Source organism: Photinus pyralis, unplaced genomic scaffold (assembly GCF_008802855.1).
Source record: "Photinus pyralis isolate 1611_PpyrPB1 unplaced genomic scaffold, Ppyr1.3 Ppyr1.4_LG8, whole genome shotgun sequence".
Taxonomy (NCBI): Eukaryota; Metazoa; Arthropoda; class Insecta; order Coleoptera; family Lampyridae; genus Photinus; species Photinus pyralis.
In genome coordinates this window covers 31,293,817-31,523,327 of record NW_022170819.1, presented here as the reverse complement: position 1 = coordinate 31,523,327, position 229,511 = coordinate 31,293,817, and the positions used below count along the sequence as shown (strand labels likewise).

The following is a 229,511-nucleotide window of genomic DNA, read 5'->3' as shown; positions in this document are numbered from 1 at the left end:
TGAATCGAATCGATTCAAAATTCACAGTGCCCTTTTCGCATCTCGACCATTTATAAGCCGAATTGCAAACTTTTTTACTTATAAAAGTTTTTGAATGAAATTTGATACATAGGTACTTGGAATAAAGGAAAATCAAACGCCAATTTCAAAATTTGGTTTTGCGCATGCGCAGTGCCAACTTTTTTATTTATTGAAGAATTTAAACGAAATTTGATACATAGGCACTTGGGATAAAGGAAAATCAAACGCCAATTTCAAAATTTAGTTTTGCGCATGCGCAGTGCCAACTTTTTTATTTATGGAAGAATTTAAATGAAATTTGATACATAGGCACTTCGAATAAAGGAAAATCAAACGCCAATTTCAAAATTTGGTTTTGCGCATGCGCAGTGCCAACTTTTTTATTTATGGAAGAATTTAAACGAAATTTGATACATAGGCACTTGGGCTAAAGGAAAATCAAACGCCAATTTCAAAATTTAGTTTTGCGCATGCGCAGTGCCAACTTTTTTATTTATGGAAGAATTTAAATGAAATGTGATACATAGGCACTTGGAATAAAGGAAAATCTATCGCCAGTTTCAAAATTTGGTTTTGCGCATGCGCAGTGCCAACTTTTTTATCTATGGAACTATTTAAGTGAAATTTGATACTTAGGCTCTTGGAACAAAGGAAAATCTAACATTAGTTTTAAAATTTAGGTTTGTGCATGCGCAGTTCCAACTTTCTTATTTAGAAAAGCATTGAAATAAAATTCTTCGCATAAACTGAAATTGAAGTAGCACGTCAACAATGGATTGCCCATGTGCAACGCTATCTTTCATATTTGTGGGCGGATTTTTACGATTTTAACAGAAGTTGCATCTTACAAATGGGAAATGAATGCAAGTGGAAATGCGCTTTATGTAAATCGTTTACGATTACTTTTTAACTTGTTAAAATTACCTCTGCAAATTCAATTTTTGACACAAAAACTTGAATATCGGCGAAGCCCTTGGAGCAAAGGGTCAACTATGGGGTATCGTTGTACTCCAAATTCGACATAGAATCCGAAAATGTAGAAAAAATAGGGGGTCCCTATTTAAAATAACAAAGTTGATGGCCACTTCCGGTATTTCCGGAAGTGGCGCCATTTTGAAAATATTTTAGTTCAATTCAGCATGTGCCAAAACCCTTAAAGGACTTATCAGTTTAGCTTAATTTTCAAAGGTTTTCCATATCTTTCTAACTGACGCTCGTCAAGAATGACCCTGTATACATATATTTTTATCTCGATTTTTATATGGTGATGGCCATCATTTCGAGTATTTACGGCGGCCTTAAAAGCCTTGTTTAAATCGATCCACCTTAGGGCCACAAATTATATAATAAAAATAATTCCGGAAAAATTAGCTTAAAAAATAAAATTTTGAGGGTATAAAATTTTCTTTGACCTGAATTTTGGATTAGGAACAAGATATCGATATGCGATTTTCGTGAGCTTGTTTAGGCATCATTTAGCTACTTTTTCATGAAAAAAAATCAAACCAACGCATTTAGTTTTTTTGAGAAAATTAACCATTTCTGTCGGAATGTCGAAAAAAGCCGAGAAAAAAGCCCTCAAGCGGCGATATGTGAAACTAACAAAACTTCAAATATTATAATATTTGTAGCCGAATAATAACTCTTTTCAATTAACCCGAGTTTGTTAAAATCGGTTCAGTCATTTCGAAGATACAGGGTGTTCTTTACGGAAACCTTTGAATACCCCCCACCGCTTTATTTTTAGAGATACAGCAAAAATTGTCAAACAAAAAAGGTTCAGATTATCGTCGTCTTCAAAGACCGGACATTTTTTTGTTAGGTTAATATAGCGGAATTAACAGAAAAATCACTTTTTTAGACTCCAGATTGCAGTTACGCCCCCTAGCGGCCATTTCAGAAACTTAAACATATTTTCCAGGTTTTTCTCGTGGTCGTTTTAGTAATAGTAATTTTTTACCGCAAACCTCTACGATGGACAGGTTCCCAGATACAGTACCTCGCATTCTTATTTGGCCACCCTGTATTTATTTCACGTTTACTTCACCCAGGATAAAAGACATAAAACCTAGAATCAAAATTTAAGTAATAATTTTGACAATATACTGACGCTTGCAAACGAGCTTGTAAATGCCCAATTTTTCTTACAAATCGAATAATCTATAAAACTCTCGATAAAACTACTAGTTTTTCGGATATTAAAAATATAATAAAAAAGACGTACAGTTACACGTAGAATTCAAAAATGCATTCAAATACAGGGGGTTCTATTTAAAAAAATATACCACTTTGGCGCCCAACTTTGTGGGCGGACCCTGTATAATTCCAAATATTTTTAAAATGTGGAGAATATTCAACCATATCATAATACAAAAGCACTCCATCGAAAAATCTTATCTTCAAGGCATTAAGTTACTCCGCGCAATCGTTGACACCCTGTACAATCAGTCAAAGCTATTCAGAAAACCAAAGATGGTCACCTAAAGATTACACTCAATGACGTAACTGAGACAAGGGAAACGATTAGCAGGAAATTGGCGGAGGCTAAACTGACCATTCGAGGAGATAGACCAGCTCATGCAAGACAAAGATGTGGAGAATCCTGTGCTTGGAATCTTGGAGGGAACTGGGCAGGCTGAAGGCGGCGGAGGACAAAATTAGACACACTTCTACGTATTTGAACGGGAGTAGCAGCATGCAGGGTGGGCAGAGGGTAGAAGTAATCAAGTGCATAAGTCCTGGGAGATTCGTGAGGAGGGCCATAGATGTAGAGAAGCTCGGGAAAAACTGCTTCAACTGCGGAAAAGTAGGGCACCTAAGGGATAAATGTCAAAATAACAAAAAAATGCTATATATGTGTGAGATAGAAGGCCACTCTCCCGTGACTATGTCGTACCCCAAATTCAAGATAGGCGGAACAAAGTAGGAGGGCCAGCAAACAAGAGTCCAAATAACCTAGAAGGAAGAGTCACACTAACATAACAACGATCTATTAGGGTACCTAGCCAGTTTCTAAATAAAAGCGTAAAAAGTGCGTTGGCGCTAGATGAGCAGCACAAAGTGCTAGGAAAGCCTCACAAGCATCTACTCGATGAAGGCAGAAACAAGCGGATTTTATGTGAGGTGCCACGCAAGAGTGTGTCGACTGCGAGTTTGAAGGCGACAAGGCACACGCAGTATTCGTGTGCTCCAGATGATACAGAGAACGAGAGGCTTCGAAGCTAGGGGATACATTAAGCCTAATCTACACAATTAGGATAATGTGTAAGAAGAATACCAATTGAAATTGGGTGGAAGAGTTTTGCAGCGCAATAATTACCACTCGAGAAAGAGAAGAGCACACAAGAATACAGTGATTTAACATTCAGTTGTATATTACTTGTCGAAAAAACCCCCCTAACACATTGAAGCGATTTTATAGATGGCTCCACCTACTGATGGAATTTATCCGCGCAGATTGCCAGCGCCTTGATTTTTGGGGTGTCTATTGCCATTTCTTTTCCTTAGTAAACCGCATCGAAGTCCACTTCGTTTAAACAAACCATATCAAAGCGAGGATGAAAGCGAGGTAGAACGCATGGAATTCTAATTGCCATCTTCCGATCTCTGGTGATTGGATTCATAATTTGAGAATTTCCGAAGTAATTAGTTTGGACGGGATGCACCTGTGCTCCCAGTGAGGTTAGCCATGTTACATTTCGTTTAGGTTTGGCCTGTAATTTCCATCGACAAATGCTGCTTCATCTACGACGAAAGAAGAGGGGCTAGCTTTGATTTCTTTTAGGGTCCAAGTTCCATACACGTTTTTCGTTGCCCACTAATTCTTGTTCGACCTGCGGGTGCCGCCGCCCTTGGCTTACTTCCACATCTACGGATAGCAAGCGGCCATATTGCTGCGAAATAGGTCACAAGGTCATGAAGGAGATTTAACATCCGAGGATCGACCCCCATATGGGACAACCTCCGTAACTCTTTAGCGTTTTATTCAGGGTGCAATTACATGTAAGTAATTTGTGAACATCAGTTAAGTTATCGAGTTTGAAATGCGAATGTTGTTGGAGACTTCCCATTTCCTTCTAAAGGGGTTGGCCAATTAAGGACCGTGCCTGGTATAGAAGCAGATTACGAGTAGAGCGAGACCCTTCAGGCATTAATAGAGTAATTATATATGTACCGAGACTTGGCAGGTTTTTTTTTTGAGAACTAAATGAACTAAAGAGAATCAAGTAACTGAGAAAAGCCGCAACACTGCGGGACAAAAGGGGCGGGGTATTCCTTTGGTGGTTAGCTTGCACGCCGATATAAATTTGATGTAGGTCGTCCCTAAAACCCTCAATGATAGTTAACTTTAATATCTTTGAACCTTTTTTCTACCTCTCTACCCTCATCTCTACCTATACCTATATTTTGAAAATAGCGAATTTTTCGAAAATGTATAAAAATGTGTAAGAAATGTCTAATGGTTAGGAAAAATTGAAACGTGCAGCAAATTGTTGAAAAGCATCGGAAGTCCTTAATCGTCAGCACCTACTTTCGTTTTCCCCATGGAGGTACTTGTTTAGAATGCCGATTAAAACATAATTGATCCCGCCGCTCACATTCGTTATGATAACACAAATTACCTTATCAGTACTTTGTTCACACTTTTACACCATCAACAATTATTTATAGAATTTTATCATAAACGTCAGAAGATATTTACAAAGCGAACGCGTATTAATACATGGTGAAAAAATTCTTCTTCGCATTGGGTCGCAAGGCTATTATAATTCCATGGCGTCATCGTAATACGGCAGAAACTTCTGCGATTTTTAAAGAAAAATATCACCATAGAGGCAAGTCCGAGTTTCTTAGCAATTCCAATGCAATGCAATGTTCTTCTTACCTTCTTGACATTTCGACATTATGTACTTTCTAATCGGTTAACGGTTAATAAGATAAGCATAATTACACTTCACTTATAAGCGTACATATACACTTCGGATTTAGTAGGTACTCCTTGAGGTACTCATCGAAAATAGAAGGTAAAAAAAATGAAGGAATTGGTCACGTCAACCTTCACCCATTTCTCAACTGACTTCCACCATATTTTACTGAGTAATCACGCACGGGTTGCGTCAAAATCGAGGTCAAAATGAATTCTACACTTACGCACTTGTCGTCACTAGGACTTTCGTGTTTAATGCCGTAAGAAACTTACGTTAATTTTGGAAAAGCAGCTGTAGTGCATAATGAAACGGTTTTAGAACATTATTTTATCAACAAAAGTTTAAAGTGTTTCCCGTCTGAACAGCCATAAGAAAGAAATTTTGTCTTTTAGGTAATTCAACAAATCGGGTCGAGTGATCGAGCACAGTGTAGTAGAAAATAAATGAGGTTTCGTAATTCAGTAGACGAGTGTTTGTGTATTAGTGCCACATGCGCCTGAATATCGCAGATTAAATAAGAGAAAACTGTAATTAATTTTGAGGTTTTCCTTATTAATTTGTGATCGAGCGCCTGCGTACGGCTTAATATGTCCAAACATAAATTGTTGTCATTGTCAATCAATTAATTGTGTGTTTAGCATTCTTCCTGAATGTCAATCTGGTTTTCGTAAAAACAGAGGATGTACTGATAATATCTTCATCCTTTCATCTGTAATTTACTTTCATCTACGCTTGTCTAAAAGGAAGATATATGCTGCATTTATCGATTTCAAACGCGCTTTTGATAGCGTCAATCATACATTACTGTACAGGAAACTGTATTTGGCTGGTGTAAGTTCCAAAATAGTGAGAACAATCAAAAATTATTATGATAATGCTGTTTTTGCGATCACTTCAAGTGGGTTGCAGAGCAGATTCTTTGATATATCATGTGGAGTATTACAAGGTGAATCACTGAGTCCTCTCTTATTCTCAATATTTATTGGAGACATAGAGAACTACTTCAGGAACTGTGGCCACTCTGGTATAAACATTGATAACTACACGGACTTAATTCTACTACTCTATGCCGATGATCTAGTCATTCTGGCGGACTCACCTGTAGACCTTAATGGAAAACTGGTTTCTCTAGCAAAATATTCTGCTGAAAACATGCTCACAGTAAATACTGAGAAAAGCAAAATTGTAATTTTTAGGAATGGTGGATTTGCTGCTTCATCAAGTAATTCATTTTACTTTAACGATACACGACTTGAAATTGTTAATAGTTTTAGCTACCTTGGTGTAACCTTTTCGGCCTCTGGCAAATTTTCTAAAATGTCTTCCTTGACAAAGACTAAAGCAAAAGGAAGTATAGGTTCCGCCATGCAACTTCTTTCAAAAAATAAAATAAACTCCTGGACCACGAGAGAAACACTGTACCATTCTATTGTAATTAACTCTCTAGCACACTGCGTTGGCATCTGGGGACTTAGATATCCCGATGTAATTGAAAGAGTTCAAATCTCTTATTACAAGCAACTACTAGGCTTGAGCAAAACAACTCCAGATCACCTTATTCGCTTAGAGACAGGCTCATGCCCGTTATTTGTAATTGCTATAAAAGCTGCGCTTTCTTGGTTACACCGAATATATGGAATGCCCAACGGTAGACTACCCAAAATGTGCCTTAACCGTCTGCTACATCTAGACTCAGCTAATACCACTGTATCTAATAAAAATCTCACTCTTAATTGGATAACTCAACTCAAAGATGTATTCACAGAGCTAGATTTACTCCATGTGTGGACTGAACTGACAACAGGGAACGTTAAACCACACATAAGTGCAGTTGTTGAAAAATATAGAAGTTACTCATTTGATAAAGATATCTCCCAACTTCAATTGTCCACGTACGCATTATTTACGCGTTTTTTTTCATATGATGGTAATACGTCTAATTACCTAACCTTTAAGTTACCCATACACATGATACGATTACTTTCACAAATAAGGCTATGCTCAAGGAAAGTGATCACCTTTAAAATACAACAAATTACCTACAGAATATACACAGACGAGATGTGCACCCTTTGTAATCTTAATGATATGGAAACTCTAGAGCACATAGTTATTAAGTGTCCTATGTTTCAACCATACCGGGATGCTTATATCAGCCATATTAAATCTGTTCAGGACCTTTTGGACAATCTTAACAACGAGTCTACACAAATCACCCGATCACTTTTTAATTTTATTACCCAAAGTCTAAGACTACGATCCTTTATCATGAATGAATAATTGTTTTCGTTTATCTTGGACCTATTTATTTTTTTTTTTTTTGTATGAAGATGTACTAAAATTAAGTTAAAACTAAGTAAAACTATACTGGTAGGTACATTACAATAGGTAGTTACTATTATTATTATTTTCCTTTGTAAGCTTGATTAGTGTTTAGTAGTGTAGGTATGTTAGTTTAACGCTAAACTCTGCAATAAGTTTTTTTGTTAAGAAAATTACTAAATGCAATAAAAATTATTATTATTATTATTGTGTGTTTATTTGAATCGACCCAGATAGAGTTCTAATATTTAGATTTTTTTATTTCTGCCAAAGATTTATCTCAGGTGTTGTAATTGATTCTTTGGAATTTACGGAAGTTGATCGACGATACTGAGTCCCCTAAATTATTAATTTCGAGTCATTGTTAGGATTGCGCTTTGTAGCGAGCGTGCACGAGGAGAAGTTTCATTTTTTGATTTATTTGAGTTAGCTGGACAGGTGTTTTGTGAGTGGTGTAGTTTTTAAGATCTCTAAAAAGAGTAAACAATTTGCTGTATGTATGACAACATGAAACATATGGTTGGGTGCGTTATCACAGTCACTTTCTCTGTCCGTCCGTCTGTCCGAGGCCCTAAGCCTAACTAGTCCTACAGTTTTCAAGATATTAAGTTCGTTCTTTTTGCATTCGATAGCGTATAGCTCTGGCACCTGAGTCAAGGAAAATCTTGACGATTAAACTGCGCATGCGCACACTGCGCCATGTCAAATTGTCAACTTTCCTATTTATAGAGATGTTTTTTTGAAATTTTTAACCATAGATGTCTCTAGTATAGATAAGCATGTAAACATCAGATGTGCGCATTCGCAAACTGCGCAACTGTCAAATTTCTTATTTATAAATATTTTTTTAAATTTTAATTACAGATGCTTCCAGGAAAGATAACCGTATCGGGCACCTGAACCAAGAAAAATCGTGACAATTAAATTACGCATGCGCATTATGTCCTCGATTATGTCCGTTCTGTGACCTTTTGGGAACTACTGATCAATGCATGGAAAATGCACTAAAGTTACTCGCCTTAGGGCGAAAACCTTTTTACTTGTTCTGTATATCAACCACATACAATTCTATGTTGTCGTACAGTACTTACGTTGATCGCTCTTTTCAAAGATCTTAAAGAAACATGCTATTTGAGAAACAAGTTGCATTGATTTCCGGTTTAACCGGAATGGATACCCGAAATTTCAATATACCATCGGATAGAGTGTGATGTCGCATACAGAAGTATATTTAACTCTCGATTTAACCCTATTATCTTGAACCTCGTCTTGAACACACTGTATAACATACCAGGTGATTCATTTAACTTGAGAAGATTTAATAACTTGATGGAACCATCTTTTCTTGAAAAAAGTTTCATACAAAGGTTGCATAATTCTAAAGACGATTAATGGGTAGTGAACTCGAGGATGTCCTTGATCTCGACCTTCACGGCCAACTTGAAAAATCAGACCCCCGTAATTTTAAAGTCGGAAACGAAAAGAGTGGGAAATTATCGAGGAAATTATACAATCGCACAGATTTTAATTTATCAATTGCTTTGATCGTCTCGGAACTGTTAAAGATAGCTATAGGAACATGTATTGTCAAAATATGCCCATTTCGATTCTCTATCTCATGGAATAGTAAGAACATGGTCATTCTATTTAAAAAAACTGAGTTTTTAGTCTTTGAAGTTTCATAAATTTGGATATCCATAGGGTCGTACGCAACTTAACTTTTTTTTAAGTGCACTAAAAGAAAGCCCTATTCATTCTCTATGCACTGATAAAAATAGGTTGCCATGACTACAACCGTTTTCAAGTAATCAATTATCAAGGTACCATCTGCATCCGCCATTTTTTTTCTTAAAGTCAAAATGAATCATGAAATTTCGCGTAGAATCCAAAAATGCAATAAAAAATAGGGGTTGCCATTTAAAATAACGAAGTTACTATCTACTTCCGGTGTTTCCGGAAGTGCGGCCATTTTGAAAATATTTTACATCGATTCGGCCTTCAGAGTAACTCCTAAGTACAAATTTTCAAAAACCTACCTATTTTACTTTCCCAGAAACTTTTAACTAAAGCTCCCAAAAAAACACCCTGTATAACACATCTTGGGCCGGTTGCACAAAGGCAGTTTAAATCTCGTTTAGATTAACGCAATTGATTAAGACATATGACTAGTTGAAAACGTCAAATTTCAACCAATCTTAAACCTTAATCCACTGGTTAAACTGGATTAAATTGCCTTTGAGCAACCGGCCCATTGTGACGTAAATTTAAATACGTGAGTTATTTTTTTACAATTAATTAACAATAAATGTATAAGAGTCTTGAAATGAATTGATTTATAACAGTTGCAATATACACATATACACAATTTATAACAACGCGAACTATTTATTACTTAGGCGCAGTAAACTCGAGTGTTTCCGAGTGGTCGGGAGTAATCTCGAATGTTCTAGTACAAAACGCGTCATATTTCTCGGAAAGAATGCGTCACATCCGCCGTTCGTTCATTATCACCGATAACTAATCTTTCATGGCGCTTTATGTCTTTTGGGATTTCTGGAATACCCGCTACAATATATACCTAATATATGCAAATAACAAATACAACGCAGTTAAATATTCCTTTAATAGTTATTATACTGGTATGGGAAAAAATAATAAACAACAATAGGTAATTATTGAATTATGCGTCACGCGTGTCAATTGTTACTGCAATATTTCAAAACCAAATTGACGATGATTGGACACGTTGAGGCGAGCGTTGAGTACCTACACAGGAATCTACTGCCAATTTCTTTGTTACTGTCTAAATACTGTCTCGGTTACCGCCTACATAATGCCAGTAACTGCTTATCAACGCTTATTGATTCTCTCGTTAATTCTGTTATTGCTTAATGCCAGAATACCAAATTTAATGCTTGTAATGCTAATAAAATGTACACCAAATGCCAGTAGTGGACGATCCCTCATTCACACATATAATTTTTGTTGGGTTTCTTTCTAGCCTGTCAGACCTCGCGTCAGACCTGCTATAATTTTTTCCCTACTGATAAGTATACAAAGGTATCGCCGAGGGTATCGCATAGGTAGTACTTGGGTAGTACCTTTTAGCGTTTTAAATAAAATCAAATGTCAATAACATGGTTTTTCGCGGTTTTTCCTCGGGTTTTTCGTTTCATGGCAGTATGCAAACAGAACCTGATAGTACCTGGCCGAGGGGTGAACCACTGGTGAAGTATGGTGTACAAGTGTGATGAAGTCCGTGAAGTTCATATGAAGTTTTGGTGAAGTCCATGAAATATTGGTGAAGTCCGTGAACTATTGGAAAAATGCATGAGGTTGTGGCGAAGTTTATAATCAAATCCGTTAACAAAAATCGTACGGTAGTTCAATTCACGGTCGTAACCTAACCACTATGTAAAATTAAATAAATTTTTGCGAAATAAAACTGAAAGCGCTGAAAGCGAGGCTGAAAGGTAAGTTTTTTATCCGCAAAAGTATGGCATTTATTTATGAATGACTAACTATGCCCATTTCTACAAAACAAAAGGACAGTTACACAGCCGATAGACGCCCTGATGAGACAGCGACTCGCAGACGTACTGATAGTCCTTGCGTCGTATTTATGTGTAGGTACAAAGATCGTAAATTGTTTCCTTTTAAAAATTTAATAAATCCTTTCCTTTATTACCATCAGGTTCAGGTAGCTAAATAACACTTCGATAACACTTTTATTAGGTATATTAAAATAAAATCGACAGACGGAAAATTTGTCACGTGGATAGCGGCTTTTGTTTTCCTTAAAATTTCAGCACCCTCCACAACTTAGTACATCAGCCCCTTCCAAATCAAGTTTCTGGCCACGCCATTGAGTTATTTACGACTATAACGTCAATCACGAGGTCAATACTATCCCACAAACAACACCATTAGCAATTCTTGAAAATAATCCCCTAAAAATGCAACCTGTTGTAAAAGGATTAAGAGTTGCTTATTGGGTTCAGCCTGGTAATATGTTACAATACCTTTTACAACACCTAAGCAATATTCTCCCGCTTATTTTGTTTGTTGAAATGAAATTTTGAAAAGAAGAATTGGACACCTTTATATGGTATAAAGAGCCAGATATCCAATCTGTTAATCAAAGATATATTTTAACAGGGCCCATTACATTAATAGGAAGTGAACCATTTAGTATAACTGCATAGGTCTAACAGAAATTTGATCAGGCTTATAAAATCACAACTCCTGTACAGATAAAGATAAAGGGCCATTTTTTAAACCGAAATAGATTAGTAAATGGTTGGGTTAGAAGGTAGTAGCAGGTTATTGATATTTACTTTCTTAGTAGATGATTAATGGGAGGACATTCAAAATCCTCCGACACCCCCGATTGATTTTGCCTTTGAAAGTACTTTCCTCCGATAAACCGTTTTCGAGATATTCGCTCAATGGATATATTTCTTTAAGATGTCCCAATCGCCCTTTGTGAGTACCCTCTTCTATGAAAGATAAAATACGTCCCCGCCTCCCCGCCATGAACTGAACTTGAAAAAGAGTCGCGCGGTAACGTTATAGTTTGTGCAAACCAATTGATTTCGATGAGACCATGAAGGGTGGAACGTGTGTTTACCCCCGCCCCCCCCCTCATTTTCAAAATTTTTACTGCACCACTAAAGCCATGCGTATGCAAAATCTGAGACGATTTGATTGCCGTATGTAGTAAGTAAGTAATGCACGTTTTACTTTTACTTTCAAAAACAGCATCTCAGGAAATAATTGATGGAGGCCAACTCCCTTAAGACAGCGAAATTTGATGGCCGTGTGGCACACCTTCAAGGTATAGCCTACATATTGCAAAAAATTCCAGGACTCTAGGACCATTCTCCTAAAAGTAGTTCAAAACCGCAGAAGTGGGCCCGACGGACGGGCAAAACAAAAGCACATTTTTTTTTAATTTCTTACAAAAAATTGGTTCATTTCAATTTCGTCTATGTACTTACCTCGGTACTTACCTCTATGTATAAACAAAGTATGTTTTTATTTTACTTTATATTACCGTTTCGTTTTTATTATCTCTATTATCATTTATATCAATACATTCTACATCTTTTACTGCTTTGAGTGCTTTGTTTTAATTGCAAGAACTGTAGAAAAAAGGATGGGATTTTGTCCAGTGCAAAATATCAGTGAAATTCATAAAGTATCAGTGAAGTCCGTGAAGTTTTTGGTGGAATATATGAAGTGTCGGTGAAGTCCGTGAAGTTCGTGAAGTATTGATGAAGTGCGTGAAGTATTGGTGCAATACGTGAAGTATGAAGTTTGGTGTACACGATTTTGCCTAGCGATTTACCCCTCGTACCTGGCAGTACATATGCAGGACCGCGTAGTACCTACATCGCAGTACATCGGCAGGACTTAGCAGTACCTACCTACCTAGCAGTAAACAGAATTACTGGCAGGACAGGGAGAGTAGGTACACCAAGTACTGCCAATTTCGGCAGTATGTGTACAAAAGTTCGCACCGTGAAATAGATACCCCTCGTACGTATACCTAAGCCGAGACTTAAGCAAAACGACTAAATTCGAAAAAATGGCGCGTGCGTGTACATATAAATTTTATTGACGATATTTATGAGTAGATTTAATATCAGTCAATAATAATAAATATTATATTTTTGCCTCGATTTTTGCCTATTGCTGTATTGCTATTTCCGAGGCTATTTCTAACCCAAGAAATATGCAAGTTCTACTGGCGGATGGTAATTTAATGCTAACTTCACACGGATTTTTTTTTCAATAGACCTCGCAATAAACCCATCATCCAGAACGAATCCAGAATGTAGCCAAGAAAGCGTTGGTCGGGGCGTAGGTAGTTCAAATAGAATTTAAAGATCTGAATTGATTGGATTATTCAGTAGGTAGTCACAGTTGCGATTTTTGAGTTGTAGTTGGGAGAAAAATTGGAAAAAATGTTGCGTATGTGTATGTCCTCTCAGTCCTCTGATATCTATGGATATCTTGGGGACACCTAGCTATTAGGTACTGTGCACAATGGATATCTACTGCGATTTTGCACTCAAAATGTTACGGCTAAATTCACAGTAAACTTATGTGAGGAGTCCATGCATGCCAGTGAAGTTTGACAACCAAATTTTACGTAGGTATTCTTTTTGATGCGGAAACTGCTGCGAAAATATTCCTTACGAGAAACAAACCTGGCCACAAAAACCCGTAGCAGAAAATATGTATAACTCAATCTGAGTGACTGATCTAGTGACATCTTTTTCTTTATTAATTCAACCAAAGTTTGGGAAACGGGTTTCAACCCCCCACATTTCCTAACTATGATAACTAAGGCAGTTATCCAAATGAATGTACCTATACCTCATGGTAGAAGTGACATTTTTCATTGATTAAACCGAAAAGAAATGTGCAATAAGGCAAAACATCAAGTTAATTACCTCTGCAAATTGAGGAAGTAGGTTGTGCTGATGCCACTGTTTTATTGGGGACAAGTGCATTTGTTTAGTAAACAAATGCAGGTGCGTTTAATCTTATTGACAAAAACATCTCGACGCGAATGGTGATGACGGCGGTATCCGCAGCAGCGTAAGTATTTAGAGGGTGAACGACCTTGTGACTCACCTGGGATCAGGCAGTATAATTTTCTTACTAGCCCGTGCAGCTGGTGTGCATTTGCTTTTTTCCATAGCCATAAGATAGCTGACATCGGCCAGCACTGCTTCCAAGTCCGCCATTTTGCCGTAAGCCACTGCACTTCTCTAAACGCTTTAAATTAACATATTTCGGGAAACCACCACACTACACCTCCATTCCTACATAATAAACGCGATCGGCGTTCGCGTCGGGCTCAGTTCGGCGCCTTCGCAATTTAAATCACATAATAAAAACGGTAGAAATTCAATATGGAGAGAGGATGTACGAAAATTTTAGCGACAAACCCAACCTCATTCGCGGAACTGCAGATTACGCCAACAACAAATCGTACTCAAAATACGACTGATCGCTGATTGGACGGTGCGTCGTTACCTTTGCCGTGCCGCTCGGCTTTTTTCGCCGATCAGCTGATTTTAAATATCAACAGCTGTACGGTTTGACAGTTGATCGACGTCTGCAATATTTTAATTAAAAAAATCTCGGTCCTTTTATTTCGGCCCTTTAAAATAATTTTCGTTGACGAGCATTACGGAAATTGACTCTCATCCGTTGTTTATGCTTAAAAATGCGCTTCTCGATGAATATAAAGGTTTTTGCCCTTCTGGTATAAAGTAATTGAATAGGTACTTGACTCTTGACAAAAACAGTGTTTAAAAATTGTGTCAATACCTACTCGATTTCATCAGAATCCTATTACCACAGATTGCTATTACACAGAAGGATAGGCAACCCATGAAGCTTTTGTGTAAAACATCTCAAAACACAGTGGCGTATGATGCATTAGGCCCAATAGCAACACAAAGAATAAACCCGAACGACTACTACATCTGGATGTTACCTACCGTTATCGTTTACTGACGAGTTTTGTATTACTTTTCCTGAAATCGCCTTTTATAATATAAAATTTCAATTTTCATACACAACTTTGCAGTTCGGAAAAGTTGCAGGAGGCATGGAAAGTGTTACTGCATCTGTCATGGAAACGAAAATTCTCTGACATGAAGTAGGTACATATAGACATGAAAATAAAGGTTTCATGATGATTTCAGGAAAAAGAGGTTTATTAACGCCTTCTCGACCTCTCTTTTATATTCTCAGCTCTCTTGATTGTTCCTTCGAGCCTTATTTGATACTTTTTCGACCTTCTAAAGTCCTCATGGCCTTCTTAACGCTCCTCTAATTCGGACATTTCCCGCATCTTTTCACGCTTGCCGCAATCCATCCTGCCTTTATTTGGTTTTTGGTTCACGGCTCCTTTAAGCGTCATTTCCGCCCCCCTGAACGTTCTTTACGCTTTCTGTAAGTTTCTACCCTTCTTTCGAGTTTTCTTTACGGTCCTTCAAACAGTTCTTCCGCGTCCTTCGAACTTCTTCACGTCATCTCCAAATAACTAACGGCTCTTCAATCCTTCTCGGTTCTCTTTTTGCTTTCTCAATGCCTCCTTCGTGCTCGTGCATACTTTCTCCTTGCGCTCTCAACTTGTTCTTCTTGTCTTTTCGACGTCACGTTCTCGATGCTTTCACATCGCTTTCTTTGAGTCTACTTCGAGTCATTCATAACCCTCCTTGAAATCTAATCTACGCTTTTAAATAATCATCTAGACTTTCCGCTTCTTTTGGGCTTTCGTCATGCTTTTTTCGACGCCGTCACCTTCAAACCTTTCTCCGCATTCTTTTCACTTTCTTCGAGCTTTTTTCTTGCTTTCTCGACGCCTCTACTTCGAGTATTCTAGGCGCCTCCTTCTTGTCCTCTCAACGCCTGCTTGACACCTCTTGTCTTCTCGATGCTGTCTCCTTGCTCTCTCGCCTTCCTTCGACCGTTCTTCGCGTCTTCTTTACGCCTATTTCGAACAGTCTTCACTCTGTACCTTTTTACTACCAGCACGTTAGTATTTGGGTAAGAAATGACGCCCACTTTCTGACGAAAATACACGTTTTGAAGCACCAGGAATCCGTATCAAACAAAACCACGATGATGTCGGTCTGCAGGACAAAAAATTTGCTGTGGTTAGCACAGATACCACCCCCACGCCCGCAAGACACCAGCGCATGTGCGATGTATATTCTATCTAAGAATATGAGTACCAAATTTGGTTCCAATCGGTTCAGCCGGAAATGAAATTTTGACACACTTGCGCATGCGCGTTTCTGCCTAATAGCCTAACATTTACTGGGCTAGGACAGGGTCGAGAGAAGGGTGACGGAGATCAAACGGTCGTATTTCGTAATTATCGATGCGATCCATTCCATAGAAACGACGCCGACGGAAGGACTCAAGCTTGCTATTTTTATTATTATTGTCGGTGTTTCTTGTGAGAACTCAGGTCTAGCCTGGTTAACTAATCGCACGGATTAAAATCAAGTAACGATTAGTGTCTGTGTCTGGTGAAGTTATGTAGGGTCTAAAGTCACATTGGAAATCTAGAGATAGTATGTAATTCATACTTACCAACATAGCTATTAATGGCCCCAATAGTCAACGCTATCAGGAAAGAAGAAAACAAAACAAAAATATCATTATAATAATTCCTTTATTGTGTAAGTGTTTCTTTGGCTTTGCGTTTGGGTTGAATACGAGTGGGTTGTGATAACGTGGTGTGTTTATGTGAAGAAGGAGTTTTGTGTTTTTTATTATTATTATTATTATTATATTTAAATGATAATAGCATGAGGCAAGCCTATTTATGCTATTTTGTTTAAGCTAAATTCTATCGGTTACGAACGTACAATTAGTTAACAATATTAATCTTTTCTAAATTCTTGTTATCAAGACGATTCTTAAATTGGTAGGTACACATTTATCTTCGACGTCCTAAATTCAAAACTTATGTGTTATTATGATATATGTATATGGATTCTGTAATAAAATAAACAAAAAAAAAGAGAAACTAAGGTCAATTCACTCGTGGCGTAACCACTCATGAAACATCCCTTTCTCGTCTTCTATATAAATACGAGTAACTATTAATTACATAATTTATTTATCTATAATTAAGTTATTAAATAAATTTATAACGGTCCATAAGTAGATTGATTTATAACAATTATTATTTATCAATTATCACTTACCTACTTGTACTTTCAAATTTACAACACAAGCGCGAATTTCACAATTTATCACTTCGGGATCGATGTTGGAACAACTATTAAACACAATTCAGTTTACTTATACAGCAAACGATTCTAGAGTCAGCATATACATCCTGGAAAGAACACGTTACACCTGCTTTTATTCCTTATCGCCGATAACAATCCTTTATCGACTTTGTAACAAAGCACCCGTTTTCCACCCGAAGTTATGACCACATAGTATAGTTGTGAAGACGATCAGCTTTGCTGAACACCCGGTATTTAGATGCGTTTTCGTTACTAAGTAGTTTCTGAATTTACTTATTTGCTCTAGAAGACGACGAGTGAGCTTTTGTGTGTTTTCGTTTTGTTTAATTGTTTGTTTTACCGCCGATAACACACGTAAGTGAAGTAGTGAATTTATCAGTTTTACAACTGTTCCTGTAGGGAGCCACCGAGAGCTCTCTTGTCATAGAAAAAGAGGGCAAATTAATACTTTCGAATTTCAGACATGTACGCCATTATTAGCAGATTTTGTTTTCTATGGTAAATTGAAAGCGAGCAAGGCAATGCAATTATCAGCCAGATAGCGACCACCACATTGATCCTGCGAATTCCAATTAGCAATGGTTGTTAATTGGAATACTGTATCTGGAAATTGGATTGGGGCGTCCTTAGTTCCAAATTAAGCGCGCTTAATTAAGAAAACGACACGCCGACCGATTTGGAATTTCCTAGGTTTCCTCTCTGCAAGAGCCGAATTTTGGATAAGGTAAAGCCGGTGTTTAGGGGGGATTTTTCCCCCTTGCACTTCCGCCAGTTACATTTCATTGCATCCGTACAGTTTCATTTTTGCTTTTACACTAAGTTACCGCACCTTATTGATTGCAGTTGGCTTTTAACGATTTTTTTGCTACCGCTCCGTTAATTTAATAATAATAATAATAATCATGTCGTTTATTAAATCACGCTAATCATATAAGGTAACAAGAATATCTTAATAATAATATGTACAAGTGCGCAATTTAAAAGGGCGAAGTTCAGGTGCTAACGGGAAATCTTCCACTTAACCCTTTGCATTGTAGAAATTAAATTAAATTATACGTGAAGTTAATTATGTGAATATAAAAAAAGAAAAGAATTTACAATTATAACTAGTATAAGCGTGCTTGCTTATATAGTGTTGACCATTATTATCTTGAATTTGTACAAAATTGGATCTTGTCAAATAGATATGCAGGTTCTTTACTTACAACTATTTTGTGAAATAGTACAGATGAGTGAAACATTCGTCTATTTGCCATATTTAACCAACCCAATGCCTCTAGCTTGTGATATATATGTTCGTACTTTCGAATTTCGAAAATTAAACGCATACAGGAGTTTCGTATTCTCTGTATACGCCGAATATCTACACTATCTATACAAGCTCCGTATATAACATCACAGTAGCTAAATTGTGAAAGAACTAAAGCCTCACGCAAAATTATTTTTATCCTTTTATTAAATATGTGCCTATTATTATATATGATCTTTAGATTGCTGAAAGCTCTTTGAACAATATGGGCTACATGGGTTCTAAATCTTAGATCTACATCAATATGCAGACCTAAATTTTTGACACATGGCCTTGGGGAAAGTGTAACATTTTTCACAGTTATCTTAATGTCATTAGCCACAGTGTTTCTGGCTTTAGTTCTTCCAAAAAGAACGGTTGATGACTTCAGAGGATTTATACGCAAACCGTGCTCTTCGGAGGTCTTAACTAATCGTTCAACATCCTCATTTATACGCATATTTGCATTTATTGCATCACCTGAACTAAAATTATAATGCAGCTGAGTATCATCTGCATACTGATGGAACATAGTATGCTTGAGTGACTTACCAAAATTGTACGTAAGTATAAATAATGAAAAGCAATGGTTCCAGTATTGAACCTTGTGGTACTCCAGAGGTTAGTGTCGCCGCATTAGATGTTAGACCATTTAGACTTACCCGTTGCGATCTACCCGTCAAAAAATTTTCCAATAAGGTACAAGATTCATCATCAAATCCAACAAAACTAATAGAGAAAGGTTCCCCGAATCTAAAGCCTTAAAAATGTAATCGGTTAAATTTAACAAAGATGTCGTACAGCTATAACCTTGTCTAAAACCGGATTGTGTTGGTGGTAGAATATCAAAATGTTTCAGGCGAGGTTTTATTTGCTCCGCCATAATTTTCTCCAAGACTTTTGATAGTACAGGCAGAATACTTATTGGCCGAAGGTCAGTATATGATTGTGGTTGGTTGACTTTTAGGCAGGGGTATTACCTTGGCACTTTTCCAGACCTTGGGAAAAACGTTATTCTTTAAGCAAAAGTTTATTATGAAAGTGATATGAGGTAATATTACGGAACTACATAGGATTATCATTTCAAGGTAAGCTTTGTTACTTTCCGTTTCCCTAATTCTAGGGAGGGGGGGATTGTTCGCTTTCCCGCATTTGCTTTTGTTCTATTGCTCTCGTTCCCGCTAGTTTGCCGTAATTTTCCGAACTTTCTTGACCCGTCCGATTACTACAAACTGTTGTCCGTCCGCCCCTCTGTTTCGTTTGCCAAAAATGTTTACAGGGCAATGACTTGACCAAACAAGAACTGAATACACAAACACACTTGAAAAAAATGAGGGGTAAAGGAAATCGAGTAAATGTAGGATACAAAGGAGATAAACACAAAACATTCAAACGAACAATAAGAAAGAACATGTTAACAACATCACTTGATCAGCAATGAAAAAAGTAACAAAAGGAGGGAGAATGTAAGTTAAAAAAAACAGTTAAATAGCATAGGAAAGAAAAGTTCCATACAAAATACAACAGGCAATGAATCCAAAAGGCCAGAACAAGAATGAAGTTGAAGATAGCTACGTGAATGAACAAAGTATAAATGGCAAAGAGCAAGAACAGGGTTTGAAAAAGAAAGTTTTGAAAGAAAAATTCAGACAGATTCAAAATATGTCCAAAAACTAAAAGAACTCTATAAAAGAGCTTGAATAACTCTTCGAATGCAATATAATTTCATGTATTTCTTTGTTTTAGTATTGAAATGGGGAGGATGGCGAATTGAAATGATCTGTAACAGTATATAAATAATTTATTTGTGTAAAAATATTAATCAGAGATAGCTATTCATTAGTATAGACTTTTAGTAAATCCAAGTACAGTTGCCGTTGTTCACTGGTATAGCTTTCAACGTGCATGTAACGCAAGTGCGTCGCCGCCGATAATAAAACTGCCGACCTCTCCGGTAGTAGCCTATCTAACACTTTGTGCATTTGGTGCTGTAATAAGTCGAGGTACAGATAAGTGCTACTGTTGATCAACGCGAAGTCTTCAGGTCTTAGTAACGTCGTTAAATGGCCCAGTGTGAGGCATATCTGAAAACAGATCCATATCCATCCGCTGCTTAAGTAAAAGAACGTACCTGGTCCACCAAATGATCTTGGTGATTGTATTCGCTGAAGTCTTCTATATTCTGGGTGTTCTCCAAGGCTTTCAGCAGCGACTCCCACACAAACACGAAGTAATTCTGATACCCTTCTCTCGTATTAATACACGAGAGCGCTAACGCCGCGTTAATTCGCACCTTAAAATTGGGAAAACTCAAAATGAGATCGGCAAGCGAGCAAAACAACGAGTCCTTTCGTATGTAATCGTTGATCGGAAATTTCGCCAGTTTCAAAGCTCTGCCGACGGCGTAGCACGAGTTCCAACGCAACTTCATGTTGGTACCAGTCGTGCAACATCGTATCACCGCGTCCACTCCCTCCTCGACCGCCACTTTAAAATCGTCCTGCTTAATCGTCTCACCGTTCACCAGCTGGAGGAGATTTCCCAAGGCGCGAACGGCGTTTACTTTGATTTTATCGTTATCTTTGGAGGCCTGGATCGCGATCTGTAGCAGCTGCAGCAAGACGTGGTCGGGAATTTCCTCTTTGTTAGAATCTTCTTTGTTTAGGACTAGGGCGTCGCTTAAATTTCCCAGAGACCACGACGCTTTGATGCGCACCACCATTGAGCTGTCTTCGAGCATACGACGAATTACCAACGCAACATCAACGACAAAACCGGGGTCCTAAGGAAGCATGTATTTCGTTCAGTTAGAGTAAAAAAGGTTTGGAGAAACCACGTTGTTTTGTCTGCCACGGACTCGAGGAATTAATTAAAAACTACAGAATGAATGAGGATATTTTGAGATCTGACAATTGACAAACAATTTAGGAAAAGCAAATTTTTATATTAGCAAATATTTTTCCCAAGAATACGACCTTTCTGTAATGACGTTGGGCCCTAAGCTACGATCTGGCCTTCCTACCACCCTCCCGGTCTCCTCCCACCAGGTTTTCTAGTTATTGCCATTATACAGTTCCATACTGCCCCCCATTTGACGTTTTTCCCTAGTGATCGTTTGCGATTGGTTAGCGCCCCAAATACCTTCGCTTGCGCCAACGGCGTTTTTCAGTTACTCCAAATACTTCCATAGCGTCCGCCCAGTATTCCAAGTTGACGTGGAATTTTGCATTCGGAATAACTGAGGAACGGCGGGGGTGCAAACGAATGTGTTGAAGGCACAAACAAGCGCGAACCAAACGCAAACCATTTCTAGTAAAAAATTGAGAGGGACGGTAGGGAGTAATAACTGGAAAACGGCGTGACACAAATGAAGGTATTCGGGGCGCAAACGATCACTAGAAAAAAAGTGAAATTTTAAAACTTGGGGAGGGGGGCAGTAGGTATGGGATGTTGTATTTAGAATAATTGAAAAACGGCGGGGGCGTAAAGAAGTATTCGAGGCGCAAAGCAAATATGCGCAATCCGTCGCTCTGTGACAAAACATTTTTTTTTAATTGGGGGCAGTTTTGAAACCCCCCCCCCCCCTCATTTGACTTTATCGTAATTTTGAAACTGACCGCGCGCAAACAAAATGCAATTGTGTGGAAACGGACGCATACGCCAAATTCACACGAGATTCCGAAGTTTTTTTTTCAGTTTTTTCACTATAAGATTTTTGAAGATTATTTTGAGAGAGGTTTCTAGAAAAAATCGTGTTCTTAAAAACCTTCAAACTGTAAACGTTTGTAAAAGATTCATGAAGGCACTGGGAAACACTTAGAGACACCAGAAAACCTAATAGTTTGGAAAGTTCCCAAAGATTCTTAAAGACTTATAAAATGTTAAAAATTATTAAAAACCTTAAAGGCTCTTTAATACTAGCTGATACAACCTGTTAAAAGCTGATCTCTTAAAGGCACTGTATGATTTTAAATCCTTAAAACAATTATTTTACTGTTTTCCGTTAAAGATATTGTTGCTAGTATTTCTGAACCTAGTTTTTTATTGTGCATTAAACAAGTATAAATTGTGTTGTGCACATGAAGCGCATTTTTTTTAACCGAAATAGCTTTTGTTTTGACATCATCAATGGGTATATTTCTTGCAGACGTCTCAATCGCCCTTTGTGAGTACCTCTTCCGACAATCCGTTCTTGATGTGTAAGGGAATATACTCGATCACGATAAGAGGTCGTGGAAGAGGGCTACGGTTGGTAGAAATTAATTCCTTTCGTTGAGACCTTTCATTAGAGTACCATGAAGGATAAAACTAATTCCACTCCCCCCCCCCCCCCTCACGTACTTTGATAAAAGAACAGAAAGAAGGGCAGTAATTGGTAGAAAACGGTTCGTTTCGTTGAGACCTTTAATTAGAATACAATGAGATAAAATTAATTTTAACCCCCCCCCCCCACAGGCCCCGTCGCTCACTGATCTCGAAAAAGAGTCGCACGGGAAAGTTATAGTTTGTACAAACCAATTTATTTCAATGAGACCTTTCATTAGAATACCATGAAGGGTAGAACATGTGTTTACCCCCCCCCCCCTCCATTTTCTAAAGGCATGCGTATGCAAAATCTGAGACCAATTGGTAATCGTATGTAAAAACTATGCACGTTTTACTTTCAAAAACAGCATCTCAAGAAATAATTCGTGGGGGGGGGGGCCCTTTTAGACAGTGAAATTTGATGGCTGTCTGGCACACCTTCAATGTATAGGCTACCTACTGCAAAAAATTCCAGGACTCTAGGACCATTCCCCTAGAAGTAGTTCAAAACGGTAGAAGTGGGTCCGGACGGACAAAACGCAAACAGCGCATTTTTTTAATTCTTAAAAAATGCGCTAAAAATATACATGGTGTTCTATTAATAAAAAATTTGGGCTATTTCCGGCCAAACAGGAAGTGGAAAAATTGTCATTATTGCCAATGAATTCTTTGTTGTTTTGTTACTCTCGAGCAGCAGTTCCCAAACTGTGGTACGTCAAGTCATGTAGCCGGTGGTACGAGCACTGGTGTAGACACGCCATTTTGGAATGTGGCAAAAAAGGGAAATTTTATTGTGAACATTGAAAATACATTTTTGTATTACCTATTTATCGTAATGGTAAAACGGCAACTTTTTACCTAAGAATAGTCCTTTTTATATAAGAATCATATACCTTAAACACTTCTGCTACAAAATATTAAACATTTCAAAATAGCATATTCTATACAGATCATTTTGTATCTAAATCAGTGGTACATAAAGGTTCCGAAATATATTAGGTGGTACGGCACCAAAAAAGTTTGGAAACCGCTGCTCTAGAGTTTTACTGTGATTTGAAGAAAATCGGTTCATACATAACCAAGATATTTGACCGTTCCAGAACTTATGGCGCCCTCTGTATATGAATGTAATATATCGAATACAGCAACAAACAAATTACAGTAGATAGCAGCACTATTCTGTAACCCGTGGTTTCTCTTGATCTTTTTTACTCTATGGTCAGATGGAATTGCACTTACGTCACGCAATGATGGATACAAGACGCTTATTGCGAGTGCGCGAACCGTGGCCGCCCGTACGTTATTGTCATCGTCACGACTGCACGGGAAAAGTAAAGTAATAATCAAAATTTGTTTGTCTCTCTAAAAGTTTCTGATAAACTTGAGTAATGCGTGGCTTTGTACGTACGGTAAAACGTTCGAAAATATGCGGACCAATACTGGCTAAACAATCGCAACCAACAGCTCTCAGCACGGAATGGTGTTGAGATTGTAAGAGAGCCGTTAAGGAATTGTTTATAAGAATCTGCCAAAAGATGAGTCCTTGTTCGGGAGTGACGCATTTGTTGTCATCTGAAATAGTACACTCGAATGTCTTAATGCCTCACTATATCAACCATTTTGATGCAAAGACCTACACATACACTGTTACTTTCGAAGATATGTTTAAAAATAACCTATACATTTAAAAATACTCATCTACAAGTATATAATATATTGGGTAAATTACGTGGTTTGGACGTTGTTAATTTTTCTTTATAGCCGCTTTGCAATTTGTTTATTTAATTACGTGTTAAAGGATAAGAAACGTCTGGAAATTATTTGCGTATTATTTAAAAAGGTTATCTCATGTTTTTTCTGGTCGCAGATAAGAGTTGCATTTATCGCTGAAATTAATTTTGTAAAAAAATGTTATCGCAGGTGCGCGCTTTAGATAAGAGGACTTTTGCATATTGTAACTAAAGAGGAAGTACAATCGAAGATGAGACAAGATGGGAAATTTGTGAAATAGAAGAGGCTCTTTGCCGTTCGCTTTGTCGCCGCCGAGTTTTAGCCTTTGGTTAGAGTTGGGCCTATTTATTTTCCGGCTTCTCGGTTTTCGGATGTAGTAAAGACTGTCGGTTTTTCTAATTATGAATCTAAAATTTAATATTTTTATATATTACTCTATCCAGTTTAGTCATGTGACCTAATTAAACTGATTTATTATCTAGGAGTCAAATTCAATCCACTATAAGCAATGATAAATGAATAAAACAACTAATGTCCAACCACATGAGTAACTTTTCCATATGACCAAAGAAAGGAAAGGGAAACAAGTCACTTTCTGGATATTACGTATGTTAGGCTATTTTAAAACATATCTTTCAATGAGTAACTGGGTCCAAGAGCAAGTAACCCTTGATACCAACCTTCAGCATCCAAATGTTGGTTCAACGACTGTCCAATGAAATCAATGGTGCGCCCTGCATGCAACCTCAGATCCATGTAGCTATCGTTTAGACACAGATCTAACACTCTCGCTATCTGACCCAGAAATGGCACAATTAAACAACTAAAATAATTTCGCGTCATGGCCGAAATGACGCGTAGCGATTGAACCTTAACCGGTGACGACACTGCAACCTGCACTTTCAACATTAACAGGAACCCTTAGACATACACGAACCTGAACTCCTAAATTACTAAGGCAACTTTCCAATAACCACGGCATCTCTTGGTAACTGCTCGTAGTGGTGTCCTCTTCGTCGGATGAGAAATCGACAAATTCTTCCTCTTGTAGATCATTACATGAAAGATCCTTTTGGTCAAGAGCTGGAAGTTTATTGCCCTCTCTATGCCTTAGCAAGGCAATTTTCGTTTCGGGCACTACAGGCTCAGAACCTAGGATGCACTCTAAGACGATTAATGCGGCAACTTGAACTGCTGCATCTGAAAGATTAACTATACCTCGCGTCGCTTTATATTGTAAAATTACCTCTGTGATTAATGTACACCTTAACATTTCGAATGACCTTGCGAGCAATTCCCGGCATTAACTTATGGTAGGGCGACGCCTGAACTAAGGCTGCCAGACATTTGAACACCTGCAATAAGACGGTGACGTAGTTTTCGTTGAGCGCCAGACTGAGACACCTGTGCAGGTCGGTTACCATCGCGCCGAGTATTACAGAGAATGGAGTGTATGCTGTGTATTTTTTACTGCAATTAAGATTACTAGACAATCACGGGGAAAGTTACGAGGTACCTTGTTTCGGCTTGCACGAGATATAATTTGGAACGCGTGATTAAAGTCAGCAGTACATGTAAGGCGGCCATGCGGCCCTTCGGAGAGGGATCTTTTAGAATGCACGTGCTCAGGTTGTTTGCGCTAACCAGCATGTCGTCCGGAATCAAGCTTGACCAATATCCAAATATTGTAGCTTTATCTGTCATCTGTAACCATACAAATAGTGTTGTGGGAGGGTTTTACTTGGCATCGCCACCTGCTGTAATGATGGGTAACCCTGTATGTGCAATTCAATTATTTTTAACGTTAAAAGTTGGGTGTAATTGGAGACACAAGATTAGATCAATTTTGTTTTATATCAGAATTAATTCATTTTGTTTAATCACCCTGGATTTATTAATTTGTTCAATTTCATTACGTGTTAAAACAGTAGATTTAAACACCTGGAAACAATTGCGGAGGATTTGTAAGACTTTCGTTATCGCTGCTAAAGCTAATTAGTTTCAAGATAAGAAAACACAGGTGTTTAATTTATTCGAAAACGCATTATTTTGTAAAATAAAGGAAGTAAACGGAAAGGTTTGAAATAAGCGCACTGGACCTTTAGCGGGGCTTTATGCTTGGTGGGCAAAGCACTCAATTTTGCCGGTCAGTTATAAAGTTTTGTAAAAGAAAGTCTAGTCAAACTTGTGTGTTACGTTACACGGAGAAAAGTGAATTTTATAAGCTAAGTTAAGCGGAAGCGTGTTTTACGTTTACGAAGAAGTTTCCCAATACCTGTTATTGATAAAGGGAGTTTTGTCCACCATCAAAGAACCAAAACTATAATTGTAATTACAACGAAGTCAGTGTCGTATAAATCGAGATTCGAGTGCTATAATTGAAGTCACGAAGTGAATTTTCGGAGCAATATTTCGCTTATTTGATTATTTTACGGCGAATAAATTTGCAAATGATTGGTTTTGTGATTATCCGAGCCCCAACTGCAACCCAGATAAGATTTCTCAAGTTAAATTTTTCTATCTCGTACCCAGAATTACATTAGGTGTGAATTGAAAATTTGTTAATTAACTCATTGGAATTTTAGAGGCTGCTGAAATTAATAAAATTTAAGTCAATATTGTGATTTTCGTGGTGTGTCATAAGATGTATCCGTCCAATGAGATTTACCCCCGAAATTACCTTCACAATTTGAAGCAATAATTGCAAAGCTGCCTGTCTAACTTTATCCTGGGCTGTTCCCACCCTCGCCATTCTACCATGTTCGCTATCCGAAAAATCGGAATCACTCGTTTTAAACTTTCTGCTGCTAAACTTGATATTAATTGCAGGTCGACCACAGACGACTACTACCTGACTGACGCATCTTCGGCATCACTCGCGATCGGAAAGTAGAAATCCTCGTCATCATCCTCCTGCTTCTTGGCATCCTTTTTATTATTTCTTGGTTTTCTTTGCTTCGCGATCTACCAAACAATGTAAGCGAGTTAAAACCACAAACGCATCGTTTACCTTTCCACCCTTTTTCTCCTTTGGTAGCACTAAAGGTGTTCCAGGCACGTTTAAAACCGACGCCCCAACTCTTTGAGGCTTTTCGAAACTAACCCCCTTAATGCTGTAGAGCATAAACGATTTCGTGACACCTAAAAGAAGACCGAGCTCCTTTTTTAAAAAATCAGGATCGAGCGTGATCACATTCTGTAGACCTCTGAGTGCTGAAATCAATACCTACAATGCAAGTCTTATAAGGAGACCGAAAATTAATATCAAAAGGTTGGTTAGAGGGGGGCTCTTGGATCTACGATGGTGGAGATGATCAGATACGCCCCAAAATTTATACCCTTTTTACACCCCCTAAACATGTAAAATGTCAACCCCCGACCTTGTATAGGTATAGGGGTGGGGGAGTGAACAAATTTTTTTTAGAAAAAAGAGCGAAGTCGTGAATTTTCAAATCCATAGGTGAACTGGACGTACCCGAGACCCCATATCTATTTGAAACTTCGCACAATAGTTTATTCCCCTCTTGGGAAAAATAAAAAATACTGGTAAGAAAGTGAAATTTTGCACACGTGTACAGGGTGAGTCAACGATTGCGCGGAGTAACTTAATGCCTTGAAGATAAGATTTTTCGATAGAGTGCTTTTGTATTACGATATGGTTGAATACTCTCCACATTTTAAAATATTTGGAATTATACAGGGTGCACTTGTACGTGTTTTTTTTATTATATAATTAATATCCGAAAAGTTAGTAGTTTTAAAAATAATTCGATTTTTAAGAAAAATTGGGCATTTGCAAGCGTCAGTATATTGTCAAAATTATTATGTACTTAAATTTTGATTCCAGGTTTTATATCTTTTATCATGGGTTAACTAAACGTCAAATAAATACATCTCCTATGAAAGATTAAAAAAATAGCTTACAGGGTGGTTTTTTTGGTAGGTCCAAAGTTGCAAAACTTCATATTAAAAAATCTCACTTTTTTTAAATGGAACACCCTGTATATTTTTCTGTCATCTTTTAGCTTCTCCAAAAACCTTCAGCTTTTAGTAATAATGTCCTATAACTATCTCTGATAGTTTTCGAAATATCTTGGTTTTCCTGGTCTTTATATTTTAATCTGAAATAAGTTCTAATTTACATAATAACGAGGTGAATATGAAAAAAAATGAAACTGTCACTAACTGGATGACATTAGGAGTTAAATTAAATTTGCTTTTTAGTCAAATGTTCTCCAGATATTTCGAAAACTATCAAAGATGGTTATAGCGCATTATTATCAAAAGTTGAAGGTTTTTGGAGCTAAAAGATGACAGAAAAATATACAGGGTGTTCGTTTAAAAAAGTGAGATTTTTTAATATGAAGTTTTGTAACTTTGGATCTACCAAAAAAAAACACCCTGTAAGCTATTTTTTTAATGTTTCATAGTAGATGTATTTATTTGACTTTTACTTAACCCAGGATAAAAGATATAAAACCTAGAATCAAAATTTAAGTAATAATTTTGACAATATACTGACGCTTGCAAATGCCCAATTTTTCTTAAAAATCTAATCATCTTTAAAACTACTACTAAAAAAAAATAGTTTCTCGGATATTAACCTTATAATAAAAAAGACGTACAAATACACGTAGAATTCAAAAATGCATTCAAATACAGGGGGTTCTATTTAAAAAAATGTACCATTTTGGCGCCCTACTTTGTGAGCACACCCTGTATAATTCCAAATACTCCATCGAAAAATCTTATCTTCAAGGCATTAAGTTACTCTGCGCAATCGTTGACTCATCCTGTAGGTACAAGATGACAAAAAAATTATGACACCCCTCTTCTTTTATAAAAATGTTTTTTCAACCTGCCACCTCTATACCTACAGTGCCACCATGCTCAGAAAAGCCCCGGAAAATATGCGAACTAATTTTGAAATAATTCAAGCTGGCCAATAGAAAGTCAGCAAAACGACGCGATGCATTCCGCACCATAATTATTCATTATTCCGTTTTGACAGTTGACGCTTCACGTTATTTTAGTTTACACTTTTCCTGTTGTATTTGCTTTATTTTACGTTTTCCGTCTCCAGTTTTATACAAACTCGTCTCTTTCAAGACGCATATAGCTTGGATCTACAATCTGATAGGGTATGTAATTCCCTTAAAGTGTTTTTAAATTTTGCATCAGAATGTACGGTCTAAATTTCTAGCGCCCTCGGACACGCCCTGTCAGGGACTTTCTGAGCGTGGTGCCACTGTACCTACCCTTATACGTGGTCGTAGGGGGTTGAAATTTTACATGCCACATGTTTGGGGAGTGTAAAGCGTGTATATAAATTCTGGGACATATTTGATCATCTCTACCATCGTAGACACAACAGCCCTACTCCAACCGAATCGAACTGTTATCCACTATGGTATTTGGTGTACATTTTACAGGTAACTTGCTTACCGAAACAGAAAGTTTTGGTGGCTGTCCCTCGAAAATGATCATAAGTGCAACTAACCTTCGACGTTTTTGGGGAGGGACATATCACCGAGGTATTTTGTGGTATGCAAGACCTCCTAGCAAATGAAAGTTTTTTTTGGGTTTTCCTCAAAAATGATCATCTTCAAATTCTTATGTATTTTTATACTACTCCTACAGTTTTTAAGTTCTTTTTGCATTCGGTAGCTTACAGGTCTGGCCCCTTAACCAAGAAAAATTTTGACGATTAATGTGCGCATGCGCAGTCGGTCAACTTTCTTATTTATGGAGATATTTCTTTGGAATTATCGATGAATTGCTCCATTTTGAATTATAAGGATGCTATGAATAAAATAATTGAGCGCTCAAGTATTTTATTCATTTCTTTGAAATTTTAACCTCAGATGCTTCTAGTAAAGGCAAGCATATCGCACATTGTAAAAATCAGACGTGCACCTGCACATGCGCAATCTGAACTTTCTTATTTATGGCGATATTTCTTTGAAATTTTAACCACAGATGCTTCTATAAAGTCAAGCATATTACATATAGTAAAAAAAACCAGATGTGCGCATGCGTAAAACTACGCAATATCAACTTGCTTATTTATGGAATTTCTTTGAAATTGTAAGCACAGCCATAACCTATTTTCCTTTGTATACATAATACTGCTTCCATTAAAAAATGTTTAATATGGTGCCATTTCTTAAAAACTGTAGTGGTTTTAAAAATTATTTCTACGCCACTGATGCCTACGTGGAAATGGGCAACTTTTTTCATATCTCTTATGATAATCAAACTATCGCCTATAAAACAAAAAATTCATTTTAATTTTTCGGCGACATGTAGTAGGCGATGGTCTATAACAAAGCACTAGCCTGATTCAATTTGGATTCAGGATTCCACAATTCTAATGCTATGTATGACAAATAAACCTACTTGTATATTTTTAATTAATTAAGAGCATTTTAAGACAAGATTTTAGATTTATAGTTTTCTATGTTAGTCTAATGTGCATGACGCAAAAAAATTTTTGTATGTACAGGGTGCTCCATAAATGTGATAAGAGACACATAATGTAAACACTCTACATCTTATAATGGAGTGATCTAAAAATGTTGCATATTTTTTGTTATGCATCGCATGTATACAAAAACTTTAGTTTCAAAATTTTAATATTGTTCAAAAAAATACTATTCGTATGTGTCATCAAAACCAAATACAACCTCGTGAATCCGAATAGATTCGGACCACCGCCCTTTCGGATTATCAAATTTTCGGATTATCGCGAAACTAGTGAAAATAATAAATTTGGAAACAAGCATTAAGAAATAAACTTTATTCTTTTCAACGCCTTCAGGGGTGTCATCGTTGTTACGAGGAACGAAATTATTTCGGACTATCGCGATTTCGGACTAGCGTGTATTCGGATTATCGAGGTTGTACTGTACACCAAATCTCTTGAAGTTTATTAGTGTATGCTTATTTAGCTTAGGATCCTTTGAAAATTTGTCAATAACCTACAGGGTGTTTACAATACTGTACATGAAAGTAGAAACAACCATTATAAAAAAATATTTGCTTAGTTTGCCATGGAAATAATCATTGCCATTTATTCAAAGTGAACCATGTTATGAAATTCTTGTTATGTACACCATGTTTCAAATTTCAGTAAACATCTTCAAAACTAATGGAGATAAAGGGGGTGTACCAACGACTACCGTGGTCCTGCTCAATGAAGTATACTGTTGCCATTTAAAAATAAAACATTCCACAGACACTAAATGTATAAATTCAATGACTTGGCTATATTTTTCTAACTGTGCCTACTAACCATGGCACTATGCACCATGGTATATTATGCACAGCATCTCATCAACATATAAGCATTATTGTCATTGCTAAGGCTTATTACTTATCGCCTGTGTGTGAGCCATGTACCATGCCAATTATTGCACAATGAGTGTGAAATGTACGCTTTTACGATAGTGAACAACCCCTTGATTAAAATCAAACACCACCTTATTATACAGTATGCTGTCAACTTTTGGTTCTTGTGTGAGATACTTCAAAAAGATGGTGGAGGCTAATTCGAGTTCAGATTTTATGTTTGCAGTCCTAAGTTCGTCGCAGTACGTACAAGCTTCCAGACATTGTACTGCGGTTAGCGCAGTTTCCAGATAACTTCCACAAGCTACAGATAGTACGGGACTGTCACTGCATATTATTAGTGATAAAAGCTAAAAACAACTGATCCATCAAATCGTGCAGATCACATCAGAGTACGTACGTGTAGTGAATTTTTTTCATTACAAGTTAGTAGAGCTTTAAGCACCCCTAGAATTTCCGCATTGGTAGAAGGAGTATGTTTAATTGCTAGTAGGCACCACTGCGCGACGAGCGATAGCGTCTGTCCCTCGATTTCGATTCGTTGGTGTACGACGAGGTTGGTTATTAAACGACAACACTTAGATACTAAATCGGATTCGTCATGTGGTATAAGGGAGCAGCACTGGTTGACGAGTAGGACCGCTCTCTGCCAGAAATGGGTGAGATTGAGGTTATGAATAGTTGGGAACTTACAGTTTTGTTCGTAACCAAAGGATATCGGTAATCTAAGCCGTTTATCTCGTCGAGAATGCGATTTATCTGAGAAATGTCCCCTTTTGTCCGGCCGTAAGAAAGTTGTGAAAAATTTGAGGAGAGGTTATTGAAAATATTTTCACTGGACGCCATGACTATTTTCCAATTTTAGATTCCATAGGCGGCGGTATACGGAGAAGTTGAAGGGATATCTTCAAACGGTACTCCACTGCTGCGAAAAAGTCATGTTGTTAAGGCTTGTGAATGGATGTTTTTGAAAAGAATGATATTCTTTGAATAATATATTTTGATTTTCGACTAGGATTTGTTTTAAGGGAAATTTTTTGAACATCGGGTAAGGGCAGTTGTTATTTTTGTGTCAAGTGGTTATTGTTACGGTGGGGGCTTCAAACATTACTCAGGTGATTGGTCTTTATTTTATTGCATCCACACGCGACAACTTTGATATCATATCATGACTTGGCAATATTGCAGGAGAAGAATGCCACAGGCCCTGTCACTTATCATTCACTTTCACGTGGAAGTTTGAGCCTTGCACAAGGTTGCCAGCTCACTTCTACGTGATTGGTTGTAGGTTTGTGACGTAGTTAGACTGAAGCGTTTCAAATTCGGATTAAAAACACAGTTTTTCAATAATACATTTTGAGTTTATTTTATTGAGGATACACTGATCTTTTTATTTTGAATGTACTTCGCAGATCAGAAATAAAAAATGATACCGGGATGCCCCCATTATGTGAATTTATTATATTTGTTCTTTCTATGTGTCAAATATTAATTATTTAGGAATTCCATTGGAGCCTATGATTCGGTATATCATAAATTTACTTGACGACCATTCAATCCATTATCAATATATCAGTTGTTGGCTGGCTTTTCTCTTTGATCTGCTCTTTTTTTCAGCCTGTTTTTGCATTTGACTCGGGTGAACTACGATTTTCTAAATTTATTCTTCCATTTTTAAAGGTTTAGATCATAGACAATGGAAGAAAGGGGACTGATAACGATAAGAATGCCCGTTGAGGCACAAAAATTGTCATCAGCTATTGCTCTTTTTTCCCTTTTTCTCATCTACACATTATATAGAATTGTAATAACCCGAGTGTTGTTTCTTTGAAGAGCCCAAGAAAATTGTGATCTAATACTAACAAATGATTATGTTTTAATTTTTCAATACTCAACGAGTACTTTATTAATAATTCCTAACTAATATGTATATAATTATTTATAAAGTTATTAACATTTTATGTGTATTTACTAATTCAACTAGTTCATATCAATAAAATATTTACAAATTCATTTAACTATCATAATAATAATAATAATCCCAATTCCCTAAAATTGACATATTCTTACAACAGTAACTATTATATACATTACCTTGAATAAAAACGCATCTAGATATTAAAAACAAATAACAGTCCTATACCGTTCACAATAAAAATATATATTTACTATAAAATATTCGGGGTTCAGTTAAATAAGTGTATAAATTATAAGAATATTTCGTAAACGTAAGTAAGATCATTGTAATTACGCTATTATTATTATTATCGTCATTTATTTGAAAAAGGAAAGACAAGATAGTGATTGTTTTTGAGAAATACTGTCACACAGAAATGGAAGGATCATTTTGAACAAACAAAATTTACGGAGGCAATCCGAAACTGGACGAAAAACATACATTGTTAACAATTTTCAACCGAAAGACTGACAGTTTCGGAAAAATATAGCTTTCTTCATACAAGGAACTCCAATAACACAAATTTTCACTACTCTAACAGGTAACAAAACATGCAGGCCTTTGCTTGTAAAATGTGCACAACTGCTAAATCGCACAATTGCGAACATTCTAGGTACCATTTTCTGAGGCAACTTGAATAAGATACGTTGGTTTGTTTTTGGCCCCAGTTCCTTAGTTACACTAAAACATTGTTTTTTTTAAATATATATTATTAAAGTTAATACGTACACGAATCAACACTTTGCTAAACTACATTAGCAATTTTTTTTAAATTTGGGATTGGTTGCGCAAAACATTTTTGATTATTTAAATTTATATACAAATTACTCTATTTTATTTGTATCTTTTTTTCTATGTACATTGGACAACAATCATTGTACCCAAGGTGTCTGTCTATTTCCTTCCCACTCTCTCTTTGGCAAATTAAACTAAATGACACTATCGTTACCCATTAATATTGCTGCAAATGTTTACATAAAACACGTTAAAAACATTTCTCAAATATAAACAAGTTACAAGTTTGACTCGAAGCTTATAGCCCTTTTAACACATTATCTCCCCGTTTAAAAAACTGTCATTTGTACACTTATATACACATAAAATCGGAAACAAAGACATTCTACAATAAAACACTGAAGTAAAACTGGCAGTACGTTGTCTTAATTAGTAATTCGGCGGAGATTGGATACAATTTCTGATCGGTGCGAAACATAATTAGAAAACAACGCCTACTACGTTCAATTGGATACTCGTTCGGACGCCACCCGTCCGAGAAGCACAAGCGATTACGATCTCCTTTCACATTTAACATAATTATCACATATCACAATTTCTTTGTACAAAAACATTACGTTCGGAAATTATAATTAGTAATACATGGCTAAAAACTAATATATACACAATTGTATTAAAAATATATTATTTTGTCAACCTATGAGTATTTTTCTTTTTTACATCTTGGTAGCGATTTAAAATTTAAAGCTAGGAGTATCTTTTAGAGTACTACTTCAGTGTTTTAGAGTAGAGCGGCCGTCATGTGGTACAACTGAACTAATACTTGTATGTGAACCGGCAAGCACGATAGACGATCCTGAGTATTTGAGTCCATCGCCAGCCAGGACAGTGCGTTGTAACCTTCTAGTACGTACCTAAAACAATTGCAAATAATTACTTATTTACTACGAGTCAAATTCTCTGATGTCAGAAAAATTCCATGGAAAACATTTTAACGTGGTGGAACTCATTTGCCCAGGACAGAATGGATACTTAAACTCCACAGGGCATTCCTCCCCTTGAGCACTTTAGTTTGTACAGAAGGGCAATGAAGGTTGCTACATTTGTAGAGAGGGCGTGTGTCAAATTAATTTAAGATTCTATGCGACTGCAAAATCACTACATATCTTCAAGGGCGTCATGCGAGACACGCTTACCAACAAAAAGTTTTTAGAAAATGAAAAAATGATTTCACAAATTCATTATTCTACTGAAATTTAATTTAGGGTGGTTATTTCTCATTACTATACTCCATTCATTATAAGAAGGTACTAGATGGCACTATGTTTGAAGATAAACACACACAGTAAAAATATAAAACGGCACCAAATTATTGTAAAGTAGAAATATCCAGCACTGCGAACAGAAATAAATGTTTTGACATTAACAGCCAATAACACTTCGTTAGTATAATTGGCAACATAAACTACCAGCTTACAAAATTCGCCTGTTATTTTATGTTTCAGCATAACACTGACTCGTGTTTTGACCAATCACAGTGAAGATCAAAGCTTCCATATGCGTTCTAGCTCTACCTTCTTAAAATGAATACAGTATAGTGAATATGTTCTAGTAAGTTCTGTGAATTATTGAATAAAAAAACAATCACACTATATTTTTGATCTTACACCCTTTAGGAATTTTTCTAGAACCGCAAATAAACAAACATAACAGAATTAAGAACTGAACGACACTTATTTCACAAAAAACATATATGAATAAAAGTTCGCTAATTTCTAAATATCTTGCGTTAGAGAGTGAGGTTATGTATGGGCTACTTATTTATACGCTCTGAATGCCACAACAACTGATACATACTTTTAGCTGTTTACTCCTACAAAAATCAGTGGGTATTTAAATAGAAATTCCCACTCTCTGATGACAACTAGCCATACGCCCTTTCTGCAGGAATCTTCTCGCATGACGCTCTTGATATTAAACAGCAATTTCTTTTGAGCCGCAATTAAGAAGCATCATTCCCCACAACCACAGAAACAACTTCAGACACAAACACAAGACCAAAAGAACTTGATGTTGCCGAATGTTTAGAAGTAAGTTAATGCAAATGTAAAGAAAAAACGTAGCACTCCCTCGTCCACAGTGGGAGGGGCCGAATCTGTGTGCCCAAAGCCAAAATTGAGAATTTTCCAAATTCTCCAGACTAATTCCCACTCAATCTTTAAATAATTAAACCCACCCAAAAATGGCGGATTGTGAATGAAGGTGGCCAATAATTAATTTTGATTGTTTACGGATCTTGTTTCAACCAATCCCAAATTAGTTTGAGGGTCAAATTAATCCCATATTTTTCTCAGAACAAGCCGACTCAAAGGTTTCCACTGTGATTTTGGTTTTACGATATAATACAAACTGTAACTTTATATAGGCATTAAAAAAGAATAAATTTGAGATCCACTCGCGCTATACTGGCCCCGTAATATTCTGAACTAATTGATAAAAGAAACCCGACTGATGCAAAAAAGGACTTCACTTGGTTTAAGGCTCCTCTGTAGTCAATTTGTATTTCAGTGTTATTGCAATTGGTTAGACCACCAACAATACACACTGCTACATGATCTCCTTGAGTGAAACCAACGGTGTATCTATCCTTCTCAGTTTTGCATATTCTCTTTGTTTATTGTTAAACACAATAGACCATGTATAATGATCAAGGACTAACGAAAAGCTGTACAATATTTGACTGGAGATGCACAAATACCTATTTCTGTTACCGTTGAATAAATTACTTATTCAATGCATTTACTACATTTTTCTATAATGACACCTTTTGTAAATTAACTGGTTTTCGGGTAATTAGTGGACTAGATTATCATTTTTTAATTACCCCTTTATTTCTTGTGATTTGTTCTAATCATTTTTACTGATTTATAGATTTTTATAGTTATTAGGTACATGTGCATGAATGAATTCACTTAGGTATGGTAGATCCTAAAAAAACCGGCACTTCGAACACCTAAAATAAATCATTTTTACTTTTATACAAGGGTGAACAACAACAAAAATTGTATGTTTTTCATAAAAATGGTAGCCAACATTTAAAATTCTGTTACAATGATTAAAAGTATAACCACAGATCTACACATACACAGATTGCTAACCTTATGCATTTTTTGGGAAACAAATTTAGGTATACTTAAAAGCGCCCTCTATTGCGGAGCAGTATAAACATGTATCGTTTAAAACTGTAATATGACACTTATGGATTTATGCGTTAGATATCGCTGAAACAAAATTAAAGCGCTAAAGTTTGCACAATTCGAATTCCTTAATATTCGTACTATTACAGTGGTATGATATGATAGGAGGTACGTTGAGCCATAATTGTTTAATTTAACACTGAAGCTACTCATTCGTCGTAAGGGAGATATTAAAAGCGGGTCCCTGTGGTCACAGATACACACGAACATAGGGCAGGTTCTTAAAGAATCGTAAAGGTTTTTTGAAGTTGGCGGACAGTATTTGCGGCTTTAAAGGTCTTGACAAATTGCTAACCGCAAAGGCATACTTACAAACTATGTATATCTCTGCCATCATTAACGTTACACTCTTTACCACGCCGATAAGATATAAGATAGGGAGGTTATTTTCGAAAAGTTGATAGTTTTCGAGTTGTAAGCACAAAACTGCTAAAAAAATATCTTATTCAACTTTTTTTGTATTTTTTTCAATGTTGCGTCATGAAATTTTGTTAGCAAACCTCAGATTCGGATTCAGCACCCCAAAAAACATATAGAATCAAAGAAATCAAAACTACCCCACAACTTTCCTGGTAAAAATACAATTAAACTGGATTATATGCACACTTTACCACTTTAAATTTTTTGCAGCGACATCTAATGCGTAAATCCATAAGCGTCATATTACAGTTTTAAACGGTACATGATTATACTGCTCCGCAATAGAGGGCGCTTTTAAGTATACCTAAATTTGTTTCCCAAAAAATGTATAAGGTTAGCAATCTGTGTATGTGTAGATCTGTGGTATAACATTTATAGTGATTCTAAATAAATCCTTATCTTTTCAAAAATTAATAACAATTGTACATTTAGCGTATTACTTATTTATATCTATGCACGACCCATGGAGAATTTTTCCGAACATATTTTGTGCGGTAAGATGACTTCACTTTTTTGCCCTGAATTCAATGGTAAAAATAAAATAAAAGGGGAATTATATTTATATCGGTAGCGTTTCTTTTATATAACATACCACGACGTTTCCTATGTTTATGTTCCGCTAATAAGTGAAAAAATGCCTATGTGTCATTTGTTATCTATTGGGCGCAACTTTTTGTAAAGCAAAGGGCATGTGCATCTATTGTTTTTGGTCGCATTTCTCGAAATAGATCATTTTCACGAAGACTTACTCTTAGTCCAGTATGCAGATAATTTTAACCTGCAAAAGGTGGTGTAAAAGATTTTATTGTTTTAAATGGTCCATTTGGGTCCAAATAACATGTATTTGAACACACGAATTTTTTTCCGTCACAACTTTTGGCAGCCAAAAAACCTCAAAATTTTTGGCATTTTTTTAGTTTTTCGCTTAAAACTCGAAAACGGTCCATATTTTATGAATAACACTTCTTTAGTAAAGAAAACAAAATTATGCGTCGATAAAAAAAAACAAACAAAATCGGTCCAATAGAAAAATTTTTACAAGCGATCAAAAAACGCCCATTTTTCCAACGAATTTCAAAAATTGGTCCAATTTTAAATTGTTGGTACTTTTTCAACTCTCTTATTGATGTTCTACAATCTTTAGGGAGGGGGGGTAGTTGATTGTATCGTTCCTTTAGGAGTCACAACGCATTAAAAAAAGGTTAACTCAGTTCTTTAGAAAAGTTGGAAAAAATGGGGGTTTTTTGATCGCTTGTAAAAATTTTTCTATTGGACCGATTTTGTTGGTTTTTTTTTATCGACGCAGAATTTTGTTTTCTTTAATTTACTAAAGAAGTGTTATTCATAAAATATGGACCGTTTTCGAGTTTTAAGCGAAAAACTGAAAAAAGTCCGAATGTTTTGAGGTTTTTTGGTTGCCAAAAGTTGTGCCGGGAAAAAATTGGTGTGCACTCTTCAAATACATGTTATTTGGACCCAAATGGACCATTTAAAACGTTAAAATCGTTTACACCACATTTTGCAGGAATCGGCCCTTCTGACTGCTCCGCATACTGGACTATCTGAGGAAACTGATAATTTTAGATGGGAAATATACACAAACGTGTAATTTAGTCATATTTGAATTTTTCGTCTTGGGAATATGTGACATTATGATTTACAAATCAACAGCATTCAAATGATGATGACCCTCTTCACAATACTCACTTTTTCGAACGGTCATTTATTTATCAGTTTACTACCTGCTACAATAGATATTTTAATATATTCAAAAATTCTCCTTCGTTATCGTCTTTTAAAAAAAACATGAAGTGTAGGTTATTAAGTGAGCAATCATATTAGATTTGTAAAAAAAAAAAAATTTTATTTTATATGTATGTGTATAACGTGTGAATGATACACTAGGTTGAGTAGTAGAGCAACAGTTGTTTGTCCAGGTCAACGTGTTGAACTCCGCCTAGATTATTTTCGTTTTAATTTTATTTACATTATATAATTTCGTAATAAAGGCATTATTATTATTATTATTATAAATAAATAAATAAGAAATAGTAATTTATCTAATCCATATCATTAGGAACGGCGTAACAATGTGTAGGGTAATGCCAGGTAGTTTCTTTTGTTTTCCCTTTCAAGTGCAATTTGAGTTGCCTATCCTTACGTTAGCGTTTTGATTTTTTTCTGAAGATCGCGAAACATATTTTTTAAAATATATGCCTTATCATAATAGATGGAAATAATATCTTTAAATACCGCCGTAAAAAATACTGTCGGATTTCCAAATTGGTGCTGTATGTTTTTCTACCCTCATTACAACGGCTGTTATCTACAAAAAACGATTTTTCTAAAATTCATCAATCTTCTTAAAAAACTAAGACTGATATTTCAATTTTTTTAAGTACCGCCGTTGTTTTCATCATTGCAAAGAATATCCAATATCGAGAATTTGTTAGACTTCAACTACAAAAGCAGCATTTCATAAGAAAGATTAGCTATTTTTCCAATATGGCGGATTGACTACAGAGGAGCCTTCATTTGTCATTAGTGAAATTCCACCACAGACGATTTTTTATTGGACAAATTTAGTATCTAAATTTAGACACCCTACTATTTTCCAATAATATTCAAAATCTATTACATTTACAATGAAAGTTCAAGAAAGAATTACAAATGTGTACATCCAAAATGGCCTCTACCGTTACAAGAAGTACCTTTTCGGCATCCTAATGCTATTTATTCGATGCTGGTCAAATTTGAGATGATGAACCAGGAAATCTCCCTCATCAAAGACACGTATTTTTAGCCTATTTTTGCCAGGGCACGCTCATGCACCATAAAACAAGGTCACTCCTTAATTATGTAATCGGTCAAGACCTTGATCCAAACCCCAATACTTGTTTGAGTGACACTATTCAACAATGAGATCAAAGTCATACCATAAACCAATGATAGATTGACATCGACAAGTTAAACAGTAGCACATGTTAGGAAATGAGAGTGGCCATGCAATTGGTCCTTCATAAATTGCAAAATCCCCTTCACTTCCCCAGTTTTAATATAGCGAGAAAAGATATTGAAAAATAATGACTTAAATTTCCCAACCGTTTAAGTCTCGCCACAATGCAAAACGCACGCTGTTCTTACCTTAAAACATCCGTGGTATATTGAGAATCGAGTGGATGCGAAGTAACGGCCGACTGTTGCAATAAATCGTCCGAACTCTGTTGAATGGAAGGACTGTGTAGGTGCAACGCATTCTTGAGAAATGCCGGACAGACTTCCTCCAGGTGCGGACAGGACGCCCAAAACCACTTGGGCATACGTCCAGTGGGCGCGGTAGACACAAGGTAACCAAGTGCTAAAGGTTGCTGCAGAAGGGTGCCAACTTCTTCTGCCATTTCTCCGTTTCTTGAGTTGGGCACGCAAGGAAAAGGGCTACCGGTACGACCCGCCCCATTCATACACCCGGTAGGGCTGCCAGGACGAGATTCCTCCCGTCTCGGACTTCCAGTTGGACTTTGTCCACCTCCGGTACCCGCCTCCGTCCAGTTAAAAATGTCGCTAAAGTCGTTCATTCCGTCAATACCCTCGGGCATGTCATCGTGTAATGCATTAAATAAGTCTTCGTCTCCCAATTCCGGTCCATTTATGTGCTGTTCTTGGAAAGCAGTTTGGGACGATTGCGTCGTCGCACTGGTGGGGAATACCAAAATATGTGTACAGGTCACATCTTGGGGTGTAGAAAGCTGCGAATTCACGCTAGCCTGGCTAAAACGTTCGTCAGGCGTAAACTGATCCGGCATTAACCTCAGGGCGGAATCCGGCTCTAAACTAACTAGACACGCACTGAGTATACATGGTACACTGGTCGGATAAATTAGGGAACACTGATTACAAATTTCCTTTAGGTGTTTCGACGCCTTCAACAAGTTCTTTCTGCTCAACAGCCAGCTCCAGCCCTTGAGTTCGCCGTGACCGATACGACCCACCCTGCCTACAACTAAACGCCACGACTTTACACTCAACGACATAATACCTAGCGCCCAATCCATCAACTTTTGTAGTCCAAATCTCCGAGCCGACGCCTTTTTCCGTCTACTCCGATTCGGTATATCTACGTTGATGGTTACGGTTTCGAATATCTCCCCTCTTTCGTCGGTCGTTACGGCCAAGAGCCAACTTTGATCTTCGGAAAGACAATAACTTAAATACAGCACGCATCCTTGCTCGGAACTTGGTAGGCCGAACGACTCGATGGGTTCCACTTTTTCCTTGATTGGCGCCAGTATGTAGGGAGGCGTGTAGAGTTTGTAAGGGGTGCGATTCTTCTCCTAAGAAATAAATTAATATCAAGTACCTATATCATTACATATAATGCTATCTTTAATTATACTGTGCTGATGTAAAATTGAAAACGTTACAAGTGGTTAATTTTGATAGGAAGAATTAGGGTATATTATAAATAGGATTAGCGGATACAGAGAGTAACTATGGCAACGTTGGGCATGCGTCTTTTAGGTGCTCCTTCCTCTCAACTTTTTTTAATATGTGAACTCGGTTCAGTCACGATGTATGCCAGGACAGTTCGGGTTTGATTCTTTGGTATGAAAATTTTCTTCACAAAAATGTGTACCAATCATTAGGTTATTTGCAGGTTCAAATTTTTTTATTACACAAAAACTTTGAGTACATGCCCACCGTCACCACAGTTACTCTATGTAGCCGTTTGTTAACTAGAGGGGTATTATTTGAGGTTATGAGGTTATTTGAGATATAAAAGAAGCGGAAATTTTAAATTACTAATGCTAATGGCATTTTTATGATTCAGTGCCAGAAATTGGTTTAATTTTCCATTTTTAAATGAGACACCCTGTATTTTTGGTTTATTTTGATCATTGAGTTAGAAAACTAATGGAGGGAATATAATGGTAGAGGGGGTAAGAATTTTTGTAGACGGAAGTTGCCACAGATAGAGGCCACTCGCGTGGATCGGTTCCCGTGAAGGTACATTTTGGCCGACATTATTTGACATATGAAAACGCGGGTCCTGTCACTGTCAGTTTTCCACCAAATTCAAATTTTATTAAATTTGCCATTTTAAAGTAGGTACCTAATAATTTCGGATCGGTTTGTGCTCTGGTTTATATAAATAACTAACTGCCACATAGTGTTTTTATCACACGCAATTTTGTGAATTGAGAATGATTAGCTGCGTATCATGCAAAATTTCTCATAAAGGGAAGAAACAGGGCAGTTCCTTTCATCGGTAAGACATGCCATTTATCATGTTGTAGGCGAGGTTGTAGGTACCTAGTTTATGTTTCTTAGTTTTCCAAACGAACCGGTACTTCGAGCAAAATGGTTACCTAACATTTCTAAATATCTCAAGAACAGCTCTCGAAATTTGCTTTTGTGCTCACAACGCTTCATTGACTGTGATTTCGACCAAAGGTTGCACTGGAAAATGTTCATCAAATATCTCGTCAAATATGCAGTAGGTACTATCAAAACTTGTTTTTACAGCTAAACGTGTGAGTTTATAATATGGATATCAGGTGTAAGTTTTTTTACGAGTGCGGATACATTTTGAGACCAATAAACAATAAATTATTATTGAATCTCTCTGCCGTTGTAATGAACCTGAGACCAACCAATCAATTGTAGCTATTGATCAACACAGTGAATTTAATGGGAGTTGTCAAGTTGTACTGGCTATAGTAAACTGGCCTTAATTATACTAGTGGAACACATTGATGTATATTTAGATTTGTAATCAATGATTATATTAAATCTGCATACTTTCCCATCTTTGTCTATTTTGTTTAATTTACCACGAGCATGTATTTTACTCCTTCTATACGTTTTTTTTGTTATTATTCCTATTAGTGGAAAGAAAATTATATCTCTACGCCACTGAAGTGAGACGCTAATGATAACGGAAGTGGTGTGGTACTTTAATCACAGCTAGAGGCCACTTTTGGTTCCCGTGGTCTACGTCTGGCCAAGCATTTGATTCCCTCCATTAGTTTCTAACTCAATGATTTTGATATCAAATTCACTTGTCAGTTTTTGACAGATGGTTTATTTTGTTTAGTGCTTTGAACCATTTAAAGTAGGCGATATGCACATGTACATTTTGCACCCTTTTGTCTATACACACCATTACAGAAGCATCAAGGTGGGTTCATAGTTCTCCGTTCATCCGTTGCGTTGATCCGTCAAACGGATAGAAAATTTTGTTAAGGTTCATAGCAATCTGTCGACATTGTACATTTGCAACGTATAACCATAACCTAAATTTTATTTTGTACTGTACCCTCCGTGATTTTCAGTATGTAAAAATGGTACGAAAGTAAGAATACGTTGCTATCTGATTATTACCGTGAAAAACGAATAGGCGAACGCTGTTAACGTACCAAACATAACCTCACTCTTGTTAAAAACGGACCAACGGAAACGTAAATGTTCAACTTCAACCAACTTTTCCGTCGTAAACGGACGACGTACGATTTAAAAATTTGCTGTCTTCTGATTGGCTAACGGACAAACGGAAACGTATGAACGGAGAGCTATGAACTTACCTTTAGAAGTTTGAAAAATCATAATTTTTGGTTTCAATCCATTTTTTCAAATGTAACTTGGAACCATAAAAAATTAAAACAAGTAAAAAGGTTTTCGCCCTAAGGCGAGTAACTTCAGCGCATTTTCCATGAATGATCAGTACTTTCCAAAAGGCCATAGAGCTATGTGCGCTGTGATTTTCTTTACTAGAGACATATATGGTTAAAATTTCAAAGAAATATCTCCATAAACACATTTAATTTATGCTATAGGTATTAGAAAGAGATATTCATTAAGTAAAAAAGTTGGCATTTTGCAGTCTGCGCATGCGTGAATTTGATATCGATGTGATATGTTTTTCTTTACTACAAGCATCTATGGTTAAAATGTCAAAGAAAATGATAAATAAATAAATAAAGAAGTTGGCACTGCGCATGCGCACATCTAATTTTTGCAATATCAGTTATTTATCAGCCTTTAGAAGAAGAAGCATCTGTGATTAACAAAAAGATATCTCGATAAATAACAGTTGATATTGCGCATCCTGCGCATCAATCTGATGTTTACAATATGCGATACGTTTGCTTACACTAAAAGCATCTTTGGGTAAAATTTCAAAGAAATACCTCCATAAATAAGAAAGCTGCCATTGCGCAGTCTGCGCATGCGCACAACTGATTTTTACTATATGCGATATATTTGCCTTCACCAGAAGTATCTGTGGTTAAAAGTTCAACAAAATACATTAACAAATAAGGAAGTCGACATTGCGAAGTTTAAAGATTTTCCTTGGCTCAGGTGCTAGAGCTATACGCTACCGAATGCAAAAAGAATGAACTTAATATCTTGAAAACTGTAGGAGTAGTTAAGGCCTCGGACAGGCGGACGGACAGAGAAAATGGCTGCAGTAGCGCACCCAACTTCGTTGGAAACTGCGCTAAAAAATGTAAAACAAGAGATTGGTAAATCCGGAGGAGAGTTGACTCTGTCTAGGTAAAGTCAACATTTACCAAAAGTATCAGTAAAAGTTGATTCAAAATAAACTGATAAACCTCGCCCGTTATTGACCAAATTGAAATGTGATTTCTATATTCAAAACGTTAAACAAAAAAACCCCAAAATAAAAATAAAAGTAAAAGAGAGAGAAAGAGAGAGAGAGACCACATCACAGATGACGAAAACATAAGATCATTTCAAATTCTAATTTTCATGTCTATATCTCAAATTAATGTGTTATGGTTGCAAAAAAGTACAAAATGTATTTTTCATAGGTTACTTGCCCACACATTAACCATTTTAAGCTAGCAATAAGCACTCTCGATTTACCATCTGAAAAGAAAGTGCGGTGTCATTGTACCGGGTGACCCAATATGATTGTTCCTCGGCCATATCTCGAAAACCGTTCATCATACGACTTGGGGGTAAAAAAATTATTGTGTAAATCGGTCATGAAAAATCGCTGGAAAATATTTTCAAGTTCTAAAAATGACCAACAGAGGGCGTAACTGTCATCTTAAATTTTAAAATTGCATTTTCTTTAAATTTCGCATAATAAACTAAACAAAATTTTTTCACATTTTTAAAGAGAACCTATTTATCTATCATTTTCATAAAAAACAAAAACTCAGCTATTTCAAAAACAAAGATGGTGTGGAGGGGGGGGGGGCGTTCAATTGTTTTAGCAATAACCTGCTTTAACTTCTTAACGGTTTGATCGATTTTAACAAATTTGGTATGGTTGAAAAGAGCATTCCTTGGGCAATAAGAATCAACCAGAATGTAGTTAATTTAGTTGAATCCTTCTCCGCCAGGGGGCTAGTTTTGACACTATGATCCAAAATCCTAAAAAAATCAAATGGAATGATATGACTTTTTCTTTATGAAAAAATGGCGATATATTTTGAGTATTTTCAAACTGCGACCATCGCTGCCCCCATCTTCTATTTGCGTTATCCGCACCATCGCCGTCAGTCGTATCATTCCATTTGATTTGTTTAGGATTTTGGATCATACTGTCAAAACTAGCCCCCTGGCGGAAAAGGATTCAACTAAATTAACTATATTGGTTGATTCTTGTTGCCCAAGGAATGCTCTTTCCAACGATACCAAATTTGTTAAAATCGATCAAACCTTTAAGAAGTTACAGCAGGTTATTGCAAAAACAATTGAACGCTACGCCCCACGCCATCTTTGTTTTTGAAATAACTGAGTTTTTGTTTTTACAAAAATGATAGATAAACTGGTTCTCTTTAAAAATGTGAAAAAAGAATGTTTAGTTTATTATGCGAAATTTAAAGAAAATGCAATTTTAAAATTTAAGAAGGCAGTGACGCCCTCTGGTGGCCATTTTTAGAACTTGAAAATATTTTCCAGCGATTCTTCATAACCGATTTACCCAATAATTTTTTTACCCCTAAGCCATACGACGCTACGGTTCCTGAGATATGGCCGAGGAACAGTCCTATTGGGTCACCCGGTACTCAGAATGTAATATTGTATCACGATAAACAAAAGACACAAGGTAGCTTATTTAAAAATTTAGTCCAAAAAAACAATTGAACTTGCAGAAAAGTGAAAATTTTTGTCTTACATTGGGCGTCCTAGATAAAAGTAACTACATACATCAGCATTTTCGATTTCATGCAATCTAATGGTGTCCAGAATAGCGCTACTTTTTCTCCATTTAACCATATTTGGGAAACGGTCAGAGATAAATTTTTAAATAACTGGGCAAAATTCCGAGCACAATTATATTAGTTATTTAGAAAAAATTAGGAGATGGAGATAGCGTTCATGTGGGACTACAAATGCAACATTGCGATTGTACTATAAGACAGCAAACTTACTTCTTTATTTTTCAGAAAGAGATCAGCACTGGCGGCGGGCCCGAAACCTGTCAGCGATTTCACATTGCACGTGTGTATTAATAACCGGCGACACTGCGAGAACACACTTAAAGCGAGCGCTCGCATGTGATCACTCTGACGTGACCGATCTCGCGACTTACTCAATTCCATAATGCTCTCCTGAGATATGATCTGAAAATTGATGATGTAGTACGAGCCGTTAGGAAAAGTACACGTACTTGGACACTAATATTGCTACGTATCGTTTCGGGAACGGACAAAAGGACAGATTGAAAACACCTGAGCAGCGCGAGGCACGCGAGCCTCTGCAAATCCGTTTGGTCACATCCGAACGAGAACGGTTCTACCATGTATATTATCACAGACGGGGCTTGCCGTTCATCTTCATCATGTGCCGGTTCTGCCGTGTTACACATCATCGATGCGGAGATGTCCTTACTGCTATTGTCAGAAGACGAATCTGTAAAGCAAACAATGACAATCCTGCTAATGTACATTAATAGAAACCTTGATCGCTTTTAGGTGTAGATGGCGCTTTATCGCCGCCGCTAGGTGTGCTACCACCTTGATTGCTTGTACTGTTGTCCGGAGTGCTCGGTGGAGGCATAGGACTAGGTGCAGGACGATCAGTACATGTTTCTGGTGGATCTAGTAACGTTCTATCCATTGGAACTTGCTGGAGGTGGGGTGCTAAGTGATGTTTGCATACCTAAAAGTTAATATTGCTATTAAACGGTAAATCAACATTATCAGTTAATTACTTGAGCGTATAGTTTGAGCATGTCCGTCGTCTCGCTTTCGCCCAACAAGTTGAACCAATCTTCAACCGGTTCATTGCCCAATTTCGCTTTCGCAGCCTTCCCCACTCTAAGTATACCATCCCTGAGTACTTTAGTGATAGGGCTGTGCCTACCCAATCGACACATCTCGTAAGCCGTCGACAGATCTTTGAAGAAAGACCTAACTCGTGGCAGCACAATGTCATTATCGGGAGCGACTACAATATACGCGACGTCTCTCGCGTAAGAATACGGCTCGAGCAGTAATCTCTCCCAATGGTGTACAGCGTAAGGTGATAAAGACATCCAATCTTTTTCGTGTCCAAAGATTAACGATGGTACGGGTTGAGGCTCACAACGGTCGTCGGTACCTACAACAAAAAATGCAATTTGACATTCGCACCATAAATAATCCAGCAACATTTTCGGGTATTTACCTCGTCCGGCTAACCGATGGAACTGTCTCCAAGTAAGTGGTCCCTTGACGGCAGACGGCGCTTCCCACAGTCGCGTTTGACACTTCTTCTGAATCGCCTCCTGTAGTAGAGGTTGCAGCGCCTTCATCACCCTCACAATGTCCTGATTGCATTGCGGCCCGCACGCCCTTAAGAACGGCCACCGATGAACGCAAATGTGATGTCCCAACTTGCCGTGCCTTTGATTTTGCAGATCCTCCATTTTGCACATCGACAGCGTCTCTATCGAATGCTTACTTTGCTCGAGCGCGAGGCATGTAACCTCGTTACCGTCCGCAAATTCGAGTACGTTAACCGTCGACGAGTACGTTTGCATTAATTGCGAAGAATGATGAAACCGCGACGAGCGGTAGAGCGAGTTGGCAGTGCTTTGCGTCATAACGCACTGTTCTCTCATTAATTCTAATATACCGTGCGGTATTATGTCGAGTTGCTCCCTGTCTATGCTAGGCTCCAATTTTGTCGTGCTCGTTTGTAGAAGGAATGATACTAAAGAAGCTTTTTTACGGTCACTCGGATCTTCTGCAATACCTTTAAGAAATGTGTTTGCAATCAGACAAATATAGATACAATGCGACTAGCATCATCTTAACACAGCACAAAAATATTTATTTATTTATTTATTGTCTCTTGTCCTCGGCCCTCAACAGGTTTTCGCCCAATTACAGAGTGACCCGCATAATGCCTTTTAGAGATGCCCCTGCAAAAGGTGCAAACCACCATAAACCTGTGCCCATATTGAGACACACGCGGCGCATGCCACACAAGCCACAATCACACACGCTTTGCATTCTGTTGAAAGTAATGTGCACATGCGTGTTATGACTCATATGTAGCGCCACACACAGTGTCTGAGAGACATATTTTTTTTAGTAATTTCAACGGAACATAAGGCGTGCGCTGCGTGTGTCGCATTGTGGACCTTGCCTAACGCAGTGTCCTACGTGAGCGGCAACACGCGGCTATATCAAAGCATGATAGTTTATTGGTATGTCACACGCAATTATTTCCAAACGTAAAGTAAACCGAAATAGATACAAAAAACTGTATAAAATATAAATTACAATTAAATTTCTTACAAAAAACGAGCCTGTATATGTGAATATTTCAATTGATTAAGGAAATCCGATGGATTATTTACGAAATAAGCAGAGTTGGTTCGTTTTATTTGAATTTGTATCTCAGTATTGTTTTTCCTTTTAAAAATTTTGTAATTTATTCCATTTAGATGAGGTGTTAGGAGTAAAACACATCTGGTCGTTTTTACAGTAAGGAGTTTTAACAGGCGAAAATTAAATAACGCACGTGTTTTATCGCCGATAAGAAGAGATGCAAGTGTTTTAAAGAATTCAAATGTTGAAGAAGTAGGCACTGTTGTGATTGGCGATTTATTTGAATATTCATAATGAAGGAGTTTATTTGACGGTGGAAGTGGCGTTTCCTTAAGTACTGGAGATGAATAAACGAGGCTGCTGGTTTCGCGACGGTTGAAAAGCGTGTACATCTGTTGACGCTAAATTACGGGCAGTCAGCCCTATTTGTTGTGTTAAAAACGCAAATTAACCAAAGTTGTGTGACAAAAAAGGTTTGTTGAGTTGAAAAATACAGCAAGGCCTTTTGTTAAGGTTCTCTTCTTATTAAAAGTTAACTTTCTAACGTCCGAACAGCCACACAAAATTTATTCACCTTATTCAACCCAGTTTTGTATCTCATCTAATTCTGTATTATAAAGCAAAGTTAAGAGCTTCTGTGTAAAATAGTGCGCCTTATATTGCAAACCTTGTACCACCATTATTTAGTATAATTACAAGAAGATACAAAGCAAAATTCGAGGTTTTCGTCGATAGCTTTCCTTCGGTTATGGAGAATCTCGCCAAATTTTCACACAAGCCTCGAATTCCGACGGCGCTACTTTGCCGACGCGCGGCTATCCGGACCTCCGGAAAAAAATTCGCAACTTACGGTGTACCGTACGACCCCCTTCAACGAGAGAGGGTGGGACAGGGAATTTTCGAACGAAAATCGGATCGGTTTCGAGATATAAAATAATCGCCTGTAAAAAATATTTACGGCGGCGAGTGGCATCGGCGAGGGTAAGTTTTTAGGAAGTAGCCCAAGTCTTTCCTCAGACGTTCTTTTCGCACCCTCACACCCCTCAATTAACCCCCCCCCCCCACCCCCCGGACTGTTAAACAATACTTTTTCGTCGTTTTGACGTTTATTCGGAAGTCACGAGGGTTAGAACGAAGCGGTTTTTTACGTTGGTCTCCTATAGTGATCGGTCGCGTTCTAAAATCGACGGCGAATCGAGCAAAGGCGTTAGGTGAGGCGGCTGTGCCGCCGAAGCCGAGCGACGTCTTTTCTTTCGTGTCTGAATGTGCGAGGTGAAGCCGAGCAACGTGTCAACGGTTCTATACAAACTTGAGACCGGGTGGTATCTATAATTGGGTTTTACGTAACCCCCCTCCCTTATCCCGCCCCTCCCAATTGCCTTCGGAATGCGCCTCTTAATATTTTGGCGTTTATTGAATTAATAGAAAAAAAACTAAATAATTTTAAGATTTCTTATTTTATTTGTTGACCGCCTGGTGCAGGGTAGTATGTCCAAACAAGCTTTGTAAGCTTTTTTTTTTAAGGGATTTTGTTTTAATTTCTTTCATTGTGTTTCGGAATAAATTGTTGTCATTGTCAAATTAATTGTGTGTTTATTCAAATCCATTGTGCGACCCAGATTTTTTTCTACTTGTGTTCAAGATTTATTTTAGATGTTATTCAAAAGTTGTGTAATAAATTCTTTAGAATTTTTGGAAGTTTATCAAGGCCACCGAACCTAAAGTTGAGAAATTAAGTCAACATTAGGATTTTTCTTACAGCAGACGTCGGAGGGGACAGAGTATAAATGACAGGGTTCGCCTCAGTGGGTTTTTTCAGGTTGGAACCACTTGAAAAAACGCACTGGGTTTTTCATTAGTGGGTTTTTTCATTTTGAAATAATTAACAAGTTTTTTGACTTAGGCTGGTTTGAAATAAATTGATATGGCAAAAGCATATTTCAAATTATACACGAATCACTTTTAATTTTAAAAATACAAAAATAAAACATAGATACTTCCATTTGAGTTCGTATAGTGTTAATAATTCAAAACTTGTATTCTTATTCTTACTCATAGTAAAATGTAAAAGTGAACCACCACAACACAACCACAATATTGCGGCGCCTTTTTTGTCATATTGTCGAATTGTTTAATTCCAATCGAAAAAGTACCATTACCCACTTTTATCCGAAAAAACCCACTTGGACTCAGTGGGTTGGGGTGTTTAAAAAAAAGGGTTTTTTTGAAACCCTGATAAATGAAGCGTAAGATAAGAGGTGAGTGCAAAACCAGATAAGAGTCAAAACGCCACAGTGTTGCCAGTTCTAAAAACCATCCTTAGGGAGCATGAAGGGCGCACTTTCTCTACATGTGTTAAAAAAATATAGCTGGAGCTTGATTCTCGTTGAGTCCATTCCTGGTTTTTAACTCCGCGAGTACATAAGTAAAAATTAGGTGGGAGAGAGGGATTCTTCGCTAAACGTTCGAAACTAATCTGAGAGTTGAGCGCGGCATTCTAGATCGCGTAATATAGGATTCTTAGTCGAACTTTCGAAGTGAAACTATGTAACTCGAGCGCGGCATTTTTAAAGCGCTTAGTGTTTTTCATCTGAAAGGTTCTTTTAATGTTCCATATAATTTTTTTATAATCTGAGGCACCGAGTGACGTGCGCATTCCACATATCAAAATCTGCTAGCACATAAATGCACCACTCCTATTTATGAGATTGAGAGACGCAATTTAAGACAACAAAAATAAAAGGTAATCTACCCCTACGGGCGCCTTGATGTTGTTTAAAATCCGCTCAAAAAGATATGAGCAATTTAAAGCCAGGCCCGAAACGGGTAAGTGGTTTATCGAATTTTACAAAATGACAATTTCTCTTTTTCTAAATTATGTTATGGTTTACATATTTCTTGCTAAACAATTATTGCCAACTTAACACCAGTCGAATTACTGTGGTCTCAGTATCATTATTTGTTGAGAATTTAACCTTTTAACTTCTTTTACGCGTTGTCAGCAAAATGCTGATAGTTAGCCAAAGGTACCTTTCGTAAATTATGGTTACGTATGAGATTTATTATTAACTAGAATTACCAACAGACAAGCTGAGCTTGCGTAATTCAGTACGTTCTCACCTGTGATTTCCATTTCATCTTCATAAAATAGCCCGCTACGATGTGACAGCCGCCTGTTGACGACAGCCGAAAATCCGCAACTACACCGAATTAGATCTTCGTCTAAAGTGGGGATATGAGGTTGATGTGGAGATAAAATGCCACCGTACGGTGGCGGCTGCCCGATGCCGACGAGACTCGGAAATGGGCTGCTCGGCTGTTGCACCATAGAGCACTGAGTCCGGTCACTAGTCGAATTTAATAAATAAACGCCGGCGTCGGCACCGCGTATATTGCCGACGACCTTAGGTCCCGCATTGCACACACACAAAGTACAACTGTCGAAATTGTGGTCTCTAAATATATTTAATGCGGTGTCACCGAGAAGGATATTAACAACCAACGAACTCGCCTCAGGTGTCCTTTGTATCGAGGGGGCTGTTTCGGGATCGACAGAGTTTATGTTTTTGTTTATGTAGGAGCTGGTGGTAGAGGTAGCAGGACTTGGCAGTTCGTAAGGGGGTGGAGGAGGCCTAAAGCCGGCGTGTAAAGGACTGGAAGGATATGGGTTAATGTTTTGATGCACGTTACTAGATACTGAATTTGGTCGCGAGGTAACTGGTTGAGAAACACTTGTGCTGCTCATTTGGGTGATCGACTTCTCCATGTGCTGCATCCACGATGGTTTATATACACAATGAGAAGGAATCACTATCGCAGGGACGTTTTGACTCGGAAGATTCGTTAGAGGGGCATATTTACTCGATCCCACCAACTTGCAAGCGCTAGGCGGTCTAAAAACGTAGCTCCAATCTTCTGTAAAGAATAATTAGGCAATACCGAATTATAGATCAACAATCGTACCTATACTTTCATCCATTGGACTACCCATGTTGGGGTACACCTCCTGCTTAACTCTTACTATCCCTAAATCTGTCAGATCAGGTGGAGGAAGATCAATCTGGCCGCACGGCGATGCGATAGGATTGTGTTCTAGACTAGGAGGTGTCGGGAACATTTTACAGAGTTCTTCCGGTCTAAGAATGCCCATATTTGAACACGTACTATGCCCGGATAACCGTTTGGTATCCTCGTGTATGCCCGACGATTTATTGGAACCGGGAGGTGTTTGCACTTGCAACTTAAATTTCATTCGTCAATGAAAACCGCATGCGAATGCAAAATATACTTACGGCTTCATCACCACTGGTGTCATCCGAGTTATCAAAGATTTGATCGAGATCTTTGTAAGACGGTTGAAGACCTTCGCTAGTAAATAAGTTCCCAGAAGCTTTCTTCGCATCTTTCGCCTCCTCTTTTGCACCGACCGGTCGTGGTTTGAAACCATCCATATTGCAAGCTGCCCCGCCGCCCTCCTCTTCGAATTCGTACGGATCACCTGGCCTCTTCACTCCGTGAGGAAGAACCGCATGAAGAACTGGTACATTTTCCTCATCCATCTTCGCAGATACACATTAACAGAAGAAAACAAAATGATATACTGTTTGTTAATGTAATTTTGTACGCTAAATCCCAAATCACATTTATCTCCCCTTTACATGAATTTCTAAACTCTTCCCCTAACTCTAGAAAAGGTTACAAACTACATGTACTGAAAATAAGCGCATAGCCAAGTGCTTTCCAAGATTTCCTAGCTATGAAAATGACTTAGAAAATGATATATGGCTCGGGCAAGCACTTAAGCGAATCTAGAAAGCATTTCAGTTACTCTGGAAATCCTTCAGGTGCTTTCTGGATCGTCTCTGGGATGCACTTTTTTTGGAAAGTCATTTTCAACGCTTTCCAGTCTTGTAAGTAGTTTCCAGAGCAATCTAAAAGTTTGGAAGGCCTCTCTTAGAATCCCACCAGGGTTTTCTAAACTCTTCTAGAAATCACCATTAAAGATCTGGAAAGAACACTGAACAAGAAAATCGCTGGAAAGTCATATAGTCCAGACCATATATTTTTTTACAAAAAAAAAATTAGTTACCGGGCGAAACCGGGTTTTTCAGGCAGGTGAAATGAATAGAAATTGGGAAAAAATAATTAAAACAGCTGAATTTTTCCGCGGGTGAAATCTCGGGACTTGAAAGGGGTGGAAAGTGGTGTTTTGCAAATTGTGGCAAAACTATTAATTTTAGATGAAAATGTTCAATGTAAAAGTTATAGAGATTAAAAAATGAGCAACTTATTATGTATCTGCACATTTTCACATAACCTCCAATTTTCCTAGAGAAACTGTTTTTTATTCCTATTTTTGCAAAAAAATGTCGGTAGGGGTTTGAAATTTGGAGGAAACATAGCTTGTTTTATGATAAAAAAGAAGATAATTTTTTGGGCCTGTAAAGTTGAACCGTTTCCGAGATCTCACGATTTCTGAAAAAAACCGCCTCTATTTCAAGGGGATGAAAAATCTATTTTTTTTTCATCGTACAGAGGTTCGCGGGGTAGCAAAATTTTCGGGAAGGCTTATATTTTAATAAACAAAAATAAAAAAATATTATTCTTATAGCAAAAATTCGAGAAAATTGCCAAAAACTGGAAAAAGAGTTTTAAGATATACACGGTTTTTGACATGATAAATCAACGTGTTGGATGTTAATAATAGTTGTTTACCTAACAAGTTCGGTAAGTTGATTTTCCCCGGATGAGCACTTTGTTTAGTGCGAATGCGGGAAAATTCTTTCCGAAAGAGTTAGGTACAATATTTTTTGTAACGAATTGCGTAGAAAAAAGTCAAAATTAATAAAGTTTTGTAAATTAGTTTTTTTTAAATCATGAGTTGGTAACACAATCATATGTTTGGTTGGTAACATAATTTTGTAACTACCCACTTTTAATTGCACTGCTCACATTTAAAACTTCCACATCTTTGGTTAATACATATTTTGCCTTTGCAATGAGTGCTACTACTGGTCACGGCATTGCATCGTTTGCACTGAATATCCTTGGAAGTCTTCAATGTTAACAAATATGCTTTGAAAAGAGTGCTCTTACTGGTCGCGTAAGTGTACTGATCGTATTTAATATTCCCAGAAGACATGTGTGAACAAATGTGTTCTCAAATTTGATTTATCTTGAGTTGCATAAATACACTCGTTACATTTAAAATCCTTGGAAGCTTTGTGTGTGTTAATATGTGCTTTCTTAAACTGCATATGCGAATAGTTGCAGAATATCACTGGTCACATTTTAAGACGTTTTAACAATAAATTTTACTTTTTCTTGAGTTCCAATTCTGAAAAATAATTTGATTGCGTTATAAGTTCTTGTTTATACATTTACGTAAAACTTAGTGTACGTCTGTTTCCGATTAATCGCAGTAAATACCCTCAACCAACGGTTTAATTGATTTTACAGCAGATGACAGTTAACCATGCCATGACGTTCGTTGACTTCAATAAGTACTACCAACCGAAGAACGCGCATAACCCCTTCTCTCCAGCGGAAACTAAAAAACACCGCGATGCGGGAAAGTCGTTTTCCCGTGCATCGAGGATGCTTGGAAACATTATCTTTCCATTCAATGAGTACAAAAAGATTTTTTCAAAATCGGTCTTCTTGCTTCTCTTTAATGTTTGCTTAAATATTCTCTTTTGTTATCTTATGCTCAACTGTTTTAGTTAAAACATCTTTATTATTTCTTTTTTCTGCATTTTTACCGCAATAAAAGCAATTCGAAGTAAAATCGAATTCTTTTTGCTTCCTAAACAATTTCTTTTTGTTCACTGACTCTTCTTCCTGCCTGTTTTATGCTGATTCAATTGCGTTGGGCCTGTTTAACTTGCAAAATCTACAATAAGAACGTGAGTTTTACCGGCTAAAGCAAATGATTTGAGATGTAAAACCTGGAATAAACTTTATGAGGATTTTATTCACAATTCCTATAAATTAACGATCAACAGGCCCAGCTTAATCCCATCAGATGTACATCAGGCAGGAAGAAGAGTTAGTGAACAAAAACAAATTGTTCAGGAAGCAAAAAGAATTCGATTTTACTTCCAATTGCTTTTATAATAAAGATGTTTAATTAAGGCAGTTGGGCACTAGGAAACAAAAGAAAATATTTTAGCAACATTAAAGAGGAGAGAGAAGACAGATTTCAAAAACTTTTTATTAGCGCCGATCCAATACGTTAATTTAGTTGCAAAAAAAGCTATTTACCTACTGTCAAAAACGGTATATCTTAAAACTGTTCCCCCCGTCTTTGACGCTTTTCTTAAAATTTGTCTATTGGAATAATATTTTTTATTTTTGATTATTAAAATTTAAGCCGTTACGAAAATTTTGCTACCCCGCGCACCTCTGTACGATGAAAAAAAAATCGATTTTTCATCCCCTTGAAAAAGAGGTGTTTTTTTTTCAGAAATTGTGAGATCTTGTAAACGGTTCAACTTTACAGGCCCAAAAAATTATCTTCTTTTTTATCATAAAACAAGCTATGTTTCCTCCAAATTTCAAACCCCTACGACGTTTTTTCGCAAAAATAAGAATAAAAAACGAAAAAAACAGTTTTTCCGGTTTTTCTAAGAAAATTGGAGGTTATGTGAAAATACATAGTGCAGATACAAAAGTTGCTCATTTTTTTAATCTCTATAACTTTTAATTTCTATTCATTTCACCTGCCTGAAAAACCCGGTTTTGCTCGGTAACTAATTTTTTTGAAAATAAATTATTTTAGAGCTATTTAGCCTGGATTAATAACCACATTCTGGTGATTTTCAGGGCACTAGAAAATTCACCCACGAGCTTTCATGCGTATTCCAGAGTACCTTTGCATGACCTCTCCCAATGCCTTTTGTCTCACCCTTTCTATTCCAACTCTGTAAAGCTGTAGGCGCTAGCAGCGCCACTTCCAAGGGAGCGGCGGAAAGGGCAACCAGAAGAGAGTCAAAAAGGAGAAAAGGAACAAGCCATTGATGGCGCAGGCTCTCCCAAAGCGACCTCTGACTCTGTGCAAGAAGTTCACCACAACCAATGTGACCATTGCGCTCATACTAAAGCCATATGTCTATTTGGGGGGGGGGGGGGGGGGCGATACCCACATGAGCATTAAAGGCTCTGGTGGAATACTGCAAGTGTAAGAACATAGACCTAGTCATGGGCCACGATGCCAACAACAGTAGGTGTTGGATATTACTCTTTCAACTCCATTAATTGAGGCAAACATAACTAATTGGCATGTATTAGACGAGACCTCACTCTCGGACCATAACTATGTAAGGTTCAGGATAAAGACATCACGCATACAATCAATTACAATCCACGTGCCACAACTGACAGACTGGTGTTCCTATAAGCAGTATAACATTAGATCTGAAGTTGATAAGGTAGACACAGGAACTGGAAGTAACCTCAAATGATCTACAAAGACTCCTACTTGATGTGTACGAGAGGAGCTGCATCTGAACAGCTGCAAAAGGCTCTGAATATTGTAGAGGTAAAAACCAACACTTGCAAGCTAAGCATTAATCCGCTCAAAACGGTGGTGGTGCCTTTTAGCAGAAGGAGGAAACCCAACATAAGGACACCTCCTATGGGAGGCACCACCATCGATCTTAGTAAAGAGGTCAAACACCTGGGAGTGAACTTGGAGGTTAATATGGAACTCCCATATGGATAAGGTGATAAAAACACTGGCATCCTAGGCTTGTAGAAGGCTACTAGGCAGGAACTGGAGCTTAATGGCTAAAATAACCTAATGATCGTATGAAACTATCATCAGACCCAAAAGTTGGGCAAAGAACTGCACAAAAACAGCTGCAGCATGCACAAAGGGCTAGCCTGTTTAAGTATGCCAAGAGCCACGAACACCTGTCCCCCAGCCGCTATGGAGGCACTGCTAGGTGGACTGCACAAAAGTCACATAAAAGAAGTCCTAATAGGATCCATCCCTGACAGAGGGTACTAGGACAACGACAGGCTAAATTATTCATCCAGGTCACGTTAGAAAAAGCAAAGAAAGCTTTAGCCGTCAACCGGAAGGACCTACAGTCCATTACAGGGCCGTTCACAGGCCACATACAGACTGAAATGAAGGCTGAACGGATTCCACGTGAATGTGAAGCTGTTGCCGGGCAAAGGCTAAATCACCTGGGTGGGGACAAGCTCAAACCACACAAGACATAGGTCAGTAAATGAACGTGGAATACGGCGATACTATGTAATTTTCCGCGTCTCGACCATCGCATGAAAATTTGGATTTAGGTTCTACTTACCCTCCACTTCAAAGTTGAACTTGAGCTCGGGGTTGCTTTTTATTTTTTAGGGGGAAAAACTACCCCTATTAGAAAAAAATCGTATAATAGTAAATTAAAGTGGGTAATTGATTCAAATCATCTTTTAAAGGAGTGAATAAATATCAATTAACTTTAAACAACATAACATTTTATCACAGTTTAACCCCTAAATCTTACCTCTAAAATAGTTACATATAATTAAAACAATGTCATAGAATACCTTGACTCCACTGATTTGCATGGAAATTTGGATTTAGGTTATTCTTACGCTCCACTTCAAAATTGGACTTGTGCCGTTGGTTGCTGTTTATTTTTTAGGGGTGGAAACTACCCCTATTAATCATATAATTGTAAATTCAAGCAATTTGGGATTATTTAATTATACAGTAACATTAAATTTAGATTTCTTTGCTATTTTTATTTTTTACCACATAATTTCTACCCTTATAAAAACCAACACTTGCGAAGAAATGAAAGTATGTCTGTGCCTTAATAGCACATTATTTATTTGTATCTTACAATGCTCCAGTAACTATAGTCAGTAAAATGAGTAAGTTCGCATATCGGATTAGCGCTTATATTCACAGCGCGCATGAGGTTATACATCTTTCCTTATTTAAAACATGACATTTGAGGTAGAGGGCAAGTGCGTATCTAGTTTTACGAACCACGGGCGGTGAACTAAGAATTACACTGGACGTTACAGACGTTTAAAATGGAGGTTGTTGCAGCAAAAAGAGAAAGCAATAGTTAAGGTATGTTGGTCTCGGAATGGGAAACACCCACTTAAAACACGTTGAGTGTCACTGGCTTGACGCTTTTAAGTGGGTGTTTCCCATTCCGAGACCAACATACCTTAACTATTGCTTTCTCTTTTTGCTGCAACAACCTCCATTTTAAACGTCTGTAACGTCCAGTGTAATTCTTAGTTCACCGCCCGCGGTTCGTAAAACTAGATACGCACTTGCCGTCTACCTCAAATGTCATGTTTTAAATAAGGAAAGATGTATAACCTCATGCGCGCTGTGAATATAAGCGCTAATCCGATATGCGAACTTACTCATTTTACTGACTATACACGCGTTTTGATGCATTAAATAAATATGTGATTGGTTTTTTACTCATAAATCGGTTAATTTTTAAGCTACAAAGTGCTTTAAAAAACCATTTTGTAGGTTTTTTAAAAAGCTATAAGATTATTCAAATTAATTTTTTTTAAAGCCTTATTTTTGAAAGGGTTGTAGTTGAAAGGGCTCGAATGAGTCACTAATGACGAGTGTATGCAAACTTTGAAGAGCCAAATCTTAACCAATTTTTGTTTTACAGAAAAACAAAAAAAAGCAAAATGTTCACAAAAGCAAAAGTTACATTTTTTATTCTTGTAAATTTTTCGTATCACTAATATTTTTGAAGTTATTTTGAAAAAAAGGCAATTTTTCAAAATTTCAAAATTTTTTTTTACTTCACAACTACATTTTTTCAAAAATAAGCACTTTGCTCCGGTCAAACTTACAGATCATATAAACAATACATAAATAAACTGTAAAGCAGTAACCCTTAATTACAATTGGGGTGCTAATTAGGGGGTGATTTCCTTGATTTTTTTTACAAAAAAAAGGACCAACTTTATTTTGAGCGTAACTCAATTAGTTTTGATGTTAGGAACTTTTCTTAAAAACAAAAAGAAAGGTTTTTTCAAACACTTTAAAAAAGTATTCATCAATTTTCCACAAAAAGTGCTTCATTTTTTTGTTATTTCACGTTGAAGTACTCGATTTGACTTAGTGAAAAAACTCTATAGAACAAAAGTTGCTTAGAATTACTCAATTGATCAATTTCCGGACTTTTTTCCCCCGAGAAGGGGTGGCATTCACCCCCCCCCCCAAGTAAAAACAACCCTGGGCTCAAGTTCACCTTTGAAGCCTAAATCCAAATTTTCAAGTAAATCCGTTGAAGCGCGAAAAATTACACGCCAAAACGGTCATTTACTGGCCTAAACTAAAGCTCAGAGCAGTAATTAGCTTATTTAAGAGTCTTCTTTACCTAAGCGCAACTTTTTTACATTATAGTATATAGATGATTATAGCTGCAAGAGATAAGATGATATTCTTGCTTTGTCAACTCCTGTCTTGGTCCTTAGTTAGTTCCCACCGACACTGTGCAGTGGCGCCACTTGTTACACTCAAATTGTTGATTTAACGCCCGCCAAGATACAGACTTTATTTACAAAAATTATGATTTCATTTTTTGGGGTCATGTTTAGAAGTAACTTATCTAAAAAACTGTCGGTTTACTTTTTCCATAAATCGTCTTGATCGAGAGTAAAAAAATAAAACAGATTAGTGCAATAATCGGTGCGAAACATCTAATCTTTAAACAATCGGTATTAAGTTGCTATAAACTTTAAAAAAAAAAATAGTCCGAACATTTTGTAGTAGATTGATAAACCGGCCCTAAATGTATAAAATAGTTCTTAAAAAACCTTGTTTTTGGAAAAACAAATAGTTTTTATGGCGGGCGCTCTTATGGAAATTTACATTGGATGCAGTGGGTACAGAAGACTCTTAAAAACTACTCTAAAATGAGCAAGAGCAGCACAAAAATCCTCTTAAGGATTAGGGGTGCTTAAAGGCTACATTGCCTTACCCTCATATACACAATACAATACAATAGGATGGCCCTAAAGGTTTGACTCTCGAAAGGGCGTACAACAATATTATCAGTTATAGAAACAGTCAGTCACTCATGTTTTTCGGGTCGATAAAAACGATTTTTTAATCTCCATTTTCCACTGATACTTACCGGTTCTTGTTTGATTTCTTGTTTAATGAAAGGGGGCTGAGATTTCCCTCCAGTGTGGTTAAGATCATTATTTATCCCTAAGACACCATTTTGTGCAGATGACGAGTAAAGATCTCCCTTCGCTATCCTGTTATTTCTGTAGTTTTCTTTTGCATCGGGTTTAAACCGTTTTACCGGATGATTTAACCTAGAAATTTTGGTGCTAGGAATGCAAAAACTTTGTATCGCAGAATTACCATGCGTCCAATGAAGAGTAGTCGTAGAGCAGATCTAAGGAATGTTCTTCTTCGCCCAACGCAACTTCGTACTCCTTCGATGTGAGAACAGGCCTCTTAAGAGTCGGGACGCTGACCTGTGCGACGCTAGACGAGATACCCGTCTCTAATTTTTGTTCGGTGCTAATATTTGGTGGACTAGTGTCGACAGATCCGGCGCTCGGCGGAGGTTGATCGGGCGTTTGGGTTTTTTCGACAGGCGACGGTAGTATCGTGGGTGGATTCGGTGATAAAGTCGGCATTATTTGATCACCCGGCGGCACCGAGGCGGGCTGCGAGTGAGGATTGGCTAACGGAGATGGCGCAACTGACGCTGGACTGCCTACTGACGGTATTGCCATAGATTCCTGAGTTCGAGGGTACGATGGCGGACCACCTTGAGGAGTATACGAACCAGGACATCTGCAAATTAAGAAATTAAGTGTTTTTAATACAATGTCAGCGGGAAATATCAATTGCGGTTAATGTTAACGTGCATTACATAACCTGAAAGCAATGTACGCATGTTCACCGGTTAAAAGCATGACGTTCATCTGAAAATAAGTTAGTAACAAATTTCAAAAATGTTGTATCCTGCACCTCCTTGGATTTACCACGACTTAATAATATACAGCAGGTGGTGGCGTGCACAAAAACCAATTCCTATTTAGAGCTGCAATGAACTTAAGATAGGCTTCATTTTAGCAACTTTTGAATTTTAATTAGCAGCGCCGCAGATATAAATGGGAGGTATTGTGAATTTTGTTTTTGTTCATTAATATTTGAGATTTTGCTGGAAATCATTTTTTTCGAGAATTTCCAAAATTCATAATATGGTTTTCAGCTGTGAAAATCGAACTGCGAGCAACGCAAAAAAATTATTATTACTCATGCTGTTTCAAAGACACTTGAAATTTTAAAAAAAACTATTTCCAGAATACAATTTTGCAAAAAATTACTTAAAAATTTTTTTTTAAATCGTCAATAAATTGTCATTAAAAATAAGAAATCATTTAAATTTTATTTATTATTATTATAATTATTTATTAATCATTTAAAAGGAAATTTCCAGAATACAATTTTGCAAAAAATTTCTTAAAAATTTTTTTTTAAATCGTCAATGAATTGTCATTAAAAATAAGAAATCATTTAAATTTTATTTATTATTATTATAATTATTTATTAATCATTTTAAAGGAAAATTTTTTAAACGGGTTAATCAATTATAAGTCTGAATGCACCAAATTAAAAAGATAGTTCAAAACCAGCCTTTTGCAATAAGACCCCAAAAATTTACAAAAAACTTAAATCATCGAAAGATAAACAAAGAAGATATTAAGTTTAGATTTTTAGAAAATTTCAAAAATTTAAAAAAATAGGTACAAACTTTCGGATTTTGTTAGGAATAATGGATATTATTATGTACAATTTCGCAAAAAAAACACCCTCTATATATTAATTGATTTTGCTGAATTTTTCAATATCTTAGTTTGGGATGTGGACACACTGTATACGCATCAATTTTTGATTGAAAGCAGTATTTATGAACACACCGATTGAGTCGCTAAAATAAAGACCACCTCAGTCTATTGCATGATGATTTGTTAAGTATTAAAAACGGGATCTGTCCTCATCAAGTTATTTCTTTCATTGTGGCTTTAACATGCTTACTGGGGTTATCCGTCACCTAAACGGGTAGAAGCAAATGAATTATGAGTTCATGAGATTAGGACCTTCAAACACACTTTAATTCCTCTTACATTTCGCGCAAAGTGTGTTTCAAGTTGAGTAAGTAGTAAGCGTCTCTATAACTGGCGCAGTACCACATTTTGAAAGTGAAATCATACGGAACGACAGAAATCGTACGGTATAACTTCACTTGTGGTAACCCGTCACCCAGTAAGCGAGTGACCAACCTGTCAGCCGTATATTCGGAAAGTACAGGCGAACGCCTGTGGAACGGGACTCTACCCGCTACCCCTTTGCCCGGTCGGGGAGCACTACCTTTTCCGTTGCCCCATTTACATTTCGCCATGCTTCCAATGTACTTCCTACACCTGTAATTGTGCGTTTACTGTCAAAGGCCATTCGACAAGCCTCACAGTCCTACCGCTACTTACATTATTGTTTGTGTTGTTATTTTGATTTTAGAACACAATCGTTTCGCCATTGCAAAAACACACTAATGACGCACATAAAAAGCAAGAAAACGTAAGCACATCGTCCAAAAGATAGCACATTTAGTAGGCGTGAATCCCTATACGAAAGGTAATTGGACTTGCAAAAGTTTGGATGCCCCTTGCCTAGTGCAGAGGTTATGACTATCACCTATAGAAAGAAGAATCATTTTTAAAATGGGCAGACTAGCACTAGAATTATGAGATCCAGTGATTTTTGTTTAAACATACAATGGTTCAATATAAAACGAGACATTCTAGATTTATTTTTAAAAAATGTTTCTTGTCCTCTCTCCCACCCAATTTGTTCTTAACAGTTACACCCTGTATACGTTGTTCTTATTCATAAAAAAAGGAATGCTGCATTTCACCAGGATTTAGTAGTAGAACAACCTTTGGGTTGAATTTCGCTTTATATAAATGCTTTTTCCACAAGATGCAATTGTTTAAATTTCACATCCTCATTCCAATCTTCTAAACTATATACATGAATTATTTTTCGTAATGGATGTCTGTTTATAGAACATAGGAATAAGTAAAGCAATGAAGTAAACTGTTAGTACCTTGGTCCATGTTGATCATAGGTACTTGAAGCATACTGATACTAAATTCCGGAAGTTTGAAACTTACTTTCAAATTTACATTTTTTTAATGGGGGGGGGGGGGGGGCAAACTTTTGCAAGCACGTTAACTCACATGTAGACTTTCACGCCTACCAATTAACTCCTACCACAAACAAGAATGTGATCGAATGAAGGCGGCCGCCTTGCATACTTACTTAGAACAGGTACAGTTAGCACGTCGCGTCGGATCAATAAAATCCCATTGCCCGGAGGCGTCGTGTGGCGGAATGTGTCGATCTTGATGTTGAGCATTGGTAGGACCGCCAAGAACGCATTCCTGCCAGACGCGTTCTGGTAAAATGGTGGCGGCGGTAGCATTTTTGTGCATCGAAGCAGGATGTTCAATCGAAACCGGAAACGGACCAGGTTGTGGTACCAGGCTGTTGATCGGAACCGGAGACGGCGGTGGTGTTTGTAGCGTGATTGGCGTGCTAGAATCGTTCTTAACGATGGTGTTGCCATTCAAAGTGGTGCCGTTGGAAGGCTCGTCCATGTCGGTGACGAGCACATAGCAAGAGGGGTACCTCATTTTAACACCGCCGACGATTACTTCCACAATGCTGTTTTCGCTACTCGACATGCTAACTTTATCTAATGGGTAAAACTGGCACCAATCCTCCAGTAGACGCAATGTAGAATCGCCCGTTTTGTGCGTGTGTCCGGTCAATGTACCGGCGAGGCCAAACGGTGCCAAAATCACTGCAAATTTACATTCAAATAACATGCTATACAAATTCACAATGTTTTCTTCACAAGGGTTGGTCTTGTTGGCAGTACTGAATAGGTTAGGTTAAAGAAATCTGTCACTTTGGGGTTTTACGAAAATTCCACGCATTGTCAGAAAAACATAAAAGATACCTACCACATCAAAAATATAAGTGGCAACTACATTCAGTAGTGCCAACACAAACAAAATTTTGTAAAAAACATTGCGAATGGATATTACTGCTATAAAAACCTTGTAAACCAGAAGAAGAAGCCTGAGCTTGTTGCAGGTGCCATCGACTCAATTTCCGGACGGGCGGGTGTTGCCTTACGTCGACGCTTGCGCACACGGTACTCTCTCCATGGACGAAAAAAGCGAACGAAAACGAGAGGTGTGTCGAACTGTAAATTGAGTTCTTCAATTATTAACAATTTCCTGAAACGCATACCTCGATTCCACGTCTTTTTTCAATCCTTCGTAGGGCTGCACAAACCACTTGCCTAGCCGTATAAAGTCCCTCGATAATAGACATCTTTCGATCAAATTGTGCAGCGCTTTAAAGAGGAGAGAACGGCATTCGTAAGATAGTCCACTTTCCCATGATCCTTGTTCGCTATCTGTAATGGATAAGTGAGTGAAATTTCAAAAATGTAAACAACAAAAAAGGGGGACTGATCATTTATCGTGTTAGAAAAAGAGGGGCAAATAATAATTTTAAATTTAATTTAGAAACACACAAAACTCGAAATCCATTGAAGTTGGCACACGATCAATCAATTTTACTTGCACTTTAAGGCTTTTAGAAAAATGTCCAACTTACAGACACTCATGCCAACTTCGAATGCGAATTATGTTTCCACATTTTTTGTGTTTCCCGTGTTATGTAACAGAAACGTTAATTTCGATACTAACAATCAATTCCAAAGGTAAAACCGAATATTTGCATGCGCCTAAAACTGATATTTAATTAGACCCCACATCAAAACGTTCTGAAGGTTACTAATGAAAAATGCGCTTTAACCATTCGCGCGAGTACGACGGCTTTAAAACTTTAATCTTTTTAAACCAACTCAACAGAGTATGAAAGGAATCTTTTCACTGTGCAAACAACATTTCTCAAAAAGAAGATGTTAGGGTCTCGAAACATGGAATACAACTTGGTTCAAGTAAAAACCAGATTGGAAAGTTTATTGAAGTTAGTGCACAAATTTAACAAGGTTCTTACTTGCACCAAGACAAGGATCTTCACTAAGATTTTTTAGAGAGTTTTTCTTGGGTGATGTCCGTATGTCCGCCCCTAGGACGGTTTGCGATCTCAGCACTCCAACCAGGAGGAAGACCGCGTTTCTTTTTGTAATAAGTTTCAATACAGAGTGGGCAAAATAAAAAAATACCCGTGTAAGATAGAAAAAAGGTCTAGATATTTTTACCTAGAATTCAGTGGCGTAGTAAAAATAAATGTTTGGGCCACCGTTTCTGAGATTTGCCCAAAGTTGTTTTTTTTTAATGCAACGACCTGTATACCTTAACGTCAATTTTTTGTATTCTTTTACCTGATTACATTGATGTGTCAGAACCTTTCTTTAATTTTTTTAATTTTAGCCATGAACCAAAAATTAAAACCTTATTTTTTAGGGTTTTTAAATAGTAGGTCGTGGATTCATGTAGATTTTGTTTTTTTATTGTATTCATGACAGCCGATACTAATCAATAAAAATGGCTGCCAGTAGAAACATGTATTTCAAAATCTTGAAAAATATGATAATAATATACATATAAACATATAAAAAAATATAGGTTGTGATACATCAATGTAATCAGCAAAACGAATGCAACTAATTGACGTTAAGATATATAGGGTGTTGCATTTAAAAATTTCAACATTGGGTCAAATCTCAAAAACGGTGGTCCAAAAATGTTTGCTGATTACGCCACTGGATTTTACAAATATCTAATTTTGGCCCAAGATTCTTCTAGTAAAGGTATATATCGAACTGCGGTTTATCTGCACAATTTACACTTGTACCCACAAAGGGGCAAAATGGCATTGATACTCAAATCTTGATTTTATGGGCAGGTTGCTGCCATCTTAAAATTTTCTTTGTGAGTGATTTAAATTGCAAAGGTAACTGTTAATACAATTGCTTCCTGAAAAGCAGAGGAAAGAAATATGTAGTAAAGGAAACCCGAGGGGGAAACAGTATATTGTGTACACCAAGCGACTAGTGTGTTGTGTAATGTCGAAGGTGTCGTTAAAAATTAGATATTTATACGTAAAATCCAGTGGCGTAGTAAAAAAAATTTTTTGGACCACCGTTTTTGAGATTTGACCCAATGATGGTATTTTTTAAATGCAACACCCTGTATATCTTAAAGTCAATTATTGGCATTCATATTGCTGATTACATTGATGTATCACAATCTATATTTTTAGCGCATTTTTTAAGAATGTGCTATTGTTTGCATTTTGTCCGTCCGTCTGTCCGGACCCACTTCTACCGTTTTGAACTGCTTCTAGGGGAATGGTCCTAGAGTCCTGGAATTTTTTGCAGTAGGTAGCCAATACCTTGAAGGTGTGCTAGACGGTCATCAAATTTCGCTGTCTGGGGGTCCCCCCACGAATTATTTCCTGAGATTCTGTTTTCGAAAGTAAACGTGCATAACTTTTACATACGACAACCAATTGGTCTCAGATTTTGCATATGCATGTCTTTAGTGGTGCCAAGTAAAACTTTAGAAAATGGGGGGGGGGGGGGCACATGTTCTACCCTTCATGGTATTCTAATGAAAGGTCTCATCGAAATAAATTGGTTTGTACAAACTATAACTTTCCCGTGCGACTCTTTTTCGAGATCAGTGAGCGACGGGGCCTGAGGAGGGAGGGGATTAAAAATTAATTTTATCTCTCATTGTATTCTAAATCGAGGTCTCAAACGAAAGGAACCGTTTACTAGCAACTACTGTCCTTCTTTCCGTCCTCTTATCAAAGTACGGGGTGGAGGGGGAGGGGGGGCAGTGGAACTAGTTTTATCCTACATGGTACTCTAATGAAAGGTCTCAACGAAAGGAATTAATTTCTACCAACCATAGCCCTCCTCCTCGACCTCTAATCGTGATCGGGTATATTCCCTTATTCCTCAAGAACGGATTGTCAGAAGAGGGTCCATTGGTGATGTCAAAACAAAAGTTATTTCGGTTAAAACCGAGTTTAAAACTTAGCAGAAGACGCTGCCTCTCAAATTCATAAAGATAGGTACGTTGAAAACGGTATAATGAATAATCATTGTGTCGCTTTTCGTCCCTCATTGCATTGACACTTTAGTCCTTTAAATGGAAATAAAACCCGTCGATTTAGTTCAGAATTAGAGAGTACAATAAAGTTTGATTGTGATTATTTCAAACATGTCGGCAGTTAGATGCTCTCGCAGCGTTTCTCGTACGCATCGTGGTGTTTTTTGGAACCTTCTAGAACCCCCTGGAAACCCTAGCTTCGACTTCCGATAGTATATCAACTTGCCCGCTACAAAAACGATCCATGTTTTTACAAAAAAGTCTTAATAATGGGCGTTCAGTAACTGTCTTGGTAGTAGTTGGGTATGGTTGTCTCTTTCTAGCACAAACGTAGGGCCGTGGTAAGTTCGTATGGTTTGATGTCAACTGCTAGTCACGCCAGTCGACACAATGACAACATGAAAAAAAATAGTTACACAATATTGATTACGAAAAATAGGGGAAAGACGTGGTTTTTCTAAAATGCTCATGAGATAATATGAAAAATGAATTCCGTCCGTCCGTATGTGGGGTTGAGATCTCACCGCTCGGACCTCGTAGAAAGTAGAGTTCTTTTTAAGTAGGTTTCATCGCGTAGCGTGAGCGTAAAGAGAAAAGACTGGAATAAGTGTCAGTTTCTTCACAACCAAATAAATCTCAAGTTTGTTGTTTATATGCAAACGAAATTCGAACTACGATACTTTGCGCATGTGCGCTTCTGTCGAACTAACTTCCTTATTTATGGAGCAATTTTTACGAAGTTTTGATATCATGTCCTATTAAACCCGTGTCCGTCAAAACAAGTGGAAGTATGGGTAAATTCGAAGGTCACAAATAAAAAATAAGCACTAGCCAATCGCGCGAGTGCGCCGTCTTCACCACTTGTTTACCTATTTAACACACAAAGCTCTGGATTTAAATTTCGAGGAGCTGTCCTTAACCTTTGACCCCTAATAGCCATCGCGCTCAAAATAAAACCTTGATCGATATAGGTACTACAAAATAGCGAACAGTTTGCCCATAATAGCTAAATAGTACAGTCAAATTAGATCAAATTTCCACGAATAGCGGAAGTAATTGAAAGAAAGCTGAAAATTGGTATAGTGGTACATTAGGGCTTGTATTCGAACATACTAAAAGTCGGGGCCGAAACTCCTAGAGCTCATCTTGGAAAAAAGGTACTCCAAATCACTTTTTCGTTGATATCTCGGTAATCGTGCATTCTAGCAAGTAAAGTTTCATATAAAAAAGAAAGATAATAAAATTTTGTATAAAAAAGATGGTATGCACTTTTTTTGTATTTTCGATATTTACGTCGAATTTTCCGTTTTTCAAAATCGTAGAAATCGACAAAATAAAAAATTACATTTTTATAAATCAGTGATGCTTGGGAATCTTTTAACAAACTACAAACACATCGCATCTAGTTATCGTTGTTTGACGTCCAACGATTTTTACTTACCACTAAATACACACGTTACTTGGCGAGCATTATTTCCAGCATAAAACAACTTTAACTTTAACATTTCTCGTCAGTTAAATACATGATGAACAATTTTATGATTAACTAATTTATAAACAAGTACATAGCGATCAAAAATGAGTGACCGTCTAGTCACTTTTGGAATTTTTGTTTACATGGGAAATCCTACTTAACTTGAACTTTCAAAGGCGACTCGACAGTCACTCATTCTTGATCGCCCGTTATAAATTTAATAAACGTCAAAGGCAAATAATGAAACGTGATCGCTGTTTTTTTAGGTAATTCCAAGGCATATCTGTTTTATTGAAAAATGAACCTTTTTATTTTGTTAATTTCTACGGTTTTGAAAAACGGAAAATTATAAGTAGGTAATCGTATGAACAGATGCAGTATTTTTTTCTCTAAAAACACTTCTTTAGACTTTTGCTCTAAAATAATTAGGGGAGCTAGTAATTGACTATAAAGAAATGACCATTGACATCCCTGTGCTGCGTTGCGCTAGGCACCACCCTGTATAAGGAATCAAATGTAATGAATTTACGCCAACTTTACTGTAACAGAATCCTCCAGTTCAGAAAAACATCCAAAATTACTGCCCAACATGCACACTCCTCGGCACTCTCATTATACACGCCAGGAAGACCATAATATACTTTTTCCAAGGTCTGAAAAAACAATCGGTAAACGATGTGCTCAGTACATTGCTCCAAGGCTTTATTCCATTCTACCGCGCGAAATGAAAAAGATATCTACCTATACCGCTTTCACGAAAAAAGTTCAGGTGTGGATACTGGAACAGTGCTATGTACTATTTCGCGAATTGTTAATGGAATTGTTTAGTTTAGTTTATTATTTTTAGTATTTTTTTTATGAAATGAAGTCAAGTTTGATTTATATTTTTTTTGTAAATGCCCCATATCCATTACAAGTAGTTCAAACGACTTCGGATTTTGGCAATATTTATTTTTCTTAGTTTCTTTATGTAGGTATCGTTTGTATTCGGCTATATAGTATAAAAATAAATATATTATGTATTATTTCCTTCTCTTAGGTGGCCAACAGGCCTTAACAATGTCAGTCAATTGTTTAAACATATGTTTAAAGCACGCGAGCGCTAAAAGTAATGCACCTGCATCTGAAAAAGATTATGCTCTATATTCAATGTGGAATATCGACGTAAATAACGAAAATACAAAAAAAGTGCGTACCATCTTTTTTATACAAAATTTTATTATCTTTCTTTTTTCATATAAAACTTTCCTTGTTAGAATGCACGGTTACCGAGATATCAGCGAAAAAATGATTTGGAGCACCTTTTTTCCAAGATGGCGGCTCGAGCCATTGGAGTTTTGGTCCCGACTTTTAGTATGTTCGAATACAAGCCCTAATGTACCTCTATACCAATTTTCAGCTTTCTTTCAATTATTTCCGCTATTTTTCCTTATTTGACTGGCCTAAAAACGGACGGGACGGACGGCCGGATCAGACGTGACCTAAAAAAGTGTAAGTGTATTCCGGGAATACTCGTAAGAATACTCGGAATACCTACTTCAGAAATAGTAAAGCATTCAGAAAATCTGACATTATGTTTTTTAATAGATAATGCTCCGTGAGAATGTGCAAACGCCGTAAGTGGCGTTTACTAATTCAATCTTATCAGTATCACATCATAGCTGTAATCCTAATCTGAAACTAAACAAATGGCGACTGGAGGGAACAAAAAACAAGGTGTTTTCTTTAAATTTATCTCGGTAACGCAATCGTCGTCTTCCGGTATCTCGATATCGGGGTTTATCTATCGACAATTTTTTTAATATTCCGTCAACGTGCAATAGAAAAAGATGCCGGCTAAATCGATGGCGATTTGCATTCGTAGTTCCATTCGAGGCGAGCGGCGCACGTACGGAGAGGGCACGTGCACATCCCAAGTTTGAAACATGACAACATTGCGTTTATTTCGAGACATGTTTGACAACGATAACAATACAGGCATACCAAAGATTCGAATCATCAAATAATCACCTGGTCTTTATAAATTACAAATTCTTTTGATTGACGCAATTGAAGTGATAACCTTGAGCTCGTTTTCACTAGGTGGTGTTGCTACCTATTTCGCGCTCGTTGTGTAACTGTATCTACGTCTCATTAAGAAAAATTCTCGACAGAACGCGCGCACGGTTTGGTTCACCTAGAAAAAAATTAAACAATGGATTTCTTCCAATCTGATTTAGTGAAAACTTTCTATTTTCTTATTAGCTTTGTGACGTTTGTTCTCGTTATTTCTCGTGCGTTTGCGGGAAAATTGGATACCGATTCAATTGCAACAGGTGTTTCTAGTATTCATTTAATCATCTACCTATTTATCGGATTCGCACACGGTGGCGGAAAATACACGAGACAATTAAAGGCGGCGATCTACAATAATTTTCTACGGCCCGCGGCAGGTTGATGAACCTACAGTGAAATCCTCAACTTGAGCAATGTTAAACTCGTCTTCGTTTTTCTAGTGGGAGAACTTTAATGTGCCGCATGCAACAGTTAACCGTTTTACTACCGTAAATTATAACGAAATTTACGAAACGATTTTGTCATACGTCGGAGGGCATGCACTCGCATACCGCGCAAGAGTGCACTTTTTTTTGATAATAACGAGCGACGATTAAAAATACTCGACGCTATTAGCACGTTCGATTGAAGTAGGCGCGCTACGTCAGTGTGACGTGCGCGTGACGTCACGCGAGCAGTGCGCGGGAATAAAACCAGCGGCGGCCTTCGGGCTTCGAATTGCAGCTGCTTTTAGGCGTGAACATCACCCAAGAATGTATCAATGGAATTTTATGTAACGTTTCGTCCGATCATTGCAAACCCATTCGAGAAATTACTTAACAAAAACATCGCGTTTACGTAACTCATAACCCATAAAGTTGCACAGTTTATAATATGAAGGTCATTGACATGTCGAAAACATCACGGTATCGTGTGCATCGGATACAAGAAATCATCATCTTTTCAAATGAGAGAAATGGGATTTTTCTCCCTAACCAAATTGCTGAAAGGAAATAACGAAATCAAAATTATGCGGAACAAAGGTTAATATAGTAATTAATTGCTAATAAAATGTACGTATCGTAAAATGTTTAATGTTCCATTCAAAACTTGTTGTCCCCGTTTTGAAACATCTGTATTCTGAACAGATTGATAAGGCGCATTTTCTGGGTTTCCTTTTATTGATTTGTCATCCGAAATATCATAAATCTAATATTATTAATTAAGGGATGATGCCGCTCAAATGGTTATAGGGAAGTTCTTAGGGGTTCTAACACAGTTTATATTTACTCAAAAAATTAGTTTAAAGAAAGTTGGCATTCCCCACCAAACCCGAGACCAAACCGATATCACGACCGATATACCTATAACGAATTTTCCTTAGTTTGCGCGCACGCCATCAATTCTGTTTTTGGGGAATATTGTCTTTCCCAAAATATAGGTTTTTGAAGCAGTCGTACGTTATTTAAAAAATAAAACTTTTGTGAAAAGGGACTTTTTACGTTGCGACAATTTTACAATTTACAATGCAGCACTGTTCGTATAACTGCTCTTTCATTGATTGCAAGATGCTATGTAAACGTACTCAGGGATGACGTCAGAATACAGCGATGACGTACGTGCAAATTAAGGAAAATTCGTGTGGGTCGTCTACCCACCAATTTTGATCGATACTGAAACATTTTGAAACGCAAAGCTATACAGACTGTTCCAAATTCGAGGGCCACCGATTGGTAGGTAGCTTAAATTTGGCAAAGTTGCGTATTTTGGTACTTACTTAATAAAATGGCGTTTTGAAATTGAAAAAAAAATGGCTTCCATAAGAAAAAACAAAGTTGATGATGGTTTTGAAATAACTTCAGTAAAAAAATAAAAACGATTTTGAAAAATTTCATTTTTTTCCGAAAATTTAAAAACAAAAACGAAATCTTCCAGTTAAGGGTTCTAAAGGGGCGGCAAGGCAGCAAGCAAATTCGACGCAACAAGCTCCAGGTAAAAATGTTTTTTTGACAATTTTAGTCTAATTTGACCATCCACAGAAAACCTGGGGGCGTAAAAGTTTGTCCAACGAAAACGATTTATTGCTATTGAAGTGGTAATTTGTCGTCAAACTCTGAGGCCAAGTTGCACGCTTCACAATAAGATTCTGTGACTATAGTAATGATCCCTCTAGCTAGAACAAGCAACACCAAGCCGATAAAGGATTAGTTCCCGGCGACAGAGCAGGTGTAGCTCATTATTTCTGTTTACTATATGACGGAATGAATTGTGTTTAGTTTCAGTCTCAAGACTGATGCCAAAGTGAAAAACAGTAAAATTTGCGCTGGTGTTATAAATGTACAGGGTTTTAGTTACTTTTACAGCGTTACAGGCGTTCTTTTATACCACCCGCACTCGAGTAAGAGAGGTAATGCATTGGAGTAAAAAATGCCCCCACTTCGGAAATACGCGTTTTGAAGACACACCGATTGGAACCACCTATGATTCAATATTCGTAAGTTTCCTTGATAGTTGAATAAACTGGCGTTTTCAAAATAAGAATAAGGAGTTAGGTAAAAAAGTTATCGAACCTCTTTTTTGTAAATGGAACACCCTATATATTTTAATTAAAAAATAGCATATTGTAACGAAACACAGAAAGCACCCGTTTTCCGTTCTGAAGTTTCATACCGAAAGTTATGACCATACCGTATATTTGTGAAGTCGACCTTTGCTGAACACTAGGTATCTAGAAGCGTTTTAAGTTGGACGCTTCGTTACTAAGTAGGTCCTGAATTTACTTATTTGCTCTAGGAAACAGGGAGTGAGATTCGTGTGTTTCATTATTTTCTTCCCGCCGATAACGAAAGTAATTCGTAGTTAATATCCTTTTTGCAACCGTTCCTGTAGGAATATTTAAATTCTTTTTACAGCCGACGAAAGCTCTCTTGCCAGGCAAGACGAAAGCGAGTCAATCTGATCTGATGGTATACGAAAATCCAGGATTTAAATCGGCAAGGTCGTGCAGTTCAAGGAGACAAAAGGACGTTGTTGGACTGCCGAATTTGGAGATTTCATTCCGACTAACTGATTAAGTATAATTAAGGATTGACATTTATGTGGGTTACAGAATCCCGTCCGATTGAGCTGGATCTTATCTTAAAAGAAGCGCTCTTAAAAAACGTGCAGAAGATCGCCATTCCACATGGCGTCTTGTGACCTTGTGACATGGAGTCTGGAGATGAATTAAGTCCCGTGCGATCAGAAAGACTCACTTCAAAAACAAAAATGTTTAATGGTTCCAGGTAATTATATAAAAATCAAGATAAAGTAAGCCACAACCTCAATTATAGTAGTAGGGGAGCCCATGATGCTAAATGGGGATATGGTAGGGACCTATTGAACTTTGTAGATTCAATGATAGAAAGAACGAATTATGTTGTACATCACCCCGCCGCTGGGGGGAGCGTATACACTTTTTTAATAATGTACAACAAAATAGTTACATGAAAATACCAAAACGCGTCAGATATTGATAGTGCATATGACCCACGTGTCCCTGATATTGGGGGTATGTTAATCTTCCGGTTTGCATGATGGGGAGGCTGTACGGTAGGGTAGAAAACGGGATTTATTCGAGTATTATTTATAACACGACCCGCCTATCTCACTCAACTGACATATGCTTCACTTGCTGAACGCAATTAACTTTATTGACGGTTTGTTCCACTTTGGCGTGTGGAAATCGGCAGATTATATTATTTCTGTTATTCTTGAATGACCTTCTTTGAAAAAAGAATTCCAACGCGCTCGAGAATGTCAACGTAACGTTTTTTTGCAAGTTTATGACCTTCCCACTCCTTCACGTCACGCTCAAATCGTCAAATTATTGAACTGCACACTTTTCAACACGTAGTCAACCCACCTTACTTTAATCTAACGCGGTCGAGTAAATCCCAAAATCCACTATTGGGCTCCCCCATATTACAGCTCGTAAAGGAATTTGATAAATGTTATAACAATTCCATGAATTTTAATAGGACACGAAAATTCCACAGTGATTTGCCTCTCGAAAAATTCCAAAAATCTTTTTTGAAATGTACTTTTTTGAATCATTTGAAGCTTTTTTTTCAAATTCTTCGACTGAACGTGGAAATAAAAGTATCTATCTATCTATCTTTCTCCCAAATTTTAAATCAATATCTCAAGCAGTTTTACATTTAGAAGAGGGGGAGGGGGGGGGGTACTATTTACGTGTGCCCCATATTCATAGCATCTTTTCTAATAGAAAAATTCCAATTAAATAATCACGGTATCTATTATTTTACTTAAATTTTAGTCGATCCCATCTCGCCATTTACCACTTACACCCACATGGACCGATCTACTCTCCCCTGGAATTTAAAACCAAGAACGTAATCCCGTGGACTAAGACGGAAATGCGCGATATATTTGATGAAAAATAGTTTTATGTGAGGTCTGAATGCAGCGATCTTAAGCGCTAAGACGGACGAACAAAATTTTCGCAGTGATTACTTCTCATAACAATAACTCACGACTGTTATTACATTCAATATAATTTCGTTTGTCCGTTCGTCCCACTCTCCCAATGTTGCAAGGGAGCAAATGTTTCGTGTAACAAATTTTGAATGAAAAAGGTGAAGGGCGATCGCTTAGTCTAAGCTCTACGTAATCGGCAATTAATTGTTATCTTCTGCTCTCTTGGATCGAACAGAAAAAATGACCGAATTTTCCGTGGCACGGTGTCATTTACGTCAAAGCACCAAAATCAAGGTTGGCGCAGATCGGCAAACAAAGACGGCACGTTCGAGTGCCGCTTGCAAAATAAGGGATGGAATTTTGCAACGATTCGCACATTAGCGAAGCAACCGTCGCCGTCGCATTCTTGATCAATACGGCACACCGCTGCATGCGTCCTGCCGATACCACCCACGAAGTGATACCGCGCGTATGTGTGGGGTTGCTTGCTGCATGCACCCCATTGAAAATTGAAAACTCGCACACACTCCCTTACCGGTTGTTATCAATTCGGGCGCGACGAGCACGGCCAAATCGGGCTCCTCTCCGTACCAAAATATCCATAATTCTTTAGCGGCGGCGAGACTAAGTGGTGGTGGTTGCGTAGGTGTAGGTGGGCCCAGATCGAAGAGCGTTTCGGGTCTCGGCGCCGACACGCGTCTCCACACGCACAAAATATCGGCGGCTAAACAGCGTGCATAACTTCGTAGTACCGGATCGTCCAATGGTTCACCTCCACCCCCTCCGCCATCGCACCACACAAGCTTACGCCATTTAATACCGGAAAGTTCAGTCTGAAAAAGAAAAAGAGAAGTCGATCAAAACTTGTTGAGTTTTAAAGCCATTAAAAGGGCAAACATAAATACTTCTTCAGCATTTGATATCTCTGCGCTAGTAGTAAAGTAGTAGTGTCTCTATTATAAAGTCGAAAGCAAACGACCTCATTCGATTATCCGAGACCCGACAGCAACAGGTTACGAGATTAATCTCTTAACAGCGGGGCGTAAATGGTCGACGCGCTTTACGAAAATAATAGCGATCCCGAAAGGCGCCCTTGAGGAACGTCGCACAAACAGTTTTACAACGCATTCGGCATTCCATTCGGACGCGTTTGATTAATCACGTACGCAAGTTCCCATTTGAGCGCACGTGCGCCGTGTTTACAAAAAAGAAAACGACGGCGATGCGGAAATAGTTTCGAGTTTTTTTTCCGCATTGCAAAGCTTCGAGTGAGACAGAATAATTTGTTGTTTAAAAAATCCGAGGGCGCTTATCTAAAAATGGCGCAAATGTAACACGATAGTTAAGGGAGAAGACGAAGTATGGGAGGGAACAGGGATCAAGTGGGTATGATTCTGGGTAAATATGTAACCCCGATACTCTTTGAAGTGTCAAAGGAAAAAAATTACGTTTGCCATAATAAAATTAAAAATTGAGTCAAGGACCTGATCACTTTCTATGTAAAGTTATGACGGTAACAATTAAAATCTTGCCAGAAATAGGTACCTATGTACTAGGTCCCACTCGAAAAACAAAATTCCTTTTAATAAATTTGGAAACATTCTGTACACATTTTCACATTTCAACCATTCAACTCACGCAGGGCTTGAAACTTGAATCTAATACAATAATTGATAACGATAAGTGGTCCATCGATATTTCGATTATTACTGATACTAAAAAAAAACGAGGAAAAAATGGTTATCACCGAAAAATTGAAAATGTCAATTTTCATTTTTCTTCATTCGGAAATGGTCGGTTCTCGTTCGCACCTTTTATAGAGACTTTTTTTGGAGAATCTGTTATTAGAATTTTCATACCACTCTAGATAGAAGTACTACATTCTTATAGGCGCCATATTGGATTTTTACAAAAAAAGAAAATGTGGCACACTCTACACTTTTACAAATCTAATCTAGTTACCAGAGAATGAATCCAAAAGATTTGACTTATTTTGTAAATTTATGTATAGTATGGCACATCATTATTTTTTTTCCTCCATCTCATTCCGTAAACATCCAACCTGGCGCCCATAAGAAATAAAAAATGTTTCAAAAACCCACTCGTGGGTGTTGCCGCGTAACACATGTAAATGATGAGTAACGGCCAAATGTAGACCGTAGTAACTATCAAATTAGCGAAAACCCTAAGTCTCTAGGTGGCCCAGGTGTCGAGATCTCGATGGAACAGACAGACGACGGAAAATCGAGCATATAAGCCTTACCTTGACTCGGGGAACCGTCCACTTCCGAAAACGAAATTTTGAACATTTTCAGTTTTTCGGTGATACCTCAAGTATTTTCAACGATTTTTCAAAAATTTTAAATGCGTTTTTTAAAACGAAAAAGAGCCAACTTTGCCCCCATTTAACGTACCCTGTATCTCTCACGATTACGAAGATCCCAATGATGAGCCACGAATTTGAACCACCTTATACAAAGTGAACTGCCAACGAGGCATTATACTAAAAATTCTAATGAAACTGAGCCACTAACAAACAATTCCATTAGGCTGAATGCATCGCAAACCAGTAGAGGGGGGGGGGGGGGGGGGCTCTGTAAGACGAAAAATTTGAAGGTCGTCTGGTACAGTAATTTGGGAAAATCAAAAGAAAACACTTGAATATGGCAAAAAACCAAATAATCTCCAGTACTCGAAGCATCACAAAAAATTCAAGAAATTCGAAAAATCTAGCGTCCCAGCTAGAGGGTTCAAATTTAGTATAGGTTATTCTGGTCCAAGAAAGAACCCTTGAATTTAGGGTCAATAGATCAAAGGTCGCTACAGTTGTTTGCTTTGTGTGATCTATTTAATGTTTAAATCGAAATGTAAGAATAATGCAAGTGTCGTGATAAATAGAAGCTTTTTATCGCGGCGTCAGAAGACGAGCGAGCGCGATGAGGGTGGGGGAGTCGATCTTAAACCTACAAATAATCTCCGTTGAATTGGGATATATATTTTTGTAAAAAAATTTAAAAAAAAAACTTTTCATGCAAAGAATCGAACCCGAGCTACCCGGTTACAAGCCGAGTATCCTTGCCACTAAACCATTACGGCACACATTCGATAGTTATTAAGCTGACTTCGCATTCCGAAATAGTTGTGGGGAAGGGTCAATTGTCGCATGCACGCCGACGCGTCTGCCGTTTAGAAATAAGCACGCGGGCGATTCAGAATCCCAAAAAATTCTTCGAGAATACCAGCACCTATAGCAACGATGGGTTACCCTGAAAATGTAAACTTTTTTTAAGGTTAAATGTGGTCGCTAGTTTAGATTGAACACAATTTCTATCATACTTAAATTTGATGTCAATGTTGATTTGTATTGGAATTATTAGATGTATAATTTTGTTTAAATAATCGTCTTGTATTTTGTTTTGATTTGATGTAAAGTTGGATTGTGTTAGGAAGGATTAGGGGCATCCGGAAGTAATTGTGTTAAGTGTTTTCTAAATCCGAACATCGCTCCGTGACAGCTAATTAAGTTGAAGGAGGTATTCGCCGATAGTAAACACAGGTATTAAGTTTATCGAAGACGCATACTGAAGTTTAGTTAACAAAATGATAAAGGAGCATCATAAAGTTTATTAAAGGGAAGAGTCGTTAAATATGCGTAGCAGACGAAAAACGGGGCTTTTTATTTAGCATTTTGGTGAAAGACAGTCAGTCTTGGTGATTGTAAAATTCTTGTAGAATAAAGTGTTGATCGAGGTGTAGACTCTAGATAGTGTTCTAAGAGATTTCATTTTGTCGTTATAAAAGAGATCTGTTCTAGTATGAATAGAGAAGTAGTTTGAGTGTTGTGTCTACTGAGCAGTGGGGCATTTCTTTAAGGTTTTCCCAAGTATTCGATAAAGTGAAGTTATCTACCACCAAAAAGTCACTAACATTTGAAATTGCATCAAAGCTTGTTTTGTGGCTTGGCAAATGTTGTAGTCAAAATTTTTTGTAATTTGTTGTACCTGGACAGATGTTATTGCACATAGCAGTACTAAACCCAATAATAGTATTTTAATGTCCCGTTCGCGCATAGGACACCAGCTCGGTTTCGGCGGTGCAGTGACCTTCCTTCGCCCAGACGTCCCGCTCTCACGTTTACTACATTAGAAACCTTCGCGGGCATACGTTTCACCGTCTATTTTTTCACCTCCTTGCCTGAAGTCGACGGTATAAGAGGCGTACTAGTTTTCGCTTTGGCGCCATCTATTATATCCTCGATTATATCATTATGTATATTGCGATTTAAAATCACGGAAAAGGGAAAAATTAAGGGAATTGTGGTGGCACTTTACTCTTCGTTACTCCCACTATCGACTTTTGAATTTTGATAAGTGTAATCGCATTTATTGCTACAGTCTGGAATTTACATGGTACTGTTTTTTTTTTAAATTTGGGATGCTAGCTTAATATTAAGCTGGAACCCCCAAAATTAGTAAAACGAATGTGGGCCCGAAAGAAATTACCTCGGAAATTACAAACTTGAATTTATACTTACATTTTTTTAACTTATTCATAACAATTTCATATGATTTGTTCAATCTGAAGTTTCGGATTATCCGTTGATAATATGTTAATTAAAAGAGAACAGTTGAGGGAGTGCCACCTACTCACTAAAGTAAATTGAATTAAATAAAATATAAATTAATAAAATCGTTTTTTGTAAACTTTCTCAAGTTTTTGTAAGACTATTTTCAAGGAAAAACCGAAAGAAAAAATGTTTTTAGAAAGACCTCTTCAAGAGTTCTGGTCAGAAGCTTTACAACATGGTATTTTTCTGCAGATAGCTGAACAGGAAAGCACGCGAAAGAAGAAAATTCCGATGGGGCAGGGAGGGCTACATTAATGTTAAGCGCCATCCACATCCAATCCTTTTTTTTTCCAAACGGCCAAAGCACCAACTTTTTGTTATTGGCACCTAATTATGGTGCTAAAAAATTGGATGTGGGGAGAGAGGTGTAGATACCCTAATGAACATATTTCAGAATAAGGTTTTTAAACGATATGTAGGAACTTCCAACTTCCAAAAGATCCTGTTTCTAAAAACAAAAAACTTGTAAGAAAACCTCAAACAATATTTTTGATGTAGCGAATATTCTAAAAATCCAGATAGACATCGAGGCACCATAGAAGATTAGTCAGCGGCGATACATAAGGAAAGCGGATGTGGAGCATTTTATGATCCGTTGTCGAGGGTTAAGGTAGGGTAGATTTAGATCATATCATAGATGGATATTGTTTAAATTATGTCTCCATATTTTATTACATGGTTTGTACAGGGCGGTTCAAATTCATGACTCACCAATGGAACCTCCGTAACGGTGAGCGATACAGAGTATGTTAAATTGGGGTTAAGTTCCCATTTCTATTACTAAAAATGAAATTTTTGAAACATCTTTTAAAGTGACTTATCACCGAAAAACTAAAGATGTCAAATTTCGTTTTCGTTTCGTTATCCTAAACGGGCGCAAACGGTTCCCGTTAGCACTTTCTATTTTTCGGAAAAGCTGAATCTGTTATCAGAATTTCCATAACATGTAGACCGAGAGCCCGCGTAGAAAATACATCGTCATGGGTACAAAAGGTTTGATGTAACCAAACAGTAGAATGTCACCGTGCGATTCCAAAATCGCCCGTCTGCCGGCCGGCGGCGGTCAACTTAGCGCGGGGGCGAATTTTGAAAACTGTTCCAAATCACATAATACATCGTCATTGGTACACGTATGATTTTTGGCAATCTGATCCGGAAATATGTACCCAATTCGTAGTTGCAACGGCAGACGATGTATCTGGGCAACTTTTCCGAGCAGACGCGATTAAAAACATTAAAAAATTATTAAATACCTCGTCATAAGGTACACGCTCGAATTATAGCTTAAAATAAAGCTCTTTGAATGTAGAATTTGGGAAAACTAACGAAAACACGGCAGACGGTCGTATAACTATAGCAGACGCCTTTGAAATTTATAGCTCGATCTGCGTTTAACGCATTACTCCCCGTGCGATAAAGCGAGAGCGCTGTCACACAAGCACGCTCTGTCGTATAGGTACTTGCAAAAACGGAACTACAGCTGAAAGTAGGTAAAATGTAGGCATGCCACAAATAATGGGATTTATGAAATTTTCTCAACTGTCACAAAACATGACCAAAAATATGAAAACATATATTTCTACACTAGGTATACATGGTAGGTAAATGCAGTATTAATATGTAAATAACGACTAACACAAGCTACAAAACGTTATATAAAAAAGTGTTTGGAAATTGGAATGCAAATATAGAATATAGAAAACGAATCTCATCACCAAAACTAGCAACAAAACAACAAAAAAGAAGAAAATTCATATCTGGGATAGGTATTCTGAAACTAAATTATAGTATTCTCTTACTAATACTATAATACACATGTATTTGGGAATACTTACATCATATTATCGGCTTCACTCGTCTTCATCACTGGAGGATATATACAATCTTTCATCTTCCGGTATATATTCGGCATCGGATGTGTCATTAGTTATGCATATTTCTTCCAGAGTTGAAGGCGTTTGTGGACCTACAAACCACTGAGGATACAATTTGTCATCGAGCAGCACCCAGCCGTGTTCTGTAGGATTGTAGAAACTGATATTCGCGTTGCACTGCACCACAGAGCACAGATTTGGTTAACACGTTTTATTTTACAGTGCAAAACATCTCTGCAAGGAGGCAGTAGACTGCCATCAAACTTTTTGAGACTGTCTAATGGATTAGTATGTTCATGTTTTGGTTTGTAATGATTCAATAATGTGTCAAATCTGGCTTCATTAATATTTTCATAATTGGGTTGATTATACATTTTGCATAAGAAATGTTTAATGCCGCTTATTTGTTCACTGGTCAGTTCCGGTGCATGTATTAATGAAGCCAGATTTGACACATTATTAAATCATTACAAACCAAAACATGAACATACTAATCCATTAGACAGTCTCAAAAAGTTTGATGGCAGTCTACTGCCTCCTTGCAGAGATGTTTTGCACTGTAAAATAAAACGTGTTAACCAAATCTGTGCTCTGTGGTGCAGTGCAACGCGAATATCAGTTTCTACAATCCTACAGAACACGGCTGGGTGCTGCTCGATGACAAATTGTATCCTCAGTGGTTTGTAGGTCCACAAACGCCTTCAACTCTGGAAGAAATATGCATAACTAATGACACATCCGATGCCGAATATATACCGGAAGATGAAAGATTGTATATATCCTCCAGTGATGAAGACGAGTGAAGCCGATAATATGATGTATTCCCAAATACATGTGTATTACAGTATTAATAGGAACTATATTTATCTTTCAGAATACCTATCCCAGATATGAATTTTCTTCTTTTTTGTTGTTTTGTTGCTAGTTTTGGTGATGAGATTCGTTTTCTATATTCTATATTTGCATTCCAATTTCCAAACACTTTTTTATATAACGTTTTGTAGCTTGTGTTAGTCGTTATTTACATATTAATACTGCATTTACCTACATGTATACCTAGTGTAGAAATATATGTTTTCATATTTTTGGTCATGTTTTGTGACAGTTGAGAAAATTTCATAAATCCCATTATTTGTGGCATGCCTACATTTTACCTACTTTCAGCTGTAGTTCCGTTTTTACAAGTACCTATACGACAGAGCGTGCTTGTGTGACAGCGCTCTCGCTTTATCGCACGGGGAGTAATGCGTTAAACGCAGATCGAGCTATAAATTTCAAAGGCGTCTGCTATAGTTATACGACCGTCTGCCGCGTTTTCGTTAGTTTTCCCAAATTCTACATTCAAAGAGCTTTATTTTAAGCTATAATTCGAGCGTGTACCTTATGACGAGGTATTTAATAATTTTTTAATGTTTTTAATCGCGTCTGCTCGGAAAAGTTGCCCAGATACATCGTCTGCCGTTGCAACTACGAATTTTGTACATATTTCCGGATCAGATTGCAAAAAATCATACGTGTACCAATGACGATGTATTATGTGATTTGGAACAGTTTTCAAAATTCGCCCCCGCGCTAAGTTGACCGCCGCCGGCCGGCAGACGGGCGATTTTGGAATCGCACGGTGACATTCTACTGCTTGGTTACATCAAACCTTTTGTACCCATGACGATGTATTTTCTACGCGGGCTCTCGGTCTAATGCTATATGAAACCCTTTTCCATGAAAATTCTGACATGTCTCCATGCTCGTCTGATATCTGCTACTACGAAAAACCTCAATAATGGCATAACTTTGTTAATTGGAGAAACTCATCAGCCTTGATCACTCCCACAATTCCAAAGAATTAGTTAACAAATTCTTCATTATCACTTCAATTACGGGAGACCACAGAACAGAGCACCCACCACACAAAAAGTTTGACCAAAAAGCAATGTTTCCCGTTTGTCTCTTCTATTTAAAATCTCCTTCCTTTCCGCATCTACTTTCCTTGATTAACTTAACGCGCGTCTTTGGATAATTGGCCACTTGCGTTTTCATCGGAGAAAAAATCATCTGCTCATCTTGAAACTAATTAGCTTTGTATAGTGATAACGAACCCTTATCGCACTGAACGGAAATAACCTTTTAAAATAACACGCAATTGATTAAACGTCATGTTTTAAAACGTAATGCACCTTTACAATTACAAATTAATTAAATAAACAAAATCAAACATTAAACAAATTTGAAACAAAATAACATTGACCTTGAATTCAAATAATATGAACGAATCTGTGCGTTGACAGATTTTCAATACGTTTCGTTCCGGATAAACCATCAATTTCATTTTTTCATATGGTCCATAAAAAAAGTACATTAATTGAGTAACATTTTTTATTACGAATACAACGATATCAGACACACAAAAAAACAAAAGTTGGAACCTGTTGGTTTCAACAGGATGGTGTACCCGCGCACATCGCCCTAATCGTGTGAGAATACCTTTCCAGGCACACTTGGACAAATAAATTTTGTACTTTTTTTGCAATATCATCCTGTGGAGACATATAGTCCGACATCAAATTGGACACCCTGTATAATAAAAAGATATCAAAAAAAGAATAAGTTAGTCAGTATGTGCAGGTAGATGCAAATCAAAGTTACATTTTCCGTACCTAGCTATTACGTATTTTCGAAATTTCTTGCACATTTCCAAAATTTTATGCACGCTTCCAATGATCGTATTAACGAATGGAAATATTCGGGGGTCGTACATGACCTTGCCTGTATTTTAAACTCCAGACAGTGGCGTACGGCTTCTGTCTCACCCTCATATCGAATGTCTCGGATTTGGACTAAAGCGAAGGGCAGACGGCACATTGAAAATTTTGACAGAAATTCTATCGGCACTTCCACATTTTCAAGGCTCTCTAAACAATCGTGACTTATCGAACTTGAAGTATCATGATCATGACAAAGCGCGATTTGTAGGTCAGTAGTGGTGGCGGACTTTCTGATCTAATCACATGAAGATGTGCGGAACGTTGCGAAGGAGGGTCGCAGATTGCGCGTAATCCGAGGGGGGTAGATTCGTTTTACGTAACGTCGCCGTGGGCGCAACCGTTACCGTAACACGATTACATGCCTACAAAGTAATATTTACGTTGTAATATTAAATTTGTCTACAGTGACATACTTAGCGGGTCAAGGAGGGAACCGGTATATCGATTGCGTGTGTATGTGCCTTGCTCCGCAATTGTCGTGGCGTGGCTTCGTTTCGGCCACATGAGCGCGCACCCCTCCTTCGACGCAACCTCCCGCACGTAGATACTTTCTATCGTCCGATTAGATGGAAATCGACCAAAAGTTTGCGAAATCGGAGGAAGTCGACTTATGCAACGTTGCTTCTGAATCATCCCCGCGGAGACATGCAATGTAAACGACGTCTGGCGAACAACTGCACGCCCAATCCTATTTATGTTCTTTGCGGTTACGACATTTTGTTTACGAAGACAAAAGCGAAAATATTTGCCACGGCCGGCGGTTTATTGAAACCGCAATCTGGAGGAGTTCGATAAGAGGCGCAGTAAAAACAAATGAGCGAAAGAACACAATCAAACAACCTGTTGGATCCGATGACAGCCGAGCGGGCTAGTCGGTGCCATTAAAAAAGTGCGGCAAATCCTTACCGCCGTAATCTGCTAACTACAAAGGTAAATAAACCTCGAGGAGAAAGTGGACCAAATTCCAAACAAATTTTTCTCATCTTTATTTGATTTGCGCGTATTATTTTGACGTATTCCGACCTTGGCGAAATAAATACCCGCGACCTATCGCAATAACCGGTCATTCTCAATTATCAACACGAATTTCGTTCGTACGCCCATTATTTTTATTCTCCCCGGAGCACACTTTTTCAACGAAATCCGGTAGTCTGTGCAGGGAATCATCCACAATAATTCTTCAAAATGCGCTGCATTCGAAGTTACACGCACTTCACTCATCGTCGTACAACCTTTTGCTCTAATATTCCTTAAAACCTCTCCCCCACCCTCACTCACCTAAGGGCACAAAGTCACTTTAAAGGATAGCAAATGAATGTCACTTATACCTGTGTGAACTGGGCGGGGGGCCCAGTTCACACAGGTGACATAAGTTGGGGGAACTTTAGAAAGCATAAATTTTCGTGAATGAAATGGATTGCGCTTCGTTTGCGCACAATTGCATTTTGTTTGCGCGCTGCCGGTTTCAAAATTACGAAAAAATCAAATTCGGGGGAGGGGCAACTTCACGACTGCCCCCCAAGTTTATAAATTTCACTTTTTTTCTTGTGAGAGTTTGCGCATGTTTGTGCTCCCAATACCTTCGTTCGCGCCCCCGTCGTTATATCAAATACAAAATTCCATACTGACCCCCCATTTTTCAAATTTGCCATTTTTTTTCTTTTGATCATTTGAGGTCCGTGAAGTTAGCACGGTCATTGAAAGCACTAACGACGGTACATGATCACATAGTTAGTGCTTCGTTAGTGCCTCTTAGTGCTTCATAACTTGCATCAGCACGACCGACCGTTTCCGAGAAAACGACCCCCCCCCCCCTTATGTAGTGCTGACTTCCTACCCTCGTTGAAAGCACTAACGACCGGACAAGTACTAATTGTTAGTGCTACGTTAGTGCCTCTTAGTGCTTCATAACTTGCATGAGCACGACCGACCGTTTCCGAGAAAAAAGACCCCCCAGAAATAAATGATCAGAATCATAGAGTAAAATAATTTAAAAAGGTGTCATGGGATATGATCATGTGGGAGACGCAGACAATGATACTATCAGCAATTCAGTGGTCGAAGTGGATAAAAAAGCAGGAGTACGTATTTATTTTGAAATTGACATTTAAGATTTAACTCACTCAGTTGAGCAGACTAAATAACATTTATTACTATGTAGGTACACAAAAGTGCAGTTTATAGGACGTGGGAGAGGAGTCATTTTACTAATACAAAAAATATGCCAAAGACGCTGACAAGTGACAGTGACGACTTTAAATACGAGACCGATAAGTACCTACTTAGAAACAGAAATTTGTTGTTTTTACTACCAAGACGCGCCGCGCCTACTTAATCCTCTTTCCTTCTTTCCTCTTTAATGGTAAATAAAGTGCAACAAATTATTGTGCATTCTAATGATATTTGTCAATCTTATTGAAAATGGGACGCGGAGCGCAAAATAAAATGAATTTCAGAACGGACTACAGCGACAGCAGAATCTAAGCTTACTATTTTTACGTCCAAATTAAACTCGGAAATTTCACAAGTTTTACAATCATTTACATGGCTATGATCGAAAATGTACCCACATTTATATTTGTTAGAGTTAATGTTACAGTACAGTTAAAGATACTTAAAAAAGAATTTGAAGAACTTACCGGCCCATAGCTTTCTTGTATGTTTACTGAATAAACACTGTCCGTGCTTATTATTGTAATAGAATGATACAAAACCCAACTACATAATTAAAATAAAATAATCAAATTTGAACAATTATGGAATTTTGTATTTGGAATAACTGGAAAACGACGGGGGCGGAAACGAAGGTATTGGGAGCGCAAACTAAGCGCAAACGATCACAAGGGGAAAAATGTCAAATTTGTAAACATGGGGGGCAGTCGTGAAGTTGGCACCCCCAAATTTGATTCCTTCGTAATTTTGAAACCGGCCACGCACAAACAAAATGCAATTCCACGCAAACGAAACGCAAACGATCAAAAGGAAAAAACCGCCAAATTTGAAAAATGGGCGGCCAGTATAGAATTTTGTATTTGGAATAACTCAAAAACGACGGGGGCGCGAACGAAGGTATTGGGAGCGCAAACGATCGCAAGAAAAAAAAAGAAATTTGTAAATTTGGGGGGCAGTCGTGAAGTTGGCCCCCTCCGAATTTGATTCCTTCGTAATTTTGAAACCGGCAGCGCGCAAACAAATTGCAATTGTGCGATAGATAATAAAGATAATAAAACGTATTCAAATATACAGTGTGTTCACGGATTGAGTGCATATAAGGTGTATATGACAATTTTACTTAGAGCTGGATCTTCATGTTCTGAGGATCGCTCCTCCTTAGTCTCAAACTAAGATATTGAAAAAAATCGCTAAATACACTGGTTGTTTTTTGTCGAATTCTAAAAATTAGTGAAGAGTAAACCGGAGTAAACAGTCTTATTTTAGTAGCAAAAATCTATTGTGTTTCTTTGGCGTCATCAGTTTTCAGTGACTTTATCGTTTCGAAACCGTTATATTTTGGCTCATTCGAATCTTGAGCTCCCCAAATTTCCTCGACCACATATTCTTCTGGGCAGTGATTGGTTTCTTCGTCTCTGGCAATTGCATCTGGTGTTTTGATTGTTAGGATTCGGTTTCTTTGCGGATTGTTCGTCTTTGTCTGTCAAATCTTCCGAATCAATCATGCTTTGCTTTTCTCAATATCCTTTCCTCTCTCGACTTCTTTGGCATTTCCAACTCCATCGACATTTTCGCATCTAGCCCCCGGCAAATGTCGCTCAACTGTAACCGGCTGTTAACCCAACTTCAATTTTATAATTGTACACACGAAAAGGAATGTCGCGAGGAGTGACATGAGATATCGATAGTAATCACGGACGTGTGTGCATGCTTTGACACTGTCAAACAAGGGTACTGTCAAATTACTACCCGAAAAACAGCAATGGAAACCGCCGAGAACGAACTGATCTGTAGCATCTGCTCACATCTCTTCATCAAAGCCGTAACGCTGTCCTGCTCGCACACGTTCTGCCAATACTGCATCGACCGGTGGTGTCAGACCAAGAACGTTTGTCCTTTTTGCAGGGCCGAAATTAGACATCGGTCGAGAACGATCGTCTTGGATAACTACATCAATCAACTTGTGGATACCCGAAGCGAGGAGTACATAAGTCGTCGAATGGCGACGATAGCGGAACGAAATGAGGTAGCGCCGAAGACTGCCACTAGCAAAGTGGATGCATTAGCAGTTTCACAAAGTGACTCGGATGAGTATTTCAGCGGTGACCATAACTCGGCAGGTCATGATAACGCTAGTACCAGTGACGGCGACATCTCTTTATCGGAAGATATATCTGATAATGATAGTTCCACTTCGCAAAGCGATAGTTCCACTTCGCAAAGCGATAGTTCCAGTTCCGAAAGCGATGACTGCCCGAGGAAAGTTAAATTACGAAGATTGGACCCATGACCTTCACTTTTTATTTTATATTTTATCCGGTGCCTTATAAGATCTTTTGTTGTCTTTCATATATTTGAATTAAATTATATACATGTATACAGTGTGTTCAGATAAGAATGAACGGGGAAATCGGAAGAGATACACAGTCGGATAATTTAGACAAAAGTTGCGGCTTTTTGGGCTTAATAAAATGATCGGTTCGAAAACCAGCTCATATTCAATAGCACTGATCCTTGAACTCGTAGAAATCGATTGGTGAAGGCGGACAAAACCATCACAAAAATTCGGAAATTCCGATAAGTTCCGAACACATCCGAAAAAAACTGATATTCGTTGTTATTTTTTGTGGCCATGTTTGAAAAGATGTCAAAAAACAAATGACACTTCCTTAAGGACTTTTTAAGCTCTACAAGATGGTGCTCAGAGATTTTCACTGCGAGGCTTCGTCTTTGAGGAACCATTTCATATTTTTATATGGATCGGAAAAAAGTATTGAGTAGCATTTTTTATTACGAATACAACGATGTATGACACAAAATGAGTCATTATTATGTCATTTAAAGGAACGATCAATAAATGAGATTTTATCAACGCCTACTACACCAAAATGTTAAAAATTGTTTATTATGTAAGTCAGAAAAAAAATGCTTGTTATTCAATGTTTAGTATTTTGGTGTAGTTAGACGCTGACAAAATCTCAAAATGATTCATTGATGGTTCTTTTCAATGACAGAATTTAAGTTTTGAAAAACTTTCAAATTGACGCTGATAATTTTGAAAACACGCAACAAATTTTGACAATGTGTAGGGATTTATGTAAATGTAAAATGTGTTCAAAATCAAATTGTCGAAAATGTGCATGTACAGGGTGGCCCAAATTGGACACTTTCTTATAGAAATACCCTTCATTTTATTTAAGAGATGGGAAAAAATGGACCTAAGTGTCTGGGGCCCAATTTTAAAGAGATAATTACTCACAAAAACAGAATTCAGCTATCACTAATTGGTTTGGCCGCTAGAGGACGTTTCTCAAATTTAGTCGATTTCCATAATGCCCCATAAGTTTCTTATTACTAAAGATAATTGATTTTGGCAAAATCTTCCTTAAAGCACTTTTTTATGTAGAATCCATTGCGATACACAGTTTTTATACAGAATGTTTACTTTTTCTTATACGACCCTAAACTATATTTTTTCATATGAACCACCCTATATATTTTGGAGTTTTTGAAAAGAGCGTAAAATGTCCTAAATTTTGATGGATCACTTATTGTATTTATATTAAATCGAGTATTAAATATTATTTGCAATTTGCATTTTATACATTAAAATGTTTTTATTGCAGGTATCAAGGTTTCCATGGCGAACAAAAGATAGCAGGATTGCTTAAAACGGCAATTTCTTGGTTATCTGTATTATTTATTTATATGTATATTATATGACTTATTTGTTTTATTCACATGTGTTTTAACGTTCTTTCTTTTTTGTGATATTTAAAATTAAAAATATTCGGAAACTAAGTAATTAACATTTCCAAATAATCAAGAAATTGCTTTTTGACAATCCAACTTTTGTTCGTCATGGAAACCTAGATGTGTGCAATAAAAATATTGTGATGCATAAAATGCAATTCAGAAATGCGAATTTCTTAAAAACGCCCGGTGCGGTCTAGAAAAGTTTGGAATTGATGCAAAAAATGATTGAAACCTCGAATGAAACGTAGAAAAGTTTTTACAAATTTTTTTGCTGGAAATGTGTCAATTTTAGAGATTTTATGTTTTACTAAAAAATCTTTTTTCGATCGCCATTTTATTATTTGAAAAAATAAAAAATAAGCGCAAGTACAAATGTTTTAGAGAGCTGAAAATTTTGTTTTTTTCAATAGTCCTTAAAATAACGGAGTTTTGACAATTTCTCAAAAAAAGAGAACGCCAATTATTTCAAACCGGGGCACCAAATCAAAAATTGGAACAGAGATTGGAACTAAGAAAAGTTGTTTTTTCATGAGTTCCAACTGCCGTTTTCGGGTGTAACGACTTTGTATTAACACCCTGTATACGTAAAAATGAAGGGGACTCGATTATATTTTTAACTCTGCTGCACGAAACTAAGTATAAGCTTAATGCTTTTTAAATTTTTTCTGACCAACTATAATACACACAGAGATCAAAAGATCACCTGTTTCTAGGATTCTGGCGCTGCGCTCTTTCAAATTTTGCTCCGATCTCGTACTCAATTCTGAGTTTTTTGATTTGAAAACAACAAATCAAAAGTTAGTTTTTGAAAATTTTAAAAATTGCAATCCTCGAAAATCCACAAAAAATGACTTTTCGAATAATATTGTCGACGCTCATGCGCAAATGGAGGGTTGGGTAGGAACGCGAATTTTGGGAAACGTAACCCCTTAGTTTACATGCCAAAAATGTTTGATTTGGTCCCCTCCTCCACTCCCTCGTCCACTCCATTTATTTGACACACTTATTTGAATACGTATTGGGCACAATCAAAAGTCGTAGGTCACGGGTCTGCTTTTATTATATACCTTTTAGAATGAGCGGATCGAATTACTGTCTGCGCGTCGTTTCATTAATAGCGATAAATACGTTTAGCGTGAATCGTTCATCGAACATTCCTTTTTCATGAATGGTTAGTGTCCTGTCGAAAATTCTGGGTCCGACAATCGGCTTTCGTATTCGTCAAACATCGCTACAACAAATTATTTAGCCAAATTTAATTTTGATCAAAGTGCGGTACGCCACTGCTACTTGAAGAGACGCTCGAACGATTTTCACTTTTCACTACAAAATTGATTTTTGTTAAGGTCACGTGGACAGATGCGATCAAACAGAACCAATGGTGTTCCACCTCGTCGCCATGAGGGACAAATTTGCGCCCATCAACCGCCGTAAAAAAAAAGAGTATAACGAGATGAAGATAGATTATTTAAGGGGCGAACGAAATACAATCACCCACATGTCTCCGAATCACGTGAGAAAAAAAGAAGAGAGAGGCCGACAAAAATGTAACGATAGCGTGTGGGCATCGACATGCGGCGTTGAAGGGGTGTGCGAGAGAGCCAGCGCCAGCGACGAGGGGTGTTTTAGCGAAATGTAGGGTGCGAGAAACCCTTGCGCGATGCCCGGTATTGATTGACGCAAACAACGTGGTCGCGGCTCGACGCTGCTGCTGCATGGCAAAATTCGACGTCGACGTAAACTTCGCGACTTCTTCGGATTTGATCTCTTTTTACGACGCGTTACGGAAATGAGACGGGAAGGTTTCCGTTGAACCCGTAACTCATAAAAAAATATATTATCCGATCCCGGACCACTATAAACCGCCGAATTGTAAATTTTGGTAGTTGCGATATATTTTTTTGCTCCATTACTTAAATTACGAGCGGATACAGTCTAAGAATTGGAATTGCGGAACTTACGCGCTCGCATTAAAGATACCAAAATTAAAAACCCATCCCATTAGCAATGAGTACTTTTCTAATAAAATAAATAAAAATATTTGTAGTGACAAATGTTCATGATAAAAAAGCTGGCACGCCCTCCAGCAAACTCCGTTTTATAATTTCGATATTGTCTTCAGCAATGCAAAGGTCTAGTCTGAAAACGAAGTTTTCCAGTCAACGCCGCCTAATAAAAATCTCAAGTTTAAATTAAATTAAAAATGTTTGTTTTATGTTGCAGTAAATTTTCACACGCAAAGGATCGCGAAGGAAACGCGTAATTGGTATGAGGGTATCGGAAAAATATGCACGTATGACCCTTTCCCGAAATCTCTGCAGAGAAATCACCCATAATCCCACCAAAAATCGACTTGTATCGCACGCTGAATTTTGAACAGATCACAGTACACTGTACAGGGTGGTTAAAATTCGTGGATCGCCATTCGGACTCTGTAAAGGTGAGAGATACAGGGTATTCAAGCTTGACAGTGGCATCGCTATATACTTCCTTATTAAGAATTTTGAAATCGCAATTTTTTTTTTTAAATTTATTACTTGGGAGGCCAAAGTCGTACAATTTGAAATTATGGTGAAAGGGGCAAATCGAAATGCTAAAGAAAGCATTTCAAAAAATCCAGACTTTTCCATGTATGATTTTTCAAATTTAAATTCTGTAAAAGAAATCGCAAAAGAATGAAAACATTTGTGCCAAAAAATCAAAAAATTTACTAAACATTCAAATGTTATACAGGGTGTTACATATAAGTATGTAAAAAAAAATTGGGTGGTAGAGGGGATCAAAGCTAGCACTTTTTCCAACTAAACACGTGTTTCGTTTGGGAGCCACTCTCAAAAAATGGTGAAATTTGCGAAAAAAAATTCTGATTTCGACGAAATTTGGTGAACATGGAAATGACGAGTCTGAAAAGTTTTTCAAAAATCGTAAATTGTTTGTTATTTGCGACATTTTCAACTAACTACAGGCGAAGTTATATGACTCACTTTAGTACGCGGAGGATACTTTCTGAACTGAAGGACCGATCTTCAAATTGCCTAGAAAATGAAAAATATGTTCAATAGGTATTCTCGCACGATTAGGTCGTTGTGCGCAGGTGCCCCATCCTGTTGAAACCAACAGTTTTCAACTGTTGTTTTTTTCTTGTGTGCCGTACATCGTTGTATTGGCAATAAAAAATGCTACTCGATACAGTATGTACTTTTTTTACGGGCCATATAAAGAAAGACAGTTGATGATAATTACTGCGAAACGAAACGTTGTATATTTTTTTGGATAAATTCAAAACACAAAATATATGGAAAAAATATAAATCTACTTACGATTCAGTCGGTGCTGGGCGCCCAATTACAATGCATGGGGGGGGGGGAATAAGGAGATCAAGGGTTACAATAAGGAAAGGTTGAATTCGTCCAGCACTACCGAGTTTACAAAAAAAAATGGAATTGATTTTCAAACTTGGAAAAGTATATTGCTTCAAAACAAACACGATTCGATGCAGCTTTTCGAATGTGGGAAATTTTTCTCTTTTGCCCCACTCTTCGCATTCAAATTGTATTAACATTAATAAAGCCACACTTACTCCATCTAGTTTATATCTTAGCAATATAAAATATAATAATACGGCGTTAACAAACGTTGTATTAAAAATCTCTCAACGTTATCTTGTCGAGCTCAAAAAGTGGCAAAGACATAAGTAGTGTTTTTTAAATTTTTTTGTATCTATTCAAATAGAAAAAATCAGAAAAAAATAAAAACGAAATCGCAATTTTCGGTTTTCACTCACACGTTAATAAAATAACTTTTAGTCTAGCCTATATAATATTTTTTGATAAAAAAAAATTAGTTCCTGATCCAAACCAGGTCGAAAGGGATGGAAAGTGCAATTTGTGGTAAAACTATTCATTTTAGGCGAAAATGAAAAACATTTTATTTTTGCGAAAAAAAGTCGCAGGGGTCTGAAATTTGGAGGAGCATTTTTTTAAGGTTTTTTTATGACAAAAAAGACAATTTTTGGGCCCCCAAAGTTGAGCCGTTTCCGAGATATTTACGATTTTCTAAAAAAAACGCCCCTTTTTTGCATCGTACAGAGCTGCGCTGGGTATTAAAATTTTGGTTTAATTAAATTTTTATCGTAGAGGCATAGTCACAAGTTGATATGGGGTGACTCTCGGGATCACTTGAGCCTGGGAACTTTTTTTGGAACATGAGAAAATCGGACAATTGGTCCGAGGTGCTCGGTCATATTCTCGGCAGTTGGCTCGGAAACCGATCTTGACCGAGCACCCAAATCAACTGGCGAAATATGGCACTCTGAACCAACTGCCGAACCATTTTCCCAGGCCCTTACCCCATACCTACTGTCACAGAAACAAATTTAATTAATATTGAATTGAAAAAGTATAGAAACAAATTTAATTAATATTGAATTGAAAAAGTATAGACCGAGGTATAGACACAGAAACGCGAGCAGAAACGTGTTATGTGAGGGTGCTACTTCAACGGCAAATTTGAAGCCAAAACAGCGCGCTCCCAAAGACTGGTCCACCCCACCAAAATAAGGGACACGGTCAACTCGCCAAGGGCGACTCGCCACCGACCGACTAGCCAATGGGACAACTCGCCAACGGGACAATTCGCCAACGACGCGACAACTCGCCAATGGGACAACTCGCCACCGCGACAACTCGCCAATGCGACAACTCGCCAACGAAATATTTTTCCCTGTTTAATGTGTCATACAAATGCATCCCACAAATGCAATAGTCAATTTCCCAAATTTTGTAAAAAAGTTTATGGAAAAATTGTAGTCAATATTTGAATGAAGACCCAACCGCCTATACCTGTTTCTATTACTGCATTTTGATATAATGACATCTTCTGCAAGTTATTATTTGAACAGAAAATTTGACAATCACATCGTTATTTGAATGACACATTAAACAGGGAAAAATATTTCGTTGGCGAGTTGTCGCAGTGACGAGTTGTCGCGGTGGCGAGTTGTCCCGTTGGCGAGTCAGTCGGTGGCGAGTGGTCCGGTGGCGAGTCGCCCTTGGCGAGTTGACGCGTACCGCCAAAATATGTACACCTACTATTTGACAAGCATCGTCGCTTCGTGCGCTAGGCAACAAAGGCGAAATACACGACTTCCATATATCGATGTTCAAGGTAGGAAATACTATGTTATATACAGTGCGTTCGAGATATTTGTCGAGCTACGAAAAATGTGTCAAATATAAATTTTATGACATTCCGATCTATCCGATCGTCAATAGTCAAACTTTCGGTATCATTTCTGGCTTAACCGGAAATCGATGCAACTTATTGAAAACTTATCTATATCTAGCATGCCGTGTGCTGTCAGGGTGCGCGGTGCCTGTTGCATTACGCGGGGAGATCGTATTGCGCAAAAGTAAACCTTCAAAACGAAACATTGAACAAGTTTTTGTAGGTATTTTCTGTGTGCTAAGTGATATGGCACATGGCATGATAGAATTCATACATTTTCTAAGTAAATATTGCATCACGAATATGTTATGTTGCTTTTTTTAAATATCCTAAAAAACTGGTAAAATGCAGGGGCGGCTCTCTATAAAGAGCCAAGGAGCCATGGCACCACCTCAAGGAACCTGCTAATTATCAATTCTTAAAATATAATTAACTATTATTAATTGTGCTCACTAGAGTACGTAATTGTGTTTTAAAACCTTAAAACAAAAAAAGTAAATGATTTGATAAATTAGGTACCAAGAAAAATTCATTTGTGCTTATCCGTGGACTTCAAATACGGTCGAGCCGTGCCAAACTGAAACTGGCTCGTATTTTCCTACAAGTGTGGACTTCCGCGGGGAGTAGAGGGGTCGGAGGAGCGAAACCGAAGTAGCGTTTTAATACGTACAACTTGAGCCATCAGAAGTTTGGCTCATAAGCACAATTGAATAATGTGTGCGTGTATTACTATGCTTTGCGCCGTTTTCCTTGTTTCAGTCGTGATAAGTCAAACAATTTTTTTTACTTCTGTGTAAGATTACACTTCCCGGATTAATTGTTACGTAAAATACACAAATTAAAAAATCATTTAAATAAACCTTTTTCCATGCATTCTCTGGAAAATAGACTTTAAATAAAGCAGGCCGTTACCGGACTTAAATATCGTTAAAAAACGAAATGTGTCTGAATCTTCTTTAAGAGGACCACACGACAATAGCGATAAATCCGAAAATAAAGGAGTAGGTATTCAGGGAATTAATAAATTTGGGTACCTACTTGTTTAGATAAAGATTTGAATAGTTATTTGTACAACTATTGCTGAAAATGATACTTCGGAGTTCGGCCTCATTAATACAACTGCAAATAAAATGTTGCTATTGTTTATAGATCAGACTAAACGCCATGGAAACGGATAGTACAAATCGTGAAAAAAGTAACACTTTCCATATAATTTTTTGTCAAAAAAATCCGCTAATTCTCATCTAAAACAACACAAAATGAATTACTGGAATGCATGCTTGAAGTATACTTATCATGAAACAAGCCTCCAAAGAAATTAAAGGGGCTAGATTTGTTTCCGTCACTTGCATTATAAATATTCGAATTATACTCAAAATCTAAATAACTGGAATAATATGAAAACAAAAATTTGTAACTATTAAAATAATGGGGAGGAGGGCACAATTTGGCACTACCTTCTACGCAGCTTACGAGCCGCCACTGGTAAAATGTTGAAATAAATTAACAAAGTATTTTCCTTAATTTGAGTTTTTCTCTTAAATTTGATTATGTCGAGGATTATGTAATATATGTTTTTTCTGCTATACCAAAAAAAGTGTACTTTTTAATATGTAATGAAAAATAGTGGTTGCTATTTAACAAAAAATGCCCCCTTTGAACATGCAGAAGTACGCCACTGACACCACTAATTATAAAAATGTTCCATACAACATTCCCACCCTGTATACAATACCAGGACTTCAAAGGAGTACACTTTACAAAACGGCCTTGGTCCAGTTCTCTTTTTGCTTTATATTTATGACCTCTCATCCGCCGTCAAATTCCTGACCCACAACACGAGAGGCAAAAATAAAATCTCGATTCCAAAACATGAACATCCTCCATTTTACACCGCTTCAATATTTTGTATTCCGGAACGCTATAAAGAAATGAACCACTCCTTATTCAAAAACAAAACGAAAAAGATAATTATTTTTACTCAGTACAAGAATTTATTGATGATGCCTCTAATGAGAGGACGCACCTGAATATGATTAATGCAGGATCTTCATATTGTTTATATTTTTCCTGCTGTTTGTGATTTAATCTGAGGAATTAAAGATTATTATTATTATTATCTAAAACACCCACCTTTTCTACGGAGAAAAAACCAGGCGTATCTCCTAGCCGCTAGCATATCGTTAAAATAAATATTACACTAATTTGAATGCAATTTATTTATTTACAAGACTTAATTAAATCAATATATAAGCGATACAAGATCAGGTCAGTTTAATTAAACACGCAATAGATTTAAGGGCGCTTTATACCAATCGCTACGCGCATCGGAAATAATTCGCCGCCATTACCTTAAAGAACAACCCAAAAAGTCCCGTTTCCTTTCGTAATGCACTTGTTCTCCCAATTAAAAAGCGTAAAAGCGGCGCACCGTGTGAACGAAGCGACGAACGGTAGGTAGCATATGGATCCTCGTCTAAAATTAAAAATCCTCCTCACTCTACGTTTTATTTCCCATCTTTGTTTTATGGGGGCGCATTAAAACGTCCGTTAAAAAAAAACAGGTAGTGAGTGAGATTTTACGGGCCGCCATTAACTTTTTGACCCCCATAATCGGAAAAGAAACGCAAAACTGTTGCGTCCGCGTTGATTGCATTATGCAAATGAAATTGGGTCTACGTGTCTCTCTCTCTCTCTCTCTTGATCCCGTCGGACGAGTGTTTAGTTGCACATACGGCGCGCGCGAGTGGAATATTTTCGATGCGAGCGACCTTTTCGTGATCCGTCAATCTCGAAATGATAAGGTCGAAGTGCGTACTCGTAGGATACAACTTCATTATCGTTCGCTATTTGTTGTTATTACTTTAATAGGCCTTGGTGTCTTTGAACTGCGAGTCGAGAAATCGGGCCGTGCGATGCAAATTAGATGCGAGCGCGTTGGGCGCAGTGCTTGTAACAAAATCATCAAAAAGAGAAAACCTTGAAGCGATTACGAATAGGTGGGGGACGACACTGCGTGACCTTTCACGTATCAGGTTGCGGGTGACAAGTGTAGTTGTAGCGTTTATCTCGGAATTTAGAATTTACCTGCATACAAACTAGCATTGAAATTGCCAAATTAGTTTATATTGAACTCTAATATAAACAAAACCGAATTTAAAAGTCCAAGATCAACAAAATGCAGCACAAAAATTAGAAGATCCATTGTGTAAGTTCTCGCAGGGCTGATGGTGTCAATGTCAAACTAGTTAAAGAAAATGCTCTGTGTGCCCTCCTTCCACTTTCACACAGACAATTCAACTCCTCGAGTCAAATGTAGAAAAACAAAAATATTTAACTTAAGACATAAAATCAACTCTCTGAACACTTAGTTTACGGACCTATGTTTATTAAGACCTTTTGGCTTCTTTTCATGAGTACTATTACACGGATAAAATATAGAACCTTTTTTTGAAACACTCTGTTATACACTCGGAAGCCGTTGTTGCTCGTCCAGACGCGCCTTTGCGAGTACAGAGAGGGTGTCACATTTACGGCATTTCTCCATAATTGATAATCCTATAAAAAAAGTAATAGAGGTAGGGGTCATGCGCTCTTTTGAGTCAAACTTAAAATGGTAGAATCAAAATTTGAAAAAATTCTCTCAGTTAAGAGATATCGGGAAAATAAAAATTTCAGAAGAAGAAAGAGATACAAAAAATATTTATTGAAAAATAATCTGCCGTTTTTCAAAATAAGTATACGAGGCAAAGAAAAAAGGTTATAGCCCCTAACGTTATTTTATTTAATAGAATACCCTTTATAATTTAACTTTAAAAAATCGCATTTAAATTCAATAAAATTCAATGATTTAACAAACATTTAAAAAAAAGTCACATATCTTTTTGATTTTTAATTGAACATTTTTTTTAAAATCTGTATGAATGTTTTTTTTTTTAAATTTCATCACTGGTGTGTTATCTTAAAAAGAGAATTTAATATATGCTATTTTTTGTAATAAAATATACGAGATGTCTCATTTAAAAAAAATGAGGTTAGGTCCGACTACTTTTTTACCTGAACCGTATTTTAAAAACGGCACACACAATTATTATACCTAAAGAAAGCTTTGTAATAAAACATTTTTCTTAATCTCTTTGGACTAAGAAAATAAGGATGATTCTGAAATTGACAATTTTTTGAGTTTCCCACGTATACTTTCAAAATTCGACTGTACCATTTTAAGTTTGACCCAAAAAGAACACATAGCATAACGCCTTGATTATTTTTTTGATAGCACCAACAATTACTGAGGAACCCTATAAATGTCGAAAATGGGACACCCTGTACCTTGTGAATTAGTCTAAATCGACGTGTCTTATCTTCCATTTAAAAGAGTAAAGTGTCACTTTCTCCGAGAGGGATCAAAAAGAAATGAAAAAGGAAAAGAGACAGGACACAATGACCACTCGCAGTTTTTTACATTGTATGACCAGCAGTTGCCTTATACCTTCTGTGGTTTTAAATAATCATTTTGTTCAAGAATCTTACGAGGTATGGTTAAAATTTCAAAAATGAAGAAAGGTGACATTACGCAGTCTGCACATGCGCGCATTTGATTTTTACTATATGCGATGTGTTTATGTTTGCAAGAAGAACGAACTAAATATTTTCGAAACTGTAGGAGTAGTTAAGACCTTGGACAGACAAGGTGACTACAATATTGCGCACCCAACTTCGTTGGAAAATGCATTGCGCACTTAAAATGGATTTCATAACCGGGCACGATGACTATTGCGCAGTGTATTTAGATATTTTTGTATGTTCTGGTATGATACCGGTAACACAGATTTTGAAACTACAATAAAACGTGAAGGAATATCAAAAAAACACTAAAAGTTTATCACAGATCCTCCTCAGACACCGTCTTCCAGTAATTCAAAAAAAGAGAGGTAAATTACTTGACACCACTACAACAGGTAGGTATACATTTTCTTTTGAAAAATAGAACGCACAAAATTCAATATTAATTCAAAAAATTAATTTTTTTTTAATTTGAACCCTCGTTTGAACCTTTTTAAATAAAAATTTTTTTGAGTATTTTTAAAATGTTTTCGAGATTTTTGGAACTCTTTTTTATTGTCATCTTTAGTATGTCATTTTTCAAGACAATTTAAATTTGCTATCTTTTTAGATTAAAAAATACAGGATGTCCCATTAAAAAAATGAGGTTATGTCAATAACACTGATACCTAAAAGTTGAAATCGATGACTGACACCCGAAATGGATCAATTTCCATAGAGAAACGGTTTTCACTTGCAACGGAAAAACTAGTATAATCATTAAAGAATATTAAATGAACATGCATTTAAAAATTTTTAGAAGAGTCAGAACGTGTACGTTATCTACCTATTGTAATGGTACCCGTATATCTCGCAGTATATTTATAGGTTTATCACTTCCAAGGAACACTCGTAATTATGAACCGATTTCGATCAAACTTTAAGGGTTGGTGTAACTCATAAATATCTCGGTCAAGTTTCTAAATCAGCCAATTCCGCTATATTGGAACAAAATGGCGGAAAGAAATCTACCTACACCTGATTGGCCTAGCCGAAAGGGATTTTTACAAAGGTTTCAGAAATGTCGGTAAAGTGCAGAAAATTTGAAAAATCTTGAAAACATTTCAGAAATGCTATAATTAATTACAAATTTTGAATAATTTGGGAAGCGTGTCTTAATATGTCTACGCGACTGACATTTTCATCACCTCTGAAATATTTCTGAAATTTTTCAAGCATTCTAAAACATCGTTTTTCCTTTTTCAATTTTCTACACGTTTCTAAAACCATTCCAAATCTTCTTTTTTAATTATGGAGAAATTTTCCACTTTTCGTTTATCTTTTTCAACATTTTTGAAAAACATCTATAATCACTTACAAATATTTAATAATTTCGGAAAGATTTTCTGAAGCATTTTTAAAATTATTTAAACATTCTAAAAACATTTTTTACATTTTTTGCAAACTTGAGAAGTAGTTCCAAAATGTTTACTCATTTTAATACATTTCCAAATGTACTACTTATACATTTCTGAAATATTTCCAAAATTTCAGTCACTTTTCATATATTTTTTTTAATTTTTTCTAAACATTCCAAAATATCGTTTTTATATTTTTAAATCTTCTACGTTTCTGAAACATTACTTAAAATTTTAATAATTTGGCTCGTAATTTGGGAAGCGGTTCGAAAATAACTTCTATAATATTTCTGTAAACATTTCAAAATATCATGTTTACACCTTTTTCTAGTAGTACATTTCCCTCGACATTTCCATAATAAATTTTTTTTTTTAAATTTTCATTTCTTCACGCTTCCCAAATCATTAAATTATTATTAAATGAATTATAGGCTTTAAGTTTTAATTTTTAAGAGAAATGTCTCAGAAACGTGTATCTTTTTTTAATGTTCTTCACTGTTCTCAAAGATTTCTATAATTAGGTACATACATATTTCGAATAATTTGGGAAGCGTTTCCAAAATGTGTTAAACATTTCCAAAATTTCCTACACATTTCCAAAACTTGATACATATTTGAAACATTTCAAGAGTAAATTGTAAATATCGATTTTGAGTAAAATACATGTGGTCCCAAAATGGATTGATTCCGAGTTGAATGTCGATTTTGACTTTTAGGTATCAATGTTATCTGACTAACCTCATTATTTTAATGGAGCACCCTGTATATTTTAATCTAAAAAGATAACATATAGAGGTACGAAAAGGTGTATAAACTTGTTCTGCATTTACAGAAAGCGACCTAAGAGGATTTTTTATTTCGGTACGCGTCAACTCGTCAAGGGCGACTCGCCACCGGACCACTCGCCACCGACTGACTCGCCAACGGGACAACTCGCCAACGCGACAACTCGCCAACGGGACAACTCGCCAATGCGACAACTCGCCAACGGAAGACTCACCACTGCGACAACTCGCCAACGAAATATTTTTCCCTGTTTAATGTGTCATACAAATGCATCCCACAAATGCAATAGTTAATTTTTACTAATTTTGTAAACAAAGTTTATCGAAAAATTTTAGTCAATTTTGAGTGTTTAAAACGGAGATAGTGATTCAGGCGTGTGATTCAGGTATAATAAAAATTATCAAAGTCCTCGTGTGAGATCGAAGGAACTTCAGCGCATTTTTGTGTGGCAGATCAGTATTCTATTAGCCACTTTCGACTCAACCATCAATAACAGATCTTGTCGAAGGCTACTACATTCACTAACCGTTTCCCACTTTCCGCGTGCACCCGCAATTCGCTTTTAAAGTTAAAATCGGGTCGGGGGCTACCACATTCCCTTTGACGGTAGCCACTTCCGACGTCCCGTTCGCCCGCAATTCGCTTCTATTGGCGACACGAGAAAGAGAGACAGCTATTCGAGATTTACGAAACGTTAAACCGCGTGAGTTCGCAACGGAAGGTAAAAGGCGCCCGAAGTTGACTACTTCTCGAAGACGCGCGCGCGCCTTGCAAAAGGTCGTTAATTTCGCCCCTAGGGCAAAAAACAAAATTCCGCCACGCAGGAGTTGTGCGCGTTTACAACATCTTTCCGCCGACACCAATTTGAAAAGAATCGGACCAAAACTGTAGTAGAAGATAGGAAAAAACTTAAAAACCTTCACGTTAGTATACTACGCTCGAGGATGACGCCCAGATGTCGCCAACCCCACATCATGTAGCCCTGTCCCTAAGATTGACAAATTTCACGGCCTTGTAGATACACGTACACCCGTTGCCTTTCTACAAGAGTTCTTCTACGCGCCCACAATTGCAGCCAGCCATCCATCCATCCAGCCAGCCATCCATCCATCCATCCATCCAGCCAGCCAGCCAGCCAGCCAGCCAACCAAAGTGAGATTAAAAGCTACTTTTTACAAATAAAAATAAAAATTTGCAAAAATGCGCTAAAAAATATAAAAATTTCAAAACGGTTTTTGAATTTTTTAAAAATCATTTTTGAACTGTTAGTGATGCCAAATAATTAACTTACCTCTCTTTTTTTGAATTAAGACGGTGTCGGAGGAGGATCTCTTGACAATCTTTTAGCGTTCTTTGAAATTCGAGCTGAAATTCCTTCACTTTTTCTTGTAGTTTCAAAAACGGTATTACCAGTATTACAAACAAATCTTCCACTAGGTGGCACTGAACCCAGCATCGGTTTGCCATACGGAGGGCTCCACTCCAGTGTCAAATTTTTGAGTACATTGGGGGATTTTTTTAAGACACCTCTCGGACAGACCACCAATTTGCTTTTCAAAGATAGCTGAAAAGTTTTTACCACTGGTATCCTTACACTACGGGGCGACAAAGTCTTTACTTGGAGGCACTAAGTCGACTACTTTATAGCTTAAAATAGGTACACATCGCATATATAAATATCAAATGTGCGCATGCGCAAAATGCAAAGTGTCATTCTTACTTCTGGAGATTTTTTTTTCAAATTTTAACCATAACTGGTTCTTATTATATACCTTGTTATGGGTTAAGATTGTTACATTACAATATTAAATATCAGTTTAATTAATAATTGCAAAATAACATTCATATTTATTGATCGATATCAATGCAAATTTAGTCTAGTGTGGCGGACCAACTGTTTTAGGGGGAGCGCTTTGGTTATACGCATACTGGTGATGACGTCATCGTTGCTGAAAATGTTCGATGAACTTTTTGAACCTTTAAAGATTTAGGTTCATTTCGCTGCCATCTTCAACAGCAAAGATACAGAATAAAAATATAATAATGCTCATGGCCCCTAAATAGCACATAAGTAATTAATGCGTAATTATATTACCTACAAAATGGAATTGCATAAATTCGTTTCTACATATGCACAATTGGCGCATTATTCGAAAATGATAACACACGATACTATTCCGAAAACTTGCCATTCACCGTCGTTTATTTGTTTAAACAAACGCCTATTCATTATATTGCAACTGCTGATAAAATTCGCTTCTATCAATTTCAAGTACAAAATAAATATGCTTTCGTTACACGAGCACTGCTCCTAGCAAAAACCTGGCGACCTTGAATATGAGACCAATTTACTTACGCATTTGATGGAGAAAACACTTCTTCACCGGTCAATATTTTGGAAGGAAACGCTCTATATTTATTTAGTGTTACAAGGTTAGATTATTGACTCAAAAAATTTGCCGCGGTAGCGACACAATTTACGCACACGTGCCAAGCCAAACACGGTAACAATTTTCGTTTACAAATTCCTCGAGAAAATTAACCCCTGGCGCGACGTTGCCGAGTTATCAATGTGGGTCGGTGCAGCCTTATCATAATAAGACGATCTACAAGCAAGCGCGCGACCTTGAAATCACTGCGTTATTAAAACGGGGTCGATTTGCGCCAGACAGTTGACGAGGCGATCGAAAGCAATTTCCGACAACGTCGTGCCAGAGTTGACCGATTAAAAAAAATCGCGCACCGTTGGCAAAATAATGCGAAAGGTATAAACAGCGCGTGGCAGATTTCGGTCGAAAACGTATCCAAGATTTTGACTTTGACATTGCCACCTCTCACTTGAAGTTGATCAGCCCACTTTCGACGATTTGATTTGAAAAGCGCAGCGGAAGAGAGACCTTGACAGGTAGTCCCCCGGACCCCGAATTAGCACCTTTTTTAGCTACAAATACGACCTTCGACGTAATAAACAATCTATTACTTCACTGATAAAAGGCGATAATAGCAAAAGTACATATAAACAGCAGCGTCGTTATCAAAAATCGGGAGAACAGCAAGGTCGTTGAACATGAAGACAGTTCCAAGTATGTGGTGGAGAAATGGGTATGCGATCTAGATATCCATGGAAGAGAAACACTCGAGAGACCGTTACGTATGTAAAACCGGCAACAGCGATTGACGAACTTGCGTTCGTTCACACGAAAGCGGAACGCCTGCAACAGTTACCAAAAAATTTAACCTAAAATTGTTATTTAAAATATTTGTCATTGGGCAGCGGAGGCAAGTCCAAAGAAAATAAACGGTTAGTAATGCGTAAAAGGATTTCGAAAGTGGCGCGGGTGGGATACTCGCGAAAGTCGTAAAACGTCACAATGAAAACATGTGAGGATTTTTAATCGATAAGCGCGATATTTAATTGTATTTTTTCACGTTTATTTATAAGTAGTCGAAGAGGAGTTTGGGAAATTGTCGGCGCACTCGAGAGGAGTGCGTACGCGAAATGTTGACGAGGAGGCAAAGCGATTGTGACATACATTTCCGATTTGCTATATTTGTAAGTGTTTGTATAAAATACTTACCAAGGCGAAGAAATTTGTGTGGCAATCCTCCAAGCTAGCGCCGTTGGTTTGAAAATTCGGATGCGTCATGGTTGATCCATTATAATAAATGAGTAGCACAACACTATCACGCACTGCACATTAATATGCACTTAATTCGAAACAAATAATGCGTACATTTACGGAGATTTTCACCTTTCTATCGCGACTGCAAAATGGCGGATATGAACAACAAGCTACACTAAATTCAGCGCTTCCACACGGCAGAAAATCGAAGCAATCCACAATTTTGACGTAACCTGTTAGGATTCACGTACGTCGCCTTTGCAAAACACGCACCGAACAGCTGTCGCGACTAGACGACGCACGAACGGCATGTCTTCACTTCAACAGTATTGCGAAGTATGGCGACTTTGGCTAGGCATGGTTTCTTCAGCAAAAGCAAAACACCACTTCGTTTATTACAAGCAAATGTAAATATACCACTTTTATCATTTTGACAAACTAAGAACGCACGATAATTCACCGTCGTGCACGAATGTCAATCGGTAACGGAGAGCATTTTTAACGTTTCAGGTGACCGCATCGAATTATGCGACGAAAGCCGAAAAAAGGAAAGGTATCGACAGGAAAGTAGGCCCCAAGATCGTATCGTCCGCGGAATCTCTGGCGGCCAAGGGGTGCGTATCACTTCTCTTCTTCTTCTCATAAGATCTTGCTTCGTACTAGTGAACTAAGCGCTGGCTACCTCCGTGGCGATGTGAGCTGAGCGCGAGGGGGAAGCCGGCCATCATCGCGCGCTCGTTTTCCCCCTTTGTTCGAGAGCCGTCAGAAGGCGGCACCACCATCCAGTCAATAAATTGGATGCTGCGCGCAAATAAAAGGAAAAGAATCGAAATTTGGCAATTAAAAATTCATCTTAATTTTCGGTCGTCCCATTTTCATGCGTTGCTGCGTCCGGGTTGGGCTTTTAATTTCGGTTTGGGCCAATAATGACTGGGTCAGTAGAATAGCACAGGGAGACTATTCATCTCATTAGGATTTTAACAATCACATAATATCCATAATCATCCCCCATGGTTAATCACTAGCTAAACCTTTACAGGGTGGTAACAAAACATCAATTCAAACATAGAATTTTTTAAAAATGAGTAGTCTTCCTTTAGATGAGCCACCCTAAAGTATGAAAAATTGATTAATTTTGGATTGGTTAATGCACATATAGGTACCGAATTTTGCAATTCTGGTCACCTATAGTCACGGATGGCCCTGCATCAGGTTTTAAGGTGAATGTATATGTACTGTAGATTTACTCTTGCTAGAGATGTCGAGACTTAAATTTCTAGTGAACAAGGCATTGATGAGAACAGCCTAGCGAAAGTTAGCCTTTGATTTTGGTAGAGAAAAATAAATCTCGCTATACAGTAGTGACAAAGAGTAGTACTCTTTGATAGTAGACGTTTCGAAATTGTTGCTAGACACTTTTAACTATTTGTTCGCCTAAATTGTGTCCAAGTCCATGTCTGAAAAATAAAACAATTGACATACATTGCTAAATTGTGGTATGTTTCATTGAATGACTACAGAAATAGAAATTTAAAAGCAAAATTTACAAAAGGAATTGCCTATGCAAGAAAATGGTACCGCTTAAGGGTGTCAATTGAATTCTGAAATTCAAAAAATTAAAAAAGTGTTCAAGGAATCGATGAAAAAGTAAATGGTAGTTTTTCAATGTTATGTAGTTTATGGTAGAGTATACAGGAGGGAACAGGAAGTTCTGCAACTTTAGATAATAAGGTAAGTGAATATAGTAAATGTCTGTTATTAAGCGGCAGAGCAAAGCGATGCAAGCTTTATAGGGGTGTCCGTCTGTCCGTGAACATGATAACTGTCAAATGCTTAGACCGATTTTGTTCAAACTTTGCGCAGTTGCCTTGTATGCCACAAGTAATAAGATTGAAAACGGGTCAAATCCAATGACCCCTTGGGGTCATGCCTCTCTGTTTCTGCCAAATGCTTGAACCTATTTAGTACAAACTTTGCACAGTTGACCTATATGCCATATGTAATAAGCCTATTGAAAAAGGGATCAAATCCAATGAACCCGTGGGGTCACGCTTCTCTGTCCCTGAAAAACGCTTGAACCTATTCGGTTGAAACTTTGCACAGTAGACTTATATGCCACATGTATCAAGCCATTTGAAAATGGGTCAAATCCAATGACTCCGTTGGGTCACACCAAGGTGCTCAGCCGCTTTCTATGGGTTTATTTAGGTATTTATTATTATCCTATGACTTAATATTTCGCTCTATATCTGTAGAAGTGATACACTCTTCATATGAAGTTTGTTTTGCCATTACTACACTATGATGACATGATTTTTTCACTTGTAAAGTTGACCGTGTCAATGTTGAAGAAAGTTTCCCCTGCTTTCCTAAGGGGTTTCATCAAGACAAGAAAAGAAACAAAATAAAAATAAAATATTTAAAGTGGGCGAGACATTGACTCTGCGTTCAACATTGACCACGGTTCTATCCCGGAAGTCGCTAGCATCTTACTGACTGTGGCCGTGGAAGACTCCACTGTTCCATCAGGGCATCGATTCCCGAAGTTAGTCGATAGGCTCCGTGCTGTGACCATGACGTCATGATCGTATACGATAGGGATAAGTTCAAGTTTAGCTGCATTCCCGAATCGTGGACAAACATTATGACCTAACCAATCACAGACAAGAATTGAACTGTCATTTGTCAGTTTTGTATTTTGTTTTGTTTTTGCATTATGGATTCTGTTATTAATAACCAGAAAACCCTGTAGTTTTTCATTCCTCCAGCTCGCTGTAATATGGATGCCTACCACTAATTGCAGACTTTAGCCACAGCCTAAAGGTGCGTATCCACCGGCGCATGCGATCACTTGATTGTTCGCAAACTGTCCGCATAAAGATCGCGAACGGTTGTCGGGCTGTCGGTAACTTCAAAAAATTGTACGCTAAACTCAGTTTGGTGTAGACTGTTGTACTGCCCACACCAATTTCCGTCCGTCCAACTGAGGCTTTAACCACTTCTATAGTTTTCAAGATATTTAATTCACTCTTTTTGCATTTTGTAGCTTATAGTTCTGTCACCTCAACCAAGAATACTTTGGACGATTATAATATGCGCATGCGCAATGTCAACTATCTTTGTTTAGTGAATTGCTCCATTACTTAGTCGCCGAATTTATGGAAAAATAAAACTATGAAGGTTGGCTAACTATTTTAATGTATTCTGTGGCAATATTACATACCAAGGTAGAGAAGTCACCAAGAGCCTCGGGATGTTGCGAAGACAATATGAGATATGGTGTCCAAGATAAGGATGTCTATCATGGGGATCTCAAAAACCATAGACGATACGACGATGGTAGAGAAAAGTTGCGCAATTAAACAGTTATTACATCATTAAAGAAACAAAAGTTGGAATCTGTTGATTTCAGCAGGATAGTGCACCCGCTCACAACGCGCTAATCGTGCGAAAATACCTATCCGACAAATTTCCTGGTAAGTAGAAAATTTGCCCGATAGGTATTCTGTTGGAACCAACAGAGTTGCCAACCTTTGTTTTTTTTGTGTGTGTGATACATCGTTGTATTCGTAATAAAAAATGCTACTTAATTTTTTGCGAGACATATAAAAACTAAAGTTGATGATGATTTCTCCGAAAGAACCGTTGTAACGAAAATCTCTCAATGGTGTCTTGTAGAGCTCAAAAAGTGGCAGTGAGAAAGTGTTTTTTTATTTTTTTTGTATCTGTTAAATAATATCATCATCATAAATTAAATAACAATCCTCGAGATCTTCACACATACATCATTTTTACAATACACCTTAAGGGGTTGATTCTATCCCTATATAGATCAGCATAGCTTGTAAAACAAATTTTTTGAATCGGCATTAGTTTTACTTATAATAAAAATTCGAGGTGCGTAAATGTGAAATTTCATTTAAATATTTAAATAGCTGTTGGGTAATAAATTATTATTATTATTCACAAATAAAAAAAATCGACTGCGCATGCGCAAAACAATTTTTTGGATTCGGTATTAGTTTTACTTTTATTCGTGGTGCCTACATACAAAATTTCCATTAAATATCGTAACAAATAAACAAATTGGGATTGCGCAAATATAAAAGTTGTAATGCGCATGCGCAATATTTTTTTGCATCTGCATAGCTGCCTGAAGTTTAAGGAATATTTACTAACACAGAAAACCGCACATTCATATGTTCTTTGCACCAAGAGTTGTAAGAGAAACCCTTTTTGGAGGTTTGGGCTGTAGATAACTTTTAGGCCCGTTGGTCTACGTAGCCGAAAAACAATGGCGACTTTTCATATATCCAGAGGCTGCTCTTCCTCTTACAGTTACAACTGTAAACAACCTAATAACTCAATATACCTAAACCCAGCACAGGGCTAGATTGTCGCCATGCGAGAGAAGGCTTCAGAGGACCATCTCGTAGCTTTGCGCGTTTTTGTACAGGGCTATCAAGGAAGAACCTGAGGGTACTCGTGGGCATACTTTCTGGGCACTGTAAACTAAACAAGTACATGCACTGCATGGGTTTGGGAATCACCATCTTGTAGAGCAGGCGTGGGCAACCTTTTTTTCCAAGGGACCAAAATAAAATTTTTTATATGCGCCACAGGCCACACGAAAATCCAAATAAAAAGTATGTTTAAAGAAATCAATATTTAAGTATCTATTTCTTTTTGGTCTTGATCTATTTTTTGCTTTCGTAAAAATTATTTTAAAAAAAATCAATAAGTACTGAAAATTGACATGAATTCGCAAACAAAATTTACCAGATGTGGATAATAAATCCCCATATTCAGTTTGTATCCAAATTTTCATTTATGCTCTTAAGATTCTTAATCCCTAAATCACGTGTCGTTCGTTGTATTGCCCCACCCGGTATTATCGCGAGGAAAATTCTGGAAAATGCCTGGCGATATCTCTGAAACAATAAATGCATCTTTAACTAGGCTTTCAAACGTCTTGGAAGCTTCGGATCGCGTCCACTAGATGCTGCACGTGTAACATAATCGTATTAATTAATTAATAAATTAGAATTTGAAACTTGTGGGCCCTATGAAGTATTAACTATGAATTATATTAGCGGGCCGGACAAAACTTATCGGCGGGCCGTCGGTGGCCCACGCCTGTTGTAGAGGATGTTACACAGATGACGAGACGGCACACCACATACTCTGCGAATGTCCCGCTCTAGTCCAACTGGAGACAATCCATGTTGGGGGAATCCTGGCCGGACATGGCTACGATTAGGGCCGCCTCCCCTTCCAGCGTCCTAAGGTTCATCTCACGTGTGGGATTGCTTGAGTGAAGTTGAGGGGTCGGGCGACCCTAGTCAGGGAGGTAGTACAAAGAGCACGAATTTGGGGCCTAAGTACGCGTGGACCCTGATCCAGAATCCATATATCCCGAAGAACATGCGTATCACTTTTCAAAGCGATCGGACGTTTCTACACAATGTTATCGGGCACACGGACAGACAGACAGCAATACAAAATTATAAACAATCCGAGGATCGTTAATAAAAATGAAGCGGAGCCTTAACCAATATCGGATTTGATGTCTTTAGAATTATTAATTATAGGACAGTTTAAAGCAACATGTTCTAATACACAATAATTCTAACGATTTGAAATGTGACATTAGAGGGCTCTGCTCTTATAGGAACAAACCAGGCACCACCCAATAAAAAAATGAAAAAAGGTTTCCACCTTAAGACTAGTAACTTTAGCGCATTTTCCATGAATTGATCAGTACTTCCTGAAAGGCCATGCAACGGACTATTTATGTTTACAAAGAAAAATAAGTTATTTTATATGTTTGCCTTTACTAGAAGCATCTGTGGCCAAATTTCAAAAAATATCTCCATAAATAAGAAAGATGACATTACGCAGGACTACATCTGATTTTTACAATATGCGATATGCCTATCTTTGCTAGAAGAATCTTTGGTTAATATTTCAAAAAAATAAGAAAGTCTGCGCATTAATCGGCAAGAGTTTTCTTGGTTGAGGTGCCAGAGCTATAAGCTAGCGGATGCAAAAAGATACATACAAAAAAGTGCTCTAAGAAAGATTTTGCCAAAATCAATTATCTTTAGTAATAAGTAAATTATGGGGCATTAAAGAGATCGACTAAATTCGAGAAACGCCCTCTAGCGGCCAAACGGATAGTGATAGCTGAATTCTGTTTGCGCCAGTGATTTTCTCTATAAAATTGGGCTCCAGACACCTAGGTCCATTTTTCCCTATCTCTTAAAATAATTTCATAAGAAAGTGTGCAATTTGGACTACCCTGTACACACCAAGTATAGAAGTCTATCCTAAATTAATCTTCCACAACTCTAAATAACTAGGTAGACTAAAATCGTTGTAGTGTAGACAATTTATTGCATTTATCTAGCTAGAGTCTCTAGATTTTGCTCTACTGTGTACATTCATCATTAGAGTTTGTAATAAGTTATAGAAAATGAGCAGCCCCTCTTGTACTAGAAATTCTGGTAAAATCCTCAATAATTGCTTAACCAGTCACCTTTTACATGTCCAGGATTTGCTCTTTGCTTTGAAAAATATTTGTTGTACACTTGGCGGACACCGGACACTTACTTGATGGATCGGTTTCATTCGATGTGACATGCATGCGTGTTGATAGTTAGAAGTGATATGTTGGGATGACATATCTAAATAATAGCTCACTATCACGATCGGTTTACTTCAATCCCTGATATCAGAAATCTGGTTAGTGTGTAATAAATTGAGGATTTTCTATAAGTACCAACCTTCCAAACAAAATTTGAGTATTCGCATTGATTAATTAAAAAATACACCATAGGTTTAATTTTTGTTGTTGTCTCCCATGGAATTTTTTATAATGAAACGAATTATTTATAGCTTTCTGCGTCCTCAGAAAGAGTACACTCCCCCCGAAGATGTCAAATCAAAACTGGAAGCGATATTCCATTCTGTACTAGGAACAAAAGAGGGCCAAACACGCCTCGACAACCTAAGCTTACGCTTTCAAGTACTAAACACCTGTTACAAAGAATTTCAACATGGCATTCCGAATTCGCTGCTTCACACAATCGAAACCACCAGTGATGTGCATAACTTCTACACGACTCCATTAAGCACAATCACTCCATACGAAAACATAAAGAATATGGATGTACCACCCAATTTACATGTACAGTACGAGTACCATCGCTTCCATCCAGGTAAGTCTTTCACATGGGAAGTAGGCGTTGGCGCGCCTAAGCAACGTGGTCACGTGATCCGTCTTTGTACAGGGTGTCCCATTAATAATGGTCACAGGCCATATCTATGGAACCGTTAATTGCACCGCTTCGGGAACAAACATTTTTAACCAAAGGGGCGAAATTGCTGGAAATGATCAGTCAACTTGAATGAACATCAATATTGCAATTAAAAGTTGTGAATGTTTGTATTTTCGCAATATCTCTACTTAGAAAACAGATATCAAAATGGGATTTTCACTGATATTCTCACTTTTTCATCTTATTTGATAATATCATATAATAATTATATCGTTACATTTGAAATTAAAAAAAAAAATGCAAACTTTATGTTAATGTCACATCGCGCCCTCTACCACTCGTCACATTTACTAAAAAGACTATTCATGTAAAATCTGATTCCACGAAGGAGCTCATTCCAACAAGACCTATGTGTAAATCTGTTAACCTAAACAGAAGTTACATTCAATTTCTTAAAGAGATGTTCCCCAATTCCTGCACCCCTCATATTTTATGAGCTAGATCAATATGTGCTGCATCAAAATGATGCAAAATTGATACAATATTGCTATACATGTATTTTTATGCATGTTTGTTGGGTATAATTTAGAAAAAGTCATTTTTCTACTTCACCATGAATCGTACGCCCTCTATCGGCGAAGCTAGAAACTTGAAAATAATTTCCAGCGATTTCTCTTGGCCCATTTTGTTTACAAAATTTTTTTCCTGAAGCGCTGCAATTAACGGTTCCATAGATATGGCCTGTGACCATTATTAATGGGACACCCTGTACAACACAAACAATACTGTCGGTGATCTGGTGACTATATTGACATACATGTTTAATTTTAGAAACTGATACGAAGTTTGGTGGGATTACTGCATTCCCTCGCAGTTCGACAATTGTATCCGGACTGAAGTACAAAGAAAAGTACAAGGGTCATCAGCAGAGGGAAAGTTGGCCGTTTACAACGTAGCCTTTATTATTTGATATTTACATGAAATAATATTAATAAAAAAATAGTTAATCGATCTTCCATTTTGTTTATTATCACACTCAACAGTCCGTGCTCCACCATCTCTGTCATTTGCCGAACTTGAAGACGCTGCTCATACTCTTCTTTGGATTTCTATTGTCGACGCTCTATTAAATAAAAATGAAAATGTTATTAATTTCACAATGAGAAATTCTGATGTGATTTTTCATTCGCTTTGAGAATTATAAGGACTAGGCAACTAAGCCAATGGGAGTATGTAAAACTAGGAAGGTCATCTTCATCTTACAAAATTGATCAGTTAGTTAAACAAAAAAGGATCAAAAACTGGGATCACAGTGAATACTAGAAGCTGCCATGGGATTCCTTCACGGAAGTCCTTTCTCCATCCAAAGCTGATGAAAATGTACTCCTGGATAGTCAGCTTTTGGACGCTTAAGGGGACGATGAGGTGAATTGCTGTAGCAGTATGTACTTTCTGTCGGTGGGGTCAAAATGGGAAAGGCATAAAATCAAAAGTTCTTCTGGGAGAACTCTCAAGAATTTGGCGGCTATGAGATTGTGAGGTCGCAACAGATTCCTACACAAGAAAGTTGCTTAGGGATGGGTGATCAAAAGTAGAACATAATCATTTTTTTGGAAAATATTCTGCAACAGATCTAAGGGCTATGAAGGAAGCTGTATAATGAAGACCCCCAATTTCTTATTGCAGTGCATAGACCTTGACAAAAACGAGCTGTTTCAACCAACGTCATTGTTGCACTATCCCAGCTGATCATTTCACCTGGTGCATAGTGGCTAATACTTAAACATCAAAAAGAAACAGCCTCTAGGTCTAACAAAGAGTTAAAATCAAAAAGCGCATTGGATGGGGATCTGTAATTTGACATTCTAATATCAACAAATCTTTCCAACCAAGAATTTTAACCATTTTTCCCATTGTACATACATGGCAAGCTCCGAACAGTAGTCTAGCCTTATCCTCCTCTTGTGGCGATGAGCTCTCGTCTGATAATCCCGTACTTCGTTTAATCTGCAACTTCTGCTTTATCGCCTACAACAAAAGATAATAATATACTCGACAATAATACACGAAAATGGAAACCTGAGATAGGATGACTCGACGCGTATCCGATTTCATGGCCAGTAGCAGGTCTAGCCACGTCCACGTGACGTTATGGTATTCCAGTGTGGGTATTACCAATGAGAAATCGCGTATATCCTCGAGGTTTTTCTCCTTGTTTCCTTTGTAGCTTACTCGTACTGGCACTTCCGGAATTTTAATGTAGATAAACAATTTGTTCTTTTCTGCCCTTTCCTAAAATACCCCCGCATTAATATAGATTATCGCCCTATGATAGAGGCTATCAAAGAACTATCTTGCAAATAGCCCACTACATTTTCTACAAGTATTGTGGCGAGCCCTCTGGAGGGGGTACAATAGGTGCGCAAGATAGGAGGAGACAAATCAGTGAGCCTGGCTGCTTTTATTTTTCATGCTCAATGCTAACACCGGCTGTTTTTGTAATAGGTTATAACAAATAGGGTGAACAAAAAAAAAGCTATGCAGTGATGATCGAGGATGGTAAAAAATGTAGGTAAGCACAAATCAAAAAAACAGTTGCCGCACATACACTGGCCTGTTTAGGCATCACAAGAGCAGTGAGTCCGTCCTACAGCGACAATGAAAAATTATTCCGAAACACATAAAACAATTAAAACAGAATCCCTGCATAATACCCCGCACTCAGCCGGTCGATAATTAATAATAATATGAAATTATTCAGTTTTTTTTTTTCAATAATGCAAATAGTCTGGTCGTAAAAGGTTTGCGATATTTAGGCGCACTTACCAAAGACACAAAAACACTCGCTGAACGCTTGAGGAAACTTCCTCCATGATAAAATGAATCTCTATAAATTAGAAATATTCGGTGGCTGCTCAGACGGTAGAATATTTTAATGAAAGGCAATCCTTTTAGAAAGGTTTTACTAAGCTGACTGCTTTGTTTACACACACTCGAACAAACTTTTTCGGAACACAGGCAAACCATTTTAAACAAGATGTGAAATTTTAGTAGAGGAATTTTTTGCAACTCTGCTTGTATTCAGAAACCAGACTTTTGATCCGGCTCATATTCAATAGCACTGACCCTTGAACTCGTAGAAATCAATTGGTTTGACATCGATGTCTCTTTTCGTTCTCGAGTTAGACGGAGAACAGACAGACGGACAAAACTACCATATAAGCCATAAAAACCAGCGAACTGGGTTTTTAATTAAACAAATAGGGCCAACTCCCCGAGAAATTAGGGTAAACAAATTTTCTCGCTCTTTTTACCGTCGCGAAAAACTAACAGCTAGCAGCAGTCTCATTTTGGCGTCGTTTCCATTATTTAAGGACACACTATTTCCACCATAAAATAAGCTCCTCCTACAACATTTTTCAAATCATCTGCCAATCACAATCAGACTTGGTAACATCTACTTTGAAGGAGGGCGTCCTCACTTCCGCCGAAATAACGCGCATTTTTGGTAAAACGTGCGTTAATGAAATTTCGCCCGTCTTATCGCAAACGACCAGATGTGTCTAACTTAAAGCATCTTATCTTTTAATTGAACTACAAAGGCGATAAAAATCTAAACAAGAAAATGTGCAATCAAACAATTCTAAAAGGAAAAAAGATACTGAGATAACAAATTCAGATACAATAAACCAACTTTTTTTCGCAAATTTGTTAAAACCCATCGATATGTTCATATAGTCTCCACTAATTTCAAGTCCTCTCAAGTTTCCCCAAAATGCATTGGTTCTCTTGGGTTCCCTTTCTCCTCAAATTCCCTTCACACTCCCCCTAAGCTTCTATCAATTCTATCATAAGTGGCTCTCAATCTCTTCGTGACCTTTGAAGGAGACCAGGCTTTTATATTTCAAACCCTACAGTGAAACCGATCACCTGTGTCAACAGGAACGATTTGCTTGCATCTACACAGAGTGCTTTAAGTTATGACATGGAGACATCTATCGATGAATAGTAAACAAAAACAAAATTCTGAGTAACACTGTATGGTAGTGGTTTTTACATTAAGTACCTACTATTAATCACGCCCTCAAAATCCGTAAGACCTCATTAAATGTGTTTCGGAAAAAATTTTTGTCATTGTCAATCAGTTCATTGTGTGTTTATTCGAATCCTTTGTGCGAGCCGGATAGACTCTATCTCAGATTATTTTCTCCGTATCCGAAATTTACTACAGGTAAAAATTCTTGTAATTTATTTGAAATTTCGGAAGTTGATCAAGGCCACGAGTCGTGTACAAGCAGAGATTATAAAATTCTAAGTATCAATTTTGATTTGATTGAGCTAGCTGGACAGGTGCTTTGTGAGTGATGTGGTTGGCCGATACCATTGCACACGGCATTATTATTTGGCGGCCAACGTGGGGCGGCAGTCGCATTTATTATTTACAAACTTGGAAAATGCATATTCATCTACCTCTTAAGATTATATAGAACAATAGTGCAAAATTTTGGGCCTTTCTTTGTTTTGGTTCCCTCTAGCACTAACACTGACAACAAAATCCAACATTTTCCAATGTGGCTTTTACTTTATAGAAACGCTCACTTGGCAAAGACAGTAAGATAAAACAGGATCATGAACTAAGTAGTAGGTATAACGTTCTTATTGAACAGTGTGAGGAAAGGCGGTACACAAAGCATTACAGACCAAACACATGAATGAATTATTCATACATTGCATTAGGAACTTTTGACTTCTGGGAATTTACCTTCATTTTTTCGACATCATCAATTGGAATATAAAAGTTGGAATCTCGCTTGCTACGCCCGGACGAACGGATTCTTTTACTTCTAGACTCGTTGTCGAGCTCCTCGCCTCTTTCGCCGTCGATATTATCAGGATCCTTTTCCGGAAAGCAAAACTTCAACATCGTATTGTAAAATTTCTTAGTCAACCCGATGGTTAAAGGAACGACGTTAATCTCAAAGTGCTCCTTGACGGCTATACCTCCAACAGGCGGCTTTTCTCTGCAAAAAACTCGCACGACCCTCTAACGAACATTAGTTAGTGTAAAAATGATCTCATTTGTATTAGTAGGGGAGCCTAATAAGGGATTTTGGAATTTACTTGAGCGCGTCAGGTTAAAGTAAGGTGGGTTGACTAGGTGTTGAAAAGTGTGCATTTCATTAATATGACGATTTGAGCGTGAGGTGAGGGAGGGGAAAGCCACAAACAAACAAAAAACGTTACCGCGTTACCTTGACATTCTCGAACGCATTGGAATTTTTTTTATTTCGAAGGAAATTATGCAAGAATAACAGAAGTAATATTGAAACCGGCAGATTAACATACCTTCAATATCAAGACACGTGGGGTATATACACTATCAATATCTGACGCGCTCGAGTATTTTCATGAGACTATTTTTTTGTACAGGGTGGCCAACTAAGAATGCGAGGTACTGTATTTGAGAATCCATACATGGCTTGCGGTAAAAAAATTTATTACTAAAAAGGCCACGAGCAAAACCTGGAAAATATTTTTAAGTTTCTGAAATGACCGCTAGGGGGCGTAACTGCAATCTGGAATCTAAAAAAGTGATGTTTCTGTGAATTTCGCTATATTAACCTAACAAAAAAATGTGTGGTGGGGGGTATTCAAAGGTTTCCGTAAAGAACACCCTGTATCTTCGAAACGACTGAGCCGATATCGAGATGCTGTTTTCGCGAGCTACTTTTTCATGAAAAAAAAATCGAACCAATGCATTTAATTTTTTTGAGAAAATTAACCATTTCTGTCGGAATGTCGAAAAAAACCATCAAGCGATGATATGTAAAACTAACAAAACTTTAAATAGTATAATACTTGTAGCTGAAGAATAGCTCTTTTGAACTAACCCGAGTTTGTTTAAATCGGCTCAGGGTACAGGGTGTTCTTTACAGAAACCGTTGAATACCCCCCACCACTTCATTTTTAGAGATACTGGAAAAATTGTCAAACAAAAAAGGTTCAGATTATCGTCAACTTCAAAGACCGGACATTTTTTTGTTAGTTTAATATAGCGAAATTCACAGAAACATCACTTTTTTAGATTCTAGATTGCAGTTACGCCCCCTTCCGGCCATTGCAGAAACTTAAAAATATTTTCCAGGTTTTTCTCGTGGCCGTTTTAGTCATAAATTTTTTTACTGCAAGCCTCTACAATGAACAGGTTCCCAGATACAGTACCTCGCATTCTTATTTGGCCACCCTGTACATGATTAAGTGTAAACGCGCCCCCCAGCGGTGGAGGAAGGTACATCATAAAACTTTTTTATTCAATTCAATACGCTCGAGTAAATCCCCATTTAGCATCCTGGGCTCCCCTACCATATGCTTACTTTGTGTTCGACGGGCATGTTGCTCTGAATTTCAGTAGGAACTAATACCTCCTTGTAAATTTGATTGGGAAGCAAATTGGTCATGCGGAGATATCCCAATTCGAGTAGATGCTCGACGGAATCGTCACTTTTCGAGTTCTTGGTGTACCTGAAACTTGCCAATTGGCAAAGCAGTTCGGATTCGTGCAATCTACTTACAAAAAGTTACTTAGTACCAAATCGGCGATACCAATTTGCCCGTCAGCCTCTGTAAGCCTCCACTGGGCGTGCTTGAAGCAGATCTCGTTCGCTCGAACAATGGTTAACGGTTTATCGTTGCGGGTAGTCGCCAGGCGACTGTTTGCTAACAACTGAGCCTCCTTATAGCACGAGATCATCATATCCAACTCCTCGCTTTGCGCGTTGAGTTGTCCCTTGCAATTATACACCTGCAATGCGCTATTTAATACGCAATTACGCGACGAGGAAGCATTACTAATTCTTCCAGATTTTCCATTTCGTGCAACAACTCCAGATTATTCGGCTCTTCAGCGACTGCCTTGTTAAGCAAGTAGGTTTCTCGTTCTAATCGCCGTAACTTGCTGACCGTCGATCGTATTTGATTTTGTAATATTTGAATCGGCCGTCTTTGGTCTTCGACGCTGTGCAACTGCAATTGGAACCTCATTCGAGCTAAACGCTCCAAGGCTTCCTTCCGATGAGGTTCGACATATAACAGCAAGTTATTAACGATATCCAATAGCATGGCATACTACAGAAAAGTCGTGAGTGTGCCTGTCTATACTTTGCTTGGTCGCAAACCTGTAGCGAGTTTGTGCAGACGTCCAAATCGTGATGCATCAATGTAAACGCATCGACTGCGGTTTGTCGACGATCCCATAACCCGACGTCCTCTTGAAGTGGAGCGGGTACCTCGCCCACCTCCTCCGGATCCACACTGATGTCGCCGTACGACGCGTAAAAAAACTCGCACTTGCACCTGGAAACAATCCGCTGCAACTGTATTGGCCAGTTCTCCTCATTACTACTAGCACCAACGACGTCGCTAACGACTGCCCCCACCGAAACACCGCTCCCCACTATATTCGGAACTTGAGGAATCTCCGATATCACAGTCGACTCCTTCTCTTGTATATTGTCGACGGTTAACCACATTATGTTTTCTAAATGTGTCTGACGTTTTTCTCAATTTCTCAACTAAAGCCGCACTTACCGTTTAGCGAATCGTTTTCGCCCGCGTTTACTGTGGCATAATACTGCAGGCATTCCAGCGAGCCGACCCACGTCGTTTTCGAAACCAAGGCGCGGTCTTTCCATACAGGTCGATGAATCTTTTGGAGAATTTCGGCTTTGGCCGAACTTAATATTACGTAACCCTTCGTTTCACAGCCTTTCAATAATACTTGCGCATTGACTAGAGCAACTGCAAATTAAATTACATTATAAAAACCTACTCAATAATTATGACTTTCAGATAAATTTATTGAAAAATTAACCCCATAAATCTTATTTTAAAGCATCTCTTACTCCAAAAAAAATTTGCATTACTTTTCTTGAACTTAAGCTACCTTTTACTTGACTGACAATGCGAGTTGATGCGAACATTCATAGACAAAATGTAGCCGTTTTTTTCTATGGAAAACAGCACATTTGTAATGTTGATAAAACAAATTTCTAGGTGGTCACTTTAAAAGATGCAGAAAGTAACATATATAGAAAATAAATTTACTTTGTGAGTTAAGCGATTTAAGAATCTTGGAGTCACGACTGCAGCTATCCGCGTGCTTCCAGAACAATCATTACAAAATTGGTCCCTGCTCGGGCGCCATATATGGTACATCCTATACTATCATACACAAAATTATGTTGGTAACCCTGGATATACTTTAATGGGTATGTTCAGCCGACACAACTGTATCTTGAGACGTTGACTTACCTGAACGATGAATGGTGACTTCTGGTGGAAGTGAACAGTTGGTAATCATTTGTGTTTTGTAAAGTCAGTGTCAACGTCAATTAAGTGCGCGATTGAAAAATGACGGATAAAAAACCTGATATGTTTGTTTTGAAAGATTATGTTATCATAAATACTAAATTAGTACCTAAGGTAGGGGAGTTTCTATTTATATCTACAATCTACATTATATATTCAGTTAGGATTTATTAGGTTTCCTTTTTTTGTTTTTTGTAGCTATATTTGTGTAAAGATTTAATTTGCTATGTTAACATGTGTTAATGATCCTGTAAATAGATTATTTTTTCTGTAGGGCAATAAACTATTACTATTATTATTAGCTAAAGATATAAATGAAATGACAGGGATAAAACATAAACAAGAATTGTTGGCACAATCGAGTGTGATTTAATAAATGATCTCAAAATACTATAAATAGGACACTGTAATATTTAGATCTGAAATGTTAATGTTTAAATTTAAATCAATTTTTAACAAAAAGGGATGAATTCGTATTCAGGAAAATTATCAATATCAAAACAGTATGTAAAAACGTTATATCTGGTCGTAACGGCCTTTTGAGCTCAGAGGAGCACTTTTCTGCCTAATCAGCGACAGATAACAACCCAAACAAAAAAACTCGTCGGAGTAAATCGAGATACTCCGGTAGATAATAACAAAAAAGTAATCCAGAACAGACAACGATGAGAACTTAGAAGAGAACTATGAGGTAACAATGAGAGAAGACAAGCGCTAAAAAATACGTATTAAAAATAATGTTGAGGCATAATCCGTACATACCTCACACTAAATATAAATCCGCTAAGCGTATTCAATGGAGCAGCCACAACACATCAGAAATAGAGAGAAATAGAGTGATAGCCAAAACAAAGGACCCTTTTCAGGTAAATATAAGCAGTGGCGTATTAAAGGTCAACAACGCCCTAACGTCCTAACGGATTTTGCGCCCTATATTAGATTTTTTAATAGTGAATAATAAACAAACTTTTACGAAATTATCAAGACAAAATAAAATAAGTACCTTTACATAGAAGACAAAGCGTACTGTAACATCAATTTAATTACGTGGCTTATTTATTTACAATTAATTAATAACAAATTTGTCTTGAAATGAATTGAGTTAAAATATTATTTATCACTTAAATATACACAACTTACAACAGCGCGAACTATTTACTACTTCGGCGTTGAAATTGGAACTGACTGAAACACAATTCGAATACACCCCTGTTTCCCGAAAGTTTTCGAACGCTTCCAAACCAGTATTCTAAAATGTTCTCGAACAAAACACGCCATATTTCCCGGAAAAAAATGCGTCACATCGTTACCACCATAAAGACGAGTATAAATACAAACGGTCATATCCGCTTTCGTTTCTTATAGCGGATGACTGATCTTTTATGGGGCCTTTATGTCTATCGCGATTTCTAAAATATTCGCCACTTAAACGTTTCCCCTTTTAAAACAAATGGAGAGAAATTATTGTACTCACAGTTATATAATAGTATATAATATATAAGTACGTAGTTATACAGGGTTTCCGGGATGGAGCTATATAAAAGTTTGAAACAAGTAAAGAAAAAATCTGAAAATTTCGAGATCAAGATAACGGGTCATAAAAATTGCATTTTAGATGGTTTAGAACTTTCATACACTGGGGAGTTTTGTTGAGTGATAACCACAAAATTTTTAAGTGGCAGCCCTTGTCCAGTTTTACCAGAAACACATTCCTGATCTTACACCAATCGATTTTTTTTTTTGTGATGGGGGTTTGCAAAAAATAGAGTGTATGAATCAAACTTAGAAACAATAAATGATTCGAAAAAACCACCAATATCATTAGGGATCTGCTTCAAAGGGTAACCACAAAATTTTTAAGTGGCAGCCCTTGTCCAGTTTTACCAGAAACACATTCCTGATCTTACACCACTCGATTTTTTTTCTTGTGATGGGGGTTTGCAAAAAATAGAGTGTATGAATCAAACTTAGAAACAATAAATGATTCGAAAAAACCACCAATATCATTAGGGATCTGCTTCAAAGGGTTCAAAATTCCAATCATGTTTTGGGAATTTGTTTCTTCAAAATAAAGTGAAACGCGACCCCCTACAAAAACTGTAGTTATATGTTATTATGTACCGGGTGACCCAATAAGACTGTTCCTCGGTCATATCTCTGGAACCGTTCGTTGTATGACTTGGGGTAAAAAAAATTATTGGGTAAATCGCTGGAAAATATTTTCAAGTTCTATAAATGACCACCAGAGGGCGTAACTGCCATCTTAAATTTAAAGTACCGCAATCCATTGGGCTCGTGTGTTAGAGAGAGAACGCATGATTTTTGCCCAAAAATGGCGGAAGTTACCAGATTCTAGTAACTTTAATGTTAGGGATTGTTCCACCTGTTTGAAGATATCTGTATGTATTTATATAAAACATGACAGTACTATGAAGTTAGGTTATAAAAAATGACAGCTATTCAGATTTTATTTGTCAATTTTTTTAGGTTGGCAGCAAATTTGCCCAACAATGGCGGATGATTGCGGTACTTTCTATATCTAGTGACTTTACTTAAATTTTAAAATTGCATTTTCTTTAAATTTCGCATAATAAACTAAACATTCTTTTTTCACATTTTTAAAGAGAACCAGTTTATCTATCATTTTCGTAAAAACAAAAACTCAGTTATTTAAAAAAAAAAGATAGCGTTGGGCGTTCAATTGTTTTTGCAATAACCTGCTTTAACTTCTTAACCGTTTGACCGATTGTAACAAATTTGGTATCGTTGAAAAGAGCATTCCTTGGGCAATGAGAATATAGTTAATTTAGTTGAATCCTTCTCCGCCAGGGGGCTAGTTTTGACACTATGATCCAAAATCCTAAAAAAATCAAATGGAATGATATGACTTTTTCTTTATGAAAAAGTAGCCAAATAACACCCAAAGACACCAGTGAAAACCGTTTTTTAAAATCTCGTTCCTAACGTCAAATATTGGGAAAATGAGATTAATTAATTAATTAATAAAAATGCTTAAATTGTATCTTATTTAACGTATTTCTGGTATTTGTCGATGGCGCGAAAGATTATTTGGAAAAGGACCCTACACTTTTAGGTAGGCCTTGGAAAATTAAACAAATGAAACATGATGCATTATAAAATAATAACAGCCGTAATTTGTAAATTATTCTACTGTGTTTACATTCAGAAAGTGCAGTTTTTTGAATTTGTAATCTTTTCTAAAATGCCGATTTCTAACCAACATTTAATATAGAAGTTAAAGCAGGTTATTGCAAAAACAATTGAACGCCCCACACCATCTTTGTTTTTGAAATAACCGAGTTTTTGTTTTTACGAAAATGATAAACTGTTTCTCTTTAAAAATGTAAAAAAATTTTTTTAGTTTATTATGCAAAATTTAAAGAAAATGCAATTTTAAAATTTAAGATGGCAGATACGCCCTCTGTTGGTCATTTTTAGAACTTGAAAATATTTTCCAGCGATTCTTCATGACCGATTTACCCAATAATTTTTTTACCCAAAGTCATATGACGAACGGTGCTCGAGATATGGCCAAGGAACAGTCTTATTGGGTCACCCGGTACACTGTGGTTCAGAGGTTTCAATTCTCGGAGTGGCACAGCTGAATATCCGGCTCGCTTGGTTGCGGGCATGCTGTCCCCATCTATGAACGTGCTAGACTGGTACATATCTTCTCTTGCGCCCCTGCCTTACGATGCGTTGACCTTTTATGAGCATTTTTGATTTTTCAGATAGTTCGCTCCTTTTTTTGCGCCCCTAAAATTCCAGCGCCCTAAGCCCGGGTTTTGTCGGCTTATAGGTTAATACGCCACTGGATATAAGTCAACTAACAGTAATGGCGTATCAAGAAAAATGTGCAGGTATAAACCCAATCTTTTCTGAAGGGAACAAGTACACGGAATGCGCAAGACCAAATTAAAGAAGGGATAGATTGCAGAAAGATATATCGCGTGAACTCTAGCGGAAAAAGAATGAAGCAAAGTCAATGCAACCTATAACACTCAACTACCTACATCTAAACTAAACGGGTTTATTAGGAAATACCTAGATGAAGTAAGAAAATCGAATTTAAATGAAAGTAAGTTTCTAAACTTTTTTGTAGTCCTAAGATTCTCTTTAAAAAAACTGTCATATATTCAAAATTATCGAACTTCAGTTAATGTCTTGCTCCCGGAGGTGACATAAATTCGGTTGCCTCACCTCCCACACGTTTACTACATCAGAAATCTTCGCGGGTATACGTAATCGATACGTTTGACCGCCATTTCTTTTGCCTCTCGCCTGAAATCGATGGTATGGATTCTTCTAGGGCCGTAGTAGATCTCGCTTTGGCGCCATCCGTTGGTTATATTGCGATTTAAAATGACGGAAAAGGGAAAAATTGTTTTTATTACACTTCATTGGACTCACCTTATTTTCACCTGTAAATAATGGTAGCTGGCCTTTTCCAGGCTAGCGCACGGAATAGTATTTTATATTATTAGCCAGGTTAAGTGAGTTTTTACTGTTGATAGGAGAAGTTGACTGGCGAGCCGTATTTTAGCATTAGGTACTTGGTACGTAGACTGTGGCTTTCGCCTACCCTTATATAGATATTATAAGAAAAGCATTCAACTTACTTAACCAATTTTTATGAACAACATCGTCATCTTGACAAGCTTGGAGACCCTGCAAATGTTGCTGTCTGGTCGCCGACGAAAGGTCATCGCTAAAAACGACGGCCTTATTATCGGCCTCCGCGATAAGTTGCTTCAGCATGTTCGCGGCGTGACCGGTTTGCGTTTTGGTAAGCGGCGACGGAGCGCCTTGAATTGTGGACGTCTGCAACGTCTGAATTGTGGAGGTGGGGGAAGTCGCCGACGCCTCCGCGTTTCGCCTCTTCAAAGGAGTCGAGCTACTCTCCTTTCGGAAACCTTTCAGCGCTGCTGTTGATAAATTTTTCTTCATCCTCTGCAATTGGACGATGATTAAGAAAGCACCGAATTACTTCGCATACTTGATTTCGCATGAATGAGTCAAACAGAGCGAAGGCAACGTTTCGGTTACTCTTCGTCCATGCGCCCTTTAAGTCGTACACGACCAGCCGATGAGTCGGCGTATCCTTATTTCGTTCGGCAGTTGGATGCTCGCGAGAGAGCAGAACGGTCTCTCTCCCATATGACACTTTCGCTACCGACAGACAGAAACACTTCTCCACGGGTTGCCTGAGCGAAATCGCCTCTTTTTCTGGGTCCTCTTGCAGAGCGCTTTTCAACCAAATTTCCGTATCGTTCAGCTCGCTATTCATGTACACAATCGACCACTCGGTCTTCGGACGATGCTTCAAACCATCATCTACCGGCACCAAGGCCAGCGAGTGCTCTGAAATGAGCCGTGTTTAGTTTTAGCAAGATCCCGCTCCTGTGTATACCCGAGCTGGACGAAAGGCGGCCCCCTAACAGCTCAAAACCGCGCTGCATAGCGAAAGACATCCAATAGCAGACTTGGAACTTGTGCAAGCCCATGAGCAAGTGAATTTTCTTATAGTGGCGACTCAGCTGTATTTTCCGCGGTCGTACGTTATTAAAAATTGTGCCACGTTTCGTCGGTCTAGTGATGCCGGATAAAATCAACTTCAAACTCTCGATCCAACGTAAGGTGCTGCTGTAAAGGGAGAGCATCGGATAATCGATGTTTCCCGTCGGAGATTGATTCGCGATCGGTTTCGTTTCGAGCACAACACCCAGGTGTATGTTTTGCGAACGAAATGCTCTGAACGAATCGTGCTCCTAGAAAAAAATGGCACGAGTGAAATGGCACTTTAAGGGCCAATCCATTTCAAACCGCCCAGGCAGAGTTGCCGAACATTTTTTATTTTCCTGGTTTTCAAGTCGTGGGTTCCCTATAGCACAGACATACATAAAGAACAGATTGCTAACCATAATGCATAAATTGCTTAACACATTTATCCACTTATTTTAATAAAACTGCCGATTTTCCGACTATATTTACCTCTGGCGCCTTTATTTTGAATCCGACGCAAAAAATGAATGAACTTTTTTGTACAGCTTATCAAGGTACATCTTTTTTGTATTTAACATTTTGCAAATTAAAAAAAATTATAAAATAAATAGTTTAACTTTTCAATTTAGAATTTCTCAAAAACTAAGAAACTCACAAAAAAACTGTAATGGATTTTTTTGTGGAGTTTTGTATGCCACATTTGTCAGTGTGGGCAAAAATGATTCCAAAAGAGTTTTTGTTATGGCCCTTTTAAACTGTATGCATGTGGTTCGTTTCTTGTGAACACGATAACTCAAAAACGCCTGAACAGATTTTTATGAAATTTGGAATGTTTATAGGATTGTATAGGGAATGGCACACGACCTATTTTGGTTTCGGTCCGTTACCATCTTCAGGGTTTTTGAGGGTGTTAAAAGTTTAAAAGGGCCATAACGGCTTGAAGAAAATGTTTTTTCGCATATACTGGCTAAGGTGGCACAAAAAACTCTACAAGAAAGTTCATAACAATTTTTTTGTGAGTTTCTATGATTTTGAGAAATTTTAAATTGAACAGTTAAACTCTTCCTTTCATAATTTTTCTAAATTTGCACTTTTTTCAGAAAGTAAGCTTCATAGCGAAAAATGTTACATATAAAAAAAGAAGTGCCTTGATGAGCTGTACAAAAAAGTCTCATCCATTTTAATAATAATAATAATAATAATAATAAGTGTCATTTATTAGACTTCTAAAATAAACATAAAGCAATATAAACGGTAAAAAAGACTATATTGTAGCCAGAAGCCTAAGAGGGCGAAGTTCAGATGTTCAGCATGAACATGTGATACATCTGCTCTACCACTTAACCCTTAATATCTTAGTAATACATTACATCGAGGTGGAATGAAAAATTAAATTAACAAAGGCAGAAGCTATTGATGACGATAAGAAGAAAACTAAAATACAAGGAAAAGGAAGGAAATTGAGAAAAAAAATGGACGAAAGAAAGACAATGATATTACTGCTGATTATACTGCCTAAGTAACAAAATACCTTGAAAATGGTTTTTAAATGTAGCGCTATTCATATTTTTTTTTAATTCATTGGAGAGGTCGTTGTATACTTTGGCAATATTATAAGCATAACATCTTTCATATCTGCGTGTTTTGTGAAATGGTGGTGTCAATAATTTATAGAACCGCGGATTTGAACTAAATTTTAGAAGGTCGTATAAATACGGTGGCATTTGATTTATAACAATTTTGTGAAATATGCAAGCTGAATGTAGTAATCTCCTATTAGCCATATTTAACCAACCGAGCTCTTGTAGTTTGTAAGTAATGCGTTCATGCTTTTTGATTCCAAAGATCAAACGAAGACAAGAGTTTTGCATTTTTTGGATTCTATATTCGTCTCTAATAGTCAAGCAGGGGCCATAAATCACATCACAGTAATTAAAGTTTGACAGCACAAGTGCCTCACATAGCAATACTTTTAAATGTCTAGTTAAGCAGTGGCGATGGGAAAAATCATTTTTAGATTAACATAGGCTTTCTTACATGACTCCGAAACATGTTTACTAAACCGCATATCACTGTCAATATGTAATCCTAAATTTTGTACGCAGTCGTTGATGGGTAACACCATATCTTTTACTTTTATTGTCAACCATCCCTTTCTTACGTCCTTTTCTTTGGGTGGTCCAAATAACATAGCAGAACATTTGGCAGGATTGATTGCTAATCCATGCAAATCGGATAATTCGGAAAGCCTTGCTATATCAGCGTTTATATTATTAATTGCATGTTCTATACCAGACGCAAGGAAAGGATATAACAATTGGGTGTCATCAGCGTATTGGTGAAACGCCACGTGTTTAAGTGAGTAATGGAATTTACACGTATATATCGAGAATAATATCGGGCCCAATACGGATCCTTGAGGCACACCTGCTGCAAGTACTTCACGCTGTGACGTTCGTTGCTTAAGAACAACTTGCTGCCTCCTGTTCGTGATATAACTCTTCAAGAGGACGCAAGCGTCGTCACCAAATCCAATATGATGTAATATAATAATAATAATTGACTTTATTCCCATACAAAATGATATACATGACTGTAGGATGTCAATAAGCGATTGATTAATCTGTGATTAATTGTCAGCGTCAGATTCAAAATAAATGCGACAGAGGTAAATCGGAAGATCGACAGTTTTATTAAAATTTGACATATTTGAGCGCCCCTCCCAACATTAAGCCACTGGATCTCACTGGCAGACATGACTTCTTCTATTTCACTATGTATCAGGATACACAAAAAATCAGCCATGTAGCGATAAGTCACTTTTTTCCGTAGCCAGCTCTTAAGACTATAAAGGCTTATTTTCCGATTTATGTTATTTATTTACCCAAAACATTGTTTCAATAATAATAATAATAATAATAATAATAATAATCTTTATTTCCTGTAGACATATAAAAATGTATAGGACATGTCAGTAACAATAACAAACTTTAAACTTTAAACAATACCATTGACTAATAATACCCCCCCAATATTAGTCAATGACAAAACCCAAAACGAGCTTATAAAGTTTGCGTTTTTTAGAGAACCTTTGAACGAAATGATCTAGAAATCAAAGACAATAAACGAAAAAATGAGCATTTAATCCGATAAAGTGTACATTCAAGAACCTGTACAATTTTTTTGATAATTTTGGTTGATGTACGAGGGTTTTTACAAAAGTTTTAAATTTTAATAAAACACATTAGATATTTGTGAAAGGTTTTTTGATAACAAAGTTTATCTTGGGAGTCCTACAGGAGCTAAGTTTTGATTATTCAAAAATATATTATACGTTTGTTGAAACTGTAAAAATTAGCAATAAGTTATTCAGTCCCACACCCCGAAAAGTAGTTTTATTTAGAGTCTGATTAATCTCGAATTGTCTGAACCGTTTCAATAATAAAACAAACCTACTAATTCCTGGAGGGATTTCTACAGGCTCCGGTGTGTTTCGAGGATCCACAATTTCTGGCAAGAGGAAATTAAAATGAATAAGTATCATATTTATTCATAGTATGAAAGTGAATGGATGCTCTCGTATTTTATGTTACCTTTTTTTTGTTCTTACATGTTTTAAATTTAGTATGCATGTGTTTACTAGCACGTGCCCACTAGGTAAGATTAATTGTGATGTTGCTCTGTAGCTGGCTTTGCTGTTGAGCAATAAATATATATTTATTTATTTAGGTATTTTTTTAAAATAAACCCCTAAGGCAGATCTAAAAAAGCGGCAGAGCATCTCGGGTGACTCTATGGCGTCATTGAATTTGACCCATTTCTTATAGGCTTTTTACAACCTAATTGTTCTGTAAAAAATATTTTAACCACAGTAATTCCATAATCGGTAGATTTTGAAGATGTTTGCGATTTTTCGCGACCCTGTGCCACTTTTTTGTGAAACCACAAACAAAATCAATCTATTGTAGCTACGTTTGTTTCTGAGATACAAGGTGAAAAGTTGAAAACGAAAAGTTTGACTTTTTGGGATGATATCGTATCTTACTTTCCATGTAAGATAGAAAATAGGTAAAAACTGTTTATTTTAGATACTGTTACGTAAGAATTCAGTGGCGTAGGCAAAAAAACTTTTGGACCACCGTTTCTGAGGGTCTGAGGCCCAAAGTTGGCATTTTTTTAATATGTGACACCCTGTATAACTTAACGTCAATTGTTTGCAGTTTTTTTCCTGATTACATTTATGCATCACACTCACAACCGTATATATTTTTTTTAGCAATGAAAATCAATTAAAACCTTATTTTTACTGTTTTTAAATAGTATGCCATGAATTCATGGAGATTTTGTTTTGTTTATTGTCCACGGTAACAAAGGCACTCGATACCAATCAATACAAATGGCTGACGGTAGAAATATGCCATTTCAAAATATGATAAAATATATAATTAAATAAAAAAATATAGAATGATACATCAATGTAATCACAAAAAGAATGCAAAAAATTGAAGTTAAAATATACAGGGTGTTGCATTAAAAAAATTCCAAGTTTGGGTCGAATCACAGAAATTGTTTTTTGCCTACGCCACTGGATTCTACGTAAAAATATCTAAAATACGCAGTTTTTATCTTTTTTCTATCTTACATTGGTAGTAAGATATGATACATCCCAAAATGTCAAACTTTTCGTTTTCACCCTGTAACTTAGAAACAAACATAGTTGGATAGATTCTGTAGGACACTGTACATGTACATTTTCTTGAGCTGGTACTAATGATTTTATGATTATTTCTAATTTGTCGTTTTATTGTATTATTATTTTGAATACTTTTTATGTTAATAATAAAAAATCAAAATTTTCTTAATGTAAACTTTTTTATGATGTGGCCCGCAGCTATCTGTGGAAGCCGAGGTGGAAACCTTAAACCTTGTTGATGATAACATTTTTTATTTCCGCATTTATCTTTTCTAACTTTTGGACGAATAAGGCTTTTTGAGATTAATATCTCTGGGTTCGCTATTTCAGCAGCTAATGGACCATATTCTTCAATATCAAATCAAAGTTAGGAATTATACACCACAAATAATCTTCATGTGTAAATAAATTAAGCCTTTTCATAGAAAGTTGAGTTTTTATTATTAGGGTAATAATATTACAAAGACAAACAGTTATCAGTACCGTAGTTTGAATATCGGAGGTGCAGTTCAAATAAAAAATGCCTTATTATACCTGAAAAAATTTAGGAACCTTATTTTTTACACAATCCTCGTACATACAACTACGTCAACTGCTTATCTACTTATTTGTTCACTTTAAAAAAACAATCCAATAAGTAGTGCAGTTAAATAGCAAAGGAATAAATCTGTAAGTATTTGCACTTGATTCGCGTACTCAACACCAAATAAATAGTTAAAAAGTACTTAGTTCAGAGAAATACTGCATATCTGCACCACTGACCTAAATAAAAATCCACTGCGATTCTTGATCGGACAACGAAAATGGAGAGCATTCCACGAAATTTGTTGTGTACATACTTGATGAGTTAAGGAACAAAATTGTTGAACAGTTTTTTTTAAATAAGTTTTCAAACAAAAGTTATACTGATTTGGAGTTTGGGTCTTTAGGTTACAAAGTGTCCCCCGCTTACTAGTGAGTGATCTAATTTAATAATAATAATAGTAATTTCGCATGTAGTTAATTGAAAATGTTGCAAATAACAAAAAAATAGCGATTTAAATCCATATTGAGATTAAATGATCATAGACAATTCGATATGTCGATTATGATATTGAAGTCTGCAAATTCGATTCCAAAAAGATGTAGATTGTCCGTGGCTGCGAGTGGTTGGAAAATGCTATTTAAGTAGTTCCATTACAATCAATAAATATCATAATATCGACTTAAATCGTTATTTTTTTGTTATTTGATTAATTGAATTTCATAACTATATTACTCTGAATGTAGTTGAGTCCCAGTCATAATTATTTTGTGAGATATTCTCATTAGTGTAAAGAACATTCTGTAAAATTTTCACTTGTTTTCATTCAGTCCCTTTTCAGATATTCGTCGAAGAAAATTGACATTAACATGCTTTCGGCCATTTTTGAAAAGCCATAGAAAAAAAAAAGGAGTGCATCCTCAAGACTAAAACTTTTTCTGCAGGTAGTATTATAAGTACTCTACACAGTAACAATATATTATTAGCGAGCCTCTTCTTCTTCCCAAGAATGTATGGCGAATCAGTAATTTTTTTTAATTTTTTTGAGAATAGTTCCGAGTGACTTTCTTGCATGATAGGAAAATTAAAATAATGTAAATTTGAGATCATTTCATGCTGAACGTTTTTTGAATTATTTTGATATCTTAAAAAATAACTTGGTAATTAAACTTTCCGCAAACCCCGTTTTTCCGTCAAATTCGCCAAACCACCATTTTAGAAATGGCTACCTCAAAAAAACCATGGCTTATAAAATTTTTTCAAATGCTGATTTGTGAAGGGAACCTATGAAATAAAAACCAGAAAAATAAAAAATGCTGAGCAACAAATTATATTTATATTGGGTGATTTCAATTGGATTGACCCTTAAGTAAAAATATACCTGATTGCTGGAGTACTCTGGAATTTTATCCGGAGCGCACTGTATAACGCTATGGTGGTCGTTGGGGTCGCCTAAACTAGCCCACTGAATGTTGACGATCAATTTTAAGTTGGGTAGGTGGAGCAGTTTGCAGTCATCGTACTTTGAAGCGGTCCTCACGAAGATATTTAGATCGCCTTTGTAAACGAACTTTGCTGGAATTGTCCGAGTCAGTTGACATTTCTCATTGCGTTGATTTACCGTTAGTCCAATCCATTATTACTTGGTTCCAAGTCAGTTCCATTTCTTCAGTTGTGTTGTACGGATCTAAAGAGGCGTGCAGCAAAACGGTCAGCTGTTGCACTACCATCGTCAACCGACCGTGCAGCAACAGTCTCATTTTATCCCAAAATGGTAAGGGGGGCGACGGATCGCGGGAAGGCGGAATAATTTTCTCGAACGCTAAAACGATGTGTCAGCCTGAAATTGTCTAAAGGATTACGTACTTAAGTTGCACTGAGCGATAACGGGCTCCCAGCACGGACCGAAGGCGTAACTATACGATTGTATCTCGCAATTGAAGTCGTGATAGAATTTTAACGGTAACATGCTTCGTTGGACTGTCACTGATCCCCACGGTTCTCCCAAGTCAATCGGCACATCGCGTGTCGCTATTTAGAAAGAAGTGTTACTAATAGAAATCGGTACCTGTAATGTATATGTATACAAAATATCTGTGACTCTGTGCTCGGATTAGAAAATTGTCTCGGTTTCCTCAAATTTCAATTATAAGCCTGCTCGTCACGCCTGAGCAATTTACTCATTATATTTTCAATTATCTGACGTATTATTTATTACTCTGATACAGGATCGCAAATTTCGGTCTCAGCCACTCTGTGTAAACATGCCGACAAAACTGTCTGTAAAGGTGATGGTGCTTATGCACTTCTTATACTGCGTGTGTGGAAGGTCCTTACATACTGGAAGTACTGTAAGCGTCCGACTAGAAAAATTCACATTTGTCAAGTGGCCTTGTGTTGCAGGTGCCTTTTCAGAAGGAGGTCCAAGAGTTAGCTTCGTTAGTGACAGCTACCGTAAACTCCTGGGCAGTTCAGGGCGACGTACAGAGTATCGTTGCAAAGCTGCCCGTTGTTATTTTTATGAAGAATTACAAGTTTGATTAGCTCAACATAAAAATAATGTAAATACCGTTCTGGGGAAAAATAAATGATTTCTGATCGCCGCATCCTGTTTCTGCTACATTAACTGCGCTAGAAAAAAAAACCGAATTTCAAGGGCAGCTTCTTGATCTAAATCATGCAGCTCATTTAAAGCCGGAGTTACAATCAAGGCTTCATCATGAACGCATCTCGCTTTTGTGTTTTAGTGGTGATACTACTATTCGCATACGAAGTCAATTCGGCACCGAGCGCAAAATTGAGGGTGAGCTACATTTACTGACAGCTTGAAATGTTAAATATTTCAATTAGGCCAAGCGCGAGAACCAAGGGCCAATTGAAGCCTTTCTCGATTTTTTATGGGAGGTCTTTGCCACATTTACTAGAATACAAGAAGACATATCCAACCTCCCCGTTGTTATTTATTATAAGCATTAAATGGTGTACCCGGCAGCAATTTTAACTTTTTTTTCTCTTTTGTTAAATAGGAAAAACGCCAGGCCGATGGGTTGATCGAAACTGCACTAGACCTCATTCTCGAGGGAGCTTCAAAATTTTCTGAAATACAAGAATCCCTCGAAGGTCTCCCCAGTGTTTCTATAGGCCGTAAATAATGCACCTACATGTATTAGCACAAGTGTGTTTGTATTTTACATGCACAAATAAATAGTCAACTGTTTTTTTTTTGTTTTCACCACTGACATCAGGGTAACAAAACAAACTAAGTAGTTCTCTCATTTAACCCTTTAGATGATGTAGGGCAAATCTCCTAACGTGCTTAATCGACCTCTCTATATGCTACAACCAGCGAAGATGTACCAAAAATACAAGACTGTACAGGGTGGCCAACTAAGAATGCGAGGTACTGTATCTGAGAACCTATCCATCGTAGAGGCTTGCGGTAAAAAAGTTATTACTAAAACGGCCACGAGAAAAACCTGGAAAATATTTTTAAAGTTTCTGAAATGGCCGCTAGGGGGCGAAAAAAAGTGATGTTTCTGTGAATTCCGCTATATTAACCTAACAACAATGTCCGGTCTTTGAAGTCGACGATAATCTTAACCTTTTTTGTTTGACAATTTTTCTTGTATTTCTAAAAATGAAGTGGTGGGGGGGGGGGGGGTATTCAAAGGTTTGCATAAAGAACACCCTGTATCTTCGAAACGGCTGAGCTAATTTAAACAAACTCGTGTTAGTTCAAAAGAGCTGCCTTCAGCTACAATTAGAATACTTGAAGTTTTGTTAGTTTCACATATCGCCGCTTGATGGCCTTTTTCGACATTCCGACACAAATGGATAATTCTCTCAAAAAAATTAAATGCATTGGTTCGATTTTTTTTCATGAAAAAGTAGCTAAATGATGCCTAAACAAGCTCGCGAAAACAGCATCTCGATATCTTGAGATATATATATATATGACATAGATAGATAGATAGATAGATATATATCGTGATGGTCAGCATTTCGAGCATTTACGGCGGCATTAAAAGCTTCCTTTTTTAAATCGATCCACCTTAGGGCCACAAATTATATAATAAAAATAATTCCGTAAAAATTAGCTTAAAAAAATAAAATTTTGAGAGTATAAAATTTTCTTTGGCCTAAATTTTAGGTTAGGAACAAGATATCGTGATGCAGTTTTCGCGAGCTTGTTTAGGCATCGTTTAGCTACTTTTTCATGAAAAAAAAATCAAACCAACGCATTTAATTTTTTTGAGAAAATTAAACCATTTCTGTCGGAATGTCGAAAAAAGCCCTCAAGCGGCGATATGTGAAACTAACAAAACTTCAAATATTATAATATTTGTAGCCGAAGAATAACTCTTTTCAATGAACCCGAGTTTGTTTAAATCGGCGTTTCGAAGATACAGGATGTTCTTTACGGAAACTCTTCAAAGACCGGACATTTGTTTCTTAGGTTAATATAGCGGAATTCACAGAAACATCCCTTTTTTAGATTCCAGATTGCAGTTACGCCCCCTAGCGGCCATTTCAGAAACTTAAAAATATTTTCCAGGTTTTGCTCGTGGCCGTTTTACTAATAACTTTTTTTACCGCAAGCCTCTACGATGGATAGGTTCTCAGATACAGTACCTCGGATTCTTATTTGACCACCCTGTACAATTAATTCAACTCTTAAAATGTACAATAAAAGAAGTGAAGTTCTACGTTTTACCGAAAACCCATGCGCACATACGCACACGTTAGGAAATAGCATAATCTAAAAGGTAAAAGAATCTGTGTAAACTACTGTAACAAGTGGTCGCTTTACCGTGTCAAAAATTTGGTTCTGAATTTGTATTTTGTTCAACATAGACCGCTTCATAGCGTACGTACGTGAACAAAAGAATGTCTGATCCTAACAAGTGATAACGTATTGGAGAAAGCGAGCGCGGTTGCCACGATCTTTTCAAACTTAAAAGTTGCGTTCATTGTTGCATTTGAGCCAGTTGAAAAAGCCGAAGTGCGGGTTGGTTGTTAGAACACGCCAGTCGAGGACATTGCGGGGAAGGCCCGTTTCGGTTTTTCTAGCGGGCGAGATAAAAATAGCGAGAGAAGTGGGAGAGCAAGTGACTGGGGAAGCAAGAAAAGGCAGATGTAAAGCGGCCCTAAAGTATTGCTGTCGCCAACGGCAGCGGAAAAAGAAGATCCTGGCTTTGGAGTAGAAGATCGAAAATCTAATTAAGAAACATGTCTGTACAAAGAAGCAGGGGTATCAGTTCAAGGTCTCGCGCCACCTGGTGGTGACTTTTAAAAGTACGTCAAGGTAAAGTTCCAAGGTGGCACGTGGAAAATGAACGACACCGAAAAAAAGATGGAATTGACTTAGGATGACCTTGATTTGACGTCATGGAACCATCAAATTTTTAAAACCTCGACATTGACCTCTGATGACCTTGAAAATGAAATAGGACAACACAACAATGGGGTCATTGACGTCTGATTGCCTTGAAAGTAAAATATACCACCCCAACAAAGAAGCAATTGACATCTGAAGACCTTGAAAATAGAATACAACACAGCAAAGAAATGGAAGTCATTGGCCTTGAAAATATGACATTAAAAAATGAAGTCATTGACCTTAGGAGTGAAATGTAGCTCCACCTTGACCTCCCCAAGGTCACCGTCATCTTTGAACTTCACCTTGCCCTACTTTCCAAAGCGAGCGACCTTGAAATGAGCCAGGTTCGGCCCTACATAACTACCGAGGGACGAACGGAAGAAAAAATTAAAATTGAAGGATGAAGAGCTGGAAAACCAGCTCAAGCGTGCGGATACTTTGCTTTTTTTAGAGCGAAAAAGAGAACGTGGCGAAGGTTTAGCTGAGGCGGCAGAATGTAGATAGATTTTGGTGGTATGTGTTTGATTCGCAATGATGTCGTACTCTCATTTCCGGCTAAATGGCGGAACAGTTTGGAACCAAATGATATTCTTAGACCTAAAAGGAAGAGCTGAATAGCTTTTGGGCAGAATCGCGCATGCGCAAGTGGTATCTGTACTAGCCACACCAAATTTTTTCCCTTGTAATTATTTTAATTAGCATACGATGTAGTGTTTGCTTCTATAAATTTGAATTTGCAAGCCCTTATAAAACATTGCGCAATATTCGTACAATAAGTTAACAGTTTAGGAGGTCGCCGTGCTTAGGGGTAGTTTTTATTTGCTATAGTTAGCGCGTACGTAGTTTTCTCATGTACGTAGAAGTTTGATTGAGAATGTCGCTTTCATTTATTTGGGACTAAAGTCTTAAGTCTTAAGGAGAAGGTTTTGATGCTACACCCCGACCCATCGTACAAGTCGACAGCATCATACTGAATTTTTTTAAATCATCTTCAATACAAGCGTATAATCAAGTCTAGAGCACGCGCAACGAGTTTAATGGTATGACGCGTAGCGGGGTGTCTTTACACGTTGCTTTAAAGACCAATTATACACGTATTTCGTATAGTATTTTTTATTATATCTGTAATATCATTTAAAAATAAGAGAAATAAAATGAAAATCATATCGACGTTATACTCGAATACAAGTAATTCCATGATTGCCATGGAAATATAACTTGACGTTTGCTTTATAAATCAAATGACTTCGGTTGAAAAAGATCATACACCGCCCATTCAATGGCTTGTAGCAAAAGCAGAAGAAAAGTTGGTAGGTGCAAAATCCAAATCCAGTAAAGAATATGAAAAATTGTTTTCGTGGATGAATTTATTGATAATCAAAATTGATAATCAAATGTATTGATAATGCTGGCATATATGAAGGAAATGTCAAAGGTATTATTTAAATCTTTTATCCTTTGGTGCATGATTTAAAAACGGATTTCCCATGCCCTAAATTACAAAACAAAAGAAGTACAAGCCAAAGAAATCTTTTGCATTTACAGACAGCGATCTAACATGATTTTTTATTTCAGCCTCAAGTGACAGTTTCATAAGTCACATTTGAAGTAGGATTACTAAGCAACCTTTAAATTCGCAAAAAGCTGCGACCAAGAGCAGCCCATATAAGCACAGCAGTTATGCATTTCTTGTGCAGTGTTTACAGAATTGCACTGAAAAATGGGGGCGATCTTTTTTTAATTTCTAAAAAAGCGACATTAACGGCGCATATTTTTGATTTCCCACAAAAAAGAAGCGAGTATTAAAAACTAAAAAGTGTAACCTCCCAGAGAACCTCAAGTGTGGGAATTATATTTTAAAAAAGTCATTTGTTAAGAAAAAACAGCTACCTTTAAAAACAATTTTAAAAACCGTTGATTTCAACAGGATGGTGCACCCGCGGACAACGCCCTAATCTTGCGAGAATTCATTTTTAAAAAAATTAGTAAAATGCCCAGAAGTTAAAAAAACAAAACAGAAAATTAGAAAAACAAAAAAACATTTCATCGTAATTTGCAGTATCTAAATTTGTTTGTAAATTATCAGAATTGTAAGTTTACCACGAAATATACGACCTCGCAGATTCATTATCCTGAAACAGATCTCCAGCTGTATCATCGGGAACAATGTATGTTTAAATAAAAAAATTACAAAGCGTGAAAAAGTAATAAGGTTGATGCTAATCTAAAATGAGGTCAACCAATATCAGACTAATAACTTTTTACCTTGGTACAATAATGGTATATAGTTTAAAACAAATACGTTTATTGTCATCTGCAGAATCGGTAATGGGGAGTACACTTAAAATAATGTACGCGCTTATAGTAGTGTGTGTTTTATGGGCGTCAATAACTGCCGCTCCGGTAGGATCAGATCTGTAAGTTCAAAGTAAAAACCTATTTGTTTCTAGGTGGTTAAACCGAATCTGACCGCCAAAGACAAGCAGCTGGACATGCCCGAATTTCCTTCATCGCCAGAACAACTGGTATCGACAATAATCGGCTTAGCATTAGACATGATCGGTTCAATAAGCGAACTACAGGAAACAATAGCAGAGTTACCGATTATTGGATGAGAAATGGCGGAAACGTTGTACTATTACAATAAATGTGTCAAGTGAAATTAGTTGCATTATTACTCACCACGACGTGGCGCCATCTGTTCCGCGCCGGCTAATTGTCCACACACGTAAAATTGCCTAATGTCCAATAAAGGCTGGCGGAAATCTCGCAGCTGGAATTTCCATTCGGCACACCTCAACGACACAACTCGACACCATAAAGTGGAGAATTCCATCGGCTCCTCCGGCCAGGGACTATCGAAATCAATTTCGCGAATAATTTTGATAACATTATCCGTTCCGTGCATCGAGAGATCCGCCAGAACCATAATTTCAACGTCGGTCATACTCCACGCGAACAAGCGGGTGCGGGACGGCGCAGTGTGCATCATCTGCTTCGACCGTTGCACGTAGATTTCGGCGTTCTTCTTCGTAAGATTCGCGTACAGTTCCTCGACCTTACCCGCGGGTAAATGCATATGCGTCTTGCATAGCTCGGCAATCTAAATATTAATCCAAGATGACGAATTAAACCGATCGACTTACCTTCGCCTTGAGCATCTTCTGTCGCTTAAAACTTTCGCTGTACTCATCTTCCAGTAACTCAAAGTTATCTCTCAGCTTCACCTCGAAAGGATCGTCGCTCATCTCGAACAGAAACTCTTTCACGTTAATCAGCAAATCGCTCGGTAAGGGACTGTCGATTGTAAAAGACTTCCTTTTCAAATTGTGCGTTATCTTCAACCACTTCCAAATCGAAATGAAATCATTCTGGATCGCATCGGCGTAGCTGTGCTCGTGCGGGAAGATCGCCTTGAACATCCCGATCGATAATTCCCACGTCTTATTCCAAGGCAATCGGAAATTTTCGTTATCCAAACGCTCGGCCCTAATCATCGGGTTGTCTTCGATCCGCGCGACCCGCAGACCCTGAATCGTGAAGATGTCGGCGTCGTCTATGGAAATTAAGATCGCGCTATCGGAGAGCCACGTCACGTTTTTCCTACACGATACCTCGATGTTATCTGTAAACAAGAAAACCATTTGTCTCGAATTTTGAGGTTCACGACAATAATACGTCAAATAAGATACAATTTAAGCATTTTAATTAATTAATTAATAAATAATAATAATAATAAATCGTCTTTATTGAACATGTTCTCCGGCGAAATCTAGCTCAAGGCTATTCTATTTAACCAGAAAGTACACAAATTAAATATGCACATTATTATTATTATTAACACCTAATTAATCTCATTTTCCCAATATTTGAAGTTAGGAACGAGATTTTGAAAAACTGTTTTCACTGGCCTCTTTGGATGTTATTTGGCTACTTTTTCATAAAGAAAAAGTCATATCATTCCATTTGATTTTTTTAGGATTTTGGATCATAGTGTCAAAACTAGCCCCCTGGCGGAGAGGGATTCAACTAAATTAACTATATTTGATACTCATTGCCCAAGGAATGCTCTTTTCAACCATACCAAATTTGTTCAAATCGGTAAAACGGTTAAGAAGTTAAAGCAGGTTATTGCAAAAACAACTGAACGCCCCACACCATCTTTGTTTTTGAAATAACTGAATTTTTGTTTTTACGAAAATGATAGATAAACTGGTTCTCTTTAAAAATGTGAAAAAAGAATGTTTAGTTTATTATGCGAAATTTAAAGAAAATGCAATTTTAAAATTTAAGATGGCAGTTACGCCCTCTGGTGGTCATTTTTAGAACTTGAAAATATTTTCCAAAAGCGATTCTTCATAACCGATTTACCCAATAATTCAGTCATTCAGACACAGCGTCGATGTAAGTCGAAATACTCAGGTAGATAATAACGAAAAAGTAATCTAGAAGAGTAAGTTAGGAGAAAACAATGAGAGAAGACAAAACCCTAAAAAAATACGTATTAAGAATTATATATGCTGAGTTATAATCCGTACGTACCTCACACTAACTACTTGCAAATATAAATCCGCTAAGCGTATTCAAGGAGTAGTCACAACACATCAGAAATAGAAAGAAATATTCCAAAGAAATATGATAATAGCCAATACTACGAGCCTTTTTCAGGTAGAGATAAGTCAAGCAAAAGTAATGGCACATCAAGAAAAATTTGCAAGTATTAACCACTATGAATGCAGAATCTGAATGGAACAAGTACAGGTTTACGCAAAACAACGTTAAAGAAGGGATAGAAGTATATGCAAAAAGGTATACTCGGATGGCCTCTAGCGGCAAACTCAAGAATTAAAGTAATAACAACTCTACTACAGAACTAACTTACATCTAGGTTAAACGGGTTTACAAAGGAAATGCATAAATCACTTAAATGAAAGTATAAACCGAATGCTACTTAAATGAAGTAAAAATTTGGAACTTTAAATTGTTAAGTAAAATAACGTTACATGTGTCTGTATCATTCATAACCGGCAACCTCAAAGGCATCAGCAATTTAGTAGTAACTTTATACTGTCTAGCTTTAACGCCTTCAAAGAAAAGTTTCTTTTCGACTGTAAGTAGGTATAGCGGTATCTGAGCGTGGAAAAATTCTGGGGACCGTGGGAAAGTATTTAGGCAAATTTTGGCAGTTAGCCCGGGTCAAATTTCGGCAGTTGGCGCGGAGTTAAATTTCGGCAATTGGACGGGGGTCAATTTTGGCAATTGACTCGGGATTAAAATTTCGGCAGTTGGCCAGGGGTGTGACCCCGAGATATTTCGGAGGCTGTCCAAGTTCATTCCATAAGACACATATCAGTTCACGTGTACACTCGCTACGATCTGGAAGAAGACTGACAGGACTTGGTTGTGCGTTAAAATGACGCATGCGCACATTTCATGGTCAAATCAAAGTAGGTCAAGCTATCGATCAAAGTCTATATACTCTTCATTCTCCGCTGTTCAACCCAAAGGTTGCTGACTGGTCAAAGTTCATTGTAAAAGAAAGCCACGCTATCGATCAATGCCCACCCGCTGTTCAAAGTCCAAAGGTCGATCGGGCAAAGTCCAAAGGTTGCTGACCGGTCAAAGTCCATTACACACCTGTTCTAAGTCGGTCAAAGTCCATTCGCAGCTGTTTAAAGTCTAAAGGTTGGTACCCGATCAAAGTCCAAGGATTTGTGTAAAGTCTAAAGGTTACCGAACGGTCAAAGTCTATTCCTCGCTATTCAAGTCCAAAGGTTAGTGTAAAGTGCAAAAGTTTGTTGCCGATCAAAGTCAAACATAAAATCCTGTTTTTTCCTGTTCCCGTTCCCATGGGAATTTGGGAGCGTTCTAATTCCCCCAAAGTTTGAACGCAATCGCATGAATGGTTTAGACAATCGTAAAAAACAAACCCGACGAACGTTGTATCGCCTCTGCCAGCATAATTAATTATGAGTACATTGACATTGCCTAACATTTTGTTTTAATGCTATTACAGTATGCACATTTTAAATCCTTTAAGGTTTTGTGAGTTAAGAGATACCGTTTCAGGACATGGTGGCGATATGTTGCAAAATCACACTGTGCACATTTTAAATATTTGAAGGTATTGTGACCATATGCCTACTTAATTTTGATTTGTAGTGGTGCCGGCATGTAAGAAGGCCAGAGCGGGCAACAAACACATAAGCAACGACCAACTTATGGTTAACTGATAGCATTGGCAACAATTTACTGCATCAGGCCATTTGTGGTTAAGCGTCTCATTTTCTCCAATTATCCATAGTATGGTTTAACACATGCCATCTGTTGCAGGGGCGCTATAGGCATCCCGCATCCCGTTAATTGAAATTTTCGAGATTTACGAAGCGTCACTTTGCAAAGCGCAAATATGGGATCATGATCCTATTTATTTATGTTATTTACTACGGTTGTATGACTTTATTTACAAATACAAGTTGTAGATGCTCTGTATGATTCGATTTAACTATTCCATGAAGGAAGTACCTAATACAGTTGATTCTTCACTGTAGCTTTCCTCGTCGTGCGGACGCAGCTCTTATGTCCCAGCAATACGAGAAGGGGGTCCAAGCCCCACACTAATCAGACTCTCGACAGGTCTATTGGACAGAAACTAGTTCGTTAATAGAAACAGTGCCTAGTATGTATAACTAACTGAAATGAGTTGGTTTAAAGAGAACAGGTGAACAGGAACAGAGCCTGTTTCTATTGAACAAACCTGTTCTTGATCAGCAGATCTGTTGGGTGTGATTAGCATGACACGAATGTCCTGAAACTTGGCGCATGTGGAGATCTCAAGGTCAAAGTGTGCTCATATCGGCTTTACTATACCACTGTCCTCTAATTAACCTTTCTTCTACTACTTAATGTGGTTTTGCTTGTGCAATAATAGACTTTCATGAATACTCACTACTGTCATTCCCACAGGTACTTTTCGTGTTAAATTATGGTAGCTAAGGCTGGAGTAGAGTCACCCCATTTTGATGTTTTTTATGTACATGCAATTTATCTTTATACGAGTTTTATCTAAATTGCGCCGTAAATGTGTTTTGTACTTGTATTTGATTTATCATGTTTTCCATTTTAGCACAGGGCCTATCCATTGTTTTATATGGGTAACGTTCAACAAATTAGAGACAAGCTGAAATTTGGCAAGGTACTTTATAAGGGTCTAAACACCCTCTGAAACATAAGCGACGAGGCGTTGAGCCCGTCACCCTAAAACCACCCCCCAAGTGGCGTATGATCCACCTTTTTTGACATTTTTCTTAATAACTCTAAAACTAAGCATTTTAAGAAAAAAATGTCAAGGGAGAAAAATTCTAGAGAAGAAAATTTCCTACCGTATATGTATACGTCAAATTTGCTAGATGTTCAGTGGCCCAAATTTCAGCAACTAATTCAACTACTTAATCGAAATACTATAGTATTTCCTAATATTACTATAAAACGCCGGAAACTGTTCACTTAGGTTGTCTACAACATAATGAATTCAATACTGCCCGTAAGGGGGTGTTAGAAGTCACTCATTCTCCGTTTAGTACCTACTTGCAGTTAGTGTGGCTGTAAAGAGTCAATATTTTCCAAAGTCTCCTTTTTTATCGCATTTTTGCAAATTTATTTGTAACTAGTTGTCAGGTAAACTCCTGACTTGACTTTCCGACTACTTTTAATAGAATCATTGCAATTATCTTTGGCCAATCAATGGTCATAGTATAACATTTAGAAAATGCCCTCTAGCGCATTAAATTTGAACCCGACGCAAAAAGTGTAAAGCCTTTCTTTAATAATAATAATAATATTTTTCAAGCCATTATGGTTCTTTTAAACTTTTGACACCCTCAACAACCACGAAGATGGTTATGGATCAAAACCAAAATAGGGCGTTTTCGATTCCCCATACCACCCTATATGTACATATGAATTTCGTCCAAATCGGTTCAGGGTTTTTTTAGTTATCGTGTTCACAAAAAAACGAACCACATACACCCAGACACAGACGTCAAGCTAAAAATGACTTTTTGGAGTCTGTGTGCTTCAAAACGTCCAGAAAACGCAATATCGGCATATCGAAAATTTATCACGATTACAATGTATGTAATTGGAAAGTAAAAAGGTAGCTTTTAATCTCACTTCAGCCGGTTGGTTGGCTGGCTGGGCGCAAATGCGGGCCCATAGAAAAACGCTTGTGGAAAGAGGAGTGTACAATAAATTGTACATGTACCTACCGGTGCCATGTAATGAACAACTTTAGGGACAGGGCTTCAAGATCTGGGGTCAGCGACATCTGGGCGCCATCTGCGAGTGTTATACTATCGTGGTGATTTTTCAGTGTTTTTCTATCTTCTTCTATAGTTTGGATCCGATTGTTTTCAAATTGGTGTCATGGGAAAGATCTTGTAAACTTGATAATGACGCAAAAGTTATTATCCGTGGCGCGTGTGAGCGCATAATGCTTTATTTTATAATAAAACGACCATCACATCTCTCAGGGGAGGGGTACAGGTTAACGCTCCTGACTGCAAGTAGGTACGAACTAAACGGACTACGGAGAATGAGGTGCCGGAAGCCGATACACCCACGATTGGAGTGGAGGTGTCTGCTTAGAGCTAGGGGGGGAGGGGGTCACTTCGAAGACTCTCTTGCAGGAGGCAGTATTGAATTCATCCCTAAGTGACCCGTTTCCGGCGTTTAATAGTAATATTAGGAAATAATAAATACCTACCATAGTATTTCAATTAAGTAGTTGAATGAGTTGCTGAAATTTGGCGCAAATGAACATCTAAAAAATTTGATGTATAAGTAACCGGTAGCAAATTTTTTCTCTACAATTTTTCTCTCTTGAGATTTTTTCTTAAAATGCTTAGTTTTCGAGTTATTGGGCAAAACTTCAAACAAGGTAGATTTTACACCACTTAGGGGGTGGTTTTGGGGTGACGGGCTCAACGCATCGGCGCTGGGGTGCAGACGGTATTTAATACCTTAAAACAAAGTACCTTGCCAAATTTCAGCTTGTCTCTAATTTGTTGAAGGTCATTCTGTATGGTCCCTGTGCTATTTGTATTTATGATGTCTCTTGTATCTCGTTCTTGTTGAAATACTGCATTTGCCTCAACACTTGATTTTTGCTGTACAATTTGATATGTTTGATTTGCATATTTTTCTCTTTTGTATTTTGTCGTCATAGTTTTTTTTTTTGTATTTGTGTAAGTATGCCTGGTTTTTTGTCCATAAAAGGTTTTCCTGCTATCACAATTATTGTGATAGAGGTTTACTTACCCATTCCTGCATCTAATGCCGAAATTTTTTACGTTCTACATTTCCCGAACACCTTTCTAACATATAGGAAAACTCTAGGAACCCAATGTTAGGAGCTGAATAGACCACGCGGACGAGAAAACACAAAAAAGGATCTGGCGGGACCGGGAATCGAACCTGGGTCCTCTCGGTTTATACTTTATAGTCTAGTCCCCAAGACACTAGTTTTTGAACCCTTTATTTAGAAGGGTTCATTACATACCTAAAAGACGCTTGCTTTCATAATAAAATCAAGCATGCGCAGTAAGAGACACAGGATCAACTATGTCAAAAATCGGCCAATTACTTTTTATGGCACGAGGTAGGTAAATAGTAAAATATCTGAACAAAGACAAAAATTTCAACTTTAGTTAGTTTTTTTCTCCTCCTAGACTTCAACATAATTTTTTAGCATTATGGAGGTGTAATAACTATGTCTGAGAGAAACCTCCTGACAAAGCCGTCGACAGCGGGTTAATATATCGTAAGGAGGGGTCTTATCTGCAGCTCGTCCAATTACATCACTGCAAAGGATGTGAGTGTGACATTAAAATATAAAACAGACAGTAGTCAGATGTCAATTAGTAGGTCAATTTTGTTACGATGTCCTGAGCAAAGCAGTAGAAACTCAGCAGTAGTATACAACAATTGAACAAACAAAAGAACAATTGAATTAAAACAATAGATGACAAAGAGGTGAACAAATCCACACACCTGATCAAATACTGTTGGGAAGGAATAAAGATGCAGATCACGTTCAAATCACGCATGTCACTTCAGAGTCACCACCTTTGCCGACAACAAAGACAAACGAAAAATATATCGTTTTATAAATCAGAACAAAATTCCACCCTATCACGATCTAAACTGCTTACTAAGAAAAATGGTCACTCACCCAAAGAAATTCTAGCGGAATGGTTTTGAGAAATCCAAATGTGGAACTCAAAAACGCCGCATATTTTAACATCCCATACAGGTACAGCGACCTTGCTCTTTTCGTTGCTCAAGCAGTGATGCTCCCTAACGTTAGCGATAAACTCGACGATTCCCCTTTGAAGCGTTAAAATTTTGAGGTGGAAATTCGTCGACCAATGGCTGATGATCTCCTCGAGAAACAGTACGGTTAGTTCGGCCGTTTCGTTGTTGTACTCGACCTCGACTGTACGAATGAACAACTTGTGGTTGGGCATATCTTCGGTTCGGACACATCCGTACGCGCCGTTTTCGTCTGTTACCACCGCAACCTTAAATCCCTTAAAGTGGACGGTGGCCGCGTGACTGTTTCTTTCCACGGTCACGGAATTCAGTCGCGACACCACATATTCTGCAACAGCCAAGTTGGATATCGACCACAGATGTCTTAGTGACTTACCTCCGGTGTGAGTTTGCAGAAACACATTAAAGTGAGTCAATGCCAAATTGACCGATATAGAATGATTTGTGCTGGTACGTTTTGGGGTTGCCGCCTGTCTAATTTGCACATTATACTGGCTTAAACACCTGAAATGGGTGGAGATTGACACGAGTCACGAGGTTAAACGACTCACTTAAATGCAAGCAGAACATATGTGGCCAAGTTAAGGCTCCATTCCAACTGTAGCGCGTCTAGTAGCGTCTCAATCTTCGTTTCGGCAGCGCCGTAGGTTCCAAACTTGAGCAACGTCATACCTAAATAAATCGGAGTGCCCCACCTGTGCACTTTCTTCGAGCTCGCCTGATCCTTCTTCCACTCTTTAAAACTCCACCACAACGACTCCATTAATACCTCTATTTGCCAGTGACGATTGGCTAATACTAAATTTGGAAAATAGGACGAGTAGCTGACATCTAAAAATAATCAAGTTATCATACTACAGTTACACTAACACACGGACCTCGAGTCTCGGCAGCCTGCTCCAAGATTAACTTGATGTGGTTAAAGCCGACGTATGATCTACTACCGTATAAATTAACGATGGCGGATACTTGGCAGAACTCCGCGCAACCGTTAATAATTAGTCGTTTCGCTAATTTTTGGAATAAATTACTGTTACGTGCGTTTGCACGATTTGACACCTCTCTATTTGGGAGAGGGTTCTTTGGATTATGTTTGCGGAAGTTTGTTTCTATCCAATGGTATATTGCTTCGTGGTTGTATGTCAGGAGAAGAGTATTTAGTTTTAAACACAAATTGACCACATTCTTCTCTAGCTGCAAAGAGTACAAAAAGTTTTTACAATGGCATCAGAAAACACTGAATTAAAACTGATGAGGTAACGCTGTCACCCATCAACTGCTATGACTAAACCACAGTGGATCAACTATATGGACGGTTGCAGCAGGAAGCAGCTTGGGAAGATGAAAGCTTTGTTTTCTCATGGATAAGAACCCTTATTTGATTTTGAATATGTATTTTGGTTAATATAGGGAAATTTCCACATGTGCCGCTTTATAGCGAACGTGAGTCTGGTGATAACCGGAAACGTATTGCGAAAAGCGAGCGCGGTTGGTACGATTTCATGGGACCTAAAAGTCCGAGGATTTGCGGTGAGAAAATTTTAAAGGCCACCACGTATCACTCTTTGGTGTGAGTTCATACAGTCGTTGTAAACTGTAACTAATTTTCTTTTTTGGGCGAAAACAAGGAAACCAGCTAGTTATTGTTAAATTTCGATTGGTGACAAAGTGCCTCATTTGTAACAACGTCGTTCATTTACGAGTGATAAAATTTACGCGAAGGAACATTTTCGAGTAGGAGCACTTTTAAAACCGCGAGTAAATAAATTGATATTAAAACTCATCGTGGTAAACAAAGATTTTTCGGATTGCCAACAGTAAGGGCTAGTTAAAACAAGTTCCTCAAAATTGGGCGACCTGCAATCAGACCTAGCTAATAAATTGGGCAAATTAATATCGGCACAGCGGGAAAGCGTTACGTTTTTATTAGGACCAGTTATGGTTGAAATTTCAAAAATATAAGAAAGTTGACATTACGCAACCTGCGCATGAACGCATTTGATTTTTGATATTTGGGATCTGTTTGCCTTTATTAAAAGCATCTGTAATTAAAATCTCAAAAAATGTAGATATAAAAATAAGAGAGTTTGCATTGCGCAAGTAAGGTCCTTTAACCTTTGGGACCTCTAGGTCTTAAAGCCGCCGCCAGGGGGAGAATGACCTTCAGAAGCTTTGAAAATCGCTACTCATTTACAAAACAATACAATGCCAATGCCTTCTAAGTGCATCTAAATCTTTCCTAAGCTCGCTTAGCTTTGCAAAAATCTCAAGGGCATCTGGAGAGCGCTTTTGGAAAGTCTTCAATGCTACGCCCAAATATCGAAAACGCTCAATGAGCGAAAATAACGCACACAACGCGTTATGGCCGAAGCTAAATGACCAAACACCGAAATTAACGTGTTATGGTCGTTAACTTGTGATCACAACCCGTTGTAGCCATTTTAGGAGCGACCACAACGCGTTTTGATCGTTTGAAGAATGATCATAATATACTGAATTATTTATTAAATGACAACATATTTAAAAAATATACCTATTTTGAAAATAACAACGTCATGCACACGTTGTTTCGGTCTAAACACCAGAAATTATGACGGGACATCCTGTATATGAACAAATAAACTGGTTCACACTTACGCACTTTGCGAGAAACCGGCTTTCAACACTCCGCGTACCTTCGGACGACAGATCTGGCGAGTCGATTTTATTGCTCCGCGCGACATATGCTCTAATGCAAACCGAGTAGATCTGTTCACACCTAAGCTACGACTTACGATATTTAATTCTTGATAAATGCAATTCAAGAATGACCTGGTTTATGGCATATGAAAAATAATGATTATACAAAATTAATTCTTCCTTCGAGTCAAATGAATTCATTTTTGATACTAATTAGTGACAACATTGCAATTTTTATATTTTCTGATCGGAATTGTTTACCGCTACGCCGACTCGGCGAAAACCGACTCGTGTGTTTAGCCCTAATTGTGATGGGCGGATTTATTTGAAAGTTCTGGAGAAAGAGATTTTTTTAATACTAGATGTGACGTTTCGTTAAATACTGGAATCAATGAAAAAAACGTGGCTGGTTCGCGACGGTCGAAAAGCGTGTACGTTTCTTTACGCAATTTTTATTCGCCCTGTTTTGTGGGCGGTGTAGTTGACCGCATTACAGTGCACACAGCAATCCTTTAACATGAAAATAAAATTACCAGCAAGCAAATAATATCCTTAAAATAAATAAAACAAGCAATTTTTTATTAAAATAGATATTGAACCAAATTGTACAAATTATGTGTTCGTACAAGAACTAGTCAGGAGCTGCATAGTACTTGCTTAGAGCAATAATGCCATATCTTAGTATTACAATAGCGATTGAAATGGTATAATTTGAAATCAAACTAATAACTGAATTACTAGCGATACATCGCATTAAGGAAACACGTTAAAACTGAAGAAATCCGATGTTCGGTTGATTGAAACCATTCAATTCGCATTGTGGTTGCTTCTAAAATGACCACAACGTGTTATGGGCATAAGTTCACGACCATAACACGAAAAAATATTTAATTTCGGTTTTTGGTCATTTTTATCAATATTAATTTTAATGCCTTAATAACATTTTGATTATAGAATTATTCCTTTGTGTAACTTTATTTTTGTTTTGTTTGCTAAAACTTTTCAATTAGATAGGTAGGTATATTATATACAGGGTGGTGACTTGCGTAGCGCACCATAGGGATTTCAATGAAAAATTCATAACATGCGATTATTGGCTCCGCAAATTATTTTAGAGCAAATATATATTAAGTTTTTTTGTAAAAACAAATTTTTTACGTCAGTCAACCGAGTTTTCAATTTTTTGCATAATAAAGACGGAAAATTGTAAAAATAAAACCCCCATCTTTTTCAATAATCTGTGATGCCATGGAATTTTATAATACAAAAACTACGCCAATATCCGTTATGCCATGGAATGTCCGCTATAAAACAAATCAAATTCTATCAAAAAGTATTATATTTAGAACAGCCAATTCAACATAAAGAAAGGCCAAATTACTAATAGCGGTTTCCTAATATGACAATTTACAATAAATGTTCGAATAAGTCACCATTAACTGCAAGACAGTAACCAAGTCGATCATAAAATCCATTTCGAACTGTTGCTGGAATATCTTTTTGTTTTAGAAAATTCCACGGCATCGCAGATTATTGAAAAAGATGCGGGTTTTATTTTTCCAATTTTCCGTCTTTATATGAAAAAAATTGAATACTAATACGGTGATTTGGCGTAAAAAAAAATTTTCTAGAAAAAACTTTAGTACATTTTTTTTGCTATAAATTAATTTGGGGAGCCAATAATCGCATTTTATGAATTTTACATTGAAATCCCTATGATGCGTTACGCAAGTCACCACCCTGTATAGTATTTCTTAGTTTTACAATTCTTTCTTTTAATGTATAATGATTCAGGGGCAGTTATTAACTGTTTTTTTTGTTTTGTTTTTTGAAAATTCACTTTCTTTTTTCTCTCAATTATCTTTTCTTTTGTTATTTAATGCACAATGCTTTATATGTTCTATATATATAAAAGTTGACCTGTAAATGGATGCGTTCTGTTGGTACTAAACTATTATTTTTATTATTATTATTTTGCTTCGTCTATAACGCGTTGTGTGCCTTATTTTCGCTCATTGAGCGTTTTCAATGTTTGTGCGTAACATATACAATACACCGTATACCCACCCCCACCAACGGTACAGCAAAGAAACATATAAGCTGTGTGTCGGTTTCTTGTTGCCAAGTGACTCGATAGTTTAGTTGTGAAGCAATATTGAAAGTGTGTGGGGGTGGTATTTTGAATGATTTTAGCTTTACGAGGCAGATAAAAATTGCCTTTTTTTTGCATGGCCACCTCGTTATTATGTAAATTACATATAACTTATTTAAGATTAGAATATAAAAACCAGGAAAACCAAGATATTTCGAAAACTATCAGAGATAGGTATAGGACATTATTATCAAAAGTTGAAGGTTTTTGGAGGAGCTAAATGATGACAGAAAAATATACAGGGTGTTCCGTTAAAAAAAAGTAAGACTTTTTAATATGAAGTTTTGTAACTTTGGATCTAGAAAAAAACACCCTGTAAGCTATTTTTTAATGTTTCATAGTAGATGTATTTATTTGACTTTTACTTAACCCAGGATAAAAGATATAAAACATGGAATCAAAATTTAAGTAATAATTTTGACAATATACTGACGCTTGCAAATGCCCAATTTTTCTTAAAAATCGAATTATTTTTAAAACTACTAGCTTTTCGGATATTAACCATACGAGTATAATAAAAAAGACGTACAATTACACGTAGAATTCAAAAATGCATTCAAATACAGGGGGTTCTATTTAAAAAAATGTACCATTTTGGCGCCCTACTTTGTGGGCGCATCCTGTATAATTCCAAATATTTTTAAAATGTGGAGAATATTCAACCATATCATAATACAAAAGCACTTTATCGAAAAATCTTATCTTCAAGGCATTAAGTTACTCAGCACAATCGTTGACTCACCCTGTACATATGCGTAGAACGTGCGTATCCCAGATAGCATTGTATATTTCTGTAATATCTCAGCAATATTGAAAAAAATATATTTGAACATGCGTTAAATATACCTAGAATATACGTGCCTTGTACGGATATGCGAATGGGAATACCTCAGATATTTTGAAATAAAACGCCCTACAGGTTTACCTTCCATCGCAGTTGGTTAAAAATGTTTGAGAACAACTGACAGATGGACCCAGGAATTCATACCTACCTACAAGGGTGGGGTGCGGCAGGTGCACCTGCGACCTGTCTACATTCACGGCACGCTTTAGTACATAGATACAGTGATATTCATGTAGAAGTAGACATAGGGATTTCCTATGTCTACTTTTACATGATAAAAAGTCTCCTGAAAGACGCCTAATTTTATGCAACCAAAATAACTTCTTGAAACAAATAAAGATCTGGCTGTCATATTAATTATTAATTTGAATATTGTTGCTTTAGCTTCACAGAAAATAAATCTCTTAAGCTCCTTTAACTGTTATCGGCACTATACCAATTGAAAATATCAACTTTTTCTTTAGTTGAATACATCACACACGAACTGAAATTAGAATAGGAAAGTCAAAGCGATAATATTATTAATTAATATGACAGGCAGATCCTCATTTATTGTAGGTAGTTACTTTGGTTACATAAAATTAGGCGTCTTTCAGAAGACTTTTTATCATGTAAAAGTAGACATAGGAACCCTATGTCTACTTCTACATGAATATCACTGTATATTAGGGAACCACCTCCAAGAATAATAATAATCGTACACTGACCCCATTTCATCACATAAGCTACCCATGCCAGTGATTAACAGTTGTGAAAACTGCCTCGACTTACCTTCGCATCCAATTTCAATAACTTTAACAACAACAGCTTTTCTTTATTATTATAAAGGTGTAAGTCACTCATTTGAAACGAGTAGTGCATGTGCGAAATGGACTGCTCCGTACTTGTAGCCGAATTAGCAGTCATTATGCGACTATTAACACTGAACATCTTTAATGACGAAATAAACTCTGTCCTGCTATTTTTACGCACGCCCCTTATCGAAATATCCTCCATTTTATAAATGAAATTCTACAACAAATCTGTGACTATCGGTTCTCTAAGATGCATGTGGTTTACCTTTGGTATAATTGGGAGAATCCGATAGTAATTGTCCTCATAGCTGTTACTTGCACGACGAGTATTTCGTTTGGTTTCCTGACCTAAGCTGTAAAAGCTATCGTTGATAGTAGCGGCTATTTGGGTGGTGCTTACGCATAGTTTCTACGGTTGCTAATATTAGACCGTGACCAAGACACTTGCGCCTTACTTCAACCGACAATGGTCCTTTCGCTACCAAGGTAGCTTCCATTGTGATTGCGAAACTTAATTGACCCAAACAGGTTTCCTCGTTCGCCTGCTTCTCTGGGTGTCGCAATAATTTAGCGCACGCTTCGGTTAGTGTAACATTAACAATTAAAGTACGAGCATTTTGTACAATGCTACCATCTAGGTGTAGTTCGTTTGCGTTAGCGTGTACTAACCAGCCCGGAGACTCGGAATGGAGCAACATAATTGAGACATTATAAACGTGCACTGCCATGAACTAAAAATCAACTGTAGTCAATCTCATTAGATTAACCTGCGTGTCACCTGCGCAAATGTGTTAATAAATGGGGGTACTTTCTTGTCACGAAAGTCAACCGGTTGAATATCATCGGCAACTTCGTTTGGCTCGAACTCAATAATATCTTTGTTAATTCGAACATCTTTCACGACTAATGTGACTAGTTTGGTAAGGTCGGAGTTCAGGAAGCTGCTTTTGATACTGATTTCGTCGACGTGCTAGAACGACACCAATGAACTACAAAAATGGCAAGCGGTGAAACTACAATAGCGAATCCTTTCTTGGCAATGTGGACATCGTACAACTTCAGGTAGGGAATTCCAATTCGTCCAATGCGAACCACAACTCTAAATTTACGTTCAATTAAACAGGCTATGACTTTAGGTAAAATCCTAGGAGAAAAAGTGAGGTTAGAAGGAAGAAAATTGCAATTTTGAAACGTACCATGACGTTGTACAATAAATGATTAATATTATTAGAATAAATATTAGGAAGCTATGCATTTTTTCAACATTTTAAACATTATATTGACATTTTGTAATGGGAACAACAACAAAATACAAATGATGAAAGATAAATAAATAAACCCAACATTGCTGCAACGTGATTGGTTAACAAAATTTTGATCGCATGTGGTTGTTGTAATTAATTATCCCTGTTTCAATCCATCGATCGAAGTAAATGACCTTGGCCATAATCTAATAAAATCATGCAAGGGTTAAGAAGGGTACAATTTATTGTTTTATTCTAAAAGTTGTGCACTTTCGCTCCCTTTAAATACGTATCATGAGCCTGTATATAGATGCATACAGGGTGGTCCCTCTCCTGAGTCCTGACTGCCTAAATTTGGCCTATGATTTGGCATAGTCCCAGGCTTTTTGTATAGGTACCTACGTATATGAGGCTCTAACTAAAGCAAAGGGAAGCTCGCTTTAAAGTAAATTGCAGTGCGGCGACCATAACGCCAATTGGTACCTTCTTACCTACATTTATTTGGTGAGTATTCATTTTGTAGTTGCATATTTGAGTGCCGCCGTGCCTATTTATTTACCAGATAAAGTGCTAGTATTAGTAGTAATGTTATGTTTATCCTTGGAAGATTGCTAAACCACTCCAGATTTGAAGTTTATTAATTTACATTGTTGAATGGTCCTTTTGATCATTTTCTCTTTATGACGAAGCCACGGCAATTAAAAGATACTAATAATATGGTGACTGTCTTAATTATTTTTATATAGTTCAGTTGGTTACCAAATAAAGAGGGGTCAAAATGATGTAACTCTTAAATCGGTGAAAAGTTCGGTATGTATTTGCCTTGTCGTTGTTCTTCAGAGCAGCTTCTCTATGATTCATGCATCAAGAGTCTTTCCGTCCCCTTTTTACCACCCGCACGTTAATAAGGGAGGTATTGCATTGGGGTAAACAATGGCCTCCACTTTTTTAACGGAAATACATGTTTTTCAGGAATCCGAATCAAACAAAATCTCAATGATGTCGGTCTGTCTGTATACTCTCATTTCCGGCTAAATCGATTGGAATCAAACTTGGACATAAAAGGGCAGAATCGCGCATGCGCAGATTTGCGGGTGATGTCTGTGCTAGCCACAGCAAATTTTTCCAATTATTAACGAGCGGCCGAGTTCGTTTATGATTTTGAACTTTCTGTCCGTCCGTCCGCCCATCTGTGTACATGATAACTTGGTACGCCAAGTTTTATGTAAGTATATAAATTTATTTTTATTTTGCCTTTATTTTTGAGTGGGCGGGGTTTCAGCCAAGACTGCTCTACCGAGCCAACCCACTCCCGAACCCGGATTCGAACCAGGGACCCCTTAGCACCACAGTCCAGCGTTAACTGAACTGCGCCACACGGGCCGGCCTAATAATAACAGATTGTGACATAAAATTCAGTGGTTAATAGTCGGTACAAGAAAGAATAAAATGATTACTTCCTGTAAACACACTTTCAAAACAACAATCAAAATAAACGCTATACCCGCCATTACTCAAACCCGATTCGGATTCGCATACCGTTAACCGACGTTAACTTTTTTCCCCAACTTTTGTCATGAAAATCCCGACCTTCGGCATCTGCGCAGAACGGATAAAATCTAAAACATAGCACGATTTATACAAAGCGTATCGTATTTTTCAGATGTAAAGGTGTGTTGCCTAACCATAAGGGTAGGTGTTACTATATTGTATATACAGGGTGTTTTTTTGGGAGGTTTAGTTAAACGTTTCTGGGAAAGTAAAATAGGTAGGTTTTTGAAAATGTGTACTTAGGAGTTACGCTGAAGGCCGAATCGATGTAAAATATTTTCAAAATTGCCGCACTTCCGGAAACACCGGAAGTAGATAGTAGCTTCGTTATTTTAACTAGCAACCCCAATTTTTTATTGGGTTTTTGGATTCTACGTGAAATTTCAGTTCTTTGGATACCCATATGTCGATATCTGCCATTTATGGTTTTTAAGTTATTTTGACTTTAAGAAAAAAAATGGCGGATGCAGATGGTACCTTGATAATTGATTACTTGAAAGCGGTTGTAGTCATGGCAACCTATTGTTATCAGTGCATATAGAATGAATACAGCTTTCTTTTAGTGTACTTCAAAAAAAGTTAAGTTGCGTAAGACCGCCCCTATGGAGATCCAAATTTATGAAACTTCAAAGACTAAAAACTCAGTTTTTTTAAATGGAATCACCATTTTCTTAATATTGCATGAGATAAAGAATCGAAATGGGCATATTTTGACAATACATGTTCCTATAGCTATCTTTAACAGTTTCTGACTTATTCCCATTTTATTGAATTGACACTATTTTTTTCGAATTTTCTTTTTAGTAGTCGGCTATGATTTTATAACAATTGAATTTTAAACAATTCTAGTGACACTAATCCGTCACCTATTGTTATAGGTTAACATAAGTTTTTCAAAAATCGAAAAATGACTCGCAGTGGTTTCACCTATTTTTGAATTTAATTGTTATTTATGGTGAAATGGACAGAATCGCGGCACATGCTTGCCGTACATTCATTCGAAGGCTGGAACGAAATTGTATGAATTTTGGAAATGTTGTATCCCCAAATGCACTACAAACCGTTGAAGCACAAGTGATAAAAAGCTCTACAAGAGAATATTTAAGAAAATGAATTGAATTGCAAATGCAAGATTAACAAAATAAATTCAATGTAAAATATAAAAAACTTCGTTGAAACATTTTTTGTATGGAATTGTTGCTAGCACAGATATCTCATTACCTCTCTGAATTTTTAGAAATTCAGTTGAACGACTCTGTCTAGATTTCTCAAAAATTTTCCGTCCTATATCCTTAATAAATGACTTATTTATTAATGAATTATTTAGACTAGAATCAATGATATTAAAGAATCCTTTTCTTGATTTGTTTAAAATTCGATTGTAATAAAATCATGGTGAACTACTAAAATGAAAATGCAAAAAAAATGGCATCAATTCAATGAAATAGGAATAAATCAGAAAATGTTAAAGATAGCTATAGGAACAATGTAGTATCAAAATATTCCAATTTCGATTCTCTATCTCATGCAATAGGAAGAACATGGTCATTCCATTAAAAAAACCTGAGTTTTTGGACTTTGAAGTTTCTTAAATTTGGATCTCCATAGGTGCGGTTGTACGCAACTTAATTTTTTTTTAAGTACACTAAAAGAAAGCCCTATTCATTCTCTATGCACTGATAAAAATGGATTGCCATGACTATAACCGTTTTCAAGTAATCAATTATCAAGATACCATCTGCATCCGCCATTTTTTTCATAAAGTCAAAATAACTTAAAAACCATAAATGGTAGATATCGACATATGGGTATCAAAAGAACTGAAATTTCACGTAGAATCCAAAAATGCAATAAAAAATAGGGGTTGCCATTTAAAATAACGAAGTTACTATCTACTTCCGGTGTTTCCGGAAGTGCGGCCATTTTTAAAATATTTTACATAAATTCGGCCTTCAGAGTAACTCCTAAGTACAAATTTTCAAAAACCTACCTATTTTACTTTCCCAGAAACTTTTAACCTAAACTCCCAAAAAAACACCCTGTATACAATGATATTATATTACAGAAAAGACGGACTTCATTTCCAACACGGTTTAAAATTTGATTAGTTAAATTCCACTATAAATGACTTTTTAACGGGTAAATTAAATAAATTTCGACACCCTACAATTTCCAATAATATATTCAAAACCCTTAAACTGAAAATCTACCACATTTGCAACGAAAATTTGAGAAAAATTAAATTAAATTTGTCCTCTACCGTCACAATGTATCGTTAATGTGTGTTGTTTATGATGGTAAACCGTAAGAGGGAGTGTCTTAAGATGTAGTCCCATCTGGCGATGTATCACTTGTTTTTCAAGCAACTTTTGTGAATGTATTTTGCCTGTCATAAAGTTAATCCGCTAGAGCTTGAGGGGTGCTGGTCCGAATTTTAACCATTACGTCGTACCTGCTAACTCGCATCACACATAGATTCTGAACCCAAGAGTTTTGTGTTAGCAGAGTCTGACCCCACAGACGGGTAACATGGACTTTGGTTGTGGGAGTTCGCAGTCTATAGTTGAGTCCCAACATAGTGTCGTAAATAAATGTGGTTACAGTTATGCATCACTGTTGTGGCTGTCCGTTCAAGATGAAAATTGTTAGTTTACAAAGTCAGTACATACATATCAAACTTCAAGCAATTCGATAATTTCCATTGAGCAAAATTATAAATCTAAGTTGGGACCAAAACCATGAAATCGAAACGTACAAAATAGTTTAGCAAACATTACACCAAAAACGTAAACGATTTCAAACAAAATGTTAACGGTATCAAACACATGAATCTGCATTGAGGTTAAATCAAGTCAATTTCAAAAACAAATATTGAAAAAACATTAAAAACAAGATGCCAAACGTCAGAAACGTTTGGGTTCTCCGAGACGGACAAGATGGTACACGAAAGTTTGTAAGCAAAAGTAAATAAACGTATCCAGTACTAGAAAATTAGACCTTAATTTATTTACATATCTTTACATAGTCTTTCATTTCAGTATAGACTAAAAAAACAATTTCATCTACGATTTCAGGAACTTATTTGCACATTTCCTTACCAGGATTTGTATCAACTTATCCTCGCCGACTGTTGAAAATTCACATCCAAACTCCAATAAATAGTTACAACTGTCATCATTACTACGCCTTATCAGATATCGTAACTGTTCTAACGTTAAAAAGTTTCCGCTTACATCTAATATTGCCAGAATCACTTGCAACAAATTGTCTAAATCTTTAACACTAATTGTTTCTAATCGAAAATCAATAACGGTCACCGAAATTAATTTGACGATATTGTAATCTATGTGTTTCGAGTTCGATAGCTTCCTTGTTAAATTTGCCAAAATTTGTAGGACGGCCGAAAGAATTTCTGGATGTTCGCAATGATTGTTGATCACGTCGTATAACCACGACAGCATCCCGTAGCTTGTCGTCAAGATTTCTTGGCCCAGTTTTAATTTGGAGGTGCTCTCGAACACATTCAAAATGGCTAGTTTGGTCTCAGAGTCCGAAACGCAACTAGTAAACAATTCCATAATTAATTTAAACGCCATTTTGTAGCTGGCAACGGAACAATCGTGATCTGTTCGCATACCGTCGTGTAAAATTTTTAAAATAAAAAATCTCGGATCTTTATGGTTCACGTCGGGCACGTGCAGAAATGTGTACAGTTCAGGTATTCCGCTCAAATCCGGTGTTGCTTTGGCTGTTAAATATCGGGAAAGTGGCAAAAACATCGGATGCAGAGGGCGCGTTAGGATAAGAACCATTCTGGCCCAAAATATCGACGCGAAATTGTTCAGCTTAATATCCTCCAAAGTGGCGACGCCTCGACAAAGTGCTTCAATTAACCCCAAGCGCAAGATCCTATCTTTACCGCTTCGTCTCGCCTCGAGATGATAGTGAAATCGTGCCAGAACGTGACAGGAAGCCAATCGTATCTCTTTGCTGTAACAGCTCAGACCGAGGACCGTCATACTTAACGCGCCCGATTTGATGAACATCTGAATTGAAACTTGATTTTCGGGCGCCAACAGTGAGGCGAACAGAGGCAGGAAAAATGCCAAACTGTACACCTTGTCGTTCGGCGTATTGATGGGGTCAGTCAGCGTGAGATCGAGCGGGTGATTAAGTATAGTATTGTTGATCTTCCATTCTTCGAGTATTTCGAGGATGGCGTGCATGCGCGGTTGACGCCAGAGCGTCCATTGGATATCTTGCCGCACCGAATAGTGCGCCGCCGCGGCTTTACCCCAGAGGAAGGGTTTGAAGTCGTAAAATCCGGTCTGCTGGGCTTCTGACTCGTACCTGTAACAAGTTAGGACCACTGTTGAGTATTGGAAATCCATCATGTGGAAAGAACTACATATATAATCATAATCGTTTAGAAAATGTTTTCCAGCCAACGCCATATTTAATGGAAAAAACAAACAAACAAACGGCTTTCGTGGCAAATAAAATCAGATCTAGTCACGTATGGGGTACAAAATACGGTTAGTGGAACCAAAAATATCTTGGAGAAATAGACCTTGGTGACTAGAAAAGACCCTGGTGGATACATCCGTTAGTCTTAAATCTGACAAACAAATTCTGCATGATCTTTGATGTGTCTTTGAAACTGTTTTGAAATGTTTTTGTAACGTTTTTATTAAAATTCGTGTTTCGTGTTTGAAACATTTCAAAAAAATTGTTTATAATTTCGCATCCGATTTTGATGAGTGTACACTGAGCATTATGTAGATGTATTAGGAACATAGGCAAAAATCCGCCTGATGTTTGCTGTCTAAAATTCCGGCATCTGCGGTGTGACCCAGGCATGTCAAACACGCGACCCGCAGTTTTAAAGTCCACGATCCGTCACGATGTTTGCAAATTATAAAATTTAATCTCGAGAACCGTTCATCATATGACTTGGAGATAAAAAAAATGATTGGGTAAATCGGTCATGAAGAATCGCTGGAAAATATTTTCAAGTTCTAAAAATGACCAACAGAGGGCGTAACTGCCATATTAAATTTTAAAATTGCATTCTCTTTAAATTTCGCATAATAAACTTTTTAAAGAGAACCAGTTTGTCTATCATTTTCGTAAAAACAAAAAGAAAGATGGTCCCCGCATCTTCTATTTGCGTTATCCGAATCGACCACGAACTGTCGCCGCCAGCATATTAAATGCTTCTTGGTTAGAAATCGGCATTTTAGAAAAGATTACAAACTCAAAAAACTGCACTTTCTGAATGTAATTACTAACCTAAATGTAATGCTATTTGGTATGGTTGGAAAGCATTTTTTCAGAGATTCCCCCTCCGAATTACCGAAACGGATTTTTTAAATATCTCGTTTATTTACTAAGATATGGGGGGTGGTAAGTTTTCAAATTGTCACCCTGTATAACTTATTTAAGATTAGAATATAAAACCCAGGAAAACCGAGATATTTCGAAAACTATCAGAGATAGGTATAGGACATTATTATCAAACGTTGAAGGTTTTTGGAGGAGCTAAATGATGACAGAAAATATACAGGGTGTTCCATTTAAAAAAAATGAGATTTTTTAATATGAAGCTTTGCAACTTTGGACCTACCAAAAAAAACACCCTGTAAGCTATATTTTTAATGTTTCATAGTAGATCTATTTATTTGACTTTTACTTAACCCAGGATAAAAGATATAAAACCAGAAATCAAAATTTAAGTAATAATTTTGACAATATACTGACGCTTACAAATGTCCAATTTTTCTTAAAAATCGAATTATCTTTAAAACTTGTACTAGCTTTTCGGATATTAACCATATAATAAAAAAGACGTACAATTACACGTAGAATTCAACAATGCATTCAAATACAGGGGGTCTATTTAAAAAATGTACCATTTGGACGCCCTACTTTATGGGCGCACCCTGTATAATTCCAAATATTTTTAAAATGTGGAGAATATTCAACCATATCATAATACAAAAGCACTCTATCGAAAAATCTTATCTTCAAGGCATTCAGTTACTCCGCGCAATCGTTGACTCACCCTGTACTATAAAAATATTCTTTCTTGAAGATCATTTTTATTCTATAATACCGTTTATTAATTGTTCTGGCACAATAAAACACTTGTTTTGTGCATTTTATGTGTTTATGTCTCCAGTAATCCTGCATTTTCACTAACCCGGTCTGTTATCTTCCGGACTAGAGAGTCTACTATACTGATGCAAATGTGCTCCATAGCACCCACAAGTTCTCCCCAAGCCTTGTCTATGTAATCTTGTGCACTCACGCAGACCTATTTTGGTTTCAGCACCTTCACTAAGGTTGGACCACACTGTATGTAAAATATTTCAATTTTTTGAATGTAAATCTGGTGAGTTTTTATGAATAAACACAAAGCGTGACCGTTCCGTTTGAATTTGTATTTCAGTATTTGTTTTTCCTTTTAGAAATTTGTGTAGATGCGTAATTTTATTTTAATTTTATCGCAATTGCAAATTCTTCAATTTAGATAAGTGCTAGAAGTAAGACATATGACTTATAAAATGTATCTGGTCGTTTGCGATAAGAAGTTTTATTGTTAGGCGAAACTTTATGTGGTTCTGAAAAGAAGATGCAGGTGTTTTACGAAGATGTGCGCGTTATGGCATTATTAAAGTTTAATTGTGATTGGCGGTTTATGTCAAAGTTCATAAAGAATATTTTGGGCAGTCAGCCCTATTTTTTTTTAGTTAGCAGACATAATTAATTGTTATTATAATAAGGCTGTGTAGAAGTTGAGTAATTGAAAAAAATCGAAAGTAGGTTAGTAAAAGTTCGCAAGAAATTTTTTTAAAACGAGTAGTAGTTCGAGGTTTAGTAAACCAAGCTTTGTCATTCACTAAAAGTAGGTGTTCTACCGTCCAAAAAGCCACCAAATTTTGTCATCTCATTGAACAGGTTTTTTTGTTGTCAAGATCCAGTTTAATAAAAAAAAGAACTAAAGTTCCTGAAGCTGTCAGGGTGTGTTTGTCTCAAAGTGGGCCTGAATATCGCAACATTTTTATGACCAGAATTATTGGATTATTAAAAACTGTAAGTAATTAAGATTTCTTTATTTAATTGTCTGTCGAACGACTGCGTGCGTGGTATGTATAAAAACAGGCCTTTCTTTCTTTCTTCTTCCAACATTGTTGTGTTAATAATGTTAATGTCAATTACCTATGTGTTTAATCGAACCCAAAGTGTGACCTAGACAGTTTTCAATGTGGGATTTTTTTTATTCGATCAGGATTTTTGATTCGGAATTTTCGGGAGTTGCTTGATATTTCGCAGTAAGCGTGATTTTTTCGACACTGCGACACAAAACAAGAAATTACAATGGCCTAAGGACCCCTATCCTTCCCTTCCTTATTGTATAAAGAATATTAATAAGCACAAAAACTTTAAAGCGCATACTTACATTTGTATCAAAGATAAATTTATTTGATCAGCAGCCCCCACGGTTCCGTGATACGCCGACAGAAGTACGGGCACATGACTCCTGTGCATCAAACCCGGCCACCGCTTAAAGAGCTCCAACATGAAACTCAACAATTGCCTCTTACACTCGGAACTATCCCCCAAAATCACCTCCAAAAACTCCGAATGCGAACCTGTCATCTCGAGGATGGTCTGAGCTTCGTCCTTGGTCAAATCTAAAAATCGCACGAGGACGTTCATTACTTCGAGAAAATTCGCCCGACCCAACAGTCCAAATTTCAAGCACAGACCGCAATACAAGTTGAAGGCGCCGTCCTCGCACACTCTTCGAAATGAGACTTTTCGATTGGAGAGTTCGTTTAGAAGGTGTACGCTTACTCGGGCCACCTCGTCGAGCTTCGACCAGTCTTCGTTCGATTTATCTTTATGCTTGAAGAGGGCGTTCGTGAGCGAGGCGATCGTTAGCAAAATATTGTGCGCCTCGTCTTGTGACGCTTCCGGCAGGATCTTTTGGAAAATTGCCGCTAATATGTGGATGTGGTACGGCTGGGTCACCTCAAGTTTGCACACCTTGCCGGCGTGTGAGCGACAGGTTTCCGATGACATGAATCTGGCGATTAGTGTAACGATGGTGTCTTTGTGTGCTTCGAAGTGATGCGAGACCTTTTTCGATTTTGCCAGTATTTTTGTAATGCTAGGCTCGAGGTGAGTGTACATCGGGCCCAGTACGTCGGCGCTTGCGTCGACGGATATTGCCGACTTGAGTAAAACCAAGAGTAGACTTTTCTGTTTTAGAATCTTCTCGAAGTGGGCTTGAAACGTGTCTAAAAGATCTCGTCGTCTACTCAAAAGAAGCCCTGCTAGGACAACGTCCTCCTTATGCAAGTCGGCTTTGAGGAGAATACTTTCGAAAAGGCTCACTTTGATGTCGGCCAGATTATGCGGGAACTTACGCAGGTAATTATGAAGTAGACTTGTGCAGGCGCTTGCTTCAAATCCGTCGAGATTAAGCGATGCCAGCAGCTCGGACATGTTCGCGATAACCTCCTTGGTTAAGGGATGAAGGTTGTCACTTTCGCCAAGAAACTTTCCAAACGTGTAGACCAACGCCTTGAAATGGAAAGCTAGAAAGTCATCCGACGTGCTTCTCTCCAAATTAACGCAAATGCTCAAGACAGCCACACATTGGGCGCGATCCAGGCCCACGGGTTCCAAAATGTCAGTGATATCGTGCCACTTTTTGCGCTTTTTTAAAACCTTACACAACGCATGTGACAACTTCGCCCGAAACGGTTTCAGAAGCGAATCCAGATTAGTGGGCGAGAGCTTCGCCATTTCCACGATTAACTGATTCGTAACGCTCCGAGTTGTAGGCGAAAATCTTTGCAACAAAGTGGGATGTTTGAAAACATAACCGAACTCGTTGACCTTTTTGATGACCCCAATGCAACTTTGTAGGTGAGCCTCGTTTAGTAAATCGCAATTCAGATGTGTAAAATAAAACAAGGCTTGGTTCAAACAGTGCCTCAGCTCCCACCGTCTCTCACAACTCAACTCGGCAACCTCACCATTTACAAACAGTGCACTGAAACTTTGGGCAGTGGACAACTTGGTTTTGACCAAGGCCGATGCTTCCCCCTTCGTCCACTCACAAATATACGTCTGCAGAGATTCCGAAACCAAGTCCGCATATTTTTCATCTTGAACAATCGCGGCTATCATCCGCGAAGAAGTCTGCAGGTGTAATAAATTCACCAACACTGCGTTTAAGTAGTGTTTGAATTGGCGATTCTGCCCCAGGTATTTCAGCGCGCCCAACAGCATCGGGCTCAGCCCTGTAGATCTAACAGACTCATTCGACTGATAAGAATCGTGCTGCAGACCGTCCAAAATCTCCAATATCTGCTCCTGTTTCGCCGCATATTCGAACTTGGCAAACTCGCGCAACTCCCCAATGTAATCCATCACGCCCCTACTCGTCTCCCGAATTACGTCGACAAGCATACCGGATATTTCACCGACGTTCGCGAAATACAAAACGGTATTAATCCACACTTCGGGTTCCTCCGTAGCATCTTCGAATATCGCCGAATTGTTTAGCAAAACGATCAAGGTTGTGTACGCGTTTTCGTCGCCAGTCTCGTGGTAGTGTTGCAAAATTAACGAGAATACCGTGGGGAATATCTCGGAGCTTGGAGTAAAAATCGACGGCTCATATTTCAAAAATAGGTTCACCAAACGGACTTTGAAACGTTCACCTTTTGAAAGTGTATCGAGTTCGTCCAGTAGAGACTTTAGGTTGGTATTTGCTAATCCTTCGAGCAACGGTGGACTATTGGCCTCGTACAGATTGAGTAAGTCGAGCACTGCTTCAACGTTGTCCTCAACTGAGTACGGCTCGTCGTCGACTTTAGTCCAATTGCTGATGACCTGATCGACGTTTAGAAAGTGTTTGGAAATATACTCGTTTATCGAAATCTTTAAGATGTAAAACTGCTGTTGGTTTAAAGATCTTTCCAACGCGTTCACGTAATTTGCAAATGATCTTAGACTTTCGCTCAAAAACGCGATTATGTTATACTTCACTACAGGTTTTTCAAATGTGGTATTCTTCGGAAGGATAATCTGGAGTATTGATGTGGGGGCCACCAGACTTGGAATGATTTGACATATCTAAAAGAAATTTCTGTTTAAATTATGTCCTAAAGGTAATCGAAATGTACAGAATTAAAACAAACAAGAGCTGGTGATGACTTTTTGATGACTTTACTTACTGACTCGTTTACGTGTTGCTCCTTAGGTTATAACTCGTGGTATAAATCTTACCTTTTTTCTTTGCCTATAGAAATGCCTGTCATGTATTATGCGGATTGATACAGTAAGATATCCAAAACTTAATTTGGGTAGATTTATGACAAGAAAAATTCGGAAAGTTGGACTCAAAGCGCTGAATTGAAATATCCCCAAAGATCAAAATCTATACATCATCTGCTTTATTTACATATGATGCAAACGTTATAGGCTACAATTTCACGAAATAAACAATGCAATGTAAATTTCCTAACTGAAAAATCTTATAATTAATACACAATTTAAATTAATTGTAACGTTTTTTTCTTTCTCCTTCAACTTTTAAATGTTATACTTCTTACCCTTTACGCTATTTGTGTATCTCCCGTGTAACTTCACTGCATTAATTTTGTTGGTAAAAGTTCTTGTTTCATAGTTCTTTATTTTCCCGCTAGAGGTTGCGTAGATATAATTAATATTTGGTTGAAAGGATTAATTATTTCCTTTGCTTACTTCCCTAGTAATGAACTATTATGAGGTTGGTTTTAAAATGTTTATTACAACTGATAATAAGGTCAAATAGTGCCTAAAATTTTGGTTCTGTAAGAATCAGACCTAAGCTGAACTGCGCCTATTACAATAAAGACATTATTATTCTATCAGTGGGGCTTGTTTCTGTAAATCGCTGTCCATTTCAACCGCTAATACCAGTCCGCGTTCTCGTAGTTAATAGGTCCTGAGTACTGTCATTTATGCGTTCGCTCGTTAAGACCGAAATTTAAAGGGACACAGTCAACAAAAAAGATGTGAGCATATGCTGTCTTCCCAGCTCTCCACAATATCGGGAAACATAAATTGGCATGCAAAGCCAATATATTATTTTAATTATTAAAATCTGGCCCAAAAGATGGAGAGTCGGTTGAAAATCGTTGCGGTTCGGTAGATGCAGAAGTGATGGCAGTAGTGTAGCGGAGCAGACACTCGGCACCAGGTGTTTTGTTATAACGATAATTTTGAACGAGTAACACTCGGTTGCATTGTCCATCAGGCTGCTTTGTTTATATGCGAGGTGTCGCTTTGGCTTAGATTAAGGCATGGAAAGGCAGTTTCGAACAATGCAGACGACTCGTTAAGTACTGATTCAAGAACAAACACCTCCAGTCTGTGGACGAAACAAATTTTCAATCTGTCCTTGAATGTGACCTCTTCTCGGTCTTTGCTTCGATCCTCAGTTTGACTTGAAACTCTACTCAGTTTTTAAGAGTAATAAGAAATAAAGAACTGGTCCTTGCTGTAAGGAGCAATGCCTCGGAACTTTCTAGATGCCAGGGAGAGAATATCTTTCTAGGCACAATTGTTATTATGTTTACCTTAGGTTGTAAGGTCCAAGAGAACAAAAGGGATTTGTTCACAAGAATTTCGATTTAGAAATAAACTTTATAACATTATAGCATTGCTAGTTTAGTCATTTGAATTATCGCTTTCCATTAAGTGTCGATTACGATTTACAGTATTCGCTTCGTTTGACTTGACAAACGCTAAATTTTGCCTTCACTTAATATCCCGTGCTAGCAATTTTTGTTCTTTGCAAAGGCAAAACCTTCCCTGTGCGAACAAAAAGCACGCAAGAGCTAATTAGAGAAGGGATAGAACGAAGTGCAAATATATCGTGTGAACTCTAGCGACAAGAGAATGAAGTAAGGTTAATGAAACCTATAACACTCGGATGACCTCTATCGGCGAAAAGAAAGAACTAGGGTAATCTACTAAAATAACTTACATTTTAAATAAAGGGGTTTAGTTAGCGTAAAAATAAATGAGACTACATTTAAATTGTGAGGGAAAAGAACGTACATAGTCAAACCATTTTAACTGCGTTATTCCTGCGGCAGTATATTTTCGATAAGTATTTTCTGACTATGAGTTAATCCTTTTCTGTCAAGTACTTCTAAATTAAAATTTTGGTGCTGAGTAAGACTCAAAGGTATACTATTATCTGCAACGTTTGGAAACCAACTGCTATCATTATATATCAAATTCTTCTGCACAGGGTGGCCAAATAAGAATGCGAGGTACTGTATCTGGGAACCTGTCCATCGTAGAGGCTTGCGGTAAAAAAATTTATTACTAAAACGGCCACGAGAAAAACCTGGAAAATATTTTTAAGTTTCTGCAATGGCCGCTAGGGGGCGTAACTGCAATCGGGAATCTAAAAAAATGGTTTTTCTGTGAATTCCGCTATATTAACCAAACAAAAAAATGTCCGGTCTTTGAAGTTGACGATAATCTGAACCTTTTTTGTTTGACAATTTTCCGGTATCTCTAAAAATGAAGTGGTGGGGGGTATTCCAAGGTTTCTGTAAAGAACACCCTGTATCTTCGAAACGACTGAGCCGATAACCGATTAACTCGGGTTAATTGAAAAGTTATTCTTCGGCTACAAATATTATAATATTGGAAGTCTTGTTAGTTTCACATATCGCCGCTTGAGGGCTTTTTTCGACATTCCGACAGAATTATTTGTATTATATAATTTGTCGTCCTAAGGTGGATCAATTTAAAAAAGGAAGCTTTTAATGCCGCCGTAAATGCCCGAAATGCTGGCCACCATGATATAAAAATATATATGTATAGATAAATCTGAAGATATCAAGATGCTGTTTTCGCGAGTTTGTTTAGGCATCATTTAGCTACTTTTTAATGAAAAAAAAATCGAACCAATGCATTTAATTTTTTTGAGAAAATTATCCATTTCTGTCGGATTGTCGAAAAAAGCCCTCAAGCGGTGATATGTGAAACTAACAAAACTTCAAATAGTATAATATTTGTAGCTGAAGAATAGCTCTTTTGAACTAACCCGAGTTTGTTTAAATCGGCTCAGCCGTTTCGAAGATACAGGGTGTTCTTTACGGAAACCTTTGAATACCCCCCCCACTTCATTTTTAGAGATACAGGAAAAATTGTCAAACAAAAATTGTTCAGATGATCGTCAACTTCAAAGACCGCACATTTTTTTGTTAGGTTAATGTTTCACAGAAACATCAGTTTTTTAGATTCCAGTAAAGTCACTAAATATAGAAAGTACCGCAATCCATTGGGCTCGTGTGTTAGAGAGAGTACCCACGATTTTTGCCCAAAAATGGCGGTTGATTGCGGTACTTTCTATATCTAGTGACTTTAGATTCCAGATTGCAGTTACGCCCCCTAGCGGTCATTTCAGAAACTTTGCAGGTTTTGCTCGTGGCCGTTTTAGTAATAAATTTTTTTACCGCAAGCCTCTGCGATGGATAGATTCTCAGATACAGTACCTCACATTCTTAGTTGGCCACCCTGTACATGTGTTTGTGACTGAACTCCTAAACGGCTGGACGGATTTTGATGAAATGTGTCTATGTATGTCTTCAGATGGTTTAGATTCACAATTGAACCCGGTGGGATTATAGGATTATTTTAAAAAAATATTTTTTCGTTGATGGTGCACTCTGCTATTTCAAATGTCAGTGGGCTCCAACATGGCGGACGAGTCATACCTATTGGTAGCTATAAGTAATACAACCCAGGCTTCCAACAATTACGGAAAAGTAGAAACGATGAAAACAGTGTTATAGCAACCAAGGCCTCCTTCCTTTTCATACCAATCTTTGATCTAAAGCGACAATTGCTTTGCTTCATAAATAGTGGCGATATTAACAATGCTTTCTATACCTTAATCTATTGTTAATGTGTATGGAAAAGCACTTGTGGAACAATATTTGTCACTTTTTCCACTAAATATTAATAATTTACGCCACATAAAAATACACCAAGTTCGTCTAGCGTACCTCACTAGTTCATCTCAATCTGAATATATGCGCAATCGTTTACGTTCATCCCCGAAAAGCGCGCTAACTTCGTTTACATGTTAAGTTAACGTTTGATTGCAATTTTGTATATACATGGTAATTCAAAAATATATACTTACCATGTCAAACCCCTCTATTTAGTACTCTTTGATTTATAAAACTTCTAAGTAATGAACTCCTTGCCAAATGGTTTGTTCATAAGTCTCCTTTAAGTTACTCCATCTGAACAGACAATACTTTGCACAATGCATATGCCAATGAACACGTAACGGCTACTCTGTTCACTTGCAGCAACTTTATGGAGATCAACAAACAAATGACCACTACCAACCTGCTGTACGCTTAACGTCTCGGTACTCAGCTCAACAGTGGTCGGTTGCACCTCCTTCATTAACGAAACGGCGAACTTAACCGTATTTAACCACCTATCCGTATGGCGTGGCTCGAGAAAGTTGCGCAAGTTACTCCACACCGACTTGACCAAATCGGGACAGGCGCCGCAAATCTTCCTAACCAATTCCCCGGCGTAAGAGTGCTCCCACGGCCGTTCCAAGCTGTCCAGAACCGTGTGCATTAGACTGTTGTAAGTCTTCGGGCGGGATCCGATGTAGGGATCTTTAAAGATGACACCGTACTTGTGCGAGGTACACAGTACCAGGAGAAAATCGTGTACGCACTCGCTTACCATCGCTTTCTTCACGGGGTCGAACTACAAGAGCGATATAGACTGTATACAAACAAACAAAAATCAGAACTTACACCAGTCTGTGCGGCTTGCATCCCCTTCCAGTTGTACAAACTGACAATTTCACGAACAACTAAAGTGCTGAATAAGCTCATTTTTGTAGTCTTCATCACGCCCCCATTTTCGAGCACGAATCTCTTTAACGTCGATAAAACAAGAACTATAGTTTCTGCAGAATCGTACTGTAACCCCTTAAAGATGCTCGATAACAAAATTCGTTTCTCTAAGAAGATTAGTATCGTAGCAGTTTCCCCTTCGACCAAGAACGACATTAAAAATCTAATGTACGCATTACGAACGCTATCCTCATCGTCCCCTCGTTTCGCTAATACTTCTACATTTGACGGGTTTATGTTGATATGTAGCAGAATTTCTTTTGCCAAGCTTTTTGAGAAAGTAACGATAGTCGTTAGTAACTTTAAAATAACTTTCTTGTCCTTTCGCGGGGAACCCAAAGCCAACATTTTGTTTATTGACGATAAATGAGACTGCACAAACAGCTTGCAGGAGTTATTAGCCGAATTGTCAAGGTTACTTTCGCCGGTTACGATTTGCAACAACACGTAATTTAGGATTTCCAAAATATTCGGCGTGGGTATTTCGTTTGATGACAGTAACTGAATTAATTCCATGCAGCTACCTCCACTCTCTAGGTACTCGATGACGTAGCTACCGTCTTCTCTGCAGTTTATCAAAAATTCTTGAATTGCTGTTAAAGAAATTGTTATTGATCGAAAAGTTTACTTGAATAACGTTACCCAAGACTTTTTGTGCAGTTTTCAATTTTTTTCGGAATTCCTTTGCAGACCAAAGTCTCGGTTTCTTGTTGGGTGGTGCGCCTTCGTCATTCTCTATTTCTTTCGTGAGTTCTTCAACTTCCATTTCGATACAAAATTTCTAACGTGCTTAATTGAGGTTATGTTTATATTTTTGAATTTGTCGATACTCGATTGCTTAACAGACGCACGTGGATATTATCTTAGACTATGATTCTTTCCTTCTCTAAGGATATTATTATGACGGTACGTGAGCCACAATTTGACCCATCCAAAACAGGCGTAATGTGTGTTGCCTAACATCTCAACATTCACCTAGTATTATATACAGGGCTTCCAACAATAAGGTCATTCGATGATTATGTGAGAAACCAATTTTACTCAATAACAGATGACGTCATATTTTTTATAATCGTGTCAAATAAACATTTGCAAAATTTCAAGGTCTTGCGACGATTTATTTACTGTAATGAAAAAGTTAACTGCCTACAAAGGGTAGTTGTGAGAGTGGGATGACGAAAAACAACACTCTCACTCACTCTCGCAAATTCAATTCTCTACTGAAACTGAACTTATCACCACCCAACGCTTACCGTTGAAACCCATGTTTTCTTTCAGCGACGACCTAAATCGAAAATTTTTGAGGATTCCGACGTTTCTGAAATTTTTGAGCAATAGTTCTAATTTGAGGATCTGCCCTAAAAATTTCAAAAACGATGACAATCCTAAATGTCTTTAAAATCCTGAAAACTATAAATCTCTAAATCAGATCTTGAAGATCTTGTGCACCTGTAATATTCAAATCGAGATCAAAAGGTAAGTATATCACATATTCAAAACTAAGACACCCTGCTAATGCTAAATATGAATATTCATTACATCACCCGGTTGAAAGAGTGCAAGGAGCATTACGTTAATTAACGTTAATAATAATAATAATAATAATAATATATTTATTGCGTAATTGTAAAACAAAGACCCAAAAGGCAAGAATTCGACGTGGTCGATCTTCCATTCTGCCAAAGTAAATTAAATATAATGGCACAGCTTAACTATAATATAACTTACATTGTAATTGTAATTTAGTAAATAACGAAACAAAAAAGAGAGACAAATTTAAAGATAATAAAATAATTAGTGTAATAATATGCTTTAAGTGCAAGTTAAACTTTAATTTTTCCTAGTATTAAAGACCCATTGACATTAGATTTGAAGTGGGTAACTTAAATTTATAGATTCAAAAATTAAATTAAACGTACACCAAAACAAAGAAACATGTCGGTGCAAAATATTACTATAAAGTTTTTTTTTTTTTTGGCTTGGATTCCATCTGCTAAAAATTCTATTAAACATGAAAAAGCGTTTTTGTTATTATAATATCCAAGAATTGACATAACATTGTAGGGACCCGATATTTTCCTTGCTATCAACTGTTGACCCAACTGTTTTTGCTGCTTTTCAAATTTTTTGCACTCAAAGAAGATGTGGCCTAGACTTCCCACCATTCCGCAATGCTCGCATGCAAAGTTATAAAGTAGATAATTGGTATAGTGCAAATCTTTAACAACCTTGACCTGTTAAAAGCAACATGGAAAATTACATGGTTTACCTACAACAAGTCCATTCATGCATCAAACAGTTCGATAACTTCCACATATTTAAACGAATGATCAAAAGTATCAATTTAAATTTAGTGATCCAAATATAACCATAAATTGAGCAAACATTTACACCATAAATGGAAACGATTTCATCAAACCAATAAAAGTTAATGGCATTTTCTATACACGTGATTCCAGATTGAAGTTAAATCAGCATGGCAATTTCGAAACAAAGATTGAAACTTATTTTTAAAAAACATAAAATGTTGTATACAGAACACAAATTAATTACTTATAAAGAAATGCAAAGATGACTATCTGCATTAAATAACCGAAATATCAAATGTAAAATGCTTTCTATAATGTCACTTCAAACAAGATCTCTACATATTGGAGCATAGCGTGCTCAAGCAAGCTTTTGTTAGTTTACTAGTACAAGCCTATACACACATCAAACTTCAAATAACTCGATAATTTTCACATGAACTCGATCCAAGACCATGGTAATCAAAACAGAAACACAAATTGAGCAAACATTTACACCAACAATGAAAACGATTTAACAACAAAAGCGAACAGAATTTGTCATACACGTGATGCATTGAAAATCATGTCAATTTCAAAAACAAAGATTGAAAATTATGTAAAAATATGAATGTATACAAAAAACAAATAATGTTTATAAAGAAATGTAAAGATTATTACCAGTGTTAAACAACACGAAAATACCAACTGCTTACGAAGCGTTTCGGCTTTAGACAGCGCGCGCCAATGAATAAGGTACCTATTCTTTATTCATTGGCGCGCCCAAAGAGCTTTCTCCTTCTAATGGCGCGGTTGTCAGCTATCAAACATATGCGCATCAGCGTAGGTTGTATATACAGGGTGGAACCTCCCACTTTATATTATTTTATTAAGGTGTTTATGTATTCACACTCAAGTATCAGTATATTGTTGCCCTGTATGAATAGATTAATCATTTATACTGTGTAAAAGTAGGTACCTCATATAGTTCGATTCCTCGCTGTATCTGTTCCATTCTCTTCCGTGCGGACTGCTGATTTTATGTCTTAGCAATGTGAGAAAGAGGCTCTGTGAGTAACTTGGGTGTTTGTTGATAATATCGACTTCAGCATTTTCAGATGTAGGTACTTCTTGGTGTGAAATTAATGGTAGCCGATGCCGGAGCAAAGCTGTGCCATTTCGATAGTTTTTAATGAACCGACAATTTATCATTTTTTGAGTTGTGTTGTCTAATATGTGTTTTTGTACTAAATTGCATTTACCATTTGTATTACGTCACTTGTCGCTCGTAGAACGGACACGACGAAATTTTTTTCTATCTGTCAGTTAACGTTAGTTTACAGTTATTGTATTTGTCAATTAGTGTTAATCAACAGTTGTACCTATCTGTAAATTATTACTAATTGCAAGATGCAACTGTCGGTTAACACTAATTGACAGATACAACTGTCAGATAGAGTTAACTGACAGATAGAAGTTTAAATTAGTACTAATTAACAGACACAACTGTCGATTAACACTAATTGATTACCGTTAATTGACAGATAGAAGTGTAAATTAGTACCTACTTTTTTTGTACTCAGATCTAAGTATTATAGGTATGTATCGTATCTGTCGATTAGTAAACATTTTCATCGTGTCCGAGTTTTACGCCTTCTTAATAAAACAAACCGACATACATTTAAAAATCACATTTCGAAATAAAATATGTGACGTTGTGTGCACAATAAAGGTCGATTCCCACTTTCGTGCAAGGCACGTACTCGGCACATGCAAGGCACCGACTCGGCAACATATCTATATGAATCTTATGAATTTTTTGGGGTGTAATTTACACTATGCGAGCAACGACTCGGCAAGCTACGGCCTTTGCACGCAGCGTTCTTCCGAAACAATATTTGCCGGGCATGTACCGTGCACGTTCCGACAAGTGTGAATACAATCTGTGCAGGTTACCGACTTTCGTTCATTTTTCATAGTACAAGAAAGGTTGAAGGGTCAGCAAAGGAACACTTTTTCAGCGGAACAAAATGAGATGCTGATTGAATGTGTCCAAGAAAATGATTTCGGTCATAAAAGATACTTCTTATGCATTTTATGTACACAAAAACGTATTTTTCTTTTTCTGCAATATGTACTTTCTTGTTCTTCATCATCTAATATTAGACCAATTTTAATTAACGTGAAAGTTTCGAACATTTTTACAGTTGAAACTCACGTAGAAACTGCTTACCTGCGGCAAACGTGTCGCAGTGTGAATTGAACTCAAAAAACTTTGCCCGTGCCGAGTATGTGCCGTGCCGGTTCTTTGCACGAAAGTGAGAATCGGCCTTTATAATGAAACATTATTCATCAAAGTCGTAAAAGCCAATCCAAGACGTACGTTTGTACGTCAAAATGGCGGCGCGGCGCCTATGGTGCATATACTCATATGTCTGTGCCATGGTGTCCGCTATAAATTGGATGGGCAGTCCTCCATATCCGATCTACTATAGTCATAGGTCTGTATCATGGTATGGTCTGTATCATGGTATATGTCTGTATGATTTGGTCCATCCGCAAAACTTTCAGTTTGTCATTGGAGTTCATTATGAAATTATAGAATAGCAATATTATCTTTGCTTATCATGCTTTTAGCTTCACAATTCGTTTCTTATTAGGATTCTATCCTAATCCTTTATAATTACATGCATTTGCTATTAATATGATCGGCATTTCTGTTGCAACGATTGACAAGTTGCCTATGTTTGTTAGCAATCTGTTATTTGTTCTTGGGTTACGCCACTGGAATTAAAATCGAACTTATAATTTACTGCGCAGATGTGAAATTTAAAATAAACGCTTCTTCATCAATTCTTATTTCTAAATAAATTGTTATAAACATCAGAGATTTGTCTCTGATAAACATAGTGAAATTTAAACAAATATGCGAAAATTCCAAAGAATTAGTTGAGTATAATCGCATTTGCAAATATTTGCAACAAAATGTTTTCATCACCCAGCAACGAAAGTTCTAATCCGGGCGTTTATAACAACAATAATAAGTAAACAATCACAATAATAATTTCATTAATTAGATCAAGTTTAATTTCTAGCAGCTATATTTCAAACCATGTAAACTTAAAGGCCGTCGATGAATTACCGGAGCAACATCAATCGACCTTTTCCAACTTCCAGTACTTCAATGTAATACAATCGACTGTGTTCGACTCTCTGCTTTATACAGGTAAATACGTTTGTTTTTATGCGAGCCGTATCGATTCGAATGCGTTTTAGATGAGTCGATTGTGGTTTCGGCACCCACAGGATCGGGCAAGACCGTCATTTTCGAATTGGCTATAATCAACTTTTTAAATCGACTGGCGTCGTTTAATCAGCAGATACCGTACAAAGTCATTTATGGTAACTATTTTTTACTTCAATGTTGATACTTTTTTGAGAGTATACCTAAGCTTGACACTATTTCCACACGTATAGATACACTTTAAACATTGCATTTTCCCTATATACCCCATTTGGAGGGATTTTGCACAAATAAAGATTTTTACTAAATAGGGCCGCAAGTGACCTTAGCGCGAAACAGACAATAATGATAATTAATTTTTGAAATTTCAGTTGCACCGGTCAAGGCGCTGTGCGAAGAACGACTGGTCGATTGGTACACTAAGTTTTCGGCGTTAGGCCTGAGTTGCATTTCCGTAACCGGCGACACCGACTACTACGACTTTAAAAGATTGATCACTCACAACTTCATTATTACGACGCCGGAAAAGTGGGACGTCCTGACGCGACGATGGCGCGATAACAGAAATTTCATTCCGTTCATCAAGCTGTTTATGATCGACGAAGTGCATATACTAAATGATAATCAACGCGGACCTACGGTCGAGGTGATCATTAGTCGGATGAAAGCGATCCACAATGCGATGGGCAGTACGGAGTACGGGTACGGTACGATGAATCTTAGATTCATCGCCGCATCGGCTACTATACCGAATGTTGAAGATGTAGCCGAGTGGCTTACCATGCCAATGATTGGTGCAAAGGCGTTTAAGTAAGTATTGCGATGGGTGGACCCAGGTTGAGTTATTATAAGGGTAACATTGTTATTGACAGAGCCTCCTATTCATCCACGCCAACCATTTTTTTTTTACATTTTTTTTGGTTTTTCGGTTGAAAAAGATCATACACCCTCCACTCAGTGGCTTGTTACAGAAGCAGAAGAAAAGATGGTACCTGCAAAATCCAAACGCATAAACCTATCGTGCTTATGCGTTTGGATTTTGCAGGTAAAAAAAAGATAATACACCCTCCACTCCGTGACTTGTTACAGAAGCAGAAGAAAAGATGGTACCTGCAAAATCCAAACGCATAAGCATGATAGGTTTATGCGTTTGGATTTTGCAGGTACCATCTTTTCTTCTGCTTCTGTAACAAGCCACGGAGTGGAGGGTGTATTACCTTTTTCAACAGAAAGACGGTGATTTTTTATAAGCAAACTTCGAAGTGACATTTCCATGATAATCATGGAATTACGAATAACCAGCCCACTTAATCAAAAATCTATTGGAGTATAACATCAATATGATTTTATTTAATTTCCTGTATTCCGCTACGAGTCGTGCCTCGTTGCGCGTTCTTTAAAAACATGATTATACACTTGTTTATTAATATTCTATTGTTTATCACACTGAATTTAATGTCTGATTATTTAATCCGTTTTTTTTTTAAAAGCGGTTATCCGACTCGAAAATGTTCCTTCACGTATATTTTACCACTCTCAAGTAAAAGACCTTCTCACACATCAAGTTGCTCAAAAGTTTTTCTTCGTACTGGAATTGATTGTAATTTGTTTATTCGCATACATATTAAAATTGCAGGTAAGTCGCAATTTGTCAGAAATCCAAATTTGTTTAAATGTTCATCCATGATGTACGCGAAAGTTTGGAGTTCTCGTCACTTTATATGTTTTTACCCGAAGTTGAAGTGGTTATTCTTTACTACTATTTTGATAGATTTCACTCGCTAATTGCACCTTCCGGTTCCCGAATTTCAATCGCAAATATTTACACATACACAAGGACATTTCTCGCAAAGTCGCAACGCATCTAAAAATATCCACCCCGAATCAATTCATACACTGTTCCCACTTTTCTCGCTCGTTAGAAGTTTTGAAACGGAAATCCGAATAGCTTTTGTTACTTGCGACCTTGACCAGGGGGGCCTGCGCTCCTTGTGTTCATAACCTCCTGCTCTCCATCACCACGTTTACAATCCCCTTGGATTATCCTTCAGTACTATCTGGTTGCCTGTCTCTTGTCGACCAGTATAAGTCGAATTTTCCTTCTGTAGTTGGTCGCTTCCGTCCTATTTTTTTGGAAAGTAATGATGTGAATAGATTCCCCACTACCACTATGTTCCATTCCCTCTAGGGTTTTGAAGTGTTGATCTGAGATTTCATCTTCATCGCTTGCCAAAACCACTCACGAGAATACCCTCCCGCGTGAAGGGCACTTCTGATATCTCCTGTTTCCTGTTTTTATTGGCTCAAGGTGGTTTTTCTTTCATCCGCTCGTTTCCTTCTTCCTCAGTAGTCATATAGGACCGAACTTGGCTCAGTTCAAGGTCGCCTGCCACCTGGTGGTGACTGGAGAGCAGGCCAAGGTAAAGTTCAAAAGTCGAGTGTCACATGGCGGTGGATTTTTTAAAATAGATCAAGCTTAAGGACTTTCAAGGTCATCGGACGTCAATGACCCAATTTTTTGTTGTATTTCACTGTCAAGGTTCCTAATTGTTAACGACTGCATTTTTGCCGTGCTACATTTTACTCCCAAGGTCATTAAATGTCAATGACCCCATTTTTGTGATGTCTTGTATTTTATTTTCGAGGTCATGAAATTTCATGGCCTCATTTTTGTAATTTCATTTTTAACGTCAATGGCCCATTTTGTGGTGTCATGTCATTTTCAAGGTTATTCAAGCTTAATGATCTCCATTTCTGTGCGGTGTCATATTCTACTTTCAAGGTCATCGGAGGTCAATAACTCCCTTTTTGTGTATTTCATTTTCAAAGCAGTGAGAGGTAAATGGCCGCATTTTTGTGTTGCCCTATTTTATTTTCAAGGTTATCTGGGGTCAGGAGCCTCATTTTTTGTGGTGTTATATTTTTTCAGTGTTATCAAAGTTTAATGACCTCCAATTTTTGCGGCGTCATATTTCATTTTCAAGACGAGAGATTAATGACTAGTATTCAGTTTAAAGGTGATGAAAGTACGACTTTATTTTTGCGCTGTTATTCCACTCTCAAGGTCATCAGAGGTCAATTAGTTGCGATGTCAAATGTCAGTGACCTCGTTTTGCACGGCGTGGTTTCATTTTAAAGGTCAAAGACTCCAGTTTTCCAAGATTGAATTCGATTTTCAAGGTCATCAGACGTCAAATTTCACTTTCAGGGCCATCCAAGGCCAGTCAGATCACTAGGTGGCTAGCGACCTTGAACTGAGCCAAGTTCGACTACTACTCTCTCCGATACCTGTGCTTCCTTCTCTCTCTCTCTACAGACATTCTTCCTTATTCGTTTTTCGATCTATTCCTCCAAATCAATCTAAACTTCTTCCTTTGGCATCTCGATCCTGGCCCGCACTTGAGTGGTACTATCTCATCGACTTCCTCTGTTGTCATCAGGAGTTCCAACTTCTTCTCTTCACACAGTTTTAGCACTTGAAACCCATCCTTCATTTTCTCTCTCACTTGTCTATTGTTTATTCGTAACAAAAAGGCTCCCAAAAATTGGGATTGTTTACTCACAGCTAATTATTGTGTCATTTTGCCAGATTTGGGGATGATATGCGACCCGTTAAGCTGAAAAAGGTTGTTTTGGGCTACAACTACAATCCCTACCATTCCAGCCCTTTTAAATTTGATATCACATTAAACTACAAACTGCAATCGATAATTCTTCAGTATGCCGAAGGCAAACCAACCTTGGTAAGTCGATGATGATCGAGTGGTAGTTACTTATTAGAGCTTTGGTTTCAGATATTTTGCAGCACGAGAAAAAATGTCGAAATGACGGCTACGTATTTAACGCAGAATTTAACAATCAATTTGCAACCGTCCCAGAGACAGGTGCTCGTCGACGCCTGCGCGAATATCACAGAGCCGAAAATAAAGCAACTGCTCGCGCACGGCGTCAGCTTCCATCACGCCGGACTTCTGGCTGAAGATCGTAGGATTGTGGAGAACTTGTTTCGTAACTCTAGTCTACCGATTCTTGTTACGACGAGTACGCTTGCGATGGGTATAAATCTACCCGCTCACCTTGTTATCGTAAAGTCGACCAAACATTACTCTAACGGCGAATATCAGGATTGCAGCGAGAGTATGTTGTTGCAAATGATTGGGAGAGCGGGAAGGCCGCAGTATGATACAACTGCCACTGCCGTGATCCTGACAACTGCATCTGATAAGGTAGGTTTTGGGGTATTGCTATGCCATGGAGGGAACGTAGGAAATTCGAAGTGAGCCGGCGTACCCGGTTATCTACATCCCAAAATTACAACTTCTTTCAATAATTACTTTCTAAAAATACGAACCGGTGTCAAACTTCAAGTTTTTTAAGGGCGCACTTTACGGATGTAATCTCGACTTAATTGGGGGCTGCTAGCCGTAAGATATTCAACTAGTTACGGTTAATTATAGTTATCCAAGTAGTCGGAATGAAATCTTCAAATTCGGTAGTCCACCGCAATGCCCTTTTTTCCTTGGAAATTGGAATTTGAGGTCAATTGGTGTAATCTATAGTCACGTTGATATTTTCTTTAAACTGCACGACATTGGCGGTTTAATTCTGAATTTTTGTATAAACAAAAATCGATTAATGGATAATTAACGAACCGAATACTAAGTGTATTCTGATTATCTTTTCCCTGGCAAGAGAGCTTTCGGTGGCTGTGAAAACAATTTAAATATTTGTACAAGAACGGTTGCAAAAGACAAACAATTAGACTAAATGAAAACTTATAAAGCTCACTCCCTCGTCTCCTCGAGCAAATAAGTTAATTCAGAAACTACGGTTTCTTATTAACGAAGCACTGAACTATTCGTCTATATACAGAGTGCTGAGGTAAACAGGTGCCTTGTTACACAATCACCAAAACAATAAGCGCCTACGTTTCAGAGTCCACCAAAACAAAGAAGAAACGATTATCGTCCGGCTCTTCTATTTAAAACAAATTTCCCCTTTCAACTACCGCCTCCACTTTCTTAACAAATTAATGTGTCGTCGTCGAATAATATGCATCTGTGTTAAACTTCGACGATAACACGGCCTTATCTTGAAACTAATTAGCTTTCGCAGCGATAACGACCGGAGATAACATGAGACAAACATTTACAAAACATGACACGCAAATCTATCTATAACAAAATAAACAATTTAAAAGGCAATTATTTAAAGAAAATTATACATTAAAAAAATAAATGAAATTCACACGTACAGGGTGACCCAACATTACTGTATGTGATGAAGCCAAACAAACGTAGTGACGTGACATAGTTTTCAGAACAGTATTTCAAGCAGGTCAAGGCAGGACCGAACGCTAAAAACATGTAAAATAAACCGATACAACGAAATATCGAAGGATCCTCAGTATTACAATCACTTTTTAACGACAATTTATTTTAATCTTACATAAGTAATACATTTTATAGTTAACAAAAATGCATCAAATTCATGTCTTGGTCATTGAGATAATGCTCTTAATCTTGTTCCCATAATAATGCTCTTGGTCTTTTTTCCAACGATCTTGGTGTATAAATGACGATTTTGACATGTTTTGATCAAAATCCACGTGGTCGCCAAAAATGCAACATATTCATGTCTTGGGTATTAAGATAATGCCCCTAGTCTTTTTCCCAACGATCTTGGTACATAAATAACGATTTTGACATATTTTGGTCAAAATCCATGTGGTCACCATAAATAGATCAAATTCATGTTTTGGTCATTGAGATCATGCTTTTGGTCTTTTTTCCAATGATCTTGGTGTATAAATGACGATTTTGACATGTTTTGATCAAAATCCATGTGGTCGCCATAAATAGATCAAATTCATGTTTTGGTCATTGAGATCATGCTCTTGGTCTTTTTCCCAACGATCTTGGTGCATAAATAACGATTTTGACATATTTTGGTCAAAATCCATGTGACCTCAGAAAAATAATTTAACATCTTTGAATCACACACATGCGGTTATCAAATGTGGACGTCACGTACTCTTTCAACATCAAGATAATGCGTTTGAAAGCTTTTACAACTCCAAATTTATGTGTAAAGAATAACTTTGGGTACATTTTGCTCTAAAACTTTTGATCTATACCACAGAGAAGAGTTATATTGAATTATTACACATCTAAGGGTCATAGGGAATAATCTAGTGAAAGTCCGAACTCGATACATGACCTAGGGAATGAAATATGTTGATTTCTATTATATTGAGCCCGCAGTTTTTCCTGTTCCCGAGTCATTCGAAGTCCTATAACTTTTGTTGTTTGTTTTTTATTTTTTATTTTATTTTATTTTTTTATTTTATTTTATTTTTATTTTATTTTTTATTTTATTTTTTATTTTTATTTTTTTTTTATTTTTATTTTATTTTATTTTATTATACCTCTCTTGTTTTGGGCCCTCAACAGGCATGCGCCCAATTACAGAGTGACCCGCATAATGCTATTTAGAGGTGCCTCTGCAGAAGGTCTTAAGATGGTCTATACTACTCCGGTATTTACCTTACGAATTAGGAATTGTTGAACTAGCTTCCTGAAAATCAATAGCGCCCGTCCTTAATGTCCAAAGTACCCGTGCACCAAATTTCAACACAATCGGCCACTTTTAAAAAGAGTTAGAGCGCACACGGACGGACGGATGGACGACAATACAAAACTATAAAGGATCTGAGGATCCTTAATAAGCTGTTGAGATACATTCACTACTCACTCTAGTGCCTGATTATAGAGTAGATTGTGCCGGATTATTGTAGAGTAGGTCAGCTGAGTCGCTATATGCCGGACTGTCGAGCGGCGGATTACCGAGCGCCTACTGCAATTGAATGACACTTATGAATTAAAGACATGCACGGCACATGCAATAGGATGGGAGACTTTGTATATGCATTTTCAATTATTTTTAACGTTAAAAGTTGGTTGTAACCTGAGATTGGACACAAAATTCGTTCCTATTCGAGGTCAAGGTTTTGTACCAGAATGATTAAAGTATTTTATTTATTTGTTCAATTTTATTACGTGTTAAACATCTGTAAATGATTGCGTGGGATTTACAGTTTATCTCCGGTCGTTGCGATAAGAGTTCACCTGCGTAGGCTAATTAGTTTCAAGATAAGCACGTGTTATCGCAGATGTTTTTTCACTATGGTGAACACAGGTGTTTAATGTATTCGATGACGCAGTAGGAGGTGGCCCGAAAAAGGAATTTTTGTAGAAGAAATTCATTTGAGTGCTCTAAGAGATTTTTAATACGTCGTTGAAAGTGAAGTAAAGTTAAGTGTAAGCGTGTATTACCTTTACGAAAAAGTGTAGTCGGACCGGTGTGCCTATTGTACGTTTATCGCTTGGGTGAAGCGTTTTCGAGTATCAGTTAAGGAGAGTTTTTCCGCTATCAAAAAGCCAATTTTACATCTGTAATTACAACAAACCCAAATTTAAGTGCAATTATTTATTATAAATTGCAGTTACAACCGAATTTTGGATTATTAGCACTTTAAGCTAATCAGTTGTTTCTATCGATCGTTTGCTGCGTGGTATTTGTATTATGGCCCTGAGTGCCTATATTTCTTTCAGTTGATTTTGTCTAATGAATTTGTTTCATCTGTAAATATCTTATCTAGTAGCGGATGCTGAACTTGCAAGTGTGCATAACAGCATTTCTTTTAGCGCACGAGTTTAAGAAGGGGGTAGTGTGGCGCGCAATTATGAACTTTGTCGTAAACTGATCAGACACTTACGGTTTCAGGCACGCTATGAAAATATGCTTGGAGGTAGCCAATCGGTCGAGTCAAGTTTACACACTCACTTAATCGAGCATGTGAACGCAGAGGTCGTATTACACACGATTACAGATTTAGGCGTTGCGATGGAGTGGTTAACTTCCACCTTTCTGTATATTCGTGCTAGGAAAAACCCCAAACATTACGGATTACCCGCCGGACTCAATAGTGATCAAATAGACAACAAATTATTGGGTAATTTTATGGCTGACTTAGTGTAATATGACCATTTGCCAACTTACAGAAATGTGCCAAGTGGAAATCAATCGGCTGTCGCGTTCGAAGATGTTGACCATCGACGAGGATGTGAACATTGCTCCCACACCGGTGGGATCGCTTATGGCAAAATATTACGTCGCCTTTGATACCATGAACCTTTTCACTAAGGCGAGTTTTGGTCGACGTAGGTCGAAAATTAAATAAAGTTGTGCTTTAGGTTACAGGGCACGAAGTTCTACAACAGATTTTGGGGTTGATATCGAAATGTAAAGAATTTTCCGACATGTATCTGCGAGTGAATGACAAGAAACCGTTGAACATCTTGAACCAATGCCATGGAAGGCAAACAATTCGATTTCCATTGAATGGAAAAATAAAAACGCTCGATATGAAGGTCAATTGGTAAGTCGGGCGTCTTCGTTATCTAGTAATTTATTTTCGTAATTATTTCAGTATAATTCAAGCGGAGTTTGGATGTCTGCACATAGCCGAACCGTCACTAATAAATGAATCGCAAAAAATCATGCGCATCGGTGAGCGAGTGTCGAGCTGTATGTATTCCAAGTCGTTTGCACTCTCTAACTTACCTGCTCTTATATAGGCTTGGCTGAGTATTTATCATCGAGGCATGGCTGCTTCTCTGCTCTACTGAGCGCGTTAACTTTGGTGAAGTGCTTTCGCGCAAGATTGTGGGAAAACTCGCCGTACGTCAGTAAGCAGCTCAGCAAAATAGGCAATGCCTTCGCAACTGCGTTCGCGAATGCTGAGAAGACCACATTTCAGCAGTTACTCGCAGCAAATCCGCGAGATCTGGAAAGGGTAAGTTAGTACTGCGCCCTACCGGTACTGCTACACAATAGTGTCGTAGATAATTAATCGCAAGCCTCCGATGGGTAACGTAATACAGCAGCAAATTGAACACTTACCCCAGTACTCTCTAATCCTCACGAAGGAAGACAGTCACACTCATCTTTCGGTACACTTGAAGATTACCCTGGAAAACGCCCCCATTCTCCACGACGAATGTACCGTGCCTCAAGACAGCGTTATGACTTTACTAATTGGCGATTCCAACAACGATATCGTACTATTGAAACCCTTCAAGTAAGTATACAGTTAACTGCGCATGCGCACTGCAACTCTCGATCCATACAGACACAGCGAGTTTATCGAAACTCCGTCATTCGAAACGACTTTCGACTTTCCTAAAACCTACACCCAAGAAATAATGGCGCACTTCATCAGTGAAGATTGGGGTACGTTCAATCTCTTTTAACAGTAAAATAAGCTCAATAATTATTTCAGTCGGTATCGATTGCCAAACTCGTTTGGCTCTATCCGCCAATGTAACTCCTCCGAAGAACGCTACAGCCCCGAAAAAACCCGCACAGGTATAGATATCAGTTGGTTCGTGTTTGCTTATGACACTATTTCGCAGACACCAAAAAAGGTTGCGAAGCAAACCAAGCGAGCTTCTCACGTTCAGATGCTGGTCGACTCCTACTTCAAAAAGTCGAAAAATTGCAACAAGAAAAGCAATTCAAACGTAAGTATATCATCTTTGCAAGGATAATTCACAGAGGTACACGTACCTACTGTACAGATAACTGAGGGTAGACGGATATGGAAGGTTATTCAAATTTTAATCTTGGTTCAGTGCACGTCAGGTGAGTAAGATGGTGGAGTTTCCTTTGGCCTTTCTCTTCCATAATTTTGAGTAGTAAGCCAAAACACCTTCTTCCTCTACCTTACCAAAGTAAAGTGGTGACTATGAACATAACCAGGAACCGTAAAGCAGAGAGACATTCGTGTATAAATAGCCAGTCTACAGATTTTTCTTTTCTACGTTAGTTTGGAAGTTGGCTTGCGAAACATCCCCAATCTGTCTGTCTGTCTACTATTTTTATTTTTAAGCTACTTTTTATTTGAACCAAATAGTAAATGATATCAGACAATCTGCAAAATGATCTTTTTCAGTACCTACAAAGTTCTAAAAACCTTCTGAATATATCCATAAACTTGACTAATTTTCTACTAAGTAATTTTAGGTCAAAGGGTTATTGACCTCCCAAGTTTTCTTACAGGTGTAATATATTTCATTTTGTTATAGATTGGAGTATTCTTTTTTTTTCATAAACTTTTTTTTGGGGTGTCAAATTACAAATTTTTGCAAACGGCGACACAAGTTTTTTTTTTCATTTTTTTTACAATTCGTCTTTGAGGAAGGGCAATTATTTTTAAATTTCAGGTAATGAAAAAGAACGTTATGCCCTTGGAAGTGTTTGCTACCCGCAAAGATCATACTACACTAGATACGACAACGCTGTATAAATTGTATACTCCCATAATTCGTTCATTGTGACGTATCTGCAGGGGCTATGTTTTTATTACAATAGTACAAACCACCTGGCGGGGTACGAAGACGCGCGAAATTGTAAAGCGCAGATATTTTTAAAACAAAGGACTATTGTATGGGATGTTGGTGTCATTCGCAAGCTGCGACCTTGTGTGGGTGTTAGTTGTGAACTTGTGAAGCAATTTTTTATCTCGTTACATTCCGTATATCCACATCTTGTTTTTAATTAAATTTTTTGAATTTCTAATAGTGTATTAGTCCTATATATTTTGATAGTACAATAATTGTAAACAGGGTGAGTATTTTAAGCATTAGGATCTTGGAAACAGTAAGACATAGAGATTCGGTTAAATGAGGAAAGAGTTGTCATTTTAACAACTTATTCAAGATATGCTTTTGTTTTTTGAAAAAAATCCAGTTTACTAGATATTGAGCGAAAAACAGATTTAGTGATTTTTCTTTTAAATGTAGAATGGTTAATATTAGAAATACCAAAATATGTAAAGAACAAAAATCGTACATTTTTTCCGCTTAATAAGGTACATTTATGAATTTTCATTCTTCTTTTAATAATTTTCGAGTTATAACGCAAACTTCCATTTTTTTAAATGGCAACCATAGCTGGCTGTGACATTTTTAAAAAGTGCAGTTTTTTCTGTTTACGATGATATAACGTTCATTGTACTTGCTGACAAATAAACATGATACCTACAAATGAAAAATCTAAAATTGAAAGATCTGGCGATCTTGGTGACCAAAGGGCCGACCCGTTCCTACCTACGCATGTCTTTGGAAATAGTTGGTTTATGTGCTCTCGTACTTGCAGTTGGTTGTGCGGTGGGGCACCGTTGTGGTGAAACCAGCGTAAATTACGTGGTGTTTCCAAATCTAACCCATCCTACATATCTTGAAATACGTTTGGTAGCAAATAAAGATAACGTTGGCGTGTCAAATTTTCATCGTAAATTAGAGGTCCAAGAATTCGTGATCCAATAATTCCGCACCAAACATTAAATCCAAGTTTTTTTAGGTCTTCAACAATAAACAGCAGTATTTTGATTATTTATTGTTTTCCATAGCATGATATGATCTACTTTTAATAGTATATTGAATATAATTGTTCATGTATCTTTCATAGTGAATTTTCGAAAATTACCTTTAAATATGTTAAATGTGCAACAGTTACGCTATTACCTATTTCACTAGACGTTGTTTTCCATGGCAAACTCTGTTTATTTACCTCTCAATAATACGAAAATTTCTGCAGCGCGTTTATTTATTAAAGTATGTTTAGCAAGCCTTATATCGTTATAAAGAAAAAAATTTGTCCATTTTAAAAATGTCAGCCAACTATGACGATCATTACAAAAATTAGAGTTTGTATTATAACTCAAAAATTGTAAAATATCGAAGGAAATTAGTAGGTATTTCATAATGTTAAGCATTAAAATGTCTAAAACTTTTATTCGTGTCATTTTGCTGTATTTCTAAAAATAACTATTCTACAACACTTAAATGAAAAATCACTAAATCTGTTTTTCGCTCATATCTAGTAAATTGTGATTTTTTTCAAAAAACAAAGGCATATGTTAAATAAGCTCTTAAAACGACAACTCTTTCCTCATTTAACGGACTCTGTATGTCTTATGGTTTTTGAGATGATGCCAATGCTTAAAATGAAAAAAAAAACTCACCCTGTGTATTAATAATAGTTTACAAAAAACCATTAAGTGATTCCTCAAATTTACAATGGGGCAGAAAGACAGAGACAGATGTTAATACAATTTGTTGGGGTTCAAATGATCTTGCTCCTTAATTATAGAGAAATTCCGATTTTCAACTCGCAAAATTTGAAATCAAACTCATGTTTTTAACAGTTTTAAGTTCAATACTTATAAAGGTACAATTTGTTATGAATTTTATGAAGTTATTCATTGTCCTTTTAACCCTCGCGTAACCAAGACACCCTGACGTATTAAAAATAAACCCATAAAAAGCGTTTAAAAAAGCGTCAGAGCACCTCGGTGTGACCCCACGGAGTCATTGGATTTGACCCATTTTCAATTGGCTTGTTACATGTGGTATATTTGTTAACCGTGCAAAGTTTCAACCGAATAGGTTCAAGCGTTTGGCAAGGACAGAGAAGCGTGACCCCACGGGGTCATTGGATTTGACCCAATTTCAATAGGCTTATTACATGTGGCATATATGCCAACTGTGCAAAGTTTGAACTAAATAGGTTCAAGACATTGGCAGAGACAGAGAGGCGTGACCCCAAGGGGTCATTGGATTTGACCCATTTTCAATAGGCTTATTACTTGCGACATATAGGTCAACTGTGCAAAGTTTGAACCAAATCGGTCCAAGCGTTTGACAGTTATCGTTTTCACGGACAGACGAACAGACGGACACCATCGACTCCCCTATAAAGCTTGCATCGCTTTGCTCTGCTGCTTTATAAAGTCAATCCCCCCCATTTTGATATGTCGGAAGGGAGAAAGGAGGTAAAAAACAGTTCCTTTCGTTGAGACCTTTAGTTATAGAATACCTTGAAAGATAAAATCAATAATCCCCCCCCCCCCTCCAGCCTGATTTCAAAAAAGAATCTCGGAGGTGTTTGTATTATTATTATTATTATTAAACCAACTACGTTCAATGAGATCGATTTCAGCAAATTCCGACTCACTTTACCTTGACACAATTTTATTACGTAGGAGACTAAGCGGGATCTCGTTTACCTAATCACAAAATGTTTAATTATAACAAATCTAAATTAGATAAATGTACGGTTGCTGTAAATATGCCTGAGCATAATATAGGTATTTAAAGATTAGGTAAAGTATCGTATGTACCTGAAACTAAAACTTTTACAAAATTATGCTAAGAAAAAAGACTTTTGCAAATATTCAGTTCATCCGAAAAAATTGGAAAATGTATTGGTTGGCGTTGGTTAAAAAAATACAAAGGGAAAGTGTAAATCCTCACAAATTACGTTTTTCTCAAACCAACTGAATAAGACGCTATTTTGTGACAGTGTTCGGTAGGTACGTAAAATTGACGTTTTGCGGATTAATCGCTTTCACCATGGCAACTGTACAAAAAGTGGATACTTTTGGTCCTAGTACCAAAAAGAAATTGACCTTGAAAGTTGGCCAATTCAAAAATTACAATCACGGAGATAATATGTCACATTGACATCGTTTTACATTGCAGGTTGTAAGATATTTCTATACATACAAATCAAATATTTTTGCATATTCAATGCAAATAATGATGTTACCTATACGTATGTACATGTATTGAAAATGATTTACGCTCGCTATTTTTATTTAAACCATGTGTAACGTAATTTACATATTCGATGAACGTATAATTTTAATACGTATACAACCCGCCGTCGCGCGTAACGCCATCTACTTCAGACCCACTGCACTATTATCTGTCATTTTGAATTCAAAATTTGAAAAAGTTAATTGCAATTAATTTTAATTAAAAAACTGTATGGTAAGTTTTTTATTTCAATACAAAATATAACAATATTAATTGTGTATACAATAGAAATGACTGAAACTGATAGCGACATGCATTGCACTCCGCCAGAGATTTTAGAAACGACAGAACATGCTACCTCAAGATTTGCGCCCTACAAAGTCGCGAGAGGTGAGAAGTAAGAAGTAAGAACGAATAGGTTATAAGTTAACCTAAAAACTAGAGTGGCATGACACGTGAGGACAAAAAAGCAGAAGTTCTTATACTAGTAGTGAAACTGTGACTGAATCTAAATTCAAATATAATTTGAAGTAAAGGGAGTTGGAGAAAAGATTTTATGTTTTATTCGTACAAAAAATGCGTTTTCGGGACTCGGACTATCTTCCTTGTCCCGAAAACTGACAATTTTTGTACTAATGAAACAAATAACTATTTTCATTTTAAGGTCCTGTCTGTTACAGAACCTATCCTTTCCTGAATGACGCCCACGTATACACATGTGATTTTATCATATGAACGTGAGGAATGTTCAGTAGGTCATATTTACGTGTCTCGTCTTTAGACAATATAACCATTCTTTGTACTTATGATATGATTCGAACTCGTACGAAGACGGCTTCGGATGAATCAGTTAGGTTCTTAACTTCGAAAGCCCCCTATAATATTTTTATGGAACTACTTAAACACAAAACAACTCTTGCATTTACGCTGGCTATCTAGTGTAGTATGATCTTTGCTACCCGTTAATCCTTTTAATGAAACCCAGGCAAACCATATTGACAACAAATTAAAACCATTGTAAATAATAATAATAATAATACATGAATCCCTATATTCATTAAACAAAAAAATGAAATAATTATTTGCCTCGTGTAACATTACAATGACTTGTCCAAACCAAACGGCACACTATCTATGTTAGTAGGCTATATTGCCACTTCACGTGACAATATTGTTTGTGAAGTATGTGGCTTTCTCCACAAGCATCGTGATCGTACTTCTTTCATTGTAATTAATTCTGTAAAACCCATTGCTTCACTGGATCGCAGCTATATTGATGTCGAGACCTTAACGCCATCTATCCGAACTAAGCTGCCTACTATGGATGTGTTGAGACTTGAATTTTACCCAATCACAAACCTGATTTTTTGACTCTTTGAATGACACCAACATCATTATATGTTTTGGCACAAACAACGCAAAGAGACCATTTACCTATCTAAATAATATTCTTCCCTAGTTCAATATAAGCTACTGTGTTGATGTTTAAGGGTTCTGCTCTTTCTCAGAGTAACACTAGTAAAACTAGTACACCAAGCGCTCAACTTGAGAAGCAAAGAAATGATAACCCAGTACCCTCTCCTGCCACAACCCTTTCCATTGCCGAACCCGGTGATCAGACGAGTTCAATATTTGACGATGCCAAGATTAAGTTTGCAACTCAGACGACCGTGCGAGAGATAGTCGAAGAATCAAATAAGGAATTCATGCAACAAACCAGGAAGTGGTCCTCGGTGCCGTCTTACACGGACACTATTCAGACCAAGCGATCAAAGCCGCCTTCATCAAGATACGCAAATAAGTTTTTCGATTTTGATCAAATTGGTGATTCGGTAAGTAACTAGGAATTATTGCGATCCTACTTATTTACCATTACAGAATGACAATCTGTACTCTCTTAAAAAGCAATATGGGCACGGAACACCAAAACAGATCGAGCACGCGCTTCCCGATTCTTCCTCGTCACGTCCGGCGGAATTCAAAACTGAACGTTTTTCGCAAGACAGCATAGAGGATTATATGAAAAACCTACCGATGGACTTTCCCGAACCGTCGAGTGATCCCGTAGACGCCCCTTTGCCGAAGAGTATCTCGTGGCGGTCACCATTGGTGATATCCCCGGTAGTTAAACATCCCTCCATTTATGATAGTGAAATAGGACAGAGTCGCGGAGAGAATGGTAATCGGCCGTTTGTTGCGGACTCGTCAGGTGGGCTTAGGTACGTAATTCGGACTGGGTTTGGTTAGCTATAAGGGAATTGAGTTCGAATGGCAGGTAAAAATAGCTATTTCTGTGTAAGGGTTCTTAGGAGAGTAGCAATTGCGTCATTAGAATTTTGGTAGACAGGTTTTTACGGATATCAGTAGAGTAGCGCAGGTGCTCGTTATCTGACGGTGATCTTGGAAGGTAGGTCAAGGTGAAAATGTGTTTATTGTTCCGTTCTAAATAAAAGCTTTATTGACAAACAGACCCGTGAACAGCGACCAACCTTTGGACTTTGAGCGGTGAGCAAATTTTGGACTCTGCATACGCTATCCATGACATAATTAATATTCCTTTATATCCTCCTATATACCCGTTGATCGATAGCTCGAACTACTCCAGTACCGCATAAGCAACTCTTGACGTAATTCGCAAGGTCCCCACCAGGAAGCGAGCGACTATTATTCATCACTTTGGCCTACCTTTTAGGGGCAGGTCCGAGGTCAATGACCTTAATAAGATGAATGGTTATGAAAAGAACAAAAAAAATGATATACAAAAATGAATGACAATTTTTTCGGTTTTTAGGGAAAACGGTAATGTGAAGAGAATGATTTCATGCTCGCCCGCAATTTCGGATTGTGGAAGTTTGTTTTCACAACCGCAACCACGACCAACACTAAAGACTAATAACCAAAGTAAGGGATTTCCACTGTCAGATAGGGATTACCAGTTGCATATGACACAAAAAGAATCGCAAGCAAATTTATCGCGATCGTGCAACGGTTGGGAAGATATAATCTCTTCGTCGTTATTGGAATCACTTCAAGGCAACTCCAAGAAGGTTACATCGACAACGCCGAAAAGAACCACAGCCAAACGCAGTGTACCCGAGTATTACAGTGGTACAGCGACCAGAGGCACATGCTCCACGAAAACGCAAACAAGCGCTACGACTACCACAACTAACGCGGGCACGCAAACAAACCACTCGCTCGAAATTGACAATCACGACAGTCAACCTGACCTTACAGTCAAAGCACCGTCGATTAATTCCACCATTTCAAGCGTGCTCGGCGACATCGAATCTCAACGGCAAAGCCCGAACAGGTCGCTGTACTCGGATAAAAGCGAAGTATTTAATAACAATTTAATCGCGTATAACTCCGCCCACAATCCCCCTCGACATCCCGTCAAAGAGGTGACAAATCTCCCGCCTTTCTTTGAATTGCCGAAGCGCGACATATTCGATAACGGCCGGTGCTATCCGTTAAATTTACAACCGATACCCGAGCTGGTCTGTCGCACCCAACCCGGCTTGCGGCCGTCGAAGAGGCGCAGTTTTACAATACCCAACCAGAACATCTTCGACGACCTGCCGATGCATAATCACAGGTTCGTGGATTTGCAGGAAGCGGGACCGAGCGGCATGAATTGTCAGGGTTACCCACCCTTTCCTCCTCCTACCTACAGTTACCCGTACACGAATCCTGGTTGGCATCAACTATTCCCGCCCATACCTACCAAATACAGCTCATTCAATATGTATAACAATTCCAAGCAGTATATGTTACAACAATATCTCAATCCTTTTTATGACAACATGCAAGCCACCCACTATGGGGAACATAACGGACTTGGCCGGTTCGAAGATAGTGACAGTGATTAAAATGTTTCATGTCAAGAGCTATTAATTTATTATTCAGTTAGTTTTGTTAAGCATAAAATGTTCATTTTATTATTTTGTTACAGTTTCTTAATATAGGTATAATTGTGTTAGCTAAAAGTTATTAAATCATCCAAGCGAATTTCTCATTTTTCTCTCTCTAGTTACAGTTTAAATATTTTTCTTCGAAATTTGTTTAAATACCTGTGTTAAGTTTACCTTCAAGACCACATAAAGGCATAATATTAATCGTTATGTGCACGTAATATAAAGGTCTCGTCTGGTCAGATGTTTTGTAAAGGCGTTATCTGACAAGTTAATTGGGTTTATTTACTAACAACGCCACGTGCGAGATAATGAAGCGGTGTTTCCAGTTTCACGGAGGCGGCTGTCATGCCGTGATGTTGTTTGCAAGTTCATTAAAAGAAGCGTACGCCAATGTTGCGCTAAATTTATTACGAGTAAGTTTTTGCCGATTACGTTTGAAACCACATACGGTTCCGGGTTCCGTAGTTAAAAGGACGTGATGTTGGACCTCTACAGATAGGCAACACATCTTTCCACGAAAGAAATTTCAAAATACCATTCTGCGCAGACGTCAATTAGTATCGTTTTGGGTGCTTTTCATAGTTTAGTGGTGTTCGATATATTTTTTCCAAGCGATATCAAGGTAGTACTCGTTTTATTTAATCGGGCTTGATTTTTAAGCGGATAATTATATTTTTACACGAAAGTGTTGTTGCAACGGAAAAAAGTAGAGATCAAAAGCTAAAGCTGTCGCGATTTTATCATGTGCTTTTGATATCGAGAGTTTTTTTCCAGGAAACAACAAAATTTGAGTGAATTAAAAATAAAATTATCCTGATTTAAAACCAAGATAGAGTGTATTTTAGGGAGATTAATAAAAGACAGTAAATTTTACAACCACTATATATTTTACGCATTCCTACGCGCATTTTTATTGCTGATAAAAAGCTACCTAGCGTTTAATTAGATAAAAAATCATCTGATTGGTTAGAATTTGAAACCATCACCAAGCTCATTGGTTGTATATTAATAGAGTGTATTAATCTATTTTTTTCACTACTAGCGTCTGATGACATGATTATTAACCTTTTTTCCACTTGTAAAGTAGGCTTTCTCGGCATTTGTTCAAAGTAGTTAATAATGTGGTGTGGACATTATTAACTAGTAGTCAATAATGAGATCTGTCACGCTGTCACTTTTAGAAAACACAACCCGAAATTTCGCTCAATAAACGTTTGGACAAGTTCTCTAAAATGAATAATTGCCACCATCAGCCATTTCCAGAGAAATTACATACCTAAAATTATCACATTTTGAAAAAATTCGAACGAAATTACTCTTTGAAAATATCTCAAAGACAGAACAAAATACGGCCTGTTTGACTTGTAATTCTACGTACTTGAATGACATGTTAAATTAATAAACAAAAAATTCTGTCAACCGTTCACTTTCTTATCAATATAATATGTTAATTTAGAGGACTTCAAGTGCTAGTAGTGAAAAAAATAGTATATATACCATGGTAGAGAAGTCTATTATTGCCTTCGCGCCTCGAGATATAATCTTGGTGCTCAGGCAATAATACTGGACTTCTCTACCTTGATATATAATGTACTATTATTTTTCATTATATTTGTCTATTATAATTATGTCAATTATATCTGTCATATGTGATATATAAAGTGGTCTATTACGCCCAAGGGCATAATGGATTGTCATCTCATTTCTCATTATGCCCTCAAATGGCCTGTCAAATTGATTGATGGAGTCATATTATGTAATAAAAAAGATGCAACTTGATTCGTATGAAGCACTTTAACAAGTCGGTGTCCCGTTTTTGATAAAGTGATGGTAATTAAAAATCTTGTAACCATCATGATTATTGGTTAACCTCATCCAACTACTCATTGTATAAAACAAAAGTTAGTGTACAGGTAGATATTTATACGTTGTTTTACTTCCATTTCATATACGAGGAGGACTACTATTAGATTGCAACCTTTTGTTGTTAACTCTGACATTTTGATGAAGCATTTGCCATTGAAATTGAAAATTGCTGTGAAAAGGATGTAAAATTGGAACGGGGCCATTTCTTTTCTACCTTATCTGTACACTTGCACATTTAAATTCTTGACAGTCTCTTGGTGTGTTAACAGACCTCCCTTAAAAGGGAATTGCATAGTCATAATGCAAACTTTTGACATCTTTGGTAGTTTTCTTAAAATAATACAACTTTACCCACTGTGGAACAAAATTAAGACAAACATAACCTGAAAATAGTATATATTCATGTTAAACTAATCTTAAATGTAGTCCCTTTAGAAACCAGGGTCGTTTTACCTGCATTTTCCTGTGACATCACAGTTACACTAACTGATTTAAGATAAGATACGTCTCGCATTCCACCTAATATTAAATACACTCTGAATTTGGTTTAATTTGCTATCAATGTAATTGGTATTCCTATTTTGAATTATTTCAGATTGATTAGCGATTTCCATTCTTTGTGTTCGAATCTGCCCTTTTTGAGTGTTATTAACTTTTTTGACCGTGCAGAGATAGATGACGAAGTGATAAAGATACCGTATCCAGGACCTTGAGATACCTTCTGGACTGGAGAAGGTCCGGTTAATTAACAATGTATTTCATGTACCTATACCATTTTAACTCGCGACACAAGATGATCCATGAATCATTGTGGTTTCATAAATTTACGTATGCTATGAACATTAGTCGATCGATAGATAGTCAGTAGGTAAGTACCTACTAATTTTTGCAGTCACTGGCAGAATAAACGACCCTTGAATGCAATTAGTTTTAAGGTTCCCCCTTAACCATGCGATCAAAAATGAGTTGCTGTCGAGTGACCTTTGGAATTTTTGTTTACATGGGAAATCGTACTTAACTTAAACTTCCAAAGGCGACTCGACAGCAAGTCATTTTTGATCGCCCGTTAGCACATGGACTGCTATTAGCCCTATGCTTTCAATACAAAATGGATGGTCACGGATAGAGGGCACTGTAGTCGTGGGTATGTGAATCTCAGGGTAAACTAAAGTCGTGTAAACACCACTCAGATCGCGTAAAGAGTAGCTTTTATAGTAACTGCGTAGTACGGGAAGCTTTAAATACTCTTGATTATCTTCTATCCGCCCACAAATAAGAATAGGTTTGCTTTTTTGGCATATCTAGGCGATTAATTAAGTGACGTTTGTTAATTTATAGGTTGACAGTCTCAAATCGTGTCTAAGCGGACAACTTCGGACAGGCTCGTTTACCCTGACACTCACATATCCAGGCGATGTCCTTGACCATATTTTAGTTACAATTAGCAGTCCATGTACTATATGGTCTAAGGGTTCCCCCCAACTGTTGTATACTTACTAATTTTTTATAGGAGAAAAAATTGCAAATATTAATAAAAGTGACATTTATTAGATTCTGAGAATACAAAAAATAATGTAATCCTAGAAAATAAACGTTGAAATAGATAATAAATTAAATAATTTTAATAAAAATAAATTAACATTCCGTAATTTAACGGGGCGAAGTTCAGTTTTGTGGTGAGACAGCCCTGAGAGCTGCTCTACCACTTAACTAAGACATTTTTGAATTATAACAAAATACAAAAATACGCAAATAAAATGTTTTGATTAGGCTTTAACGTTCACTAAGACTAAAATGTATATATCTATCAGAAGAAGGAACTTTCTTTAAAATGTTATGGTTCAGTTTTTCCACCATGAGTGCTACGGTTGGTTGCGCATTAGATCATTTTCGTACGACATACGTCCGATGTCAGTTTATGACATGTTTAACTTTGCTTACGTACCTACCTTACTATGGAATAACAGTCTTAATTTAGTAGGTGCTCTTCGGTATTTTGTTGGAATTCCATAAAAAGTCTCGTCTTAAAGGCTATAAAAGAGAAAATGTTAATAAATCAAACAAAACAAAATAAACAATAACTTCAACTTATTGTTAACTTGTAAAAAAATAAATAAATGAGAAGGTACATTGAGAGGTGCCACCCTGTATATACAACTTCTGACGCTACATACATTTTTGAGAGTTGGCAACCATGCAATTTCTAGGTGGGAAATAAAGTCACTAAATATAGAAAGTACCGCAATCCATTGGGCTCGTGTGTTAGAGAGAGAACGCATGATTTTTTCCCAAAAATGGCGGAAGTTACCAGATTCTAGTAACTTTAATGTTAGGGATTGTTCCACCTGTTTGGAGATATCTGTATATATTTTTATAAAACATGACAGTACTATGAAGTTAGGTTACAAAAAATTACAGCTATTCAGATTTTATTTGTCAATTTTTTAAAGTTGGCAGTAAATTTGCCCAAAAATGGTGGATGATTGCGGTACTTTCTATATCTAGTGACTTTAGTGAGAAAAAGCTGCCTGCGCCATCTAGAAAGCACGAACGGGGGTTACGTTTGTCTTGAATGGCGGTCGTGAAAGCGTCGCTCCATAAATGTTTGTTGTTATTTTGTATTTAATGCAGGTAGTAATTTTTGCATTTCTTTATACCGTATTTGTGTTTTGTATGCCGTATTTTATATTTTTTGTGTTTAAATCTTTGTTTTTGAAATTTACTTGGTTTAACCGCAATGTGATACCGTTATGCTTTTGTTTGTAATTGTTTACATTTTTGGTGTAATGCTTGCTTAATTTATGTTTATTGATGTTGATTACTTGGTCTTGTCCCTGAAGTAACATTCATATAAGTTTTGATAATTTTATTTTAATATGTGGAAATTACCGATTCGTTTGATGTATGTACTGACTTGTTGTTTGTAACTAACAATTTTCTCCGTGAATAAAGCAGTCACGGGGGTGGTAAAAACTGTAGTCAAAATTAAGCTACGACACCTAATTCCGTGATTGTCTTCGACATTCAACTGTAGGCTCGAAACCCCGAACGAGGGACGACGTTACCTATTTTGCGGGGGCGAGATTACGCTAATCAAAGCTCTTCAGTTTAGAATCTATGTGCGATAAATGAGTAGCGATTCAATAATTTTCACATATCTTGTTTTTAATTAAATTTGCCTACAAGGCCATGTAATTTTCCATCTTGCTTTTAACAAAAGGACTTTATTGCACCAAAGATGAGTCACATCCTGTGTATTTCACCCTTTCTTAGAATCTTGGTACCTGCTTACCTGACCCATAATTCCCAAAACTTGTTTTTAACCTCTATGTTACCTCTTGAAGTTTACCTGCTACTTTTTGCGATGTTATAATTTTATGTTACGCATTCACATCATTACAAACAATTAATTTTACAACATAATTTGATATTAATTTGACGGCTGGTTTTTTTATTGGTCTTGGTCTTTTTTTCCCAGCCTATTTCTATTTTTATTCCGTGAACTACCAAATGATAGTAGTAATTTATTTTGGACTTAAATTTCCGAGCTTTTACAATCATAATAATTACGATCATTATAAAACAAACTTTTCACAATTTCATTGTTTTATTTAACGTTCCTTCCCTACTGTGCTTAAGGTCCTAGCGTTGTTTACAACTAACGTAAGGGGGCCTTGCCTTAGACGTTTTATCACGTGCCACTTTTCAAATTTAAGCGGGAGCTTGTTTAATTTTGGAGGGAATCTTCATTTGGGTGGCCATTTTTAAACGTTACCGGGTTAAATTTACTTCCGTGTTCTTGTAGTGTGAAGTACACTACAACATTCTCTTGAAATATGAAGATTTGGTCTGTTATAGACTCTTGTTTTTTGAAAATGTTGCTGGAGAGATGGACAGCCCGCATTGGTTTGGACAAAGTACCGAAACACCATTGACACTGTTATACTTACTTGGGGGCCGCGTCGATCGAACTCCATACGGTGGTCCATACCATCATCATTTTATCCGGTGTGATCCTATGTCGCGATGCATCGTAGTATTCGTAGTCATATGTTTTCTGGGCGTTGATATTGAATTTTGGCCGTTGAATATGTCCATCATAACTGCAAATGAAACAGTGTCCACATTAAGTTATTAACTTTGTTCGCAACGTGTCAGCCAATAAGGCTGTTTCTGCGAACCCACTAAGATACACTTTAGATATCCAAACTTGGATTCGAACCACAGACACTAATGATTGTAAGTATACGGTAGGTACACACTGAATAGGACCAGAATACTTCCATTAGTTTATGCGGCATTTTTATATATTTTTTTACCGTATTTTCTAATTGAAATGTATTAACTCGTGTCTTTTTAGCACATTTTCCAACAAAGTTGGGTGCGCTATTGCAGCCACTTTCTCTTTCTGGCCGTAACTACTCCCACAGTTTTCAAGATAATTAATTTGTTCTTTTTGCATTCGGTAACGTATAGGTGCGGCACATGAGCTTAGGAAAATCTTGACGATGAAACTGCGCAATGTCAACTTTCTTATTTATTTATGTATTTTGTTGAAATTTTAACCACAGATACTTCTAGTAAAGGCAAACATATCGCATATTGTAAACATCAGATTAATGTGCAGGATGCGCAATATCAACTGCCTTATTTATCGAGATATCTTTTTGAAATTTTAATCACAGATTCTTCTGCTGTTAAAGGCAAATCTAAACCTCTCGCCAAGATACTCTACCTATAGAAAATAAACCAAAACAGAAAATGCGGTAATAAAGAAGTGAAAACTGCTAATTCTAGGTTTAATCGTGGTACCAAAATATTATTACAACTTAGCCAAAATGGCACTTACGATTGTAGTCCTTGAAACTGTTCGGATTTTTTATACATCGTTGCCAATATTATCGAACATATTAGTGTCGGAATGAAAAAAAGTAAGCACCAAAATAAGCTGAACCAATACCCGTTCTGAAAACAAGCGCCATTAGAGCTCTTCAACGCGCAAATCGCACTGTTAATACCAAAGGAAGCAAGATCTTGTCGCAAGTGGCAATTAAGGTTGAATTTAATCCCGCGCTCAATGGACCGCACTGTCCGACTTTTTCTTTTGTATTGTCGATGACCCTGTACAAATAGCTTCTTATCAGTTTTTCAATTTCGAGCACGAAATTGCGAGCAATCTAAAAACGAAGATTTGTAAATGATGGTAATGATTATGGCGGTTAAGGATCACCTTTGTCAAAGCGGTTACTCCCTTGTTTTGAAGATAGTCTTCTGCTGCCTTTACCTCATCAATTAAACTGTTTATGGCCATCTCAAAGGATTCTTTTCCGAACTTAAGGCCCTCCATTAAATTTTTTGCTACCACCTATAAAAAATACAATATAGTGCCTAGATATCAGCTATTTAAGAGGGGAACATTTTATGTAGTCTACCTAGATATGAAAGAATAGTTATTTACATAAAAGTCAGGAAAATAACACATTACCTACCTACTGGCGAGGAAATATTGAAGTACGAGGCCCCTTTGGACTTCCGAGTGAAGCAATGTCATTTTACTGACGAGTTTTGTATTAAATTTAACCCGAAATCGTATTTTAATATAAAATTTTAACTTTTAAATAGAAGTATTAGAATCGTCGGTAAGTCTTTGAAATTGACTATTATCAAGGAGTATATACGTTATATACTCTTTGCTATTACAAAAATTTAAAGTGTTTTGAATATAAGCTTCCGGGTGAATCGATATCATGGATGTTTATGATTTTTAATTCAATATTATTTTCCACTCGAAATGGAGGGTTCATTGCGTCCATAGCAGCCGTCTTAATTTTGACATAAAGTTAACGTTAATTAAAGGAGACTTTTGCGTGATTATGAAACTGGCCCTTTGGGGGCTGTTCTGTTGAAATTATTTAAAAAATCTGTTTTTCAGGCTCTGTGTGTGGCGCCAGATATGATTCGTATGGTATCTGACATTGTGTTACAATATGTGTATGCTCCATCGACATATAGAAATGGACTGCGCGTCCCAATGCTAAGCGTAGGTACTGGAAGTGAGCGAGAGGGGAATACTAAAGAGGCAAGCGCTCTCTCTCTATCGCGATTGTGCGTTGGTCTTACTGCCACAGCAATGTTGATTGTATGCGAGAAGCGCGATAGAAAGAGCGCTTGCCTCTTAGCATTCCCTTCTCGCTCACTTGCGGTATCCCCGCTTAGCACTGACGAAATGGTCAAACTTGTCGAAGTCTCGAAGGTCGTATGATGAAAAACCTTTCTCTACTCGAGATACTATATCCGATCAAAAATGAGTTGCTGTCGAGTCATCTTTGGAATTTTTGTTTACATGGGAAATCGTACTTAACTTGAACTTCCGACGGCGATTCGACAGCCAATCATATTTGATCGCTCGTTAGAAGATGTGTATGAACCTATGAACCCACAATTGGCTCTTCTTTTGAAGTTTCTTGTGGAAAAGTACAAAAAGCAAAAGGTCGTCTGCTTCCATCGCCATTCGCGATGCATTGGAAGTGACAGCTATCTCTTCACTCTGCGTCGCTTTAAACACGCCTCGTGAGAAGGGGATCTTAGGGTACGCAATCGGGCTTTGGATTACAAGGTCGCGTGTTCGAACCTGAGTACGTGTGCTTTTTTTTCCTGGCCGCTCATTAAATTTACGCGACAATTTTTTTTAATTAATTATTTTAATTAAAAGGAATGGCGACAGTTGTAATGCCACGATGGAGAAGATGCTAGGGAAGGTTTAATTTATGCGAATCGACGTGCGGTTTCGTGATACTTGAAATTTGAAACGGGGGGGGGGGGGGGGGGCTTTAAAGCGCAATCGCGTTTTTTCATTATAGTTTTTTAAGGACACTTCCTGGATAGGCACGTTCAATGGAGAAAATTTAGCTCGAAATATCTATCCAATGCCTCAATCGCCGTCAAAATTCGTAGAACAAACGTCTATGTATCAAATTTCATTTAAATTCTTCCATAACTACAAAAGTTGGCACTGCGCATGCGCAAAACCAAATTTTGAAACTGCCGTTCGATTTTCCTTTATTCCAAATGCCAATGGTTTTGCGCAGGCGCACTGCCAACTTTTTTATCTATGGAACCATTTAAATGAAATTCTTCTTATAAACTGAAATTGAAGTAGCACGTCAAAAATGGATTGCCCATGTGCAACGCTATCTTTCATATTTGTGGCCGGATTTTTACGATTTTAACAGAAGGTGCATCTTACAAATGGGAAATGAACGCAAGTGGAAATGCGCTTTTTGTAAATCGTTTACGATTGTTACTTTTTTGGTGGTGGAGATCTTTTATGCACCCACCGCATATATTCTTGTTTCGTTGAAGTGTCCCACGTGATACAACCAGATTCGTCGCAAGTAATCATTTTAAAAAAAACCGATATCGTGTTTTAAAGCATCAAAATTCGCCATCTTTTTGCCTGTTGAAATGATGAGTGCGGACATGTGATAACTTTCGAGAGAGTTGGCAACTCTGGGGGAAAAACCACAGGCAAAGTCAACTAACTTTCAGATCGAACCTGGGTTGAATCGACGGACGTTTCACGGCATCTTCGAATCTCGATAGGATTAGCACGTTGTGTATACTAGGCGGTTCTTTTATGTGTTGGGACGTGAGACACAATCAGATTAATTAAAAGTTATAGTTTTATGCGTAAGAAAAGACAAAACAAATAAAATATATTACGCACACACAAAAGAATCCAGGAAAAAGATTCTTTGTCGGACTAAATAAACCTGGCATAACACACAAATACAAGACGTCAAGCACAACAAAATGTAAAAGAAATACACAAATAAAAAATGTCAAATCGTACAATTCACAAATCCCTTCAAGAGCTTACGCAACGTCCGGCAACGGGGATAAGATTGAGGAAGCAACATAATTCAACGAATAATCAAACTTTCTAAGGAATATCCTCCAAGGAATGTAGTTAAACAACTCATACAGAGAATTCAATTAGAGGACCCCCTTTCTTGTATATGCTAAGACAAGAGCTGCAGTCCGCACGAGATGAAGGAGCAACATATGCAGCGAAGAATCACACTGCATGCGCGGTACTTCTTCCAGTGAATAGTTAAATCGAAACGAAACTTGTATGTTTGGGTTGAACTAGATACGTAGGAATCCGAATAGCCGACAATAAAAAAATTAATTAAATAACTTTTCGCGCTAATCTGCGTGCGTGTAAATTCCCGGTCCTTCGGCAGCTGCACAGAACGATTGCTGTATATACAGAGCGTTTCGTATGTTTCCCATACCACCAAATGTAAGGTGTATTGCCTAACCATTTGGGTATGTCACCACATACTTGATGAGCAAATTTGGTTTACGATGGATCCGAAGAATGAGTACCTCGAGTGGATAATAAAGAAGTTCCTATACAAGGACGTTAAAAATACCTTAACGTCATTGTTTCTATACATAGATCAGGAGATGAGCTGCAAAGTGTAAAGTTTGTAGATGATTTCATCCTACCAACGCGTTGCGAGAAAGCTGTGGTGGATCGCATGGATGAAAAACTCCAGGAAAACTTGTTGGGTGTGATCGAACCCAAATATACTGTAATATGGGTCGAGGATTTTGATTGGCAAGGTGCTAGTGCATGGAAAACAACTAACGCCATGTTCTGCTGATGAATTTAAACTTATTCCCAACTAAGTTAATAGGGGCCTTTCAAACAAGTTGCCAGATTTTGCCAATCGCGGCGCTAAAGTCACTAAAAATCGATATTTTTCATGAAATTTCAGTCAGCAGATTCGATTGTCATTATAATGGTAACACCCAAGGATGCAGGATTCGATTGTTCATTATAATGGTAACACCCAAGGATGCTATATAATATAAGGATTGCTCGATCCCTATACTTGTAATGCCCGAGTTTAAGTCATATGTGCCGTCACCAACGGACGTGGCTGTCAGAATGTGACAGTTATAATTTGCTAAGTTGTCAACGTTTTTGCAGTTGTTAGATATGAACGCACTTAGTTATCTTTTGTTAGGGGAAGAAGACTATATTACAGTAAATTTTTTTAAAGAAAAGGCGCACTACTCATCCCATTTTTAAAGAGAGATTCCGGTATTTGCGGGATCCCGCAAAATTTTAAATAAATTGGCAAATAAGCTGTTTTGTGCAGTTAACTTCAGTATTAAAATAAATCGCTAATTATCACAATATTGAACAAAAAAGTACCTTCAGCCTAATTTAGAACTCAAAAAAAACCTCACCTGTACATTACAAAAAGGTGAACTTCTAAAGTGCCTAAAAATCATAGTACATTTTTAACGATTTTAACAATAACTTCTCCGTTTATGCGTTTCATTAATAAAGTAAACAGATTCGTCCTCTTGGTCGACAAATTCCTCAGTCTCGCAAATAAAATGGGATCCCGCCCCATTTATGTGCGGGATTAATCCCGCAAAAATGCTAAAACCTCCCGGTATTGCATTCCCTAGTAATAACCAATTGATCATCTTCGGGATTGCTTTTTTATATTTTTCCATAAAAAACAATAACATTAGAAAATGAACGTTTCATACCCACTGTATTTTATAGAAAATTTAATTCTAAACCAATTAATTTCTCTTCATTTTTTCCCTTGGAGTAATAGTTGAAGTCAAATGCGAAAAGAAACGACAGCTTGCCATTTTTTCTTCGTTTTTGTTTATACATATCAATATATTCCGGGAGTTTTCGGCTAGGGGGACTATGATTTTCGGATTCAGGGGATCTTTTTACATATAAGACACTTGATTTCGTTGAGTGAACACCCAGCCCAATCTGCCCAAACTGTAATTCGACTGCACTAAGTACTTATGAATATTGACACAACAAATGCGATCGCGTGGCATTTGACGTCACTTTCATTCGTCCAATAGTGAAGCGTTTCGCAAATTTGAATTTCATTCGCTTATTTTGCACTTTTGAATTAACATTTTTAGCAATTAAAAAACAACTAAATAAGAAACTAATGGTTTAAGTTAAGTATAATGTCAGGACAATAAATATTCGCTGGAGAAATAATCAAGTAAATTTAAACCACATGCATATTCCCTATTACATATGCCCGCGAAGGTTTCTGATGTAGTAAACGTGAGCGAGATGAGGCCGCTAAAACCGCGCATATGTCCTACCAGACTACCATGAGTTAAACGAGACGAAGGCGAGATTGACGGAGACATGGCTAGTCAAAGAATAATTGAACCATTCAGCTGCCTTTGGACTTCATCCTGTGGTGCCAGAGAAGAAAAAGAAAGATTGCAGCACGAGGTTTTGCGTGGATTACAGGCAATTTAGCAACGTATCAGAAAAAGATCATTATCCGTTTCCTCGAATAGATGACACGCTATATACGCTTGCCGGTGCCAAATGGTTTTCCACCTCAGATAAGAAATCGGCCTACTGACAACTTGGTTTTGGATCTTAAACATCGCGAGAAGACCGCTTGGGGTAGCAATTTATCGTCATGCCATTTGGTCTGTGCAACACGCCCGCAACGTTCCGGTCTTGAGGTGCATTTGGTCGACGTAATAGATATTGGTCGAACGTTAGAAGAGCATCTCAAGAAGCTCGAAGACGTATTTAGGAGATTGAGCTGTACGAACCTCCAAGTTAAGCGTAAGCCCGTGGTGCCATTTCTAGAAAGTTCAAAGTGTAAATTTCACGAATAAAAGATGCTCAAATGCAAATGGGCTGATATAAAAATTGTTGGAAAAAAGAGACACAACACCGGCGTTATAAAAATAAATTTAGTTTATTTCCGTGCTCGCATTTGTTGACTGTTCCACAGTGGCAAACACGTGATACTAACTGGTACACTTTCGGGTTTTGAAGGAGCTGTTCATGACTCATGCGTGGTTTTTTATGTAATAAAATCGAATAAATGCCATTCGCTTCAAAATCGCACTAACCAAATAATAAACAAAGTCACACATTGATACGCACGTGGCACGCGCAGCACAATCCACGGCTACACTTGACATCAGAGGAGCTGAAGCAGTTTTCAATTTGACAAGGAGATCTCTTCCAATCTCGGCGAGACATAAAATTCATTTTCACATTTCCATTGTCCAACTTTATACACCACTCAGCAGGTAGCCTGAGCTAAGGGGAGGGTGCGCGTTGGTGGACGCAAGAGTTTTAAATGGGGGGGAGGGCAGTGTTACGAACCTTTTAGAATGTTATCGAGACGTCATAAAGCTCATCGTTTCTATGAAATACGATATGCCATTCGAGAGTGTTCCGTAACGTTCGAGAAGCTTTTTGTTTGCTAGTAGTAGATATTATTAAATTTACGTTACAATATGATGGAGGATTCTCACCATATTCGGCAATCATTCGTATTCTTACAATTTGTACACCACTTCACAACTGCTGAAACTGCTTAACAGTTAAAAATGATGACTAGGTAGATTACATAAAAATGCCCCCTCGTAATTACGAACTTACCTTCGTCTTCTGAGCTGTCGTTATCATTGGAAGGACATACGTCTGTTGATATTCACGTAACTTGCTTGCAGATTTGGTTAATTCGTCTTGGACTCCACTTGGAACAATTCCATTCAATTCGTTCAACTTGCCAGCTAAGAGATCTAAATTGACTGTGGTAATGGTAGTATTAAACTTGTCAATAAACATAATAAACTTGATATTTGCTATACCAGAAGCAATTAGATTTCGTAAATTTTTTTCGGCATCCGCACTCAACAAAGTAATATGTTCAGTATCTACCTGAATCTGCTTGATTAGCTCATTGAGCATCTTGGTAATATCAAATTTATCCAAATATGTGATTATTTCGTCAATGTCAAATAGATTTTGTAATTCAAAGACATTATAGAAGCTTAAATTTTGATGACAGGAACTGAGCACCCTATTGATTTCTATATCGATGCCTATGCCAGCGCTGTCGGTTCCTTTCAGGATGTCGTCAATCAGCTTTGCAATCTGACTGTTATTGGGCTCTCGGAGTGTATCGCAAATTACTCTTTGCCCTGCAATTCCCACAGAAACGTGTATTATAATCGCAACGACTAAAATAATTGCGATGAAAAACATCATCCCAACTCCTCTGGAAAAAAATATATATTACGACTTATTTGCTACAAGAAGATAATGACTCACATCATTAAGAAGCAACTTCCCATAGATTTATCACAACAATTACCACCGTTAGCATCCGGATGCTTGCAAAAAACTCCAAACATCAGTCCAAGTACAATACAAAGTACAACGATGAGCAAAATCAAACAAACAGCAAGCTCGGGATAGTAACGGTACACCGAATATTCATCCAAGTAACCCCCAAACTCCTCCAACGGCTTCTCCACAGAATTCTCCAGCGTCTGCCCGAGATCCCGTAAAACGGAAGTTATATTTGAGCCGCCCGCTACTATCTGTTTTCCGGCCTCATCTACGGACTTTTTCACGTTCTCTATTTGCGTGCCGATTTGACCCTTTATTTCCTTCTGAATTTTCTCCAACTCTCTCTGTCCTTCTAACACATTATTTGTAATTCCGGATTTTAAAATTTTATCCAATTCTTTTATTTGCTCGGTTATTTTCGGCAACTGAAAAATTAATAAATTATCAGAAATGACGATGATTTTTTATCATAATTTTTGTTTTTAATGACCGACCAACTGCTATGAAAAAACTTTGTGTTTTTTCTTTTGTTGAAGAAATATCGATCACGATGCCTTTTGTTTATTTTAAATATAAAGGGTTTTGCTCCCCGTGCAGTGGACGCGCCCAGATAGGGGGACGCTCATCGCAGACCCCTGAATGATGGTAAAGTTACTCGCGTGTTTGGGTGAGGGATATTAGTGGCTCGTTGGGGCTGAAACCCAGACTGGTAGCGACAGAGGCTGTCGCCGCAGACCAAACTCCCAAGTCAAAGTTACCGACCTCCGGGTGGTGACCCCGCTCTGTCGGGTAGGGGCTGGCAGGGAAGCCCTGGGCAGACGGCTCTGCCCAGATAAGTCGGTATTTCCGCACTACTCGTGGGAATTGTATAGGCCCTAAACAAACCCTATTTAAGGACCTGGTAGTGGGCCAAATCCTCTTCGCAAGAAGAATAAGACTGTGGCACAGAAGGCCATGGTGAGGAAGCGCTGGCTCGAGTGTAAAACCTCGGGTCAAGCTGGCCCTGCGCCATAGACTAAGGCTGTGGCTGGGTCGTTGACTTCGGAGGGCACCCCGACGTCAGGGACCGATCGTCTTGGATCGAAGGGAAGCACTCCAGGGTCTGGCTCGGGGCAGCCTGAAGAGAAGACTAGAGGTGCATAGAGTCCCTTAAGTTGCGGGTGCACTACGAAGCCATGAGCAAGTTGCGGAGGAGGCGCTCAGGGTGGCCATTGTTCCGGTGTCGCGCTCGGAGGTGGACATCACTGAGCCTCAGTCGAGGTGCGTTATGGCTGCATTGAATGCAGTCGTTGACGAGAAGGCGGGAAAAGGGAGGGGTGTCTATGGACTGCCCTCTTATTAGGCCCAATGGCGCGTTTAAAAGTTCAGAAGCATACCCCTAGGCATAGAGAAAATTTGGGAAATAATTCTACAGTATAAGTACTAGGTAAGTGTAGTGGAAAAATAACATAACATCTTAAGAAATGGAAGTTGGAATGTTACGCACACTCTTTCCACAGATATACGTAAAGAACGTATATGTGTGCTCTTACCAACTTAGTGAAATATGGAGTAACATAACCTCACATTTCGACGAAATTATGTGAACTTTGTATTAAGATTGTGGAAAATTTAGGGTTTCTCCCGCAACGTTGATAACGCTTAATTAAAGTGCCCTCTAGCCATTTTTATCAATTTCATGATCGTACCTGGGGCACTTAATAACGTTAGAGTATAATTCTCTAGAAATTAAACAGTTATTTGTTTAAAATTCAAACACTTTATAAATCTCATATTAACATAAAAAATGTTTTTGATACTAATTAAATCAATCTGAGCAAATTAGGAGAAAGAAAATCGTATTAACACTTTTTTGTAAAGAGTAAAAAATATTGTATTGAGAGGTTCCACCCTGTATATACAACTTACGACGATACATACATTTTTGAGAGTTGGTAACCATGCAATTTCTAGGTGGGGAAATGCTGCCTGCGCCACCTAGAAAGCACGAATGTGGGTTACGTTGGGCATCTTGCCTTGAATGGCGGTCGTTTGTTGTTATTTTGTGTTATTTAATGCAGGTAGTAATTTTTGCATTTCTTTATATCGCATTTGTGTTTTGTATGCCACATTTTATATTTTTTGTGTGTTTCAAGCTTTGATTTTGAGATTACTTGATTTAACCGCAATGCAGAATGTTAAATACCGTTATGCTATTGTTTGTCATTGTTTACGTTTTTGGTGTAATGCTTGCTTAATTTATGTTTATTGATGTTGATTACTTGGCCTTGCCCCTGAAGTAACATTCATATAAGTTTTGATCATTTTACTTTAATATGTGGAAATACCGATTCGTTTGATGTATGTACTGACTTGTTGTTTGTAACTAACATTTTCTCCGTGAATGAAGCAGTCACGGGGGTGGTAAAAACTGTAGTGAAAATTGAGCTACGACACCTAATTCCGTGATTGTATTCGACATTCAACTGTAGGCTTGAAACCCCGAAACCAGGGACGGGTTACCTATCTTGCAGGAGCGGGATTACGCTAATCAAAGCTCTTCAGTTTAAAATCTATGTGCGATAAATGAGTTACGATTCGTAATTTCCACATATCTTAATTGGGTTTAGTTAAATTTGCCTACAAGGCCAATTTTTCATCTTGCTTTTAACAAAAGAACTTTATTGCACCAAAGATGAGTCACATCCTGTGTATTTCACCCTTTCTTAGAATCTTGGCACCTGCTTACCTGACCCATAATTCCCAAACCTTGTTTTTAACCTATGTTATCTCTTGAAGTCTACATGCTACTTTTTGTGATGTTATAATTTTATGTTACGCATTCACATCATTAAAAACAATTAATTTTACTACACAATTTAATATTAATTTGAAGGCTAGTTTTTTTTATTGGTAAGTTCTCTTTTTTTTCAGCTATTTCTATGAACTTCTATGAACTACCATTTTCAAAGTTTATTTTTGCAATGTAATTTATTTCGACTTGCAATCCTTTACAATCAATAATAATTGCCATCATTATTAGACAAACTTTTCACAATTTCAGTGTTTTATTTTACGTTCCTTCCCTACTGTGCTTCAGGTCATAGCGTTCTTTACAACTAACGAAAGGGGGCCCTGCCTTAGATGTTTTATCACGTGCCACTTTTCATATTTAAGCGGGATCTCGTTTAGTTTTGGAGGGAATAGTCATTCGAGTGGCCAATTTTAAACGTTCCGTGTTCTTGTAGTGTGAAGTTAGCGTAGAACCTGGTGGTCAAGTACACTACAGTATATGTATAGAAACACATTTTGGTTTGAATATAAAATGCTCTTAATTGGTTCGGGAGGGGTGGCGGGGATTTCGAGGGGCCCATAGGGTCAAATTATGTAGATCCGGCCCTGGGGAGGACGCTTCCTTTTTCGTACCAGTGGGGGAACCGAAGATGATAAGGATTCCGCCCAGAAGACTTGAAGGTACCAGTGGGGGAACCGAAGATGATAAGGATTCCGCCCAGAAGACTTGAAGGTGGAAACGCACCAACACAGCGGACGGAGTCGGAGCTTTGAATATAAAATTAGGAAGAAGTCTAAGCCTGTACTTTCGCGTGGGTCTCTGAAAGTACCTTGAGCGATAGATGGAGCCACGAAATGAACGTGAAAAGTACCTTTGGATTTATATGCGCGCTTCCCGAAGGCAGTCACTGCTCTTCCTTCTTACAGAGCGTTTTATGTGTAAGACAAAGATAGCCTGAACTCTCCCACTTACACTCATTGATTTGTTACCGTACTCTTATGTTGATAATGGGCGCGCGTACATAATTGAAAACGCTGCAAATACCAATTTAGACACAGAAAATTTCATAGAACAAAAATTGTAGACAATTAAATTTACTATAAAAAAGTCCGCGACGGCATATATCTATCTTTAATCGTTTAGCCTTACCAACCATTTAAAGTTGTACCTAGTGTCCTCGTTGGTTTCAATAATATCTTTGAATGCTTATCATATATTAATGGTTAAAGATACATATATGCTGTCGCGGACTTTTTTGTAGGAAATTAAATTGTCTACAATTTATGTTTTACGAGTTTTTCTGTCCGAAGTTTCGTTTTCACAGCGTTTTAAAGTAAATGTGGGTACCTTTCGTTTTGTGACTGAATCTAAAATTCAAAGGTTGTGAGCAATTTTATTGTACGTGATAGGGTTTTGTGTGATATTTAAGTTTTATAAGGAGTGTCCTGTGCCTAAACCCCCTAGTTTTTAGGTTATTCAATATTTTTCACAAAACAATAATGAATTACATGTTTATAAACAGGATCGAGTAAGCCGTGATAATAGAAACCAAAAGAATTCCAGTAAGCAAGTGTCACAAGTAAATTATCTGTTGCAATTAATGTGCTCCCTATTTCGTAGTAAAATAAGATTAATTAAAAAGGCGAATTTCGAACTAGTCTTTTTAAAAAATCTTATTTTACTAGGAAATAATGAGTACCTACACTTGCAGCAAACAATTAATTTATGGCACTTGTTTACTATTTGGCATTCTTTGGTTTTTTATTATCACGGTTTACTCCTGTTTATAAACATGTAATTAATTAATGTGTAACTATTTAGTGGAAAATATTGAATAATTTAAAATCTACGGGGTTCAGACACAGGATATCCCTTCTAAGAATTGAAGAGCGCACAACAGACCATCGAATAGAGAAACAAAATAGTGGTAGTTCCATTTGAATAAAAATAGTTATAGCACTTTGAAATCTAGAAATTTTACAATTTTTTTGTAAACACTCTGTATCATTAAATTCAACTTTCTCATTACCAAAGTGTTGCCTTTTATTCAGATTAAAATTATTGATTTCTATTTCTTAACTTTAAAATCAAGGTCGCTACGATTTATCAAAGTGGGGCTGGTTTATAGAGAATTATTCGAAAAAAATTAATAATTTGGACTGCAGAGGTTAAAAAATGACATCGAATTAGCTAAAAATGAACATTCTGTTCCATTTAAAAAAATCAGCTGTGTATTGACACCGTAAACATGAGACACTCTGTACATTCAAAAATAATTTCTGTATACATATGCATAACATTCCATAGTTGACATTTGCACAAAAGATTTTTTGCTATTTTTTTACCAGGTATGAATTAGGAAAGACCGACGCAGTGTTATAGGACCCTGTATAATTGATATAAAACGTAAAAAACGAAGAAAGAATGGGAAAATTTTGTCTTTTTTGCATTTGACTTCAATTATCTCGTTATCTATTGCTCTGAGAGAAAATGAAGAGAAATGAATTTGATTAGAATCGAATTTTCTATAAGATACAGTTGGTATGGAACATTCATGTTCAAAAGTTATTGTTTCTTTATGGAAAGATATAAAAAAAGTAATCCCGAAAATTAACAATCTGTTACTAAGCAAAATTCATCCTATCTTTTATATTATCCGTAGCTTGATAACGGAACAATACGGCAACCGATCACCCGATCACCGTAGGTATCATAGTCGTTGATTAATTAAAAACACAAATTAAAAAATCCATGCTTTGTCTTTCAAAGTGGGTGACTCCCAGATTCTCCCCCAATTCTTTCCGCTAGTGGAACCCTAAGCAAACCGTTTCCAACAATTGTCCCGATGATTCTTGCAAATTGACGGACTGTCAATTTTTTTTTTCAAAATCCGAAGACTTTTGCTAGTTAACAAATGGAATAATTTCCGAAATATAACAAGAAATGTGACTCCATAATAGGCGAACAGAAACCTCTCGGAAAATGTACCTAAATTTAAAAAAAATACGTCGAAATCCGTCCGTCAATTTGCAGAAATCATCGAGACAACTTTTGGAAAAGGTTACTTTGGGGTTCCACCATCTGTACAAAAATTTAGAACGCTATGAGAGTTATCCAATTTGTTTGTTTATTTAATCAATGGCTATGATACCTACTTACGGTGATCGGGTTTGTCGTATTGTTTTGTTATCAAAAGAAGGGACCAAATACGGATTTTCAAAAAGATCGGATGAATTTTACTCAGTAATAACAGATTGTTAATTTCCGGAAATGCGTTTTTTTATATTTCTCCATAAAAAACAATAACAATTAAGAATGAACGTTCCATACTAAATGTATGGTCTACATAGACAATTCGATTCCAAACAAATTCACTTGAATACCTCACCGGAAAAAAAAATGGAAAAGATCATAAAAAATATCACTTCTCTTCATTTTTTCACTCGAGGCGATAGTTAACGAGATAATTGCAGTCAAATGCGAAAAAAAACATTTTCCCATTTTTTTCTTCGTTTTTTCTGTATAACAATATATTTCGAGAGTTTCCGGCCAGGGGATTATGATTTTCAGATTCAGCGGATTTTTTTACATAGAGTACATTTGGTTTTATTGAGTGAAATGACATCCAGCCCAAACCGTACTTTTGATGAATTATAGGGCTTTGCTTCGCGCCCTTCTGATAGTGTATTATTAGTATGGGTAAAAATAACTGTGTAAAAAATATAGCAAAGAGCTCTTGGGTATGGCTATATTATGTGCAAAACCAAATTGAACCTGGTGTTAGATTTGCTTTTATTCCAAGTGCATATGTATAAAATTTCAAAAATGCGTTCTATAATAGTGTGCGTTTATGGAAGAACACCATAGATATTTTTTATAAGTCCCTAAGACAATTTGAAAGATCGTGTGACAATATCCAAGGACTGTAAAAAAATTTTCACAGCATTTTTTCTTTTGTTTTTTTTTTATTTTAATATTCTTAACTTAACATATATTTTTTATATTCTTTATGTTTTCGAATAGTTTTTTTATTAACAATACATGAACATTGTTATTGGGGTAACCTGTTATGTTCATAAATAAATAAATAAATAAATAAGTTGGCACTGCGCATGTGCAAAACCAAATTTTGAAAATGGCGTTACATTTGCTTTTATTCCAAGTGCATATGTATCAAATGTCATTTAAATACATTTATAAATTAAAAAAAGTTTGCAATTCGGTTCATATATGGCCGAGATACCAAAAGAGCACTATGCATTTTGAATTGATTAGGCTCAACTTTTGCCATTGCTTTTGCATTGCTAAAGCTATGCCCATATTGAATTTCATGCAATTCAGTTCATAACTCACGGAGATGTCAAAAGGGCCTTCCTTATTATACCGCAAGGAGCTCGATAATATGTGAATTGCACTAATAATAAAAATAAAAATAAGAACATCATTTTTTTTCATTTCCCATTTTCGCATATTTCTCTTGCCCTTTGAGCAGAATGTCAAAAAAATAACGACAGTTTCAATTTTTACAACGCTTCGATCATCCCAACCGGAACCCCCAAAAGCACCTGAAATTTATAACAACATGTAGGTCAAGGGTTCGAGTCGTACCTACGCCAGATTCTTTTTTAACTAAAAAGTTTATTCAAAATTACGATGTGCGTACATTTTTTTACAAACGCTGAGAAAACAAAAAGAGATACAAAAAAAGTTATAAAAGATAAATTGTAGAGAATTTAATTTCCTACAAAAAAGTCCGCGATGGCATATATGTATCTTCAACCCTTAATATATGATAAGCAATCAAAGATACTATGAATGCCAACGCAATCAAGATGCGCAACTTTAAATGGTTGATATGGCTAAACGATTAAAGATAGATATATGCCGTCGCGGACTTTTTTGTAGTACATTTAATTGTCTCTAATTTTTGTTCTATAAAATTTTGTGTATCCCAATTGGTATCGGCAGCGTTTTCATTTAAAGTGCGCGCGACTATTATACGTACCAACAAAAGATTACAGTATTGAAATCTTCAGTGCAAACGCAATTCGGAGCATAAATTCGCTCTAAAACCGATTATATTATTATAAAAGTGGGAGAGGTACACCTTACCTCTCCACCGATTGTCACGGAACCACAAGTTCCCATTAGGCTAGACTTCTTCCTAATTTTATATTCAAAGGTCGGAGGTAGGGAAAACGACGGACGAAGAGATTATTCCGAAAATACCAGCTGAGTGTAGGAGGAAAAGAGGCGAAATGGAGAGTGGGAGCGTCAGTGACACGGACTTGTCTCTAAAGAGAAGAGACAAAAACGTTGGAATGAGCAGAGGGATGTAGAAGATACGGTTATCGTTTCCCCAAAGTCGTCGATGAACGAGCTGTGAGATATCCGGAAAATGCAGACGGAGGAGGCGATACTGGTGGCGGAGGTGCAAATCAGTCACCTTCGTGAAACAGTCAACCAACAGAATAAATCAGCGAAGCCTTTTACAATTTGGAAATTCTCCGTTGGTGGTCGAAAACAAGTGGTCCAAGTACGTGGGTGGCCTGAAAGGTGGAAGTGGACATCCACCTGAGGGGAGGGTGCATAACTTATACGGCAATAGGCATGGCACCTATTAAGCACGAGAGATATGGTCACAAACCCTATTAAGTCGTTGGAAAAAAGGCCACAGAAAGGAACGTACACTATGACGGCAACACTGGGAGGTGCCGAAGCATAAGAGGAACGGGCCCAACTTAGACCAGTAGGGAGTCTGGGGAGGATGGAGGTTCCCACACACACGAGAGAAAGAACCGACGAGATTGACGAGACAAAGAGGAAGAAAGTAGAGAAGACCGCCACTGACCAGGAGTCAGGGTCCGAAACGGGAATGGGAAACACACAGGAGGAGAAAGAGGACTAAGAAACCCAAATCCGGGAGCGAGAGTGAGTGCATTCGACAAGGCGATAACCCCCGAGGGCGGAGACGGTGCTCGTGAAGTTACAGGGGGCAATCACGTGGAGGAACATAAGACAAACGAAAATGCCGGGGCTGACAACTAAGATTGAAAGTGTAACGAAGAACAGGAAGGGTGATATCCTCCTCCGGGTAGAGAAAGTGGTGGGAAAAGCTCAACAAGATCAAGGTAGCCATTAGCGGCAGAGAGATGGCGCGTTTAAAAGACAACTGTGCGGTCTCTCAGTTAGGAACCTGGAGGCCCTGCTGCGAATCAAGCCCAATGCCAGATGCAGAATAAAAAATTTTATCACGGTGGTGAAGGGGCAGAAGGTGGCATTCGTTCACCTTAACAGAGAGGCAGCCGAGGTAGTAGCCGGGCAGAGATACCTGCGAGTGGGCTTGACCTCATGCGGGGTTCAAATTAACGTGGACCAGATACGCTGCAATAGATGCTGGGAGTCAGGACACGTCTCGGACCAATGTAAATGGAAAGGCCGCAGCGATCAGTGTTTCAATTGCGAAAACTCCGGGCACTACGCGAGGAACTGTAAGCTGGAAGTCACATGTCGAAGATGCGAGGGGCTGGCCCCAGGTCTCGGAGTGCTACATAGGGCGTACACTAGGAGGTGTAATTACGTCACAAAGAAAAAAAAGAAATCGATGCAGCGAAGGTCACCGGTGTGGAGATACGCGTGAGTGTGACTTGCGCGGAACAGGAGAGGTGCGATGCATTCTGGCACAACACGTGAGCGAGGAGGGAGCAACTAGTCCGAGGGAAACGGAAACCTAGCCGTTCAAAGAGCGCGCGAGTGCGGGGCGGAGGAAATTGTAACAGCTCCAGCATGGCCAGGGGAGTGGGAGTACCGTCACCGACGAGTACAACCACCTCATCAAAAACGAGAGGACGAGACTACGAAGGGGGTGAGGTGTGGTGACCGCCAGAACGGACCAGATACCGTAAGGTACACCGGGACAACGCCATGGTGATAGACGGGTTACCGCCAGTTGGCATCACTAAAACAAAACAACGGCGGGGAGATGGCTGTGCAACGAATTGGACCGCGGGGCGTGGGAAAGGGGTTACCAGATCGTCGCGAAAAAGCCAGGAAAGAAAAGCCCTCCACAGGGATTTACCGATGAGGCTTACGAGGATTGATGAGGGATGTCGGGGAATGGACAAATAGGGGATACGAGGAAGTTGATTATCATCTGACCCAGTTTCTGTCTGGCCACGGTGAAAATGTTACCTCCACATATTTGGAAAACGGGCAAATCTGTGACTGCGCAAATTTGGGAGTTAGCATATACACTCCCGCCTGACCTGGAAAGGGCACATTGAGCAAATAAGCAAAAAGGCCACATGTCCTTGGGCATGTAGAAGGGCTTTTGCCTGTACATGGCGTGGCTTATAAATCCTCGGCTGGTATATTGGCTTTACACTGTAGTGATAAGGCCTATAATACTGTACGGTGCACTTGTATGGTGTCCTGCCATGCGCATGTTAGTCATCATGACCTGACCTGTGTACAGGTTTATTTTGCTACCCAATTTTGTTCCACATAAGTAGATGACCAATGTGTGTTCTGGACCAGGAAGTGACGTCACACCAATCAGAAACGAGGTCGTGACGTCACAGCCAATTGGAGAAGAGCACGTCCTGCTACGCCCCCTCTCTTCCAGGTTCGTAAAGCGATCCAACAGTTTTTTCAACTAGTTCAACAGGTTCGTGAAGCGGTCTAACATATTTTAGACCTGGTACTAGTTCACACAGCCGTTGAAACGTGTGGAAAAGCTATTGCACCGCTTCACGAACCTGAAAGGGAGGGGCATACGAGAGCGTGCTCTTCTCTGATTGGCTGTGACGTCACTTCCTGATACAGAACATACATTGGTCACCTACTCACATACAACAGTGTGTTTGAAAGCCATACTTACCGAATCAAAATCAGTAACGGTGCCAAGTTGATTCACATGCTGTGTTAGCATATCGGCGCACTCTTTCTGTGAACACTTCTGCAAGGTTTCCTGTAAACTATTTTTCACATTTTGCAGTACTATTGAAAAGAACCAAGAATTACTACCTATAAATAAAGAAACAGCCAGCGTCTCTTACCGTCCTTGAGTTCGTTCGCTTTTTTAGGCATCTCTTCCGTGACTCCCTGCAGAAAGGTGAGATTTGAGCGAATGTCATCCAAACTGCCGACTATTTTAACTACTTCGGTTAAAGCTGTCGCATTTGAAATCTCTTCGAGTTGATCGGCAAGGATAGCACTGCAATCTAGATTCCAATTAGCCATATCTACAGCCATTCGATCACTTACCATCCAAATTAGTGACAAGAACACCTTCCAGTTCCTTGTAATTGTCTTTAAGTAAAATGTTGATTTGATCTGATGTCGACTGTATGTACACATCAATATCTCTGACCGTGATTGTTACATTGTTAGGTAATTGGACGGTTCCTTCCTGCAACTGCTCATTGCTCACAAACGCACTAATTACTCCAAACCTGCATTACCATTATTAACATCTGATTAATTAATGAATTGATACTCACAACAACAGTGTTCCAAGCACGACTAGCGCGGAGGCCAGGCCTATCTTTTTGCTGAGATCTCCATTTTTATCCAACGGTTTTGGATTAGCGCCGCAGTTTCCGCAGCAACGGCAACACCAGAAGCATAATCCGCATAAAGGCATACAAATACCGATGACTAAGAGTATTATTACAAACGCAAGTAAGGACGCGTAATGTGACAACAGCGGCTTTAATTCATTTACTATCACTTCTCCATTTACCACCTCAACAGAACCTGAAATTGAAAAAAAAGTGGGACATGAAGAAATGTGATTCAACAAGATGGTGCTACATCACATATAACCCTATTGCTGCTTTCAAGATCAAATTACCGCAGAAGAGGAAAGATTTTAGCTTTCTGATTGGGCGAAAAACTTAGTTTTTGTTGGAGGAAAAAGGTTGCATTACTCAAAAATAAAGTGGTGGGAAGTTGGCTGTGCTGCGAGAGAACCGTGAGGGAATTCGCGTTGAGTCGTGAGACGTTCGCGTCGAGCGGCAAGAAAAATCAAATCGACCACTTGTAAGTGAGTGTGGGCATTGTTTAAGTAATTATTTAAACAATGGCGTGGGGTAGTTTTATATTTTGCGAACAATTCAGCAATACGCACCGCCGTGTTACCAACTCATGATTAAAAAAAAAACTAATTTACAAAACTTTATTAATTTTGACCTTTTTTTACGCAATTCGTTACAAAAAATATTGTACCTAACTCTTTCGGAAAGAATTTTCCCGCATTCGCACTAAATGCAGCACTCCCTACGGTCGTGCTGCAAACAAAGTGCTCATGCGGGAAAATTAACTTACCGAACTTGTTAGGTAAATAACTATTCTAGCCTTTGTTGCCATTTTCTTACGCGCAAAATTTTGCGTTTTATTCAATTCGCTTCCCGATTGTATCTCACGTCCCAACATATAAAAGAACCGATTACACAAGGTAGGAGTTCATTTGTGCCATCCATATCGAGTCGACTGCTACCGAGATTTAAAAGTGTCGCGAAACATCTGTCACCCTGTATTGTTCTTCCCCAGAGTTGCCAACTGCAAGTATAGGGTAAGTCACGATATTACAGTACCGTGGCTTGGGGAACCCCCAAGAACTTACAAGGCAATCCTGGAAAGGCTGCAGGTGTTTCGGAAAATGCGATTCATGAAATATGCGAGTAGCTCTTCTCTATTACTATTACGATCGAAAAGGCAATAGATGCTAAACCGGTGATCGAGACGAAAAAGACAATCCATGCAGAAGTGGTGGCAGTCAAAAATGCGATCTATGATCTGACATGCAACCCATATCAATCATGTAAAAAACGGCAAAGCTAAATCGGTGGTCGATACGAAGGAGGCGGTCCATGCAAAAGCGGCATGTGATTTGAAAATTTCTTGATCAATTTATGACGTATTTTTCAATTGCATGATTTTGGCTCAAAGTTTAATTATTAGGTCATTTATTTAAATAGTATATAAAAATTATCGAATGTAAACTAAACTTCTCGTCGTGAAGAAACAATTTCAGGGATGGGAATACTGTAACTAAATTAGTTGCGACATCTAAGACGGTGGTTGTTCTCGGATATCATCTTTACTAGGGCATTTCCCGAACGAGAGACCAGCTCTTTGTTCCAGGGGTGGGACCCTGCTAGGAAAAAATTCTTCTGTTTAAATTTATGTGCGATATGAATTGCGATTCACCAATAAATAAAATTTTAACCCACACAAAGGAATGGCATCAAATGAACTTCACAATTAATAAGAAAAAATCACAAAAATTGTTTGCTTAGGTCCGCTTATCATTAATAAAAAATATACAAATCTGTTCACGGAATAAACTTCCGTGGGTCGACCTCTTCAGGAATATTAAATTGAGTTTAAGCATAAATTATTCTACAAAATCCACAAAACGATGGATCCCTATATTTTTATACATTCAAAAACTTCAATTAACTAACATTTATTGATGCATCGAAATTTTCTTTCTTTTTGAAACGTAGCCGAAATTCAGAAAATTGGATTTCTATGATAGGACCTACTGCATCACCTGGCAAACTTTCGCAAAAAAACACATACGATTGCGCGGCTGACGATTCTTTCATACACTGATGGGGTTATACGGATTTCGGTTCGAACCTTTAATTGAAAATGAATCTTCACGTGATCTCAAAATGCCCCGCTCAACTCATATAGTTTCGCTTCGAAAGTTTGGCGAAGAATCTAATACGCGAGTTACGTAGTTTTTCCTCGAAGGCTCAACGAAGAAGCTTTGCTACGCGACCTAAAATGACGCGTTCAAGTACTCCATCGAGAACCAAGCTTCGGATATGTCTTTTTATGCATGTGAAGGTATAGAAGTGAGTAATAATGCCGATTTGCACCGACAAATTTAAGTGGAACTTAGCTTAAGCGTTGCTTAAAATCCATGGCAACCATTGTCTCAATAATTGTTGCCATGGATTTTAAGCGACGCTTAAGCTAAGGTCCCCTTAAATTTGTCGGTGCAAACGGGCATGTCCCTCATGCTCCGTACGGATCGTTTTTTGAACCGGCAACACTGTGGCGTTTCGGCTCCTATCTGTTACACACTCGTTCCTTATCTAAACGCGCCTCATTGTCCCGTATATTAGTTACGTTCTCTTTCATTGTGGAAAGGCACACGTATTAAATTAAAAACCAAAATCATTACAGACCGAAAGCGACCACTTTGTTACAAAAGTGACAAGGTCCCGATATTTTGGCAACACCTTATTTGTGACACCTCCTTTAGCGGCATGTTTAGGGTAAAATAATGTGAATGACTCGCGGAATCTATGATAAGGCGGGCATTACACACTACAATAAAACTGTCATAGTTTTATCCACGGTCGCCGTGGTTTTATCTGTGCTAGAAGTACCGCTTAGGGGAACCCGCGAAGCAAGTACTTAAACGTTGAACAAATCAAAATGTACACATTCGTAACTAATCCAACACAATTACTAAGGAGAAAGATAAAACTTATCTGCGCTTCTATGTCAAATGTTTTATCGATATTTCACAAAATCTACGATGAGTGCTAGAGATTGTCGGGAGTTTGAGCGATCTTTTTTGATTTGAAATACCTAAATGGTTACTCTTTGCCTAAACGAACACTCTTTGTCTAATTTGTTCAAAGCCAACTGTACAAGACGCGTAATCCGTGAAATCAGGCAATTCTAATTTTTTTAATCGGCGCTATAAGTACCTAGATACCTATAAATCCGACCATCAGTCTTTGTTTGGATTTCGATTGGGCGGACATAGAGAGTTCAAAATTTGCTTTAAATACCTACGGGTCGGCTAATGATCTTTTGTATTGATATGTGGTACCAAAGTAAGTTTTCTTCAAATCCGGCTCGAAGGACCATGTTTACTAATGTGGATTGTATTTAATTTAAATTAATCTCCATTGAATGAAGATATAACTAGATATAGTGGAGTTGTAGGTGGGGAAAATGACCGTTTTGTTTTACTACCAACAACCAATTTCATATTGAAGAAAACGTCCTTTGCAAAATAAATAAACCCCATCTACCTAGGTATATGAAAATAAAAATTTAGTTTCTAACAAATTCCAGGAACGTACGTATACCAAGGTATAATACGTATTGAATTCGTTTTTGTACAGAGAATATAGGCAGTTTACATAAACAAAAAAAAGCCACTAAAACGACTCCCATACTTTGATCATAAAAAATATAACATCATGCAACCATATAAATATCATCAGGATGCGTCATTAACCTGGGTGTGCTAACTGCTCGTTCTTCTAACGGGATGATTAATCAACGGTTCAATTAAAAAAAATCTGCCAGTAATGAAATCTGGTACAATATGGTAACTTGCCTACATCTAACACTCTTACCTTCAGGAAAAATTTGTTGAGGTACCAACAAGTTCATAAAGTTGATGGTCATGTTATAAAAACCGCCCATTCCCTTTGGGTCATATTCGCTGTAATTATGACCGTGGTTCCCATTGCCGATATCTGTATAATTAGGTCCGTTCAAGTCGATATTGGCACCAGATTGAGCTTTGACACTAATTGAAGTGAGATTATTAGAGTTGACAAGATTGATCTTTAAGAAAAGAACGAAACAAGCAAACGCGAAATTCCGCAACTTGGAGACCGTTTTTGCTCGATTGCCATCCATTTCGATTGGCTCTTATGGATACACTAAAATAAATGATTAATGACACCTAGATATGAACCGTTTCGATAGCTTTATCGCATTTGCTTCATTTTTTATCTTCTTATCGTACATTCATTTTATTAAAAAAGATATAGGTAAGTACTTAGTTCCTAACTACATCGTATGTATCACAGTAGATAATGATGGTGAAGTACATACCTTTACCTACCCATAATAAACGGTTTGCGTCAAAAGCAATCATTTTTAGCCCATTGTAATGTTCCTAGGGGTCTAACAAGCCGACACTGAAAACGTTGACTTACCCTATACTTAACCGTTGGTAACTACAAGCAGAGCCACCTACCTTTCAAGTGGAAACGATGGACGTTTCGCGGCACTTTTGAATTTGGATGACAGTCGGCTCGATATGGCTGGCACGAATGGACTCCTACGTTGTGTAATCGGTTCTTTTATGTGTTGGGACGTGAGACATAATCGGGAAGGGAATTAAATAAAAGACAGAACTTTTGTGCGTAAGAAATGACAAGAAGAAATAAATATATTACGCACACAACAAGACCATGCCAGGGAAAACCTTCTACGGGACAAAAACCCCGGCATAGGCCACACAAATACATGAAAAAAATCACCTGCAGTAATAAAATGCAAGAGAAAATACACATAAATAAAACATCTCAAATTGTATGATAAAAATCAGATAATCAAATCAAGTGCAATTAAACAAGTTCATAAAAACAAAATACACAAGATATCATAAATGCAGTGGAAAACATGATAAATCAATTCAGTACAAAAACACATCAAAATATCTGTACAATCAATTGCGATAACACAACTCGTAAAATAAATAAATTTCATGTACATAGGAAACATGTAAATGGTGTGGCTCTACTCCAGCCTTCAGATAACATAAACTAATTTAACACAAAAAGTACATGAGAATGCCATCGGCCAATAGCAGGTATTCATGTGAAAATCGATTATCGCTCAAGCAGAACATATTTTAAATAGTGGACATGTTAATGCGAGGGCCCCTACTCGTATTGCTAAGATGTTAAGAACTACAATCCGCACGGGACGAGTAGGCAACAGATACAGCGAAAGATCGAACTGCATTAGGTACCTACTCCTGACTCCACGGAGACAGAATGACCGACTCGCACACACAAACATCGAAACATCAAATAAAAGAGCCCCCCTTCGTATAGCTAACGCACAAGAACTGCAGCGCGCCACGAATCAGAATATAACAGATACAGCGAACAATCAAACTGTATTAGGTAATTTACGCACTTGTAAAACAATTGGTAAGAACGTGCAATACAAATATTGAAATATACATTAATCATGTACAGCAATAGTAAAATCTTGTTTTGAAGACCATGTACACTACCTGCAAACATTTAGTGAACGTATGCAATATCTGAGTCTTTCTATACGAGTTGAAATATTGCTGTGTTTCACAATGTACCTATAGGTTTGAAAATATTACCTATACCTCCACGTTAGTTACGCCAATCATGACTCGTTGACTTGTAGTTGCTCCATATGATAGTAACTTGTATGAACTTACCTTTTTTACTTGCCTATTAAATAGGTACCTGTTAATGCATATTAGGTATATAGTAATTAAAGAAACAATCATAATAAATTTGGAAACATTGCCCTCAAATAAAGCGCCAATTTGATCAAAATCGATACGTTACCTGAATGGTATCTTCAAATCAATAAATACTATTGCCAGTGCAGGTAATATACATCGCCTGCTTTATTTCCGATGCAAAAATTTAAATATAATAAACAATTCCACATGTAATCATCCTAATTGAAATATTATCTAATTTGAATCTAAACCAATATACAATTTGAAACTTTATTCTAATGAATACCTACCCCGCAACGATATAAATAATTGTGTAGAGAATCCAACGTAATTTAGTTTAAGTACGCATTATATATAAACAAACTAACCTTTCTCTTGATCAGGAGAGGATTATTACAACGAAGGCCTCCTTCCAATTTTACATTCTTTTCACAGTAATCTTCTATTCGAACGGAAACTCTTCTTAAATATCGGCGTTTTAACGAAAGTTGTACGTAAGTATACACGGTGTCCATTTTTCGAGTGCCACTATGGGGATCTCACTTATCTTAAGAGATAGAAAGTTAGTTAAATGGGGGCAAAGTTGCCAATTTTCGTGCTGAATAAGAATCTGAAAAGAAATTTGAAATATCTTCAATAGTTTTGAAGATATCGCAAAAAAAACGACAATTTCTGATTTTCGTTTTTAATTTTTTTATGATAAACTAATCGTAGTAGACATTTCTAATTAACACATTAGACGGATACTTTTTTATGGAGATTTCAAATATGGCATCCTGTTTTTAATAACTTTCCATATAACGGAGAAACACGTGGCAACGTTAGTTTTTCTTATGGGCGCCATTTTGAATTTTCACATTTTGAGATTACGTCTTTTTTTCTCTTTACACGATATATCACACACATGGTGGTTCAGTATCATATTTTTCCTAAAAATACAATTTTTAATTTTTTGAGAAGAGTGCTTCTCCGACAATGCTGCAACCAGACAGATGGATCAAACTGTCAAACTTTTGTTTACAACAAAAGAACGTTTTGTTTTTGCAAAGCACTCTTCTCAAAAAATTAAAAATTGTATTTTTAGAAAAAA

At 37.4% G+C, this 229,511-nt stretch overlaps 7 protein-coding genes and 2 long non-coding RNA genes across 14 annotated transcripts; 4 read left to right on the top strand and 5 right to left on the bottom strand.

Annotated features, from left to right (window-relative positions):
- Positions 1 to 20,136: 20,136 nt before the first annotated feature.
- On the bottom strand, positions 20,137 to 32,611 carry LOC116178245 (HEAT repeat-containing protein 6-like). 2 transcript variants are annotated; one of them, XM_031497688.1, is made up of 14 exons: positions 32,433 to 32,611; positions 32,140 to 32,385; positions 31,871 to 32,089; positions 27,400 to 27,615; positions 27,241 to 27,353; positions 27,070 to 27,193; positions 25,906 to 26,093; positions 25,636 to 25,859; positions 25,327 to 25,589; positions 25,070 to 25,283; positions 24,067 to 24,230; positions 23,898 to 24,020; positions 20,485 to 21,135; positions 20,137 to 20,437 (listed from the first exon to the last, which is right to left on the bottom strand). In XM_031497688.1, exons 1-14 carry the CDS (start codon positions 32,583 to 32,585, stop codon positions 20,186 to 20,188), a joined length of 3,150 nt encoding a protein of 1,049 aa, XP_031353548.1. In that variant the 5' UTR covers positions 32,586 to 32,611; the 3' UTR covers positions 20,137 to 20,185. The 2 variants fall into 2 exon arrangements, with proteins under 2 accessions (XP_031353548.1, XP_031353547.1); XM_031497687.1 differs by having other exon boundaries at positions 27,070 to 27,196; positions 32,433 to 32,610.
- A 2,022-nt stretch (positions 32,612 to 34,633) lies between these two features.
- LOC116177970 (mediator of RNA polymerase II transcription subunit 13) lies at positions 34,634 to 108,038 on the bottom strand. 2 transcript variants are annotated; one of them, XM_031497171.1, is made up of 18 exons: positions 107,823 to 108,038; positions 77,617 to 77,914; positions 66,252 to 66,420; positions 66,056 to 66,204; positions 65,253 to 65,796; positions 64,214 to 64,354; positions 62,280 to 62,720; positions 62,044 to 62,230; positions 54,196 to 54,462; positions 53,867 to 54,143; positions 53,024 to 53,818; positions 48,753 to 49,322; positions 48,298 to 48,686; positions 48,044 to 48,245; positions 47,755 to 47,996; positions 47,516 to 47,707; positions 41,253 to 42,439; positions 34,634 to 35,345 (listed from the first exon to the last, which is right to left on the bottom strand). In XM_031497171.1, exons 1-18 carry the CDS (start codon positions 107,889 to 107,891, stop codon positions 35,213 to 35,215), a joined length of 6,252 nt encoding a protein of 2,083 aa, XP_031353031.1. In that variant the 5' UTR covers positions 107,892 to 108,038; the 3' UTR covers positions 34,634 to 35,212. The 2 variants fall into 2 exon arrangements, with proteins under 2 accessions (XP_031353031.1, XP_031353032.1); XM_031497172.1 differs by lacking the exon at positions 64,214 to 64,354 and having other exon boundaries at positions 107,823 to 108,036.
- Positions 108,039 to 108,079: 41 nt separating this feature from the next.
- Positions 108,080 to 116,163, top strand: LOC116177971. Its single transcript, XM_031497173.1, has 4 exons — positions 108,080 to 108,274; positions 108,378 to 108,481; positions 114,765 to 115,087; positions 115,979 to 116,163. The coding sequence occupies exons 1-4, from the start codon at positions 108,206 to 108,208 to the stop codon at positions 116,101 to 116,103; spliced, it is 621 nt and encodes a 206-aa protein (XP_031353033.1). The 5' UTR covers positions 108,080 to 108,205; the 3' UTR covers positions 116,104 to 116,163.
- LOC116177969 (protein KIAA0100) lies at positions 116,085 to 157,953 on the bottom strand. The gene is made up of 27 exons (XM_031497170.1): positions 157,631 to 157,953; positions 157,452 to 157,578; positions 157,213 to 157,404; positions 156,890 to 157,165; positions 156,700 to 156,843; positions 156,412 to 156,651; positions 150,844 to 151,159; positions 150,517 to 150,796; positions 150,342 to 150,469; positions 149,865 to 150,293; positions 142,780 to 143,258; positions 142,316 to 142,736; positions 136,120 to 136,284; positions 135,875 to 136,075; positions 135,635 to 135,828; positions 128,946 to 129,303; positions 128,532 to 128,896; positions 128,155 to 128,485; positions 122,735 to 122,944; positions 122,323 to 122,684; positions 121,997 to 122,272; positions 121,720 to 121,949; positions 121,522 to 121,669; positions 119,910 to 120,191; positions 117,227 to 117,439; positions 117,071 to 117,175; positions 116,085 to 116,270 (listed from the first exon to the last, which is right to left on the bottom strand). The coding sequence occupies exons 1-27, from the start codon at positions 157,687 to 157,689 to the stop codon at positions 116,211 to 116,213; spliced, it is 6,591 nt and encodes a 2,196-aa protein (XP_031353030.1). The 5' UTR covers positions 157,690 to 157,953; the 3' UTR covers positions 116,085 to 116,210.
- Positions 136,279 to 137,470, top strand: LOC116177973. Its single transcript, XR_004146787.1, has 2 exons — positions 136,279 to 137,056; positions 137,280 to 137,470. It is a non-coding gene; the product is annotated as an uncharacterized LOC116177973 (long non-coding RNA).
- LOC116177972 lies at positions 157,954 to 159,179 on the top strand. Its single transcript, XR_004146786.1, has 3 exons — positions 157,954 to 158,182; positions 158,651 to 158,903; positions 158,961 to 159,179. It is a non-coding gene; the product is annotated as an uncharacterized LOC116177972 (long non-coding RNA).
- A 3,026-nt stretch (positions 159,180 to 162,205) lies between these two features.
- Positions 162,206 to 175,579, bottom strand: LOC116178850 (nucleolar pre-ribosomal-associated protein 1). Its single transcript, XM_031498480.1, has 5 exons — positions 174,847 to 175,579; positions 174,103 to 174,797; positions 173,675 to 174,052; positions 166,692 to 169,384; positions 162,206 to 163,579 (listed from the first exon to the last, which is right to left on the bottom strand). The coding sequence occupies exons 1-5, from the start codon at positions 174,968 to 174,970 to the stop codon at positions 162,292 to 162,294; spliced, it is 5,178 nt and encodes a 1,725-aa protein (XP_031354340.1). The 5' UTR covers positions 174,971 to 175,579; the 3' UTR covers positions 162,206 to 162,291.
- Positions 175,580 to 179,317: 3,738 nt separating this feature from the next.
- LOC116179849 (probable ATP-dependent DNA helicase HFM1) lies at positions 179,318 to 197,360 on the top strand. 3 transcript variants are annotated; one of them, XM_031499710.1, is made up of 18 exons: positions 179,318 to 179,533; positions 179,588 to 179,715; positions 179,766 to 179,891; positions 180,105 to 180,543; positions 183,323 to 183,476; positions 183,528 to 183,959; positions 187,519 to 187,747; positions 187,797 to 187,939; positions 187,989 to 188,173; positions 188,225 to 188,322; positions 188,373 to 188,590; positions 188,640 to 188,875; positions 188,927 to 189,027; positions 189,077 to 189,162; positions 189,210 to 189,317; positions 194,906 to 195,229; positions 195,276 to 195,616; positions 196,189 to 197,360. In XM_031499710.1, the coding sequence occupies exons 1-18, from the start codon at positions 179,475 to 179,477 to the stop codon at positions 197,267 to 197,269; spliced, it is 4,488 nt and encodes a 1,495-aa protein (XP_031355570.1). In that variant the 5' UTR covers positions 179,318 to 179,474; the 3' UTR covers positions 197,270 to 197,360. The 3 variants fall into 3 exon arrangements, with proteins under 3 accessions (XP_031355570.1, XP_031355569.1, XP_031355568.1); XM_031499709.1 differs by having other exon boundaries at positions 179,585 to 179,715; XM_031499708.1 differs by having other exon boundaries at positions 179,573 to 179,715.
- Positions 197,361 to 200,745: 3,385 nt separating this feature from the next.
- On the bottom strand, positions 200,746 to 226,861 carry LOC116179035 (prominin-like protein). Of its 2 annotated transcripts, XR_004146942.1 has the most exons (13): positions 226,530 to 226,861; positions 222,636 to 222,891; positions 222,400 to 222,587; positions 222,192 to 222,356; positions 222,014 to 222,132; positions 211,341 to 211,786; positions 210,666 to 211,287; positions 204,411 to 204,545; positions 204,199 to 204,357; positions 204,030 to 204,145; positions 203,131 to 203,283; positions 201,130 to 201,211; positions 200,746 to 201,042 (listed from the first exon to the last, which is right to left on the bottom strand). XR_004146942.1 is itself a non-coding variant. In XM_031498735.1 (12 exons), exons 1-12 carry the CDS (start codon positions 226,816 to 226,818, stop codon positions 201,205 to 201,207), a joined length of 2,655 nt encoding a protein of 884 aa, XP_031354595.1. In that variant the 5' UTR covers positions 226,819 to 226,861; the 3' UTR covers positions 200,747 to 201,204. The 2 variants fall into 2 exon arrangements, 1 of the variants encoding a protein (XP_031354595.1); XM_031498735.1 differs by having other exon boundaries at positions 200,747 to 201,211.
- Positions 226,862 to 229,511: the final 2,650 nt, after the last annotated feature.

Coding starts and splice junctions, on each gene's coding strand:
- LOC116177969 (XM_031497170.1), bottom strand. CDS start 157,689: ATGCATAGCTTCCTAATATTTATTCTAATAATATTAATCATTTATTGT. Junction 142,737..142,779: donor AGAAGATGCTCAAGGCGAAG/GTAAGTCGATCG, acceptor ATTAATATTTAG/ATTGCCGAGCTATGCAAGAC. Junction 117,176..117,226: donor GTCGAGTCATCCTATCTCAG/GTTTCCATTTTC, acceptor CTTTTGTTGTAG/GCGATAAAGCAGAAGTTGCA.
- LOC116177970 (XM_031497171.1), bottom strand. CDS start 107,891: ATGACGCATCCGAATTTTCAAACCAACGGCGCTAGCTTGGAGGATTGC. Junction 64,355..65,252: donor GCTAACTGTACCTGTTCTAA/GTAAGTATGCAA, acceptor GCACAATTACAG/GTGTAGGAAGTACATTGGAA. Junction 49,323..53,023: donor AGATGAAATGGAAATCACAG/GTGAGAACGTAC, acceptor CATTTCTTAAAG/GTATTGCAGAAGATCCGAGT.
- LOC116179849 (XM_031499708.1), top strand. CDS start 179,475: ATGTTTTCATCACCCAGCAACGAAAGTTCTAATCCGGGCGTTTATAAC. Junction 179,534..179,572: donor GTTTATAACAACAATAATAA/GTAAACAATCAC, acceptor AATTAGATCAAG/TTTAATTTCTAGCAGCTATA. Junction 188,876..188,926: donor GTACTATTGAAACCCTTCAA/GTAAGTATACAG, acceptor CGATCCATACAG/ACACAGCGAGTTTATCGAAA.
- LOC116178850 (XM_031498480.1), bottom strand. CDS start 174,970: ATGGAAGTTGAAGAACTCACGAAAGAAATAGAGAATGACGAAGGCGCA. Junction 174,798..174,846: donor AACTGCACAAAAAGTCTTGG/GTAACGTTATTC, acceptor TTTCTTTAACAG/CAATTCAAGAATTTTTGATA. Junction 163,580..166,691: donor AATTTATCTTTGATACAAAT/GTAAGTATGCGC, acceptor AACTTGTTACAG/GTACGAGTCAGAAGCCCAGC.
- LOC116179035 (XM_031498735.1), bottom strand. CDS start 226,818: ATGGATGGCAATCGAGCAAAAACGGTCTCCAAGTTGCGGAATTTCGCG. Junction 222,357..222,399: donor TCTTGTCACTAATTTGGATG/GTAAGTGATCGA, acceptor ATTGGAATCTAG/ATTGCAGTGCTATCCTTGCC. Junction 204,146..204,198: donor ACAAGATCTTGCTTCCTTTG/GTATTAACAGTG, acceptor GCTTGTTTTCAG/AACGGGTATTGGTTCAGCTT.
- LOC116178245 (XM_031497687.1), bottom strand. CDS start 32,585: ATGGCGTCCAGTGAAAATATTTTCAATAACCTCTCCTCAAATTTTTCA. Junction 24,021..24,066: donor ATATTTTCGAACGTTTTACC/GTACGTACAAAG, acceptor AGAAACTTTTAG/AGAGACAAACAAATTTTGAT. Junction 21,136..23,897: donor TGTATCCATCATTGCGTGAC/GTAAGTGCAATT, acceptor ATGCTTCCTTAG/GACCCCGGTTTTGTCGTTGA.
- LOC116177971 (XM_031497173.1), top strand. CDS start 108,206: ATGGCGACTTTGGCTAGGCATGGTTTCTTCAGCAAAAGCAAAACACCA. Junction 108,482..114,764: donor GAATCTCTGGCGGCCAAGGG/GTGCGTATCACT, acceptor AATTATTTATAG/CTTTCTGCGTCCTCAGAAAG. Junction 115,088..115,978: donor GTACCATCGCTTCCATCCAG/GTAAGTCTTTCA, acceptor GTTTAATTTTAG/AAACTGATACGAAGTTTGGT.